The sequence below is a fragment of the Electrona antarctica genome (genome assembly GCF_951216825.1).
Source record: "Electrona antarctica genome assembly, chromosome: 3".
In the NCBI taxonomy this organism is placed as follows: Eukaryota; Metazoa; Chordata; class Actinopteri; order Myctophiformes; family Myctophidae; genus Electrona; species Electrona antarctica.
Window position 1 is genome coordinate 39,957,467 of NC_136808.1, and position 235,576 is coordinate 40,193,042.

Below are 235,576 nucleotides of genomic sequence, written 5' to 3' on the forward strand. Positions count from 1 at the left end.
TGCTGTCCTGCAACTGCAATCGCAAATGCAAGCTCCTAGAATGCACGTGCTTGTCCAATGCCTTGAAATGCACATCAATGTGCAAATTCCAAACGTGCAATAACCAACACAAGAAGAGGACCCGATTTTCTTATTTATGCAATGATACATAGGCTACTGTATGGACATTGAATATTCCCTCATTTGAAACGTTTGACTTTAAAATGTTAACAAAATTAATTAAGAATGATGATTCTGGCTTTATCCAATATTCTGAGTTTGATTCTGGAAATTGGGCATATTTTCCAATATAATGCCTAATTTGCATATTTAAACATACCATTTCAGAAAACTTCAGAAATTTCAGAAAACAATAAATCATTGTCTTCATGTAATTAATCAACTAGGGAAGTTTCATGGTGATCACTAGTTCTTAATTTCTTTCATCCTATTCACCCATCATGTATAGGTGAAAATAACAAAATGTATACTTATATTGACCCTATAAACAATGTATACGGTTTTGCCCACTTATTTCGTAATGAAAACTTGTCCGGCTCATGGACTACTAGGCCGGGGCATAACATCTAGCACTCATTGGATGCTAGAGTGTCGGTGTGTGTTCAGTAACAGGGGTCCCAAGCACCGTGGGTCCCCGAGTACCCACCTTTAAGCACCCCTCCTGGGCCTTAAGAGGTGGGGTCCCGCGCCCAAAAGAACCGCGCGCCCCTGGGACTCTCTAGGTCGTCCTCAGACGAGCCCTCCATCGTCGTTTCCAGTCATCTCGGTTCTCCATACATCTGGCCAGTTCGTTGGTACTTTGCGCTCCTGCATCGCTCTTGAGTACATCCACATATGTTAGCGTGGGACGTCCTCATGATCGATGCCCGTGTGTTGGTTCCCAAAGCACCAGTTTGCTGGTTGGCAGTTCTTGATGCCTTTGGCAGTGTCCTGCTAGTCTCATTCTCCTGGCTGCTATTTTCTGGCTCACCCTTGGTAATCCCTCATACAGAGTCTTGTTAGTAACATGTACAGTCTTGCTGATGTTAAGTACTGCACGCAGCATTCTGGTGTAGCACCCGTCAAGGGACTTCTGCAGGGTTGGCTTCAGGGTCCAGCATTCACTGCCGTATAGGAGAACAGACTCCACTGTTGCGTAGAAGAAGCTGAGTTTGATTTGTCGGGGGAGATTGGTGTTCCATACACTGGTCATGCCATTCAGGGCCCTCCATGCAAGTGCCTTCCTCACTTTCTCCTCCATACTTAGCGCGATTTCCGAACGGGCCCGGGGAACCCCATTATAATGTATTATAATGGGGCTCAATGGCAGGTTATGGCATGTCAAAAAACCACTTTCACCTAGAAACTCCATTCACACTTTTTATAATTCAGCTGACTGTGGAGACACATGCTGGAACCTTTTACTTTGAAATGTTTTGTAGTTTCTTAGTTATTTAACTTAAACGCCCAATGCATTCTCAATGGCAATAGCACGAACTTTGGCATGCTACTAGTCCTACATACTTACACCTAGAAACCCCATTCAAACCTATTTAGGTTCATCTTATGGTGGACATTTTTGCCTGAAGAGGAATCTTTGAAATGTTTCATATTTTTTGAAATATAGTGCTTTCAAATTTGAGAGATTTATAATGGGGCTCAATGGCAGATTTTGGCACATCAAAAATGCACTTTCACCTAGAAACTCCATTCACACTTTTTATAATTCAGCTTACTGTGGAGACACATGCTGGAACTTTTTACTTTGAAATGTTTCATAGTTTCTGAGTTATTTAAATTAAACGCCCAATGCATTCTCAATGGCAATTGCACAAACTTTGGCATGCTACTAGTCCTACATACTTACACCTAGAAACCCCATTCAAGCCTATTTAGGTTAATCTTACGGTGGACATGTTTGCCTGAAAAGGAATCTTTGAAATGTTTCATAGTTTTAGAAATATAGTGCTTTCAAATTTGAGAGATTTATAATGGGGCTCAATGGCAGATTTTGGCACATCAAAAATGCACTTTCACCTAGAAACTCCATTCACACTTTTTATAATTCAGCTTACTGTGGAGACACATGCTGGAACTTTTTACTTTGAAATGTTTCATAGTTTCTGAGTTATTTAACTTAAACGCCCAATGCATTCTCAATGGCAATAGCACAAACTTTGGCATGCTACTAGTCCTACATACTTACACCTAGAAGCCCCATTCAAGCATATTTAGGTTCATCTTATGGTGGACATGTTTGCCTGAAAAGGAATCTTTGAAATGTTTCATAGTTTTAGAAATATAGAGCTTTCAAATTTGAGAAATTCAGAATGGGGCTCAATGGCAGACCTATGGCACGTCAAAAAACCACTTTCACCTAGAAACTCCATTCACACTTTTTATAATTCCGCTTACTGTGGAGACACATGCTGGAACTTTTTACTTTTTAATGTTTTGTAGTTTCTGAGTTATTTAACTTAAACGCCCAATGCATTCTCAATGGCAATAGCACGAACTTTTGCATGCTACTAGTCTTGTATACTTACACCTAGAAACCCCATTTAAACCTATTTAGGTTCATCTTATGGTGGAGATGTTTGCCTGAAAAGGAATCTTTGAAATGTTTCATAGTTTTAGAAATATAGTGCTTTCAAATTTGAGAGATTTATAATGGGGCTCAATGGCAGATTTTGGCACATCAAAAATGCACTTTCACCTAGAAACTCCATTCACACTTTTTATAATTCAGCTTACTGTGGAGACACATGCTGGAACTTTTTACTTTGAAATGTTTCATAGTTTCTGAGTTATTTAACTTAAACGCCCAATGCATTCTCAATGGCAATTGCACAAACTTTGGCATGCTACTAGTCCTACATACTTACACCTAGAAACCCCATTCAAGCCTATTTAGGTTAATCTTACGGTGGACATGTTTGCCTGAAAAGGAATCTTTGAAATGTTTCATAGTTTTAGAAATATAGTGCTTTCAAATTTGAGAGATTTATAATGGGGCTCAATGGCAGATTTTGGCACATCAAAAATGCACTTTCACCTAGAAACTCCATTCACACTTTTTATAATTCAGCTTACTGTGGAGACACATGCTGGAACTTTTTACTTTGAAATGTTTCATAGTTTCTGAGTTATTTAACTTAAACGCCCAATGCATTCTCAATGGCAATAGCACAAACTTTGGCATGCTACTAGTCCTACATACTTACACCTAGAAGCCCCATTCAAGCATATTTAGGTTCATCTTATGGTGGACATGTTTGCCTGAAAAGGAATCTTTGAAATGTTTCATAGTTTTAGAAATATAGAGCTTTCAAATTTGAGAAATTCAGAATGGGGCTCAATGGCAGACCTATGGCACGTCAAAAAACCACTTTCACCTAGAAACTCCATTCACACTTTTTATAATTCCGCTTACTGTGGAGACACATGCTGGAACTTTTTACTTTTTAATGTTTTGTAGTTTCTGAGTTATTTAACTTAAACGCCCAATGCATTCTCAATGGCAATAGCACGAACTTTTGCATGCTACTAGTCTTGTATACTTACACCTAGAAACCCCATTTAAACCTATTTAGGTTCATCTTATGGTGGAGATGTTTGCCTGAAAAGGAATCTTTGAAATGTTTCATAGTTTTAGAAATATAGTGCTTTCAAATTTGAGAGATTTATAATGGGGCTCAATGGCAGATTTTGGCACATCAAAAATGCACTTTCACCTAGAAACTCCATTCACACTTTTTATAATTCAGCTTACTGTGGAGACACATGCTGGAACTTTTTACTTTGAAATGTTTCATAGTTTCTGAGTTATTTAACTTAAACGCCCAATGCATTCTCAATGGCAATTGCACGAACTTTTGCATGCTACTAGTCTTGTATACTTACACCTAGAAACCCCATTTAAACCTATTTAGGTTCATCTTATGGTGGAGATGTTTGCCTGAAAAGGAATCTTTGAAATGTTTCATAGTTTTAGAAATATAGTGCTTTCAAATTTGAGAAATGTATAATGGGGCTCAATGGCAGGTAATGGCACGTCAAAAATTCACTTTCACCTAGAAACTCCATTCACACTTTTTATAATTCAGCTTACTGTGGAGACACATGCTGGAACCTTTTACTTTGAAATGTTTTGTAGTTTCTTAGTTATTTAACTTAAACGCCCAATGCATTCTCAATGGCAATAGCACAAACTTTGGCATGCTACTAGTCCTACATACTTACACCTAGAAACCCCATTCAAACCTATTTAGGTTCATCTTATGGTGGACATGTTTGCCTGAAAAGGAATCTTTGAAATGTTTCATAGTTTTAGAAATATAGTGCTTTCAAATTTGAGAGATTTATAATGGGGCTCAATGGCAGATTTTGGCACATCAAAAATGCACTTTCACCTAGAAACTCCATTCACACTTTTTATAATTCAGCTTACTGTGGAGACACATGCTGGAACTTTTTACTCTGAAATGTTTCATAGTTTCTGAGTTATTTAACTTAAACGCCCAATGCATTCTCAATGGCAATTGCACAAACTTTGGCATGCTACTAGTCCTACATACTTACACCTAGAAACCCCATTCAAGCCTATTTAGGTTAATCTTACGGTGGACATGTTTGCCTGAAAAGGAATCTTTGAAATGTTTCATAGTTTTAGAAATATAGTGCTTTCAAATTTGAGAGATTTATAATGGGGCTCAATGGCAGATTTTGGCACATCAAAAATGCACTTTCACCTAGAAACTCCATTCACACTTTTTATAATTCAGCTTACTGTGGAGACACATGCTGGAACTTTTTACTTTGAAATGTTTCATAGTTTCTGAGTTATTTAACTTAAACGCCCAATGCATTCTCAATGGCAATAGCACAAACTTTGGCATGCTACTAGTCCTACATACTTACACCTAGAAGCCCCATTCAAGCATATTTAGGTTCATCTTATGGTGGACATGTTTGCCTGAAAAGGAATCTTTGAAATGTTTCATAGTTTTAGAAATATAGAGCTTTCAAATTTGAGAAATTCAGAATGGGGCTCAATGGCAGACCTATGGCACGTCAAAAAACCACTTTCACCTAGAAACTCCATTCACACTTTTTATAATTCCGCTTACTGTGGAGACACATGCTGGAACTTTTTACTTTTTAATGTTTTGTAGTTTCTGAGTTATTTAACTTAAACGCCCAATGCATTCTCAATGGCAATAGCACGAACTTTTGCATGCTACTAGTCTTGTATACTTACACCTAGAAACCCCATTTAAACCTATTTAGGTTCATCTTATGGTGGAGATGTTTGCCTGAAAAGGAATCTTTGAAATGTTTCATAGTTTTAGAAATATAGTGCTTTCAAATTTGAGAAATGTATAATGGGGCTCAATGGCAGGTAATGGCACGTCAAAAATTCACTTTCACCTAGAAACTCCATTCACACTTTTTATAATTCAGCTTACTGTGGAGACACATGCTGGAACCTTTTACTTTGAAATGTTTTGTAGTTTCTTAGTTATTTAACTTAAACGCCCAATGCATTCTCAATGGCAATAGCACAAACTTTGGCATGCTACTAGTCCTACATACTTACACCTAGAAACCCCATTCAAACCTATTTAGGTTCATCTTATGGTGGACATGTTTGCCTGAAAAGGAATCTTTGAAATGTTTCATAGTTTTAGAAATATAGTGCTTTCAAATTTGAGAGATTTATAATGGGGCTCAATGGCAGATTTTGGCACATCAAAAATGCACTTCCACCTAGAAACTCCATTCACACTTTTTATAATTCAGCTTACTGTGGAGACACATGCTGGAACTTTTTACTTTGAAATGTTTCATAGTTTCTGAGTTATTTAACTTAAACGCCCAATGCATTCTCAATGGCAATAGCACAAACTTTGGCATGCTACTAGTCCTACATCCTTACAACTAGAAACCCCATTCAAGCCTATTTAGGTTCATCTTACGGTGGACATGTTTGCCTGAAAAGGAATCTTTGAAATGTTTCATAGTTTTAGAAATATAGTGCTTTCAAATTTGAGAGATTTATAATGGGGCTCAATGGCAGATTTTGGCACATAAAAAAATCACTTTCACCTAGAAACTCCATTCACACTTTTTATAATTCAGCTTACTGTGGAGACACATGCTGGAACTTTTTATTTTGAAATGTTTCATAGTTTCTGAGTTATTTAACTTAAACGCCCAATGCATTCTCAATGGTAATAGCACAAACTTTGGCATGCTACTAGTCCTACATCCTTACACCTAGAAACCCCATTCAAGCCTATTTAGGTTCATCTTACGGTGGACATGTTTGCATGAAAAGGAATCTTTGAAATGTTTCATAGTTTTAGAAATATAGTGCTTTCAAATTTGAGAGATTTATAATGGGGCTCAATGGCAGATTTTGGCACATCAAAGAATCACTTTCACCTAGAAACTCCATTCACACTTTTTATAATTCAGCTTACTGTGGAGACACATGCTGGAACATTTTACTTTGAAATGTGTTATAGTTTCTGAGTTATTTAACTTAAACGCCCAATGCATTCTCAATGGCAATAGCACCAACTTTGGCATGCTACTAGTCCTACATACTTACACCTAGAAACCCCATTCAAACCTATTTAGGTTCATCTTATGGTGGACATGTTTGCCTGAAAAGGTATCTTTGAAATGTTTCATAATTTTAGAAATATAGTGCTTTCAAATTTGAGAGATTTATAATGGGACTCAATGGCAGATTTTGGCACATCAAAAATGCACTTTCACCTAGAAACTCCATTCACACTTTTTATAATTCAGCTTATTGTGGAGACACATGCTGGAACTTTTTACTTTGAAATGTTTCATAGTTTCTGAGTTATTTAACTTAAACGCCCAATGCATTCTCAATGGTAATAGCACAAACTTTGGCATGCTACTAGTCCTACATCCTTACACCTAGAAACCCCATTCAAGCCTATTTAGGTTCATCTTACGGTGGACATGTTTGCATGAAAAGGAATCTTTGAAATGTTTCATAGTTTTAGAAATATAGTGCTTTCAAATTTGAGAGATTTATAATGGGGCTCAATGGCAGATTTTGGCACATCAAAGAATCACTTTCACCTAGAAACTCCATTCACACTTTTTATAATTCAGCTTACTGTGGAGACACATGCTGGAACATTTTACTTTGAAATGTGTTATAGTTTCTGAGTTATTTAACTTAAACGCCCAATGCATTCTCAATGGCAATAGCACCAACTTTGGCATGCTACTAGTCCTACATACTTACACCTAGAAACCCCATTCAAACCTATTTAGGTTCATCTTATGGTGGACATGTTTGCCTGAAAAGGTATCTTTGAAATGTTTCATAATTTTAGAAATATAGTGCTTTCAAATTTGAGAGATTTATAATGGGACTCAATGGCAGATTTTGGCACATCAAAAATGCACTTTCACCTAGAAACTCCATTCACACTTTTTATAATTCAGCTTATTGTGGAGACACATGCTGGAACTTTTTACTTTGAAATGTTTCATAGTTTCTGAGTTATTTAACGTAAACGCCCAATGCATTCTCAATGGCAATAGCACAAACCTTGGCATGCTACTAGTCCTACATACTTACACCTAGAAACCCCATTCAAACCTATTTAGGTTCATCTTATGGTGGACATGTTTGCCTGAAAAGGAATCTTTGAAATGTTTCATAGTTTTTGAAATATAGTGCTTTCAAATTTGAGAGATTTATAATGGGGCTCAATGGCAGATTTTGGCACATCAAATAATCACTTTCACCTAGAAACTCCATTCACACTTTTTATAATTCAGCTTACTGTGGAGACACATGCTGGAACCTTTTACTTTGAAATGTGTTATAGTTTCTGAGTTATTTAACTTAAACGCCCAATGCATTCTCAATGGCAATAGCACCAACTTTGGCATGCTACTAGTCCTACATACTTACACCTAGAAACCCCATTCAAACCTATTTAGGTTCATCTTATGGTGGATATGTTTGCCTGAAAAGGTATCTTTGAAATGTTTCATAATTTTAGAAATATAGTGCTTTCAAATTTGAGAGATTTATAATGGGGCTCAATGGCAGATTTTGGCACATCAAAAATACACTTTCACCTAGAAACTCCATTCAAACTTTTTATAATTCAGCTTATTGTGGAGACACATGCTGGAACTTTTTACTTTGAAATGTTTCATAGTTTCTGAGTTATTTAACGTAAACGCCCAATGCATTCTCAATGGCAATAGCACAAACCTTGGCATGCTACTAGTCCTACATACTTACACCTAGAAACCCCATTCAAACCTATTTAGGTTCATCTTATGGTGGACATGTTTGCCTGAAAAGGAATCTTTGAAATGTTTCATAGTTTTAGAAATATAGTGCTTTCAAATTTGAGAAATGTATAATGGGGCTCAATGGCAGGTTATGGCACGTCAAAAATTCACTTTCACCTAGAAACTCCATTCACACTTTTTATAATTCAGCTTACTGTGGAGACACATGCTGGAACTTTTTACTTTGAAATGTTTCATAGTTTCTGAGTTATTTAACTTAAACGCCCAATGCATTCTCAATGGCAATAGCACAAACTTTGGCATGCTACTAGTCCTACATCCTTACATCTAGAAACCCCATTCAAGCCTATTTAGGTTCATCTTACAGTGGACATGTTTGCCTGAAAAGGAATCTTTGAAATGTTTCATAGTTTTAGAAATATAGTGCTTTCAAATTTGAGAAATGTATAATGGGGCTCAGTGGCAGGTTATGGCACGTCAAAAAAATCACTTTCACCTAGAAACTCCATTCACACTTTTTATAATTCAGCTTACTGTGGAGACACATGCTGGAACTTTTTACGTTGAAATGTTTCATAGTTTCTGAGTTATTTAACTTAAACGCCCAATGCATTCTCAATGGCAATAGCACAAACTTTGGCATGCTACTAGTCCTACATCCTTACACCTAGAAACCCCATTCAAGCCTATTTAGGTTCATCTTACGGTGGACATGTTTGCCTGAAAAGGAATCTTTGAAATGTTTCATAGTTTTAGAAATATAGTGCTTTCAAATTTGAGATATTTATAATGGGCCTCAATGGCAGGTTATGGCACGTCAAAAAATCACTTTCACCTAGAAACTCCATTCACACTTTTTATAATTCAGCTTACTGTGGAGACACATGCTGGGACATTTGACTTTTTAATGTTTTGTAGTTTCTGAGTTATTTAACTTAAACGCCCAATGCATTCTCAATGGCAATAGCACCAACTTTGGCATCCTACTAGTCCTACATACTTACACCTAGAAACCCCATTCAAACCTATTTAGGTTCATCTTATGGTGGACATGTTTGCCTGAAAAGGAATCTTTGAAATGTTTCATAGTTTTAGAAATATAGTGCTTTCAAATTTGAGAGATTTATAATGGGGCTCAATGGCAGACCTATGGCACGTCAAAAAAACACTTTCACCTAGAAACTCAATTCAAGCCTATTTAGGTTCATCTTACAGTGGACGTGTTTGCCTGAAAAGGAATCTTTGAAATGTTTCATAGTTTTAGAAATATAGTGCTTTCAAATTTGAGAAATGTATAATGGGGCTCAGTGGCAGGTTATGGCACGTCAAAAAAATCACTTTCACCTTGAAACTCCATTCACACTTTTTATAATTCAGCTTACTGTGGAGACACATGCTGGGACATTTGACTTTTTAATGTTTTGTAGTTTCTGAGTTATTTAACTTAAACGCCCAATGCATTCTCAATGGCAATAGCACCAACTTTGGCATCCTACTAGTCCTACATACTTACACCTAGAAACCCCATTCAAACCTATTTAGGTTCATCTTATGGTGGACATGTTTGCCTGAAAAGGAATCTTTGAAATGTTTCATAGTTTTAGAAATATAGTGCTTTCAAATTTGAGAGATTTATAATGGGGCTCAATGGCAGACCTATGGCACGTCAAAAAAACACTTTCACCTAGAAACTCAATTCAAGCCTATTTAGGTTCATCTTACAGTGGACGTGTTTGCCTGAAAAGGAATCTTTGAAATGTTTCATAGTTTTAGAAATATAGTGCTTTCAAATTTGAGAAATGTATAATGGGGCTCAGTGGCAGGTTATGGCACGTCAAAAAAATCACTTTCACCTTGAAACTCCATTCACACTTTTTATAATTCAGCTTACTGTGGAGACACATGCTGGGACATTTGACTTTTTAATGTTTTGTAGTTTCTGAGTTATTTAACTTAAACGCCCAATGCATTCTCAATGGCAATAGCACAAACTTTGGCATGCTACTAGTCCTACATCCTTACACCTAGAAACCCCATTCAAGCCTATTTAGGTTAATCTTACGGTGGACATGTTTGCCTGAAAAGGAATCTTTGAAATGTTTCATAGTTTTAGAAATATAGTGCTTTCAAATTTGAGATATTTATAATGGGCCTCAATGGCAGATTTTGGCACTTCAAAAAATCACTTTCACCTAGAAACTCCATTCACACTTTTTATAATTCAGCTTACTGTGGAGACACATGCTGGAACTTTTTACTTTGAAATGTTTCATAGTTTCTGAGTTATTTAACTTAAACGCCCAATGCATTCTCAATGGCAATAGCACAAACTTTGGCATGCTACTAGTCCTACATCCTTACACCTAGAAACCCCATTCAAGCCTATTTAGGTTCATCTTACGGTGGACATGTTTGCCTGAAAAGGAATCTTTGAAATGTTTCATAGTTTTAGAAATATAGTGCTTTCAAATTTGAGATATTTATAATGGGCCTCAATGGCAGGTTATGGCACGTCAAAAAATCACTTTCACCTAGAAACTCCATTCACACTTTTTATAATTCAGCTTACTGTGGAGACACATGCTGGGACATTTGACTTTTTAATGTTTTGTAGTTTCTGAGTTATTTAACTTAAACGCCCAATGCATTCTCAATGGCAATAGCACCAACTTTGGCATCCTACTAGTCCTACATACTTACACCTAGAAACCCCATTCAAACCTATTTAGGTTCATCTTATGGTGGACATGTTTGCCTGAAAAGGAATCTTTGAAATGTTTCATAGTTTTAGAAATATAGTGCTTTCAAATTTGAGAGATTTATAATGGGGCTCAATGGCAGACCTATGGCACGTCAAAAAAACACTTTCACCTAGAAACTCAATTCAAGCCTATTTAGGTTCATCTTACAGTGGACGTGTTTGCCTGAAAAGGAATCTTTGAAATGTTTCATAGTTTTAGAAATATAGTGCTTTCAAATTTGAGAAATGTATAATGGGGCTCAGTGGCAGGTTATGGCACGTCAAAAAAATCACTTTCACCTTGAAACTCCATTCACACTTTTTATAATTCAGCTTACTGTGGAGACACATGCTGGGACATTTGACTTTTTAATGTTTTGTAGTTTCTGAGTTATTTAACTTAAACGCCCAATGCATTCTCAATGGCAATAGCACAAACTTTGGCATGCTACTAGTCCTACATCCTTACACCTAGAAACCCCATTCAAGCCTATTTAGGTTAATCTTACGGTGGACATGTTTGCCTGAAAAGGAATCTTTGAAATGTTTCATAGTTTTAGAAATATAGTGCTTTCAAATTTGAGATATTTATAATGGGCCTCAATGGCAGATTTTGGCACTTCAAAAAATCACTTTCACCTAGAAACTCCATTCACACTTTTTATAATTCAGCTTACTGTGGAGACACATGCTGGAACTTTTTACTTTGAAATGTTTCATAGTTTCTGAGTTATTTAACTTAAACGCCCAATGCATTCTCAATGGCAATAGCACAAACTTTGGCATGCTACTAGTCCTACATCCTTACACCTAGAAACCCCATTCAAGCCTATTTAGGTTCATCTTACGGTGGACATGTTTGCCTGAAAAGGAATCTTTGAAATGTTTCATAGTTTTAGAAATATAGTGCTTTCAAATTTGAGAAATGTATAATGGGGCTCAATGGCAGGTTATGGCACGTCAAAAAATCACTTTCACCTAGAAACTCCATTCACACTTTTTATAATTCAGCTTACTGTGGAGACACATGCTGGGACATTTGACTTTTTAATGTTTTGTAGTTTCTGAGTTATTTAACTTAAACGCCCAATGCATTCTCAATGGCAATAGCACCAACTTTGGCATCCTACTAGTCCTACATACTTACACCTAGAAACCCCATTCAAACCTATTTAGGTTCATCTTATGGTGGACATGTTTGCCTGAAAAGGAATCTTTGAAATGTTTCATAGTTTTAGAAATATAGTGCTTTCAAATTTGAGAGATTTATAATGGGGCTCAATGGCAGACCTATGGCACGTCAAAAAAACACTTTCACCTAGAAACTCAATTCAAGCCTATTTAGGTTCATCTTACTGTGGACATTTTTGCCTGAAAAGGAATCTTTGAAATGTTTCATAGTTTTAGAAATATAGTGCTTTCAAATTTGAGACATTTATAATGGGGCTCAATGGCAGATATAGGCACGTAAACAAATCACTTTCACCTAGAAACTCCAATCACACTTTTTATAATTCAGCTTACTGTGGGCAGACATGCTGGAACTTTTTACTTTGAAATGTTTTGTAGTTTCTGAGTTATTTAACTTAAACGCCCAATGCATTCTCAATGGCAATAGCACAAACTGTGGCATGCTACTAGTCCTACATACTTACACCTAGAAACCCCATTCAAACTTATTTAGGTTCATCTTATGGTGGACATGTTTGCCTGAAAAATAATCTTTGAACGATTTCATAGTTTTAGAAATATAGCGCTTTCAAATTTGAGATTTATAATGGGGGTCAATGGCAGATTTTGGCACATCAAATAGTCCCTGAGGTACAGTGAGGTAGGCTATGCAAGTCTTTTTCTGGTTTTGTCCTCGTAGCAGTTTTTGTATTGACCTGTACTTTGTTTGTTGTAAGGCATTGTTCCCCTTTCAGTGCAGGAGCTGATGGACACCATGTGTGCTTAACACTTAATTGCTGTTTAATGAAAAGCAATTCAAAATGTGCTTTGTGTGTGACATTTGTATGCATTTCAGTCAAACCTTTTTTAATGGAAAGCCTGTTTTCTCAGATGTTATACGGCAAACTTATGAAAACATTTATTACATCGCGTAAATGTACAAAATTCACATATGTTTGTTCACATGAAGGCAATACTTTAGTACAGACAGGGCAGTGGAAAGATAAGGCCATAGTATAAGACACATTGACATATTTTCGTGAGGGCAATCTAGCGTAGATAGTTTAAGGCTAAAGACAGCACAGCATCAATTCCCTCGTTGCAGCATACGCAGACGGGCAGCAATAAGACACATTGGAGGTCCATGTTCTACCTATGCACAAGAAAAAGCACTACAGCTAACGGATGGCTTGTATACCGCACAACAGTGTATTTCCATGTCAAACTACTACTAAAATCTGTCCGTATATTATGTAAAGGTGGAAAGAAATAGGTGCTGCCTGGCCAAGCTGCAGTTAGTAATAATATCCCTTTCACAAATTGATCAAGTAGCTCGATAATAAGTTGTCCATTTCAAATGAAGTGTTGATGCGAGGCGCTCTGCAACACTGCTTCAAGATTTGACTGAGCCTGAAATAAAAATATTTTCTTTTCAAATGTACAGCTTGGCCATCACCTAAACGTCGGTATTAAATTCACAATTTGTTTCAGCTCCAAAAACATTGAATAAGCAAAATACTATTGAACCACACACACACACACACACACACTTACAAGGGGCATTATAATTGTACAGCATTTCTATCAACGAATCAGGCCTCATATTTTGCCTATTACACAGTAACAGAGCATTGTGATCCAGCCCTTAAATAAAAACAAATATGCATTGTGGGCTCCGTAACAACATCCAAAATGGAACCAGTTCCTTATACGATCCTAATGGTCAGTCCAAATGGATTTAATTAAATGTACTGTACATCTGTATTTGGCATTGATATAACACACCCATCCAACAGCTAATGAGAAAAACTGAAAAGAAAGTAAAGCGACTGATCACTAGACAAGTGTGTGCATAAACACAAAAAAAGCTGCTGAATGTATGTACATCGCTCCAGCATGCATGCAGTCCACCAAGACTGACAGATTGCGACGGACGGACGGCTCCCCATCATAGTGCATCATGGGAGTTGGGGGTCCGTCACATAGCAGCGCAGAAGACATTCTCACATTCCTCGTCCCCCTCCTCAGCATTTCAGTCAATAACACTACCATCATCACTACCATGACGACGTTACAGTCAGCTCCCCCTCAACATCCATCCATGGTGTGTGGGAGTTTGTAAACTCTTGACTTGTGTGAGTCTATGTAAAAAGTTATCCGTGTGCCATAAATCCCAGTTTGTTGACTTTTTTTGGGAGGGGATGGGCAGGGGTTGGGGGCCCGGAGCTATAAGCGTATCAGCTCAGGCCCATGCCCTGCTGCTTGCTCATGTCTGTGCACAAGAAGAAGGTCTTCAGTTCTCCTTTGCCCTTGACGTTGATGAGGCCTCGACACTCACAGGAGTAGCCCAGTTTCTGTAGGACGCCCGACGTCTCCTCGGTCACCTGGAGGATCACATGGGCACAAAACGTTTCACACTTTAACCGGAGTCACAGCAGTAAGATATTGTCTCTGTCGGGTGGAAACCTCATTATTTCCAAAAACGTTTTTCAGGATTCGAATTCAAAAATAGCCAAAGTAGCAGATCGAGAAGCTTGTGGATCTGTTACTTTTGATAATGATCTTGATAATGATGTTTTTCTGTGGCGCTGCAGTATGATCAGGTAGGGCTTTAATTTACGAACAAACACAAAACGTTAGAAGGTTTCTGTCCAAACCATGGTGATATTAAAAGGGTTTCCAGGGTGTTATACACAGTGCAATTGTGAACATTAGTCACAATCGCCCTAAAGCACTAAAACAAAATGTATCCTAGTGTCCCTATGAGGCGAACATTTGACAAAAACAGCAGATCTACAAGCTCACAACGTGTTGTGACCCATTGTGAACTTGTAGATCGGCACTATTGATGTACAACTACGTACGTATACGCAATTTACGATTACAGACAGATTAATTTGGTGAGTGACGAATCAGAATCAAGCGTTCAACCATGCAGTGTAATAAACGGGGCCTATAATGGGCTCTATGCATGCACGCCATTTTGGAAAGAAGTTGCTCCAGGTGTTATCCATGATACTAATGAAGGCTCTGTTCCATTCTGGTCAAACAGAGTCAGGGTGCTGCTATTGTGCATGGTGGCTCACTGGAAACACTCTGCTACACCAGTGGAGTGTCCTTGAGTGTGTTCCAAATGGCCCTGTACATTTCTGTAACTCTGAGAGTGTACACATTTGTACACAGTCAGAGTTATGGGGGTCCTTGAAATGAAAAAGTTTGAGAACCACTGTACACTAAATGTAACAGAGATTTAATTTGTATCATCTGTAACATCTGTGAAGGAAGAGTTATTCTGTGTGCATAGAGCCTATTGGCAAATGGGATCAGTGCAGGACAGTTGTCCAGTGTTTGTGTGTGTTCAGTCAGCCGTGGTTGTGCTGAGTGGTGTACCTGGATCTTCCCCAGCTCTCCGGTGCTCTCCATTCTGCTGGCCACGTTGACAGTGTTGCCCCAGATGTCATACTGAGGCTTCCTGGCTCCAATCACTCCGGCGATCACAGGACCGTGGTTAATACCTGTGGGATGAGCAGCATGCAAACATTGAATACTGTGTAGGCCTACATATTTTTTGAGCGAACATTTTTTATATTTTAAATATTTTGTTGCTTCAGTGTTTACAATATAATTTCCTGTTTCAGAGTAGACAATACTGTAGCAGTATACAGAGTTGACATTACGAACCCACACAAAACGTGTCGGAGCACAACGCGTCACGTTGCGACGCGTTGTGCTCCGACACATTTTTTGGGAAAATGTTCAGACCTTTTTCCATGTCCAATTCCCCAAAAACGGAACATCCGGTTGAAAGTGGTTAAGTACACTACAGTACACCTTACAGTATGCCACCAAGATGAAGCAACAGTGGTTCCATATGTAACTGTAGGCTTACATACAGATGTGCCATTCCAACTCTTCACACTTTGCTAATCTTTTCCTGAAGGTTTTCTGAAAATGCATGTTTCCCCATGCAGGTTTAATTCACTGATTAGCCTTGCTAATTCTACTGCTTTGTTACTGAAAAGAAGTGAAAAGACACTTCCAGCAGGGGAACTCTATCAATTCACCTGTATCTGAATAGAATGAACACACATAACACCTTGGCAAATGCCCCCCTTTCTCACTGACAATCTACTGAATTGCCAATGGCTGGACATGTTCTCAAACGGAACATCTGTACTGACGTCATGTAAATGAGTTACAGTACATACTGCTCAGTGGGAGGCCTGTTCCTCTGCTACCCCTTTAGCACTTCTTTCCCACAGCAGTTACATGTACGTAAAATATGTACGTCAAACCTCAAAGAGTCCATGGCCAAAGATATGGCGTAAAACCAATTACCATCATATGGCTTTTTAATAAAAATGTCTGCGACGGGATATTTAGTGGGTTTCATTCCTCCACTCAAAAGGTTGTTTTGACACAGCTGTGGATATATAAGTGCTCTGCTGCTCGGTCGGAAACTGTTTATGCAGTCAGTGTTCTCTCTCCAAGGAAAACGTCCGTGTTTTATGGCCCCAAAACGTTATTATGCATCTCTTATCATCTGTTGAACTGTACTGTAAATGTTTCTTTTCTCTGTTGAAAGCTGCTATGAATAATCAGTCTGGGATGTGCAGTATGTCCGTATCATAAAACAACGAATGGAGGACATGTCTAAAGGTATCCATGGTATGTAAATACGTTGCTCTATGACTCTATGACCAGTGATTATGTACAGTAGTCCAGTGGTTCTCAAACGTTTTTTGTGTCAACTAAGGAAGGACCCCCAAATTCTTAAAGGACCACTTCACCACTTTTCAACCTATCTTCATATAATAGGTCCTCACTAATAATCATGATAAAATGGCACAGATTTTTTCTACTCAGTCTGTGTCTCATAGGAGGGCTGTGGGCAGTTTAGAAACCGTTTTCCAGTGACATCATCATTAGGCAGATTATTTTTTAAACAAGATTGTTTTACAAAAATGTTTCATTATCGAGAGAACGATGGCTTCCATTTTCGCATTGCAACTTTTCAGGACTAGAAAGCCTGCAGTTTCTATTAGAGTGTATTCCCCATCGATGATGTCACTGGAAGACGGTTTCTGAACTGCCCACAGCCCTCCTATGAGACACAGACCGAGTAGAAAAAAAATTCACAATTTTTTCATGATTATTAGTGAGGACCTATTATATGAAGATAGGTTGAAAAGTGGTGAAGTGGTCCTTTAATATAGTGGCACGCTGTGCACTTATACGCTGTGAGCTTATATATATATTTTTTTTTATCGCCAATGTATACAATATGGATCAGGTTCAGGTTCAGGTTTATTTGTCATATGTATAAATACAAGTATAAATACAATGAAAATCATTTTGCTCAGAGCATTCTCAGTCTTACATACACAGGACATAGACAAACATCTATAGTGCAAAGAAAAATACAAAAACACAGACAAAGTGCAAGTGGGTGACAAAACAGTGCAATACAGTTAAAGGTCAGCTGTTCAGCAGCCTGACTGCCTGGGGGAAGAAACTGTTGCTGAGACGGGTGGTGCGAGATTTGATGCTCTGGTAGCGTTTTTTGGAAGGGAGTTGTTTGAACAGGGTATTTGCGGGATGGCTGGTGTCTTTGATGATGTTGTGGGCTTTTTTCATACAACGAGTGTTGTAGATGTTGTGGAGACTGGGTAGTTCTGTGTTACCGATGATTTTAGCTGCTGTTTTAACGGTCCTCTGCAACCTGTTGCGGTCCTGAGCAGTCGTGTTACCGTACCACACTGTGATACAGCCAGTTAAGACACTTTCAATTATACAGCGATAAAAGTTCACTAGTCCTTTTGTACTTAGGCCAAACTTTTTAAGGCGCCTCAGAAAGTACAGTCGCTGCTGCGCCTTCTTGAGGATGTACTCGGTGTTGAGTGACCATGTGAATGTGTCTGTGATGTGTATGCCCAGGAATTTAAAGTTATCAACTATGTCGACAGATGACCCTTTGATGGAAATGAAGGGGTTCAAATGATTGTGATGCCGTACGTGTTTTTAACCGGGATGAACCTTGAGATGAGATGAACCCATGCAGTGATAAAAGCCACATCCTCATCATATTATGATGATCCTCTGTTTTAACAACTACTCTATTCGTTTCCAGAAATTCCATAACGATGAGAAAACGACCAGGAAAATAGCCAGAGTCCACACACACCTATCATTTCTATGGACTTGCGTAGTTTTAAAAAGCACAGATGTGCTCCATTTCCAAATCCAAAGACCTTGCCTTTACATGAAATTAAATGTACAATAGTTCTTTCTTACTAAAGTGTTTAATATGTATTTATTTTATAAATATGCGTAGTGTGTGTGTGGGAAGTGGGAATGCTTTGATGGTGCATGTCAGATGGAAACCTCCAAAACTGTTACTTTTCAGGATTCAAATTCAAAAGTAGCAGATCTACTACTATCTTTCAACTGTACATTCCCGAAGCCCTTCATAAACACCCAGTAACCATGCTATTCACTACGTAAATGCATGCACCCATATAGTTTCACCTTTATTTGTTGTGAGCTTGTATCAAGGTTTGCAATGTTTAGTGTTTTGTCCTGTCCATGTACGATTGTACGTTGTATGTAATTTGTTTTGTTTTATTGTTAACATGTACAATAATGATTGTGACATGTATCCGTGTTGGGAGCCCCTCAAAAACGAGATGGTACATCTCAAGGGGTCTTTTTCCTAATAAAGAAACTTGAATCATCATCAAGACTTTTTGTGTCACATTGAATTATGATAATATAGTCAGGCATTCATTTACAAAAGGTTTTAGCAGACGGTTTGAGTTATTTTGACTTGTTTGTTATTTAATTTTTTAATTAACGCCCTACTTGTTCTTACTACAGCGTCACACAAAAGCATCAAAGGTAGCAAATCTGCAATGTCGAAACAGTTTGTAGATCTGCTACTTTTTGAATCCTGAAAGGTAACAGTTTTGGACATATGAAGTTTCCACCCGACACAAATAGCAGGAGCAACAACAACGGTTACATTTACCTCTCTCTGACGGGACTGGTAATGTGCCCACAAACGGAAACATTAAATGATCTTTATTGTTAATGGTAATATTTGTGTTAGGGACAAGATGACGTACATTTTCCCTTCATTGTCAATGGCGTTTTTAAAACAAACATTGAACTAAAAACAAACATTAAACCCCCTAAAAAAATAGCAAAAATAGCTGATCTACAAGCTCAAAGCGTGTCGCAGTGCGACGCATTTTGAACTTGTAGATCGGCAATTTTTGTCACAACAGTATATACAATGTGGCCCTCTGGAGTGAGTCTGGAACTATAGTGGCACTCTCCAATCTCCATCTTCAAACTTGCCCACCCCCGTTTTAAAATATTGTTTGATCTGCCCTTTTGATGGAATTTGAGCCCCTGCCCCTCCAGTGGTCTCTGCACGGTCCTGATTGTGTCCTTGTGGGAGAAGGTGTGGGTGTCGTGGGTTACGTCTACTCACCCACACGGAGCCGGAAGCTGTTGAAGGAATGCCTGTTGATGCCGTCCAGCTTTCCGATGAGAGCGATGGCAAACTCCACCATGTTGCCTATCTGGGCCTGCTGCCTCTCTCTGTCCTGAAGCAACATTAAAGACACATGAATAGACCACATCACAACGTTTGCAAACACGCAGCTATTTCTGGGTGGAATGCCTACGGACGTTTTCACAATGTAAAACAAAGTGTCCAGAACATATAGTTATAGTTAACAAAATAATATATCTAATAGTAAATAGTTAATAGCAGTGTCCAGTTTTATATTTTCAAAAATGTTATTACTTTACTTACATCAATGCCAAAATTATGGATCTGGCGTTGAAAGTCGTTAAACTTACAGTAAGCAAGTCTACCTGGTTATTACAATCTGGCTAGGTTTAGTGGTGGAACATGGAAGTAGCAGGTAGTGTCGTGCAGAGAGCACTGAGGGAGGTGGTGCTCAAAGCCCACAAAAAAGGGCACGTGCACCATGCGTCGGGTTCATGCGTGACATTTTAGCGGTTTGTACTAACTAGACCCTTTTTTTTGTTGCAACGAGTACAACAAGCAGAAGTATTTCCTCTTGAAGCAGATTTCAAAATAAGAGCCTCTCGTTATACGATTAGTTATATGATTAGCCTCTCGTTATACGATTAGTTATATGATTAGTTATATGATTAGCCTCTCATTATATGATTAGTCTAATTTAATAATAAATAATAATAATAAAACTTTATTTGTATAGCACCTTTCATGACATGAAATGCAGCTCAAAGTGCTTTACACAAAAAAGAAAAGAAAAGCAGGGCATAAACAATACAGTGAGGACATGAATAACATTTTTTTTAAAAGACAGATAAATCAATTAAAAGCAAGGGTGTAAAAGTGGGTCTTGAGCTGAGCTTTAAAAATGTCTACAGAGGCTGCCTGTCGAAGGTACAGTGGGAGTTTGTTCCACGCCGTCGGCCCGTAGAAGCAAAAAGCTGCTTCCCCGTATTTTTTAGTTGCCATTTTTGTGGGCAAAGCGAGCAGGCCAGCAGTGGAAGACCTTAGGGGGCGGTTTGGGACATATTTCGGCAGGCAGTCATGTAGGTAGGAAGGTGCGAGACCATTGAGAGCTTTATAAACAAGTAAAATAATTTTAAAATCAATCCTAAAAACAACCGGAAGCCAGTGCAATGAGGCCAAGACTGGAGTATTTAGTGGACTAAATTAGAAGTACGTGACACACAATGGAATTCATAACACAAGAACAGTTGTATAATACATACAAGAAACAACAAAGTTACCTTCTCCTCCTCTCAGCATAATTTAAAGCCTGGATAGATACAGGACAAATATCTATTACTAGTGGCCCCTGGGACCTTTAGGCGAAGGCCAGAAGGGAGCAGCCTGTATTCAGAGCTGAAGGGATGAGAGTTGTCCGTACAAATGGACTTGGATTTGAAATTCTTGATCTTGAGGTCTACCTGCTTGTTCCCCTGGTCTAGGTTTAGTGGTGGAACATGGAATGGAAGTAGCAGGTCTACCTGCTTGTTCTCCTGGTCTAGGTTTAGTGGTGGAACATGGTATGGAAGTAGCAGGTCTACCTGCTTGTTCTCCTGGTCTAGGTTTAGTGGTGGAACATGGAATGGAAGTAGCAGGTCTACCTGCTTGTTCTCCTGGCCGGGCGTCCCACTAAGTCCTGCTGCTGCCATGTAGGTGCTCCCTATCGTCTTAATCTTCTCCACGCCGCTGAATTTAGGCTTGGACAGAAGCTGTGGACCAGGATGAGACAGAAATACAAGATTCCATAGATTCAAGTTCTGACAGATTTTAGTCATTTGGATTCCATAGAAGCCAGCATGCCTTCTATGGAAGCATGCGGCACACAGCGAACCTAGACGATCTACAAGCTCACAACGTGTCACGCTGATTTTGGTTACCGGTATTTGAATTGCCCTTACTAGAAATAGAATAGATTAAAGATTGTTTGCATTGATCACACTAGCTGTAAAATACATAATCTAGGAAGAATCAATAATAACCTAATGGTTGAATAGAGGAAGGGTCCCATGTGACCCTGATGAAGGCTGATTGCCGAAACACGTTGGTCCTCCCTTTTTGTGTAATGATCTTTGCCATGCCTTAATTTACAATAAAGGCTTTTTTCACCTCACTGGAACAGAGTGCCTTGGATCCTCTTCTTTATTTTAATAACCTAATGGTCTTGCATATCTCATTAAAAGATATTTCACAAAAAAAACTAACTTCAAACTCCATTTTGACCATGATAGATATATCGAAAACACCCGTCCTTGGTTCTGGTGACTTATACTGCCCTCATAATACTTCACTGTTTATTATTACACTTTTATTTGTTTATTTATCTGTTTATTTATTCATTATGGATCCTTCTTCTTTTCATTTTCCAAACAAATTATGTTAAATAAATGATAAAAGTAATCGAAAAACCATGTCCCCATCACGTATTAGAAGGACAATATCAGTCACCAAAACCAATTTTTCTTTAGTGAAATGTCCCTTTATAAAGCCTTGCTCTGTGATTTCTCCAACTGGTTGGCTGTATATGCAGAACAGCATCATGATCATGATCATTCTACATTATTGTCCTAATTGTTTATGTAACTCTAGTGCAGGGCGGCTCCTTTCATGCAGTGTCACAAATCACAAATTAGAACTTTGGCCTGACAAAACCAGTCGCAAGATTGTATTTTGCTTCAATAAAGGCAATTTACAGATCCTGTGAATAATTTTATGCTCAAATCAGTAGGAAATTAGGAATAAATGTAGAGACAGTACTTTTCCTTCAGCAACGCAGGGATGACAACAGTAAATGAGACTAAATAAATGTGCTGGTTAATGAAATGAGAGGTAATTCGGAGAAAGGTGCAATTAGGTCTTTAAGTCTTTGAACCAACCTCATCAAAGTCAGCGATGATTTCGTTAAGCAGCCTGAGGCATTCCAGGCCCTCCTTGTTGATGTCACATTCAGTGTAGAACTCTTTGAAATCTGGCACAGAGGCGAACATCACGCACACACAGTCATAGGACTTGTAGTACAGGTCCTGGTGGTTTAATGAGAGATATGGTGGTTGGATGTGGTGCATAATGGTGGTTAGATAACACAGTAAGAACAATAAGTTGTGTACATCCAAGACATTCATCTCAGCCTTTATTTAGTCGATTAGGTGTCCTTAGGTGTCCTCACTTCCCTCCTTTTTCCATCATGTATTTGGGAATAATTCTCAGGTCCATAATTACCCAACATGTAACTCAAATCACCTCAGACCTCCAAAGGCCCATACGTCTCAAACTCAATTTAATATAGGCTTTTGATGGTGTAAAATATGGAATTATCTGCCATTACATCTATGGGAGTAGTCTTCTCACCAATGAAGGTTTTACCCGGGCCGGGATCGAACCCATGGACTTGTGGTCCAAAGGTGAGAGCTCTTAACCTGACTCCGCCAGATGGGGCAGCAGAGAGTACACTGGGCAGGAGGGGGGAACCCAGTGTACTCTCTGCTGCCCCATCTGGCGGAGTCAGGTTAGAGAGCTCTACCAAATGGCTGAAATGTACTGTATATGGGCCATTCTACCGAATTGGTTCAAATTGCAGTCCCACAATGAAAAACAATTTAGTATTCAGACTTTTCACTGTAGTAATGTCATAGTATGGTCTAATTAACCACAATACATTAATTGAGATAATATAAAATTAAATATATATAAAAAAACATCCTTTATATGTCTGTCCCAACCTCTAAATTTCAATTCATGAAAAAAAGTCTGAAATTAATGTCTTCCAAAGTCTGTGTGTGGTTTTAAGGAGTGTCACTACCGACACACATAATTTCTCATGAATTATAAAAAAAAAAAGGTTTTTCTGCTAAATGTGATGTTTCTATCCATGTACATCAGTTCAAAGCTGTTTTTCTGCCATTTTTTGCCTAGCATTGTAGAGTTAAGCTGAAAACTAGATAAAATTGTTACTACCGAAACAGTCACTACCGAAACAATTCATCACTAATTAGTGACATGATTGTTTCGGTAGTGACAAAATTGGATGTTTATGCTTTTTAATGTTTTTTATGTACTTAATTCTAGTAGTTTAGTAGTAGCTTGAGCAAATGTAAAGCATCGTATGAGTTAATATTTAGCAAAATAGTTAAGTGACTATGGCACCGCATTGTAAAGACAATGCTGTGGTCACTACCGAAACAGTGCAGTCACTACCGAAACACTGGTTGTTTTGTCTAAAATCAAAGATAGTGAGTTATCAACCAATATTTTAAGATTATGATTGGTTAGGTGTATGTGTAATGTCAACTACAAATAATGCTGAAATCAATATAATCAACTTTATACATTTTACAAAGAATATTACGTTTAGATTTTGATTACTCTCAATAATTCAACATAAAAAAAATTGTTATATCAATTTAAATGTATTTAATTGTGGAACCACCTACATACATTCTTAAAAATGGTCTGTACAGGGGGGAATTAGTAATAAGTATCTTTATTCGAAGGTAAAAGTATATGTTTCGGTAGTGACACATTTTGGGAGAGGAAAGATATTCCAATAAATTATTAAAATACAATATGATAATTGAGTGTGCCTTTACTAAATATGTGTCCCTTAGATCTGGTGCAACATGAATATGGTAAAAGTTTTTCCATGTTTTACCTCAAAACTGTACTAAAGTACAGTATACTTAAGTAAATGTAGTTAATTAATTAAGACGGCCAGTTTGGCTGATGCATATAGGGGTTAGGTCCCCCACAGAACCCTCTGAGTGTGTGTGTGTGTGTGTGTGTGTGCGTGCGTGCGTGCGTGCGTGCGTGCGTGCGTGCGTGCGTGTGTGCGTGCGTGCGTGCGTGCGTGCGAGCAAGCTGGATGCCTCGGTTTCTCTTGCAAAAATCTGTCAACACTGTACAGTGCAATCACCACCTTTCTCTTCAACAGAACATAATTAACACATGACATGACTGTGACAGATGCTCTCTCCTCTGTCAGAAAGTCCCTGTCGAAAAAAATATCTATCTTGTTACCAGGAAACAGCCGGACGTTTCACTCACTCTTTATATCGTATTTCACAAGGAGGGCAGAAGAGAAGAAGACAGTTTGCTCTGGGTTTTCTGTAAATTCCCCACATCTGAGATAGTGTTCATGTTATTTGACAATGCGAGCATTGTTTCTCATGGGTAAATAACACCACAGAATACCTCTCTGGTATTACATGATATATGAAAAGCACACATTGGGCTTTCCAGGAAATTGAGTACAAATCATTCCTATACGTCAGTGGGAAACAATGTTGTCATTAAAAAGGTCTAAAGTTCAGCCTGTGTCAGCTAATATTTACAGCAAATTCTATTTTTAGTGATTTGTGTTTACTTTATCTGTTGTACTTGTTTATTTTGGTTTTGTCAGTCGCTCATACAGTCATGAACTGAACATGTTCTGTGTTGACATATTCTTTGTTAACAGTTATTGTGTTAAATTGTTCTTCCTGTAATTAAAGCGTACTAAATCCTGTTACTGGCTGGTGCAAGAACACATTCTTAATTCTCCCATCAGACAATCAATCAATAACATTAACTTTAATGTATTACATTACATCGTATCACATGATTCAGTCTTTTACAGCTAGTGGCTACTATAATGTTTATTTAAAATGGAGGACTCAACCCATTCAAGCATTTGTTTAAATTGTTACTTTAACATATTTTGTACGTTGGCTATTCAAAAAATTGCAGACAAGTTCATGGTGCATCACTTGCTATTTTTCTTTGAATATACTTATTTTTAATGTGAATTTTTAACTCAAATCTTTGCTTCTGGGGGTCCCTGGAACAAAATATTTTGAGATGCGGGTTGGTGGCCAAATACATTTTGGGGGTCCTTGACATGAAAAAGTTTCAGAACCAACATAAGTTTTTTCAGGATTTAGAAGACGTACAGAATCAGCCTCAGATTTTAATTAAGTATTCATTCAACATTCATTATTGTCTTCTTTGGTGATTCAATGAGAAACATAATAATAATGTGCAGCCAGAATGCAGGATTTAGCAATGTGATAAACAGGAGACACCCTCCAAAGTGACCCAACAGGAAGTCTGTTGTGTCACTTCCTCGTGACACGGACCATGTGATGATTTGACAGTCCTAAAACCAAAGTAACAACAGATGTTTCCGAAAAGTGTTAAAATGATAAATCAGCTATTGTTGATAACATAACATGTACTAGTTCTCAAATTACTTTTCTTAGGACCCCAGAATGTCATTTCCCAACATGATAGATAATTCCTTCCACATCTAGATGTAGTTCTGAGAATGTTTTTGGTTCCCACCCAGGTGGCAAGCATCTGGTTTAAAGACGTGACCCCCATTTTGTGTTTTTACCTTTCAAGACGGGAACCCATTTTTGGGTTGTTGTTACTACAGTATATCAGGTCTAAATGGGTTAAAATGAGGCCAATAAGGAAGGGTCATTTTCAGATTTTCCACTGCAGTTCTCATCAATCAATAATATATATATGTTCAATGATCATGAGGGGGGAGGGGGGGCTGCACAAACATAATGCGTAGGGCAACCAAATAGTCAATGGCGTCCCTGATATAAGGTATATGGCATAGATATATAAGAAAGGCTAGATGGCTCACCCGCGCTGCTGGCCAATGGAGAGCTACGTCGATACGTGGCGGCCATCTTATCGAGGGGCAGCATAACATTGTGTGTTTTTGTTTGAGCTGCCATAGAACATACTGTACTGTAGCCCCTCAGCAAGATGGCCACCGTGTGAACTACGTCAGAGCCTAGCCTTTATATATGTCTATCTATGGTATATGGATCCCACCCACCCAGCAGTTGAAAACCTCTGTTCGGATGCTGTAATGAGTTGAGTGTGAAGTTGATGGAGCATTGCACGTCCAGCCATGCTGATGTCAAAATGCTTTACCACTCTGATGGGGGAGATGGTTCATGGAACAGCAGAGTGATAATATTAGACTGGGTCTATTTTTTTGGGCAACACTGTGCACAGGGTGGAGGTGATGGTGGTGGTGGTGGAGGAGGGCCAGGCAGGGCGGCATAGATAGGAGAAGAAGTGACGGACCCACACATCTGCCTACCTTGTACTTTGCATTAACCAAATAGTTTGAGCAGCGGAGTCCCACCTCGTTCTTTTTGTTCTCTCCTACAAACAGCGAGGCCACGTGGGCAGGCAGCACATTCTCCAGCAGCAGCCGGTTCAGGTTCTCCCTGGTCTCGATCTCGTCCTGCTCAGTGCGGTTCTTGTTCTTCAGCAGGAAGTCCTGCCGGAAGCAGTACTCGTTCTACAAAGAGAGAAAGACGAGACGGAAGGACGGAAGAATGATTTCGGCTCAAAAATGGTAATAATGCTTTCTACCGCACTAAGGGTGGCGCGGTGGTAAAGTGTGTGGGTTTAAAATCCTGCCGTGGCGCATTCGATTGGATTTGGCTGTGTTCTAAATTAAAGTGTTAGTTTTAAACTAAATACTATTATACTAAAAAAGATAAAGATCAGGGGAAAAGAGTCACATTATTACAAGAACTTTTTACACTACAATAATGTTTCAAGTTTACACATGTTGTGGCATGTCGCTAGGCAACAGGCCGCCAGGTAAGCATGTGCCCCGAGAGAGCCAGTGGGAGAGAGGCAGAGAGCAGCCAAGAAGACCACGCCCACCACTCGGCCAGCTGGTAGACGCTCGCTACGTACCCGCCTACATTCTGTCCCAAGTTCATGCCTACTCATCAAGGCCACCTGTGTGTCTAGACAGAGTGATAAGGTGTAGACGAGGCTGTCTCTGCCCTCATTTCCTCTCTGACTCTCTAAGCGAACAGGTCGGGCCATGCTCTGGCGGTAAGCGACTCCTCTCACACACACACACGACTGGCTCACAGCATTGATGTATGAAGCAATCGCTAATAACCACGTCTCTCCTCCACATATAGGTAACCCGCTCCCGACGATAAATCGGACCATATAAACCCCTCCTGGCTGGAGTTAGACGGAGAAAGAAGTAACCGTCCATGGATCACAGCCAGGAGTAAACAGACATTGTGACAGACATTCACCGTGAGCCTCTTGTAGGGACAGAGCCGGCCAGCGCCACCTGTAGGGAAAGGACAGGAAAGCCTGGAGCTCCCACAACGAGTGACATTTTCTGTTTCAATTGTGCATTTGTGTTCTGACCGTTATCAAGCCCATACCCACGGGTCTGTCAACAATAAATAGCCGCATTGGCGATATTCTGTATCCACCCGAGTGTCTTGGTGTTGTTCAGTCCCCACAAGTGGTGGAGAATAGTGGGTTTTTACAAACTGAACCACACCAGCCTCTCAGGGACAGATGGAAAGGGACCCAGCAATTGACGCGCTCCTTCAGAGCCAGAACAATTTACAAGCCTCGGTACATGAGTTAGTGCGCCACTTCCATAGAGAGGCTAACGTTGCGCGCAACCCGGCCGAAGTACTCACTAAACTCACGCCAGAAGATGACATCGAGACGTACATCGACTTGTTTGAGCGCACCGCGGCTCGAGAGCGTTGGCCAGTGGTTGACTGGGCCAACATCCTGGCGCCGTTTCTCACAGGGGAACCACAACGGGCATGGGGAGATTTGTCCATTGCCGACTCCCGAGACTATCAACGGCTAAAGACGGCAATACTCGCCCGCCAGGGCCTCAGCTTACCGGCGCGCGCACAGCGTTTCCATAACTGGACCTTCCATCTCTCTCAACCACCCCGCCAGCGCAACGGCAAACAGGAGAGGAGCCCTCGGAACCAGAACCAGAACCAGGGCCAGGCCCGCCGCTGTTATGTGTGCGGCCAGGCTGACCACCTGTCCTGGTCCTGTCCAGACCGAGACAGGGGCGATGTCCCGATGCCCTCCGCGGGCAGCACCGACGCCAGCAGGCACTGCCTGCACACTGGCACTGAGCGCCGTGGCCACACCAACCTCCCGGTGAGAATTAATGGTGTCGACACGGAGGCCCTGCTGGACTCGGGCAGCGCCGTGACACTGGTCCACGCCGACTATGCCGGCCCCGTGAGCGAGACCACCATGCCCGTCAGCTGTGTGCACGGAAACCGGCGTGACTACCCAGTGAGCGAGATACACATTCAGACCACCCGCGGCACCACACTAGTGTCAGCGGGTGTTGTACCAACCCTACCGGTCCCCCTGCTGATCGGATATGACTGTCCACTGTTCGAGCGCCACTGGCGCCCCGGCGTGGAGAGGCCGCCAGGGAGGCGATCACGCCGCGGCCGCCGCCGCCGAAGCCGAGTACGGCCACCCCGGGGGACGCGACCCGCATGCCCAGCGTTCGGAGCCCCGTCTGACGCCTCGGGAAGTGACAGCTCCCCCAGCGCTGACGAACCCGGCACCGAAGAGGACCCCGGACCCCCCTGCATCCCAGGACCGGACCCCTTTGACGAACCCGGCACCGAAGAGGACCCCGGACCACCCTGCACCCCAGGACCGGACCCCTTCGCAGAGTTCCCCACCGCGGACAACCCCCCCACTCCGAGGACGGGGGAATTCGCTACAGCGCAGTGGAGTGATCCCAACCTGGAGATGGCGCGGCAGCGTGTTGACGTCATTGACGGACAAAAGCAGAGCGGGGTGAGTGCACTTAATTTCCCTTACTTTATGTGTAAAGATGGGCTGTTATACCGGGTGGTTAAAGACAAGAGAGAAGAGGAAGTAGAACAGCTTCTGGTACCAAAACAGTATGTCACTCGGGTGCTGTATCTGGCGCACACTCACCAGTTAGGCGCGCACCTCGCCGTACAGAAAACCTATGACCGTATACTGGCACGGTTTTACTGGCCAGGAGTTAAGAGGGCTGTCGAAATATTTTGCCAAAGTTGTCCTGAGTGTCAGAAGACGGCCCCCCGGCCCGCGTTTAGAAATCCGCTAGTGCCGCTGCCTATTATTGAGACCCCATTTGAACGGCTAGCCATGGACATTGTGGGACCACTCCCCAAATCAGCTAGAGGGCACCGTTACATCTTAGTAATAGTCGATTATGCCACCCGGTACCCCGAGGCCATCCCGCTCCGCTCTGCCACTGCCAAAACAGTAGCACATGAGTTGTTAATGCTATTTAGCAGGGTCGGGATACCGGCTGAAATTCTTTCGGATCAGGGGACATGTTTCATGGCCCGCATGCTAAACGTGCTATACAAATGGTTAAAGATCAAGCGCATCCGCACCTCAGTTTACCACCCCGAGACGGATGGCTTAGTGGAGCGCTTTAACCAGACCTTGAAAAAGATGCTGAGGAAACTGGTCGACATAGACGGAAAAGATTGGGACCAGCTAATCCCCTATGTCCTCTTCTCTATTCGGGAGGTCCCCCAGGCGTCGACAGGCTTCTCCCCCTTCGAATTGGTCTATGGGAGGAGACCTCGGGGACTGTTGGACATAGCAAAAGAGGCGTGGGAAACGCAGCCTTCCCCGCACAGAAGCGTAATAGAGCATGTTGACAGGCTGCAGGAGAGAGCGCGCAAAATCTGGCCCATGGTGCGCGAACACATGGAACGCGCACAGCGCGATCAAGCGCGCATCTACAACCGCGGGGCGCGCGTGAGAGAGTTCCAGGTGGGTGAGCAGGTGCTCGTCCTCGTGCCAACCAGCGAGTGCAAGTTTCTGGCCAAGTGGCAGGGGCCCTACGAGGTGGAGACGCGCATCGGCCCTGTCAACTACAGAGTGAGACAGCCAGGCAGGCGAAAAGCGCACCAGATATACCACGTTAACATTCTTAAAAAATGGCACCCTCCTAGCACTGTTCCCCCCCGTCTCTCACTCACCACCTTCTCTCCGCCTCCCCCTGTCCACATAGGAGAAGACCTATCACCGACGCAGCGGCAGGACGTGCACGAGCTGCTTAGCCAGTGCGCGGATGTGTTTTCGGACGAGTTGATCGAGCGGCTGGGCCCCGCCCGGTTCGTCAGTACACTAGACCTTACAAAAGGGTATTGGCAAGTTCCATTATCGGCCCGGGCCAAGCCAAAAACCGCCTTTTCTACCCCGGACGGCCTTTTTCAGTACACAGTCCTCCCGTTCGGTGTCCATGGAGCCCCCGCCACGTTTCAGCGGCTAATGGACCGGGTCCTTAGACCCCACCGTGACTTTGCGGGAGCTTATTTAGACGACATCGTGGTCCACAGCGCCACCTGGCGGTCACACCTACAACACCTCGAGGCAGTGCTCGGAGCGCTGCGCAAAGCCGGGCTTGTAGCCAACGCCAAAAAATGTCGCATCGGCCTGACGGAGACAGATTACTTGGGCTTCACAGTGGGAAGAGGCTGCGTCAAACCCCAGCGGAAGAAAGTGGAGCGGCTGAGGGACTGGCCCCGACCGATCACCAAGAAGCAGGTGAAATCATTTATGGGGCTCATTGCCTATTATCAGAAATTTATTAAAGACTTTGCCACCCTTGCAGCACCGCTATATGACCTGACCAAGAAGAGCCTGCCCCACCACGTCGGTTGGACCCCCGAGGCGGAGAAGGCTTTCCACACTCTGAAAGCGGCTATATGCGAGGAACCGGTCCTCGTTGCCCCGAACTTCAGCAAACCGTTCGTCCTCCACACCGACGCCTCGGGAACGGGGGTAGGGGCCGTGCTCTCACAGGTCATAGGCGGAGAAGAGCACCCGGTGACATATGTCAGTCGAAAACTACTCCGGCACGAGCGCAACTATGCCACGGTGGAGAAGGAGTGTCTCGCCATCAAATGGGCTATTCATCACCTTCGATACTACCTCTGGGGGAGGCAGTTCACCGTCGTCACAGATCACGCCCCCCTGAAGTGGATGTCCCGCAACAAAGACAGGAATGACCGGGTCACCAGATGGTTCCTCGAGCTGCAGGACTATAAGTTCGACGTCCAACACCGGCCCGGCAAGGACATAGCGCATGCAGACGCGCTTTCCAGGAGGTACGAGGAAGAGACTGAAGCTTCCGGAGCCACCGGCAAGCTTGGAGGGAGGATGTGTGGCATGTCGCTAGGCAACAGGCCGCCAGGTAAGCATGTGCCCCGAGAGAGCCAGTGGGAGAGAGGCAGAGAGCAGCCAAGAAGACCACGCCCACCACTCGGCCAGCTGGTAGACGCTCGCTACGTACCCGCCTACATTCTGTCCCAAGTTCATGCCTACTCATCAAGGCCACCTGTGTGTCTAGACAGAGTGATAAGGTGTAGACGAGGCTGTCTCTGCCCTCATTTCCTCTCTGACTCTCTAAGCGAACAGGTCGGGCCATGCTCTGGCGGTAAGCGACTCCTCTCACACACACACACGACTGGCTCACAGCATTGATGTATGAAGCAATCGCTAATAACCACGTCTCTCCTCCACATATAGGTAACCCGCTCCCGACGATAAATCGGACCATATAAACCCCTCCTGGCTGGAGTTAGACGGAGAAAGAAGTAACCGTCCATGGATCACAGCCAGGAGTAAACAGACATTGTGACAGACATTCACCGTGAGCCTCTTGTAGGGACAGAGCCGGCCAGCGCCACCTGTAGGGAAAGGACAGGAAAGCCTGGAGCTCCCACAACGAGTGACATTTTCTGTTTCAATTGTGCATTTGTGTTCTGACCGTTATCAAGCCCATACCCACGGGTCTGTCAACAATAAATAGCCGCATTGGCGATATTCTGTATCCACCCGAGTGTCTTGGTGTTGTTCAGTCCCCACAATGTATACAAATAAACAGGCCAACGGCATAAACAATATTAGTTTGCCTCTTCCACAAAAATAAAAGTTACTGTCACACGTGCCAAGCTGTCATTCTCTTGTATTATACTAGAATTTCGCCGCCCTTCGGGCGGCTCATCCTAGTTCCGTTGCAGCGCAATGGGAAGAAGGAAATTGCGAGATTTGACAGACTCCACTTCATGTTTCAGCTGTTTTTAAACCCAGTATTGTGCCCTTCACATGTAGTAACGGATGGGTATTATTATTATTTGTTGTATTTTATTTTCACATCAAAGCAAATTAAATTAAATTAAAATAAGCACACATGAAACTGCTTTTTACTGTTTTTGTTTACTTACAATAAGTTACTGTTTTTGGAAACCAAAAGATGTTGAGAATGGAGCAGAACATACTGTAGTATATTTTTGTGGGGACCTTGACTGCATTATAGTAGGCCTACAATCTGTTGGATTGCAGTGACCCCACATTGTTTCTTCGGGAACAATATTTGTAGTTACAATGAGGGCTACATGAGCCGAAGGGAGAGAAACACGTCGCCTCTCTCCAGTCCGTGCGTATGGTGCTGCTGGTGGCTGAATAACAACGGATCGCATCGCTGACTGACATAAACGCACAGTTACAATTCAGAGGCACTTCAATAAGAAAACTCAACTAATAACGCTTGTGTGTGTTAATGTGCCCGATGCTGACGTTAGTATATAATGTTTAGATTGTTTTCCTCTTGTACATGCGTTTGTGGGCACAGTGGCAGGGGGTGAAAAGCCGATTTGTCCCATGGTGTGCACTGCGCAACTGTGCAGTGTAAAACATGCTGAAATCAAACTACACACACACACACACACACACACACACACACACACAGTCACTCAGTCACAAATCCTCCACAGTGTGATTACGTGTCTGCAGTGACACTGATGCGAGGTTACAATGAGTCCGTGGTGTGGTGAGACTGGGAAAGGAATAATGCGCGGAAGAGCTTGGCATCCGACTGCGCGCGTTGTGGCGATGAGATGGGCGCGTTCGGAAATACCGCACCAAAGCACAGTCGCCTATTAGTTTGCATTGCATTTGCACAGTGCGCTCAGTGCGATATTTCCGAACGTGGCCGTTGTGTGTGTGTGGGTGTGTGTGTGTGGCTGGCTGGCCTGTGTTTTGCTGCGTGGGGATCGCCATGTGAGGGGGCTAGCCAATAAGGGCCCTGTGTTGCATGTGGAGAATTGTGTAGGTTAGTGTGTGTGGTGTAGCCGAACGGGGTGGTGAGAACATGAGGGGGATGTAGCACAGCAATCGGCCAATGGGAAAACAGGATGCAGTGTTGCCAGGTCCGCGAATTGTAAGCGAGTTGTAAGTAGCGTGTTGAATGGCATTTTTTCTGGGCTTGTTTTCATAGACCTGGCAACAAATTAGGCGGGGGTGTCGGTGCTTGTGGCGTGTTTGTGTTTATTATTGATAGTGATATTGTGTGTGAGTCTGGACGGGAGGCGGCTTTAGTGGCAGTGCAATGACAATTTTTACGCGGGTGGTGTTGAGTGTGGGCGTGCTGCGCGACATGAGGAGATAGCCATGGATCGACACGGAGGGTAAGTCTGTGACGTGTTAGTGTGTTTAGTGGGTTGTTGCAGTGTGTGTTGCAGTGTGTCAGTGGCGTAGTAGCTGGTGCCTTTTGTTCCTGGGTTGCGCACAGCTTTTTGGGCACACCTTTTCAATTGTATAATAGATATCGCACTTGTATTATTTATTTATTTCCCACCACGGAGTAACCTCGCGGCAGACTATCCAGCATGTATCTTCCACCTCGGAGGAAACTCTGGTAAGGCTGGCAGTGTCGGTAGGCCAATCAGAGGCAGGCGGGGCGTTATCATGTCTATGCTCGTACGTAGAATAGATATACGCCACCTTCCGTCCTCACATTTTGAGGACGCACTCTGTATAATTGTTAGATTACTGATTATTTAATTGAGTACAAATGGAAGGCGTTATCCTTCTAGCATAACCTTGCTAGAAAGGCTAAAAACACTGAGCGTGAGTGGAGGCACAGCTTACCTGTTGTGAGATGATGAACATGGTGAAGAGGAAGAGGGTGATGTACACACAGCTCATCACCTGGGGGTCTTTCATTAGACCCAGGCTCCTCAGCACCGTCACGGACATGTCTTCAAAACTGTCGTCTCTAAATTCAAAGGAAAAGAGGGCGTTGTTTTTCCTTTGTTTTGCCAATGGGTAGACTACCCAGTCCCAGATTGTCAAAACTGAAACACAACACCAGACCCAGGCCCCTCAGCATCGACACGTCTTCAAAACTGAAACACAAAACCAGCCTCATCTCTCTCAACACCGACATGTCTGTCTTCAAAACTGCAACACGCTCCAAAAGCTCACAGCTGGACCTGTTTATTGACCGGTTTTGACTGAAATGTAACCCTAACCCTAACTTTGATCCGACCAGGCACCTCTCTAAGGTCAAGAATGTCCTTGTTAAGAGAAACCCGGTCAAAGAGAGCTGCATTTCAGCCCAATATGAAACATCCATCCATACAAATGATATAATATACAAAGCAAAAATTGTTAAATATAGAAAAGTCACAATTCAATAATAGCTACAGACACTCCCCTTTCACACTGCTCATCCAGTCTTTTCAAACTGGATGTTAAGGTTGGGTCTGATGCATTATAAGAACATTTATAATGAATTATAATGGATTATAAGCAGGGGTCAACTCAACATACAAAAGGAGCATAATGCATTAGGACCAGCACTTATAATACTTAATAAACCTTGTTATAAGTTGTTGTGCATAATTAATTATAAACATTTATGACATGTGTTGCATTATAAATGTCATTATAATGAGACAATACCTTAAATGGATTGTTCAACCCCCAGATGAAAGTTTATATCAATGACTCACCCTATGGAGACTTGAATTCAAGGATATTTTGGAGCGGTGGCACACTAGCCTGGCGCGGCCAGACTTCATCCGCCCCTATTGCATATGCATTATGCCCCGAGGCGGAGCCCAGCCAAGTGGTATAATAGTATCGCAATGCCAGGCTAGTGGCACACAGTCTCCAAAGAAGGGCTTTGTGTGTCCCTATATATGTATGTCCGCTTGAGTACGGCAATACCACACACACACATCCATTGACCACTGCAGCGCGCACACACACACGCACACACACACCAAGGAGGAGGGGGTCATAACAACCCCCCAAAGCCACTGCTCACTTCATATTATGGTGTGATTTATTTTCTCATTCCTAAGTCAATAATATTGACTCTTCGTGTCTCCATAGGGGAAAAAAGGTGTCTCCACTGCTGGTCAACAAAGTATTGGCTTAGGAATGCGACAAAAACAAAAAACAATCCATGAATTCAAGTCTCCATGGGGTTAGTAATGGATAGATTTATTAATTTTAATATAACAATACACAGTTTTAGTGCTCAACACTCACTTGCTGCAGTTCCAGTCGTTATTGATGTGTGTGTAGAGCAGGTTCCCATAGGCCAGGAACAGCTCTCTCTTGGAGCTGAGGATGAGGATGTAGTAGGCCGTGGAGGCCAGGGAGAGGAAGAGCACCTTCAGCTCAAAACTCACCCGAAGGAACACCCCGCACGCCACCAGAGACAGGATGCAGCTGAACACAGAGTACTGATACACACACACACACACAAAATGATCATACATATATTAGGGATATGCATGAAAGTTGATTATTCTACTGAAATGTATCATCATCAGTAGTATGATTTGGCAAAGGTGTGTGTGTGTGTGTGTGTGTGTGTGTGTGTGTGTGTGTGTGTGTGTGTGTGTGTGTGTGTGTGTGTGTGTGTGTGTGTGTGTGTGTGTGTGTGTAAAAGCAGGCCAGCCACTCACAGGCAGGTAGAAGAGGTCCATGGTTCCCTCCTCATGGGACTCATTCATGTGAAGACGCTCAGTACCTTCACCACCCGGACACATTTCTGGCACAGCTGTCTGAATGAAGCACTGGGGGCGGGACAGTGTCAAAGCATACTTTATTATAAGTAAAACATTTGAGTACTTTTTCCAGCACTGAGTAAACCTATGAATGGTCACATATTGTCCTGGAAGCACCGTACCAGGTTGAACACTGCCAGGAGGACGATGACAGCGGTGGTGATGGTGGCCAGGGGGAGGCGCACACACGGCCGCTTCACCACTGCCTCCGACACGGCCGACAGCCAGCTGCAGCCGGACAACTTATCTGGAAACAACCGCTGTGGAGAGACACAAGGATGAGAGGAGAGACACGAGGATGAGAGGAGAGACACGAGGATGATTAGTACTTTTACTTCAGTAAAACATGCGAGTACTTTTTCCACCACTGGCACATACTGACCTGAAGATGACCTGCAAAACAGATGGCCAGGGTCAGCACGAGGACACAGACTAGCACGCCAAATGACATCCCCAACGTGGACGCACTGAGGGACAAAGACAAAAGGACATTTTAAAGATTTTTGTCTTAATCTAAAATGACGGATCTACAGGCTCAGAGAGCGTCCCACGGTTTTCCATTGTGAGCTTGTGAATACCACTCATTTTCAACATTGAACTATGTCTAATATACCTTAGAGCTGTTGTGTGGAGGACGACGCAGCAATGGGAATCAAACAGGTGAATTTAATCAAGATTCATTAATATGCATGTGAGCCTCTGCACGTCATCACGCAGCATGTTTTCTTTCAAAGGAAGTAATTAACATTCGATTTTCATGGACTTTTTGATATAAAAATACACAAAAATGTAAATATTCCCATTATTTTGGCATCCATTTTTAGGTATGCCCATATGATGACCACGGATATGGTCTAAAAGTGTGAAAAACGTATTTTTCATTTCACTAGGTCTTTAAGAAGTGGCATTCTCCAAGAACATATTCAAGATCATCTCCAAGAACTTTGCTGTTCTGTTGATTTGAGTTAAGTTATATTGAGTTTGTTTTGTTGGTTGTTTTGAGTATTGTTTATCTTAAGGAGGTAATACATTGTATTTGGTTATTTTTGTTGGGTCAGAAATTCTTTTTTTACTTTTTGATTATCTCATTTGTTCTAATTTGCCCTTAACCCACATACCTGTTAGCTTACCTTATTACCCATTTATGAAACTACTTTATGAACTCTAAACTTGTTATTTCTATCTTGTTAATATAGTTATTTTGTTCTTTTTTTATCCTTTGTTGGTGTGGCTGCTTGGGAGTTGGGGAATGCGGGAGCATCATTTTCATGTCTCAGGCCCCCTAGACTGGGTTATAACACCATCCTTTCCATCTAGATAATGGGTTAAACATCAGCAAACAGAGGTGACTGGATAATTGGGAATCATCCCGGATGACATCTCCATTGACTGATGAGGGACTGTTTTGTTTCATTTAATTTATGTGGACACTTACTCGTTTGTGACAAACATCTGAACCATGAAGATGCAGAGGAAGATGAAGGTGGCACAGCCCATGTAGTGCTTGAACATGGGCAGGTCCAAAGCTCTGTACTGAGGAGAGAAAGAGAAAGAGAGAGAGAGCACAGCATGACGCACTGTTTCGTTTAAAGTCTGCTTTAACACAATTAAAGCAGTGGTTCTCAAACCTTTTCATGTCAAGGACCCCCAAAATGATATACATTTGGCTGCGGACCTCCCATCTCAAAACATATTTTATACCAGGGACCCCCAGAAGCAACGACTTTTAAGATTTTTCAAAAATAGCAGATCTACAAGATCATAGCGAGGCACAAAGTGAAGCGCTATAAACTTGTATTTGCTATTTTTGAATAGCCATAAGTATAAAATACAGTTAAAATGATTGTAACACTATTAACTATAATATTGCTGGGGACCCAAGGCATTAAAGTAGTAGTTCACCCAAAAAGTTACTTATTTTTTAAATTCAATTAGAGCCCATGAAGCCTTGAATTCATGGACATTGTTTTTGTCGCATTCCTAAGCCAATAATTTGATGACCAGTGGAAACCGCTCTTCTTCATAATACAATTTGACCTCATTGTAAGATGCTAAAATATTTTGTCTAGTCACTCTGTGTCTCAGAGGACAACTGTGGACAGTTCAGACACCCAACTACCAGTGAGTGAGTCATCAGTCATCACAGCAGGTGTGGTCATTTCAATCAAGATGTATTTGTTTTGTTAATGCGATAACAATTGCTTTGGTTAATAATAGCGTGCTAACTTTTCAGGAATAGAAAGACTGCAGTTTCTATTACCCCCAGTGGTGGGTAATAGGTACATTTCTGAACTGTCTGTAAGTCGTCCTCTGAGACACACAGGCTGAGTAGTAGACAACAATGTTGCAGGGCTCTGTGTAACAAACTTACCTGCTTCTCCAAAACCTTCTTTGGGAACCACACAGCCAGGCTGCTCGTCTCCTCAGACTTGAACCACTGCCTGACAGACAGACAGACAGACAGACAGACAGACAGACGAGGAGGGGGGTTAGAGAGAGATAGCCAGGGACAAAGAAAATGAGACTGGGTTTCGAGTCCATTAACATTCATCACATTGACTTTTTTTCTTCTAATCGTTGGCTTCAGGGGAAATGTCCAATGTATCTCGGAAAACGAGAATCAGGAAGTGAATATTCGCTATTTAACAGGTCCCACGAATGTTATTTAATTCACCCAAAACATTTTAACTCCATAACAACCATTTTGTAACCGGCAATCATATCATTTAGACTAGAGAAATGAGGTGAAAATCAAGCTTGTTTTGATACAAAAAGAAGAATTTGAGATATTACAATTCTAAAAACTGCGTTCCCATAGACAGGATAAGCCAGCAGAATTTTCACTTCCGTTTCACCAAAGTATACAGTAGTTGCACCGCTCATTTCACACGGGTGTGATTTTACGTATGTAAAATATATGCGTACTTCTTCCATCACTGGAAGTTTCTGCCCTGACAGCAACAGTCGCTATAAGTGAACCTACTTGCTGCTGAGCTCATCAATGGTGGTGGTCATCTCGTTGTGGAGCTCCTCGTCAAAACGACTCTTCTGGGACTTGTTCCTGTTGCCACCCGAAAAGCACACAGACAGTTAGACGGAAGGACAGACAGACAAGCTGACCGGGGTCGAATGCTATGGGGAGTCCAGCAGAAGTCATGCAGGTTATTGAGGTCCAGTAGGGTGCTGTACTGTACAGGCAGGAGGAGGCAACCAGTTAGGTCATTCTTAGCGTTAGTGGGGAAAAAGGAAGAGGTGCGTGTGTGTGTGTGTGTGTGTGTGTGTGTGTGTGTTTGCATTACTATACCACCACAAGAATAACGCGACTCTTCTGATGCGATATCTGACTTAGACCAATATCATTTACAAAAGTGATGGGTCGCACTCAGAATGACAAGAGTGAGTTAACCCTTTATTTGTTTTATTCCGGACTTACTTGTAACAGAGTATTTCTATATTGCAGTATTGATACTTTTACTCAAGTACAAAATGTGAGTACGCAGCACGCAGTAGTGCAAAAACACTACTGCGTGCTGGTGCTCCTTGTCCCAGCGCCCGAGCATCACGCTCCATCGCTGCAGACGCCCAGCGTTATTTTGCAGCAGCGCCAGGTGGCAAGGAAGCTCCATTGGATCTGAGGCCATATTGGAAGTCATTATCAGCATGCAGTTCCATTTAATGGCCCTGCAGATGTCGCTATTTCTCCTCCTGCTCGCTGCAGAATAATTTTTACTCCATTCAAGTGAATGAGGTTTTGGCCGGACTTTACGTTTTCAATTGCTCGTTTAAAGTATTTTTTCAATTACCATGATATGCATTTAGTAAAGTATGGTCCCATTAATTAAAAAAAGAAATATGATAACGTAACCCTACTTTATCATATTTCTTTGAATTAATGGGCATATCATGCTAATTGGAAAAACGAAACAAAAAAAGACTGTTTCTATGGCTTCTACTAGTTCTACCAAGTGACGAACCGCCCTGGCTGCTGTTGCATGTTGCATGGTGTTGGATGGTGATTTTGAATTCGCCAAAAAAGTGGCTTCCAAATGGGTCTGTACAAACTTAAAGTACCAATGGGTTACGTTACAGTTCCCTTCGTCCATATTTTTTTGTCTATGCAATGGCTTCAGAGCTCCCGTCGACCAGTGTTTTTTGGCACAGCGTCCTGGGTGCTTCAAGATGGAAACAGTTCAACGTTTGAAGAGGAGCGCTGCTCTTTTGATCCTCCTGGCTGTGTCTGACAACGTGGTCATTTTACGACCCAACGTTGAATCATTGTCACAACCATGACAAGTTGGTGTTTCCATGAGAAATAATGTTTCAGCTAAGCTATTTATGCTAATAACACAGATCAGGACATTCAAGCACAGCAACGGTTGATCGGTTTGAACCTTGTGGGTGTTAAGTTCTTCATGTGAACGCTATGGACATGATGACATCAAAAGCGCCCCTCCGCTCATAAAACACCTACTGTGGACAGCAGTGTCCATGTCATAACTGTGACAGGCCTAACCTCACAGTGAGTAGTAGAAGGTGGGGGTATAGCACAGCTACAGCTCTTCAAGGGCCCCCCCGATTCCAAAAATACCCGAGACGACCCGAGATCTGCATGAGTCGGATCTGTGTTTTATCATAATCACTCGGAGCCGGGTCGGAATCGGCTCTGTATCCCACAGGGCGGGAATACCACTGTGTAATACCACTGTGTGACCGTGTGTGCGGCGCGATCGCAATGCACTGCACTGAGAACTACAATGAAATGTAGTTTAACTTGTACAACGTTTTTTGGCTGGTTTAGGATAGGATTACTGCAGCGCAACAACATTAAAGTTGAGCTACGCAATGCATGCGTAGCCTACCATACTGCAAGGCAAGCCAGCTGCCACTGCCTTGCCAGGCTGATTTGAAAACACCGGAGTACAATCATTGATTACTCTCGGAATCTCGGAGATAACCGGATCTCGGACCACGGGTCCACTCGGGTTTGGTTTTCTTATTTGAAAATGTTTTCAGAACGGGTCGGAATCTGATAAAATTTCACAGATCCATTTCGGGTTCGGGACCATGTTTTTGGACCTGTGAAGAGCTCTACTGTACGCTGCAGTTACAGACATCCCAGGATAACCCTGTTACTTCTAGACAGCAGAAACACAGAAGGAGAGAACTACGGTAGAGTGCTAGTTCAATCTGATGGGGGGCGGGGGGCGGGTTAGTGTTCAAACTGCAAGGCTGTGTGCTTCTCAACCCCATGGGTCGCGACCTCCCAGAGGCTACTAGAAATGTGACCATAATAGGTAAACAAAATATTGGTGGAAATACAGTAGACATACTTTTAGAGGTACTAAAAATACATTGTTTTTGTTCTTTAAAAAAATGATTTTGGGTTGTTTTTTTGCTTGTATATAAGTTGTGGCAAATCTGCAAAAAAAATGCTTACCACTAGCTTTCTTCACAGATGTGTTCATAAAAGTGTCTACTATCACAGAAAAAAATGTTCCAACCCAACTCCCTTGGGAAACTTTGTGACAGCTGCTGAAAGTTGGGGTACCATTATCAACCAATATAAGGCAAATAATTCAAAATGTCATTATACTTTAAGTAGCATGTGACATGTCAAACTAGGGGGTTTTCATGATGCTGAATCCATTCCAAGCATGAGTGTTGCACAAAAATACTCCTTGGGCTAAATTCGGCCATAGCCACTTGCCCAAATGTGCCCAAATGTGCTGACCTCATCACAATTGTGATGACGGCATTTTTAGGCAAAGGAGTGTTTTTTGTGCAAAACTAATGCTTGCAATGGATTCAGAATCTTGAAAACCAAACCCCCTAGTTTGACATGTCACATGCTACTTAAAGTATAATGAAATTTGGATTTTTTTCTTGTGCCTTATATTGGTTGATAATGGTACCCCAACCTTCAGCAGCTGTCACAAAGTTTCCCAAGGGAGTTGGGTTGGAACATTTTTTTCTGTGATAGTAGACACCTTTATGAACACATCTGTGAAGAAAGCTAGTGGTAAGCATTGTTTTTGCAGATTTGCCACAACGTATGCTAACTTTACCTAACCTATACTACACTTGGTCCACTCTCCCTACACAAAATCCCTTTGTTGAAAATAACCAATCTCTTTGCAAAAAGAAAAAGGTGGCAGAGGTGGGTTTGGGAGGTCACAAGCCAAAGCGGTTGAGAGTCACACTCTAAACACCCCAAAGGAGAGACCCTGGCAGGCGGGTGGAGCAAACCCCCATGGGAGGAGACCCCCACTCACTCACTCACTTATAGGAACTGAAGGGAGGAGCGGGCAATGAGAACGGCTCCTCTACCGACTCATCAAAGCTGTGAGGAGACCCAAGCGCACACGCACGTGCACGCACACACGCACACACACACAGACACACACATCAACACTCGGTACCTTCACCTCCCTCACACACGTGATGAGTCATGTGTTCCTATCCTGGCTCACTATCGCTTACAGTATTGTTCACTCACCGTGAATCGTTTGGTTTCTATGCGTATATAGTTGCTGTCGGGTAGAAACCTCTTATCTCCATAGTTTTACTTTTTTCCCCCCGTAAATTAATGCCCTGCGTGATCACACTACTGCGTTACACAATAGCATCAAAAGTAGGCAGCAGATTGTTTTAATTTGAATCCTGAAAAGTAACAGTTTTGGACAATATTATGTTCATCATTTACATGAACTGAACTAACGTGGATTAAACTAAACCCCAGCATCCGTATTCTGGGAAAACCTTCAAAGGAATATAGCAGATGGAGAAGCTCACCACACGCCGTAATGTCCATTGAAAACAGAAAAGTAACTAGTATAGAACCCTGCGGGACTCCAACATCTGGGGTTTAAGTGGTTAAACAATTTCAGTGGTTCATTATGAAAGGTTCACTATTTTAACATTCTTTCATTCTCGTCATACATTATGCAACTATGCATTGACCTTTTCCATTATTTTATATTCGTTGCGGTCCAGAAGAAACCACCTAACTCCATTTTTTTCCCCCGGAAAATAATGCTATCGATGGAAAGTATTAAAAACGTGATTCGGTGAAAACATCCTACCTCCACTGAATCAATCAAATCAAATGATTCCTGAGCGCGGCATGGCTGCAGCTCACCGCTCCAAGAGATGGGTCAAATGCGGAGAACAAATTTCACTGCGGTAACGTGTGTGACAAATCGTACGACTTTGATTTGGACTAAAACCAGATATGATGTTTTTTCATTTCCTGAAAAATGAACATTTTGGAGTTAGGTGTTTTTTTCCCCGCAGACAGCAGAGATATACAGTATATACTCCTGCATACTTTTATTAAGCATTTAACTGGCATCCCTATTTTTGGCATGTAATTATATGCCTTATGCAACGCGTTGTGTGGCTGTAGATCTGGTATTTTTTAAATAGGGCTTCAGTGGTTCAAACATAATTCACACTATCACCTCAGGCACATGTTGACCCAAAGAGACAAGATTTTTGGCCCAAAGAGATTTTTGTGATGTCAAAAGAACATGACAAGTGAAAATTTCTCATATACTGTATATGTCCCTCTAAAAAGCCTCTGTTGTCCACCGACCACCACAGCTCAGACTCTGGATTTTTTTAAAAGGATCATTTTCTCATTTCCCCATCCCAGTCTGCTGGCACTCACACACAACCGCTTGTCCGCTTTGAAGGACAAGGAGAAAGCCAGGCGGACCGGATTCTGAGCTCTGATCTCGCCGCTTAAACTAAAGTATTTTGGGATATTTGTGCAATGTTGTGTAAAAGCGTAGCTTTGGGCCATAACTTGAGTTTATGTGTTATTTACTCATGGTGATGTCACTGTACTGTAACTAGCAGATGTTGCTTGAACAGTGTTAACACATACAGTCCTGCATCCAAGAATGAATCAGACTTCTATCTAAACTTGGGGTAGAACTGAGGTCATAGAACTTTTAATGGTGACCAGGGCTCTGTCTTAAAGGGAAACTTCACCCTTTTTGCCAAAAAATATATGTAAATGACGTTTAGAAGATTTAGAACACTTTCCTGGGGGTCTTTACGTGTGTAATATGTGGTTTTAGATTTAGCCGTGAGCCCAGTGTCTCTGATGTCATGGACACTGGGCTCACTTACTTCCTGGACTAAATGTTGTCTCAGTAAGACAGCCCTCCCCCTATCCATAAGGAGGAGCAGTGCACCAAAGCATTATGGGAATTGTATTCCAGGAAGGAAGTGAGCCCAGTGCTAAAATCTAAAATTTCTAAAACCATATATTACACACATAAAGACCACCAGGAAAGTGTTCTAAATCTTCTAAACGTCATTAACATATATTTTTTTGCAAAAAGGGTGAAGTGTCCCTTTAAGGCCTCTCCACCAGTTACTGTAGTAAGCCACCGTGCTCAGATTTGAGTACAAAAATGCACAGTGTGTAACTTTTTGTTTAACTGAATTAAACAGGGGTCTCCCCACTAAAGTAGTTGAAATAGCATCGCAATCATTTTAACCTCTTTATCCAAATACATTGATTATTCAAAAATAGCAGATGTATAAGCTCAGAGCATGTCACTTTGTGCCGTGCTGCTAGCTATTTTCGATTAAAAAAAATATTTTAAAATCGCAAAAATGCTTGAAAAATGTCTAATAATTTAGCGTTTATTTATTTTCTTACATAAATCTTATCTTCTGGGGGTCCCTGATGGCACAAAACGTTTTTAGATGGAGGTCTGTGCTGCGGTCAAATACATTGTGGGGGTCCTTGACATGAAAAACATTGAGAAACACTGCAGTAGATGTCATGAGCGAGCCCAGGGTCAAAACAGTGACCATGGCCTCTCTCTCTCTGCCCATTCAGCTGCAGCTGCCTGTGAATAATAGACCACACGCTAACATACAAGTAGCCTCTTCCTGGAAAACCTCAGCAGCCACTCTGAACATCTGAAAGTCCCTTCTTTCATCTGCAGAGATGATGCAAGATCATCTCCAGCTAAATAGAAACAGCCACACACCGATAGCATAATTAGTTAACTCTAGCGTTGCCGCACTAGGTAGCAGCAGAGGTAAGCCCTGCCAGGGGGATTTTCTATTTGTATGTTCATTTCCTGTTTCCCGGCCAGGAGACCACCATTGTAACGATCTTTCGCCAGAAGCGCTAACATGCCGGGAGCGATGCGGCACAAAATCACAAATGACATCCGAACCTTGGATGGATGCCAATCACCAAGGACAGTGCTGCTCGTATTTTCAGAGTTAAGGCTTTGAAAATCCTACTTTGAACGGAGGTCTATGGGGCTGTGTGCAAAGATCCTGGTGCTGGGGGTGATGGAGGCGTTGCAACCAGACCAATGTTAAACGCTCAACCGCTTCATATAATATACAGTATATATCCGTACCCCGCTTTACACCATATTATGGTGTAAAGCGGGGTACGGATATATACTGTACGGAGATGGCAAAAAAAAGAGTCAATAACGTCACACTCATTTTAACTACTTCGTCCACATTTTTACTTTGGCAATTTTGTGAAATGTTTTTGAAAAATCTCGAAAATGTTTGGCATTTTTTGAAGAAAAAGAAAATCGCACACACACACACACACACACACACACACACACACACACACACACACACACACACACACACACACACACACACACACACACACACACACACACACACACACACACACACACACACACACACACACACACACACACACACACACACACACACACACACACACACACACACACACACAAATCTTCTCTTCTGGGGGTCCCTGGCACAAAACCTTGTCAGATTAGATGGTGGACTGCGGCCAAATACGCATCAAAGGTTTGAGAACCACTGATCGATCTAACCACATAAGAGGAGCATGTGTCACTCTGGACTGGAGAAGCAGGGATTTGTTTCAACAGAACCAGAGGCCTGGCGGTTTGGACAGTGGTTAACGGTAGGAGCATGTGGGACACAGCGATACGTTTGAGGAGTGAGGACCAAAGAAAAGACATTACACCCTCCCTGACAGGACGGTGGCAGGGAAACAAGTCTCCAAACATTCTACTGTAGGTCTCTATGGGCAGGAATGAAGTGTAGAGCCCAGAGAGAGGTAAGGCCTCTCTCTGAATGAAGTGTAGAGCCCAGAGAGAGGTAAGGTCTCTATGGGCAGGAATGAAGTGTAGAGCCCAGAGAGAGGTAAGGTCTCTCTCTGGATACCACATGGTTGCCAACCATCCCTTGAAATAAGTTATCTTTTTAATTATATAAAACGCGATCGCTAAAATCTACTTTTTGACAGCGGCTGTTGCTAGGAAACGCTTTGCTGTTTGTCCCGGAGCTGTTTTGCTGCGCACGCAGCCACTCACTTCCTGGTTTACGGCCGACAATCTTCCTAATTTACTCCGAATCTACGGCGTTATCCGTGCTTTTGATCAGAACGCCGATGTTCTGTCCTAATTTCTGACTTCATCATGCATCTGGTTTAGAATATTAACTATATTATGGTTTAGTGATTTCACTTCCCGGTTTTTGGGGGAAATGGAAAAATCGGAGTGAAATCTGCCTCATCTGCTTGGCACTGTAGCGCCTTCATTCTGAAAAATTCCCCGGCAAAAAAGTATTAGAAGACATATACCTTATTGATCTGAGAAGGGACACACTTTGCTCCTTATTTCTGCAGAATCAATTAATGAACACACACACATCTTAAAAGTTTGCCCATCCCCCAAAGAAATTAGCCGATCTACAAGCTCAAAACGCGTCGCAGCTTGTAGAGCTGCTGTTTTTGGCTAATGTTCCACCCAGAATATGGATGCTGGGGTTCAAGTGGTTAATATAAAATACAAAAACATTTTCTGGGCATCCCTTATGATTCTTAGAGTAGTTGCCAACCCTACCCCTGACTGGCATAAGAATGGCACAGGATCACATAACCCCACCAGGGTCCTCTATCTGCTTTCCTCCCCATGTATCTCATTCTCAGTCCTTCTACTGTCCTTTTCAATGAAGAAATACCAAGATAACCATGGATGGACTGAGTGGACTGAAAACACTTTTTTTAAATAGTTGTTGAAGTGAGTGGAGTCGGCATTGATGTTCCTTACCTCTCAGTGATCTTATTGGTATAAGGAGCAGGTCGCAGAGGAATGTCCTGAGAGAGAGAGAGAGAGAGAGAGAGAGAGAGAGAAGGAATACCTCTCATCAGATACAATTGATTTAATGTGCATTTTACAAAGAGGTGTGTGTGTGTGTGTGTGTGCGTGCGTGCGTGCGTCTGTGATACTGTATGTGTGGGTGTGTGACGTATGTGATTAGAATGAATAGAATGAACCCTGAATTGGAGTTAGGTGGTTTGACCGACAGTTTGAGGATCCAATGGAATTAGTAGAAGGTTTAGTCAGAAGTGCTTTTTAATCCTTTCATTGGTTCAATATTTGTAAAACCCACACACAGGCGTAAAGGGTGTTCAATAGCACTGATTTATTGAATACATTTACAAAGTAAAAAAACAAGAGATGGGAGGTTTGTGCCTGACCGTTAAGACATTATGCTTCCATACAGTCAAACAGACAGGCATAGTGTATACTCTGACTCACCTTGCAGCAGCGCATCTTGCCGTTGACCATGCTGTCTGTGGTGAAGCCCTCGCGGCTCTGCAGGTGGGCGAAGGGCTTCACGGCCCCCCATGACTCCAGGTAGCGCGTCATGCGGACCGACGCGCGCATCTTCAGACCGTCGTTGACCCGGGGCCTGGGAACGGCGCGGCTGTTCAGCGACGGATCCTTAGACTGAGGACGCAGCAGAAGAGCAGATTGCACAACACTTAATTGTTTGCATGATGGTATGATGACAGTATGGTATTTTCAATAGAAGGGTATGACGGACACTATGTTTGCCAGGGAATCTTTCAGAATAAAGCCGCTAGAGTGCCGAGCAGATGAGGCAGATTTTACTCTGAAAAGCCCCTCCTTCCATTTCCCCCCAAAACCGGGAGGTGAAACCTTCCATTAGGCTACTACCTCGCGCTCATAAATCTGATCTCTCTTTAGAAGCGTTGTTATTCCAAGATGCATGATGAAGTCAGAAATTAGGACAAAACATCGCCATTCTGATCAAAACCACGGACAGCGCCGGAGATTTAGAGAGAATGAAGGAAGGAAAGAAGGAAGATTGTTGGCCTGTAAAGCAGGAAGTGAATGGCGGTGCTCGCAGCAAAACAGCTCCGGGACGAACGAGCAAGGCGTTTTATATCATTAAAAAGGTCCACACGTCTGAGGCACCCCGCAGTTTTATCTGAGAGGACGTGCGGACATGTCTTTAGCATCCTAGTGTGTTAACCCATTTTGGGCGGGAACCCCTTTTGGTGTTAGCATTATGTTATGCTTTAGCTATTGAAAAATAGCAGATCTACAAGCTCATAGCGCGCCACCAAGTGGCGCGCTACGAGCTTGTAGGTCTGCTATTTTTGAAAAATCGACTGACATAGAATCGACTGACATAGAAACATAGCTTTTTCAGAAAACTGTCAGGATGTAGAAGACATTTTTAGAATCTGATCTCAGGTCAAAATGGGTTAACATGCAGATGGAGACAGGTCACTCACCCGCGGGTCGATGACCAGGTAGGTGCGGACGTCACTGAGCTCCTTCAGGTACGTGTCCCTCAGGTGTCCGTTGCCCTCCTCCACCTCGTAGGCCTTGTTCAGGTGCTTCAGGGTGGCCTCTGTGATGTGGACCCGCCTGCATGACAACATGACACACAGGACCAAACACCAGTGGTGGTGGAGAAAGTGTATAAGAATCACACAGATTTCATGTCTTTTCTAAATAGTTACTGTATCGATTTCAAATCATTGAATCGTATCGCCATGAATGAACCAATATGGGCCATGTATCGCATCGTCAACCATGTATCATGATACATATCGTATCGCTGTTAGACTATACAACCATGTATCAGGATACATATCATATCGCTGTAAGACTATACAAGTGATTGCTATACATACCCCGGCAAGCCTCCAGACTCCATGTGATTGGCCAGGGTGACGTCATGTGACCACACGTCAAACTGCCACTTGCGAAGGCCAATCACCCCACAGAGGACGTTTCCGGAGTGCACGCCCACTCTCATGTTGATGTCCACTCCTGTGGCCTCCCGCACCTGCCTGACCATCAGACACAGCATGTGAGTGTGTGTGCGTGTGCGTGCGTGCTCTAACCAAGAGATAATGGCACTGGTGTACTGCAGTCATAGGTATGAATGAGGGCAAAGTACCATCATTGCAGATAGTGATGATTATCATTAGAAAGCAAGGCTACCTTGTTACTACAGCTGGCAGCATCTGTTTCTAGGCTACAGGTGAAGGTAAACAAGGTGGATATGTTCAGAGGGCCGTTATCAATACTTAATAATGTGTCATCAAAATCACAATACCAGATCCAAGCCAGCTGTAATAATGTTTGCACAACTCAGTAGTATGAATGTAGCACATTTCTACGTGGCCTAAAGCAAAATAAAATCACATGAGTTTAATGATATTATTTATTATTGGTATTATTCATTCTATCGTCATTCCCAGAAAATGAAAGGGCAAGTGTACTCTGCCTGCGTCAGAAGTGATGCAGAGATGAGAATGATCAGATGGACAATGCCTTATAGAAAAGAGACCACTTGGTTGTACGGCTGTACAGCCTGGAAATAACTTAGATAAGATAGATAAGAGAGACCCTACGAGTGTGCTGTCTGTGTGTAGAACACACCTTTCTTTGTTTCTTGGGAAAATAACATGATGGGAACTATGCACAAAAACACATTTCAGCCATAATTTTACTTGTTAACACTGTGATGTGACAATAAAGATGATTCTGATTCTCACTGAGGGAGAAAAAGAGCAGTGCAGAGCTGAGACAGAGGATGGGAGTGGAGGCCATAGTGGATGTAGTGAGGAGATCTGAGACAGAGGATGGGAGTGGAGGCCATAGTGGACGTAGTGAGGAGATCTGAGACAGAGGATGGGAGTGGAGGCCATAGTGGATGTAGTGAGGAGATCTGAGACAGAGGATGGGAGTGGAGGCCATAGTGGACGTAGTGAGGAGATCTGAGACAGAGGATGGGAGTGGAGGCCATAGTGGACGTAGTGAGGAGATCTGAGACAGAGGATGGGAGTGGAGGCCATAGTGGACGTAGTGAGGAGATCTGAGACAGAGGATGGGAGTGGAGGCCATAGTGGATGTAGTGAGGAGATCTGAGACAGAGGATGGGAGTGGAGGCCATAGTGGATGTAGTGAGGACATCTGAGACAGAGGATGGGAGTGGAGGCCATAGTGGATGTAGTGAGGAGATCTGAGACAGAGGATGGGAGTGGAGGCCATAGTGGACGTAGTGAGGAGAGTTGAAACAGAGGATGGGAGTGGAGGCCATAGTGGATGTAGTGAGGAGAGGCAGACTGCCAAGGTACGGACACGTAGAAAGGAAGGAAGAGAAGAACGATCGAGTGAAGAAAGTAATGTCCATTAACTTAGCCACTGGCCAGCTTAAGAAGACCTGTGTGTGTGTGTGTGTGTGTGTGTGTGTGTGTGTGTGTGTGTGTGTGTGTGTGTGTGTGTCTACAGCTGTGACATCGACAAAACTCACTTGATAGCCTCACACATATCAAGGCCCATCTTCACACAGTTCTTGGCGTGTTTAGGCAGTGACACTGGCAACCCAGACACACAGTAGTAGCAGTCGCCTAGGATCTTTATCCTCATGCACTCGTTCTCCTAGAATAGGCATAGCAATACAAGGACGAAGAACAAAACACAGTTATTATTTTGGTGATTCATTAACCAGTGTTGATTTCCACAGCCAATTTTCATTTAGTTTTAGTCAGTCTTTTGAATAAAATTTCCATTTAGTTTAATCAACTGAAAAGTTTTAGTTTTAGTCGACTAAATATAATATTTCACTCTGCAGTTAATTTTGTCTGCAAAAAATATTGTGGCAGGCATTGATGGCGTGCATCGTAATGCCTGATTTTACACTTGAAAATAGCCAATGTACAAGCTCACAATGTGTCGCACCGCGATGCGTTGTGAGCTTGCGAAGCGAAACCCCAGTTTTTTGGCGGAGTAGAATGCGGTTCTTTGATGCGCATTAGGATTCGAATGAAGCTTCACACCTGCCAAACGAAGCGCACTTTCCGACAATGTGCAGCAGGATTCGTTTTAATCACAATAAAGCTTTCTGGTGTGAAGGTGACCTAAGAATGCCTCGTTGAGAGCAACCACAGCCCTCTGGGAAGTATTGGCATGGGGAGGAGACATGGGTCACACCTGGGAGAGAGGACTAGCCGATTTACAAGTTCACAATGCGTTGTGCTATTTTCAGTGCATGACACCAGTGTGCAACAAACATCAACGCGAGGTGTTGTGAGCTTGTAGATCTGCTATTTTCACTACTTTTTGTGTTGCACTCTTGTATTATGAAGTAGGGCGCAAATTTACAACAAAACATAAAACTAATACGGAGATACGAGGTTTATGCCCAACAGCAATCAATGATTATAGAATATAATTAAGTAAATAATAATAATAAATAATAATGCTTTAGTGCACTTCCCCTCCTTGTGGAGCTGTGGAGCTGCATGGAGGTGTGACTTTGTAGGCAGGAAGGAAGTGAGACCACATTTTCATGACAGGTTTTTTTTTTAGATTTTAGTCTTGACCAAAAACCTATTACACACATAAAAACCCCAGGAAAGTGTTTCTTGTGTCCTAAACATCATTAAAATAAGCTCTGGTTGCAAAAGGGGTGAAGTGGCCCTTTAATAATCAACCTCAGAATCTATTGGGGAAGCATCAACAACTCACCTTGGCAATCTGGTCAAACTTTCCAAACAGCTCGTTGAGCATAATGACCAGCTCCTTGGGTGAACAGTCGCTGGCCAGTCGCGTGAAGCCCACTATATCAGCATACAGGATACTGGAGGAGACAAATAACATGACAGGAATGAAACACAGAAAAACCCTCTGTTCCCAAGAAGAAGCACACAGGTGGGCTAAGTAGAAACATCAAGGCTCACACCTGTATTTATAGAAGAAAAAAAGATTTTTAATAGTCAGTGGTGAAAAGTAACTATACATTTACTCAAGTACTATACGTGCTTTAAAAAAACCTCCTGGTCTCTATACTGCCTCCCCCTGATGAAGTGGAAAATAACTGGTTGGAATAACATGTACACGCGTTACGTCCTATCGGGGAAACTCCACCCTGTCAGGTGATACGAAGCGGCCTGCTCACTCCTCCCAGGTTGGCAGAGGGAGAGCAGTGCCCACGATTACAGTTAGGCAATTGGCACCGGGTGAAAAATGTGTTACAAAATCTTGGGATAAAAAAATAATAGTATTTAAAAAAAAAGATGATTTATTTTTTTACTTCACTCAAGTATTTTCAATTTTCAGTACTTTTACTTATATTGTATACAAATATTGTACTCACTCATAATTTGAAAACTTTAGTTGCTGGTTACTTTGTAGATTTTAATTACCATTACAAAACTAACACACTAAGCACTTCAGCCCTATTTAAACTTCTACAAGCTCACAACTAGTCACAATGTGAAGTGTTGTGAGCTTGAAGATCTTTCAAAAGATTTTGGCACCTTAAGTATATTTTTTATATTTTTACTCAAGACAATGTTGATTACCGGAGTATTGCAGTATTGTTACTTCTGCTTAATTAAAAACAAACAGAATACTTCTTCCACCACTGCACAAGTGCACATCATGGTCATGTCTTCATGGTTGTATAGCACAGTCTCTGTAGCATGCTGCCATTAGGCTGATTACCACAACTAAATGACTGGATCTGACCTGTGCAGCCAAATCGCAGGACAGCCAATGGTAATGGCACATACTGTAGCATGACCCATTACAGTGACTGGCAGGCTGGCTGGCTTTCTGACAACAGCCAGGGACACACAATGGAATGCTTGATAGCCTGACTGGCTGGCTGGCTGGTAGATAGACAGAGGTATACAGCTCAACCTATTCCACTGGCTGGCTGGCTGGCTGGCTGGCAGGCAGGCAGGCAGGCAGGCAGGCAGGCAGGCAGGCAGGCAGGCAGACAGGCGGACGGACGGACGGACGGACGGACGGACGGACGGACGGACGGACGGACGGACGGACGGACGGACGGACGGACGGACGGACGGACGGACGGACGGACGGACGGACGGACGGACGACAGACAGACAGACAGACAGACAGACAGACAGACAGACAGACAGACAGACAGACAGACAGACAGACAGACAGACAGACAGACAGACAGACAGACAGACAGACAGACAGACAGACAGACAGACAGACAGACAGACAGACAGACAGACAGACAGACAGACGCTTGACCTATTCCACTGACGGGCTGGCTGACAACAGCCAGGTGCTTCCTGACACTCAGACAACAGAGCTAATGACAGACCTGCCGGGCATAATAACAGGGATGGATCAGAGATGCAAGCTATCATTCCACACCTATGTATTGTGAGGCTTAATATAACACGCTGATAGAGCGAGACCTCTCTATAGGCAGATAGAGGAGCCCATTTTCCCCAGGTTCTGTGAGTGGATACTAGCCGAAGTATCAACTATGTTATCACTGCTGTTGGGTGGGTATGTCCACCAAAACATATATCAAAACATTGCATATCTACAAGCTCACAACACGTCACATCGCGGCATGTTGTAAGCTTGTATATATGCTATTTTTGTAACTTTTGTGCAAGACTGTAGTATGACAGAGTAGAGTGTAAATCTATTGAAAAACACATAAAAGAGTTGAAATATGGAGATAAGAGGTTTCCGCCCAGCCACCGCAACATTATTACATTTCATTGCTGGTGTAAGCCCTGAGGGAAAGAATCGTTAATTGAATGTCACCATTTAATGGACCGAGAATATCACTGTGCTAATGGCATCTACTACCCATTATATTATTCCACTAGGTATAAGGAAGATAGGGTACCAAACCTCACTGGCAATTACTGAAAAACCTTTATTCTGTGTGAGCAAGAGCCATCTGCAAAAGTTCAGGGTAAGGCAACGCTACACCTGTCAACATGTTCTAAATGAATAAAACCCCCCAGTAGGCTACTTCCAGTAGCTCTGTGCTGTGCTGCTACCAACACAATGATACGCTTGTTTTATTTCATTTCATATATTGTACAGCACCTTGTAACATTTGTTGTGAAAGGCGCTTTATAAATAAATGTACAAGCTCACAATGTGTCGCATTGTGAGCTTGTAGATCTGCTATTACGTTATGTAAAATGTGAGTATTCTTTCCACCACCGTTTCATTCATTTTTTTATGGGTTGATTGTATAATAAAAAGTATTTTTATTGAAACCCAGGTTTCCACAATAATGACTAGAGCTTTTGTACGCATGCAGCAGATCGACAGACGGGACATTTAATTAATTCAATAACGAGAGCGGAACTTGACCTGGCTTCGTTATGAAAACACAATGCATGGGACAGAGGAAAAACAAACTGAAGACAGTGAGAGGTCAGACCAAAGCCACATGGGGCTTCAGGTGAAAGAATGGATGATATTTAAGGGAAATTGAGGACATTAAATGAATTAATCCATTGAGACCTGGAACGCATCCATGTCACGTTAGCGTTTAACCACATTAACCATTAACCCATTTTGGGCGGGAACCCCTTTTGGTGTTTTAAACATTGTTATAATTTAGCTATTGAAAAATAGCAGATCTACAAGCTCATAGCGCGCCACCGAGTGGCGCGCTATGAACTTGTAGGTCTGCTATTTTTGAAAAATCGTTAAAATGTGCCTCAAATCTTTCCGAAAATTGTCATGATTTAGAAAACTTTTTTTTTTTTAAATTTCGACGTCAGGCCTGAATGGGTTAAATATACTGTAAGAGAACCAAACTTGAACAACAAATATAAGACAGTGAAGAGCCAAAGGCTTGAAGGCAAGGTACCAAGAGAATAGTCAGAATGGTTTCATGGTTTGGGCTATATTCATTTCTTTCCTATATTTCAGATTAATTTGGAGATGGAAATTTAATTCAACCACAAGAATTGTAGGTTCTTTTGACCCATGCATCAGAGAAGCCACCAAAAGCTTCCCTTTAAAACAGTCCTTTTCAACAAGTTAATGCAGGTCTCTGAGGTCCCTGAAACATGTCTTTGAAGTTGTTATTGCTGAAAAATACCACTAAGATTATGCATTAAAGCCATGCCTCTATACGCCTGTGTCAGTCCCTTTCTGGGCAGCGTGCCAGTTGTCAATGTTCAATGCCAAATAAAACACAATTAAATCATTAAGATTGCAATTATTTGTGTGACAATGAATTGCCAAATTAAATGTGGGGAGGTTTAAGAGAGCAGGCCGGTTGGTGCTACTCTACCTGACATTCTATTTGGGGAGGTTAAGAGAGCAGGCGGGTTGGTGCTACTCTACCTGACATTCTCGTGTCTCTTCACATAGAGACTGTGGAAGTTGTTGTCTTTGACCAGCCTCTGCTGCTCCTCCTTGTTCTTGCATTCCTGAAGACGCTCCATGATGGCCAACTTCATCTTCATGGAGATGTAGACCGGAAGGACAGACTGCAACAGGTTCTCCTGCACACGCACACATTATAATAATGTATTTATGTCCACATAAAATACAGCATGCACGCACACACACCACACCACACACACACACACACACACACACACACACACACACACACACGTTTGTGTACTCTGCATGGGGACTCTATGTATTGTATTTTGTTATGGTTTTGTTTTTTTTGTCAAACAGGCTTGTGAAATTGAATATCCCTCTGGGACAAATAAGGACTGATTGTGATTACCTTCAATCATTAAAGGATTGAAGGTAATTATAATGGGTCTTTATTTGTCTAGCTGCATGGGGACCACCTGACTGGACTCTGCAGCATTAGGGTCTTTATTTGTCTAGCTGCATGGGGACCACCTGACTGGACTCTGCAGCATTGTAAATACACCGGAAAACCTAGCGTGTGCTCTGGCTTTGAATATTGCTGATGGGTTGCTTGGTTCCTTTTAGAGTTACTGCCTAAAATGCTGGTATCTGTATCAGTGAGTATGCCAGTCTATGCCATTCCGAGACAATATCATTTTTTATCACATAATGAGATTCCATTTACAGTGATTTTGGATTGATGTTGCACTATACTATCGTTTTATATTCTTACTGGATAATTGACCATATTATTTAACTTGGAGCTGCACTTTAACTACTGTATTACTAATGGATTTTTGTAGGTATTCCTAGATCAGTGGCTCTCAACTCTCAAAAGGTTCGCTATAACTCAGAGTGTACAAATCAGAGTTACAGGCTTGTAAGGGTCCATTTGGAACCTCCTCAAGGTACCCTGAGGGTTTGAGAACCACTGTCCTAGATTTTGTTTTACGACCGATATGCAAGTTATGGAATATATCGCAATCGATATCGAGAAGGATAAAATAGTATCGTACATCTCTAGTTACTTTGGGACTAAAGCCTATTCTATTATGCTCGTTCCATGGTGCTGTGAATAAGCTACTAAAGAGCCCCAACAACTGTCAGGGAATGAAGACCTTAGGTCGAAATGTTGGGATACGTCAGCCCGCTAGCCGTTCGACCTCTGGATTGAATGGTCCTAAATACCCCCAGGCATTCAGGGTGTTAACCTGCAGTCATTCAGATATTTTATGCATATTGTCCCTAACTCTGAATTGTTTTTGCAGATGACTCTGATTTCATCACAATCTATGCGCGTCCATCTACATGTGACACGTGTTATGCTTTAGATAAGAGTATTATTGGTTAAAGCCTTGCTGGGTCATTTAATTATCAATGCAGGCCTTTAGTTCATTCCTCCATTTCCCAGGAGCTCTTAATTAATCCCTTTGAACTTCAATGTGGTTGTGACTGACATAATTTTGCCGGGAAAGACAACCCCTGTCCACTTTCAATAGAACATATATTTAGAAAAGGCTTTAGGGGTGAAATTCATGGAGTGGGTTTTGTGTGAAACTTTGGCCAGTCAATAATTATATCAAATTTAACCAGATTGTATTGAAAAGGTTACACAGTATAGCTTTAACTCGAGTTAAAGCACTGTACTTATTTTTCTCTTTGCCAAAAAATAGTGTGATTCATGGGAGCCTGAATATGTGTGTGTATGTGTGTGTGTGTGTGTGTGTGTGTGTGTGTGTGTGTGTGTGTGTGTGTGTGTGTGTGTGTGTGTGTGTGTGTGTGTGTGTGTAAATAATAGAGGCATTGAGTGCCTCTTCCCATCAAATACAACTGAATTAGCATTGGGTTTTGAAAAATGATGTTGAATTACTGAAACTCTTAACCTGTTAAACCGGGAAAAGCATTGTGTACAAGCTCTACAAGCTCACACAGCATAACTTTGTGTCACACTGCGAGCTTGTACATCTGCTATTTTTGAATAGCCAACGCTATAGTAAAATCTAAACACCAGGACACCTGGCACAAAACGTTTTCAGAGGGGGGTCCGCGGACACATACATATCAATTTGCGGGTCCTTGGCACGGAAACGTTTGAAAACTACTGTAAAAGAGGCTTTGAGTGCGCTTTTCCATCTAAAACAACTGGAATTATCATTTGGTTATGATAGATTAGTGTCGGGACGGGACCTCTAAAATGCTGCTTCACAGAAGAAACCTTTTCCATTTTGGACAACAAGAAAAGCTGGGACAGCACTGCTGCTGTGCCGTTTCCTACGGCCCAAAAATAATGTGGGAACGGGCGGGGGGGATGAGGTTTCCCATTAGAACCTGGTGTTACACTTCCCCACTGACTGTCCCATTATGTGCCTGTTGCACCCTGGCTAACCTCCGCTTGCACCGCTCTCCTTTCAGAGTTTCCACCCGGCTCCGTTCAGCCAGCTCTCTATACAGAAGGATCGAATGTTGGACGACGATTACGTATCATTCCTTTTCTGGGGCTCTGCTAGGCAACGGAGGGCCGGCTTCACTAGTCTCTCACGCCTCATTTTACGACCAGTTGTGGGAAGTAACCGAGTGCATTTACTCAAGTATTGCACTTAACCCATTAAGACAACTCAAAGGCAAATATTGTACCACTATATTATAAATATTTGAGAACTATAGTCACTAGTCACTTTGTAGAATTGAATTGTTTATTACAAAACACACATTTCAAACGTGTGAAATGGGAGATCTTCATAAAGTACTTTTACTTTTGGTACTTTTGGTTTTGACGTCAATACTTTGGTACTTTGACTGAAGTAATTTTCGAATACGGGACATTTACTTATAAATATATATTTCTACTTTGCGGTATTGATACTTAGTAAATAAAACAATTTGAGTCGTTTCTCCATCACTGTTTGTCTCCTCCTAAGCAACAGTCAAAACAAAACAACCCCGAAAAAAGAAAAAAAGGAGGAAAGAGGAGAGAAATCGTTAAAAGGCCATTTTGAAAGTCGATGTCTCACTATGCCAGCCGAGGGGACACAGACCATCTCATTTAAAAATCATTACGGTAAAATCTAATTTGCCGGGGATTTGTTTGTCATAATGAAAACATCCCTGGGAGAGTGCACGTGAGGTCTGCTGATGGCATAAAGGCTGAAATTCAATCATTTACGCCATGGAAAGAACCACGGTTCAATATGGTTTCTTCGTCATTTTGTCTTTAACACAATAATGCCCATGGATTTTTTTCAGAATAGAGACGTAGAGTGCCCAGCAGATTTTGCAAAAAAAGAAAAAAAGAAAAGTATAGGAATCATGTTTTTGGATCATTTTAACCTCAAGAATCCTCCCCATGCCCTCATCCAAAGATAAAGGTCAACAAAGAGCCATACAGCCTTACAAAAGGTCAGCACAGAGCAATAACGTAGAGCCATAAAGCCTTACATAAAGTCTGCACAACCCTTTGAGCTGTGTGAGACAGAGACAGTACAGTACAGTACAGTACAGTACAGTACAGTACAGTACAGTACAGTACAGTACAGTACAGTACAGTACAGTACAGTACAGTACAGTACAGTACAGTACAGTACAGTACAGTACAGTACAGTGACGTGTCTTCAAAACCTGTAAACTTCATTTTGAAAATGATGTAGACTAATGCAACTAACCCTGATTTATGGGCTACTAAAACTAAATTATTTGTTAAGTGGTTCTCAACTCCTGTTCTGGAGACAATTTTCGCAATTTCACAATTTTTGGGACACATTTTAATGTCCACGTGACCGAGCTTCAGGCTTTAATGTGACAGGGAGAACATGAGGAAAAGATAAATGCATTATACTATGCTGTCACAAAAATGTGGAATGGCTTTAAAGCCATATAAGAGCTCGACTCCCTACACAAACTACACTAACTTAAAAGAATGGCTGAGCTCACAATACAATGTAGAACGCCATAGGAACACCTTGTAGTAGCATCCTCTGGCCCCCGCTCCCACCCCTCCTATTTCATCCATCAACCGCAACTTAACCCGGAATGATAGATGTTTCAAGACCCTGACCTCTAATGACATTCCTAGGGTGGGCTTCTTTATGCCGTTTCTCGCTATATGAGCACCTTCACTTCTCACACTTTGCACTGACCATATGGACACTTTTTTTGATTGGCATTGCACTGATAATAGAGGGTATGTGCATGGTAAATGGTAAATGGTGCATTTATATATCGCCTTTATCCAAGGCGCTTTACATAGATTGTGCATTACATTCACCCATTCATACACACATTCATACACCGATGGCGGCGGAAACCATGCAAGGCACCAACCAGCACATCAGGAGCACTTCGCCACTAACTCTGGGGGAGCCCGGGTTCGAACTGGCAACCTTGCGGTTATCATCCAGACACTCTACCCCTGAGCCACCGCCGCCGCATGCATAAAGTGAATGGCAAATCGAGTGGCAAAGTGAGTGGCAAAAAAAAGTCAGTTTAACATTGTTTAACGTCGATTTATGGGCTGTCGATGCCAGAAAGTCGTTTTTTGCCACTTAGTAGGCGCTACCGCATAATTTCCGGGTTTGATGATGATGTCACGCACTTAGGGCCCTATTAAGCAAGTGGAATCTAATTACATATAATTTTACAGTTTTTAAGACGTGGGGGCGGGTGCAATGTCATATTACAATTATGGGCCAGGTAAGAAGCGCTTTCGACACCCCGTGGTGTGAGCAAAACGGCCTTGAATTAGTCATGGGAGTGTTTAAGGGAGTTTTGAGGCTTACCCAATGAACATGTCCGTACTATTCTCTTTACGACACCAGCTGATGATGCGCCCTTTTCGGCAAGTGGTATTACATTTCTGCAGACTGGCACCATAGACATGACATGACTTTGTCACATTTGGGTTAATTATTCATATTGCACTGCATGCTGTCACCTTTATGCCTCCAAAGAACAGATCCACAAGCTGTCACAGCCATGATGTGCATAGCTTGTAGGCCTATGTCTCTATTTTGTTAAGTAACTTGCAGTTTTCATTGGAAAGTCATTACAGCGGCGCAGCCATATGCTAAGGGAGGGAGATATACGCACATCGTCACTTAATTTGTTTCTGTTCTAAGCATGAAAAACAGCTGTAAAAATCTTTATTCTAGTTCATTTGATTCATAAATGAATAACTAAGACTTTGAAATGGCACCTACCTATACCTTTCAGATCGGAATGGAACTGCGAGTAGATACGCAGCATTGGCTGGCAAATTGGCAATCCATGCGTAATGTTCCCAGAATCGTCTAACCCCCGAACATACAAGTTCGTTTGATATTGTTTAATTCGATAAAAATAGAACCATGTACCATACAGCGAATGAAAGCAAGATTCCTAAGGAATATGGGGATTTTTACATTTTAAAAAACGGTTGAGAAATGAGAGAACCATGAGTGTTTATAATATCAAATATTATAAGAATAATATGAAAGACAAACGGGCTGTGAAGAGCTCAGCTCACCATCCCGACAAGGAGGAAATATAGCCTATAGTGCATGCACGTATATGCACTGACTGTTGCACACACGCTCTTTATTTGTTTCTATTGAAAAACACCAGTAAAATAACGTTTATTTTATTTTATTTCATTCGAGTCACGACGAAGGAATGAGTTGAAATGCCATACGTGCGCCATGCGTATTGCTGCGGCCCCAATGTTATGGTCTTCGCTCGTAGCATATTATTGAAGAAGAATTGAGTCGGGTGTGATACAGCGTATGAAAGCAAACCTCCCAATGAGTATGGAGATGTTTTAATTTCTAAAAAAGGTTGAGAAATGAGCGATATATGACCCTTTATAATCTCAACGAGAAAGCCAGAAAACTCGCTGTTGCCATGTGTCATAGAAACAAGTAAATAGGTCTATAAACATACTCCCAAAAGAATCGCATATAACAGGGGTCTACAACCTATTTTAAATGAAGTGCCATGTTTTTATTTTCTAGATAGTGAGTCTGCCATATCAAGATTCCTTTTAATGACACCACATTAAAATTTCCAGCATATTTTGATTGTCCACAAATATAAAGTTCTTCCTTCTTTTTACATATTTTCTTGCACATTGTTAGAATGATCATTATAAATATATATCCCCCTGCAGTCAGAGTTCATTGTTTTAATGAATGAATGTGATGCATTGTGAGCTGGTAGATCTGCTATTTTCAAAAGTAATCTTTGAAAAAATGGACAATTGTGGAATATTTTTGAAAAATGTTATTGAAACATTTAAAAACACAAATCTGTCATGGGGGTCACTGGCTTAGTTGGGCAAATGCATTAATCTGGGGGTCCTTGACATGGGAATGTCGCTGTGTGAGGATCACAGGGTTAAACAACATTAGGAGAAAAGCCCAAATAAGCACTTTAGAAACAAGAAAAGCAACCACAACTACCAATATTTACAAGCATCTTTGCAGAAAAAGAAGCCGCTTATAATAAACAGACATGGCAACACTCCAGCAGCACTCCAGAGCCGCTCAAGTGTAAAATGAAACAGTGCTTTTTGCTTTTAAGACGTGGTCAGACCCAGGCGGAATCGGTATGCGCTGAGTGTTTTTAGGTCAAGGGGCTTAATAGCAAATTAGCGCAAAGCGAAAATAATTAACATATGGACACTCCCCCAATGCTAAATTATGCAGGAACGTGGTATTCCATATGAGTGAGCGCTCACCACGGCTTCCATAATACGAAAAGGCGCAGAGCGAGGGCGAAATCTGTATTACCGCATGGGTTTTTCGTCTTGCTTAATAGGGCTCGATATGTCTTACTGATGAATTGAGTACAATTGACCAAACGGGAACAAGCCTCCTGGGGCTTTTTGTGTTATCCTTTTAACATAACTTTTGAATGCAACTATACAGTATGTAGGGTTAACAAACTTGTTTTTTTTGTTTTCTGAAAAAACTATGTATCTATATCAAAGGTGCTCAAACTATTTCATGTCAAGGGCCCCACAAATTAAATGTAATTGGCCGCCAACCCCCATCTGCAAATATGTTGTTCCAGGGACCCCCCTCCAGAAGCACAGATTTGAGTTAAAAACGTTCACTCCGAAAGAATATATATTCATGATTTGTGCCAGATTTTCAAGATTTTTCAAAAATAGCTAAAGTATGCTTAACTCTTTTTTCCCCAAGTCTGTATATATACGTACGTCGACGCTAGGTGGCGTCATATCCCAAGTCCGTATATATACACGTACCACAACGTATACTCCGTCTATATAATGGTTGAAGGAAGCCTTTAACATTGGTCCGGTTCCTATAGCAACGCCCCACCGTTCCGACGCTGCCGCCATGTGAAAGCTTCTGACGAGAGGTAAAGAGTGTGTGCGTGTTCCAATGAGACTAGAGTGTGTTTGTGGGGGGCGGACAAACTCCGACTATTTAAAGTGAACGCGTATGCTGGCCCCTGGAACTGGGGTTTATGCTAACAGCTAGTGGTAGAGATAGAGTTAAAACACCAAAAGGGGTTCCCGTCCTGAATGGGTTAATAAAGTATTCAATCAATGAATGAATGCATCAATCAATCAATCAATCAATCAATCAATCAAAAGGGGCACCACAGCAGAGCGACTGACCTGCTGTCTCTTCTCAATCTCCAGCTTCATGCGCATGCTCAGGCACCTCAGTGTGTCCTGGAAGGTCTGTCTGAGTGTCCTCTCCATTAGCACCTTATGGAAGGCCCCCACCACACTGCCACACAGGAACACCACTGCATTGGACAGGAGCTGGAGAGAGAGAGAGAGAGAGAGAGAGAGAGAGAGAGAGAGAGAGAGACAGAGACAGAGACAGAGACAGAGACAGAGATTATTTATTTACCCATCTAAAAATGTGAGTTCATACAGTAGATTGGCTATTTTCTGCAAAGAGGTTTGGGGTGGGAGTGGGGGGGGGGGCAGACCAAGTTCTGTACAACTATAGGGGTTTAACCACTTGGTTAACTGACTGAAAACACACATGAATCCAACACAATGCTACTCAATGATAGAGCCGTCCAACAAGTACATGAGGCTAATATGAACTCCACAAAATTGTGTTGCAGATTAAGCCTGTTTTAATCTGCAACACAATGTTATACATTATGTAGTGAGATGTCTCTACTTCAAATCTCTCTCAACTAGGGGGTCCTTGGACTGATAAAGCACAGAGCTGAAACTGGGTTTCAAGAAAGGAAGTTGGTATTGGTTTGGATCTGGGGGTTGGAGTCAGAGGTTCACAAACCTTTTAACTTCAAATAAATTTGATTTGATTCCAAACTAGTGAAAATGGCACATCTACACGGTCACAACACGTCACAGCGCTATTCAGCGCTTTGACAAAATGTATGAAATTTCTTAGATTTTGCATTTTAGAAATGTATTGTTTTAGTAATTGAAAATAGAATGTAGTGAAGGAAAAATACGGGTCGCGGGTCATACAAATGAGTCCACGACGCACAAATGGGTTCCGACCCACTGTATGGGAAACACTGGCTTAGATTAAGCATTTTGTGTCTGTGTCCAGGAATGTTACGCTGAATAGAAAATAACTAAATGTTATTACGCTATGACGTGGACATTCATAACGGGTGGTTTAGTTTTGACACCCATGTGTTTACATGCACACACCAAATCAGATCACTTCAGTAATGTGGTTAAGGCAGGAAATCAAATAAAGGTGGTTACGTTTGTTTGTTAATGTCATTTCTGCAGTTTGATATGAGCCAGTGGTGTGAAAGAACTACTCACATTTTTAACCCAAGACAGTAAAAGTACCAATACCACCTACTGTATGTCCTGTTTCTGTAGCGTGAGGCAGCTTGATGTACAAGACTGAGACATTACAGTACAGTACAGAATTTGTGTCTTCAAAACCTCAAACTGTAAACTTATTTTGTAAATTCTGTAGACTAATTCAACTAACCCCGTTTTTAGCGCTAAATTCTTGTACATTTGACAGTACACCTACAGTCTCTATAGCCATTAAAACAGGTCTTTCAGATTTTTCATAATCTATCTTGATTGGCTAAGATTGGCTTCCAAAATCTGCAGGACTGCTCCGTTTTTAACAAAATGCCTCAAATCATTAACACAGCGTGTGATTTCCGTGAAACTTTGCACACACTGTTTATTCGTTCTGGAGGTAAATAAATACAAAAAAGATCTACATTCTTGGACTTCGTCTATTCTTGGAGCCTTGACTGCTCGGCAACTGTTACATGTTAATAAACAGTATTACCATGTTTTTGTGTAAGTCAGTAATTTGATTGGACGAGGCGTTTAAAAGGGAAATGGGCTATTTCAGGCAGGGCTACTTTTTGGAAGTATACGATACACGTATCATTTCTATTTGCTTCTACATGTGGATGGTGGATGTGTGCGCAAATTAAGAACGTATATAGGGTCGTTTTGAAAGAGTTACTTGAACCATCCAGGGTCTTGTCCATGAACATACGCACACTCACCTGTTGGGCCAGATAAGGGACGGTCTGGTGGTTGAAGACGGTGAGGCGCAGGCTGAGGACCAGGATGTGGGACAGGGAGGAGATGACACTGAGCACCACAGCGTACCACAGCTGGAAGGGCAGCATGGTGTACACCGTGAAGATGATGAAGAGGAAGAACGGCACCTATACACACACCGGGAGGACGGGCGGTAAATCGCTGCTGTCGGGGTGGATTCAAGTTAAAATAATAGCAAAAACAGAAGCTATATAAGCCTATATAAGAGCTCGGGTGACGCTGTGGTAAGGTGGCAACCCTGGTGCATCCGGCTTCGCCGGGCGTCTATGCGAACCACCGAACACAATTGTGGTATAGTGCCAAACAAACAAGTCGTAAGTGCTCTAAGCAAACATTGTAAAATTGGCTGGCAATTACGTCATAAGTGCTCTAACAAACATTAAACACCCCATAGACTTGGGTGCCATACTGTATGACAATCTTCAAAAGTCATTGGAGGGCCCTCAAAAAATAAATAATAATAATAACTAAAATAAGCTATGGTGTTGGCCTATACCTGGTCCCAGGGGAGGACGAGTTTCCCACTGAAGATGAAGGTGTATCCCATGGTGAGGTGTGTGGCCCACACCACCAGGCCCAGCAGTCGTCTCCATCGCTGGGTGAGAGTCTCTGTGCACACCAGCACGAACACAGCCAGGAACACACACAGGCTGCAGCTCACCACGGTCACAAACGCACAGTGTTCCTCCGCACTCTGCAGGACACACACACACACACACACACACACTTGTGAGGACATCCTAACACACACAGGCTGCATCGCACCACACTTGCAAAGATTTTGTATTTTCTTCCACATTCTTCCATGGAAGTGCTTCAATGTTAGTCACTGGGAAGCCTGAGGTGAAGAAATTCCACAGAAAATGGATTTGGAACTTAAGAAGGGTAAAGGTACCAGTTTGCCTGATTGAGTCCTCTCTCTCTCTCTCTCTCTCTCTCTCTCTCTCTCTCTCTCTAAACAGTGGACGACAGCCAGACAAATTCCGGAAGTGCATTATTTGTCAATGGGACCCGGCAACTACTGCCGAATGCCGTTGTTCTCCCGCTGTTAAAACGCACTCTCTGCGCGCACACGCAGGAATACACACAGGCCGAAAAAGAGCGAGACAGGAGTCAGGACGCTAAACCCTTGATTTTCATCTCTATCTGTATGTACGCACGTACGCACACACGCACGCACGCACACACACACACACTTTCTGTCTGTGAGCACAGCTGTCCTGTGCTCTCATTGGCTATAATATGGACATTCTCGGGGTGCCATCGACAATCACAACCCCGCTCATACTGTATGATGTCCAGTCGGCGAGAGAGTCAAATATTAAACCCGATAGATATTCAGAAACGGTCAGGAAGGCATCGGCGAGCGCTTTTATCGCCTTTTCTCGCAGAGCCTTTCACACACAGCTAGCAAAACGTTGGCGATCAAAGCCCAAAAACACACAAACTGTAGTCCTGGCAGACCAGAGAATATGGGAGAATATACTAACAGTGGATGCACTGTAGGAGAGCGCGCACACACGCACGCACGTGAAACTAAGCACTGGGTTTTAAAAGGGACTGGTGTATTTTCTTGTCTTTCCTGTAGACATTTGAACTCTTTATACACTTTGTGACTCAGAAGTCAGTTCAACCAACAATTCCGCACATGCATTCAGTAGAACTGTTACTTAATTTGAAACAGTGTGGAGGAAGTGGCTTGAAGGGAGCGAGCTGTCAGGGGTTAAATGAGCAGATCACCCAAAATGTTTTATTTTCTATCAATTACACACACCTTGAATTCATGGAGATTGTTTTTGTTGTTGTTTTTGTCTCATTCCTGAACCAATGATTCCGTGTCATCAGTCAATTGGAGACTCAGATGGCGACTCTGGATGGCCCACGTTTGTGCCACGTTTAGTCGACTAAATATCCTAAGATTTTAGTCCACTAAGTCTACGGTTTATTTTGTCGACAAAAAACATATTTTCCCAGGTCGATGGGGTCGTAATGGCAGCTTTAACACCATGTTGAAAATAGCCAATCGAGTGCAACCAAACATTATAGTTCTACTGGATCTCTTCTTCACTAGTCCCTCCCACTAGCTTTTATTTGTTGACGAAATTGTCAATATATTTGGACTTAGTTTTACTCATCATAACTTAAAGGACCACTTCACCACTTTTCAACCTATCTTCATATAATTGACTTTGGTCTTGACTCTTTACTAATGTTCATGATAAAATACCACATATACGAGACACAGACCTTGTAGACTTTTTCCCCGGCATTTTATCATGAACATTAGTGAGAGGATCAATTATATGAAGAGGTTGAAAAGTGGTGAAGTGGTCCTTTAAAGGGGCATTCCACTCATTTTCAACATTTTACTATGTCATTAATATACCTTAGAGCTGTTGTGTGGAAATAATATAAAAGCCCCTCCATTCTGTGTTTCCTAGAACTGTAATTATGAAAAAAATCATTAACATGGTGAAACACATCTTGATGACATCATCAAGATGTGTTTCACCATGTTAATGATTTTTTTCAGACCTCTAGTTCTAGGAAACACAGAATGGGGGAACCTTTTTATTATTTCCACACAACAGCTCTAAAGGTATATTAATGACATAGTAAAATGTTGAAAATGAGTGGAATGCCCCTTTAAGTAATTATTTAGTTTTCGTCAGTGAAAAAGGTAGTCGACAAAAACTCCTTGCAACATGCAACTACTTGCAAGTCATTGCAACCATTATCCCCAATGGCAGTTGCAAGGAGTTGCATTGGTGTGGTTGACTGTTTTGTTGCAAGTTCCAGTACGGCTGGTCGGTGTGTGCACTGTGCAGTGTGTGCACTGTGCAGTGTGTGCATGGTCATGTGGCTGTGAATGAGTGAAACAAAGGAGAAAGTGAGAGAATGAGTGAGTGGGAGGCAGAGAGAGAGAGAGCGAGAGAGAGAGAGAGAGGGTGATGAAAAGAGCGAGAGAGCATCGGAAGGCTAGAGGCAATGGAAGAAAAACAAAGCATGAGAGAGAACATGTGGCTGAAAAGGTCACACGTCAGGCATTCTAGTTGCCGTGGTAACGGTGGAAGTGCTAACACTTTTGGGCTCAAGAGTCTCATATCAGCCTTCATGCTTTCACTTCTAGGCCTGTGAATCAGACAGCAGCCAATCCAGGCGGAGGAGGAGGAGAAGTGGACAATTGCAGTAACACTGCCGAGAGACAGTGTTGCCAGATTTTTGTGAGAGAAACAAGCAGACAGGTCCACGGCAACAAGCCCCAAACGAGCGACTAGGCTGCATGATCACATATACAGTATAGGAGGGCAGGGTACCCTCCTATTCCCAGCTTTGTGTGTGTTTGATTGGCTGAGCATGGAATGTGATGTATGATGATGTAAGATAAGATGAGTGTGACATTTCATTATTTGAATCCTGACATACTAAAACTATGATAAAAATGTTTGTCGACTACCTACTACTTTTTCACTGACAAAAACAAAATAAAAGACGATAGACGATATAAATTACATACATAAAACAGTTCTACGTCATTTGAAAGGGCCATGCCAAAATCCGTTCTAGAGTATAATGAAATTCAAATACCCACAAAAAAGGCCCTCTGCACCTTCTCTGTTGCCCAAACATACCGTAAGTGTAGTTAAAATGAGCACTCTGTGCATTTTACTGCTTTGGAGGTGGGTTGCTTTGGAGGGCCACTTGGGAACAATGGGCTTGGCCTGGATTCCTGTGCACCGCTGCCTTTCATCACTTGTCTATGAGTGGCAGTGAGTGGAGACAGTTATATAAGTTGTCAGTGACCTCCTGACAGCCATAGAAGCCCGGTGGGTCAGGGTGGTTTTACAATGACACACTACACAACACAACACAACACTACACACACTGTGCTGCTGACGTTGGCACACATTCCCTCTGAACTCCACCAAACCCCTGGCAACTATACACTGCCTTTTCACTGTTCACCTTTTCACTGGTGTGTGTGTGTGTGTGTGTGTGTGTGTGTGTGTGTGTGTGTGTGTGTGTGTGTGTGTGTGTGTGTGTGTGTGTGTGTGTGTGTGTGTGTGTGTGTGTGTGTGTGTGTGTGTGTGTGTGTGTGTGTGTGTGTGTGATGCCGTGCGTGCGCAACTGACAGTTAGAGCAGAGGCTTCGTTTAATTGGGAGATCGATAAAAGACAGACAGAGATAGAGAGAGATAGAGGAGAGAGAGAGAGAGAGAGAGAGAGAGAGAGAGAGAGAGAGAGAGAGAGAGAGAGAGAGAGAGACAGAGAGACAGAGAGAGAGAGAGAGAGACAGAGAGACAGAGAGAGAGAGAGAGAGAGAGACAGAGAGTGAGAGAGAGAGAGACAGAGAGACAGAGAGAGAGAGAGACAGAGAGAGAGAGAGACAGAGAGACAGAGAGAGAGTGAGAGAGAGACAGAGAGACAGAGAGTGAGAGAGAGAGACAGAGAGACAGAGAGTGAGAGAGAGAGAGACAGAGAGACAGAGCGAGAGAGAGAGACAGAGAGTGAGAGAGACAGAGAGACAGAGAGAGAGAGAGAGAGACAGAGAGACAGAGAGACAGAGAGAGAGAGAGAGACAGAGAGTGAGAGAGACAGAGAGACAGAGAGACAGAGAGAGAGAGAGAGAGAGAGAGACAGAGACAGAGAGAGAGAGAGAGAGCGATAGAAGACAGACAAAGACTGAGGAGGAGTGATGGAGCGCAGCAACAATGGCAGGAAGGTGACGACAGATCTTCCAGCGGAGCATAGCAACATAATCTGTGATGGCAGAGTCTGCATTTTCCACTGGGTTGACGGGAGGGCATAAACCTGACCCAAGTAGGGTATGCATGTAGGCTACCGTTACTGTAGCTGTACCCATCGCCATGCCAACATCAACAGTGCGACAGCAAATTGTCGGGAACTCGCCGCGGTCCCGGCCCATTCCTGTCGGACATTCAATAGCGGCGTTTCTATAAGGCCAACAAAAAGGCACGTGTACCAAAGAGACATGCAGACACGCGCACGAGAACATTGAAAGACAAAAGCACAATTCCGTTGCACATGTAAACCACACCCTTGATGTTAGATAAGGTAATTTATATGGGTGTGTGGATAATAAGAGCGAAACGTGACACACCCTCGGGTGCCTCGGTCCACAGACTCCCATTAGAGGCCCCCGGCCGCTTCCCATCCCTTCATCTCCACAATACTAACCACTTCACCAGGTGCATTGGTCAAAGTGAGGTCCAAGGGTTGGTTGATTGATTGAAAATGTTATTCACAGTATGCAGAATGGGTACATTTCAAACGAAGCACAAGTCAATACAAACACTGTTACTGTGGACGACACCATGATTACACTTGTTTACAACAGGGTCCACCATTTTCAATTCATCAGAACATTTAGAGACGAACTCATATACACTTCTAAAAACAAATTGATTCATTGATTGACTGATTGATTGATTGATAAAGCGAAAAGGATCTCAGACTTTATTTACTGGGGCCAGTTTCGAATTGCAGCCCTCTGTAGGTGCCCTTTAAGAGCGGTTTTGAAGGAGTCAAGGGAATATTCACATGTCTTAATGGCTGTTGGTAGGGCGTTCCACATTTTGGTGGCATAAGAGCGAAATTAATTTAGTCCCTTGTTTGAGCCGAATCTGGGTTGCACATGGTTTGTGGAACTCCATCTGGTGTTGTGGGTATGGACTTCGTTGACATTAAGGAAGTATTTAGACAGGTACTCATGGGTATCTTTAGGTGGTGTAGCGAATCTTGTGGACCAGACCCATTACAAGATGCTGTACTTGTCATCAACCCTAAGCCTAAGTGATGGATCTGCAGATCTGCAGCCCAACAGTGTCCTTTAGGTACTAATTGCCCTTATCCCTGGCACCCCTCAGGCCTCACATTCCTCTCATTAGGGCCTGGACAATAATTAACAGGGCTGCTCTCTCTCTGTGTGCGTGCGTGCGTGCGTGCGTGCGTGCGTGCGTGCGTGCGTGCGTGCGTGCGTGCGTGCGTGCGTGCGTGCGTGCGTGCGTGCGTGCGTGCATGCATGCATGCATGCATGCGTGCGTGCGGTCATCTGGGAGTGGAACTGGAAGGGATTAGTGTTTGCGTATTAATGTCAATTGTTGATTAATTGGACCACAAGGGTGTGTTTAATTTTGATAGATGCTAGTTAGACACAGTCAGTGAGTGTACAGGTCCATCTCAATGAATTAGAATATTGTGTAAAAGTTAATTTTCTTCCGTAATAGAATTCAAAAAGTGAAACTTTCATATATTCTCAATTCATTGTGCACAAAGTGAAGTATTTAAAACCTTTTTTTGTCCGTTTGTCCGTTTTTGGCGTACAGCTCATGAAAATCCAAAAATCCTATCTCAATGAATTAGAATATTTTACGAGACCACTAGAAATGCCGATCATCTGAAAAGTATATTAATGTATGCAGTTAATACTTGGTCTGGGCTACTTTTGAACAAATTATTTTATCAATGGGGTGTGGCACAGAGCCTGTGGCACTGTTGAGGTGTTATGGAAGCCCAGGTTTGCTTTGATAACAGCCGTAAATTAATTTGTATTGTTCAGTATTGTGTCTCACACCTTCCTCTTTACAATACAACCTAGATTCTCTGTGGGGTTCAGGCCAGGCCAGTTGGCTGTTCAGTTAAGCACAGTGATACTATGGTCAGTACTAGTAGTTTTGGCTCTGTGGGCAGGTGCCAAGTGCTGCTGGAAAAGGAAGATCAGCATCAACATAAAGCTTGTCAATGTACAGAGGCACACAGTGCTGTAAAATATCATAATAGATGGTTGTGTTGAGACTCTGGACATGACAAAACACAGTGATGATTTAGGCCATGTTATCTGCTGGTGTTGATCCACTGACAGTGAAAACGTAACAATGGTTTCAACACAGCCATCTTTTTCGAGTACACTGTGCTTCAGTATGTTGACAAGCTTCATGGAGATGCTAATTTTCCTTTCCAGCCAACTGGCCTGACCTGAACCCCACAGAGAATATAGGTTGTATTGTCAAGAGGAACGTGTGAGACATATACAATACAATACAAATTCATTTACGGCTGTTATCAAAGCAAACCTGCATGGGCTTCCATAACACCTCAATAGCGCAACAGGCTGACCACCTCCAAGCCACTTTTACACAATATTCAAATTCATTGAGATGGACCTGTATGTTCACATACAGTATGTTTTGTTACTTAGATTTGTTTTTCCTTGACCACAAATGCTAAAAACAGTCTAGGGCTTACCTGCCGTCCTACTGCATGGTTTCAAATGTACAGAATGTTATTTAGATAGCGTGTTGTTTATACAGATGCTACATGTAGGTTTGATGTTTACCTGCTATTCTGGATTCTAATTACCCAAACTTTTGACCCCGTTCGATTGTTGACATTGGTTCATGTAATTTACTCTGATGTCACTCAGATAACAGCATCTTTTAAATTTGATGAATTGAACATGGTGGACCCTGTTGTAAACAAGTGTAATGCTTAATTGGGTCGTCCACTCACAGTTAACAGCCTTTGTATTGAGTTTGTGCTTGAAATGTACTGTAATTCTGCAAACTGTTAATACAATTTTCAATCAATCAATCAATGATGTCAAAACTGTGTGTGTGTGTGTGTGTGTGTGTGTGTGTGTGTGTGTGTGTGTGTGTGTGTGTGTGTGTGTGTGTGTGTGTAGAGTCTCACCAGTCTCAGGCTGAAGAAGAGGATGAGCAGGACACCACAGCAGAGCATGGACAGGCCCAGCAGCAGCACCAGAGGCTGGTACTGGCTGATGCACGAGAACTTGCGGTAGAGAGCCTCATGCTTCAGCTCCTGGTCATTCAGCAGGTACTTCCCCTTGGCTGGCATGATGGCTCACACAGCTGCTGCTGCTCGCTCACACCACGGGCATAGCACTATAGTGCCCAAAGACACTACACCAGTGTGATGTCAGTCTGTTAATGCCAGCCTGAGGTGCGTCTGAGGGCAGGCGTGTGTGTGTGTGTGTGTGTGTGTGTGTGTGTGTGTGGTGGGATGTCTCTGGCGCTAAGCCTAGTTGTAAGTAGGTGTGAGTGTACACATGCAAAGGCGCGTTTGTGCCTTGGCATGTGTATGAGTGAGAGTTTGCGTGCGCGTATGTCTGTTGAGGGTGCAAAGTTCCGTTGAGTAGAAGCCACAGATGCTGCCGGGTTCACCAGTTCACACAGCTCAGGTGCAGCTCGTGTTTTTCTCTCTGCGAGGCTGAGGCATCTTAAACCAAGTCAACAGTTTCACTGTTGTGCTCCGTCTTCCTCGGTCCCCCCCCTTCGCTCTCTCTCTGTGTTTGTGTGTGTGTCTCTCTCTCTCTCTCTTTTTTTCCTTTATCTCCTGTTGGGTGTTGGCAGGCGGACCTGGTTCATCCTGTGCCAGCAAGCTAGTGTTGTGGCTGCTCCCTCCACAGGGGTTTGAGTAATAAGCCCGGGGGGGAGGAGGGGGCTTTCAAGAAGGAGGAGAAAGTAGAGGAGGGGGAGAGAAAACGGGGAGGCCACAGCAGGGACGGGTCATGGAGGGGATTCCTCTAGGATGCTGTATGTAGCAGCAGCGGCAGCAGAGAGTTGCTCACCATCGTAGCAACTTCAACAGCTATGAGACCTGAGGAGGAGAGAGATTAGTTTAGTTCATTTCAATCATCTTTACCAGTATACATAGCATTATACATCAACATAACCAAACTGTAACATAGTTAAAGGTGATGGAAAAGGAATAGGCTGAAGCTAAAAAGCGTATATATGCCTATCCTGTGTGTACTGTACATTTTACTGTACGTTTTGTTTGACAAAAAGCAGTCGCAATGAATGCAGTGACGTCATCAAAGGAGAAACAACAGACGTCATATGGCTCTTAAACTCCTATCCCCGGGCCCAGACCTAACCCACTTTTGGTGTGGCAATCCCATGGAAGTTAGCCATGATGACAACAACCAGCCTAATGGTCTCTATGGCGTGGTTTAGTGAACAACACACCCCCGTAGTGGGGGATGAACTCATATACTGTACACTACAGTACTGCCGCAAACCACACTGGGTTCACTTTTGATCTCACTCAAACTCACTTCACCAAGCAGATAACTTGGGTCAAGGGTGGATCCATCACCGTTTTCAGCTTATAGGTTTAATGACTGTTGCAGTCGCCGGGCAGAAATCTTGTGCAGTATCTCCAATATTTAAACTTTTTAATGGTTTATCGTAAATTAAAGCCCTACTTCGTCATACAAGAGAGTCGCTCACAAAGTATTGAAAATAGCAGATTTTCAAGAAAAGTGGAGTGAACGGCGCCCACTGTATCTATATCAGTCACATGACGTCTTACGTTGACATTTAGGGCTCCATCTTGCACCACCCTTATCCCTTATCCCTAAATGTATTTATTTACTATTTTTAAAAACATTTTAAAATAGTTCAACTAGCCGATCTACATCGAGACATTGTGAGCTTGTAGATCGGCTACTTGAACTATTTTAAAAGGTTTATTAAAATAGTAAAAAATGTAAAATGAGTTTAGGGATAAGGGTTAAGGGTTATGATTATTTTGTGGGAGTCGCAGGCTGAACAGTACAGTTTGATATATTGCCTTGCAAGGATGCAATTCAAGTCCCCCAGTGCCTTTGTTTCTGTGCCTACACTTTTGTGTCTCAAAGAATGGGCTCTCCCCTTAAAGAAAATAAAGTCACACTGACTTCTAAGACAACAAACCACTCCCTCTTTGTTAACAACACCAATAGAGCCTTTTCATGGTGGCCATATTGGCATAAATAGTCATGTAATGTTACTTCCTTCACCGGCGTTACCACGGCTACTAATTAAGAGGCTCTGTTCCATTTGGGTCAACCGGATTCAGGATGCATGTTGGCTCACTGGGAAGGCTCTCTGCTACACTAAATGGAACAATCATTGAAAGTTTGTTTCAATCAAACACAAGCTATTTTTGAGGCCCCTCCTATGTCCTACACCAGGGGTGCCCAAAAGGTAGATCGCGATCTACCAGTAGATCACAAAGGCTGTGCAGGTAGATCGCATGACATGCCCCTAAAGAATATTTAAAAAAAAAAAATGTTTGCATCTGCCACTTGAATTAAAATTATTTTTAACCCATGTCTAACCAATGACTAGTCTAAACTAAGTATGCACCCCCAAACCCACAATGCACAATCTTATAGTTTCAAGAGTGTTGCTGTGCACAAACGTCGGTATGATTACAAATTAAATACAAAAAACGCTACCTATTCCATGACTATTTTCAGCAATGGTATTCGGTGGGTAGATCTTGTTGAGCTGGTCATTTTTAAAGTAGCTCTCAAGTCAAAAAAGCGTGGGCACCCCTGGCCTAGAGCCACACAGGCTACACACCCTGCCAGGTGCCCCTGCCTGGGGCAGTGGTTTTCAACCCTTTTCACATCAAGGCCCATTATTTATTCGCCATGTGAACCTTCAACCACCATTTGAGACCCAAAACTTTGAATATTATGTTGGATAAGATTTTGTCCACAATTCCATGCTGGCTGTATTGATTGTATTAGAACTGTGACAGGCACTGTAGTATAATAAAATGCATAGATAAATATCTGAGCCTCCTGTCATAAAGATGGCTCTGATCAACCAGGATAGGTGCAGGTGGTCTTCCTGAGTGATAAACCCTCACAATGTGTTTATACAGCTGCCTATAATTAGCAACTTATAGAGATAACCTGCAGATAGCCTTTAGACCAGGGGGCCCCAAAAGGTATAGCCAGTAGATCTATATCTATATCTACCAGTAGATCACAAAGGCTGTGCAGGTAGATCACATCACATGTGCCTAAGGAATATTTAATTTAAATAGTGGCATCTGCCACTTGAATTAAGGTGACTTGATTGACATCAAAAGGGTCAGCTCAAACCCACAATGCAATAGGCCTATTTTGTTTTCAAGAGTGTTGTTGTGTACAAAAACATTGGTATAGCATTACAAATTAATACAACAAACCCCTACCTATTCCATTTCTCCCGCTCTATTTCGCATTCCAAGTGCATTTGTCTTATATGTAATGCCAGCTCCGGTATTCCAAAGCCTCCTCTGCCTCAGATACATATTTAAACTATTTTCAGCAATGGTTTAATAGTTTTTTTTGGTGGGTAGATCTTGTTGAGCTGGTCATTTTCAAAGTAGCTCTCAAGTCCAAAAAGTGTGGGCACCCTTGTCCTACACAAACATTAAATTCCCATTGACTCCATTGATTGAATGGAGAATTTTACGTCACAGTGTCTATTTTATGTCATGAATGATGATGTACGATGATAAGAGCGCCCCTCACTTCACAGTCACACGGGTGTGATTTTTCATATTATCTTGGTTAGGTTTACATTTTTGAGGGGCGCTAGCCCCTCACAGGTGTAATGTTTGTCTTTACTTGCGCAAGCAGAGCGTGCAAGTAATGTTGTTTGTCCGGTGCTCCGATGCGCATGTCCGTGGCTGCGTATGACGTAAGGATTAATTTGTGCTTGATATGGCATTGGTTTCAGATTACATACATGTATACATAGGGGCATTTCCTTTAATCCACCCGACACTGAAACATATCTTTATTACGTCACCATTGAGAGCCAGTTATACCCTGGCATTGGTACATATCTTCATTACGTCATACGCAACCACGGCATACGCATACAACGACCCAAGTAACCACAGTATACTACTTCCTGGCGACCAGGAAAGTGAGGAGGTATTTAAAGAATCGGTTTATTTGGGGGTCAACTTACAAATTACATATACATTAGTGTTTCCTGCAGGAAAAAGCTTTGGTATGGTGCTGGGCACGGGTGGGACCTTCTGGCGTGCGTCATCAACAATGAAGGGAAGATTTACGTCATAATGTGCCTCATTACGTCATATTGTCTCTTTATTGTTAATGGCGTTTAATGTTTGTGTTGGCACCGTTTGTTTTACTTCACCATTACATCACGTAATCAACATGAGTTAGACTTTAATATATTAGCGCCCCTCACTTCACACGGGTGTGATTTTTCATTACGTCAGACCACAGTTGATTAGTCTATATAAGACCTTACACCACTCAGTTCACACGGGTGTGATTATTTACTAACACAGTGAGCAGTGCACCATGACTAGTACAGTAAAATATCTCTCTTACTGCTGTCTACCTTCTGGCATACAGGAAGTTTGCTTAGTGAATCACAGGCTATATGCTATTTACACATCTGACATGGATGACAGGCTCTGGTAGGTAGGATACTGTCAAAGTCACAGATCCGCACGCACACACGCACGGACGCACGCACGCACACACGCATGCACACACACGGCGGGGGGGACATGCATTAGTCCGACGTACCAATAGTCAGACATATGTGGTTAAGACTCACTCGTGGCGTCCGTGTGCAGTTAGGGACTGGTTAGGGGTACAGTCAGCAATGTCGGATTATTGGGACGTCAGACTAACACTACGCACCCTTTGGGGGGACCCTCGTCCACATTCATGCACAAACCTTAATCCTCACGACAAGTATGTAACTATGTATTATGGCTAATATTGTTAAGACTTACCCTAAAACCTCATTCTAAAGCTAACCGAACCAACTGAGAACCAGTAAAATGTCCTTTCAAAATAATATATATAATAATGTCCCCAGGTGACAGTAATAAAGTGACAATTTAAGCATTCTTAATAGCCTCTTAAAGAAAATAAATGAAATAAGACCATTACTGCATTGGCAGTAATCAACAAACTATTAAAACTGGTCAAACATTGGCCAAAATGTCAAATAATAAGAAAGAGACAAATATTTTGAAAATAGCCGATCTACAAGCTCACAACACAATAGGTACCTGTGGGAACCGTATCGAACTAAATGTAATGCCTCAACCTCGACATTCAAAGTGTTTTTCAGGGTTAGGGTTGTTGTAGATTAAATAATCTTCCAAAAATGAAGGATTGACAAAGTTCTTGAGGGTGAAGTATTGAGAATTTATTGAGAAGATACAGAGAGTAAGGAACAGGCCTCCTTGCCTATTCCAGCAGCCCCTCCGGGCACAAGCCTCCTCAACCCTATTCTCAGACAGTTCTTATAGTCTTGTCTTAACAGAGATGCTATACTAAATGTTCATATAAGGATCTGTGCTAAAGATATGGGCGACACACAAATAAGTATACATTCACTGACAGCGTGGAGGAGTCAGGTCAGCTGATAGATTGACAACTGCAGTTCAGTTAGAATGAGCACATTGGTGAGAATGCTTTGCTGACTAGTCCCTCAATGAGACTGAATGGAAGGCAGAGAAATACACAATAGTGTTATAGTGCATATATTTAGCAATGTATTTGGCATTCTAAAATATCCATTACAGGGTCCCCAGATCAAATATGATTCAAATCAAATAATCAAATAATATGGGAGGTCACGGCCTGAAAAGGTTGAGAACCGCTGACATAAAGCACTCAGCAGGACCAAGACACAGGCGGTTGAGGCAGCCTGTACTGTACTACGTACAGTATGTGTGAAACGGTAACAAGCGAGCCGTTATCATCCAAGTTCCCCCAGGGAGGAGGCTGTTATCACCAGAGAACACCGAAGACCTTCTCCTTTTCATGCAAATGACCCTAAAAGGAGCCATTCTATCTTCTCTCTTAGCAGTGTAACTGTACTGGTTTTCTTACGCCATGGCTCTGCAGTCAGCCAGTCAGTCTGTGTGCGTGTGTGTGTGCATGTGTGTGCATGTGTGTGCACATGCACATGTGCGTGCGTCCAGAGCGAATCTCGCAGACCGCTGGACTGATCAGTGCTGGCATACTATGTACTGTATGCACACTGTCAGCAGGCCGACGTAATACCAGATTCTTTTTCACAGATGTTTTATATTTTCTGAAGTATGTAACTAAAACATGTTGAGTCATACAGTAAGTCACAAACACATTATAGACAACTGACATCACAGTCTGGATCACATGGAAAACAGAAAAGACCACCTGCAATTTGCAGCTGGACCTAAACGAGTCTTCTAGCTTGCCAAAATAAATGACCCCCCCACTGTTGTTCTGTTCATATTATTGTATTGCTCCTTGTATTATATTATTATAGTATGTCTTATATGACTTGATGAATTGAATACATAGGACCACAATGGAAACAAGCCCTCAGAGCTTTTTGTGTTATCCTTTTAGCCTTGTATAACTGTACCTCTGTATATTTTTCAAAGTGTAAATAAAGTAACCAATCAATCAATCAAGCATCGTTACACATTGTGAGCTTGTACATCAGCTATTTTCAAAAGGCTGAAATGTATATACAATGTAGGGCTGAAGTGGTTAATGCAGGTTTTGTAATAATAATCAAAATCTACAAAGTAACTTGTAACAAAAGTTTTAGAATATTTGCCTAGTGGAGTAGTAGAAGTAGAGAAGATTTACTCCAGTAAAGTAAAAAATACCTCAACATTTATGAGTACAGCATTGAGTACATTTATTTACTTCACACTTGAAGCCATGGTTCTACCAGGGCTGCACTGTACTCTAACCTAAAACAGAGGAGTTAGGAGGTCCAGGAGATATTTGTTTTACTCACATGGCAGAGAGGGTCCAGGGTGTTTTTAGACTTCAGGCAGTGATCTGAGTCTAGCAAAGACACTTGTTTTCCCAACAGGCAGTCTGACATTACAGCTCCCTACTTGACAACGCTTTATACTCCACTTCTAAAGTTGCCATGGCACAGATGTCTGTCTGTGTGTGTCTCTGTGTGTGCGTGTCACTGTGTGTGCGTGTGTCTGTGTGTGCGTGTGTCTGTGTGTGCGTGTGTCTGTGTCTCTGTGTGTGCGTGTCTCTGTGTGTGCGTGTGTCTGTGTGTGCGTGTGTCTGTGTGCGCGTGTGTGTACGTGCGTGTGTGCACGTGGGTGCGTGGGTGCGTGGGTGCGTGCGTGCGTGTGTGTGCACGTGGGTGCGTGCGTGTGTGCACGTGGGTGCGTGCGTGCGTGCGCACGCACGCACGCATGCATGTTTGAACACAGTTCAGAGACAAAGGGATAAAATAGAAGTCTGAGATCTCTGCTTCAATGGGGTCTGAGTCTCTCAACGGGGCTTTGGATGAATGGCTGTAAAACTGCACCACATTGTCTGTCAGACCTTTCTCTTCTGAAAGGCCCCAGCAGCAACTGAGGGAATGGCGGCAGCAGCACACAAACGGCCTTGAAAACTGCCGTCATCCATCCACTCCCAGAGCAGCGAGCGAGCTGCACAAAGGCCTCGTTGACGTAACCGTCTGCCTGCCGACTGCTGACGCAGCAGCGAGTGCACAGAGCTCTGTCGCAAACTGGCAGAGTTGGAGCTCCGCAACAAAAGGAAGAAAAAAGGGAGCCAAAATCCAAGGTGAGTGGGAAAGTGTTTTGCCCATAGCTGATATGGTACCCTGATATGCACATCTCTGATTAGTATATGGCCATATATGGACACTGAAATAGACTAATAGACACAGACTCATGCTGCTCTCACCACCCAGAAATATTAAAATAATGACTTTGTGCAAAAACTAGCTGTGAAGGTTTGAACACAAAACCTCTCCAATGATCTAAACTATACACATGTCTGGGGCCATCACTGCAAGCTATTTAATTCTAAATCCACTTTCTGTGTATTGGTAGAGATGGCTGGCTGCCTGTCAGTCTGACACGGTGACACCCGCTTACTCCGGGATCTACTTGAATGGCTCGTGCGAGCTACTGGTAGCTCGCGAATCCCTGGTTGGTTACCCCTGATCTAAAGTAATCGTAGGCCATTTCTGTAATTTATTGACCTAGTCTTTTTCAACTTTATTTTAAAGACTTTCTAGACGTGTACTCCGTGCTTGAGTATTTGACTTATAAAGGAATATTCCATTGTTTCCTTCTATCTCTTGGCAAAATACTTCCAGATTTTGGGACTGGCTGAGAGCCAAGCTCATGCTTTGAGCATTAAATGTCAATTTTAACAGCATCAGAGGAACGTCCCTGAACTGATTCAAATGCAGGGCCGGAGCCAGGCTTTTAGCAATACTGAGGTCATAAGTCCCTCTTTGTGGGGTTCCGGTGCATGCCTGAAGTCAAGTAATATGTTGTCTCTGTCAGGTGGAAACTTCATACATACATACAAAACTGTTACTTTTCAGGATTAAAATGATAAAATAGCAAAAGTGGCGGTCCCACAAGCCCAAAATGCGGCACAAGATACTTTTGTGTGACGCTGTAGTGTAGTTTGATCAAGCATGACGTTAATTTACAAAAATGAAGGTTTGGGATTCATGGGAAGTGTAGTAAAACTTTGAGGAAATAGGCTGTTTTTCTAAACATTGTTTTGTCTACTACAATGTGCCTTATTTATATTGACGTTGCTCATATTTTATTTGACATTAATAAGTAAAACCCATTTCCGTTTCTATTTCTCTATTCTTTAGCCCTGTCTGAGAGAGAGACTTTTTGAGGGGGCCTCCTATGCCCAGCTGTCCAGCTTTGTGTGAACACTGGCTTGTGATTGGCTGATCACCCCATAGCGATGATTTGATTGGCTGAGCAAAGTACACATTGAAGCTAAAAGTGAAGGCGGAAGAGTAGCCAATCATTTTTTACCCCCTCTTTTTCCCCAATTTAGTTGCTACTGTATATGCCAATTAATTCCTCAAACACAGCTCCTTTAAACTAGAGCCAGGAAATTATGGACTAAGGACTTTTCACGTTTGCTTTATTCATGACCCCCCCGTGACATCATGTGGAAGCCACAGTGGGCACCATTCATTTCATATGAGTGTGATTTTTACAATAACAACTAACAAGTAATTTTCTATGGGGACAAAATGTATAATAATCATAATATCCATAATAATAATATTCAAATAAATTTGATATTCAGGCCAATTTTTAAGAACTATATTCTAATTTATTTCTGAGGAATGTTAACAGCGCTACTACAGAGCTTTTGACCTTTCTTTTTTTTTTTTTTGTAAACCTGTGCTGTTGAAATAAAGTTGAATCTGAAAGGTTGCTGTTAAATCCCCAGAAACAATACAGAGGACATCAAGGTGGCATTATTGGAACTGAAGCTATTCAAACTGAATAGGAATGAATGTGAATGAACCAAAGGCCTGACTACATTTTAAAGCCCTCATCATGGAGAGAGCAAATATGCTGGTCTGCTCGCAAATCACTCGCAGCGTTTATGGCAGTCTTCTTTGTGTTGCCCCTCTAACTGGGAGGCTGGCAAGAGGAACAATGAGAGTCTCCTAGAGCAGCCAGGAGACAATGGAGCTGCACTATTCACGGCCCTAAACCCATTCAGACTGGGAGAGCCTAGATACGTTCTTATACAATTCAGTCCGGGAAAGCATCCGTGTTATTTACCTTTTGTCTTCAAGACCCTCAATGTTGGTCCTGCACTGTCTTCCACTCACTGTTAGGAGACATACAGTACTGCACAGTGACACATAAGAAGCCTGTGTGTAATGGATTGGACTACATACAGACGTTTATTTTCATGGTGCAAACCCACCTCTTCAGACTCCATCATGGCCCGTTAGCACTTGCCCTAGCCCTGACGACCTTACAGGCATATGCAAAGGCTCAACTTATGTAGACTTAGATAGCATTTTATGTAGACATAGCACTATAGTATTATATGTATAGTTTCATTATATAGATATTCATTCGACTGTTACGTTCATGATAACTACTTTTCTATGTATATGATGTATTGCCATGCATGTTACGCTGTTAGACTTCTCTTTTTTACATAATATTCATAATTGGCTCGCAGGACAAACTCAAAAAAGGGCTTGGATTTCAAACTTGCCAGCTCATCCAAATCCAAGAGGTCTTTGACATCTGGAAGATAGGTCTGTAGAGATACACCTTCTTGAATGAGGTTGAGGAGGATCTTGACAAAAACAGTGTCTGTGGCTGCGTCCAGTGGGTCATCGGTTCCGTCAGCAGAAGACCAGTTGTCTTTCGTGAGGGCCTTGACAAAGATATGGCATTTGAGAGCGTCGATGTCCACACCATCCTCCTCATCAACGTATTTAAGCAGATCCAGGGCCTTTTTGAAGTCGTGTTCGTCGGCTTGCCTGTTGTCATCACAAATGTAGAGTCTGATGAGGTCGTGAGCAGTGAGCACAGGCATGACATCGGGAATCATCTGCCTCTCCTCCAGCAGCTGTTTGGGCAGAGCTTTCTGGTGTAGAAGGACACGTTCCTGCACCAGGATGTCATCAACTTGTTTCTGCACGAGGATGTCATGAACTTGTTTCTGCACCAGGATGTCATCAACTTGTTTCTGCACGGCATCCTTTGGCACGTCAGACGCCAGAGCAGACAGTTTGCTGAGGGCCAAGAGGGTCTTTTTCCTGACAAAGCTCGTCTCTGCCCTGGCTTGGTCGTACAGTGTTCTGTGAGCACTCTGGAAGTCTTGGATGTGGACGTGATGCAGCCAGCTGAGATGTTGATGGGCTTGCAGGAAGCTGGCTAGCTGCTGGTTCTGGGCACTGGGTTGGGACAACAACTTGCGCCTCTTCCCCTTCTTTATGTACCACTGGAACAGGAAGTCTGCAAAGTTCTGCTGAGCAAACATTGTCACGTAGCTCTGCAGACGGCTCTGGTCGTCTGTCTGTTCACATAGCTCAACCAGGGTGTCGAAGTCACTGTATTTCTCAGCCAAGGCTGCCACCCATTGGTACTGACACAGTTTCAGTAGTTGGGCCAACAGCTCGGAGCGGCGCTGACTGTATTCCATCTCCAGGCTGTTGTAGCGTTCCTGCTGGGAGTGCGGCAGAGAGCTTAGTTGGGAAACGTACCCACCGAAGTAGACATCCAACAATACACACAGCTGCCGACACAGCACGCTGCGCAGCTCAGGGTCAGCAACGGGGTAGACCGAGCTCAAGATGAGCTTGTGCTGGCGGGAGATGATGCCGCGCACACCTCTCGCACCTCCAGAGGCTGTCCATGGAATGTACTCTGGCTCAGTGGCAGCATTCCTACCAGGTCTGTATATGGAGGTCTTGGACTCTCTGTATTGACACGCAGCCTGAAGCATGTCCTTGATGATGTTATTGACGTTGACCACCACCTCATTCTTCAAAGTCCTCTCCTCCTCCAGAAGACACTCCAACACAGAGGAGATCTGGGACACCTCTCTGAAGAAGACATCTGCAGGCGTGAGGCCGGGAGGCACGACGGAATTGTTCTTCTGCAGAGCACTCAGGATGGCTTGGTTGAGCAGCTCGGCATGCTTGGTGTGGTGGTTCCTCAGAACCACGGCCGCCTGCAGCTTCTCGCCATGTTCGCACAGGAGCATGCGCGTGGCCATGTGTGCACCACGCACCTCTACCTGGCTCAGACGATCCAGGAGACCCACCTGGAGCAGGAAGTCCATGAAGCAGTCATGGGCCTTCATCTTGTCCTCCAGTTGGTGGAGGATGATGAGGGAGGTGAGCTGGTGGAAGCCTGAGGCACTCTGATCGGGGACAGACTCTGCCCAGCGGGGGTCAGAGGCTGGGTAGGCGTCCACCAGGTCCAGGCTGATGCGGGAGACCACACTGTCCAGCTCGTCCTCCGCCTCTGCAGGGAACAGCTCGCCTGTCAAAGTCTTGGCCCCCACCACGTCCTTACGACAGAACTGCAGGAACGCCATTTTGAGAAACCTGGTTTTGTTTCCAGGAGTCTCCATGGATGAAGCCTTAAATGAATGAATAGCCTCTGGTGTGGCAACCAGGGAGGATGGTTCAGCAGCTAGGGAGGAGCACAACGAGTCCTCCATGGTCCCAGGCAGCACAGAGGCACTCTCCCTGGCTAACACAGCAACAAGGCCACTGTTCTTAGAGAAAAAGACAGGCAGGTTGGCACAGCAGCCCCCTCCACACACGCCAGCGATTTTCAGTCCTTCCCCGCCGGCACCAGCGGAGCAGGCAAACACCAGCTCCTCGTTGTACAGGAAGGCAGCGGGGCCGGAGGCACGTGGCAGCACTAGCCTCGTAGCACGGAGGGCCTCCTCATCCAGGAAGGGAGGGTTGTGCTCGGTGACCGCCACTGAGCAGTCAGAGATGGTGGCACCGTTATCCTTCAGGGTGACCAGGCAGTGGCGTGCCAGGGGAGGCATGTCCGAGTGACGCCACGCTGCTGCCAACAACACCAGCCGGCCAGCCTGGCTCAGCTTCACATCGAGGTATGCAACCTTCATCTCATAGGTGCTCACCGATCCCCAAAGTGCGTCTGCGATGGGCTTGTTGGCTCGGCCGGCATCCCAGCTGAAAATCAGTCGCTCAGAGTTCTTGTCCACCTCCCACTTACTGAGTGTGGAGCCGGTCAGTGTGTAGAGGCAACCCGACTCCCCCGCCCACAGCGCGCTCTGGAGGACCGGAGGCCGCACACCAAACCAAAGGTGGGACACACAACTTCTGATGCCAGACAGCAGCCACGGGGGGCTGATGCCGGACAGTAGCCCCCCGTGACCCTGCTTCAGAGCTCTGTACTGGAGCCTCCCAGAGGAGTCCACACTCACTCTCAGCAGCTGGCCCGAGTAAGAGCCCACAATGAAATCTCCGCCTTTTACAGGGACAACAAAGTTGCAGAGTTCTCCCATGTCAAGGGCAGTGTCGGTGTATCTGCCCGGATGGGCCAGGCTGGGCCAGAATCTAGCCACTCCTTCCGCTACCACTGCCAGGACGGAGACGGCCTGGGCTGGGGCCGTCTCCAGAGGCCCGGGTGAGACTATGGCGATGTGGTCTGCAGTGCCGCTGTTGGGGAGCTGCAGATCCTTACACACAGGCCTCTTGGCCACAGCAGTCTGGCATATCTTCCAGATGATCACTCTCCCTCCACACACCAGCCAGGCCCAGCCACTCTCCTCCACTTTAACCGAGATCTGCTTATCAGTGTCAGCCACCGTGCACACCTCCTTGACTTGGACGGGTAGCAAAGAGCCAAACTGTCGCACGTCAAGGAGAACAGACTCTGTGGGAGTGGACGTGGTGGCTGAATACGTCCTGCTGCCCGGGGAGAAGAGATCAAATGGGGTGATGACGATCTCTCCACCGGTCATATCAGACGTCTGTGTGCGGCCCGAGCCGGTCAAGGTTCCACCAACATGTGAGGTGAACATTCTCTACAAAGATTTAATAAGTGGAACTACAGAACCATCTGGATAAAAGACCACGAAAAGATCTGGGGAACCCACTAGTGGCACCGTCTTTCCATGTTCAGTTTGCAGAGAAGCATTGCAGCCTTCTTTTTGTAGCATACAAAACATTTTCTATTCTATCTTATAAAGGTAAGTTGTATGTCCACATCTGGACGGTCGGGTGCATTATGCCCACATATGGACATGACTGACGTCACAGCATTGGTGTCGATTAAATCGGCGTTGTTAGGCAACTGTTTCATTTCTGGTCTGTGTCATGTCAGACCAGAGGTCGATCAAAGAGAGACAGACAGAGGGGGACTTCAAATCAATATCACAACTATTTCAAAAAACAATCCTCGAGTATGATTAATGAACGATTATTACTTGTTAGAAGTTACTTGCGCAAGCAGAGCACGCAAGTACTGTAATCAGCTGGTCGGCTATGTCGGTGGTGTCCGTCGGCCAATCAGGGATTGGCTGATGACGTAACTAAGGTACGTTCGGCTGGGTATGTATGTATGTATGTATGTATGTATGTATGTATTTGGTTAAAATGGGTAAGGTTTTAAAAAAGGCAAAAGCATGCTCTGTTGCACTGGCCTAAAAGTGGGTCCTCTAAAACTGCTTCAACTTCTGAGAATGTGTGTTTGGTTCATTAGCCACCAGATGGCATACCTTATAAGTATGTATGTATGTCTGTATGTCTGTATGTATTTAAAAGGGGGGCTTTTTTGTAAAATCCCAGCCTACAATACCTTAATATATTTAAAATCCAAAGTAAGGTTACCAGTGAAGGGCAACCTGCCTATTCACTGGGGACTATGCAAGGCAGAGGCGTCCACCCCCCTGAGTCCAAGTTAGACTAGACCGCATACCTAACATACATAACCTATGTATGTATGTATGTATGTATGTATGTATGTATGTATGTATGTATGTATGTCAGGGTAAGAATAGTGGTCCCTTATTGGCTGTTGATGGCGATTTTAAGTAAGTTTCAAGGTTGGTATAAGGTCAATAACGGGTCTTTAGAACAGCAGTTGTAATAGACATTAGTTAGTAGCAGTACAAGTTGGCTCCTCGACAGAGTACTAATGAATCAATCAGTCGATTATAACAAAATAATGTTTTGTTTTTTTGGGGGGTGGGGTATATACGGTATATATATATATATATATATATATATGAAAAACTGATGATATTTTCGTTTTACTATTTTTAAATGGCACATCTACAAGCTCACAATGTATCACATCGCAAATTCCATACTGTATGTCGACACAAGTACAGTATATACCGTAAGACAGTAGAATAGACATTAGTTGTAAAAAGGATTGTGTGCAACCATGCAACCTATAGTTGCTTTTTTTGGCTCGTTTTCATAGACCCATCTGCCTGTTTCTCTCACAAACTCTGGCAACACTGGCCAAAAAACACATGTGTGACATTAGAAAGTTCACACACGAATGAGAAGGCTCTCTGAGCTGGATTCTGTCAGCCAGAGCACTAGGTTTCAGCGTATACCACAAGAAGAAAGGCCACTGCCGCAGTGCAAAAATCCCATTTTCATTTGAGTGGCTCAGCCTCTGCTCTTCTCTTATTACACATAATGATTTGTGTTGCATTGCCTCAAGGGATGCTCAATGTGTAATGTAAACACAGGGCAAAGTTATAGCCTACTGTATGCCTTCAAAACAAAAACACATGTGTCATTATGTTTTCCGCCAATTCTAAAACAATAAAAGAGCATTCAATTCAAAGCTCCATGTCTGAATTGATCCAACAACATACTCCTGAACTGAACAGTCTCCGTTCCCTGCAGCAGATGATGTATGTAGAGCAATGCACACAGGCCCAGATTGGATTAGAATCCGCCATCCTTCCACCCTGACCTTCCCCCTCTCCCATCCCACCGTGCTATTGAATTAGCCTGGCGCTCACTAGAGGGACCAGCTGAAAGCTAACCATGTTAACGAACTGAACCATTTCGGCTCCTGCGTCCCCACTTCTGTTTTTGCCATTGTTTATGTGATGAACACAGGAAGTGCAGTCAAGGGCCCGCCACGTGCGCGGAAGCCTGGGGCGCACCCCCACTCATAGCTCAAGTGTTTCCGCATTCACTTCCACAAATAACTAAGTGAGCGTTGCAACGACCACACAAGTGGGGGCCATCCACTTTGCTGCCTGACAGCCACAACAAACCTCCATCAAGTGTTTTTTAATTGCCGTTATTGGTTTAAAAGACAAAGACAATTTGAATGTGAACACATATCCATCGTGAGGCAAACCTGATAGGTATACAACGTTGATTAGATTAGGCAAAGCCATTTCCTGCGGTTGAACTGCAGTTTGGATTTCAAATGGCAAGAGGAAACTGTACAGTACACACAAAACTGTGTTTTCAGCTGTCAATTGACAGCGCAATCAGTTGCCAGACTTTTGCGAGAGAAACAAGCGACCAAGTCTACGAAAACAAGCGATCAGCGATCACAGGGTCCCCAGCAAAAAAAAAATATATAGCATCATCTTCTTTTTTTACACATACTGTACAGTAGCAGGCAGGAATACTTTTTAACTAGACACGTCTTGTATGGGGGGATATGTGTATCCCCCCATACAAATGTTCTATGGGGGGAGGGTTCCAGGCACAAATACTACATATTAATTTTTTTTTGGGGGGGGGGGGGGGGGGGGGGGAAGAGAGAGAGAGAGAGCACAACCACCAGACAGAAAACAAACGGGACTACACCAAATTATAAGAAAAAAATCACCCCCGTGTGAAGTAAGTGGGGGGGGACCCACAGGAACGCACCCATGGTGCTGCCCCGATTCCGGCGAGCCGTCCCTCGTCCGAAACGGTTGAGAAGTGACAGAGTTACCGTGTGGGGGTCCCTCTACTGTACCCTCTACTGTACTGTACTGTCACTGTACTATACTGGCACACCCAAAATCACCATATATACAGTTAATATGTGTGTTTGTGTGTGTGTTGGTGAAAAACAACCATGCTGTTTTCGTGCTCAGACGCACCCAGCCAGCCACCCAGTCATGCAGGCACCCACCCACACACATACTCACTTAAGGAAGTGTTGCACCACTCTCCGTTTAGCTCTAAAACAGAGAATACACAGTAGCAGAATACTTGAGCACTGTAACTGATGTAAAACTAAGGAAAGCATTAAAGGAGAATTCCATGCTATAAGGCTTTCTTACCTTTATTTGTAGTTGTTATGCCCCACCAAAGAGGTCCAGGTGTTATTTTATGCAAAATCGCTTATTTCCATCAAAATAAGTAGTAAAGTGTGCCGATTGGGATACTATTTACATTATGAAGACTAAAGAGCGATGGAAATAAGCGAATTAGCACAACACCCCATAGCCCAATTCAATTCAATTCAATTCAGTGAGGGCTTATGGTAGGGGAAATAGCCAATAATGCACTTTTGCACAAAATAACACCTGGGCCTCTTTGGTGGGGACATAACTACAAATAAAAGGTAAGAAAGCCTTCTAGCATGGAATTCTCCTTTAACTCGATACAGACTCCGTGAACACAGTCTTGCGATTGAGAAAGGCCGCCATAGGCAGACCTGGCTCCCAAGAGAAGACAGACTAGTCACCCACTGCACACAAAACGAGGTAGAAACTGAGCTACACTTCCTGAGAGAGAGAGAGAGAGAGAGAGAGAGAGAGAGAGAGAGAGAGAGAGAGAGAGAGAGAACGCGCATTGTTTCCAGTCATTGCAGCCCAACCACATCCCCATTTCAGGTTTCATAAGCCCACAGTCAGCCTGGCATGTCTCCCTGGCCCCTTCCATTCAGTAAGCAAAGCAAAGCAAAGTTACTATATTTACCCAGGGTAACTGGACTAAGCATCAGATACTTGTTTACAGCCAGGCCCTGCTCATAGAACATTTCATGGTAGTGGTTCAATGCCTTGCTCAAGGGCACTTCAGCGGTGGTAATTTTAACGTGCCAGTCCGGGGATACGAACTGGCGACCTTCCGGTATCAAGACCGCTCCGCAAACCGTTCGGCCACCGCTGGCAGCGGTGCTAAAAGTCTAAAGCTTCTACTGTATGCAATTATGCATATTATACATGATGGTTATTTGTCAAGATTCTAGTGGGAAAAGTAAGCTGCCTTTAAAAAAGCAAATAAACAGACATGTTTCATGCACACTTCATGCAGATTTTACATGATGTATTTGAAGGAATTGCATGAAGACAATTTTTTTTGCAGTGCAGCTTGGGCTGGCTGTGAGGCCTCTCGGTACCCGAGCCTGCTCTAACAACCAGCAGCAGCACATGAAGAACCCATAATTAGTCGTCAGCACGCCAGCCAAGTCGCTGCCAACATCTGCACAGAAAATCCCAAGACTGAAAATGATTTTTTGCAAATCTGCACTGATCTCATTAAATGACCCCTATGAAATCCTCAGGACTGAAATCCGTCCCCAGGACTGAGAACGTTAAGCCCTGAGAACAGTGTTTCCAGATTGTGTGAGAGAAACAAGCAGACTATAGGTCTATGAAAACAAGTCCAAAAGCAGCAACTAGGCCCTTTCAAATCGAGTTATAGTATAGCCTAGTGCAGGGTTCCACAATAGGCGGCCCGTGGGCCATTTGCGGCCTGCGAAGCGCCCCTTGTGGCCCCTGGAAGAATTTAAAAAACAAACAAAAACAAAACCTTTTTATTTTGTTTAGGTCCCAGATATGCATGTCACACTGGGCATCCTTCAAATTCAAATGATGAGAATCACTGCTAGAGCCCTGCAATCATATTCAAGGGCTTTTGTGTGTGTACAAATGGAACCAAATGGACCATAACAGGTCCATTTGTACTCTCTCAGAGTTAAGTTGACATTGATTTTTATAAATAAAAGGTATAATGAATTGAGGTCCCACATATAAATGGCATTAAATGGGGGGTCAGTAGCCTTGCATGTCAAACTGGGCATCCTTCAAATTAAAAGATGAGAATACCTGCCATATCTTTTCAAATGGGGTGTTGCCCTGAAAATGAATTCATTTTACACTCGCTCAAGAGTGAAATATCTATAAGGGTCCATTTGGTTACCAACTCTCTGTCATTTAGCTGGAGACCACCAGGAACCCCCTCAAGGACCACTGGTGGTCCCCGGACCACTGGTTGAGAACAACTCTTCTACATCTATTCTAAGCTTAATTAATTAATGAAAAAATAAAAACCCAATTTTTTGGAACATTCCAGCATAAGCACATTTCCAGGCAGTCATAAAGTTGCAGGGTGTTGTAGAGTAGACAATGCCATCTGGCACTTGTTTCCTATGTTCAACAGCCTTATATTGTTGCTGTTGGGCAGAAAGCTTTTATCTCCATGTTTTACCGTTTGCATTTCTTGATCATACGATGGGAAGCATCACAAGTAGCAGATCTACAAGCTAGCTTGTAGATTTGCTACTTTTGCCATCTTTGAATTAGAATCCTGAAAAGTCATTCATATGCAGACTGTCCACAGCGTTTAAAAACAGTGTATAAAATGTAAACTGTCGCAATCAGTTTAACCACTTTAACCCCTATTCTATTCAAAAATAGCCGATGTGCAATCTCACCCATTTGTGAAAAGATCTTGGAGGATTTTGACAAATTTGAAATAATTTTGATTTAAAAAAAAAAAAATCTTCCTGGAATCCCTGGCACAACACCATTCCAGATGGAGGGTCCGCACCCAAATACCGTACATGTGATTTTGGGGGTCCTTCAGAACCTCTGGTTTTTACAGTGGTGACCTGCCTGCCATTCTTATACTGTAGGTAGGGGGCTTTCCACACGGAAGAGGGCCCTTTGATGTTACCACAGAAAGCGATCATCCATTAAATACTCCCCACAGGTCACTGGCAGCCCCTCCAGAAGGAAACATACTCCTGTGTTCATTAACACAGCCTGTGTGTTGTGTTTGGGAAGCCCCACACAATGGAGGCCGTGGCAGCAAGGGAGCAGACCTGTGAGAGGCTGGGAAATCCCTGCTGCGCTGCAGTCATTGACCTCTGTGTGTGTGTGTGTGTGTGTGTGTGTGTGTGTGTGTGTGTGTGTGTGTGTGTGTGTGTGTGTGTGTGTGTGTGTGTGTGTGTGCATCTATTTTTAGAGATATGTTTGCAATTAGTATAGGACTGAGGTTGGGTTTAGGATTAATTCATGCATTTCGAGGTTAGGCGCAATAGCAGAGCTACAAGCTCTGTGATAGGTTGTGAGCTTGTAGATCTGCTATTTTCCGGCTACTTTTCAGCTATTTTCACGCTGTCCTAAACTTTGGATGTCCTCACAAGTACAGTATGTGTGGGCATGTGTATGTGTATGTGTATGTGACTGTGTATGTGTATGTGTATGTGTATGTGTATGTGTATGTGACTGTGACTGTGTATGTGTATGTGTATGTGTATGTGTATGTGTATGTGTATGTGTATGTGTATGTGTATGTGTATGTGTATGTGTTTATGTGCGTGTGTGCGTGCATTGACACATTGGGTCACCCCACCACACCCTAATCTGTCATCTCAGAGGGCCACCCTGCATCCTGTGAACTCCCAAAGACTCGGCCTACTATGCTGTGCTGTACTGTACTGCATGTCATCTGTGAGCAATTGCTTACTGGAAACTTTTACAACAATCATTAATAAATGGTATGAGTTAGTGGTCTTCAATGCTTTTAAAGGACCCCGTTAGCCGAGAGATGAAGCATGCAGCAACCCCCCCCCCCCCCCCCCCCCCACTACACATTGTACAAAATCGTGTTGCAGATTAAACGTTTTCATAGTGTGACTTCACAGTATCACCAGTATATGTTTTTTTGTTTGTTTGCACAATATCCTTTCTATAATTGGAAATATGAATTTTCAGACATTTAACCCTCAATACTAAGGTAAACTTTGAGACCACTGTCTGCACCCCCCATGGGGTGGCCACATGCGTGGGGGCCACATGCGCCCCCCACCTTCACTTAATATGGCCCTCAGGTTAATATCAGAATACTGATATATTATTGATTTGCAAACATGACCCGCTTTAATTACTTCAGTCTTTTTTTATGTCCAATGTATTTGTATTTAGTTTATAAAGGTAACATAACTATAATTGCAGGCATTTGAGTCCAATTGAAAAATAGCAAAAGATTTTTTTTTTTTCGATTCAAATAATAGCAAGAATAGCTCTCCGATGAGAAATTATGCAGTAACTCGGACCTGTGTTATGTCGTTACCACAGCAACAGTGTAGTTAGGTCACAATGTCTGAATACAGTGAATAGACAACAAATCTGACCCGATGGCTTCCATAAAACAGTGTGGACAGTCAGTCCCTAAAAAAAAATCTGATTTGAGAAAATTGAATTTGCCTGCAAGCCATGAACAAAGCCTTTCTAAAACGTACACTCAAATCAAGTTCAAATCTAATAATAAACGTCCAGACACTAATAGCCCATCAGCTCACTTCCTGTAAGTTGCTCTTTTTTTGGGTACAAAAAATAATAACAACAAAAATGAGGGAGAAAAAATTTAAAAAAAAAAATGAAAAAAAAACCTGCTGCACACTGTCTTCACTTGTGCTTAACTCAGTTAGGTGCAACACTTCGCTCACAAGACCTTCATCAGGCGAGATGTGGCGGAAATATTATGTTACTTAATTAGCAGTGTCCTTTCAGTGTCCCTCACTCTATAATGGCTAAATCGGTATCAGCCAGATCGTGGACATCTTACCCCTTTCACAATGCGCTAGACCCCTGGGAGATTGATTGCTGAGGTGGAGCGTCACCATCAGCTCCCAGTACTTAGTGCACGACTTGCCACGCACAAGCCCGGAAGCACTGGACAGTACACTTAACTCTGGTTGAATTGAAGCCTTTGCTACAAAACATACATTTAATTTTTTAACACAAAAGTACAACTAAAGGTTTTTTTTTTACAAGGTCCAAAGAAAAATAATATTTACACACCGAGATAGATACTATATATAAAGGTGCATGAGCAAAGCAGCTGCGTTGATCCAGCGTGGCAGGTAGCGTGGAGCAGTATTCCCTCACCAGCTTCTCAAAGCAATTGCTTACTATCGGGATGAGAGCCGTTCAGGCCTCCAGTGTTTTTTTTGTTTGATCCGTCCAGTCGTTCAGGCATGGAACTTTGGCCCCTTTGGCGCCCAAATACATGTTCATTTGGGTGTCCTGGACTCAACCAGTGCATTAGTACAATAGACTAATGCTTTTAAATGAAGGGATTAGAATTCCCTGGGTAAATCCAATAACAGGATGTCATATCAATCCTCACTAATATTTAATGAAGTTAGCGTTTAGAACAGTACGGAATCATATGATTTGGCTAGGGAATGGATAAACATTCCAATTAATTGGTCTGGAGCCAGGCCCCTGTCCTGTCCTGTTCCGTCCACCCCAACCTTAGCCGGTCTGTAGTGATCTTAGCCAGATTATAAGAAAACAAAAAGAAAGCTACCTGACATACTGGAAAGAGACACTACCCAAAACCAAAGCAAAATGGAATGCTATCTATCACTAAAAAGAGAATATACATTGGCAGAATACCTGAGCACGGTAAAACTTAGGAAAGCATTGACTAGATACAGACTCAGTGAACACAGCCTTGCAATAGAGAAAGGCCACCACAGACAGACCCCGCTCCCAAGGGAAGACAGACTATGCATCCACTGCACACATAATGTGGTGTTAACAGAGCTACACTACCTGCCCACTATACTAAGACATATACTATGACAGTATGACAACAAAAAACTCCCATACCTATTGGGAGAAATAGAAGAATGTGCAAACACAGCAGCAAAGAGTTGTGAACTGTTGCGACAAAAGAAAGTTAGCCAATGTAATACAACCACCCTAAGTCATTTGAATTAACCCTGGCCGTGTTCCTGTGGGTCTGGAACTTCCGGGGACCCCCCGGGGACTCCCGCACAGAGTTGCACCACTCACTTCACACAGGTGTGATTGTCTCCACCAGGCCGAAGGCATGGGGAGAGAGTATGTTTTGCACTCCGTCCGTGTGTGTGTGTGTGCGTCCGTCCGTCCGTCCGTCCTTCCGTCCGTCCTTCCTTCCTTCCGTCCGTCTGTTACCAGCTAATCTCCGGCACCGTTGGCCCGATCCATGCCAAACTTTGCACACACACTCTCTGGATGCCAACAACGAACCTCTGCCCCAAATATTCCTCAACGGCCTGTTATAGCGCCACCATGAGGCCGATTTAGGCAAAACACATTTCTGTAGATTACTCGTACACACATTCCATACATCACACAATTCGGTATACACTATCTCCATAGTCATGTGATCAACATGGATCTGCACCATTTCCCATCTTCCTTCCTGATTGGCTAAGATTCGCTTCCAAAGCTCACATGATTGGTCCGTTTCGAACAAAATGCCACAAATCACAAACACAGTGTGCAATTTCCGTGAAATTATACACGCACATTTCCACTAGGCTGAGGACGACATGACACAATTTATTTTCCAAACCAGCCTCATGGTGGCGCTATAACAGGGCAATTCCTGTTTTTATCTATAACTGCATCAATCTGTGTACAACTGTATGCGCACTCCCTAGAGGCCATGGAAAAACATTTTCCCTGCATCCCTCCACATCTGCCGGTTATAGCGCCACCATGAGGCCGATTTCTGCAAAACACATTGCTTATGTTAGTCGCACAGATTTCATCCAAATCTCATGCAAATCGGTATACATGATCTCTGTAGTCATGTGATCAAGACGAGCCTGTTGGATTTCTCAGATTCTACACTGATTGGCTAAGATTGCCTTCCAAAGTCTTCAGGAGTGGCCCGTTTTGTACAAAATGCTGCACATCCAGAATTCTATCCTCAGAGATGCTGAGTGATCTGGCTCTGCATTTCCTCAACAAAATGAAGAAAATTGTTGCAAAAAACAAACAAACATGTTTATATCACTCCTAAACATTTTGCCAAACATCACACACACTCCTATCCTCCTGGTGGAGACCTGTGCCCAGAAGGGCACTTTTTCTAGTTTTCTCTCTTTTTTTGGGTTGATTGGACTGATTCAGGTCACACACACACACAAGCCAGAGTACAGTACAGTACGAGTAGTACAGTACGAGTAGCACAGTAGAGTACAGTACAGTACAGTACACGGTATGGTACGAGTACTACAGTACGTAGTACAGTACAGCTAGTACAGTACAGCACAGCACACACGGTACAGTACAAGTACTACAGTACAGTATGGCACAGTACGAGTACTACAGTACAGTACGGTACAATACAGTTCAGTACAGTACAGTACAGTACAGTACAGTACAGTACAGTACAGTACAGTACAGTACAGTACAGTACAGTACAGTACAGTACAGTACAGTGTATGGTACGAGTACTACAGTACGTAGTACAGTACAGCTAGTACAGTACAGCACAGCACACACGGTACAGTACAAGTACTACAGTACAGTATGGCACAGTACGAGTACTACAGTACAGTACGGTACAGTACAGTACAGTACGGTACAGTACGGTTCAGTACGGTACGGTACAGTACGGTACAGTACGGTACAGTACAGTACAGTACAGTACAGTACAGTACAGTACAGTACAGTACAGTACAGTACAGTACACAGTATGGTACGAGTACTACAGTACAGTGTACAGTACGGTATGAGTACTACAGTACGAGTAGTACAGTAGGCCTACAGTACGAGCAGTACAGAACAGCAGAGGATCCCAACAACCACCGGTATGTGCCACTGGTATGTGAGAAGGGAATCCCAAGTTTTCCCGACCATCACCAGGATTTTTTTTTAACAGCGGTGAAAAGTTGACTCTGTCCGGTCGAATGAAAATACCAAGGATTCGTCAGCGGATGCGTCAGTGACTGTGACTTATAAACGGCTTTGAGTCGTGTTACTTCCGTGTTGCGTACCGAAAACAACCTTTATTGTGTTACACAATCCTCACCTCTAGGCAAATCAATTTAAAACACTGTCATCTTCTCATTTCAGATCCAACTTATCCCCCTCATCTAGTGTACAGAAGGGCACCTAACAACATTGTGGTGAAATCAGATTTGCCTCGTAAGAACCCTCACACTTTTCTAGATGACCAGACGTTGTGGGTCATGTGCTCAATGTCACTTTACAGAAAAATGTAACTTCTTTTTCAGCGGGACAACAGATAAAAATAAGAGGTAAAATAACATGTACAACTACTCATGTCATTTATTTGCTCTGATGTCCTTGTCAGAAAGCCTATGTTGGGCCCAGGCGGTGGCGTAACCGTCTGGGCACCCGACTGGTAATCCAGTCGCAGTGTGCCGCGGGTTCGACTCCCGAGCCCGACACGGCCTTTACTGCATGTCTTCCCCCATCTCTCTCCCGTTTCCTGTCAGCCTACTGTCTGTCCCTTAAAAAAAAACCAATAAAAGGCGTAAGCCGCAAAAAAAATATCTTTAAAAAAAAAAAGAAAGCCTATGTTGGTAAAACAACACGTGCATTAAAAAACGCGTATTGCAGAACACAGGAGTACAATCAGAAATGGGGATGAAAAAAGCCCAGTGGCACTACAGTCAGTACATTTCAAAAAGGCACACCACCATGTCTCTTCTCTTAGATATTTAGGAATAGAAAAAGTGCATCTTCCAAGACAAGGGGGAGATATAGATAATCTGTTGTTAAAGAGAGAGCTATGGTGGATCCATTATCTTAGAACCATGACACCCATAGGACTCAATGAAGAGTTTGATATTAGGCCTTTTCTTAAGGTCCAGCCACTAGAGGGTTATATAAATCTCATAGTGTAGCTTTAATACTTTTTTCGGTTTTCTTATTTCTGTTTTTTGTTTTTCAAAGAGAAAACAACAGATTCTTGAAACTGTTAGGTTGTGGACACTACATTAATGTCCCAATAATTAGGGGGGACTATTTGTTTGGCCTTAGAGCCAATGGGTGTTGACATACTGATATACTCAGCCTCGTCTATTGTTTTTAAAACTTTTCTATTTTTAAAGTAAATACTTAAAGATGATGTTACCCAGGTGCAAGTAATGTGTCACTCTGCATGTTTAACTAAAGTTTTCCACATGTCGAAAGACCAAAGTTATTTCTGAAAAAGACCATTTAGGCCATATATCATTATGTTGTGATATGTGCCCCGGGCGGGATTCAAACCAGGGTCACATGTCTTACTGTAAGTACAGTAATACTAGTCTATGATGTGGAGCAGGTGCACTTCCTCTGATCACCTCTAGGCCAGAAATATGCGTCTGAGCTGAGCCAACCATCATGCATCTTTATTCTTTTGAGTGCCGCAATTTTTTTCCACCGCCAGTGTTTTTTAGTTTGATCTTTTTTTAAAGAATGTCCACTGCAGATTCAAGTCTGTGCACGTTGACATGCATACCACACTGAAATGAAGGTAATGTCAAGTATGCCGTGAGTCAACTGGCTAAACATGCCAGACCCAATGGTATGGTCCTTTAACTCGGAGACCTTTATTTTTGTTTACTACATTGTGGTTTTAATTAATATTATTTCAATAATAATAATAATAGTAATAATAATAATAAATAATAATACAAAACATCCCCATAAAATCTAAAACTCTAAAAGCTGCGCGAAGCAACGAGTTGAGCTTGCAGATATGCTATTTTCACTAGTTTGGGTCCCGGACAAACATCTAATCTCTCTTTTGGGTCACGGGCCAAAACGTTTGGGAACTACTGCTTTATTTAACTCATACACTGGCAAGGATGAGTTGCCAGTGTAACCACAATATAATAATTTCAATGCAGAATTACTGCAATACCAGATTTAGCCACAAGGTCTCTGAGGCTTCAACCATTCTCCGCGGTGAATCTGGGCTGGGCAGCTCCAGGACACTCAGGGCCGAGCAGCTCATAGAGTTAGATAAACGATGACTAGAGAGGTGCCTCTATGGCGGTGCCCGTTGGGCACTGGCCTACTTGGAATGATGCATGTTGGAAATGTATGACCCACCCAGATATTATGTCTGTGTTGCTTTTATGCCCGACGTCAGAATGATGTCAGATTCATGTATGTGTCTCTCTGTGTCCCTTTATTCCTATATATGGAGTTCTGTGTCAGCCATGCCCAAATATGGAGTGTTGGGATGTCACAACAGGCCAGCTTGTGGAGTTCTGTGTCAGGCATGCCCAAATATGGAGTGTTGTGAGGTCAGAACAGGCCAACTCCATATATAAATGCTGGGCAGGGGCCCGGTCCAGAGCCTGGGCAGAGGCCTTTTTGGGGAGGTTCTGGACAACCGTGGGTCCGACCGACTCGACACCAGGCACTGCACCCCCTGTGGTGGTATGGAACGCGTGTGCCGAATTTGAAGTCGGTGGGGCGAACGGTTCTCGAGTTACGTGGATTACAGACAGACAGACAGGTCACCGGATTTCTCCTCTCATCCACTTGCATTGAGTTGCTCACCCAGCGCATGAGGCATTCTTCCAGGTTGGAACAGAGTGCATTCTGGGATTGGTTATGGGCCATACGTGAACGCGCTGGGCCGTTCATAGCGTGCGTTCACATATGGGACATAGCGTTCAGGTATGGAGTATAGCACGTTCACATATTGGCCCATAGTGCCATGCATAGAGCCATGGCCCATAGTGCAATACCACTTTCGGCCACCATCTCTTTTTCACTTCAGTGTTTCCTCTCGGTGACGTCTCTATTATATATATATATATACTCTAAGGAGCAGCTGTATGGCCTGAGGCCCACAACCAACCACCAAGAAGCAATAAGTCTACTGCCCAAACACATCCTGTCTCACACACGCACGCACGCACGCCAGACAAGAAGGACCCAGTCACAGCAATGACCTGCGTACAGCGTGCGCAATGTGTCCTCTATAGGTGTATATTTAGAAACCTCACAAAGAGCATGCACTGTATGTCACAAGTCAAGGCTGTATGCCCTTTAGTTACATGAACCGGGTGACTTACTAATGTGTGTCAGAGGAGACATGTGGTTTGTCTACATCAGTTGGTTCCCAAACATTTTCATGTTAAGGACCCCCAAAATGTATATGCATTTGGCCATGGACCCCACACTTAAAGGAGAATTCCATGCTAGAAGGCTTTCTTACCTTTCTTACCTTTCTTTGTAGTTGTTAGGTCCCCACCAAAGAGGTCCAGGTGTTTTTTGTGCAAAAACTCCTTATTGGTTATTTCCCCTACCATAAGCCCTCAATGAATTGCATTGCATGGGAATTGAATGGGGCTATGGGGTGTTGTGCTAATTCGCTTATTTCCATCAAAATAAGTAGTAAAGTGTGCCACTTGGGATATTATTTACATTATGAAGAGAGGATATAGGCCTATACAAAATAATAATAATTTTGAGCAATGGAAATAAGCAAATTAGCACAACACCCCATAGCCCCATTCAATTCAATGCAATTCATTTAGGGTTTATGGTAGGGGAAATAGCCAATAAGGAGCTTTTGCACAAAATAACACCTGGACCTCTTTGGTGGGGACGTAACAACTACAAAGAAAGGTAAGAAAGCCTTTTAGTATGGAATTCTCCTTTAATGAAAGCTTTCCCCACAATAACATAACACTGAAAATACACTGCGGGACGCCGGACAACCACAAAGCCATGATATATTCGGCGAGAGATGAAATGGAAGCGAGGGCAGGAGGCGGAAACATCCGCTTTACTCCTGGCTCGGCATGACAGTAGCATTTTGAAAAATTGTGGGAGTCAACGGTCTGGCTCTAGAGACTATATGCTTGCTTCACAACTCCTGGCAAAGAGCCCTGGAGCAAGGCACTTCTCCAACAGCTCCAAGCAGAGCTGGCAAGTGGCTTGAGGGACAGTGGTTTGGTTGTACCAGGCAAGGTAAACATGCATAGCAGGGCAGTGCTACCCCCCCACCCACACCCACCCACCCACAACCCTATGTATTCTGCTAAGCCCTCAATTACAGTTGTGAGGTAGCGCTGGGATGCGTGCAGACAGAGGGAGTGACGCAGGAGCACCTCGCAGGGATCTCATTACCTCAAATCCCCTCTCAGTCAGGACGACTCTATCTGGACTGGAGGATCTGGAGAAAAAAAGATGGAGCCTGGGGATTTGGGCTAATGCCATCCCCAGGTGTACCTGTCTGTTTGGTGGTGGCTGATATATAAATGGCACACGCACATTTGTTTTTGTTTCTTCGGACGTGAAAGTTACTATTGTACTAATGCGTGATTTATACTATACTCACACACACACACACACACACACACACACACACACACACCACATGTAGATCAGCTATTTCGGTGCACAGAAATCACCGTTAATACGCCAGCTGTATAAGTCAGAGTGAGTTACTGTCGGTAGGCTGCCAATAAGTGTGTGGATTGTGGAACTGACTTTTCAGTGACTCTTCTGTAACTTTACTGTGACTCTGAAACATTTATGAGATTCCCTTTATTCCAATGTGCCAACACCCCTCTCATCTGGTACCTAGATTAAATTCAAAGTACAACAAGACTCACGCCTTGGTTGACATCAATGGGGTCTTAATACTACAACTACCACCACGATTACAGTACTATTGCTACTATGAATTCCTTAATTTCCACCTCGGGCAGCACTTTTTAAAAGGTAGGGTAACCGCCGGTAAGTGATATTTTTGGTAATAAATAAATAATAATAGGTTAAAGAACTGTCTATATCCTGGTAGTTAGTTTTTGTTTCCAGTAATAGGGGTCTCCCTGCCTCTCCAGCTCTTTAATAAACAGACAATATAATGTGCCGTGTGGGTTGCCAAATTTAGCCAATCTGGAGACAGTACCCATTTATCAGCTTAAATTTGAGTGTTCAGTACCCATTTATCAGCTTAAATTTGAGTGTTCCAGTTCCAGTTCCAATTCCAGTTCCAGTTCCAATCTGGAGACAGTAGCCATTTATCAGCTTAAATGTGAGTGTTCAGTACCCATTTATCAGCTTAAATTTGAGTGTTCCAGTTCCAATTTTGTCTGTTCATTTCTTTGTCATCGCTTCAATTTTTCATTTATTCATCCTTTATCCTGTGTTGAGTTCTCCCTACTGATCTCAGTATCGGAAAAATTGGTATCAAATACCTGAAAATGCATTTTCTGTTTTACTACAGAGCTGAAGATGGTTAGACCCCAGTTACTGAGCAAACACTCGACAGCATTATTATTTATTTAACAAAATAATTTAATTTACCCCTACCTTTAACTCATTTTGGGCGGGAACCCCTTTTGGTGTTAGCATTATGTTATGCTTTAGCTATTGAAAGATAGCAGACCTTCAAGCTCGTAGCGCGCCACTCGGTGGCGCGCTATGAGCTTGTAGATCTGCTATTTTTCAGATTTTTGAAATATCGAAGAACGACTGACATAGAAAAATAGCCTTTTCAGAAAACTGTCAGGATGTAGAAGACATTTTTAGAATCTGATCTCAGGTCAAAATGGGTTAACTCTACTTCATACACAGTATCTGTCTGTACTCTGTATACATTTAGCTCTAAACGAACATCATAAACCTCTCCTGACCCCTGACAATGCAGCCCTTGTCTGTGGCAGACACATGTGTGCGTGCGTGCATGGCTATACGGTTACACCATCCTTTTAAAAAAAGCTGCCTCCTTGTTTTTTGCCACGCTGGGCTGAGGAATGTGGCCCAAACGTGGCTGTGTGTCCAACCACCACAAGGCCAGGAATGTCCGGAGGGAACTGAAGCAACCACGGCAGCAGCAGCACTCCTTCCTGGACCATTCCATCGGCAGAGTGGGAACTGGTAAGAGCACTTGGCTAGAGAGACAAATATATTGTCTCTGTCGGGTGGAAACCTCATGTGTCCAAAACTGTTACTTTGCATGATTCAAATTCAAGTATCAATAGTAGCAGATCTACAAGCTCAACTCGTGTTGCTCACGTTTCGAGGCTGTGGATCTGCTACTTTTGATGCTTGTGTGTGAATAATCCCTTCTTCTGGGGGTCCCTGGAACAGCAAAAAAAATGTCATTTTTGTGGGTCCTTGATGGATTTTTAGATGGCTTAATTCAGGTACGGTTGACAACAACACTAGTGTCTGCAGTCTGCTGGGAGTCATCCGCATGGTTGAGACCAGACAACACTTCCTCTATGGTGACTCACAGGCTCTCTGTGCGCGCGCGCGCACGCACACACGCACACACACACACACACACCTCTCTTAGCTCATGTGCTTCGAGTATCAGCCTACGCAAACTGACATTTTTATTTTATGAGACACTAATGCTTTCAAAGCTCCAACTCACCGTACTCCCCAAAACATCTCCTGGCTGCCACAGTGAAAGCATACAAAACACTGGAGCACCCCAGGGATGTGTGCTAAGCCCTCTCCTCTACTCCCTGTACACGTATGACTGCACAGCCACACATGATTCCAACACCACCATAAAGTATGCAGACGACACGACAGTGATAGGTCGAATCGTCAACAAATGATGAGTCTTATTGTAGAGACGAGATCAACTCTGGTACCGGGAGAACAACCTCGCCCTCAACATCGACAAGGAGCTGATTGTGGACTTCAGGAGGCGGTGGAGAAATCACACGCCCATCCTCATCGATGGCGCTGCAGTGGAAAGGGTCTGCGAGTTCCTCGGAGTACACATCAAGGAGGAGCTCAAATGGGAGACGCACACCACGCACGTGAGGAAAAAGGCTCAACGACAGACTGTAGTGGCTCCGCCGCCTGAAGAGGTTCGGAGTAGGACACCGCATCCTCAGGCGAGGGCGTTCTATCAGGTCAAGGCCTCTACATAGTCCGTTTTGTTCCTTGCGTGGGGGAGTCAAACGGACACAAAAAACACATTAGACATGCAGAGTCCTTGCGTTTCTTGTGTCGTTTACGTCGGTCTGTTATAATTTTTAATGTGCAAGCATCTACTCGCCTACTAGATGGCAGCTGTGACACCCCCTGGCACCTGCAGTTGGTGTATTTTATTACATGGATGCGATGCGTCAAATATGTTTAGATTGTATAAACTGTACTGACGTGCCACTTTATTTTTTGTTATGAGTTGAGATGTAGTTATAACTGTATATAATGAGTTTTACACTATATCATCAAGCGAAGTAGGCTATATACCACTGCCGATCTACAAGCGACAAAGTTTTGCGTCTTTTGCTAGTGCTGTAATCAATTAATCATTGCGTTCACACGGGCAGATTACAGTCTACCATTCATTGTCAAAGGAAGCCACTAGTGGATGATCATCAGCAACGGAAAACACGGTTTGTTGGTCGCGTCTGTAAACGGTCAAATTGTCACCAAATGGAAGCATAGGATTAGGAGACACACACACTCTCTCTCCGCTCTAATTCCGCTGAGTTCTCGTCTGAAAAGCAGGGCTGGACTGGGTCAAAGGGCTAACATTTGGCCCAAAAACATATTAAAGCAATGGGGGCGGCCCATTCTTTGGGTGGCCCATTGCCCTCTGGACATAACGTCAGTCCAGGCCTGATAATCACTGACGAGTTTGCAAAGCAGTGCTTTGAACGCTGATGTCATGTTGTCCTGTTTAACTTCCAATGTGATATATCCATGCCGATCGTGTTTACGTTTACAACTCAATGTGCCGGCGGAAGTGTTGTCCTCTTTCAAGAGTGGTCGAGCAGAGGAGGAAAAGCCTTCTTGCTCTCTGCTGCCTCCAGGTGGGCAGGGTGTCCTCGACGCAAGCAATTTGGTTGCGTTGGCTTGGGATCAGATCTCAACCCGACGGAGCGAGAGAGATCACATAACCGACGCAAGGAATTTCTCTCACCCTCCGTTGGTTATGTATTCTTGCGTTGATTACGTTCAACTCTGTCAAGCACTTTTGAGTGTCCAATCTTGAGATTGGGAGGTGAGAGTTCGATTCCCCGGCCAGACTATAAAAGACTATTCCCCGGCCAGACTATAAAAGACTATTCCCCCGGCCAGACTATAAAAATAGGGCCCAGTGCCTCCCTGCTTGGCACTCAGTATCAAAGACTGGGGGTAAGTCCCTGCGACACACTTGTGTCATGTCCAGGCAGGGCATGTACTTGTACATCGTGTGGCATACTAAGAAATGTGGCACCGATTGGTCCAGCTGCTTGAGCACACACAGGCTGTCTTATAGAGGGTATACACGTGAAAATCATCATCATAACCGGAAGTTATGTGAGATATACGACTACCACCGAGTGGAAAAAAACTACTTTCTGGCCTTGATATACCATACATCCAAAGAGAAAAGTCTTATGATTGCATTAAACAACATTTAAACGATGTTAAACTCACTTTGCCACTCGATTTGGCACTCACTTTATGCATGTGCATCCCTAGCCTGGCTAATAAGCAAGACTCATATTACACTGTCGTGGGCAGGCAATTCTTTTTTGCCAAAGGCTGATTCGCGGCTAGTGCATCCCCTCTCTAAAGTTAATATAGCCTCCTAAAGTTAATATGCTGACCTGCGAGACAGAATGCTGTGTCAGCACAAGAACCACTATGGAATTTCCCTCCTTCACAAGACCTGAACCACATTGTTGAAAACCTCCAAACCTGTCACCAGCTACCTGGTGTTAGATTACACCCCCCCCCCTCCACACACACACACACACACAGTAGTACACACATATATACAGTACTCATATAGGGACTCACTCACTTTCACTGTAGCCACTAAGCAGGCTTTGTTTCAAACAACATGTGGCTTATAATGGTTATGTCATGGAATAATTCTGGTGTGTTTGTTTTGGTGTGTTTTTTTGTGTGCGTGTGCATGCATTCTCATCCCTGTGGTGTCAGTGATGAAGAGTGATAACATACAGGTCTGCCCTTTCAGGGATATGTTTTGTATGTCGATGATGGTCAAAGGCTGTAACTTTGCCCTGGGTTTACATAACAAAACAATGTACTATGAATTTGTTTTTCATTTCCTTCCATACCAGCCGCCACTGGAGTAGTGTGGTGGTGTTTATCTACAGAAACACACGGCTCTCGTTGTATTTTGGTGTTTTCACCATTTGGTTGCCCCAAAACATCACCTTCTACCAAAACAAACCCCAATATACAGCAATATGTTTCTTCAGATAAACACCACCTCTCTGCTACAGTAGAGGAAAATGATGGGTAAAAAAAAAAGAAAATGCTTCTAGTCCCAGGACAGAATGCAGTGCCTAAGAGCACAAAGTGAAACACGAGCAAACTCATTTCCACAATAAACTACATTAGCCACAAAAAGCCTGGCTTCCGTATGTTGGGCTCATGGCTCATATCTATGTACAAGTTCGCATCACGCCGTGTTGTGAGTTGGTAGGTTGGCTATTTTCAACATTTGTCTTGTGACTAAGTATACTTAGTCACAAGTCTCTGTTCGGGTTGGAAACCTCATATGTGCAAACTGTTACCTTTCAGGATTCAAATTAAAAAATAGCAAGAAGCTCAAAAATCGAGCTTGTGGATCTGCTACTTTTGAGTGACACTGTAGTATGAATTCATGAAAAACTATAGTTAAAATATGGAGAATGAATTCATGAAAAAAAACTAGTTAAAATATGGAGAGAAGAGGTTTATGCCAGACCTGATACACTGTATGGCTTAAATTATTAAATCTCTCTCTCTCTCTCTCTCTCTCCCCCTCCCTCCCTCCCCAAGGCCGTCAGTAACCTGTGTGATATATAGTCAGTCATATCGCACGTCGTCTCATTTCCATGGCAACCGCGAGTAATTTCCCTGACAGCGCTGTAAAGAAGACGGCTTCATAATGGGGAAGCAAGAAGCCATCGCAAGGCTGCCGTTATTCTCTCCTGGTGATGGAGGGTGTTGCGAAATCCTTATCTTGCTCAAGTTGCCTCGAAATCCTTATCTTGCTCAAGTTGCCTGCGACGTAGATAATGAGATGAGACTCCATAAAATGTTAAGTGATTTATTGACTCAACACTGAGACTTTATTATAGTCCTATTATTGGCTAAATTTCTTTTTTTTATGTAACCGCTAGTGAATAGTGATGGAAGAAGTACTCAGATGTTCTACGTAAGTAAAAGCATCAATACTGCAATGTAGATATACTCTTTTTTTTGGCTATTCTGCATTTATTGATAGTATCAAGTGAAGATGGACAGGAAATAGGAAGTGAGAGAAGGGGAGAGACATGCAGCAAAGGTCGTCATGAAGCTATTATGTGGCATGCGCCTGGACCACTTGGCCAGCGAGCACCCCGATATACAAAAGTACAAATGTATCGGCATCAAAATATACTTAAAGTACCAAATCACATTATGCAGAATGTCCCATTTCACAGGTTTCCAATGTAAAAAATGTATTAAAACCTTTAAAAAAATAGCAGATCTACAATATCACAACTTGAGCTTGTAAGTAACTAACTAAAACTAGCATTTTCAAATAATTGCAGTGGTGTAAAAGTACAATCGTTTCCTTTGAGATGTAGTGGAGTAGAAGTAAAAGCATTGCAAATCCGATCCGCTGGCCTTGCGGACGGTTCTGGCATAAGTAGCCTGACAGCTCGCAGAGAGTTTGAGTCCCGTTCCCAATGGTCTTTTCTACATGTCTCTCTCCCCCCGTTTCCTGTCCTCTACTACAAACTATATTAATCCATTTTGACCTGAGATCAGATTCTAAAAATGTCTTCTACATCCTGACAGTTTTCTGAAAAAGCTATGTTTCTATGTCAGTCGTTCTTCGATTTTTCAAAAATAGCAGCCCTACATGCTCGTAGCGCGCCACTCGGTGGCGCGCTATGAGCTTGTAGATCTGCTATTTTTCAATAGCTAAAGCATAACATAATGCTAACACCAAAAGGGGTTCCCGCCCAAAATGGGTTAAAAAAATTGAAATACTTCAGTAAAGTAAAAGCATCTAAAATTGTACGTAAGTAGAGTACTTGAGTAAACATACTTAGTTACTTTACAGTACGCCACCAAGTGTAACTGCAACAACTGCAACAACTGTCAACAGGATGCTGAGCAAGACATGAGCCTGAGCCTTGCCCAGCGACCTGATGTACTGCTCAGCAGCCTGATCAATGGCAAGCCGTTAGGCTGACCTTAGACCTTCTTTTTCTGCTCTTCCTGAACCTACTGTGGATTATACCAGGGACTAGTTGACTTTGACTTTAGCTCTTCTTGAGCCACCCGTAGACTATACGCACCTTGAATAATGTTACACTGTGAAAAAGGTTGCACCGTGAATAATGTCCTTCACCTTGAATAATGTATTTTATAATGCACAGTACACAGCTGCTGCTATGCTCACGCACCATATATATATATATATATATATATATATATATATGACATGACACTGGTAGTCACAGGGACTTGCCCTCAATCCAACCCCTGATGCTGAGTGCCAAGCAGGGGGGCATTGGCTCCCATTTTTATAGCAATCTTTTTCCCTACTTTCACCTATGGTCATGAAGTGTGGGTCATGACCGAAAGAATAAGGTCACGCATACAAGCGGCCAAAATGAGTTTTCTCAGATGGGTGGCTGGCATCTCCCTTAGAGATAGGGTGGGAAGTTCAGTTACACGAGAGAGACTCAGAGTAGACCCGCTGCATCAGTCGAAAGAATAGAATAGCTTCCCTTGCCTACACTACAGTACAAGGTGCTCCATTCATCTTAAAAACAAAAAAGGAGATGCAAGCTCAGATCACTGCAGGATACATACGGGTGCCTTTCCAAAACCAATAGCACTGGTCAGGGAGGGAGCTTACAAAGGATGCTCTGTTTGTGCGTGCGTGCATGTTCAAGTGTGTGTGTGTGTGTGCGCCTTACAAAGTGGCTGTCAATGCTGCAGGTTCCAGATCGTCACGCCCACACAATAGGGACTTTAAGCAACGACCGTTTCAGGACGGCGACGCTATGCGGAAGTACGGCGGCTATGACGCCGTCGCCGTAGCTGTCAAAATCGTTAAGCAAACAGCCGTCGGCGACAGCGACATTGGTTCCCATGGTGACGCGTCTATGCAGCATGTGTCAAACATAAACACTTTTTTTTTAAACACCCCGTCGCGCGCCAGCTAACTTGCCGATATTGCTTAATTCTTACATGCGCTGGACATGATCAGCAGTGGAAAGAGGAAGGTGTTGGAGCAATCTGTGTTATTCTAAAACCGTTTTAATAAACATGGTTAATATGACATATGGTATTAGTGTTATTTCTTCATTCAGAGCATGCCAACACATTACACAGCATAAGAGAGGTGATGGAGCAATCGGTGTAAATGAATGACAGCTATAATTTCAATAAACATGGTTATGACATGGCGTTGTAGACACTACGTGTAAGTGTAGGTTCTCCCGTAGTAGAAAGGGCTGCGACGGAGAGCAGGTTTATGTATCGAGCACTGAAACATTTCCGGTCGCCGTAGCCGACTGCCGTATCCGTCGTTGCTTAAAGTCGCTACTGCTAGGCCAAGGACTGCACAATGCTACCACCACTCAAACACCACTCTCATTTTTAAACTTTGTGTTTTTTAAGTAACGGCTTACTTGATCATACTACAGCATCGCACGATACTGTAAGTAGCAGATCTACAAGCGCGAAACGCGGCGCAAAATGCAACGTATATTTATTTGAATCGTGAAAAGTAACAGCTTTGGACGACAGTGCCGACATATTAAAATAATGGTTTAAAGTAAACCTCAGTAATGAGTAGTTTAGTTTGAAGAACGTGGCATGGGTCAGTTCTAGTTAAAGACACACACACACACACACACACACACACACACACACACACACACACACACACACACACACACACACACACACACACACACACACACACACACACACACACACACACACACACACACACACACACACACACACACACACACACACACACACACACACACACACACACACACACGACAAAGAGTGAATCCACCCAAAGATGTCTTCCTCCCTGTTGTAGCTCCTCCACTTCCTCTAGAGCTCTTCTCCCGTCCGTATCAATTATGAAAACCTCCCACATCCACCCACCCACCTCTATTGGACACTGCGGTACTGTACTTACAATACTGTAATGTAGCCATTTTTCTTTCTTTTGAAATTCCATCTGTGTTGCTGCAGGGTGGAAACCTTGTATGTTCAATGGATCCAATGTACAGTAGTAATATTTAGTCACATTTAGTTCGGCTCAATATTTACAAAACCCTTTCATTTCAACTGGGAAAGCTTCTGTGTCATTTTAGACGTTTGCTATTCAAAAATAGCAGATATACAAGCTCACAACATTCTTGAAAAATCTTGAAAGTGTGAGAGAATTACCGATTAGCGATTAAGCCGGCATTTGAAGTATCGACCTCAGGTCAAACAAAATAATCCATAATCGAAAAAATAGCTGATCTCCGAGCTTGTAGATCGGCTTATTCTTGCTACTTTTGTGCGAAACTGTAGCATGATTTAATTTATGACAAAAAATTAAAATATGGAGTTACGAGGGTTCTGTGTTGCACATCCCTCCAGTCAAACAGCCTCCCCTCTCCATCTGGTCCACAATGACTTGTAATCAAGCGGCTCGTCTTCTCAAACAGAGACTGCCAATCACGGCTAATCAGTCATTAACCAGCCCAGTGCAACAATGAGAGGTCTGTGCTGAAGCTGCCTGCAAACACAAATCTGCAGCGAAAAAAATAAAAGAAACTCCCAGTGAGCGGCATGCAAACACATAATAACACATCTGTTGAAAGCATAGAGGCAGATACATGTGCGCACGCACGCGCACACGCACACGCACACACACACACACACACACACACAGCATCATTCACTAAGAACAGGCTTGTCGCACTTGTTGCAGTGCATTATGAGGAAATTGCCTGTTGTGCATTCACCACTTAAATCCTATATACTTAGGTGACCGCGGGGTCCCCCAGGGGTCTATACTTAGTACCCTATATTATTCCCTCTACACCAAATCTCTTCGCCGAAAATCCAAAAGCTCACAGCGCGCAGCAATTGCGACACACGCTTGTAGATCAGTTTCTTTTCGCCAAATCACTCACCTAATTACGACATGGCCACAATAGTGATGCTAGGGTTCATGTAGCCAACCAAACAATATATATAATAACCAACCCCTTAAAATTAACCACAGCAGCACGGGCAGGTCCACATGCACTCACCAAACAACAGGACTCGTGGAAGGCTCAAGGGCCACTTGTCGCTGAGCAGGGCTTCCGAAAACGGTCCTTTGTCCTCTTCTTCTAGATCGGGACAATTCTACCGTCCCCCCTTTTGGCAGCGATGCTTGGCAGCCTCCTCCTCCTTCAGCGGTACTTCTCTGGATGGGTTGCAACTCTCGATAGCCGTTGCATAATGCCCTTGGAAATACAACAAGCACAAAAGAAGATTATTATTAAAATTGAAATGGAAGGAACGGAGGAGAGGGGTGGGCTGCACATCATGCCCACACAGTACACACTCAAAACAAGCCTGTTGGGTAGAAGGCATGCACAGGGCTCCAGGATAAACACACGCTGAATGTTTTACAGGAGGATATCCCGAGTGGGAAATAAACAATGTGAAAATGTGCACTGAGAAATGGAACAGTTTGTTTCAGTGCATTTGTTTATTAGGTTTGTGCATTTTTTTAATTAGAATCCTGAAAAGTAACAGTTTGGAACAAATGACGTTTCCTTTCCACCCGACAGACAATATCAACGCCGTGATACAGTAGTTCCGTGGTCGGTAGGTGCTCCTGTGTCTACTGTATTGTACATACTGTAAGTAATGCATATAGATACAGTGGGTGGCATACCTTATGGATAGTATTAGTGTTGTTCGCCATTTGATTGCCACCTTATCCTGCAGTGTCCATTCTAGTCTAAATCATATTTAATTGGAAAATGCTTTGATTGCTTTTGGTGCAAAGGGATGTAGCCATTGAGCTGTGTGTGTGTGCGTGCGTGCGTGCGTGCGTGCGTGCGTGCGTGCGTGCGTGCGTGCGTGCATAGTATATTGTTTCTGTCGTGGTGGATGTCCAAAACTGTTACTTTTCAGGATTCAAATAAAAAAATAGCAAAAGTAATTTCGTGTCGTGTTTCAAGCTTGTGGATCAGCTACTTTTGTGTGATGCTGTAGTATGACCAAGAAGGGCGTATTTTTATTATTATTATTATTTATTTTTGTAGAATATGGAGACAAGAGGTTTCTGCCCAACAGCGACAATGTATGCTGGTACAGTATACTGTATGCATAGGAATGTAGCCTCTATACTGTATGTTTGTACTGGCACTGCCAATATGAACGTGAACATGTGGGCTTGCATTTATATATACAGTACAGGTACAATAGAGAGTATGCACATGTGTCACAATTCACCATTTGTCAACCTTCTGGTCCCTGACCAGCAGGCTCTTTCTGCCTTGTTCCACCTTGTTTATGTTGAATTAGCTAAAACATCATTTTTGGAAAATTAAAAACAAACATGATATGCCAAGTCACCATGCTGCACCTGTGATGCTCCTTTTTAAAATAAGGATTGAATGCACAATGTATCAATACGAAGCAACTGAAAAACAGGTTAAACTAGAAAAAGTGCCCTTCTGGGCACAGGTCTCCACCAGGAGGATAGGACTGTGTGTGATGTTTGGCAAAATGTTTAGGAGTAATATAAACATGTTTTTTTGTTTGTTTGTTTTTTGCAACAATTTTGTTGAGGAAATGCAGAGCCAGATCACTCATAGCATTTCTGAGGATAGAATTCTTGATGAGCAGGACATGTGCAGCATTTTGAACAAAACAGGCCACTCCTGAAAACTAGGCAATGTTAGCCAATGAGTGTAGAATCTGAGAAATCCAACAGACTCGTCTTGATCACATGACTACATAGATTGTGTGTACCGATTTGCGTGAGATTTGGATGAAATCTGTGCGACTAACATAACCAATGTGTTTAGCAGAAATCGGCCTCATGGTGGCGCTATAACCGGCAGATGTGGAGGGATGCAGGGAAAATGTTTTTCCATGGCCTCTAGGGAGTGCACAACACATACATAAGCTGTATACAGATTTATGCAGTTATAGCTAAAAACAGGAATTGGCCTGTTATAGCGCCACCATGAGGCTGATTTGGAAAATAATGAGTGGCATGTCGTCCTCGGCCTAGTGGAAATGTGCGTGTATAATTTCACGGAAATTGCACACTGTTTTTGTGATTTGTGGCACTTTGTTCGAAATGAACATTTTGTTCATGTGAGCTTTGGAAGCCAATATTAGCCAATCAGGATGGAAGATGGGAAATGGTGCAAATCCGTGTTGATCACATGACTATGAAGATAGTGTATACCGAATTGTGTGATGTATGGATAAAATGTGTACGGGTAATCTACAGAAATGTTTTTCGCCTAAATCGGCCTCATGGTGGCGCTATAACAGGCCGTTGAGGAATATTTGTGGCAGAGGTTCATCGTTGGCATCCATGGAGTGTGTGTGCACATTTTGGCATGGATCGGGCCAACGATACCGGAGATTAGTTGATAACGGACGGACAGAAGGACGGAAGGAAGGAAGGAAGGAAGGACACACACACACACACACGGACGGAGTGCAAAACATACTCTCTCCCCATGCCTTCGGCCTGGTGGAGACAATAAAAGGTGAAGAGCCTTCTCCACTAATGGGCAATTGTGGCCATGCTGAAAACTAGTGTTGAAATCCTTTCCTTATCGATTCCCTCTTACTGGTCTAATTCCTTAACTCTATCTCTACTGCTAGCTGTTAGCATAAACCCCAGTTCCCAGTGCCAGCATACGCGTTCCGTTCACTTCAAAAGACGGAGTTTGGCCAGTATTTACTCTTGTCAATAAGAGTGCTCTCAAGACTATAGCTGGATCCCTCATTCAATGCCAGTTTGATTATGCTTGCACCTCTTCTCCAACATCTTAATCAATGTCAGTCAAATAAATGAATAAATAAAAATACGACTACTCGGACTTCAGCCCATGACCCACCTAATTCCATTCCCAACACACTTGGCTAGTTTGGGATGGCTCAGGGTAGAAGACAGAGTTAAGCAAATATCAATAGGAGCACCAAAGAATGACGTCAATATAGCTAGAGGGCGCTATTCCACGAATCCCTGCAAAAAGGTGTCTAAAACCAAAAATGATGAAGAGCAAAATGGGTGAAATCATCCGAGGCACTGCAGGTGGGGCATCAAGGCCACTGTAGCCTCTCAGGGCCAAGAGTTTGACGTTGTGCCCATGCAATTCTGATTAGCCGGGGAGCCAGTCTCCCAAACTTTGAGAGGACCTGTGATGTCATGAGTCTCATGCCGTACTTTTTATTTGTGTTTTATCTATTAATTTGGTCATTAAGGTCCATAGAATGAGAGGTCTGCTCTGCCGGAAACATTGCGGAAAAAGGTTATGGCCATTTTTGTATACCACACCATAGACAACCAATATACAGTAAGGCAAACATTTCCAAATTTCCTCATGCTTTAAGTAGCATGTGACATGTCAAACTAGGGGGGTTTCATGATTCTGAATCCATTCCAAGCATTAGTTTTGCACGAAAAACACTCGACTATAGCCGTCATCACAAATCTGTGATGAGGTCAGCACATTTGAGCACATTTGGGCAAGTGGCTATGGCCGAATTTAGGCCAAGGAGTGTTTTTCGTGCAAAACTAATGCTTGGAATGGATTCAGAATCATGAAACCCCCCTAGTTTGACATGTCACATGCTACTTAAAGCGTGATGAAATTTGGACATTTTTCCCTTATATTGGTTGTCTATGGTGTGGTATACAAAAATGTCCATAACTTTTTTTTGCGATGTTTCCGGCAGATCAGACCTCTCATTCTGTGGACCTTAATGACCAAGTGAATAGATAAAACACAAATAAAAAGTATGTCATGACATCACAGGTTAATCTCTATTCCTTGAGCTTTTGGGCCTGTGGCTCCCCGGCTAGATGTGACACGGATGACCACGGCCTTCATCATGGCCTCCTTGAAATTCCTGCCCTGTCACAACACTACATGAATTATGAAATGGCAGGAACATTGTATCTACATTTCATTTTTTACATTTCATTTTTTTAGGTCTAATTGGGGAGAAAGTATTTAAGAATTCAGAATACGATACATTCCTTTTAAGCGTTTTAAGCATGTTTTTATTATGGTGAGTCATGAGAATATTGTTAATCGTGATTACAGTATTTGGGTCACCATAATGGTAGTCTCTCGAGACAGACTGTTGACTCTGTCAACTTAGCAAATTCAAAGGAAAAGAGGGCGCTGTTTCTCCTTTATTTGCAGATGGGTTCTCAGAAGACAGAAGAGTTAAAACTAACTTGTGGTTCAGACATGGTTCAGACATTCCAAAGATAAGATCGGACTTGCTTTATGTAACAGAACCTGTGTTGTATTGCTAAATGTTATACTGACCTGCTTGTCTTGCCAAGTTGATATCGGGTAACGGGTATATCTTATGTGCAGTGCACCAGAAAATTCAGACATTAGAAAGAATGTACAGGAGCATTACAAAAACATCTAGGTCTGCATGCACTTGAGGTGGGTCTGATTTATAGTCAAAGGCTGTTATTACATTTGGGCTAAAGGGACATTACACATTCCCACCCGTTACACTAGGCGGGATCATGAGGCCAGTGCCAGTCAAATGTGCAAAATACCAAAGTAGAAGAAGAGATCCTGGGCAACCAGGAAGTGCAGCCCCAAACCACACTACAGTTTGGCTCACTCTAGGCTGTGGGGGATATGCAATGGAGTTGTTTTGGTCCGTGCGATGTTAGATCATGGAATTATAACCTCCCAAACACCAGATTTTGTCTCATTTTTAGCAGAAAAAGGAGTAATAAGCGCACGCGTGCACGTCAGATCCGTATGTACATGTAGGCTGTCTAACATGTGAGTAAAAGCAAGAAAAAATATATATAATATATACTGGATTAAATTAAATTAAAGAAAGACGAGTTCCCTCGAGTTGCCTCTTGGCAAAGGCAGGTTCTGGAGAGAACGAGGAACGTTCTTGGCATACTTGTTAAACACGCGTTGGTGTATTCTACTTGACGATTAATTGTCATACAAATAATTACGATTATGCAATAATTGTGACAGGCCTATCCTTCAGACGACCCTTTCTCAGTAGGGTCCGTCCCCCTCAAGCCCACCATCTGTCTGTCTGTCGAGGGACGACTTCCTATGTCCAAACACAACACAATGCACAGGGAAATCCTGGGAGTGACAGCCTACACACACCACGACAGGTCATCCCACCCTGCATGCTCACACCACACACACACACACACACACACACACACACACACACACACACACACACTCCAGTAGGTAAGATAAGGACACAACATCCACTATAACTAGACCAAACAAAGCATGCAGGCTATGACCTTTCAACGCATTCACACGGCGGCAGGCCCTTTTCTTCTTACGTCATACTCTACAGGCATGCATCAACACGTGTACAGTACATGGGTGCAAACTCATGCACACCTGCAGCAGACATAAGTACGATGCATAATGCACTGGTTCTCAAACTTTTTCCATGTCAAGGACCTCCAAATTAATGCATTTGGACAGCCATCTGAAAATATTTTGTGCCAGAGAACTCCCCACCACCTCCCCATACAAGATTTGTGTTGTTAAAAAGGTTTTTCACATTTTTTCAAAGATTTGTTGAAAACTAGACAGATGCACGTTTGGCGCAGGGCCTACTCGGGAACTAAAAGATGCAAGTTGTGAATGCATGCACCACTCTTTCATGCAATACCTGTTGAACCCTCTTTTGTGGCCATAATGTAGATCTCTGTCTGTATCTATCTGTCCGTCTGCCTGAGATCTCGATATCTGCATGTCCTTGTCCGTTTTATGAGAATAAGTCTGCACAACAGCAATGCATTGCACGGTGTGTGTGTGTGTGTGTGTGTGTGTGTGTGTGTGTGTGTGTGTGTGTCTGGCTGCTGATCGCCACACCTGGCGCACCATCAGCCACGAGGGCATCGCACACCTCCAGGAGCAGACCACGGAGAGGAGAAAACAGAAGCGCATACAGCGACACCAGCGTGCTGCAGGGGACCTCCCCTCATCTGAGGATTTCATCTGCCCCACATGTGGCAATTCATATGGCGCACGCATTGGCCTGCATAGCCACATGCAATGGCACCGTCGCAACCCCCCTCAATAACCCACGCTTGGAGCAACGTCATCATCGAAATCGATGGACAGCCATAAGCAAGTAAGCAAGTAAGTAAGTGTGTGTGTGCGCATGTGTGCGTGCGCGCGCGTGTGTGTGTGTGTGTGTGTGTGTTACTATCCCCCAGATCCCCACAAGTACTGTATAGTAGAATTTGAGAAATATGAGGACCATTTTCCTCATCCTCCCATGAAGAGAAATGGTAGTTTTATGTTTTATGTGTTTGGTCAGATGTACATTGTAGTGGTTCGTAACAGTCCTACAGTACTAGCCTGGTTAATAAACCAGACCGAATCAGCCGTTGGCAAAAAAAAGTTGCCTACCAGCGGATTACGGTCTGGCGAGGCTCAGTAGCACGCCTCTTTCCTACAACCGAGAACAGGTCGGACCAATCGGGACACGGTATGCAATATGGGCGGGCTTTGGTACAGTGACGTTCAATGCTTGAGACCTTTGACTGACAGTAGCTCTGACCAATTGCGTCAAAGAGAAAATGTGCCCCGGGAAATGAAATCCAAGTGGAGCCAGCCCAGACTGATATACCGCGACAGTGTTGTGTGATATTAGTCTGGTTTATTAGCCAGGCTACTACAGTACAGTCATGAGTCCAACACTACCCAGGCCAAAACCACACCCCAAACCCAACCTCACAGGAAGCCACGGGTTAGTTTTAACCTGCCACGCATGTCGGGAGCCACAGATTAGTTTTAACCTGCCACAGGTTAGTTTTAACCCGCCACGCATGTTGGGAGCCACGGGTGTGTTTTAACCCGGCCACAGGTTAGTTGTAACCGGCCGCACATGTTGGGAGCGATAGTGTTGTCGGACTAATGCCTGTTGGACTAATGCCTGTCGGACTGTTAGCATGTCTAATAAATGTATGCACCCCGTTTTATGGTAAATTTTATTGAAGGATTTAGACTTTCTGTAGGTTTACAATAAGGAATAAATGTAGGTTACATTACAAGTTACTGGTGTCATGCACAGCACCGGAAAATAGCTGATCTACAAGCTGACAATGCACCGTGCTGCGACGCGTTGTGGGCTTGTAGATCAGCCATCTTTCATCTTTAGACTTAGGTTAAAATTGCATGAAATCACTCGTCTTAAAATGCTGATCCCCCTAAAAGTATCGCAGTGTGTGTGTGTGTGTGTGTGTGTGTGCGCGCGTTAGCGTCCAGGCTGACTGGAGGCTTACAGAAGTGTCTGGCTTGCAGCCATGCAGTCAGACTTAATGAGGAGGATTAGTTCTCAGTGTGTGTGTGTGTGTGTGTGTGTGTGTGTGCGTTAGTTCTCAGTGTGTGCGCTCAGAGATTAGCACGCAGCGCTGTCTCCTACTGAAACCTCCTCAGCACAGAGCAACGACTGTAAAACATTATAATTGCGACTGTAGGTGGCATTTATGAAAACCTGCTCTCGTCACACCTCCACATTCTCAACTTCTGGTAACTGAAACAGTGGTGCAATGCCTACATGCACCCCTCCGGGAGCAGCGGTTCCACCAGTCTCCTTGTCCTGGTCATCCTCGTCGTCAGAACACACCCTGGTGTTGACTCGATCAAATAGGATGTCGTCGTCATCATCTCCATCATCGGACTCCTCCCCGTGTCCCCGTGTATAAAATCCAAAATGAATTCTTCCAGAATGCGATCCTCTGCTCCTCGATTCAATCCATGGACCAAACGTGCTGATGCAGTAGCGTGACTAGCCATCTCGACTTGAATAATAATTGTGTTTACAAACACGCAACCATGCTGTACTTATGGGCGTTGCTCAGAGCCTGAAATCTGAGGACAAAGACATTCCAAAGACCAATCGAAACCTTGTATGCAAATCTCGGAACTCCCCCTCTCCACCCCAAAACAGTGGTAAAGTTTGCCGAAAAAACAAGCATACTTTGACTTATAAATGTATACATTTAATTTGACCAAATCAAAAATCTGTTGGAATGAAAACCTTCTTCAACATTCAAACTGTGTTAATATGAAAATCACACAAAAAAAGAAATCAAGTTTATTTAGCGATTTTCTCCCTTTTCATTATAGGCGAGTTGAGGACCATTTTGCCAGACCACGCTTCCATTTATGGTCACGTTTCGTGACATCACGCCTCCATCTCCATATATGGAGCCGACCTGTTCTGACATTCCATATATTGATCCTTTCCCACCCCTCTTCGATGTCTCCCTTTTGACTGATACCCACCCCAAAGCTATTAGTGCAGCCGCGCCCATGCAGCCGGCGAAAACTAGAGTTCTCAACAGGCCCGAAAATTAAGGCCCGGCCCTACCTGGGCCCTCATCAAACCCTGTACACTCAAGACACTGCCCCCGCTGCCACCCTTAGATCTCCATATATGGAGCTGACCTGTTCTGACATTCCTTATGTTGATCTGACCTATTCAAACCCTGTACACTCAAGACACGCTCCATATATGGCCAGTACAGAATTAATTCTATATGTTGATCTGACCCCCAATGCCAAAGCACCAGTCTGCAGTCACCCAGGCGGATGCATGCACACACACAAACCCTTTGAATTTGACTCTGGGGGCCGGTTTTCATTCATGCTAACAACAAACTCTACACACGTAAGATTACATACATGATTTTGGGGGTGCTTGACATGAAAAAGTTTGAGCACCACTGACATAGTCATAGAGCAACATAGGTTCATGAATCGGCCTCAGGTCTTAATGGGTTAAGGAGAAAGTTGGGCCTAGATAGATTGCACTGCAGCTTCACTTACACCCAAAACAGGAAGGAAATGCCATACTTATCAGCAGGCAGATATGCAGTATTTCTACACACTCACCCTCACATTAATGTCATAAGACAGAGAGGAGGTCATCATCAGAAGGGCATCCACAGTTTATGTGCAGATTTTGCAAGAGAAACCATCAGCCAGTCTTCAAAAACAAGCCCAAAAGAAGTGACTAGGCTGCCTAAGTTTTACCACTTTAAGCATTATACATACATTACTGTCGGGAGGAAACCACCTAACTCCACTTTTGAGGTTTTCGATTTTTTTTTTGCATAAATCAGTGCTATTGAACACCATTTACGTCGCTTTGAAAATATTGAACCAATGAAAAGTAGAAAAAAACGCTTCGGACAAAACCTCTTAACTCCATTGGAGCCTCAAACTGTCCAACTACAGTAACTCCACCACCTCTCCCCCTCTCATTGAAGTAATTTACAATATATAGTCATAATACAAGCTTTGATGAGGCAGTATTGCTTTGTTTTCAAAATAAGGTTTTCTTAATTTCCTGAAAAAAGATATTTTTTTCATTTTCTGAAAAATGAATTTTGAAATTAGGTGTTTTTTCTCTCGACAGCAGAGATATAGGCCTACAACACGCTGTGAGCTTGTAGACCTGCTATTTGCAAAAAGATGTTGAAAAAGCACCAGTGAGGGGCGCCTCACTTCTTTAAACAAACATTGTACTTTAAACAAACATTAAAAGTCCATAGACTTGGCTGCTATATGACATAATTTCCTAAAAGCCAGACATTGGAGGAGATAGGGCCCCAAAAAAGAGAAATATTAGGAATATTTTTGAAACATTTCAACTACACAAATCTTGTATGGGGTTCCTGCCCTGGCACAAAATATTTTCAGATGGCGGTCCACGGACAAATATATTAACACTTACTTTTCCGGGGTATTTTTCAGAATAAAGGCGCTAGAGTGCCAAACAGATGGGCAGATTCTACTCTGAAAAGCCCTGCCTTCCATTTCCCCCCAAAACCGAGAGGTGAAATCTTCCATTACTACCTCGCGCTGTCACATCTCATCTCTCTCTAGAAGCATTTATATTCCAAACGAGATGCTTGATTAAGTTAGAAATGAGGACAGAACATTGCCGTTTTTATCAAAACCATGGAGAGCGCCGTAGATTTAGAGAAGAGACAGTTTAGTCGGACCGTAAACGAGGAAGTGAACGGCAGTGTGCATGCGCAAAACATGTCCAGGATCACTGAAGAAGGCATGCCGGCCAAGCAAAAAATACATAAACAATGGATTACAGCGATCATTATATCATTATAAAGTTTTAATGACGAAGAATTCCGTCAGAAGCAGACCACGATTAGATATATGACGGAATATTCCGCCATAAGCAATACATTTTGGGAAACATTTACGAGTGAAAAACAAGCTCAAATTTGCCAAAACAAAGCAGACTTGGCAACACTGCATGTCAACTGTCAACCATGGACTTGTGTTGCACATCCACCTTCACAAGCTGCCAACATTTGTTTTCATTCAAAACAGGTGTATGGCAATGTCTTACTTTAAAATGAAGCTACAGAGATTGTTGATTGTAGTGGTTTGCTTTCACTTTCAGAGTAGCTACCGGATGCACGTGGTTGATGGCAGGGCAATGTGGATGATGTCAATTTGTATGCCATCAAGCTAAGAAAAGTATACTATGCCATACAGGCCTATATATAAAGATATATTGTTGCTGTAAGGCAGAAACCTCTTATCTCCATGTTTTAATTTTTTTTTGTAAATTAATGCCCAAGCGGCCCTTCTTGATCATAGTGTCATACAAAAGCATACAAAATAGTAGACCTACAAGCTTGAAACGCGGCGCAAAGCGACACCGTTTTGAGCTGCTATTTTTTCATTTGAATCCTGAAAAGTAACCTATTTGGACATATGAGGTTTCCACCCGACAGACACGATATGGCTGTCAGTCAATCAATAATGAAATCAACAACCTAAGTCTTGTGAACCTATTTAGTATAAAATCTATTTAGAATGTAGACGCCATGCCATGCCAACAAACATTGGCGATGCTTATGGTTTAAGTGTTTAAAACAAAGTTCACAAACAAGTTCACTGGCACAGAAATAAGTCATGCAGTGAAACTACATGACTTATTTCTGTGCCTTGTGAACACATTTTTTTCCCCCACATCAATTGATAAAAAGCTCCAACTGTGGCCTGATGAGCAATCATCTTCCTTGAATTTAAGACCGTCTAAGAAGATGGACGAACATAAAACAGGGGAAAGGCATGAGATTATGTGTGTGTGTGTGATGGAGAGATAAGAGTCAGTGCAGTGTTTCCCCTAGCCAGAAGCTGATTGTGTGGTGGGGACTCCCAGTGTGCGCACACTTTGCAATTCGTAGTTATGTAAACTAGGCAAATATTCTCCTGCTAATTAGTCATTACTGTGCACAAATGTACTATATAAATCTTTGTGTTTTAGTACAAAAATAGCATTTTGACAACCCTCTCTGAGTCTCTCTCTCTCTCTGTGTGTGTACTGGCCGGTGTTGTATCATTATTCCACTCCCCATCAGAGGGCATGAAGTGTCCGGAGCGTAAAAATAAACAAACAAACAAACAAATCAATAAATAAATCTGATTTATTGTGTGGCGGCCCGCCACACAAACATGCAGATAGGGGAAACACTGCAGTGAGTGTGTGCGCGCACCCACAGTTTGAGAACCACTGCTTTAACACACTTCAGGGAAGTGAAACCAAGCAGCTACAGTGTGATGATGTTCGCCAACATCTCTTGGCGGCTTTTCTCTCTTCCGTAGTGTCATTAGTTGAATAACTGGCTGACTGTCAGGAAACTGACAGTCTCAATGCTACGCTACATCAGCCCACTACTACTAGGAGCCTATACTGTAGGTCACATGACAGGAAATACACACCACCGTTTATTAGCCTTACAAAACAGCAAATGGATCCATACAGGTTCCATCTGCATATTTATGGTGGTCCTTGAAATGAAATAAATATTTAGAGTTGTATAGCAGACGAGAGCATGTGTGTGTGTGTGTGTGTGTGTGTGTGTGTGTGTGTGTGTGTGTGTGTGTGTGTGTGTGTGTGTGTGTGTGTGTGTGTGTGTGTGTGTGTGTGTGTGTGTGTGTGTGTGTGTGTGTGTGTGTGTGTGTGTGTGTGTGTGTGCACATATATTCCAAATGTGATGGAACATTGGAACCAATTCCGGTTCTTCAACTTTGGATCCAGTTACTCAGATCCCATTCCCAACCCTATCACTCACACGCACGCACGCACGCACGCACGCACGCACGCACGCACGCACGCACGCATGCACGCACCCACACTGGACGCACACACTCTAGCAACAACAGAGAGACCCTGTCCGGATGCACCGAAATGTGAAATCGACCGAATCACCACGACAGTCCGGTCATAGGCTCTACTGTACATAACATAACAATAAATACAAATGTTAACTCATCATTTCCCTCTATATACCAGCAGTCATCAGCGACTGGAGCAGTGTGGTGGTGTTTACCTTCAGAAACACACTGGCCTCTCGACTGTTTGTTTTGAATTGATAGAGCTATCTAAACATCCTTGTCTAGTATCTACCTTGTGGCAGGTTGAGAACACTGCTGTATGTGGTTCATCTATGGCATTTCCATCGCTGTTAGAACAATGCTGGTGACGCAAGGTTATAGATTCATGGCCGGTCTCTTCTCGAGACCAGTGGCAAATGTGCCGCGTACCGGCACCGGTCCGCGTACCAGCTGTACTGGTTGGGAACCTCTGAACTATGCAACTCCAGTGTTCATGGGAGCAGCAGTCCTGTGTACAATGTTGCTAACAGAACAGCTTTCATCTAGCCATACGGTGTGTGTTTGTACATTTTTCAAATGTCTGCTCTTTAAGAATGTCAGTAAAAGGGAGATCTGTTGACATTACAAACCACAAAAGCTATTAAGGCCCCGATTCCCTGAAGCAACAATGCATCAGCACAACAGTGCATGCTTTTAGTTTTCCTGGTCGATCAATACAGTGCTCTCTCTGTGTTCCTTCTGGGAGATGTGATATTGATATGAAACCGTTGTTGCTGAGAAGGGGAAATACAGATAAGCCTTCTTTCTTTACTAGCCAACACTTCCAACAACAAAGTGACATATCTCATTCCAAAAAGGTCAGCATTGCTCATAAGAAATTTATCAGAATAGAGAACCTTTCCCCCTGGGGGGTTGGTTATCTCTAGTTTTGGAATTCAACCTCCCCGGTTGTAAGTTGACATCATGGAACAGTGCAACCCTTGTCCCGACCAGGGCCGGACTGTTATCAGGAACCCATTAGCAAGTGAGTGAGACAACTGGCCTGACACTGCAGACAGACAGACTGGAAGCCCACATCAAAGGAATATCGGACAGAAAGAGAAAGATGATACCAGCTGGCCTGACAGCATCAGTCACCACAAGTCTGGAGAAAGTAGGTAGAAGGCAGCAACATGGAATAAATAAAGCAACAAACACATCTCATGACTGAACCAAAAAGTTGCATTTTGATGCTGTAATACTTGGCTGTTGTTTGTATCATTATGCTGTAATGTTAATGTTTTAAATTTGCTTTTATTAAATATCATTCTGAGACCATTCATGTTTATGGAAGATGCTTCTTCTGAACATATATTGTATTGGTAGTTTGACAACTAACCGAAAATAACGGATCTACAAGCTCACGAGTCACAACAATACAATACAATAGTCATACTGCGACGTGCTGTGAACTTGTGGATCTGCTTTTATTTTCGGTGTGCAACAAGCTGTATGGAATTAAAATTACTGAAATCAGTTGTTGCAACTGAGATAACTTTAATCAATGGATAGCAACAGTGAACCAGGTTGAGTAATTATCAGAAGGTCACTGGAAAAAGCAATGGTTTTACAGGTTCACAGTGGGGTACATTTCAGCTGTCCTGCATCATATACTAAAGGTCTCTCTCTCTCTCTCTCTGGAGGTTCCGGTGGGGCACCAATAAAAACAACAGAGAAGAGGTCTTGTGATTTGACCAAATATCTATAATGAGATGAGGGGTATGGGGATATCAACCTCCAGAGTGGGGTCAGTAAGTTGATGTAGCCTCACTAGCCTGGGGCAGTGATTCTTTTCATTTCAAGGACCCCCAGCTGATTCTGCAGTTTAGGCCATGGATCCCACATAATTCCCCATAAGTCTTCAGAGTGTGCAGTCAACTAGTCGGTAGGTAGGCTACCAGTCATTTAGCCCGGGAACCCCTGGAACCATCTCAAGGACCCCTGTGAGTCCCGGGACCCAGCACATGCTGAATCTATCCCCAGAGCAGTGCTTCCCCATAACTCTGAACATTTGAGAACTACCGCCACATGACCAGACTATCATCAAAGTTATATATTAAATATTCTCAAACATATGCACATTTTGGCTATTTAGAAAAAAAGATATTGGGGAGTAAAAAAAACAAAAAAAAGAAGAAAAAAATAAAAATAATTGATGACAGTCATAATTACCAAGTGCCTTATTATATCTGCAGAATTGTGCTATGAAATGTAAGTCTGTGTCTATCTGTATGTGTGGAAACAACAGAATATGCGCATGACCGTTTAGAGATGATGGGTTGTTGCTGGCATTAAAGATGTCTGGTTGCCTAGAGACGAGGCAGCCAATCAGGATGCCAGGTCGTGACTACGGCATCCAATGAGAAATTGGTCGCCAGAAGCCATCCCGAGAGAAAATAGCCCAGCTGGCTTTGTCAAGCAGCTGGTACTAAAAACAGAATATTTGGAATAACCACAAAACTTAGGCTACAGTCCCTGGCACAAAATATTATTCTCGACGTACATATAAAATGGGAGGGTCCTTTTACATGAAAAGTAAAACGTTTGAGAACCACTGGTTTAAACAACATTTAGGAAGGAAGTCCAGATAGCAACTTCACTTTCAAACAAGCTCCACACCCACACCCAGTCACCCACACAGAAACTACCAATATTTTTGCTTAAAAGAGTCAGACTTGGCAAGGCAACACTGTGGTGGTTCTGGGAAGTGATGATGATGAGCAGCATATTTTGATTTCTTTATCATTTTAAAACAATGTCCTGCCTTGGAACAATTAGGCCCTTAATTAGAAGAAAAAAATCATGTAGGCATATACCTATACCAGCCAACAATAAATTAAACATCAAACAGACATTAAAGGGCTACAACAAACACATGTGTGTTGCGTTTTGTTGGTTTGTGTCATACCAAAGTTGACTAGAATGAAATACATATTAAATAGTTGGCCAAATGCGTAAGGTTAACCCCGACATGCTTGCTAGTATAAATAATATACACCAACGTGGGGATAAAATTGTAATAACATTCAAAACGGCGTCAAAGTGTCCTAAAAGTCATCCACAAATGAGCAGTTTAACGCGGCAGCAGCAGCACTGTCACTGCAGGCAGGTGAAAACAAACTAGAGAACAGAACACTCGTTTTATTCTCTGAAGAGAACACAGACATCACTACACAGTGGTTAGTTACGCCAAAAGCTTTGGCAAATTGGCACCTTTTTCAATACGACGAACAATGTGATGACACTGCAGCTGGCTACACATATTCACTACTGAAGAGAATGTAACACTATAATTAGCCCTAGAATAAAGTAGAAACGCTGTGATTTCACATACATTTGCATGATTATCTGGAATACATGAAACGTATCACAGCCAGCCAGCCATTCTAGGGCTGGGCTACAAATATATCATGGCAATGAAATCTCAACAACGGTAGTGTAGTCATCCTTCAAGAGTGCGGATTCAGACACGTGGATTAGAGACACAAACAAGCCGAAGCTTGTTTCCATTGTGGTTCCACTATGAGACAATACAACAGCCAAGTGAGCCATACAAAAAACAAATGAACACAAAAAATCCCCCAGACCAGAGTATATTCAGACTAGCCATTATATTCACGGCTCTAAAGAATATTTCCTTTTCAAAACGAAAGCTGTAGTCTAGAAGGCTTTCACTGAAAAAGGGAAGGAGAAAAGGAAAAAGCATACCTACACGCCTTAGACAAACACTTGTGGAATCAAGTCAACTGATATGTATATTTATTATTAAAGCTAATTGTTCTCTTATTTTCTTACCTTATTTCATAACTTCACACACTCGCACGTCCAGGGAGACAGACGAAGTTGAGACGCGCGGTTTTTGGCCGATGATGATATTGATACAGATGTTTGACTTGAGCTGCTGCCTGCAGACACTGTGAGCAGAGCTCCGCTGCAGTTACTCACTGCGCGCGCGCACACACACACACGCACACGCACGCACACACACACAAAATGTTTCAGTGTGTATTTGCAGCACGCACTACACTGTCTACTGTCTCCGAAGTCGTCCGTCCCACCTGTTGCGTCAAGACAGGTTACGACACGTTATGCAGTTGAACACCCGTTCGGCATATATCTCCCGACATAATAATAATAATAATAATAATAATAATAATAATAATAATAATAATAATAATAATAATAATAATAATCATAATCATAATCATAATCATAATACTAATAATAATATTTTTTGTTTTTGTCTGAACTAAAATTATACATACAAATATTATGTAGCCTATAGATGTCAAGTTTGCCAGTTTAAGTGAGGGTCGCACTGGCACCGTGAAAGAATTTGGCTGCAATTTGACTTGGTAATTCCTCTTGCATAAAAATAAATTGAAATTAATTAAATCAATAATACACAGCACCAGATGGAAACAGTATACATATAAATATAGTAAAGTATAAAAGAGTATACATTACATTAATAATGGGAATGATAAAAAGTAACTTCACACAAAAAAATTATAAAAGGTGTTTTTTTTATCAGCTTGCAGAGCTGACCAATGATCACAGTACGTTTTAACAGCACTGAGAGCCAGACAAAATTAATGTTCCGGAAGTGCATTATTTGTCAATGGGACCCGGCAACTACAGGCGATAGCAGGTGAACAGGCGATGGTCAAAAAGTGGGCGGAGGAACGTTGCCCGAAAAGATGAAATAGTTTATCTTTTGGGCGACATTGTCCGGTGATAGTGGGCGATTAGGCGATAGCCAATTAAATTCATGTGTCGCTCGCTGTTGTTCTCCCGCTGTTAAATAAACATAGATGGCTCAAGGCGGAGTCTCTGGCGTGGTTCACCCGGCGGCCATCTTGCTTCGGGACCCGGACTACAGTACAGTATGTTCAATGGCAGCTCAAACAAAAGCTCAGAATAGGCCTTAAAGGCTCATTCATAGTCTGGATTTTCGGTGGTGAGGTGACCACCGCTCCGGTGGTGAGGTGACCACTGGAGCTGAAATAACGTTGAGCGGTGGTGAGTAAAAACAGAGAGAAGGGCTGGGGCGGTGGCGGTGGTTTGCTCTTCACCGCGGCTCGTGACGTCATGTTGTAGTTCAGTGGTCACCTCACCACCGAAAATCCAGACTATGAATAACACTTAAGCCCCACGGGCAAAACTAATGCTTGGAATGGATTCAGAATCATGAAAACCCCTCTAGTTTGACAAGTCACATGCTACTTGAAGTATGATGACATTTTGCCTTATATTGGTTGTCTGTGTGGTATACAAAAATGGCCATAACTTTTTTTCCGCCATGTTTCCGGCAGAGCAGACCTCTCATTCTGTGTACCTTAATGACCAAGTAAATAGAAAAAATCACACCCGTGTGAACTGAGTGGTGTAAGGTTTTATATAGCATGATCAGCTGTGGTCTGACGTAATGTCTGACGTAATGAAATAAGGTAAGGTATTATGTAGCCTGATCAGCTCTGATCTGACGTAATGAAATCACACCCGGATGTGATTTCACAACTGGCTTTTTCTGTGCAGAGAAAATGACCATGGTTGCTACGGTCATCCAGTTCACCCGGGTGTGATTTAATTACGTCAGAAATTATTTTGAACATAGCAACCATGCTCATTTTTTTCTGCACACAAAAGCCAGTTGTAGGAGTGGTTTACACCACTCAACAAAAGCCAGTTGTAGGAGTGGTTTACACCACTCAAAAACACAAATAAAAAGTATGTCATGACATCACAGGTTAATCCTAAACGTTGAGCTTTTGGGCCTGTGGCTCCCCGGCTATATTTAGTGGATGGCTGGACACCATTAACACGGCACCCAGGGAGCAGTTAGGGGTCAAGTCTGTTGCTCAGGGACACATGGACAGTCTCCTACTGAGCAGCCACCTGGTCATCAAATTGTTGCCAAAAAATAAATAAAAAATCCCGTTACACATCATCTTACATCATCTCATTATTCCGGCCAATCACAATTTGCGTCCTCACTTTTGTCTTCAATATTTGTGTTAGGACAAACAATAAAAATAGCATTCAATGTTTGTGTTAGGACACAACCCCTCAAAGCTGGACATAGGAGGGAGTAGCACCCCTCAACAATATCCATGAATTCAACGCTTCATGGTGTGTGTAATTGACCGGTAGGCTATAGCAGATGTGAAGTTCACGTACCAGCTCTGACAGTGTCGGTGATAAAACCGCTTCTGGAAATGGGGTTCCTGTAAAGAGCTCATTTGGTGGCCTGGGCCATGGCTCAGTGGTCCAGGCACCTTGGCTGGTAATCCAGTCTGGCAGTGTGAAAAAACATAAAAAAGAGCTCATTTGGTATGCTCTACACAAATCCATTTAGAAAAAAATAGCAGATCTACAAGCTCACAATGGATTGTGATCTTATAGATCAGCTATTTTGGCCAAACATTCACCCCAGAAGAGGGATAACAATAGTGCCATTTTATTAAGTTTTACTTTTAACTTAAAGGACCACTTCACCACTTTTCAACTTATCTCTATATATTTGGTCCTCACTAATGAAATATCACAATTACTCAGTCTGTATCTCATAGGAGGGCTGTGGGCGCTGCAGTTCATCATTAGGCAGGGTTTTTTTAAACGATATATATTTTTAAAATATCGTGAGAACGATTGCTTCCATTATCACATTGCAACTTTTCAGGAATAGAAACTAAAGCATGCAGTTTCTATTAGCTTGGATTCCCCATCGATGATGTCACTGGTGGACTTTCTGAACTGCCCACAGCCCTCCCATGAGACACAGACAGAGTAGAAAAGAATTGTGGCATTTTATCATTAACATTAGTGAGGACCAATAATAGGAAGGTAGGTTGAAAAGTGGTGAAGTGCTCCTTTAACCCATTTAGAACTGAGAACGATAATTGCTACGGTATACTGTAGATAGCAACAAGAACCTCAAAAGGGGGTTCCCGTCCTGAATGAGTATGCATTCCGATTATTGCGATATTGTTAATCACAATCATTTTTGCCACAATCATTGTGACATGAAATGTTCATACTGTCCCATCCCTAGGTCCATTCTACTGTTGGCAAGCAAACAAACAAATCACAGGACTTTACAGCAATACAAATTCCTAACATACACAAGACCTTAGTTTCAAATACGCCAGATTTGAATTGTACTGTGGTTGTTTTTATTGCATGAATTGTAAATATAGCTGCAGAGAAACAATTTGGATGAGTACAGTTTGGGATTGAAAGAGAGATCGTGACGGAACATTCTTGATGGCACTGTTGACAAATCTCACCCTTTTGCCGTCCTTCACCCCCAGGCCCGCACTTATATACTGCATTTAGACAGAAAAAAAAAACAGATTGGAAGGACTACCGTCTTCAATTCAATACTAGATTAGTAGTAGTAATAGTAGTGCATTCATTCATTCAACGTATATAAAGGAAAAGTTGTCTAAACACAAAAGGAGTAGGCCGTGATCATCCAGGTGACTGTAATGGTGAAAAGTGTAATAGCAGTTCTCGACTAATCATAATAGTAGTAATAGCAAAGTACAGTAATACATGTCCTAACTAGTAGGTACAGTAGGGCGGTAGGTAGTTATTGCTGTGGATATCTTGCGTGTTATGGACAGCAGAATACTTTTCATAGAACGGGTGCTTTGTGTGCTTCTGTGAGTATGCTCCATTGCCGTCGGGCAGAAACCTCTAATCTCCATATTTATATTATTATTCATAAATTTCGAGCTGCTACTTCATTTATTTTTTGGAATCCTGAAAACAGTTTTGGACATAATGAGGTTTCCACCCGACAGATGATTTGATCTGTTTTTAAGTGATGTATCATCATCACCTGGACCACTTCACCCCAAAATGATTCACCATTTCCACCTGAATATATGTTTTAAGAGATGAAATGTCCAAATGCAGTATACAGACGCAAACTCCAATGAAGGTTCAGACCTTGAGCAATGATGCCATCTACGGGTTAAATTGCTGAACTGCAGTGAGAGAGGGGGGGAAGGGTTGACAACCAATGAAGTCATTTGATTTCTCCCCCTCAAAAAAAGGGGAGGGGGGGAGTTTGTTTAAAACAAAAAAAAACACTCGGATCCCTTTTAAAGTAAGTAGACCAGCCACATATTCAAAATAAAAAGGGGAAAAAGAAAAAAGAAAAGAAAATGCTCTGTTATGACTTGTAAAATGGTCTCTCAACTTTTCAAAGTAACTTGGTCACTTCAACTATCACTGAAAAAAAAGGAAAAAAATAGAAGGCAATGATATATAACATAACGGCATCATTGTACGGTACATGAACCCCTCCTCGCCGCCCTCCGATACCTCAACTTATCCTATCCCAAAGGACTTGAAGGATATAATCGCTTTCTAATGTTAATAACATATTCATACTATATTCATATAATTAATAAAAAAATAAATACATTTAACAGATACAAATGATTTTTTTGTAGTAGGTAAATTACCAAGGGAACAGATTAAGCACCCAGTCAGATTGTTTATCCTTTTTTTTTTCAAGTGTAGGATTTTAATAAAATAATTATCACCCTTTACTAATTTGAACCTGCATTCATATAAAGCCACTAAACTGCTGTATGGCTGTGCTATTGAGCTGTATGTGACAGAAACAGTCTCTATCCAGTCATCTATCGGGCTCGGTGTGAGTGTGTTTGTGTGTGTGTGTTTGTGCGTGTGTAGCCCAGGTATACTTTGTTGTATGGTGTCACATGTGCGGAAAATAGACGATCTATAAACTCACAAACTCATTGCATCCACAAGGCGTTGTGAGCTTGTAGATCGCCTACTTTCGGGGGTGTGACACCGTCGTACAACAGAGCACAAATGAATTGTGTGTGTGTGCGCGCACAATTAGCTCACTAATTAGCACACTCGTAGAGAGAGCAGCCACGAATACAAATAGATGCTGATGATTCATGTTGGCAATGGAACCCCAAACCCAAAACTCTTGGCTATACCAAAAATGCAGGGCCCGGGGGCAAAATGTGCACATCATCTACACGTATTGAATCGGTACAACCTGTAAAAAGTCATATGAAACAAGTAGTTTTTATGATTTTTGTTCATTTTGTTGGGGTTTTTAAGTTTTTTATTTTTTTAAAGTTTTTTTTGTAGCTTGTTTTTGTCTTTTTTTTGTACAAATCTTTGTATAATCTGTTTTAGACGTAACAAAAAAAAGACCACCCATCAACAAAAGAAAATTGTCATGCATAAGTTATAGCCCCCAATCTTTCAGATTGCATTTTCAGGTTACCATCTAAAAAAAAAAAAAAAAAAATTACATTTGATTTTTTTGTTCAACATAACATTTGCGTCTTTTTTTCCTTATTTTTTTTTCTTCCTTTTCTTTTCTGTTCCTCTCTGTAATGTTGTAGCCAGCAGTTCCAGGGTATTGCTCCCACAGTCCAAAAAAACACCATGTCCTGTCCTGTCCTGTCCCCAGGGGGGGCTACAAGATCCAAGATTATGTTAGGTGTGTGTGGTGGTGGTGGTGGTGGGGGGGGGTCGATCCCACCGTGAAGCGAAACAAGCCGTTCCTCCTTCATGACTTCAGTTCACGTCCAAAGAACTTCAGCTCTTCCATTTCCTAAAGAAATTACTTTATCTATTTTTGCGTGTCATTTTTCTACTATAAAACGCTTGCATATGTGGCCCGCCCCCTTACACAAAGGCTCGAAAGAGAGAGAGAGAGAGACAAATAAAGATCCTTAATACTACTAACAACGTCCCAAAGGCAGCGGGACAGTCAGTCAGTTTAACTCAGCAGCAGCAGGGACAGGATAGGAGAGGAGCGGGGGGGGGGGTTAGGGTGACAGGGTGGGGTTAGGGGAGGGTCTGCTGCCCCCTATCTACACAGGTCCTCGTGCGCTGTTGTGGCGTCTCGCTGATTTTTCCTCTTCTTGCCGTTGCCCTGGTGATGAGGCTTGTTGTTCTGATGGCTTGTCGTTTTGGCGCTGGAGGACGAGGACCCCTGCTGGCCGTGGTGGATGTTCTTGTGATGAGAGCGAGATGGCCGGGCCTGCAGGGAGGATCGCATGCGAAAAACACATTAGATTTTAATATATTTCATGCTGATCTCCCCTTGACACTATAGCATGAACTTGTTCACATCTGGGTTAAAATGTACAATTTAGGCATTTAGCAGACGCTCTTTGACCAGAGTTAGGCCTGTCACAATTACATAATCGTCTAATCGCAATTATTTGAGATCGTCATTATTTTGTCATAATCGTCGTAACCGTTTCCATGTTGAAAAACTTATATACATTAAAAAAAGCTTGTAGATATTGACCTTTTTTAAGTATAAAAATGACAAATGTCAGTAACTTCTTTGTATATTTGTTATTTGTCATATCTGCCCTGTGCATTCCAATGTTCAAAGCCAAAAACACAATTACATCGTTAATTGCAATTATCTTTGTGACAATTGATTGTCAACTTAATTTTGTAATCATGACAGCCCCATCCAGAGTGACATCAGAAGCAGCAGATGCAGAGAGACAACAGTGTGGTACGATCTTAGGTAAACCCAAACTCTGGGTGCTGGTTTTCACTGGGAGCCATGGAGAGAGCCTGCACAGTACCTTGCCTCCCTTGTTGTTTCCTTGTGGAGTGCTGGTGGAGTGGCTCTGTGTTCTGTGGTTGCTCACAACCCCTGTCTGCTCTCTGTGGCCGCTGGCGGCACGTCCGCCAGACTGCTGCTTGGCCGTCTTACAGGGCGTCCCGTCCGAGTCCTGCATGGGGAGAAACACAGTTCAAGCTAATCTTTAGCCGACAATTCAAAAAGTAACTACTACTCCTGGGTCAAAGTTTGGGTGCGTTATTCAGAAAGTGTGTTGCCGTTATCACTGTGCTCTGGGAGCACTCAGAGCACAGGGAGGGACGGTGGATTTTGACGACAAACGATGACAAAATGTTTGTCGACTACCTTTGGCTCAATGTTGACCTGTTATCTCTCCCATGGTACTACATCAGTACAGCATGGCATTGTGGACCAAATCTAATCTAACGATAACAATTATAATAATATTATAATATTCTACGTTCTGGGTCTGAGAGGCTAAATCTAAGCTTAATCATCAAAAGGTGGTCCTTGATATGAAAAAGATCAGAGAAACACTGCTCTAAACATTGTGCGACATGTCGTAGGTTCTTGGGACTGACCGCGTCACTGGAGCTGGACGCCGTGGAGGAGGAGGATGGAGACAGTGGGGAGGAGGAAGGGGAGGAGCGCAGTGAAGGAGACGGAGACGAGGAGTTGGAGGAGGTCTTGCTGCCACGGGGGATGGGCGGCGGCAGCACCACCACCACCGGCTCGTCGCTGTCGGGGACGTTGTTGTTGCACTCGTCCAGTTGTTGTTGTTGTTGTTGTTGTTGTTGTTGGGGTTCTACCAGCAGGGTGACGTCGTTCCCTGATGGAGAGGAGAGAGAGAGTGTGACACACGGTCGGGGACGTTTTCATCTTGAAGGCAAAAAACATTTACGGAATTAAATGAACCCATAAGGGTCCATTTGGTTCCATTTTTACACTCTGAGTTACACACCCAAAAGGGGCCATTTGGAATGAATGAATGAAAGCAGGTGTGGAACTTACTGTTGAGAGTCTCGTTCTGAGACTGGGACCCCCACTGCTTGCTGATCCATTCCCTGTACTCGTCCACCTCCTGGGTCACCCGGATTATTCGCCCCAGTATACTGTGGATGCACAAGGGAAGAGAGACATCTAGTGGCCGCCGGGCATGTCAACAGCTCCATGTAACAAATACATTGTCTGTCGGGTGGAAACCTCATTACACTCCAAAAGAGTCACTGTTAAAAAACAGCAAATGTAGCAGATCTACAAGCTCAAAATGCAGCATGTGAGTGACGCTGTAGTATGATGATAGGGCATTAGATTACGAAGAAAAAAATAAATAATAATAATAAAATAATAATAAGGTATTCCTTAAATAAACGTTTCTGCCCGACAAAGAAATGCTACTACAATGTCTGAGGAACAGGAACAAAATACGTTTACTCTAACACACATATTAGTAATAGAGATATAAAGATAAAGATATAACAACACAAATAAAGACACCTTCAACCTTGAAATATCTACACCAGGGTCTGGGATGGGATATTGATCAACATAGGGCCCGGGAGGCTAGGGCAGGGGTTCTCAACGTTTTTGGCCGGGGACCCCCGGAAATGCTTTGGCAATGTCTCGGGACCCCCGCCCCGCCCCCTCCCGACCCCCAATATAAATTGACTGCTACAATAACCTTAAACCATTTTGGGCGGGAACCCCTTTTGGTGTTTTAAGCATTGTTATAATTTAGCTATTGAAAAATAGCAGATCTACAAGCTCATAGCGCGCCACCGAGTGGCGCGCTACGAGCTAGTAGGTCTGCTATTTTTGAAAAATCGTGAAAATATTTTGGCGACCCCCCGAGGGGTCGCGACCCACGGGTTGAGAACCCCTGGCCTAGGGGGTCCTCACATTCTATACCAGGGTCTGGGATGGGATATTGATCAACATAGGGCCCGGGATGCCTAGGGGGTCCTCATATTCTATACCAGGGTCTGGGATGGGATATTGATCAACATAGGGCCCGTGACGCATAGGGGGTCCTCACATTCTTACAAATCTGTGTGTGATAGGAACCTTTGTGTGAAGTGATGGGACATTTGCCCGACAGTATATATATATTTATTTAACAAACTATGGAGCTAAGCTTATATATCAGGACTACCAGCAGTCTTGTTTACGCTGTGCCACCATGGCCAGTGCTGTCGTTACTGTGTTTTTCCCAAGTTGCAGATGAAAGATGTCCCTTCTCACTCGCCATCTTGCGAGAACCGGTAGAAGCTGCGTGAGGTCCTGATCAGTGATCAACCTCATTGGCCGAGCTGGTCATGTGACGCTCTGAGGCCTCAGAGCGTCTACTATAAAGGACAACGCTTATTTAGCTCTAGCTGTTCGCTATTATTCTGTTGGTCAACTTTTGCTTATCTTTTTGTTTTATGTTCAGCTCCCTTCGGGAAGGAGTGTTAGGCTTAAGTTGTAGTTTCCCTTTGTTATCGGTTAGGTTTTGGTTAGGCGAAGTTATTGTTTTGTTGTCTCCTTTTTCTTTCTGGGAACACTACACCACTGTACCGCTCTGCTTTAATATCTTACCCTATTTATAATACTGTCTACTAGTTATAACTATTATAAATGATTGCCAATATACTTGAAAGTCGATCTATCTATTGAGCCATTTGTATTAAGAACACTTTTGTACCTCTGTAACTTTTATATCTGAAGTACAAGTAAACGCATTTTCAACTTTTGAGTGAGGTTTCCTGTCCATTTTATATGTTATGCGTACCCTTTACCCCTAGACTAATTGGTGCGCAACAGGAGGCTGTAAAAGATCCACAAAAGTTTATTAGTTTCCTCATGCAGATCAGCAACTTTCGCCGTTTGATAACTTTGATTTGTCCTAATGTTGGTCGTTTGTAGACCAGGGCAGGCCGAGTGGCACGCATGCAACTAGGAGTCAGTGCACACACGGGCGCTCGCTCGTTATTAATCAACTTATTATGAGGATCGGATTGGCAGTTTTTGTTGCCCCCCTGAGCCCCTCATATCACTTCACTAGCATAGCAAGCCTGCTGCGTTGCGACTGCTTCCGTCATGTCATTCACACCACGGCAATCTCTACACTGTACGGAAATCCGTCCCCGGGACGGAGAACTTTAAGCCCTGGCTATGGGGTACACACATTCTTCAGCCCATCAAATCATCTCTATGCGGTACACACATTGCTCAGCCAATAAATCTTTACTATGGGGTACACACAGACACACAAAGCTGGGCATAGGAGCGCCCCTCAAAAACCCACAAAACGTTAGAATATGGAGATGCAGAGGTTTCTGCCCGACAGCAACAATATGTGGGCAAATCAGAATCAGTTCTATGTCACATCCATATAATACACGCTAGGCATACGAGGGAGCAAAACGCTGTTCTCTGCAACTCATGGTGCATTGGTGCTTGTCAACAATGAACTAGGTTGTCCTCCCTTACCTCTCCGAGTCATTGTTGGGGTAATACTTGGCGATGGGAGACACGGCGTGGCTGAGCACCACATAGGCGTAGTCAAAAGCCTGCTTCACCTGCATGGCTCCGTATGAGCTCCGGCCCACATCGTTGTCTGGAAGGAAAAAAACAACAATACAAGGATTTATTATGGATGCGTGTCCTTCGCTGTTGTTTCCGATAAGACTCTTTGTAAACATCCACAACTCGTCCTCCCTCTCCCTGTAAGAAATCCAGAACGTATACACATTGTATGCTGTTGACATATATACTGTATACGCGTTTTAATAGCCATCTGTTGTCTGCGATCGACGTATATTGTCTTATATTGATTTATATGGATCTGAAACTGCACCGCTAAAAAACTACTTTTTGCCCTGAGCCAGTTGCTAGGCAACGCCTTGCTCACCCAGCACGCACGGAACGTAGACTACTATTATAATTAGGATCTTGCTGATCAGACATCCGAGGTTTGGATCCGATTTCAGATTTTTCATCGCATCACGATCGAACTATAAACGTTTCTCGAGAAAGATAGCTAGCGTGACCGTGAGCTAATGTCAGTAGTAATCTCCACTTGGCCCTGTGAAGCTATTTACCACTTGTAGCCACACGGCCGCAGTCTGTGTTAACACGGCAGCCGTTTGGCCAGATGACCTGATCAAGAAGATTGAGAACTGCTGGACTAGGATATAGATATATTTCTTATTCTTTCTGTGAAGTGAGATTTTGACATCCAAGACCTATTACACACAGTCACAAAGTACAGCTTTACTGTAACAGACAGTCAATCTCACTGGTTTACAGTAATGAAAAAAAAACAACAAGACCGACATCAGACTGATGAAGATACGGTAAGGCTCTAAACGTCACATCCGATGGCGTAAACTTTACGCCACGCCACGTCCCCCCCCCCCCCCCACAGGCTAAATCTCATCAAATGGTGGTCCGTGGCTCAAATGCTGAATAAATCAATATGAAAAGGGTTGAAAACCAGTCCTAGTCCCTACCTGGCTGTAGTGGGTCCTCGATGTACAGCATGGATGGCCTGTATCCGTCCATCATGCTCTTCTGCACCTCGTCCTTTGCTACGTAGCAGCCGCCGTCCTTTATCCTGATACCCGTCTTCTGGTAGTTGAAGTGTCGCCCGTACAGTTCGAAGAACTCGATAAGCAGCACGCCCATGTTGGTGTTGGGACTGCACACGTCCTCCCTGTAGTGGAGCTGCACACACACATGGTCCGTCAGCATAATGATCCCCCCCCCCATATTCCCCCTTAGATAGCACTTTATGTAGACTTATATAGCATTTTAAACAGACTTATACGCAGACAGCACTAGAATTGCATTTTATGTAGTTATAGCACTTTATAGTACATATGTATAGTATAATATAGTATAGTATGTAATATGTATAGTTTATATATATATAGTTTCATGATATAGATACTCCACTGTTACGTTCTTAGCTTACGCATGTTTCATGATAACTACTTTTTATATATGTGATGTATGCCATGCTTTTTGTTATTGCTTAATGTAAATCGCTCTGGATTAAGAGCATCTGCTAAATGCCTAAATTGTTATCAACTCCAATGGTACCCGAAATCTTCCCACCCTTTTATCTCTGAATCTAAATCACAGATTACGATTCTAATCAAAACAAGCGTTATTGACAGCCGATCGCGGTCGCATCAACTTCATATAACATTGTGAAGTTATATGAATATGTATCATAAAACAGTACTAGCTCTAGTCCATGGCGTTAGGAGTTGTCCATAACGCTATATCAGAATATAGAGCAAATTCACTTTTTCATTTTTAACCAAAGAAATATGTCTTACATCTCTAACTGTTGCACCCCAACACTGTTCACGTACTGTATCATACACTCAGCACTCATTACACTGCCCTGCTCGAGCGGTGAAACGTCAAGCACGTCCACCATGTGTGGGACTTTGTATATGTTCCCTTCCAGTTCAAAGTTCAAGTGGTTATATTTTCAGTCACATGCACATACAATACAGCTGGCAGCAACACTGCAGGGCAACAACATTCTTGTTAGATTCCAAAGCTGTCCTCGGTGCAGATTCCGTACCCTCCCACCGACGCATGGTTTCTGACCACTATAACGCCTGTCTACCGCGGACGGTGTTGCGTGTCACTGACACCCGCCCGCTCCCACGAGAGATGACCGTGATGAACTTGACGTTCTGCATGTAGATATGGAGATTTAATGTTTATTTACAGCACGTGAGAGTTATAGCGGTCAGAAAACGAGACAAAAATGCGTGTGTTGTTTATCAGATCTGGATGCATTGGGTTTTCTGGGGGACAATGCAGTTATGCCCAATAACAGATACCGTACATTTTTCATTCCGTGCTCGACATGCCGACCGCCTGCTCCCGCCTACGGTAGAGTGAAAACATCCTGCGTTTTGTTAGATCCCGTGGGAAGGAACACAACTGCTATGAAGCCAAATGTGATTAGGGGTGCAACGGTTAATTGAACTACATTAAAGAACATATTTGATTTTAATAAATGAATGGATCTGGGGGGATAACTAGGAAAGTATGTGGATGTTGGGATCCACATAGAACCGGTTTGACTCCCTGAACTTTGTCCAGTTGTCCATGTGGTATGTACTGACCTGCAGGAAGCTGACAGCCATGAGGAAGAGGCTGTAGGAGCCGATCCCACCGGTGAACACCTCGTTCAGGTCCCTCTGTAACAGGAACTGTTTGAGCACCAGCACCAGGTAAGGCAGCACAGGATACTTCTACAGAAACACACACACACACACACAAACAAACAATTTAGAAATGGTAGGCATTTAGCACACAGTAAACACAGTAAGCAAGGTAAACACCTACATAAACTCGGTAAACTAGGATCAACCAAGAACCTAGCATCAGTCTATATCTAAACAGTATACTATCAAAATGATATATCTGTTGGTTTACTTACCACACACACACACACACACACGATTATATCACCCTCTAGTGGAATCCTGGGTATTTTCAGGTCTCAGGTTTAACCGAAGACCTCTAGAACATGGTTACAGTATGTACTTGTGCTACTGTACCTCTTTAAATTCTTTGATGAGGCACGCCGCTTTGACCCCACTCTTCACATTGAAGCTGATGTCGACCTTGACCTCAGTGAAGGAGTCTGTCAGCTTGATGATGGGGACCTACAGACAGACAGACAGACAGACAGGAAGTGAGTGATGGTGAATGGGTACAGGAGTCTTTCAGAGCTTCATCAGTTCTGGGTAAAATAATCCTCAAATAAAGAAATAACAAAAAAATAAAAAGGGTATATAAACTATTTGGAGAGAGAAAAAAATAACAAAAAATACAATCTGCATGCACACACAAAGCGTTGTGCTGCTCTCCCTCACATGTACTGTACACAGAACTAATAATAATATCAACAGTTAATGTATTGTTGTTGACAAATAGCCACTACAATAAGTATACAAAGACATTGATTTTTTTTCTTTTAAATGTGTGAAAAAGCATGAAAAAGAATAATGAGAATGCGTCTCAGATCTTAAATGAGTTGACACTTACCGTGGCTTTGTCCAGCACTTTGATGGAGTTCTCGTCCGCTACGTTCCTCCTGCGTAAGGCCTCCTCCAGCGTCCACAGAGGTAGGGTCTCCCACTTCCCAAACACCACCAGGTCTATGTCACTGAGAGAGGATACGAGACCAGACGGAATACGTCAGTCACACACCAGTGTTCATTTCTTCCACTAAAACCATGACGAAAACGACTACCTTTGTTCAACTATATAGAGATTGACTTTCATAGGTGTTACCAATGATACTAATGAAGGCTCAGTTCCAATCTGAACAAACTGTCAGGGTGCTGATATTGTGCATGTTGGCTCACTGGACACTCTGCTACACCAGTGGGTCTCAAAATTGGGGTCCTGGGACCCTCATGGTTCCTTGAAGGGGTTTCCAAATGGCCCGTTAAGAGTGTGTAACTCTGAGTGTACAAATGTCAGCCTTCTGATTGGTCCCTGGCTGACTAACTAACCAGCAGGCTCTTTCTGCCTTGTTCCGCCCTGGTTCCGCCTTGTTTATATTGAATTTGCTAAAACATCTTTTTTGGAAAAAACTAAAAACAAACATGATATGCCCAGTCACCTGTGATGTTCCTTTTTACTGACACCAAGTTTAAAATAAGAATTGATACAGAACACAAAGCAACTGAAAAACATGTTATTTCAATGGTAGTGGATGGAGACACGAGGATTTGTCCAACCACGAAACGTCAACCAATGTGTGAAGAGGGGCACAACCACGGGCGGGACTTGACAAAGGGGTGAATTGTACACTATTAAGAGTTATGGGGTCCTTGAAATTAAAGGGCTGAGAACCACTGTGCTACAATACAATGTAACAGAGCCTTCATTGGTATCATTGGTAACAACTGTGAGGAAGATGATCAATTTCTTTCAAATAATGGCAGCTGTATGCACAGCACTGCTTCTGGAACGGAACTGACAGCAGTGGGGCTGGTGGACACCTCTCAGCGTATCATAGGCTTTTCATTAGCAACAATCAAGTCCATCTAGCAACAAGGCTCTCAGTCTAAAGGCTCTCAGCACCATCAAGGACGCCTCTCACCCCAACAATGGACTGTTCTGCCCCCTCCGCTCACAGAGCGCTACAGATGCCTCCAGACCATTTTGGACAGAAAGGTATTTGGGACTTGGAATTTTTCTGCTTTACTGAACAATGGCATCTGCCGAAAACTCTGCCTCGGCCGGTCGTGGTCACAAATGCACCAGAAACTCCCCAGATATTATTATGTTTAACTCAAAATCTAGTGATAGTCACGTTGTTCTTTGTGCACTTGTATTCTATGTGACAACATAAAATCATCCATCCATACAGTACACACACACACACACACACCCTAAAAGCTGTAGTGTTAGTTTAATTACGATAGTGTGAAATCCTTAAACGGTGAGCTAATCTCATTCTCCAGTCCTCAGTGTGGTGTCAAGAGTCCACTAAAGGTGACGAGTCAGTGAGTATTTGCATTACTGTGTGTGTGTGTTCACGTATGCACACAGTGTATACATTGATGCATTATTGCAGCAGGGGCAGTGAGGGGAAAGAGAGTGTGTGTGTGTGTGTGTGTGTGGCTTATGTGTGCACTGGGTGGTTGTTTATTAAGTAGGCTCAGTGAGTCTTTTAAATAAAAAGGCTTCTGTGGCAGATTAGCAGGTGCTATAATTATCAAGCCCTCTAAATCTGTGAAACAAAAGGCCAAACGGCAGGGCTTTCTCCACGGCAGAGTTTATGAGGGCCTCTTTTGTTGAGGTTCTGCGGGGCGGTTTGGTGCGTCTGTGCGCTGTGAGATTAACACACTTAGCACTAGCAGTTATCTAAAAGCAGCCTGAGGGCCTCACACACAGCTTACCTTGTTGGCAGATATAAGCCCGTGCTGAAGCTTCCAAACACTTGGACCTGGAGAGAGGCAAAAAAAGAAACCACACACAGGTTAGTATTACAAGTAAGACGCGCGAACGCGGGAAGCGAACGCAGCTCGTAAATTGCAAAAACAACAATTAGAATAAATTACGTAATTTTTTAAGGTTTTTTTGAAGTTCTCTTTTTTTTGTTTACGATTTTTTTTACGTTACGTTTTTTTTGAAGTTGAGTTTTTTGAAGTTAAGTTTTTTTTAAGTTTTTTATTTTAAAGTTTTTCCTTTTTAATTTTTTTTGAAGTTAATTTTTTTTGAAGTTAAGTTTTGTGTGTGTGTTTTTTAATTTTTTAAGTTAAGTTTTTGTTAAGTTGTGTGTGTGTGTGTGTGTGTGTGTGCGTGCGTGCGTGTGTGAGTGTGTATGTGTGCGTGCATGTGTGTGTGTGTGTGTTTTTTGTGTGTGATACAGCTGCGCCCTCTGGTGGTGGGCGGGTGGTGTTACAGCGTGACACACACACACACACACACAGACACACAGACATGATCTGCTGGGTCTCATAGTAAATGCTCACTGCGTTCGCAATCACTGCGTTCGCAACTACACTTGTGGGGACATAAACATCTGCTGAATGAAATGCTCATTTACATCAATATTAAGAGGTTAACTAGGCATAATGGATATTTAAGGAATCATAACAAAGATGTTGCAAATGAGTTTTTCCACGCAGAAAGCCAATTGAAGTGCGAGTGCCTGCGACCATGGAATATGAGGAGGGCTTCTCCCTAAATGTCATGCCGAGGTTTCAATTAATTAATTATTTTATTGCCGGCTAGCAGTTAGCATTCATGAAGTTCCCAGTGCCACCATACGTGTTCACTTTAAGAGTCAGAGTTGGCCCGCCCCCCGCCCCCTCACTACACACACACTTTAGTATCATTGGCACAAGCACACACTGTTTACCTTGCGTCAGAAGCGTTTACATGGCGGGAGCGATGCGTTACAAAAGGCACAAATTAAATCCGTAATTTGTATGGCTAAATTCCACCAAGGACAGCTTTCCTGGATTCCGATTTATGGAGGTTTGAAAATCCTTTCAACTGCTTTAAACGGTGATTAGGTTTTCCGTCCCATAACTGGAGCAGTGGGGCGTTGCCATAGCAACCGGACCAATGTTAAAAGATGCCGTGGGGCTCAACCATTATATACACGGAGTATATGGCTTATAAGGTCCGCTATCATCCTCTAGTGGCGGGTCCGTATATATGGACTTAGCAGAAAAATAATTAAGGTGGAGTGAGGCGGTAGTATGAGATCAGTTACAGTATTTAAAACAGTGATTCTCAAGGTGGGGTCCGGTGACATCCAGGGGTCTTTGAAGGGGTTCCAGGGGGTCCCAGCAAAATCAGTTCAACACAAGAATTGAGATCACGATTCTCACACGATTCTAATGTTTTCGATGAAACTACAGTCTGTAGTTGCTGAACATTACTACATTCAAACGCAACGATCTTGCTCTCCTATCAACCGACAACAACATGCAGGCTCAAACTGACAGGCTTAACAACTTTGCCAGTTGTGTTGGGTGTCAACTCCACCACCACACAACCCATCATTATTGATGAGGAACCACTTGAGGTTGTGGAAGACTTCACCTATCTGGGCAGCCTCATCAGTAAGGACAGCAGGGCAGCCTCATCAGTAAGGACAGCAGGGCAGCCTCATCAGTAAGGACAGCAGGGCATCAAAGGCCATGAAGGCAAGGCTGGGAAAGGCTCAAGGTGCCTTTTCACAACTCCGTTCCATCTGGAGATCAAAGCTAACCTTGACTCCGCCAGATTGCGGCAGTACTGAGTTTACAAGTTCCCTCCTCCTGCCTGCATCTGGGATCTCTCAGGCAGAAACGATGAACCCGGAAGCAGCGGGACACAAATCTGATATCTCCATAATAATTTCGAGTTGTAGTCTTGTTAGGTTGTGTTTACATTGCACTGTGGCACAGCTTCAATATGTCATAAGTCTCGCGTTGATCCCACCTCTAGCGGCCCCATAAAGTACATAGTCTCTGCCTGAGAGATCCCAGACTCACCCTTAGCTGGCAGAATGCAAATGTTGTCCAGCAGGGAGAGTGGTTCTACCAGGCTAGATCAAAGCAACACAGCCTTAAAACCAAGATGCTCCTATACAACAGCAATGTAAAGTCTGTTCTGCTGTACGACTCAGAGACCTGGCGAGTAATTAAATCAGAGGTGAGGAAAATTGAAGTGTTCCACAACCGATGCCTCCGGCGAATATGCCAGAACGTTTGGCCAAATAAAATCTCCAATAATGAACTGTATAAACAAACAGGGAGCCAGAGCATCACCAAGGAGATTACACATCAACGCCTGATATGGCTAGGACATGTGCTGAGAATGGAGCAGGACCACATCACAAAGGTGGCCTTAAAGTCTAAAATGAATTGGACAGCCAAATAGTGCTGCACGATTCTTGCTCAAATTTAGAAATAAGATCGCATAGGTGTCTGAATCTACTCAATCTAGGTCGCAATCTTTTTTCGAACAATCATGCTCACATTTGAAGGGGACAAGGGGTTTCTTTTTCCCACACACATACATCTAAGCAGTTCTATCACTGGGAGTTTCGCTGTCATGAGAAACACGTTCTTCGAGTTAACGCATCGGCATTATGGTTTGACAAGACCAAAACTGTGCCATTGTTTTTATTAGGGAGGAACAAGACGGAACATGACACAGGCCTAGAAACAACTAGCTATTAAAACAGTCAGGAAGTGAAAGACAGAATTACTGTGTAATTTGCTGTTCTGCAGATCCTGCTAATACAGTAGCAGACCCAGTTATTTGAAGGGAGGGTTGCAAGATTTAGTTCTAGCTGTCTAACCAGGGGCTCACATAGACATATACATTTTGGGTGCGAGGGTAAAGCAATCGTCAAATTGGTTGTAATAGAACTTCTATTACAACCAATTTGACGATGGTTCTTAACTGTCCCATGCCCAAATGCATATTACAGTATTTGGCCCCCACCTGAAAATATTTGGGACATTTGGGATATTTTTTTCTCCACCAGGCTGAATGCATGGAGAGTGTGTTTTTCACTCTGTCCGTCCGTCCGTGTGCGTGCGTGCGTGCGTCCGTCCATCCGTCTGTGTACAGCTAATCTCCGGCACTGTTAACCCGGTCAATTCCAAACTTTACACACACACACACACACACACACACACACACACACTCCCTGGATGCCAACGACGAATCTCTGCCCCAAAATTTTCAGAACGGCCTGTTATAGCGCCACCATGAGGCAGATTTTCACATGTTTACCTATAACTGCACAGATCTGCTGGAAACGTTGCATGCACACTCCCTAGAGGCTAAGGAAAAACCTTTGACCTGCATTTTTCACATGTGCCTTTTATAGCGCCACCAGGAGGCCGACTTTTGTAAAACACATTTATTTATATTACTCCTGCAAATCGTTACACAGTATCTCTATAGTCATGTGCTCAAGGCGGATCTGTCCGATATTTCATATTCCATCCTAATTGCCTAACATTGGCTTCCAAAGTTTGCAGGATTGGCCCGTTTTGAACAAAAAGCCTCAAATCATGAACGCAGCGTGCAATTTACGTGACATTTTTCACACACTTTCCTACTAGGCAGAGGAATAAATTCCACCCTTTCCACATTTGCCTGTGTGACAGGCCAATGTGTCTATAGACATTTTTGGAACAAAATGCCTCAAATTGTCCAAAATTGCCATCAAGGGCGTGAGAAGAAATGGCACCCTTTTCACATTGGCCTATTAGAGCGCCACCAGGAGGCCACGATAATCTGACCTGGCCTGGTGGAGACCTGTGTCCCGAGGGGCACTTTTTGTAGTTCTCTTTTTAATGTAGAGTGAAAACAGAAAATACCCTAGTATGGAGCCCTGAGGGACACCATATAGGGTTTAAGTGGATAAGGCTGTTCTTCCCACCATCCCCACTTCATTCAAGTGCACTGGTCCAGCGTAGGACAGAGAGAAAGGCCACAGAAATAGAGCCTTAAGCTGTAAACCTGCCTTTATTCCCCCTAAACCCTGGCGGGCCTCTTCCTCCCTCAACCAACACTACGTTATCTCCTCAATCAGCTTATGGTCCCTGTGCATGTAACTGGGATAGAGAATGAATGAATGAATGAATGAATGAATAGATGGATGGAGGGATGAGTGAATGCATTTATTTAGTTTGCCAGTGAAAATAAGGTATTGGACGGACATTGTTTGCCTTTTCGTCTACAAAATGAACACTGCTCAACAGTAACTCCAATGTTCCAATGACAACAAATCATCACAATGATAATTGTATGGTACAGTGTCAAAGCATAACGTGTAGACTAGAGGCACAGGTAGGGTGTGAATATTAACCCACAACATATAACAGCATAACTTTAGGATGTCATATCTAATGGTCACAAGCCAACAACACTTAAAGGGTCAGGACACCCAAAATCTCTTCTTCTTAGATTTTAACAAAAAATAATTGTGTGCTTTGTGATAGGGAGCAATGCTATAGTACAAACTTCTCATAGGTTTCTAGTTTCAGAGCTTTCTGATGTTTATGTACAGTAGCTATTCTGTGTATATCCAGGTGTCAGGGTAGAAAGGAACTATTTGGTGTTACACGTGTTCGATTTCTGTGACGTGACGTAGATGTATATCTAATTAATATTTATGTTTGTTTTATGTCTTACGGGTGTAGTTTGCCTGTTCTTCCATTGCTGACGAGTAGACAGTCGAGACACACTTAGTAAGACACAGTACACGGTGCACCCCTAACTGTGCCTCGCATTGCTGCCTCTTCCACTGTTGTGTGAAGTCAATGTGTCTTAAAGGAATAGTATGCAACATTAACCTGTGTTTGCGTAACAAAACAAACCCATCATTTCCCTCTGTACCAGCAGTAAACAGCAATTGGAGTAGCCCGTTTACCTGCAGGAACACACTGCCCTCTCGCTGCATTTTGGTGATTTCCCTATTTGTTTTGATAGATGGGGACATTTTGGGCAGGGTAACCACAACAAAGAGTGAAACAAAATACAGGGAGAGGAGCAGTAAAACACCACCACACTACTCCAGTGACTGCTGCTGGTACAGAGGGAATAAAATGTATTTATTGTTGTGTTACTGTATGTAAACACAGGGCAAAGTCACTTTACTATGCTTTAATGTAACGCACAATGTAAATCTTTGGCTTGCTATATTTGTCCGGGACAGTATTTTTTTTTTTTTAAAGATTAATTGTGCAGCCCTGTTAGCTACCTGGTGAGCTCACCTCAGAGCACTTCGTAATCCACCTGGTGGGTGTCTAGCCGTACAGGCAGATCAAACAAACACCTATCCAACAGAGTGGATATCCATAAGCTCACTGCACTTCTGGTCTCAGTGGGAACAGGACAGCCAGGAGATGAACTGTGCTCTTTATCTTGAAGAGAGAGAGGGAGGGATGCTCTAGGCTCCAACGCACAGCCCTGGGCACCCTGGTGGCAATGCCAGTTGGTATGCCTAAAACATACAAGCATGAGCCTGACAGCATGGGCAAAAAGAGACCACTCTTCTTGACCCACTGCCATCATATCACCATTCCCATCTTTATAGAGATGTAACTAGTCCGTGTTCATTTTGCCAATTTTGCCAAGTCTTTTCACTGACTAAACTAAATAAAAACAAAGCAATGATGATTAAACTGACTAAAATATATTGACATGATATTTAGTTAACTAAAACAATTCAGATTAGTAAAATATGACTAAAATGAAATGTTTCCTGTCAAATGTATGAATAAAAAAAATCGTCCCGATACCCTAAGTACTAATCCTATTGGTTGATACAGAGTACCAATCCTATTGGTCAATTCTGAGTACCAATCTTATTGGCCAATACTGAGTACCAATCCTATTGGTCAATACAGAGTACCAATCCACAGTGGTGGACAGTAACTAAGTATGTTTACTTGAGTAATGTACTTAAGTACAATTATTTTGCATAATCATCATAATTTTATTTTTCCAAACATTTTCAAAAATAGTGGAAATAGCAGATCGCTATGTTCCATAGCCAAAGCACAATATATCGTTAATCACAACGTGAACGACAATTCATCGAGTACAATTTTATGATCGTGACTAGTTAATTACCATGTTAAAAAAACATGTCTATCAGCCAGTGAGAATGAGGACAGAGAGGACACCTGCTGATTAGGGTGCCAAACTGGATGGATAAGACGCAGGGGGAGATAACAGCAGACAGACAGTAGAGAGGATGCTTGAGAAACCACTGCTAACAGAGACAGGCAGCACTGGCAGTTCCCCAACCTTTGGGCATGAAACCCAAAAGAGAAATGGTGAATCTTTTTTCAACAAAGATATTTTATGGAGAGCGAAAACAGAACACACTAGAGGAGTTGGGGGAGAATAACCCGTGTTTGGAAAAATATTGGGAAAAATAACCTGTGTTCCAATTATTATTGAAGTTCTTGTTAATACTTTTCATTGGTTCAATATAAAAACAGACAAGAAGATGTGACCACTTTCAACCTGGCTTCATCCCTATGTTGAGCGTGCCATCATTAGAGGCAAAACTCTTTCAAAAGCAGCCGATGTACAAGCTTGCCACGCGTGGTGAGCTTGTACATCGGCTATTTGTTGTTGTGTTGTTTGTATGTGGATTTAACTTTTAGCGTGATCACATGTTTAACCCATTCTGGGCGGGAACCCCTTTTGGTGTTTTAACTAAGCATTATGTTATACTTTAGCTATTGAAAAATAGCAGATCTACAAGCTCATAGCGCGCCACCGAGTGGCGCGCTACGAGCTTGTAGGTCTGCTATTTTTGAAAAATCGTGAAAATGTGGCGCACATCTTTGAATATATATTCTTTCAGAAGACTTTTTTTTTTTTAATTTCGACGTCAGGCCTAAATGGGTTAAAGACGGGTGCCATGAAAATAATTAATGAATTATTAAGCAGATTACAATCAAACTTCAAGTTCACAACACAAAATGTGCAGCTAAAAATCTTCTTAAATCTATCTTATATCCTAAAACTAAAACCCAAATATAAAGCACACCATAATTTAAAGAGTCTGCAGCACATACATGAACTTGTAATGATGACAGTTGCATGGCTGCAACATAGTGCGTTATGTCTGGACAGGCATGCATTATTGTAATATTGTGCATGGAGAGATTTGTGCAAACAGTGTGGTTTGGTAGGAGAAGGCGGACAAAGGCGAACGGATAAACGGGCGCAGGGCTTTCAATTAGTGTGGCAAGATATTGAACCAAAGACAATATTAACACATGGAAATGTCCTGAAAAGTATTTAAAACTAAGTATTTGACATATAAAGGTTTCTGTCCAACTGTGACGATATACAAAACGGAAAACCCCACTTATTTCTATGGCCTAGGCTCGCTAAAGACAACTTCACACTCACAGGATAGTTAGTGTTCCTCTCTCTCTCTCAGCATACCAAAATTCCAAGCAGTCACCTGTGTGGGCGTGGCACGTGCAGAGCTCCCAGTAGTGCCAGGGCCCGCTGCCAAGCTTCTCATCTGGCTGAGCGGACGGCCCTATGAATGCAGGCCTAGCCGGGAACACCCCTACGACCTGGCACCGTGCGCGTCGCTCAACAACCGCATGCTACTGCTGTACTAGGTGTGGGCAAGATGCCATTACCCTCCGTTTGACTGCTCATAAAGTTGACATTGACAATAAATCTTGCCTTCTTAGTACTTGCATAATATTACCCGGTAGCACACCACACACTGACGCGCTGAATGAAAACCTAGAACGCACCGATGGTTGACAAGTGAGAAAGACACTATTTCAAAAGAGTGTGTTCAACATGCACACACATACAGTACACATCTTGCTTGCAGTTATTTCTGGGTTACTTTTAACCCAGAAAGCATCTGTGTCGTTTTAAATTAGACTTCGTAGTTCGTACAGCACTACAAGCTTATAGAAAAATCTTGGATATTTGTGTTGAATATAATATTTTTTTAAAGAGAAATTTTTTTACTTGTAAAAAGTTTGAGAACCACTGAGAAAACTGGTTCTCAACCTGAGGGTTGCGACCCATCGGGGGGCCCTGAAAGTATTTTGGGGGGTCCCGAAATATATATATATATATATATATATATATATATATATATATATATATATATATATATATGCATCTGAATGGCTGGAAAATGGAAATGTAGAGTTCACATAGTGCATGCATAAACTTTCCTTAATGATTATATCTGGTTTCAGTATTTATTTATGAAGTATTTTCCCTATTATTATAGCGGTCAATTTGTATTGGTGGGCGGGGCAGGGGTCACGAGACATGGCCAAAGCATTTTCGGGCGTCCCCATGTTGAGAACCCATGATTTAGAAGACATTTTGTAGAATGTCTTCTAAATGGGTTAAAGTTATGTGAAGAAGTTTCGTTATAAGAATCCTTTTTTTCCCAATTTCATTTTGAATGTGATGGCAGAGATTTATAGAATGCTAAATATACTTCTTGTGTACATGATGACCTTTCAATCTCATTGAAGGTCTAGCCAGCAAGCTTTCACAATACAATGTGCTAATTCTAACTCAACTACAGCTGTAAATCTAACAGCTAAGCTACAGTAACTTCTCCATGCGTAGTCTCACCCTGTCAGCCAATCTGTGCTTGTGTAACTAGTTGTGTTTCACCTTATATGAACATTTAGAGTGGACTGTGAGAACTGCCTGAGACAGGGGTTGATGGAGGCCTGTGCTCCAAGGGGCTACCGGAACAGGCCAGAGACACAGTTAAACACTAATGCTAAAAGGATAACACAAAAAGCCCGCTTTAGGAGGACAACACAAAAATAGTAAAATACCTCTTTTAGGAGGCATGTTCCTATGATCTGTATGCTGTTCTTCCACCTGAAATATTCACATATATGGATGGTGATATAAGACAAAGAAGAATGGGAAAAAAGCTGGCTTTACCTGTTTTCTTCACTTTCTACACACCAAATAGCTTTGCTAAAAATAGCTGCTCTACAATCTCACAATGCATTGTGCGGGACACTAGGGTTCATGTGGTAAAAAAAAAAAAAAAAGAAACGTCCTCACTGACAATGTAGTGTGCTAGTAGGAGCCTGGAGGTATGGATGTATTTATGTAGGGTCTATATTGTTGCTGTCGGTTGGAAACTTTGTACGTCCAAGATACGTTTCCATATGTATTATTATTTTAGAAACATTTTAAGATGGTGAAAATAACCAAAGTACAAGCTCAGAATGGCTATTTTCACTACTTTTGTGAGAGACTCTTGTATGACTAAGTAGGGCATTCTTCTCTTCCTTTCGGGGCTGTTCCCTACAGGGGTCGCCACAGCGAATCATCTGCCTCCATCTCACCCTAGCCTCTGCCCTGTCTTTTCTCACAACAACTAACTTCATGTCCTCTTTCACTAACATCCACAAATCTCCTCTTTGGTCTTCCTCTATAGGCCAGTTAGTTCTCAAACTTTTTCACGTCAAGGACCCCCAAAATTCATGTACCGCGGACTCCCAACTGAACATGTTTTGTGCCAGGGAAGAGAAGAGAAGTTTTGAGAGATTTTTCAAAACTGTTCAAAAATGGCAGCACGGCTTAACCCATTTAGGCCTGACGTCAAAATTAAAAAAACCTTCGCTCTGAAAGAATATATAGCTATTCAAAGATTTGTGCCACATTTCTACGATTTTTCAAAAATAGCAGACCTACAAGTTCATAGCGCGCCACTCGGTGGCGTGCTATGAGCTTGTAGATCTGCTATTTTTCAATAGCTAAATTACAACATAATGTTTAAAACACCAAAAGGGGTTCCCGCCCAAAATGGCTTAAGCTCACAGCACGGCATAAAGTGAATAGCCAACGTATAAGTGGATAAAGTGATTGTGACGCTATATTAACTAATCATTCTGTGTACACTCTGGCAATGTTCCGTTCTTTAGTTATTGGCAGTTGAACATAGCTTGTTTTCACCAAATTGCAAGAAAAAAAAAGAAAGCAGAGAAACAATTTTGACTGGACCGCATGGATTTTTCAAATTTTAGATCACGTTATTTCCGGGTGTACTCTTCTTAGAAAGTCATAGGATCACTCACAGGTTAAGGAAGAGCGCCCTCTATCGTAAACACTGACAAATCAAATGACGAACATCATACTCAATGGCAGGCCACGCCTCGGATTGAAATGACGATAAATATTCGTCAATGGCAGTGAATGAGTCATTATCAATATTATCACGATAATTCAAATATGCTTAAAACTCTTAGCCAAAAGTCGCCAAAAAAGGCAGATCTACAAGATCTGCTATTTTTGCCATAGAGATTTGGGAATGGGATAGACTAAAAAATCTAAACAAAAAAGCAGTCCAAGTACAGAGCTAACTCATGTCCTGTGTATAACGGAACAATTACCACGATAAATGATAATCTCTGCAAAACTATTATTGTAAGCATTTTTTTAAAATCAAGAATAACAATGAATAACCAATATTGTTCTGATCCCTACTCCACAGAAGAAGGTGGAAACCTCATGTGTCCAAAACTGTTACTTTTCTGGATTCTAATTCAAGTAGCCAAAGTAGCAGATCTAGAAGCTCGAATCCTACTTTCGATATTTTTGTGCAAGGCTGTAGTTAGTGTAGTATGATCATGTAGGCCGTTAATTTACCAAAAAATAGTTGGTTTCTGCCTGACAGCAATGATATACAGTATATATTTTTGCCAATTCATTGAGTGTAAAAATATTGTGATTGATATCAATGTTAATATCGTGGGAAAAATATCACAATAACTGAGTGTACCTAGCCTTAACATGGCGGATGGAAAGCATGCTCATTTTCTCAGACCAGAAGGACGTTTCTCCTTTCAAAAGGAGACGAATGGAGTCTGGGACAATGGTTGACTAATAGATGAGATCGGTGCTCTCTACATCAGAAAAGTTACGTTTATTGGTGTTCGCCACCACCTGCGTTGCTTTATCTTCCCCGTCTCATTTCATCGTAGTGTCAAATAAAAGAGAAAATAAGTTTGGTTCCTATGAATCTTGGCTCAGCTGTGAAAACGCAAATGTTGCTTCTCCTTGCCTACCGTGTGCATGATCAATAGAATAGAGCAGGGGTTCTCAAAGTGGAGGTCCGGGGACACCCAGGAGTCCTTGAGAAGTTACAGGTCTTTAACCCATTCTGACCTGAGATCAGATTCTAAAAATGTCGGCTACATCCTGACAGTTTTCTGAAAAAGCTATGTTTCTATGTCAGTCGTTCCATTTTTCAAAAATAGCTCGTAGCTTGTAGATCTGCTATTTTTCAATAGCTAAAGCATAACATAATGCTAACACCAAAAGGGGTTCCCGCCCAAAATGGGTTAACTCAAGAGTGTACAAATGGAACCAAATGGACCCTTAGTCCCTGAGGCATGGCATAATGCATATCAAACTGGGGGTCCTTGAAATTAAAACGTAGGACGGAGGACCACCCTCCAGCGGGCTACTGCAGACCCCATGTCAGTCTGTAGTACAGACGTATTAATGCTTGTCCACTTATTTATAGCTGCCTCTCAGTTTGCGCCACAAGCATCGACACAGGATCCAAGGGTCTGGCAATGGGGGAAGGAGCTCAAATTCATCATACCGTTGCTCCATATTCTAACTTCATCATACTACAGCGTCCACAAGCTCGAAATGTGTCAAGAAGCGTCACATTTTGAGCTTGTGGATCTGCTACTTTTGCTACTGCCATTTTTTTATTTGAATCCTAAAAAGTTACAGTTTTGGACATAATCAGGTTTCTTCCCACCAAAGTGTCAAAATATTCAAATAATTGTGCCAGTCTCCAAATTCGATTTGCGCTGAGAATGCCAAAACACAACGTGTCAGTCATAATTTCTGCGTTTCAATCCACAGCATTCGCGTTATTGCTTTGGTGAAGAAGGCTCTCTGTCCTAGCCTGGCTAATAAGCCAGACTCAAATCGTGTGGTATTTGAGTCTGGAGATGCTGTGTATGGATCTTGTTTCCCAATCTATGGATTTGTGTCCATAATTATTTGGGCATAATTTGAACAAACGGAAATACAAACCCACAGACAACATTCAACATTCCAGCATGTGTAATGTATTTTTCACAAGCTCTTACATTTCATTGGTTCAGTAATTGTATTAAACCCACAAGCACACTTAACTACTTTCAAAGTTACGTGTGTGTTAAATTAAATATATTGATAATCAATAATGTACAAAAAAGAAAGAAAGATGAAGATAGCCAACCTACACCCTCACAATGCATCACCTTGCATTATGAGCTTGTATGTCTACTATTTTGAAGACACTATTGTGAAATTAAGTTCAAAACAAAGTTATTAATAAAAGTGTCGTGATCGTTTTTACTTTTGCCGTTTCGTATGCGTCTATGGAGTTAACATTACTCTAATTATAATAATAATCAAATATGTCTTCCCTGTGTATTTTTGGTTTTTCCGAAAGGCTTTCTTGAAGTCAAAAGGCTCAATAGAAATACACCACTTTAGTGACATCATAACCCTAACCCCTCCCCCACAACAGCTGTGAGGGAGGCGTAAGTTCAGTTGGGTGGTGCTAAGGTGAAAACCAGGTATACTTAATGAACTGGTGGGTGGCCACAAAATAATTAAATCGTTTTAACACTTTTTGTACACTCGTACAACACAAATCAAATCATGGTACCCGATGATCATGTTCAGGGGGGAAAACAATCACGGCACTCCATCTTTAAAATACTGCTCGCCACCTTCAACACCCCCAATAAAACCAAGCTCCCGATACCTCTCCAGTTACTCCCACAGTGGGCTATGAGAGGCCTCTCACCTCAGCGCTGGGCCACAGGTCGTGGATGACTCCCTTGATCCTGTCCACCACCTCCAACCTCATCTTCTCCTCCTCCGGCCGCGGGGAGATGTAGCCGTAGAAGTCGGTGATCTCCTCGTGGAGCCTGAGCGACAAAAACACACATCAGCGTGAGGGGAAAGTTTGTGGATTAAAGTTCTCAGTCGCCACGACTGATTTCCAGGGCTATATCGATAAAATAGGGATGTTTCAGTAAGTGAAAACATACAGGGAAGAAACATATTATTGACAACTTGATTGATTGACATCTCTGACAAAACGTACATATCTCCCAAAAGGACAAGCTCAAGAGCTAATTTCCATTGTGGCTATTTGAGCTTAAGTGTGTGTGTGTGTGTGTGTGTGTGTGTGTGTGTAAATTGAGCACCTTGAATTGGGTGAATAATTAGAGAGATTATCATGAATTCATAATAAGCAAACACTTTTCAGATGGTCGACATTTCTCGTTTAAAAAAACATTTTTAGTGGTCTCGTAAAATATTCTAATTCATTGAGATTTTTTGATTTTCATGAGCTGTATGCCATAATCATCAAGATTAAAACAAAAAAAGGTTTTAAATACTTATAATTGAATATTCTAATTAATTGAGATGGACCTGTATCTCTGTGCATGTCTTGTCTCCATAACTCTATGCTTGTCTCTTGTTGTGCACTGTTCCGTTTACCAGAGTACTTAGGCTAGTGAATCCTACTGTTGTAGCCTATGGAACTGTTCTGTGTTTAATAAACACATGTTTACAAAATAAATTTGATGCAAATTCTAAACGTGATGGATGCAGCAGTCAATGCACAGTTGCGCCCTCCTGTCAACTGATGCACAGCAAGTAACAACAAAAAAAACCAAAAAAGAGAAAATTGATCGACAATTGATTCAAAGCAGTTTGGATGGCATATGTAAGGATCATAGTATGGCGACACAATACACACACAAACACACAACCAGCAAAGACTTGCATAGAAGTTCAATTGCCTTCATTATCCAGGGTGTGTTGTGAAAAATGGAGAATGCCTTGTGAGCTCACACAGTAAGAGCCGGAGGCAAACTGCTGGCACAGTACTCTTTATTTTATTTAGCAAATGTTTTTTATAAAAACATTACCAAATATGTGTACAAAGTGCAAGGAGGAGGCAAGAAGCCCAAAGGGCGTATATGACAAGGCTTCTACTCTAATGAGATGAGAGCAGAATGAGATAAACCTGTTCTCATCCACATAGCGTTGTTCATATGGATGGGTTGTGTCTTTATTACAGTGCAACAGAGGTAGTGTACAGGTATGTGAGCCGTTTGTGGTTGTGTGACTTTCGACTGAACAACGCAGCCCTAAAATGTCAGGTCGGGCCGGGCCGGGCCGGGTTCGGGCAGAATTTGAGATCTCTAGCGTCTATCAAACAGGACTCGTCCGTGTTGATGGTGTAGTGCAGTGGTTCTCAACGTTTTTCATGTCAAGGACGCCTATTTGGGCGCAGACCCCAACTGGAAATGTTTTGTTCAGAGTAATTCTGTTATTCTGATTTCACATGGGGTGTACACTCTCAGAGTTACCATAAGGGTGAACGTGGTTCGTTCCTAATATATTACGTCCTAACAATCAATCATTTAGCTGGGGACCCCCTGGAACGCCCTCAAGGACCCCTGGGGGTCCGCAAGACACCACTTTGAGATCTTTACAACGTGTGACACCTACATGCAGCTAAGTATACAGATCAGGCCTAAACACATGCTGTGACCTTTGACAGGAAAGTAAGACTCTAGCGGTGATAATGATATAGGATGGATTCAGTTATGAGTGGTTATGTAGTCTAATGTCAGGAGGGGAAAGTGACACGGGCCCGCCCCACTAAACGTTGCCTAGCCTCCTACTGCGGGGCAGAGAGTTCCCATCTTCTGGTTGGTGGAATTTATTCCTCTCTAAAAGGAATCCAAAACGACTTCAAATCTTTATTCAAAATTATTGTCACAGGGCACAGGGGCAGCCCCGAGCCCTATAGACTACAGAGGAGAAAACATGCATACACTACACAGCTGCTTCAATTAACAGCAAGAGGACTGTGTAAATGCTTATAACTATATTTCAGAGTCAGACTGAAAGCAAAAAGGCCACTCCATGTGTCTGTGACTACAAACACAAGCAGCCGTTTGCCTAGTAGCCTCGACACAACCGCCCTTAGATTCAAGAAAAAGCCAGCAGGAGCATTTTTCCAACCATCGTGGTCCCTTTCAACTCTCCCCCCCCCCCCATACTCCCAGTCTCCGCATGCAGGCAGGGCAGATGGATGGATGCCAGGGCAGGCAAATTCTTCCCATAACACCTTTAACATTAATGAATACGTTTCACCATTTCAATACACTCCCATGTGAAGTATACTAGAAGCTGCGGACTGTGGCCGGTCTCACTCTAGCGCAAAATAAATAAAATAAAAAAATGTAATGCGGAAACCGGTGGCCTGGAGAAGGAGAAAAAAAAGAGAAAGAAATGCATAGACTTGATTGCTTGTTTTTGTCTCAGTACAGAAATCTGGCAAACCTGGGCAAAGAGACCTGATTGCATGTTTCTGTGCTTAGGAAGATGTGTAGAAATATTGCATCTTCAATGTACTGTAAGGGGGAGGGGGGGGGGGGTAGGTTATATGTATTTAGGACCATGACCTTCATTTGTAAAGGAAATGTACATATATGAAATATAGAAGCAAAAAGAAATACATGTAAAAGAAAAGGTCGGCTGTGGCTCAGGAGGTAGAGCAGGTTGTCCAGTGATCCCTGGGTCGGCGGTTTGAATCCCGGCTCCTCCTGTCCACATGACGAAGTGTCCTTGGGCAAGACACTGACTGAACCATACATTGTCTCCAATGAGTTGGTCGGTGTGAGCTTGCCACCATTGGTGTGTGTGTGAATGGGGGAAGTGAGGACGCTGCCGTCGACTGTTCGCTGCTTCACCTCCCAATGTATGAATGAATGAACCATTGTAAAGAGCTTTGAGCACTTTGAAAAGCACTATAAAAATGCAATTCATTAAAAATGCAATTCATTAAATTGAATTTTACTGACATGTTTGAGGGGGAAAAAAAGATGGATATAAAGATTATATGAAAGCCATATGAATGTCCATTATATGTGTATGTTTGTAACAGTGTAGTTATATAATGGAGTCGTTTGATATCTGGATGTCGTCGAGACTTTGGTGTGACAGGGGTTGTGAGTTGGTGCGGCCGCAAGTGTACACATTGGTCTGTGTGGAGTAATTGAACACCATGAACTGCAGAGATGATATATATATATAACCGGCCCAAACATATTGGGCCGTTTTAGAAGCACTTGTATATTATGTATACACCGCATATGCGTTGCATTGAATACAGGCAGCGACTGTTGATTGTTGAATGGAGGCACACAGGGGAACAGTAGTTTGTAACTGTTGCGCACGCACACGTGCAGAGCGAAAGAGCCCATGGTATTCTGCACGGAGTGGTGTAACAATTAAATAAATACTCAGGAGACACACACACACACACAGTATAAAGTTGCGGTACAGTATGTGTCTCTGTTGCAGCAGGCAGTAGTATGTCTCTGTCTCTCCATCTCGTGTCGCAGATCGCATGCATTGTGGTGGCGAATATGTGATTGACGCACACACGCACAAACACACTCCTCTCTCTCTCTCTCTCTGTCGCTCTAATGAATTAGTCTCATGTCGCGCAGCTGTGTCTAGTTTCTCCCGGCGGATCCTATCGGGAGCTGCCTATGCCATAGAAAGCATAGGTGGGTTCCAGTCTAGCCTCAGAGTTGATTTTCAGGATTCAAATTCAAAAATGGCAAAAGTAGCAGATCTACAAGCTCAAAACATGTTGGTTCGTGCCACATTTCGAGCTTGTAAATCTGTTACTTGTGTGTGATGCTGTAGTATGACCAAGTAGGGCATTCATTTACAGACAAAGAATAAGAGGTTTCTGCCCAGACAGCAACGATACATCGTTACATGCCAAATAGCAACGAGGCGATTATTACATCATACCATCATTACAAAATGATGAGGGAGGGAGGGAACAACATGCAGAGAATAGGTGCAGTGACGCTCTGGTGCACCTTCATTCACCAGCAGAACCAAAGCAGCCGGCGTGATGCTGATGCCACACCTACACACAGCCAGGGGGGAACCAGTGCCAGAAGTGCCATCACGTCACACACAGCCACAAAAACAAGCCAGGCCCCGTTACATCACACAGCTGCAGTCTAACACCGTCACTGGGTCATGCTGGACTTCCCCCAGCACCGCCCGCTCATCAGTCACCACATCATGTGACCTGCTTGAGTGCCTGCTGTCACCAGTTCCACACTCCAATGGTTCCCCTAGGGGTCCTTGAGGGAGTTCCAGGGGGTCCCCAGCTAAATGATAGTTAGGAACCAAACTATCATTTAGTTTGTAACTCAGAGTGTACAAATGGAACCAAATGGACCTGTCAGGACTCGTCAGGGTCCATTTGGTTCCATTTGTACACTCTCCGAGTTCCATTTGTACACTCTCTGAGACCCTGACGGGTCCATTTGGTTCCATTTGTACACTCTCAAGAGTTAAATTGCAATATGTATTGGGGTCCCAGAGATAGAAATGCCATTAAATAGGGGGCCGGAGACTAATTCAGGTCAAACCCGGGGCCCTAGAGCCGTAATAATCTTCTCTTATGGGGGTCCTTGGCATATATATTCAAATGTGTGTTCCGCAGGCTAATGAGTATCATTTTGGGGGTCCTTGACATGAAAAAGTTTGGGAACCACTGCTCTAGATAAGACATAATGTGTACAAATGTGGTGTAATGTGGTGTAATGTGCAGTGCAAGTAAAGTACAATTAACAACTTTTGTTCTAAAGAAGTGTCCACACCTCCTTTCAATAAAAAACACAGGGTGCTAAGGACGTGTGGAGACGTCTGTAGGTCCTTTTTAATTATATATAACCGGATAGCTGTAATACATTTTTTGACAGGGCCATTGCTAGGCAACGCCATGTTTTGTGCAAGCGTGCAGCTGTTCACTTCCTCTGTTTCCTTCCTTGAAGGCGGGCTTTTCAGAGTGAAATCTCCCTAATCTGTTTGGCACTCTAGTTCCTTCATTCTGAAAAGATTCCCCGGCACCCAAATTGTTAAGTACTGTACTTAAGGAGAATTCCATACTAGAAGGCTTTCTTACCTTTCTTTGTAGTCGTTACGTCCCCACGAGAGGTCCAGGTGTTATTTTGTGCAAAAGCTCCTTATTGGCTATTTCCCCTACCATAAGCCCTAAATTAATTGCATTGAATGGGAATTGAATGGGGCTATGGGGTGTTGTGCTAATTCGCTTATTTCCATCGCTCAAAATTATATATTTTTTGTATATATCCTCTTCATAATGTAAATAATATCCCAAACGGCACAATTTACTACTTATTTCGATGGAAATAAGCGAATTAGCACAACACCCCATAGCCCCATTCAATTCCATGCAATTCATTGAGGGCTTATGGTAGGGGAAATAGCCAATAAGGAGTTTTTGCATAAAAAAACACCTGGACCTCTTTGGTGGTAAATGGTGCATTTATATAGCGCCTTTATCCAAGGCGCTTTACATAGATTGTGCATTACATTCACCCATTCATACACACATGACATAACGACTACAAAGAAAGGTAAGAAAGCCTTCTAGCATGGAATTTTCCTTTAAGTACAATTTAGAAAGGTATTTATTACACATATTGTACTTTTACTGCACTGCAATTATTTGAATTTATTTGTATTTATTTTTAATAATTTTTATCCTACGATTTTGCAACCCAGTTTTTTCACCCAGTGCCAATTATCTAATGTAATCCTGGGTGCTACACTTCCTCTGCCAACCTTAGTTTGAAAACTTTAGTTACTAATTACTTTATAGATTTTGATTGTTATTACAGAACAGACATTACCCACTTTAGTCTTATATACAGTAAAAAAGTCATACTAGCGCACTACATCCTCACTTTATTTGTACTGGGCAGCTCCTCCTGGCAAGCCATAGGAGAGTTGTACAAGTCTATATCTCCCAGACAGTGGCCAAAAGTAGACCATAGGCTGCTCACAATTATTACATAATTGCCTCATCACAATTATGTGAGATAATCAGTTATTTTGCCGTTGTAACCGTTTATGTTGAAACATGTCGATACATTTTCAAACAAGTTCATAAAATAGTGGAAATAGCCGATCTGCAGTCTCAAAACATTAACATGCCGCAGCTATGGCAGTGTTTTCATTTAACCCATTTAGACGACATGTTCAACGCCAAAAAGTAAACACAATAAAATGGTGCGTGGTCAAATTACATATTAATGTGGGGGCCCTTGGCACAAAAAAACGTTTTGAGAAACAATGGCCTGTAAACCTGCCTAATGCTTCACATTAATGCATTTGTGTGACAGAACTGTGAACTTAAGTAGGCGGTGCTCAGGTTGGTCAACCTTCCCTTGGTAAACACAGATTACTAAAGAGAGAGCATGCTGCATCTGCAGCAGACTTCTAGCCCCATGAATAGTTCTGTAACCAGCTCTCTGCTGGTGTCAGAGCTCTACTGGCCCCAATCATCATGCTTCCCAAACAAGGCCTCCGGTTGAAAAGGAAAAATAACTCGCCTCACTCAAACTCAACCTTGTATACTTGTGTCTGCGTGCTATATTCACAAGCTGTCAGCAAGACATGTTGCCGGGTTTTGCGAGAGAAATAAGCAACTAGGTCTATGAAAAACGAATCCAAAAGAAGCGACTAGGCACATGAGCACTTCAGACCTATACAAGCACCCAATCTGTGAAAACATCTTGGAATATTTTTGAAATATTCCAACTGGTACGGGAGTCCCTGGCACAAATTATAATTTCAGATGAGGGTCCCAAATAATAACTACACTTTAGAGCAACTTCCAGCTAATTGAGACACTGTGGCTTCCTCTCTGTCTCTACACTGAACAGAACAGACGGACAGATCACAGAGAGGAACACGAGTGGTCAAAGTCGTGGCTCTCAAAAGAACTGCTGACATGCAGGTCAGGAGGAGGAGTAAAAAGGAAAACAAGTTACAAAAACATTCATGTGCAAATGGAACTCGGGACACACACACACGTCCCAAAACAACCCAAATTAAAAGCCTCTATACCGAGTTGAGTGTCGGTTTCGTGCTCAGTAAATTAGGGATGCCTCGATCACACTTTTTCCACTCTCGATCCGATACCGATCAACCATCATCAAAACCGATTTGATACAGATCCTATACCAATCCGATCCAGCACATATTTAAGTATCTCTATGCTGTCTGATATCTGGCAGGTAGCACACTTTCTTTACTTTTTATTACTGATTTTCTAGTCTGGAATGTTAAAATCAGGATTGATCAAGTGATATTACTCAAAACATAGAACATAACCACCCCAGAATAATAGTCAACAAAGTTCCACAACTGTAGGTTATGAGAATTACTGACCCATTTCTTTTTTTACTTCTCACTCATTGATCAGGTTTTTTGTGTTATACATTTCTCAATAGCATAGGTAATTCTGAATATTTACAGTTGTGTGTTTTTATGGATCTAGCAGTGATTCAGATCATTTTAATTTCAAGGACTATTTTTATTTATTTATATATTGGCATGGTGTGCTTGGATCCGAGCGTTTGATCTGTCATTAGTAGTCCGATCCCGATCACGTTTTTTGGTTTATATCGACCCGATATCCGATCACGTGATTGCCTTCAATTAGGGCTTTGTAAACAAGATTGCACAGGACAGATATGACAAATAATAATTGTATACTTTAAAAATAAAATAAAAATGTAATTACATTTTTACAAAAGAAAATCCATCTAGCGCTATCTCAAATAATTGCAATTATAATAATTGTGACAGCAGAGCAAGACCCCCCAAATGCATAGATTGGGATCCTTTAGGATTGTAACGATTCAGATTCCTTAACGGTTCCCTATAACGATTCCTATAGGGGTTTCCAAATGGGTGCCCTAGTGCTCCGACATGACAGCTGTAATGTGTAAAACATCATGATGATGTTCTGATGGAGAGTCAACATTAGCAGGTCATTCTGCCCACATGCACTGACCCTTCCATCTAAGCAGGTCTACCCACCCACCCACCCACCCCCACACACACCCACCCCCACACACACACACACACACACACACACACACACACACACACACACACACACACACACACACACACACACACACACACACACACACACACACACACACACACACACACACACACACACACACACACACACACACACACACACACACACACACAATATATGCACACAAACAGCTGTGTAAAACATATAATCAGGACAATAGCAGGCTTGCAGCGATGCTCCTTCCCGTCCCTTTGGCAGACAGACAGTGGAGGGAGAAGAAACTGGCAACTGCTATTTTCTTTTCTGTATCTGCATTAAAAAAAAATCTAATTTAGTCCATTCTGGAAAACATGTGTCATGTAAGCACTGAATTTGAAAAAGCAATGCCTCTTTATTCTAAAACTAGGGACACATGATATTGAAATGTTGTTGGCCCATATAATCCACTTAAATGTAGTATTTTTATTTAACATTTGTTCTTGCATGTTGACCCTTTTGAACGATTCCTCCGAAAACATTGATAGATGATCTATAGAGTAGACTTCGTCATCCCAAAAAGCCTTTACAGTGTGTGTGTGTGTGTGTGTGTGTGTGTGTGTGTGTGTGAGCGTGCATGCGTGTGTTTGCCCAACACGTAAAGGTGACCATGCAGGTTTCACCTCTATGCTTTCGCAGTTCACTGAAACCCAACCCAGGAGGAGGGCAATGCCTAATTAATGCTTTATGTTTAATTTATGCTTATGTATGGCGATTGGCGACAAAGCATAAATTAGGCGTAAAAAGGTCACAGGAGATTCGATCCCCGGGCGGAGTCTGGGAAAAGTAAACGCACAGTACAACCACCTCCACCTACAGTGCAATGCACCCTTGAGCAAGGCACTTTGCCGTGTTTGTGTTTAACTTTTAGAACGTTTACGGGGTGGCAGGAGGTAGAGACAGCGGTGGCGGCGGTAGCTCAGGGGTAGAGTGGCTGGATGGTAACCGCAAGGTTGCCAGTTCGAACCCGGGCTCCCCCAGAGTTAGTGTCGAAGTGTCCTTGAGCAAGACACTGAACCCCTAATTCAGGGGTGGGCAACTTTGACGATGCAGCGGGCCACTATAGTTCCACACTCACTCCAGAGGGCCACTATAGAGCGTCGCAGTCCCGCCTCCTACCCTGGACCAGGAAATGAAACCCAATGCATTTTCCTCATAGACATTTCTTAAAGTATTTATTTAAAGACGGTTACGCCGCGGACAAAGCCAACTCGAGTCGTGACAACTCATGACAACACAAACAATATTTTGGACCAAACAAATAATTACAAAGAAGAAAAACAACAAAAAAAGTGTTGTAACCTGCCGTTTTTTTCTTCTTTCTAATTATTTGTTTGGTCCAAAATATTGTTTGTGTTGTCATGAGTTGTCACGACTCGAGTTGGCTTTGTCCGCAGCGTAACCGTCTTTAAATAAATACTTTAAGAAATGTCTATGAGGAAAATGCATTGGGTTTCATTTCCTGGTCCAGGGTAGGAGGCGGGACTGCGACGCTCTATAGTTCCACACTCACTCCAGAGGGCCACTATAGTTCCACACTCACTCCAGAGGGCCACTATAGTTCCACACTCACTCCATGTTAACCGTATGAACTAAATCAAAAAAAAATAAGACAACATTTTAATACTACTCATTACGCTACTAATTTAGACTGAAGTAGGCCTAATTAAAGTGGGCCATATTTGCATGTTTGGAATTATAGCCGCTGAAATCAATGATATATATCAGTATTCCGATATCAATTTAAGGGCCACATTAAGTGAAGGTGGGGGCCACATGTGGCCCCGGGGCCGCCAGTTGCCCATGTATGCCCCAATTGCTCCTGATGTGCTGGTTGGTGCCTTGCATGGTTTCCGCCGCCATCGGTGTATGAATGTGTGTGTGAATGGGTGAATGTAATGCACAATCTATGTAAAGTGCCTTGGATAAAGGCATTATATAAATGCACCATTTACAATTTACGGCTGGAAAGTTCCTGGTTCAATCACCAGCTCCTCCTAGGTTCTCAACCTGGGGGTCCCCACATTATTATTTTTATTATTGACGTTTTATATATAGAGTAGACATTCAAATAACAGCTAATACATGTCTAAGCTAAGCCTAGGCCGCTAAAAAACGTACCAAAAAAAAATGTGCCTGCCGGCGGATTACGGTCTGGAGAGGCTCAATTGTACGCCCATTTCCTACACCAGAGAACTGGTGTGGCCAATCGGGACACGGTATGCAATATGGGCGGGCTTTGGTACAGTGACGTTCAATGCTTGAGACCTTTGACTGACAGTAGCTCTGACCAATTGCGTCAAAGAGAAAATGTTTGAACCCGCCCCCCCGGGAAACAAGATCCATACACAGCATCTCCAGACTCAAATACCACACGACAGTGTGATTTGAGTCTGGCTTATTAGCCAGGCTACAGTGGGATGTCCTCCTAGGTAGGACCTAGGATCAGTGTGTTGCGAAAGACTGAACCCCTTAACAGCTCCGGACCAGAAACAAAACGGTACACCGCCATTGCTCCCACGGGGTAATTTCAGTTTCAGGCTGCTAAGATAGTCAGGAGAAGTGCACGGGAGGGAGGGAGGCAGGGAGGGAGGGAGGTATTGCGGGTTAAGTGTCTTGCTCAGGGACACTTTAAAACATTACCCTGAGGGGAGATCCTGTGACCTTCCAGTTCCCAGAAGGCCTCTCCGTCTCTAGCTTCACCCGCTCGGCTACAGCCGCCAAGGTTGGTGCCTTAAAGAGGCTGCCTTCGCTGGGCTAGCCTGGCATGGCCAGACTAATATCACTGCGTAGGGGATTTTATTTATTTTTTCCTGTGTCAGATTTGTCTGGTTTCCAAGCTACCGCTGGGCAGCGTGTGAATGTGTGAAAGTTCTAAATCAAAAACTATTAACAACTGTGAACGGACTGGCCACCAAGAAGAACGTCCGTTCCGTGCCCTAAGACAGTGCTTCAGTGGGTCAAGAACCATTTTTCATGGGTTGTGTCTCGCGAATAAATATCCTCTTTTTTAAATAAATTTCAAAATTTACATTTTTGGCCTTAGGAAGACACCAAATTTGTCTTTTGGGACTTAAAGAGGCTGCCTTCGCTGGGCTAGCCTGGCATGGCCAGACTAATATCACTGCGTAGGGGATTTTATTTATTTTTTCCTGTGTCAGATTTGTCTGGTTTCCAAGCTACCACTGGGCAGCGTGTGAATGTGTGAAAGTTCTAAATCAAAAACTATTAACAACTGTGAACGGACTGGCCACCAAGAAGAACGTCCGTTCCGTGCCCTAAGACAGTGCTTCAGTGGGTCAAGAACCATTTTTCATGGGTTGTGTCTCGCGAATAAATATCCTCTTTTTTAAATACATTTCAAAATTTACATTTTTGGCCTTAGGAAGACACCAAATTTGTCTTTTGGGACTCAAGCTAAATGGTGTGACAATGTATGTATTTTACATGGTTTGTTATCAATAAAGATGTCCAAGTACATACATGGGCTAACAATATATGCCATCATTACAGACAGGATAATTACCAATAATTACCAAGGATGATAAGGTACTTTAGCCATGGGTAAGCTACTGTAGCTAGTTGACAAGCCATTGAAACTAGAATAGACTAAACATAACCTCTGCACCAAGTAACTACTTAGGTTGACTAATGTCACTTCTAAATAAATTGCAGTACACTGTGTATTAGTGCTGTGCCAAATCCATATTCAAATTGAATAACACAATGCCTATTAAATAACATGCTGCCCTTTGCCTATTAAATACTCAGTCAATATTTGAAAAAGTTCATATGTACATTTTCACAGAATAGTGGATATATCAGATCTGTAGATTAGCTATTTCTGTTATTTTCTTATTTGGCATATTTGCCCTGTGAAATGTGTTTACAAAGCCTAAAAGGCAAACAGAAATGTCCAAACAAAAATAAATTGTTAATTGCAATTATTTGTACCAGTATGACAATCAACAGTCAAGTAAAGTTTCATGATTGACAGCCCTGCACACCTGGAGTCCTGGACATTTGTATTCATGTTTACCATATGATATTTGTCTGTCTAAAAGTAAATTATGGTAATTTATTGGATTATCATAAACTCCCATATGGCAGGTGAATTATCGAGGCTAGCAGTTTGTGTATTACACCCATTCTGATAGCTCACCTCTCGTCACTGCCCGCACGCACAAAACAAAGGTGTTTAATGAACAGACACATCTCCACACAGAAGGAGCTGCAAACTAGAAAAAGTGCCCTTCTGGGCACAGGTCTCCACCAGGAGGATAGGAGTGTGTGTGATGTTTGGCAAAATGTTTAGGAGTGATATAAACATGTTTGTTTTTTGCAACAATTTTCTTCATTTTGTTGAGGAAATGCAGAGCCAGATCACTCATAGCATCTCTGAGGATAGAATTCTGGATGAGCAGGACATGTGCAGCATTTTGTACAAAACGGGCCACTCCTGAAGACTTTGGAAGGCAATCTTAGCCAATCAGGGTAGAATCTGAGAAATCAAACAGACTCGTCTTGATCACATGACTACAGAGATCATGTATACCGATTTGCATGAGATTTGGATGAAATCTGTGCGACTAATATAAACAATGTGTTTTGCAGAAATCGGCCTCATGGTGGCGCTATAACCGGCAGATGTGGAGGGATGCAGGGAAAATGTTTTTCCATGGCCTCTAGGGAGTGCGCATACAAAGTTGTACACAGATCGATGCAGTTATAGGTAAAAACAGGAATTGGCCTGTTATAGCGCCACCGTGAGGCTGATTTGGGAAATAAATAGTGGCATGTCGTCCTCGGCCTAGTGGAAATGTGTGTGTATAATTTCACGGAAATTGCACACTGTGATTTGTGGCATTTTGTTCGAAACGGACCAATCATGTGAGCTTTGGAAGCGAATCTTAGCCAATCAGGAAGGAAGATGGGAAATGGTGCAGATCCGTGTTGATCACATGACTATGGAGATAGTGTATACCAAATTGTGTGATGTATGGATAAAATGTGTATGAGTAATCTACAGAAATGTGTTTTGCCTAAATCGGCCTCATGGTGGCGCTATAACAGGCCGTTGAGGAATATTTGGGGCAGAGGTTCGTCGTTGGCATCCAGAGAGTGTGTGCGCAAAGTTTGGCATGGATCGGGCCAACGGTGCCGGAGATTAGCTGGTAACAGACGGACGGAAGGAAGGAAGGACGGACGGACGCACACACACACACACACACACACACACACGGACGGAGTGCAAAACATACTCTCTCCCCATGTTTTTGGCCTGGTGGAGACAATTACAGCCTGCTGGTTAAAATGTCATTTAGGGAGCTTGACCAATGTTCCTGTATTGACCTGCTTCAACACTGGTTTAGGCAAAATTACACCCCCCAAAAAAATTACAATAACCCCACCACCAATATGTACAAGCGACGTTACAGAAACACAAGCCCAAAAGTCGCTTATAATAAGCCAGCGGACTTGACAACATTAGACTTTATTAAGCCATCTTTGAAAACTAAACTTTTCTCATTGTTCTCTCCATTAAGCCTGATTATACTGAATGAAACACCAACACGCGGTCATTATAAAGTCTATTAATAGCATTCAGTTCTTCTAGCACCAACTGTAGATATGGTTTATTGGAGACGTAGGAGTTAGGACAAGGATATCGTAGCAGAAACCTAATATCTCCATATATGTATGCGTGTGTTTTTTCCATAAATCAATGCCTACCATCCTATCTACTTTATCATCCTGCAGCATCACACAAAGGTAGCAAAAATCTACAAGCTCAAAACGTTGCACAAAGCGACAAGTTTTGACTTGAGTTTGTCGATCTGCTATTGTTGCTATTATTGAACTGGAATGCTATAAAGTAACAGTTTTGGACATCCACCCGACAGACGATTATGACCATGTGAAGATGCTTTCCTTAGTTTTACCCAATTGTGTACACAGCATAGATGGAATGTGTCAGAAACACGGAAAATGTTAAATTGTAAGTTGTGCCATTGTGGGCAAGTATTCTGTTTCTGTATTTGTTTCTGTATAATAATTCTGTGTTAAGCATGACCTTAATGACATGTATTGCCTGCCATTATTAGCTATATACACTGAACCCAGCTACGTGAATACTACTGCATAAAACATATTTTATCTACCTTATGGCCAGTAATGCATATTAATGACCATAGTCTCTAGAGAAGGGCATTTCAAATACAACAATAGGCCTATATTAATTTTGGGGTCTTTGACATGAAAATGCTCTAAAACATTAGACAATAAACCTGTTCACAGACCTGGTTGGTTGCTCGTATCTCTCATAAAACCTGGCAACACTGATATGGTGATGTTTATAAAGGCATGGCCGCTACATGAACCACGTGATTGCGTGGTCGCGGCGAGATCCAAAGAGTCATGGGCGTGCACAGAATAGACCTTAAGAGTATAAAGAGACGTAACCGAGAGGAAACTCTGAGGCGAAAAAGACCGAATTTGTTATTGCAGCTCGAGCCAGCATTATGCATTGTGCACGTTCACGTTATGGGCCCATAACACGTGAACGCTATGTTTCATACGTAAACACGTGCAATGATAGTCAACGGCCCAGCGCGTTCACGTCTGGCCTATAAGCAATCCCAGAATGCAACGTTTCCAACCCGGAACACCTCATGCGCTGGGTGAGCAACTCAATGCAAGTGGATGAGAGGAGAAATCCGGTGACGTCTCTATTCATATATACTCTAAGAGATAGACAGACACTAAGTGGTGAAAGTGCACCTGCCCTTTTGCCCTCTGGACAGCAATGTGCCCTTTTGAAAGTTCGTTTTTTTGTACAGTTTGTTCACTTTATTTTGGTTTAATCATTGTACAGTATGTGGCCCATTCATTGTGACATCGATCAATTCTGAATTAAGGCAGCCGGTGGTTCCACACACCGCACAAGGTTGCCCTTTTTTCACTTGAGCACCTGCCCCACAAAATGTCTGTGCACGCCACTGCAAAGAGTGTCATCAAAACGACCTGTTTGAAGGGTCTGACATACCCGCTCTCCATCCAATTCATTTTTCCGAGGCATTCTAGGTGTGGTGACTGACTGAGGTGAGGTATGCGAGCATAGCTGACAGCTCATGACTCTGCCAGATAGCTCAGTGACTGACTGGGGAGGGGAGGCGGTGACACTAGAGTCACAATGTTGAACGGAACGCACAAAGTGACTCATTGCCGAGGGCAATATTTGTAGAGTCATAAATGTGATCTACGCTCCCATTCATTCATTGTATCAGTCGGGTCAGTCGCGCTGCTCTGTTCCTTTCGCACTGAAGTCCACATGCATCGGTGTATGTGTGTGTGTGTGTGTGTGCCCGTCTGATTACTATACCCATCAATGAGTCTCTCTCTGCACCAATGTCACAGACATCTACATGACAAATAAGTTGATTCTCATTCTAACGGCTCGTATGCTGGCGTTGCAGACTTAACATAGCCGACACATAAGCTCACAATGCGTGAGCTTATAGATTGGCAATTTCTCATCGTATAACGAAGTATAAATCAGGCTTCAGTTCAGGCATCCTTCCGAATGCACAGGTGACACCCAGAAACTGGCATGCTTGAGTTGTTTCGTTCACTCTCTTTCACAAGGCAACAAAAGCAGCCACCCGCCCTCCCATGCACGATACCGTGTGCATGTCATGCAGAATGCGACTCTGCAGCGATAGGTGATCTGGCTGACAGTATCCGTCACGCTCAGTCACTGCGATAAAGACTGCAACGTGAACACACCCACCCTGCTGTGCTTCCACTCCCCCCCCCCCCCCACACACACACACACACACTGTAGGGTCTGCAGTACACCGCCTTAAGGCTGCAATAACAGAGCATCAGGGAGGGAGGGAACACACACACACATGCATGTCCAGCCTCCAGGAGAGGCTTCCGTCTTTTTGTCTGGATGGCACTGGGCCTGAAGAAATACTTGCACGAAGCAACACACAGAGCACACCACGGAAGGGTTTCATTCATGTTTGTCAACTGATAACAGTGAACAGTGGTTCCCAAACTTTTTCCTGTCAAGGACCCCCAAAATGACACTCATGAGCCTGTGGACCCCCGTTTGAAAAGATATGCCAAGGACCGCCATAAGAGAAGATTCTTACAGCTCTAGCAGTGATTTTCAACCATTTTCTTTTCAAGGACCCCCAGTTTGATATGCAACAGGCTAAGGACCCCCATTTAATAGCATTTCTATCTCTGGGTAGCCTGGTAAAACCACTCCCCCTGCTGGACAACATTTGCATTCTGCCAGAAGGGAGTCTGGTGTCTCTCAGGCAGAGACGATGTACTCCGGACAAAATCAGACCGGAGCGATATGCAGCCGCTAGAGGCAGGATCAACGTGAGACTGATGACATATTGAAGCTGTGCCACAGCACAAATGTAAACACAACCTAACAAGACTACAACTTGAACGTTTTATGGAGATATCAGATTGTTGTCCAGCTGCTTCCGGTTCATCGTTTCTGCCTGAGAGATCCCAGATGCAGGCAGGAGGAGGGAACTTGTGAACTCAATACTGCCGCAATCTGGCAGAGTCAGGTTAATCTCTGGGACCAATTTATATCAATGTTAATTACATGCTGTAGGATATTATGGTACGTATCAGTTTCGTCTTTATGAGGTAATAAAGGTTTCAGAATTGCAATTCTCAGTGGAGCAAACAGTAGAGGGGTTGGCAGTGACAGGGACTATAAACACAGAGGGGAGTTGTTGGCAACAACTAAATTGGGGGGGGAATAAAAGGAAGAAAGAAATGTGTGATTCAGGAAATTGCAACTGGCGACAGGTCACATGCAGGTATAAGAGGTTCATTCTGCTAGCACTAAGGATGTACTACACAGTGCTGCTCCTGCTTAGTGGACATGGAAAACTAGCAATACTCAATATAGCAACTAAGGGGGTCCTCAAATGTCATGAACGTTAATTCATTTATAATTATGTTTAAAAACGTTATGGTAATGTTTAGAGTTAAGTTTATTGACACACACACACACACACACACACACACACACACACACACACACACACACACACACACACACACACACACACACACACACACACACACACACACACACACACACACACACACACACACACACACACACACACACACACACACACACACACACACACACACACACACACACACACACACACACACACACACACACACACACACACACACTGAAATTGGAATCAGGAGGGGTGCCTGCATTCTGTGTGGAAACCCTTTGTTGTCAGTGTGGTGGTGAAGCCCTAGTGGAGACATACTGGAGCATCAGAGATCAGTGGCTTCAGTCCACTGAGTTTAGGTTTCATTTCTGCACGAATAGCTAGCTTTCATTTCTGTGTTAGGGAAACCTAACTAGGGACGGTCACCATCATTCTGGACATTTATTCATTGTCATACAATACACTTACATAAAGAATTAAAATAAATGACTATACATATTTGATCATTTCATACTTTCAAAATATTATAAGCAATGTGACATAATTAGCTATTTTTGCTATTATTTGAAAATATGAAAGAAATTGTGATTATCTCAAATAATAGTGGTCGCCCATACTGAGACAAACTAATCGATTTCATTGAACAATCGATAATTCAAAGTTTAAAAAAGTAATCAATTCCTATTTTTGCCATGTGTAAAATAGCAGCTCTACAAGCTCACAAGACTATTTGATTACAGTCATTGAAAAGTCATCAAAAGAATAACTGCTCAGAGCGGAAACTAATTGAGTTGCAGCCATGTTGACAACACAGCCACTTTGTCTCTTTCTCCCACTCCCTTGGGGTCAGTTTCATTCACTACAACACAGGTCTTCAACTGGGGGTCTGGGGCACCTACGGGGGTCGCCACATCTTTGTAGGGACTAGGGACCTTTTTTACAAGTACAGAGCCAACAGTCAAGTCAAATCTCACAGTATCAATACAGTCAGTGGCTGTTTATGCTGCGGTAATTGCAGGCCTGTTAAGGATGTTGGGGTAAAAGTGGTTAAGTCACACCAAGAAGTCAAACAGGGCTGGGAGGACAGAAACTACAGCTACCTCCTCCTCCAATGTAATTACAGGTGAGCCGTTGTGCACAGGCCTGCGAGGCCAGCCAGTAACTAACGACATGGACCCTTGGCACCACAGTTTATCGTATAATCTCTAATCTGCCACAGCCTATATCATACGGTTGTTATGTAATCCCCTACTACTCTCAGCGTGCTCTGCCTCCCTCCCACAGAAGCCGTCTCTCAGGCAGTGGCTGCTAGTAAGCCAGGCTTGTAGTGCTGGAAAGCATAAAGGAGGACAGGCTTGTGTGGGAAGCCAGCCAGCCACAGAGGGGGGAGAGATGACAGGCTGAGAGGAGAGCTATGGAGGAAGGACCATGAGCTAATATACTGTAAATACTGGGGCTGGAGGAGAGAGGGAGAGTTGCCAGATTGTGTGAGAGAAAAAAGCAAAAAAGGTCCATGAAAGACAAGCCCTAAAAGCAGCAACTAGTTTGCATGGTCGCGCGCGCGCACGCACGCACGCACGCACGCACGCACGCACGCACACGCGCACACACACAAATAAGTTCATAATATAGCATCAAAAAACGTTTTACATGTTTAACCCCCGACATACAACGCGTCCAAATTCAACGCGTTGTGAGCTTGTAGATCTGGGGGGGGGAAATACATTACGGTATATTTGGAATATGTTTTTTGAAACATTTTAGCTACACAAATCTTGTATGGCGGTCCTGAGGGAGGGAGGGAGGAGGAGGGTGCTGGCTGGTGGTGAGAGAAGTGGCAGAGTGATAACAAGAGAGACAAATTACATACTGAGAGGGACACATAGCGAGCCAGATACAGAGATAGACCGATACAGAGATAGACAGATACAGACAGAGATACAGAGAGCCAGGGGAACAGAATAGAAGACAACATACATGGAGAAAAATGAAGGAACAGATTGAAGGAAAGAGAAAGAGCGATAGCATGAGAGAGACTCGCAATGTTGCCATGTCTGCTTATTATAATTGACGTTCGTTGGGTTGGTTTTTCTGTAAAGTTGCTTGCAAACAGTGTGAATCTTTTCTACGTCCGACGAGATCAGTGGCTTCAGTCCACTGAGTTTAGGTTTCATTTCTGCACGAATAGCTAGCTTTCATTTCTGTGTTAGGGAAACCTAACAACTCGCTAACAACAGCTTTCATTTCTGTGTTAGGGAAACCTAACAACTAGGGACTGTCACCATCATTCTGGACATGTATTCATTGTCATACAATACACTTACATATAAAGAATTAAAATAAATGACTATACATATTTGATCATTTCATACTTTCAAAATATTGTAAGCAATGTGACATAATTAGCTATTTTTGCTATTATTTTAAAATATGAAAGAAATTGTGATTATTTCAAATAATAGTGGTTGCCCGTACTGAGACAAACTAATCGATTTCATTGAACAATCGATAATTCAAAGTTTAAAAAAGTAATCAATTCCTATTTTTGCCATGTGTAAAATAGCAGCTCTACAAGCTCACAAGACTATTTGATTACAGTCATTGAAAAGTAACTTTTCTTTTTTTTGTAGAAGAGGCAAACTAATATTGTTTATAATATTTGCTTTGATGGAATAATTGATTGTGTGTTCTATTATTTTGGGCTTTCTTCCTAATGTTGTTCATACCAGTGGTTCTCAAGTCAAGGAACACCAAATTAATGTATTTGTCCGAGGACTCTAAAAATATGAAAATAGCAGATCAAAAGCTCACAATGCACCACATCGTGACGCATTGTAAAAGCTTGTAGATCCGCTATTGTCAAATTTCCGATGCTCATGTGGCCTATCGTTGCTTCTTTTGGGCTTGTTTTCATAGACCTAGTAGGCATGTCACAATTATTACATAAATCGCAATTATTTGAGATAATCGCAATTACTTAAAAACGTCAATAATTTCCATGTTGAAATAATGTCTATACATTTTAAAATATTTTTCAAAAATAGCAGAAATAGCAGGCTATAATAACAAGCTTACAACACGTCACTTCATCACGTGTTGTAAGCTTGTAGGTCAACGATTTTGTAAATTTTTTGGAAAGAAGTATAAAACATTATTAAATGTCAGTGATTTCTTTGTACATTTAAAGGTATATTCAGTGATTTCACTTAATTCAAATATCACTTCTTTTTTTGTTTTGTTGTGATAATCCTCCCTACTATAGTGTGCGCTCACCAGTTCCTCCCTGTCCCCAGTTAACCCCTGGGGTGAAAAAAACCTTAGATTTTGTTTTTGGCTAGGTGGCCCAGCCTATCCAATCAGGATAGAGAGGGGCCTTCCGCCAATCATGATCGAGCTGGGGCAGGCCTTGGTGTGTGTGCTGTTGGCCTGTCGCGTGTCCCACCACTGTAGTGTGTGCATGTGCACATTTTGTTACCGGGGCGGACCTGGGGTTTTTCCAAATCACTGAATGCTCCTTCCTCCTAAGTTATTTGTCATATCTCTGCCCTGACCTGTGCAATTTGTGATTAATACCAAAGCCAAACTTTTAAATGAATACCAGGCAAACAGAAATACAAATTGTAACGTTCCATTGTTCAATGCAAAAAAACGCAATTGTTTGTGTGACAATTAATCATCAGCTTAAATTTGTAATGGTGACAGCCGTAAGACCTAGTTGCTTTTTTCTCTTGCACAATCCGGTAACACAGAGAGAGAGAGAGGGGGGGGGGGTGGTTGTCGTGCAGAAGTGCCTTCATGTGTAGCAGGGCCATCTGCTAGGTAGGCTAGTAGTGAGAAAACCAGGTTACTGTCGCATCGGACTGCTGAGGCCTACGATACCGTGCTACCTACCGCTCAAAAGGTGCACATGGATTAATCTCATAAGTGATTTTTGTATTTTAATGCCTAAATCCTACTGTGTGATTTGTGAAACAGTATGAAAGGAGCACCCCACCACCGCATGCACACACACAAGCACGCAAAACAGCTAACTCCACCACCACCTCTCCCCCTCTCATGCAAATAATTGACAATATATAAAGTCACAGAACCAACTTTGATGAGGCAGTATTGCTTTGTTGTCAAGGTTTTCTTCATTTCCTGAAAATGTTGTGTTTTTCATTTTCTGAAAAATATATCCTAATTTCCAAAAATAATTGGAGTTAGGTGGTTTCTTCCCAACAGCAGAGATATGTAACATATGATGTTTTAGTAACATTTTTAATTTCCTGCGGTTCCACAGGTGAAGAAATCACAGATTAAGGCTTAGAGTCTAGACCATTACTAGGGTAGGGATGGGCAATTTATTTTGGTTGAGTAGATTGGTCAAGAGAAAGTTCAAGTCTAGTCAACTAGTTGAACGTGATCTTCCAGGGTACACGACACTCCCAACTTAAATAAACACATCCAACAAGTGGTGTATGAGAGCACTTGGTAAAAACGAGGCTGGGACCTGGCCATGCCTATGATAGTGAGGTGCTAGTAACAACAACAGTCACATAATATAGTAGATGAATGAACTGCAAATAGTCCCAATGCAAACATATTGTTCAATGAGTCAACCTGGAGCCAGCGGCATTCATCATCATGACGATGCATGTATTCATACACAATGTGCTACAAATGTCTAACTTGCTAGGGGCTTGACTGTATTACTATGTACTGTATACGGGACTCGGGAGACAATGAGTTTTATTCTGGCATTTGCCAAGGAACTACCGTTGGCCCGTTGTCATGTTGAGGATCCTGTTTGTTGTTGACCACCTGTCCCACTCACAGTGGGAAAAACTCTGGGCTGGAAATGGGGAAGTGTTCATTTCTTGGACTAAAACTATGACAAAAACAATCGACTACCTTTTTTCACTGACAAACACAAAAAACTAAATATAAATCTAGACTAAAATATGAATGAGGGATTAGTGAAGAACTAAGTTATTGTCTCCACCAGGCCGAAGGCATGGGGAGAGAGTATGTTTTGCACTCTGTCCGTCCGTGTGTCCGTCCTTCCGTCCGTCCGTTACCAGCTAATCTCCGGCACCGTTAACCCGGTCGATGCCAAACTTTGCACACACACTCCCTGGATGCCAACGATGAACCTCTGCCCTGCATTTTCCAGAACGGCCTGTTATAGCGCCACCATGAGGCAGCTTTTCACATTTTTATCTAAAACTGCACCGATCTGCGTGAAACGTTGCATGCACACTCCCTAGAGGCCAAGGACAAACCTTTGACCTGCATTTTCCGCATCTGCCTTTTATAGCGCCACCAGGAGGCCAACTTTTGTAAAACACATTTTTTGATATTACTCCTCCAGATTCTGTCCAAAAATCTCACAAATCGTTACACAGTATCTCTATGGTCATGTGCTCAAGTCGGATCTGTCCGATATTTCATATTCCATCCTAATTGGCTATAATTGGCTTTCACAGTTTGCAAGATTGCCCCATTTTGAACAAAAGCCTCAAATCATGAACGCAGCATGCAATTTACGTGAAATCTTTCACACATTTTCTTACTAGGCTGAGGAATATATCCCACCCTTTTCACATTGGCCTGTTATAGCGCCACCAACAGGTTGATTTTTGCAAAACACATTTTTGGAACAAAATGCCTCAAATCATCCAATTGCCATCAAAGGCAAACATGTTTATATTACTCCTAAACATTTTGCCAAACATCTCACACAGTCCTATCCTCCTGGTGGAGACCTGTGCCCAGAAGGGCACTTTTTTATGATGCTGTTAAGTATTTTTCATCTTTTTTTTTTAATTTTGGCTTCTCTGAAATTGTCTCTTCCTCACTTCCTTGACTTCCTTATTGACTTCCCATTGTACCGCCTTCTGAGCGGCGACTGGCTAGCTGCATGTCCTAGTTACTGCCTCTGATTGGCCGACCGCGTGCATGCAGGATGTTTATAAAGCCGTTGTGTCGTCACTGGGAGGCGGGACATGGGAAGTGAGAATTTCAGAGAAGCCACAACTTCAAAAAAAGAAAAATACTTAATTAATGCAGTTAATGCAGTTTCTCCCACGTTTCCATTGTCTCCTATAGCCGCTTTATGCATCTTATGCAACGGAGGGTATGTACATCTGCATCCCATGAAGAGTGGAATAACCACTCTGGGACCCTGGGCTACTGTCGGCCAAAATTCAGAAACGTAACTGAGGGTCCCGAAAGGGGCTACTATTTTCCTTGACGTGAAAAAATGTGGGAACCACTGGTTTAAACAACATTAGGAAGCAAGCCAAATAAGCAACTAGCCTACTTTGAAACAAGCCCAAATAAGCATTAAGCAACTACACTTTAGAAACAAGCCCAAAAAACACAACCAGCAACTAAGCCAAAGGTCGCTTATAATAAGCAGACATGGCAACACTGGCTGTGACAAAATAATAGGAAATGTGGAGGAAGTGAAGCACACACAACAAGGAGCCCCAGTAAGCTCCTTGGGAAACAGGTGGATACTACTCCACTACATCTCAGAGACAAATATTGTACTTTTACTCCACTACAATTATTTGACCACTTTAGTTACTACTAGTTCATTTTAAGATTTTGATTATCATTACAAAACATACAGTAACGACTTCAACCACATTGTGTGGGCCTGTAGATCTGCTATTTTCCAAATACTGTGTAATATAAGTGAAAACTTGTGAAACAGGACATTCTGCATAATCAGTAGTACTTTCTACTTCTACTTTTGTACTTTGTATGTTTATGTTTCAGTATTGATACTTTTACTTAAGATCACACCTTTCCATTTGACCAAAGGACAGACTATCCAAGCAAGCACTAGACAAGACCAGTTTGACAATGCAGCCGTCTCAATTGTCCTGTATGCTAGTGTGCAGCTTTGCCACTGAACACCACTGTGAGACTTGCAGCTTTGTTAACAATCTAGAACTTACTATCGAAAGCTAAAGGCTGAACAGGGGAGGCCACGTGCATTATAGGATGAAATAAATGTCTTGTCATGTTTGCATAGCACTATTATCCTGAATGTAAATTGCTGGTGATCTTGGGTTAATCATTAAATGTTGGGTTGTCACTGTGACTGCAGTAGCTCCAGTAGCACATGGCAGTCCTCAGATTCAAGGCTCGTACTCGGAAATAATCTTTCGGAGTTCTTACTAAAAGGGTCACTCTGTTGAACCCAGCGAACCCGCTCGCTTAAAAGGCCCCTTGGTCGAACAGAAGCCGTCTATAAATACTGCAGTCCGTCCAGGCGAAAGACAGAAATAAAACGGTGTGCAGTGGCAGCTAGCAAGCAGGCACGCCGCACGCATGCAGGCCCGGTGTTCCAAAGCGTGTCCCAAAACACAGGCACCTTCACGCCCGCGTCATCTGTGAGGCATCCCCATTCACTACCGCTGCACTTCATCTGTGAGGCATCCCCATTCACTACACTTCACACTCTGGCTGGCTTTTTCCCACAACAAACAGCTGTATTATGTGTCAATATAACCTACGGTATTGTTGCCTAATGGTGCATGTGCATTACTAAGAACCCAGGTTGTACTACTGAAAGAAAACACCCCACAAAAACTTCTGTACTAAATACAAATTGACTATATACACCCACATAATCCACATCCATCCGGGACCGGGCTAATGGACCGCGCCGCAACTACAATACATCCCATAGCCTGCATGGCTATGATCTTATATATCTGCTAGTTTCACCAAATGTTCTCCTGTTTAAGCACAACGTTAGCCTTTAATGACATGCCCAAATAGGTACGATACGCATGCAGTTACATTTTGGAAAGGTGAAAATTCAACTTCCTCTCTATATCTATACTCTATATCTAACATAGATGTTGTCATACATTTCTATGACAATGTGTTCTACATTATCATTTAAACTACTGTATGTTGTACCATTTTTTCCTTAGGGCCCATTTTTGATTACTAACACAATAAAAGAGGATACAGGGGTGTGAAGTGTCATGTGACATTGTTGTCTTTACAGCTACCAGGAAGGGTATATCCTGACATCATGGAGGGGGGGTGAGGAGGGGTACAACATAGTACACACTGTCCTTTTTTGAGTGGTGCAACCACTCCAAGGAACAGCAATGTCCGTGTTAACCTGTGTTGGTTCACCTATGTGTTGGTTCACCTATGTGACTATGATTACCAGTAGGGGCAAAAGTGGCGCTGTTGTGCCAGAAACAGAGAGAGAGATAGTGCTGCACTGTTGCCTGCTAATGACAGAGAGAGGGGGGGGGGTGCAGGGGGAGAGGGGAGTTGCACCACTCAGTTCACACGGGTGTGATTTTCCCTAACCCTTAAAAAAAAAAGGAGGTCAACCGCAAACTGAGCGTGAGGTGTCAATGTCTCTCAGATGTCTAATCCATTAATATTTCATCAATGAACTGGAGGGTGGGCAACCCTATCTACACATCACTGCTGACAGACCAGCACACTTTATTTTGTTAAGTTAAATGTTTTTTATTTTAAAGTTATATATATATATTTAATAACCTGGCAAGTCACTGAATTAGGGGTGCAATAGTCAAACAAACAAACAAATCAATTTAATTGAAATGGAAATTTAATCAAATCAATTTAGCAAAATAAGCAGATTTGTGAGCTCAACATGTCACTAGGCAACTCAATGCGAGCTTGCAGATCAGCTATATACTATTTAGTCAATTATAAAAAAAACATTCAACTTTTTACGTCAATGTGTTACTGTTGATATATACTGTATAAAACACGCTAAGAATATAGTCAACCGTTGCAGGCAGTCCTACCCTGCATCGGTTCCTTTTCCCTTGATGCAGAACATGATGAAAATAGCTGCTAATAACTGAAATGTTTATAGGATTGCAGGTTAATAAAGAACACGTTACACAAACCATCTCAAATGTGATATTCCTTCAGCATGCCATAGCATAGTACACACTGTCAAAGGACAATGAACGTAAAAGGAAGTTAAGGAACAATCCAAGAAATAAGATGATCATTGTGAATGCTATGTAGCTTTGCTGACTACATTGGTCTGGACTCCGGTGGCTCGAGGATTCCCATTGGTGCGGGGAGCGAGGGGGGTTGAACACATTCCTGTCTGGCAGCACATGGGAAGGCTAGGTTACAGAGAGACACTCACACGTGCTATTCAAAGAGCCTACAGTCCAAAGGGCCCAGCGTGCACTGCAGACAGACCTCATAGGTTTACACAGCTTGGCTGACAGCCAGACAGCCAACAGAGAATGAGAGAGAGAGAGTGGAGACAAAATAATAAGAGACTGAGGGAGAGAAAATGCAAAACGAGAGCACACACAGAGAAAAAGAGAGCCCTCAAAGTCTGCCAAAATGTTTAACCACCTGAACTCCAGTCATGCCTATTCTGGGGGGGGGAGCATTTGCCAAAAATAGCAGATTTACAAGCTAAAAACGCATTGCTAAGTGACACATTTTCAGCTTGAACATCAAAACCTAGTTGTATGAACAAAGTGCTTGTATTAGACATGTACTGCTGTCAAACGGCTGGGTAAAAAAACAGTCAGTGGGGTGCAAAGTCAGAAGAGAGAACCCCCACACACACACGTGGCTCCGACGTCAGACAGAGTTGTCACAAAAGTGCCATGACAGTCACTTCATGAAAGCCATGAGCCAGCATCGCATGTCAGCCACACACGTTTCCTTATCCTATGAGTGCTGCTGCTGGGACATTTCAACACTGGTCTAGGCCAGAAGAACTACTGCTGCTCCTGGCTGAGCAACAGCGTTTACGCTTTAAACATTATACCATGAAGATTGTGTAGATCAGATTATTGTCTCTGTCGGGAAGAAACCTTGTATATCTCCTAGATCGGCTATTTTGGACATAGTTCCCACCCGACAGTAACGATATAACCGGGTGTTAAGTGTCCATTTAGAAACGCGCCCCACACACACACACACACACACACACACACACACACACACACACACACACACACACACACACACACACACACACACACACACACACACACACACACACACACACACACACACACACACACACACACACACACACACACACACACACACACACACACACACACACACACACACACACACACACACACACACACACACACACACACACACACACACACACACACACACACACACACACACACACACACACACACACACACACACACACACGACTATTGCTGATTTTATACAAAGTATTGGTCATTTCATTTTCACAGTGGGAATCCATTAAAACTAAAACGGACATCTAAGTTTGAATCCACTTGGAAAGTGGATTTCTTTTTGGACAAAGATATCTAACCAGTAACAAGAGCCTCTATGAATAAACAGAACAAACCCAGGGTTCAAAGGAGAAGGAATACGCCACACAGCTGTCATAACTTACAGTGACATTCTGTTCCCATATAGAGAAGAAAAGCTGAGGGGAAAAATGCTTTGCATGACTGTAAACGAGGTGGAAGCACTCCCTTAGGAGCTCCACGTCTGATTGGACAGAGTCTGAATGACATCATAAAGAAGGAGCGCTGGCTTCTTTCCCAGATGGGCTGGGTTTGTTTTGAGGGGGAGGGCTAGGTGCCGTGCAGCATGTCAACACTGGTTCGCTTCCACCAAGAGGCGGGCCTCCGCTTGCCTATTAGGACGTTCTGGGCTGAGCCACTGTTGTTCAAAAGAAGGGCCACAGGCTGCTCACACAAACATGGGACACGAATCAATCTCCATGGGCAAAAGACGGGGCCTCCCTCCACTCTGACAGCCAACCTTGCAGGGCCAAGTTCACTTTCCCCAAGGAAAAGCTACTTTACTCTTTACTTCCTCTACTACCTTCGCCCCTTTTCACTTCCTGCTGCAAAGGTTTTGTGTTCTACTTCTGTAGCGAAAGAGCAAATGAAAGACAATCCCTACGTGACTTTCTGTGAGCTTGAGTATAAACGATTTGTCGGTTAAATCGCACTGGAAAGGAAAATACATTTGGATGGTAATCACGTTCCCATTAGCTTCCCTCTCCCAGCATGCGTCTCAGATAACAAGGCAGTGAAATGTTCCTTCTATGAGACTGAGATTAAAAACAAGTGAAAAATACTTTCAAGAACAGCGGGCTGTGAGTTCTCATTGAAGTATTGGATAATGGTCTGGACTCTGAGTCTGGATAGTAGTCAGCAGAAAAGTATCAGTTTCGTAAAGGCAGTATAGTAAAGCAAAGCTGCTGTGCTGAGCATTAATAGCTGGTACTAGTGAATATCAAGGGGAAAGAGTTGTAGTGCCTTACTGTGATCTGATCATCAGGGCTCTATGACCCCTTTTCCACCGGTTGGTTCCCAATGGGAACCGGTTCAGTTCTTTTTGGTTCTTAATCCATGAAATTGGAACGTTAATTATTAATTGAGTGGGCAAAACCATACCTATATTAGATTGTTAGCACCATGAAACTTACCCAGTTGATGATTTACATGAAGACAATGATTTATTGTATTATATAAATATATATAAAAAAAATCACACCCGTGTGAACTGAGTGGTGTAAGGTCTTATATAGACTGATCAGCTGTGGTCTGACGTAATGTCTGACGTAATGAAATCACACCCGTGTGAACTGGGTGACCATAGCAACCATGCTCATTTTTTGAGCACAGACAGACTAACAAAGCCAGTTGTAGGAGTGGTTTTCACCACTCAAAAATGTAATACAATAAATGAAAATATGCAACAAAAAGCTACTACAGTGGAAGGGTTATCATATATTAATTTACTTATATTGATCCTATAAACAATTTAATATAGGTATAGTTTTGCACACTCAAATAATTAATAACGTTCCAATTTTGGAGCTCTGGCTCATGGACTAAGAACCAAAAAGAACTGAACCGGTTCCCATTGGGAACCAACCGGTGGAAAAGGGGTCTATGTGCTTCAGGTTGTGGTATTAGTGGACATAATCACTGAGGAATGTCCTAATGCAAACACAGGCCTTCAATATTACTATAAATGAGGATAAGCCAAGACTAGTACGCTCTAGGCTCAGTACATTGCTTGCCTGCACTTGTTAGGCAGAAAGGGTGTGCAAAACAATTATGAAGGAAAATCTACACATCCAACAGCTAAAGGGCCTTTAAACCAATCCCCACACATACTGAAGATACAGTATGAGGGTTATATTGGCACGGTGGTGTGGTTGTGGTGGAGGTGGAGGGGGGGGCATGAACCAACGACAAGTTAATTAATACACAGCCTGTACATGTATTGTACATGCAGCTGAGGTGAATGTGATTACAGTGATTGTGATATCAGACATGATGTCCTGTAGAAAAGCTCATAAACAGGCATAAAACAAGACCACACTCACTAAGAGAAGGCAAGTCCAAGCTGATAAGATAAAGTTGTTTGTGGAATATTAACATTTTCCTAGGGGGAAAAAAAAAGTTTAGCAGGCTAAAAATGGGCCCCAGAATGTGGGACATTATCGTCAAGTTCATGAAAATGGGGTGTGTCAGAAGGCATCAAATAAACTTCATAGTTGAGTTGCTCAAAATGATTCTGAATTCAGAGATTGTGGAATAGTTGTCTGGCTACGCGAGACTACTTATGCCAGGATTCGATCCCACGACATTGTGGTTCAGAGACAAGTGCTTTTCCTATTGAGCTACCTAGACACAAGAAACACGGTAGATTCACATTCCATGAACATGCAATTTTTACTCTACACTATTTACATCACCAAGTTTGCACGGCTTTGCTCTCAGATTTAATCCAAAAATCTAAACTGTGTGATGTATACATTTTGAGTTAAAACCATTAATATCAACCCATGTCCCTGCACTGTAGTAATTGGTACTGGTGATGCATATCCTGTCAGTCATTGCAAAGTAACTAAGTACATTTACTCAAGTACTAGTACAAGTGCTTACAATGCACAGTACAATTTTAGGTACTTTTACTTTAGTTTCAATTTGTGCTACTTCTACTAGCGGACGGGAGTGGCTCAGGGATAGAGTGGCAGGTAGAGCAGCCGGATTGGAACCATGAGGTTCCCGGTTCGATCCCGGGCTTCCCCAGAGTTAGTGTCAAAGTGTCCTTGAGCAAGACTCGGAACCCCTAATTAGTGATGCACGATACAATCGGTAGCATATTGAAATCGGCCATATAAATGCCATATCGGTATCGGATCGGATTATCAAAATAATCCAGATTATTTTCACAGATATTGATGAAGCATTAATAATGTGACCGTCAATGGCTCTGTCGCTTTTGTTTTGTGTATTTCTAATGTTTGAAGAAAAAATCTACAATGTGACAGGTTATGAGCTTCTATTTTATATTCTTCTATTTTCTGAAAATGTGAGTACTTTTAGTTTGGTAATAAATAAAACGTCTGTACCTCCCACACCACATAACATACTCCTCCCTCTCTGTCATACTTTGACTATTCAAAAAATTCCGAACTACAATGTTGCCGTGTGAGCTTGTACATCTGCTATTTTGGAAAGAGCTTGATAATCTCGAAAATTTGAGCACTTTTACTTAGGTACAATTTTGTACAGCAGTACTTTCTGTCCAATGGTTCTCTCTCAGCATCATGCAGGAGAACAAACAGGTTCCATCCAACTATTTCACCTGTGACCTGCCTCTGGCTCTGCTCATTTAATTCAAGTAACAATACTGTTGTGGCCTTGGGACATTATCACATATCCTATTAAAGTAAGGTATTCCAACAAACATGTTCACTTGAAAGTAAAAAGTGAGAGCGCTTAACTTCACAGTAGATTATCACTCAAGGAATGTCTTCAAATGTGGCTTAAAAACACTATTAATATTCACTGTGTTAGCATTTTGTTGCTTGAATAACCAGATGACATAATTATCTTGGTACTTCTAGTAATCACGGTGGGGAACAAATCAAGGAAGGGCATTCTAGTACTCATGTAATGTCTTGGCTGTGACATAAGGCATAAAGGCATGCTCATATCTTACATCCTATTTTTATTCTTCGACTTCGAGAAGAGAAATCATGGGCTGAGAGGACACATGTTGGGCAGCAAACCCAGGCAGTGTACAAGCGGTGTACATTCCATCACTAGGGTCAGCTAGAAGCTGAAACACTAGTGGTCACCACATTGACTAAAACGTCACACTACTCCAGCACGTTGTGAAGGAGGGCTCAGCGCCAATGACATTGCACTGGCAAGCCAAATATGGACGTGCATGTGGTCTAACTAGTGGAGTGACTGGAGTACTCACTATTTCTCCTACACTTTGCTATTAAAGTTCATACAAATACTTCACACCTCGGTGTGAAGCTGGATGTATGTTCTGAAATGTACAGTCAAATACTGAGTGTTTATCGATCTATATTTCTATTTGCACCTCTGAGTGTACATTTTGTACAATGAGTTAGGCTTTTACTGTGTGGACCAAACACATGCCTATGTGTGAAAGCACATTTGAGGCGTTTTAAAAGGGAATGTTTGAGTAGCTCTGACTTCGATCAAGCTTCTTCTGGAGCAGTGGTTCTCAACCCCCAGGGGTCCTTGAGGAACTTCAAAAGGGTCCCGACTCCCCGGCAAAATGAAGTTAATATACTAATATAGCAGCATCAAAATCAGGTAACCGGTAAGCCCTTGCTTTACATTTTAACACCACAAACCGTGTTATGGGGCTCCCTGTCACACATTTAAAGATGGGGGTCCGCGAGGCGCGGCCACTTGGGGCGGTCCCTTTGGTGTAAAAGTTTGAAAACCAGTGTTCAGTGCACTGACTTTCAAACAGACATTTCATGTCAGCAGATCCTTACCCCACTATCCCCTCTGAGTAGTTCCTGGCTTTCCACGGGGTGCCGATGTAGGAGGCGTAGCCGGAGATCAGGCTGCTGTTGAAACCAAACGTGCTGGCCTTATTGTCCCTTTTCCTTTTGTTGGGGTGCTGCTGTCCCCCCGCAATGTCCGACGATGACACCCCCCTCCAGACCACCGCGACCCCGCCACCATGGCCATGCTGAAGTCCCCCTCCTCCGCCTCGGTGGTGGAGGTTGTGGTTGTTGTTGGCTTCCAGCGGTATGTAGTCTCGCTGCTGCTTCAACTGCTCCACGACCACCGCACTGTTGTCCCCCATCGAGCCCCCCGGCGTCGACATCCCCTGACACCGCCTGGAGGCGGCTTCACTGTGGCTGCTGCCGGTGGAGTTGACAGCTCCGTGTTTGCTGCTGCTACTGCTGCCAAAGGAGGATGAAGAGGTGATGGAGGGGGTAACCGAAGATGTCCCGTTGATGTTGGACTTCAGGCCAGACTGAGAAGAACCAGAACCACCGGAGGAGGACGTGTAATTGTTGTTGTTCACATGTAGATAGCCTAGCCCCTGTGTGGTCTCCCAGATCTGCATCCACAGGTTGTTAGCAGGTCCCCGTTGTTCTGGCTGAAACCAGGCGATCCTCGGATCCATCAACGAACCAAAAACCAAGCCGAACCAGGCTGGCTGGGGCCAATGAGGCAAGGCAACACCACACCGCCGCCCCCGGGCGGGCAGGGCAACGCTGCTGCTAGCGGCGAAGATAGCCCAAGCTAGCCTCGTTAGCCTAACCTAGCCTCGGTGATAATGCTAGAGCTAAAGGATCTGTGTGTGCGTGTGAGCCCCGTTACTTATTCAGGAGAATGGGATGCTGCCGGCTGAATTAAACGACCGATCCCTGGAAATAATAAGTAGACCCCGATGTCCGATACACCGAGGAGGCTGTTAGAAGGATGTTATGTTGAGGAAGGGGTAGGATCCAGAAGTACATACAAATAAGAGACTGTAGAGGTAGAAAACGTGTTGTCCGCGGCGGCTCAGTGGCTGTGTGAGCGTGGAGGAGCTACTGACCCTGACTCCTCCTGATCACACGGTCGGGTCCATCCCTCAATGGCGGAGCACGAGCAGCACCACACGACCCGCACTGCGCAGGCGCATCAACCAATAGGAAAAAAAGAATTCAAAAAAATTGCTCAGCCAGAGCCATAGCGTAAGACAGAGTTACAAGTTACAACTCTTGTCGTAACTTTACTCTATGGCAGGAAAATAGCAGATCCGCAAGCTCACTACTCGTCACGCCCGTGACGTATTGTGAGCTTGTAGATCTATTTTCAACCAATAGAAAGAATAAAGCGCAACGTCTATGATTGAGGTGTTACAATAATATTAATAAAAACATAGTCAATGTAATAAAATAGGCACAAATGAAATTCCCAGAGTTCAATAATGTGTTGGGTTTACTGTCAAATTTCATTATATTTAAGTCATACAATTATGCTAATGTAACCTCTTAATGTTTGATGCTGTTCTGCTACATTACATGCATTATTAAAGGTAAAAATGTACCCTATGTGGGGGAAAGCGGTTACGCAAGATTAGGTTATGTAACCACTGATTGATTATGTTATCAATATGGGTAGATTGTATTTTTATATTTTTTTCTCCAAAGAATACATTGTAAAAATCTATTAAGGAAGGCAAGCTAGACGTGACTTGGTAACAAATAGAAATTACATTACATTTAAATATGGATATTTACTTCAGAGATTCAGTCAAGAATCATGTTTAGGTAGGCTAGAACTTAAGTACAACTGGTTTGAATTAATTGTGGTTTAAATTGATTCCCTGGGAAAAGGAATTACATTTTTAAACATTGCTTAGTATTTGTTCAGTTGCAGGCTGATCTACAAGCTCACAATGTGTCACATTGCAGCACATTGTGAGATTGTATTTGCTATTTTCAAATGGACAAATATGGCTGTAGTGATTATGTGTTTTGTAATCTACAAAGTAACTAAAGTTCTCATATAATAGGAGTAAAACGTATCGTATTTTCCTCTGAGAGGGGTAGAGGTAAAGTATTACAAATACTGAAGACTACTAAAAAATACCTCAAAAGTAGTAAATGTACTACACCTGTACATGCTACCATTCAAATTGACTACATTTCAACTTGTATTGTGATCAAATGTTCAGCCAGTAATTTGTGGGCACAATATGTAATTGCATCCTTTCATTTATGCTGCAGTCAGTACAACTCTGGGCAATTTAGTTTCTGGCACATTAACTTTATGAATATTTCCATCCCATTCCTCAAGGATTTTCTTTATGGTGACCGTGGTTGTTGCCAGGGTAACTAGTCAGGCTAGTCATTAAATGAACAAATGAACCAATTTGCTTACATTGAAAATGAAAAGGATCATATTCACGAATAGATCAATTCATGCTCGTAATGAATGAGACAAAGGACATGTTTGCATTATAGTAATGCACAACACATACATATGCAATGTAAAAAATGGCTACATCAAAATTAATGTCTAATTAGTATTAACCACTTACTTAAACCCTAGCGTCAGTATTGCAGGGCTAAACTTCAGCAGAGTAATATACAGATTGCCGAGCTCAAAACATGCTGCGTTGTGAGCTTGTCGATCCATTTTCAGCTTTAACAAAAACCTGAAAATACACCCGAGGGTCTCCGGGCAACCATAACGGGTTTAAGTGGTTACTTACCACCATGGTGTCAACAAAAATGGCAATATTTAATAGTTTAGCCCAAGGGTCTCCAACATTTTTCAGACCAAGGACCCCTTAAAGAGATGAAGCAGAGAGTCCACATATTGTACAAAATGGTTGCAGATTAAACTTTTTCATAGATTTCATAGATGGCTGGCTTCTTATACTTGAACTGTGACAGCACTATCATCAGTGTTGTGTAAATTCATGTTTGTTTTGTTTATAAATACCATTTTCTATTAATATGTTGGATTCATGTTAATGTGCGTTTCAGACATTTAACCAATAAACCCTCAATAGGTTACTTGATATTGGCTCTCTTTCTCCCTCTGCACCACACTGTGAGCTTGTAGATCGGCTCTTTTCGGCAAATGTTCCCCCCAGAATAGGGTTGCTAGGGTTCAAGTGGTAAATGCAAATACAATTTAAAAAAGCTCCAATTGTCACCCTCTAGCACCCACATTTAACCTCAAATTATTTATTTTTTTGCATGATTTCCTTTTGCAGATAAATCAAATTTCTATCAGGAGTGAGTGCATCTCAATCCACATCCAGCCAACTACATGTGATACACCTTCATTTACCACTTTCAACCCAGCATCTCTAGTATCTCTACTGTATGTTGGGCAATTTTTAATTATTCACTTTAATTTATTTTTAATAGTGAAAATAGAGGATCTACAAGTTCAGGTTAATTTTTGAAATAGTGTCTCTATTACATTTGCACTGTGAGAGCAGCGTGGACAAAATATCAACTACACCTAGGACCACCTGTTATGACAACCAGTTAAGAGTAAAATAAAGCACATTATTAAAGTACACACTGATTGACTGGGAGCACACATTGTGATATGGTAACATAAATCTTTATGTTCTTATTATTCATCTTTTTTTGTATACATTACATTACATTTTCACCATTAAGAAAAATAAGAAAGCATCTCACTGAGAGATAAATGGGGGGGGGAAATAAAACAAAACAAAACCTGGCAAACAAAAATCTCTCACTACCATCACAATAAATATTTGATTGGCAGGCTTCATTCAATAAACAACAAAACAAAAAGGAGAGAATGAAATCCAGAACCCAATGGCTCTGAGTCTGTCGGCATTTCTGTCAATTCACTGTAATTTTATTAAGCCTCATTGATGCTCTGTCTGACACCAGGGCTCCACCGGGCGCGTCAGCGTCGCGTCTCCGTCACCGTCAGGGAATGTTCCCTTTTTAATCAATGAAGGGTGGCTCCACTGCCCGCGTTGCGTGACATTAACGCGTGCATTAAAATTGAACCGGTGCGTTTTTTGACGCACGCGACGGAGACGCAACGCGTCCGGTGGAGCCCTGGCGTTAGTCTGTCACATAGCATGCCAAAAACAGCAGACCTACAGACCTGGGCTTGCAGGTCGGCTATTCTTTTTAAAAATCAGGCTTCACGGTACAGCTGAGCACATGGATGAAATTCTGGAAAAGCAAGCTGGTCATTTTTTCACCACCGTTTCCAGGTAACCGATGAACCTCCTCAGGTTCACTTTGATGTTGTCAAGCACACATAGCTGCTCAGGGCTGTACTTCCCTTTTCCCTCCTTACGGATCTAGTGGAGGAAAAAATAAATAAAAACAAAATAGGAGAATTACATTAATACTGGACAACTCACCCTGGTGCTTGCCCGTTTTTCCTCCCGGAATTTTCTCCAGCGAGGGGGATAACTTATAATATGCAATTGGCTGTTTGTATTCTTTTTTGGAAAAATATAAAAAGATACTTCTATGGAAAGGCTAGATTATTTGACTTATATTGACCCTATAAACAATTTAGTATACCGGGTAGTTTAGTATATTTAAGGTTTTGCCCACTCAAATGGTACCTCGTCAGATAATCCCCACATGGCCTACAACAACTTGTTGTTGTGAATAAGCGAACTGGACATTTTGGACTGAATGTTTTCTTTATCCTCGTGTTGGCTTCTGTTTGCCAAAAACAGAAGCCAGTTTCTCATAAGCGCACGTCCGTTGTCCTTCAAGTTCCACAGCCGTCTGCCATCCAGCCTCTCAAAAGTCCAAGGGGAACCCGGGAAAGGGGTGAGTTGTCCTGTTACCAATTAAATCACTACAGTATGCAGTACGCACATAGCTGTGTTTTGTGGGAGAAGAAATGTGCCTCTCAAGCCTGACCCATCTGACCACTTAACATGGCAGCCTATCTGTGCCTAATCAAATAGCTCCCATTCATTGGTATCACAAAAAAAACCTTTCTTTCTCGAAGGTTTAAAAATACACTTTTTTTTGTTTGAATTATAATTCAATTATAAATTTATATTAATGTTATATTATTAAAATTGTTATTTGGAGGCCCGCTTGTAATACCCTGGAAGCCCGGTTGAGAAGCAGCGCTCCAGTACCTTGGCCTTGAAGACGGGCTGCAGGGCTCTCAGAGCGCCCAGCAGCCCGATGCTCTTAGCAGCCTTCTCTGCCTCCGCCCCGTCGGCGAACACATCAAACAGGGCGTCCAGGGCCTCCCCGTTCACCACCAGGTTGACGTCTTTGGAAGCTACGTGAAGTAAGGCACTTCCAATCATCTGAGAATAAGCACATTTCTTAAATTACCGTAGCTCCAAAAACAGGACATTTCTTGTAATCAAGAGTCAATCACACCCCATTAAGACCCAAGGCTGATTCGACACATATCTTCTAATTCCTGACAGTTTTCTGAAAAATTGCTATATCAATGCTCAAATCTTTTTGAGTCAAGTCTCAAAATATTTTTCAATACGTTTTGAGTTTAATAGATTCAAAGATTTGCACAAATTGTCATGATTATAAATAAATAAATAATAGCAGATCTAAAAGCTACAAGTGAAGCAATCTTGGAAGACATCAGCAAAAAAGATAATTATTTTGAATTTGCCTCTGGGGGCACCGCCCACTTCCACTTGTAGAGACCAGCTGTTCACTCTCCTTTAGCGCTCCTCTTCCGGTTGCATGTCTTTGTTTATATTCCTAACATTCCTAACTTTACACGTCGTGTCTTGAGAGATTACAAGTGAAGAGACGCGCTATGAGCTTGTATATCTGCTAGTTTTGAGCAGCCAAAGAAATCTAAAACGACATGGATGGGTTAACACAATTCTTTGTTAAGACAGATAAAAATAAATAAATAAGAGGAATGAGGCTTGAATAAAGCCTCATTAAAAAAATTATAATTCTCATGAAGTGAAATAATACTGTATCTTCAGGTTAGACTAGCCCATTTAGACCTGTTACACCTATACTGTACTTTGTAATACCTTTCACTGTCATTTTAGGTACCTTTGTATTTTTTATTATTACCGGTATTTGCATTAAAAACAAATTTGATTAGTATTTATCAGAGTAATTATGAAAGATTTATTTGAGTGAAATAGTATATATCTTGCAGTAAGCCTAGAGTGAAATGTTTTATTTAAGAGTAAGACTAGAGTTCACCTGGAATACAATTGCACATTTGTTATAGGGTATAATCGCACAATTCCTATAGCTAGGATGGAGTAAAGAGCAAATGTCTTAGATACCGTAGTATGAATACGACTAAACTGAACATTTCAGCACATTAGACTAGAATAGTTTCACGTTCCTGATCCTCATCCTAGTAGCGCTGGTATTCTTTCCAGTACCTGGGTGCTTGTGCGATAGAAAACCATGACTGGTAAACCACTAGACTACAGTATAACCATGCTGGGGCAAGACCTAGCCTGTTGAGAGCATGAATTTGGCAGAAGTAAAGCGCCCAGGGAATTGACACTGGGGCTTTACAGATCTGCTTACATTCTCTGTGCATGAAACGCGTCTTGTGATTGGTCGAAGAAGACCGTTTGAGGTGGAAGTACATACTGTATATGACGGAAGTCAGACCTATAGACAAATGGTTCTCGAAGTGGGGCCCAGGTACCTCCAGGGGTCATTGGGGGGGTTCCAGGGGGTCCTGAGTGAAATGTGATACCTTGGCTATTTAAAAAATAGCAGATATACAAGTGTAGAAGCCATTTAACTGTTTTTTGTATGTAATTATTATGATTTCTGTTTATTATTTAGTCTATTCAACTTTGAGATAATTATTTAGAATATTGAATTGAATTGATACGTTCACTGAATTATTGGCTGATTGACACCAAGGGCACGCCTCCCAGGCCTAATTGACAGAGCAGAGAGAGCATATCAAGGCTGGGGTAATTGGGAATGGTTATGCACCTGGGTGGAAATACGGCTTTTACCAGGCCAGCCAGGAGAATGCCACAGAGAGAAGCCGTTTGTTCTGTAATGCACTTCAATGGCGAAGTAAGTATGAAAAAAAAAAATTCAACTTGTGGACAATGATTTCTTCTTGCCTGCGTACAGCCAAAGTCTGGGTGCATCAGTGAGTTTTGTCTGTTTGTTTGAAAGCTGACAGAGCCACTACAACAAGCTCACAGCTCAATCTGCTGTTTTTGAACATTCTTGAAAGCGTTTGGAACATTTTGAATCATTCTGGACTTCTTAACACAAATCGTCTCTTCATGTTGGTAGCCCGACACCTCAGCCTGAATTTTCATTTCGTTTCACTTCATTATTCAGATTGACCGTTTCTGGGATTGGCGTTGTCAAAGCGGCAGTCTTCGGTGATTGGTTCACACCAACCAATCAATATAGGCTAGTAGCAAAGCAGATGACGTCATTGTGGCTAACCCGGTTGCTAACCAAATAAACAGTCAAATATGTTGGATGATGTTTCAAAAACCTGTCATTTCTGTAAAGAAACTATTTATCATAGGGCGATTTAATAGCCAGATCAATACAGTCGCAAGTTACCACAGTTCTAGGAACAGTGGGGCAGCCATGTTTGTTGTTTGACGTCGTCACTGAAGGCCAATCAGCTTCTGCGAAAAGATTTTCGATCGAGACTTGAATCGCCAGAAAAAAAAATGTCTTCGCGTTGCTAGCGATTCAGGGCTGGAGCCAGGCTAGGTCCCTGGCACAATAACCTTTCAGCTGGTTGACCGCAGCCATTTAGATTCTTTTCTTTTTAATGTTTTTTTTTGTGGCTTTCGCCATATTTTATATGTTTTATGGAGGGACAGACAGTAGGCTGACAGGGAATGGGAGAGAGATGGGGGGGAAGACATGCAGTAAAGGCTGTCGGGATCGGGAGTCGAACCCACAGCACACTGCCAGACTGGATTACCAGCCAAGGTGCCTGGATCACTGAGCCATGGCCCAGGCCGCCATTTAGATTCTTGATATGAAAAAGTTTGAGAACCACTGCTATAGACAGACTCTCCACAGTTGGTCAAGGGAACGAGGCTACAGTAGAACAGAGTGGAAAAGGTCAAGGGAACGAGGCTACAGTAGAACAGAGTGGAAAAGGAAGATCCCAGGTCACCTGAAGTGTCTCGGCTGTGTTTTTCTCCTTGGCCAGAGTGCTTCCAGTGATGCCCAGGATGGCCAGGGCGTTGACCCGTACACTGACTCCCTCACAGCGGGTGGCTGCTTCACACAGGCTCATCAGCTGCTGGGGGCTCATACACTGACAACACAAAACAAACATGATGGAGATTGAGCTTAGCCATGCATGGGTGAGATGACTTGTTAACCACTTAAACCTATATATGGTTGCCCTCAAGCAGAAACCTCTCAACTCGTTAATCCATACTTCTTTTATTTTTCATAAATTAACGCCCTGTACCTACGTGATCACTGTCACACAAAGCATCAAAAGTAGTAGATCCACAAGCTCGTTTTGAGTTTGAATCCTGAAAAGTGACAGATTTGGACATAATTAGGTTTCCACCCGACAGACGATATACTTCAGTTGACCAGGGTGACAGGGTCCCTCAGGGACATACAGCATTACGAGCTTGTAGATCTGCTACTAGTAGGGATGCGATGAGGGTTCATGTGGTTCAAGTGTGTGGGTGGAAACACAAAGTCCAACAAGACTCACAGATTCTGGTGTACTGTACACATGTTTGTTCAGCAGTGGCACAGTGCAACTGCTCCATGCATTGACACACACAAATAGCAAATTAAATGTAACTAAAATATGCGGTAAAATCCTGGGCGCACCATTCACATTTGAGAATGTTTCACCTGCGGGTGTGTAAGTGGGTCAACAGTGGTTTGCGGTACTACGACTTCTATATAGGACAGCCTTCCTTACGTTTCCAGTTTAACCACAAAACTATTCTGGGGCAATCATTTGTCCAAAAAGACGATATATATGCTCACTACGCATCGCAACATTTTGTGGGGCCAACATTAACCACTTGAACCCCAGCATGCCTATTCTGGGGGGAACATTTGGCAAAAATAGCAGACCTACTGTACAAGCTCACACCAGGTCATATTTGCAAAAAGTTGTAAACGGGAAAAGGCAGTTAGTAAAGTACAGTTTGAGTTGTAACCCCAGTCTGGTTCTCAAATACTACAGGGTTTAAGTAGTTAAGTGAAAGTAGCCAATCTGCAAATTCAACGTATTTTGTTGTGAAGGTCAAGGTGACCTTGTTGTGAAGGTCAAGGTCAAGGTAAGCTTTATTGTCCACGAGGGAAATTTGTCTTGGGCTTTCAAAACATCAATGACAAAATACATAACAGAGGGAGACACAACATTTACACAAGTGCACATATAGTGTGAATAATCTAACCTCTTACTGTCACTGCTGTTTCAGAGCCTCGTTCAACACTTTAGTTGACACTGGGTTTTTTTAAACCTGATGTACTTCCACTTCAGTGCAGAAGTACAAACTCTCCATTTTAAACATGGGCAACATCACTGACAATGTTTTGAGCCCGTTTTAATGTAGCCTGTGTAATTAAAAGTAGCACCAGAGCTACACACACTGACAGGAAGCAGTGCAGTGTGTGATGTGTGTGTACCTGATGTTGTTGATGTCTTAACCCATTTTGAACTGAGATCAGATTCTAAAAATGTCTTCTACATCCTGACAGTTTTCTGAAAAAGCTATGTTTCTGTCAGTGGTTCTTCGATTTTTCAAAAATAGCAAACCTACAAGCTCGTAGCGCGCCACTTGGTGGCGCGCTATGAGCTTGTAGATCTGCTATTTTTCAATAGCTAAAGCATAACATAGTGCTAACACCAAAAGGGGTTCCCGCCCAAAATGGGTTAATAGAGGCTGTCATGTGTGTGGACTGTACCTGGGGGATGTTCTTAGAGGCGATCATCTGCAGGAGTGACCTCATGGCACTGGTGACGGCCTCCAGGAACTCCTCGTCCTTTGGTATCTCTGGAAAGACAAATACGCAAGTCACCATCTCTCTCTCACACACACACACACACACTTTATCATTCTGTGCTTTATCTATCCATGTACAAATAAACTAAGCAAACGAACAGAAACGTGCTCCAATTCAATGGTATAAATGTCAGAGCGGATGCTCGGGTGGAGCAGCGGTAAAGTAGCTGCCCACCACCGCCTAGTCTAGGGGTTCAAATCCACCGGCTTTGTTGAGCATCTATATCTACTAGTGGTGTCAAAAAATATCGATATGAATCGATAATCGATTTTAACATTAACGATACGACTACATCGATGCACGTGTGTCTGGATCGGTCAAAATAGCGTCTGGATCGGACGTTGGTTCGATCCTAAAGTTGTGAATCGATATAATTCAACTAACTGCGGGAAAAACACAGATGTACAAGCCCAAAGCGCTGTGCATTGCGACTAGGGCTGCAACTAACGATTATTTTCATAATCGATTCATCGGGCGATTATTTAAACGATGAATCGATTAATCGGATTATGGCACCTTTTTGCAATTACCTTTAAAATTTTGCTTCAAGTTATTGTAGGCATGTTGTAACTAACAATAAAGACAATAAAAATGAATACTCCTTCAAAATCTATATTTTACCCCCTTTTTTGTACTTTGTAATGATACTGTAATCTGTAATGTTGACCGTGTATATTCTTTCCATTTCTATCTCTGGGACCCCAATTTATTATTATTTTATTTCTATTGTAAAAATCAATGTCAATTTTGAGAGTCCATTTGGTTCCATTTTTGCACTCTGTTACAGACCCTTTTAGGGTCCACATGGTTTACTTGCTAACTATCTATAATTTAGCTGAAACTCCCACTATGAGAACCACTGTCCTACACACACACACACACACCAGCATGCTAGCTGATAGAGGAAACCGTTCTTATTTAGCAGCCATATTAGCATGTTCTCTAGGCTCTAGTATCACTTATTGCCAAAGTTAAACAGCACTGAACAACTGATCATTGTTAAGCAAAACGTTCTGCTTTTGCCCTGTGCCCACTTCAATGCGCTGCTGAGTAACACAGGTGGAACAAATTTGAGGAGCTAACGAGCTACACTGCTAGTGCTCCGTAGACTGCCAGATTCAGACTTTGGGGAGCATTTTTGGTCATACGACAAAAAATATGGACAGTGGCGGTGCTCACAAATACCATGTTTTGGGACCTGTTTGGGGCATTTTGCAACCTGTTGATGACGTTGATGAGCTCACAGATCAGCTGTTTTTGCGGAGCTCATCGCAGCCACAGAGCGACTTGACGCTCTCTCTCTCTCTCTCTCTCTCTGTGTGTGTGTGTGTGTGTGTGTGTGTGTGTGTGTGTGTGTGTGTGTGTGTGTGTGACAATCTCGTGTTGTTTATACCGACCCGTTGCATATTGATCGTTCAGCCTAGTGCCATTACTGAACGGTAAAAAGAAAGCAGCTTTACGTTAGATTTTAATGTTGGAAAACACCCGCGATTAAATCGATAATCAAATTCGTTGGCAACGAATTTAATTATCGATTTTTATCGATTTAATCGATTCGTTGTTGCAGCCTTAATTGCGACGGGTAGATAACTTGTAGATCTGCTACTTCCAGCGCAGGAAGGGCGCATGCTTATGACGCTCTTTAACTTTGCATGAAATGAAATGAAATCTATATTTACCCAGGGTATCTGGGCTAAGCTCAAGAACTTGTTTCCAGCCAGGCCCTGCTCATAGAACACATTTCATCGTAGTGGTTGATGCCTTGTTCAAGGGCATTTCAGCGGTGGTAATTTTAACGTGTCGGACGGCTGATTCGAACTGGGAACCTTCCGGTATCTAGACCGCGCCGCTATCCGTTCGGCCACCGCTGCCCGCTATCCGTTCGGCCATCAGCAGCCAGCGACAGTCACAACACACGAGCAGCAGACGGGGTGCACAGGCAGATCCGACACAACTTTATTGCACACATCTGTGCTTTCATCCACGCTTCCATAGCCTTTTAAATCGTAGTTATTTCCCATCCACGGGCACAAGCAGTGATATCAGCAGCTTCCACCCGATCTGTGGTGGTGTTCTGTTGTCTGACGAGGGAAGCTACTAGCTAGTAGCTAGCATGGGAGCTAACGTTAGTTTAACTTCCATATAGTTAGAAGGAGTCCTCCTTAATAACACTATGTACTTTCCATCCGTTCCCCAACCCCTCACACTCGCTGCTGCGTTTACACGGGCAGACACAAAGACGAATGGGAATATCATTTGGAGCTTTAACAATGAATGATAGAATGTATCGTTGCGTCTGCCCGTGTTTAATGGTCAGGGTTTCACTGTCCACAGCAGGCAGTCAGACCTGTCAAACTATGCACTTCCAAAACTCAGAGACATGCCACCACCTATAAATTCAAACCCACCTCTGGAATATTGCTATAGCTTTCATTTATTTTATTCCATAGTCTTAGTTTTTCTCTAATAAAAGTAGTTTTTATTTGTTTTCTCATGTTCTCCTTGAAAAGTGTCTTTAAGTACTCAGAGAAGCATTATATAAATAATATTATTATCACTATTATTATTACTACTTGTTTTATTGCCTATGCGTATGTAGTCACTATTCATTGATTCACTCATATCCAAATCCATTTAAAAAAAAAAAGCTCACTACTCAGGTCAAATAGGCCTATTGATATGCGATTAAAATGTGATTAATTGAGATGAATTAATCAATCACAAAGCCTCCAATTAATTAGATGTTTTTTAATTAAGTCCCAACCCTATTCTTTATAGATCTAGCTTCAAATAAAAAAATCTATAGAAGGTTAAATGTGTCAGATCGCAACGTATCGAATCGCATCGCATCAAATTCCATGAAGTTCCACAAAATCGAAATCGTATCGATTTGGACTGAATCGAATCGAATCGTTCTGTATATAAAATGTATCGTCCCCGAATCGCATCGTAGCCCATGTGTATCGATACGTATCGAATCGTCTTGTAAGGGAGAGATGCACAACCCCTAATATCTACACCACACAACTGGCCCGTGAATGTTAGCGTTACTCCTATGGGCTGGGGGCCGGCACCTGTGTCAGCAGGGAGTGTTGGGCGGGAGGACGACGGACGGACGTAGAGCTAAACGTGCTCTGCGTCGGCAGGTGAGCCCGTTTAGATACAACAGTGATAACACCACACTGAACTGTAGTGTGGGCAGGGCTTAATTAATGCCGGAGCTCGGCTCCGCAACCTGCCTCCTGCACTTCGGTACCTCTAGAAGGCGTGCGGTCGCCTCCAATGCAGACAATACAAATGTCTTTATTTAGACTACTTATTATTAACAATTCTATGGCCACCATTGTTGCAGTCTGTGTCCGTTCATGTGCCAAGGGTATGAGAGCCTTATGAGCCTTTTTCAAGGGAAACAATTACCCCGGGGCTTAACTGGATGTTAGCTCATGGATAACCAATCTAATCACGTGAGGATCGCGGAGAACCCGAGGCATAAATTAATTTACAGCGACTAGCGACACGATCGGCCGTCAAATTGCATCAATAAAGCCCATTTGATTAACTGTGATTAGATTTGGAGATAAGAGAGGGAATATTTCGGCTACCGTTAGAGTCAATGAGGGGGGAATCATTATGCTGGCGCACCATCGATTTCCGATTTGTCGTTGCACAACACAGACGCTGTTAGACTGTAGTATAGAGCGATCTCTAACTTTATCAATATAAAACACCTTAAGACCAGTATACTCGTCTAAGGCGCCAGGCGGTTGATTAGATGATTATACTCGTCTTTAGTAGCAGATGTGTTAATTCAGCTTTCACATTTTCCCCTCCATGTCCCTTCCTGCAATGGAAAAGGACAGTGGCTGAATCCCCTTTACAACTTGACTTGATGAGAAGAGTGGCGGAGAGATCCGCCTCCCCCTCATGTCAAAACAGTTGTCAATCTTTACAACTTGACTTGATGAGAAGACAAGAAACACCACAAAAGTGAATTGGCAAAACTGACGGGTTCATGAGCTCCGGCACCGAATGATTTACAAATTAGGCACTGTGTGTGTGGGGAGGAATGAATTGGCGTAATGACTAAATTGGGGAGAAAAGGGGGTAAATTAATAATTGTCAGACCTGCGGCACCAAACACCAGTGAGGACAGGTGGAGCGCGGCGGCCTGCAGGGCGGCATCACCTCCCAGAGAATCTGCATCCATGGCAGACAGGATGTTGTTGAGGCAGGTCAACGCTCTGTGCTGCACACGCTGCATCCTGGACATGTGCGCACGCACACACACGCGCACACACGCACACACAGACACCACTTCATTAGCACATATAACTCACTGGTTTTCAAATATTTTCATGTCAAAGGTGCCCCCAAATTAATATTTGGCTGCGGAACCCCATTTCAACATATTTGGCGGCGGTGGCTCAGGGGTAGAGTGGCCGGATGGTAACCGCAAAGTTGCCAGTTCGAACCTGGGCTCCCCCAGAGTTAGTGTCGAAGTGTCCTTGAGCAAGACTCTGAACCCCTAATTGCTCCTGATGTGCTGGTTGGTACCTTGCATGGTTTACGCCGCCATCGGTGTATGAATGTGTGTATGCATGGGTGAATGTAATGCATCTATGTAAAGCGCCTTGGATAAAGGTGCTATATAAATGCACCATTTACCATTTATATTTTGAGACAGAGTCCCCTCATACAAGATTTGCGTTGTACCCGAGATTTAAAAATAAATAGGTCTACAAGCTCGGATCTGCACTTTTCAAATGGCCTGTGCATATACCATAGGGTTAAAGTGGTTGAACAGACTTTGATGCTATATCAACTTATTTTGCTGGGGACCCCCTGGACCCCCCTCAAGGACCACCACCTTGAGAACCACTGCTATAACTGAATTAAGGAGAACGACTGTTTTTGATCTTTTTTTTTTAGCAGCAGTGATTTGAATGGAGGTCTTTGACAGATCTATTGTTGTTATAACCCAACAAGAAACCACCAGTGTTACCTTTTAACCAGGCACTTCCATGCAGCATTCTGCAGACACACATTCATGGCCTCCGTGCTGGGGAACTGCGTCTTTTTCAGTACCTGGAGAGTTGAATGAGGAAACACAATGAGTGCCACCTGGTGGACAAAAGTGGTGGCGCTTGGGTGCCACCGGATCAGACTGTTTTAGCCAATACAATGCTAGCGAGCAAAGGCAAGGTCAATCCAACGCCATTATTCCAACCACTTGTAGCGTGGGCAAAGCGTTTCCGGGTTTCGAGCCGTCACGTCAAGTCAGCCACGCACCAGCTGTTTAAAAACCCAGAGGAGACACCTGCTCTAGGCAGCATCTTGCCAACTCTTGTTGCATATGTTTGGGTGTAAGTCTAGTTTACTAATGTCTTCCAAATCTTGACAGTTTTCTGAAAAACCTGTCAGTGTTGCTTAAACTATTTCATGTCAAGGACCCCAAAAACATATATATAATGTAATTGGCCGCAGACCCCCATTTGAAAATATGTTGTTCCAGGGACCCCCAGAAGCAAAGATATGAGGGGAAAAAAATGTTTTTCAAAATGTTTGCAAACATTTTCACGAATTTTCAAAAATAGCAGATCTACAAGCTCATAGCACTCATAGCACTCCGCGCTATGAGCTTGTAGATCAATAGTTAAAGTGGAACACACCTTCTGTGGGATGCTGTGGTTGGTCAGAGCACTGTGGATCTCAGCAGACAGACACAGGGGAGACAGCAGGCTGGACAGTCCTTCACACAGGCTGTCAGGGCCCATCTCGCTCTCGTCACTGCTGGACCCCTCCTCCCACTCGTCATCCGAAGGGTCTGAAAACATGAATGTTCACGGACGTAGAATTGCTGAGGGCAGACTTTTTTTGTCATCTTCATTTAAATTTAGGTAGCTAATAACTGTACCCCTTTTTACCCCCCAATTTAGTCTTATGTGCCAAATAATTCCTCCCACTCCTTGCCACTGCTGTTGTATCCAACAGAATTCACCTGCCATTGAGGAGGAGCCCCCACTGGGAGGACGTAAAGCCTTCGTCCTAAACCTCCTGCTCAACCCTCCCCGCAAACAAGTAGGACTACTACGGGCAATGACAAATATCACCCTTCCCTCAGTCTAGTCCTGGCCAAACTCCTGATTAAGCCTCAAAATCTGATTAAGCCTCAAAGTTGACTTATATGTGGATTTGAACCGACAGACTCCGTTCCATGATGGTGGACTGGCACTTCACCACTGCGCTCCGATGTGCAGTCAATTGCTGATGAAGGGAGGCTGCCTGGGACAGGCACGGTGGCACCCTGGGCACTCACTCACCATCAGAGCAGCACATGTTGACGATGATCTCCAGGGACGTCTGCTGGGCTGTCAGCAATGCGATGGCCTCCCGCAGCTCTGCCTTGTCCCTCTGGATCATAAGAGAAATCAGCCGTTGTTGAGAGTCAACAACACAGTGCAAGACCAGTGTTGTTTTTGACAGAAATCTTTGTTTTAGTCAGTCTTTTGACGAAAAGTTTAATTTAGTTTTGGTCATATTTTAGTCATCTGAAATGGTTTAGTGTTAGTCTAGTAAAGTTTTAGTCGACTAAATATCATACGATTTTAGTCGACTAAATCTACAGTTAACAAAAATAACTGCACGTGACGGAACGTTCCGCCAATTAGAATCCAACCGGCAGCCGCTAACGTTGCGTCAGATAAGCTTTATTATTGATATCAAACCGGATCGCTGATTTCGTTTTTTTGCTTGGCCTTTCCTTCTTCAGCAATCCTAGACAGGTTTCACGCACGCGCACTGCCGTTCAATTCTTGTATACAGGCGGCCTAAAAAGTAGAATAAAATAATAATCTACGGAGCTCTCCATGGTTTTGACAAAACGCGCGATGTTCTGACTCTGAGGTATTTTCTGATTATCCGGTCATCTCGATTGGAACATCGAGATGAGCAAGGATGGACTCATTAAAGCTCGCTAGCATTGACGCTAATTATTTATCATCCAAGATGGCCGCCCAAACCGGACGTGCACCCAGCGTGCAACACACTAAAACTAAGTAGATCCGGGTCGGCAGTCTAGCGTTGGCTCTTGCGTCCACCAGGTGGCAGTTAACCTGTTCATTTTGTTGCATTTTGGCAGGCCTTAATGGCGTCGTAATGGCTTGATTGATATACTTGGTTCAGTTGCATGCTGGAAATTGCAGATCTACTACGCGTCGCAGCGTGAGCTTGTTGATCTGCTATTTTCAGCTTAATTAATGCCCAGTGGTGCACAGTAATGAATGCACTTATGAGTCTGACGTAAATTGAATGGCAGCCTAATCTATGGACATTTAATGTTTGTTTAGGGCGGCAGACATTGAAACATTGAAAATTAACAAAACAAAACAAATAATTAATTGTTGAATTTGAATTATTACTTAATTATTAAGTATGTGTTACTGTGTTTATAATAAGCGATTGATAGATTGAAGATAGGGAAGATAGATAGTTTGTTCTGTACCCTGGCACGGATTTATTCAAAGTGAAACATTTTGTAACTTTGTTTTGAGTGATAAATAAAGTTGGGGGAGTGGGGGTATCCAATATGAATAAACATATAGGGGTTGACTTTCCAGCTTTCAATGCTGTTAACGAGAATTCCATGGCATGGCTGTAGAGGAGTGGGAGTGGGCCTTGATTAGAGGAGTGGGTAGAGAGGCCATCTGAGAATCAGAAGGTTGCTGGTTCGACCCCCCGGCTCGCCCAGTACTGTATGTGTCCTTGAGCAAGATACATAAAGGAACACTTCACCCATTTTTTCAACATTATCTTTATGCAACACTCATTGTCTCATGGTGGACTGTGGACAGTTCAGAAACCTGCCTACCAATGATCATCGATGGTCATCGATGGGGATTCCAAGCAAAAATAAACTACAGACACGCCATTGTTCCTGGAGATAGATATATGCGTTTGAAACAAATGACCAAAGCTGCCAGTGCCTGCCGATGATGTGACTGGTAGGCAGGCTTCAGAACTGTCCACTTACAACGAACAGCCCTCCTCTGACACGGAGAGAATAGACAGCACTGTTCCATCTTATAATGAGCATTAGTGAGAACCCCCATGGTATTAATATAGAGGAGAAGCAGAGAAAGGAGGGCTACAAACAGCTGCTCCATGATATTATGGGCTTCTATTTTCGGAGGATCACCAGTAAATTGTCAGCCGTGATCATGGCAGCAGCGCTGTGATTGGTGCTGTGAGGGACAAGCTCATCTCTGACCCGCCAGTTGGACAGGGGGCAAAGGAAGCAGGGTGACGGTAAGAAACAATTCATTTGCCACGGACATAAAAATGAGTACACAAACACAAAAAAGAGCTGGAATGACCATTCCAGGTCTGTAACTCTGAGTGTACTGTACAAATGGAACCAAATGGACCCATCCTATTTGTACTTGGAAATAAAACGTTTGAGAATCACACCAGTAGACTTCCATACATGGTGTCATAGTAAATCAGTATCATACATATTCTGAAGAAAACCTGGAGACTTGACATTCAGTAAGTGGGTCGAAAGCCCAAACCACACCAATGATTCGCCATGCAGCTCCTTGCAACCAAACGGTTGCGAGTAGATGCATGTAGTTGCAAGCAACCATTGAATTGAACTAATTGAATCACTCGGGTTGAATTGCGTCTGCATGCGTCTACTCACAACAGGACACATCACACCGCTGGGACCCTTTGGTGTGGTTTGGGCTTTATGATCAAAATAAGAACATTATAAAAAGCTGGGTAAAAAAAACTAAACATAGAATTTTCCCACGAACAAGGCCAAGTCTAGCCTCCACCACATGTATGGACATATTGATGAGGAGACATATCATCACTCACCGGCAGCAGATCAGAGAAGTCAGTATCTACATGACGTGCAGCCATTCCGTTGCTCTTGTGCTCAGCTCCCTCCTCCATGTCCTCCTCTTCAAGCCCTCCAGCAGCCAGCTCCTGCTCCTCTGTGACCAGCAGTGGTGGAAAGGAACATTTAAGTAAATTTTTTCCACAAATGAGACTTGAAAAATGGGGGTCATATTAGAATCAGAGTCCGTCTTATATTCGGCACAATACAGTAAAACATGAGTACTTTTTCCACCACTGGTGACCGGCGAGGTCGAGGCCAGAGGACCGCTGAGGTGACGTGCCTCCTCGGCACGCCGCAGCTCGGGGATCAGCCCGCCGGCGTCCAGCTCCAGGGTCTGCCCCAAGACGGCCACCAAAGCGTTGAGGGTCTGGGCCTGGCTGCCGGCCGGTAAGTTGCTCTTCATGTTCCACAATGTCCCTATTGGAGGCGACAGAGAGAGGACACAACGACAATAGCTTATCTACAAGCTTACAACGCGTCACTTTGTGATGCACCTATAAAGATAATGAATATGTCAGTAATTTCTTTGAATTTACTGCCATGTGCATATTTTGATTACCAGGCAAATATAAATGTATTCTTTATTCATTTCTTCTTTTTAAAAAACCTTTTCTTTATCCAGTCGCGATAGATTTATTATTACCTCCCGTTGTTGTCGATCGACTCTAGAGTGGAGTGGCTATTGTTAGCTGCTACACACACACACACACACACACACACACATTCACAACAACATCTGGTCCGTCGGTAAAAGTGGTCCAGGCGCTATAAACGATGGGCACATTTCCTTAATGGATTAAATAGGCCCGGGCCCTTAAGGTGTTAATCGCAATTATTTGTGAGACAATTAATCGTCAACTTCAATTTGAGATTTGTCACAGCCCTAGAGCACGCCCACCTGGGAAAACAACTGCTGCACGGTTCAGGGGACACGGGGGAAAGAGGGCTGCAGCGCCTTTGTGTGTTGTACTTTCTTTCTTTCTTTTTGCATTTATTTATTATCTTGTAAGTATTTTAATTGATTTGTATTTTCTAAACACAAATAGTCTCTACTGGGGGTCCCTGGCACAAAGCATTGTCAGTTTACAACACAAGGTTTGAGAACCACTGCTGTAAACCACTGTGTTAAAAAGGGAAGTTACTGTTGTTTTGAGTACCAGGGACAGTAAGATAAATCTGATAATAAGCACCGCACCGACACACAAGCAGAGCCATTGATCCACAGTACCTGCAGCCAGCGTCCTGAGCAGTGTGTGAGCCATGTCTTTGTGAGTGGACAGTGCCTGCAGCCAGCGTCCTGAGCAGTGTGTTAGCCATGTCTTTGTGAGTGGACAGTACCTGCAGCCAGCGTCCTGAGCAGTGTGTTAGCCATGTCTTTGTGAGTGGACAGTACCTGCAACCAGCGTCCTGAGCAGTGTGTGAGCCATGTCTTTGTGAGTGGACAGTACCTGCAGCCAGCGTCCTGAGCAGTGTGTGAGCCATGTCTTTGTGAGTGGACAGTGCCTGCAGCCAGCGTCCTGAGCAGTGTGTGAGCCATGTCTTTGTGAGTGGACATTACCTGCAGCCAGCGGCCTGAGCAGTGTGTGAGCCATGTCTTTGTGAGTGGACAGTACCTGCAGCCAGCGTCCTGAGCAGTGTGTGAGCCATGTCTTTGTGAGTGGACAGTACCTGCAGCCAGCGTCCTGAGCAGTGTGTGAGCCATGTCTTTGTGAGTGGACAGTACCTGCAGCCAGCGTCCTGAGCAGTGTGTGAGCCATGTCCTTCTGAGTTGACAGCATAACGCTCTCCAGGGCTCCTAGCACCGAGCTGTTGATGCTGCCCAGCAGCTCCAGGTTGTCCTCTGTCACAGTGTGCAGGCAGTGGGCTGGAAGGGTCACATCAATACAACCATGTGTACTATGATTTATAGCATACTGCAACAAGTGATCAACACAATATGGGATGTACATACATTATGCACTGTGTGCTGCAGGTGCGAGGGTCCAGGCAGCCGAACCGTAAGCTTTTCTTTATATGTTCGAGATCAAAAGCAATACGGCACAAACTTCTATTAGACAACTGAAGGACTTGTGCAATGGCAAGAGCATTATGCAGTCGCTTCTGTGCATTCTTGTTCCATGTTTAATATTAAGGAGATAGATTTCCTCTCATTTAATGCAGAGGGTAGGGACAGTTCCTATCACTCAACCTCTCCTCAAAGCAAGCAACCATTTGTCGTTTCTACCACACACCACACACTGAACCATGCAAAGCACCAACCTGCTCATCGGGAGAAGTTAAGGGTTCAGTGTCTTGCTCAAGGACACTTGCTGGTACTACTAACGCAGGGGGGAGCCAGGGCTCGAACCAAAAGTAGCCGCACTACCTCTTGAACCACTGCCAGTCTGCCACCCCCAGCACAAAAGTGATAAGCAGTGATACAGTGGCTACAGCGACTACATGAGACACTTGTGAGTGAGTCTGAAGTTCTGACTGCAATGGGGAGTTTATTCCAGTTTGGAATTGGAATAAATCGTCTCATGTCCAAAACTGTTAGTTTCAGGATTAAAATTCAAAACCAGCAAAAGTAGGAGATAGACAAGATCAAAACGCGTCGCTTCGAGCGGTGCTTCAGTGTGTAGATCTGCTACTTTTGACTGTGGAGGGTTGTCCAGGGAATTTTAGGGATGGCTTAGTCCGAATGCAGTCCGAGCCGGCCTGCGTTCCTGCCATGCATTGATAGTAGAAACGTACATACGGTATGAAGTAAAAGTCATGTCCTACCGGCAACCACAGCCAGCTCTGTGTTGTGTGGATGTCTCTCCACACACTGGACGACCACGTCCAACAAACCAGACTTGTTGAACAGCGAAAGGGCCTGGCTGCTGCTTTCACTGTCAGGGAGCAGAGAAAAATATATACAAAAATATATATATACATTTGAAACATAAATTAAAACAAAAACAAATGCTCATGGTATGCAAGGACATTTTCGATGGATAGTCATCTCCACTAAATGTAAAAACAAATAACGCACAAAAGCAAGCTCAGTGGGGATCATTTTCACTTTCAACAACAGCCCTAGCTTACCACAGATTCCAAAGCAGGTTCACTGCCTCGTTGGCCACGCCTTCCACCGTGTTCCTGGGCTCTTTCATCGGCACAGTGCTGGCCTCAAAGCCAGCACAACACTAGACAGAAAATGTTCCACAAACGGAAAAAAATACAAGCTTAGCCAAATGACTTTGATTGTGGCGACATGCACCGGAAATAGCCAATCTACACAATCAACACATGGTTCCACTCTCACTGCTACCATGGATCTAAACAATGCAAAGAATCTAAATAGCTAATGTGAGCAGCGTTAACACGCCCTGTACCTCACAGAGATAAACATTGAGTACATGACAACTGAATTTATCTTGTGAGAAAACCTAGAAAAATGTTATTGTTCTTCTTGGCTCCAGGGCATTTTGCTAAAATGAATTAGTCAAGTAAAATAATGACATGGGAAAGACTACTGAGAGTGATCGTTTGCCCGCAAGCAAAGTCCTTGTTATCATTCCTCTTTCAAACACGAGTCTCTCTCCTATATTATATGCGTATTTAAGCACACCCCTCTCTCTCCCCAAGATTCATCCGTGAGATTAATGGAAAATGTATACAGTAGAGGGAGTATTGCATACATACAACAGCTGTCTGAAAACGAGGCATTTTAAGAGTAACGGAACAGAAGCTGAATATAAACACAGGGGGTGTGGAAGAGCCAGCCAGTGTCTCACCTCTCGGAGCAGGGCTGTCAGAGGGGTCATGACATCATGTTTCACCATGTCCTCACAAACCTCATGGCCTCCACATGCACTCAGGTTCCTGTGTGTGTGTGTGTGTGTGTGTGTGTGTGTGTGTGTGTGTGTGTGTGTGTGTGTGTGTGTGTGTGTGTGTGTGTGTGTGTGTGTGTGTGTGTGTGTGTGTGTGTGTGTGTGTGTGTGTGTGTGTGTGTGTGTGTGTGTGTGTGTGTGTGTGTGTGTGTAAGTAAAAAGAAAAAAAGAAATCTGGTAAACTCATGAACCAAAACCAGTATATTCTTAGTATATACACTTGTTGCCGTCGGGCAGAAACCTTATTTTAACTGTTTTTTTTCTTCCTAAATTCATAAATCATACATTACCACCCACTGCCAGCTTTTTTCCCCCATATTTCCTTACGTTTGTAGTCACAGAATAATTATCTCCACTATGATCGCAGGGAATGAGTTGCCCTACTTGTTCATCCTACAGGGTCACACAGAAGCAACAACGTAGCAGATCCACAAGCTCAAAACGCGACGCAGTTTGAGCTTGTGGATCTGCTACTTTAGCTGTTTTTGAATTTGAATCCCTAAAAGTATGAGGAGGACAGAGACGATATGAGTGAGAGAGAACATTTATTTGGCTTTACTTAAACTTTGACACACTTGAAGTATAGTGGGCAAGAAATCTTCAGTCTGGCAAAGAGGACAATCTGAATTTGAGGAATAAAATAATGATATAACCAAACAACACCATCTTCATCTCAGTGTTTACCAAGCAACTCTTGTCGATAACTGGATTATGGCTCCCCCTGTTGAAATATTGGAAATACTGTAGAACTGGGAAAAATGAGTCAAGAGAATGTTGCATTTATCACATCCTGAAAAATGTTTCTGTCATGTTATATGGATAGCCCATTCCGGGAGGATCTTGTAGCCCTAGTTATTCTATTTAATTTTACATTAATTCACATTACAGTTAATTCAATGCAATTATAGAAATATACAATGAATGAATTTTAAAGCCGTTAGATAAGGATTTTGGATTGCAGCTTTAACTCTTGCTGTCACGTCTAACGCCACGCATCTGTGTTGCAGTGATAAAAGCGTACATTTTTAATGAAGGCAGACAGCGATGTGTCTTTGGCCACTAACCGTGTTTTTTCCGTCCTGGGCAGGTAGTGTAGACTAGAGCATGGATAGAAGGGGTACCGTCTGGAAACTACAGGGAGAGCGAGTGTTCCGTGCTTACCGCAGTTCTCGGAAAGCCCCGCTGCGATTGGCCAGTAGTAGAAAACCCACAAAGCTGAGTTCAACGCACAGGTGAAGTCAGTGACGTATTACGGACACAAAGCACAGGCATGAACGGCACTTGTGCATACGTCTATGACTTGGCCATCCGCACAAAGCTGTGCTCAAATTTGCATTGTGCTCAATATGTAGGTGTGGAATTCTCTAAAATGTAAAAATAGATGGACCCAGTTCAGGTTTTACACTCAGACTTACAAATGGATAAATTAACACAGGTTTTTAACTGCACAACCAGATCAGTGGCCTTGTGGTTGAGTGTCCGCCCTGGGACTGGGAGGCTGGGGTTCAATCCCCAGTCGGGTCATACCAAAGACTCTAAAAATGGGACCCAGTGCCTCCCTGCTTGGCACTCAGCACCAAGGGTTGGATTGGGGGTAAGTCCCTGCGACATACTAGCGTCATGTCCAGGGGGTGTACTTGTACATCAAGCTGCCTCACGCTACAGAAACAGGAGATAGGCTCCTGCGCTATGGGCCTCATGGCTCGGCAAGGCTACTTACTTACTTACTTTAACTGCACAATATATTCTTGTTCTTGGACATGAGACAACTAGCATTGGACGGGGTATTCAAAGTTAAAGCTGCAAATCCTTATCCAACAACTTTAGTGGTTCTCAAAGTGGAGTCCAGGAACCCCCAGGGGTCCTTGAGGGGTTTCCAGGGGGTTGCTGTGAGTGGAGCGGCGCTGTGTCAGCTATGTTCCATCACCAGCCAGTTAAACGATACGATTTGAAATGCAAGTGACGGTCCGGATTTTGGCTGAATGATCCACACTCGCGGCTTGCGTGCCCCACTCTCTTCTCTTGAATCTGGTGATTAATCATTAACTCATAAGATTTAACATTTAAAGCCAGGCCTTTCTACAGGCACCCTTTACCTGCGCCAGACAAAAACTACAAATCGCAGTTCCATCTTGAACCGGAAGTATTCGCCGCATCCTGTCCGCCTCTCAATAAAGCTGCACGATTCTTGCTCAAATTTTGGAATTGAGATTGTGTAGGTCCGAATCTGAATCTAGATCGCAATCTTTTTAAATTAATTGTGCAGCAATACTTTAAAGAAACCCTGTAGGACTTTACAGCATGGTTAGTGGGCACTTCTCACCTGAGTGCCCCTGTGGCGGTCTCCCTGACAGCCAGGCTCTGGTCCAGCAGCATGGGGCCCAGGCGCCTCACAGCATCCCTCTGCAGGAAGCCTGGGATGCTCTGACTCGTCTGCACCACCCGGGAGATGCTGGCACATGCATACTCTCTCACGTCAGCATTGGGACTCTGCAACTTTTCACCACCACACAACACATAGGGTTAGTGTCCTAGTGATAGGGTCCTAGTGATAATATTTAACCTCAAATTCTGTTCTTTTTTATAGCCCCTGAATTGCTAGCCACGCCCATTAGGAAATGTTGTTCTTGTGATAAAGTGAAACAAATTTTAAATTCAGCGTCAGAGTGGCATGCTAGTTATTTTATGCATACGTTTCCCAACTCTTCCCTGGCTGGTTTGGGAGATTAATCTGATTTCAGATCAACACTGAGTGCATCCCAATGCAATACCCATACACATGTTATAGAATATATGTGTTTTCTTGTCTGAAACCATACATTTATTAACAACTTTAACTAGTTTGGAGGACATGTTATTATAGGCAAACATTTTCAAACATGGTCTCCTCTCTTTCCCCACCATTAAGAAGAAACATTAAGAAAACTATCTATCTACAACTGCAAGCTGCACTATTTTTGCTATTTTGAAAATGGCTCTTAAGGACATTTCTTTCTGAAATGACACCCACATATTTGACAGTGTTGAAGAGTTCTGCTACTAAACAGAGTTACCGTAACTGAATTTAGACTTCACAACAAGTCTAGTCGGTTAGTGTTAGTGAGTCCATCCATACACAGTAAAATCCTCAAACGCGAGTGTTTTTATTTTATCAATTTGTGTAAACCATACTAACTACCAGTCGTTGGCATTGTACAACGCTCTTAATTGATCCATGATGTGCAAGTCTAAGAAGTGTACAAATGCAATCAGATGACATGACAATTTGTTTACATTGTGTACACTTCTGAATTGTCAAAATAGTTGAATTAAGTTTTTTTTTGACAGCGCAACAGAGAACATCCTCTGGTCATTTAACCACAATAAGTGACAACCACAGAGCTCTTTGGCAACAGTCTACGATGTTCCCTGCATTATTTGTTAACAGACAGCACATTAATTCACAAGTTGACATGCACGCATGTTCCTACTTTCTCCAGTAACTCTCCAGCTGGACAACGGTCTTCGTCCTCCTCCACTTCAAGTTCTTCTCTCGCAGGGTTCACTGGCAGCCCGGCGGAGTTGAACTGGGGTCGTTTAAACTTATTATTCTTTGCTTTACCCATTTCTTTATCCGTTTATGAAATAAGTGGGACAATTAAGCCGAGCATGGGCGTTGAGTCGGCGGTGTGCTGCTGCTGCTCAGTCTGTCAACCATCCACACGCACATAAGACGCCATGTGGAAGTTCCCTGCCGTAAATCGATTGTTTGAGGCGGAAAACAGGACGCGCGTCGTAAACACGACGCAAAGGAAAAAGTACCGGTAATTCATTTAAAAGGGGACATGGACACCTTGACTTTATGATCTTTACCATAGTACATTATATATATGTATAGATAGATAGAAGAGAGGCGCTAGAGCCTAGATATGCACGTATTGTGTACTATTCACACACACACACACACACACACACACACACACACACACAACTTATAACGGTACTGCCATGACCCAATGTCCCCCAAACCAACCATGCAACAACAAAACATTTCAAGAATTCAAGGAACAGCAAACACTTAATTGTCACACCAATGCATTTATTTGGCAAATAACAGTTTAAAAATAGATCACAGACTACATTTATCTAAAACAAATGCACATATTATGTATGATTAGAAATAAACATGAATTCATGACAAATGAGTAAAATAAATCTCCAAAAGTTATGTCAACAGAAACGGACATTGAAGACCAGACACTGTCCAAAAGTCTGACAAAGACAAACTGATCCAGTGCTGCCCCCTAGCCGCAAGCATCTAATCTGCATCCAAGTTGCAATACCAGGCTCCATTGACACTTGACAGCCCTGTCATGAAACAGAAAAGCCCCATCTGCTTCAACAGCGATAAACTGACCAATATTGACAATAGGTGACGTACGCAAAACATTTACTGATTTACAACGAGTGCTTCCAAACTCGGAACACATAAAGATGGCTGCACAGAGTTTGGCAGACAATTGCTCATAGTAGGACAAAATTATTTTTTAGGAAAAAACAAAGTATTGACAGAGACAAAAGGGATAGCCCAAGCTGTCCGTACAGGTCCGAAATTAGCGAGTTAATCACAGTTTAATGCAACAAGACAGGAATTTTCTGTTTCACAAAAAGGCTGTCCAATGGAGGTGGAGGGTATTCAAACTTAGATACAGATGGCACTTAAGTTGCTTGCGGCTACCTTGTTTTCTCTTCCATCTCAAAATGACTCCCTGGATATTGTGATCCGTTGTAGTCGAGTGGTTTTAAGAACATTTAGCTCCCTCACCACCACACAGTCCAACACGCATGCACTGTCTCACAAGCGCACACACACACACACACACACACACACACACGTGCACGCGCACACGCACGCGCGCACACACACACACACACACACACCTCCAGAGAGTTGCTGGTTATTGGATGTTTGGCCGTGGTTTGAGAATAAGCTTCCCTGTCTGTAAAAAAAAAAAAAAAAGTATTACAATTACAACAAAGAAAAAACACACATCAGAAGTAATGAAAGACTAGTAATGATTGGGAACTTACATCATCACAGGACATGTTGTATTCTGCTAAAACTGTCCGACACCGAGCAGCTATACTGGAGGACAAAGGTCAAGGACATACAAGATTCATGGATGAAGCATGAAGTCAACGTCAACAGATGCAGTCTGCAAGATACAATATCACCTCAAAGAGGTTTGGTAACACTTTACTTAAAGGTTGGGTCTATAAAGGCTCATTCATAGTCTGGATTTTCGGTGGTGAGGTGACCACCGCTCCGGTGGTAAACTGACCACCGGAGCTGAAATAACGTTGAGCGGTGGTGAGTAAAAACAGAGAGAAGGGCTGGGGCGGTGGTTTGCTCTTCACCGCAGCTCGTGACGTCATGTTGTAGTTCGGTGGTCACCTCACCGCCGAAAATCCAGACTATGTATGAGCCTTTATTAGGACTGTCACGATTACAAGAAGTTGACAATTAATTGTCAGACAAATTGCGATTAACAATAAAAATTTGGCATTGTAATTAAACATTGCACAGGGCAGATGACAAATAGCTATATACAAAGAAATTGCAGACATATTTAATAATTGTATACTTAAAAAAGAAAAGAAAAGCGGAAATAGCTAATCTACAAATTGATCAAGCTTGTAGATTAGCCATTTCCACTTTTTTATATTTGAAAATGTATTTTTCATCATCGAAATTTAGATTTTGATATTATGCGAAAATAATTGTGACAGGCCTATCTATAATTCATCACATCTGTACTGTATTAAGGGAGGGGGTTGCCAAATTATTTTGGGTGGTCCCCAGATTATTTAAAAAACTGAAAACTGAATGGCTGAAAAATGGAAAGTAAGAGTTTGCATAGCACACAAACTTCCCTTAATGATTACATCTGGTTTCAGTATTTATTTATGATGCATTTTCTCTATTATTAAAGTTATTGTAGCGGTCAATTTGTATTGGGGGTGGAGAGGAGGGGGTGTGGAGGAGGGTGGGGCAGGGGTCGCGGGACATGGCAAAAGCATTTCAGGGTATTTCAAGTAAATAAAGTAAAGTATGACCAGCACTTTTAATACTTAATTACATAATACATACATAATTATAAATATTTGAAACAAATGGAATGTATATAGCGCTTACTCAAAGACACGTGTGTGTGGGGGCCAGGTATGGGAACATTTTAAGCCTTTAAGTAACGTATTACCAGAGGTTGTGTTGTATAATGCATTAACCCAGACTACAATGTAGTAGTGAAAGAAAACGTGCAGATATTTTTTTTTATCTGTCATTTATGTTATTTATTAGATACTAGGTTAATTGATTGATTACCTGGTATACTATAGTTTAAATGTACATATTATCATTTTGACAGTATATTGTTCTGACTGATCTGATTCTAGATTCCTGGCTTACCTGTGAATGAGATTCTTGCATACAGAGGTACTTAACTACACTGTCTCTCTGCATTTGAGGTATGTGATTACCTTGCTTATTGTAAACCACTCTGGCTAAGAGCGTCTGCTAAATGCCTACATTGGAGATCGTTTTGCCGCACACAGGAAGGAAGGGGAGAAGGATACATTGATGGTGCAACAACTCGCTTATGTATTCCAGCGAAAAAGAGAGCTATTAGTGTGACACAGCTGATTGTGAAGAAAGGGTGATTCCACAACGACGAGAAGAATGACACCTGCAGAAACACAATACAGAAATGTTAAAATATGTCAAGACACAGAGCTCCTGGTCATTCTACTGTAGAGTTTCAGCAGTGATGCTCAACCTTTTCTGAATCACGGCCAACTTGGAAAATCTCAAAAGCGGTGGTCAGATGGGTGGGCCGCGTGTATTTCTAGAGGATGTTTATTTTAACGTTCAATCAATCCATTGTGTTCTGGCTTGGATCAATGGCACTAATGTAGAAAACATTTTTACAACATATATCATGATGACCTTTTTTACATTATATTGTTTTATAGTAATGTTATATTATCATTAAAATCTTATTGTTTTGTCAATGGGGGCCTACTTGCAATTATCAGCGCACAGGTTGAAAATCACTGGTATGAAGGATGACATAAAAGTGAAAGATTTGCCACATAAATAACATGATTAGTGAAAAAGTAAAGTGTACCTTCTGTGTGTCTGGATCTATCAACCAGTTCCAAGCGCCCGTAGCCGTGCAAACGGAGATCACTATCAAGATCACTGAAACCACATATGAACCTTATTATTATAAGTTAACGGTACCACTTAATAGGGATGTAAGTGATCTATCGTTGCTGTCGAGTGGCAATGTGAGCCATTAATTTACAACAAAACGAAAAAGGACATGGTTGGTGCCCTACAGCGACAATAACTTATTTTATTTTATTTTTGTCGCGATACCAATCAAACAACAAGCTTGAAACACGGTGTGAAGCGACGCGTTTTGAGCTTGTAGATCTGCTGCTTTTGCTATCTTTGAAGTTGAATCCTGAAAAGTAACATTTTTGGAAATATGAGCTTTCCACTCGACAGAGACGATATTTAATTCTAAAATACATTTTGGTTATGACCATGTTCAGAACAGAGGTTTGCTACATTACACTGTTATTACAAAAAAGCCAATCTCCCATATTATAAAATAAATAAATTATGTAATGCATGATCATGATGTCTATTTGACTATTTTTGGTGTACAACAAAATATAAGTCAGGGCATGCTTTACTTACTTCGCCATCGACCTGTGGCAGGTTGCAAGCAGGAAACATATTCTGTCAGTCTCCTCTCAAAGGCCTTTAAGTCTGCCAAGAAAGAGGGACACACTTAATTTCATTTTGCATGATATCAGTATAGCCAATGTCAATTGTCAAACGTGGGGAGCTTTTCTGTGTTTCTTTATTGCCTGAATTCCTGAATTCACAAGCTGTTGGTTAAAAAAAAAGAGACTCACTCTGAGGATGGTCCCAAATTAGGACAACAAGGCTTAAAGGACAAGCCCAGACTAAAATAACATTATAGACTTTTTGGGGTCTATATTTGCAGAATTGACCGTCATCCAGTTTCCCCTGCCCTAGTGTTCCTGTACTTTCTACACTCCGATCTAAATAAAGCATGAAATGGTAGGTTCAAGGTTGTTTTGGTGTTTTTCTTTATGCATTTAACCAATATACTGTATTGTTGGGCTAATGAAGAGACCCAGTGTGGCCAGTTAGTCTAGTCATAGTTGTTTTATTGGGTTGTCAGTCACTGTACTATAGCCTTGATACAAGAAGACTGTCATAGTGATAATGCCTAAGAAATTCCACTTTATATGAATTTTTACAAGGCCACCAGATAGTGGCCTTGTGGTTAGAGTGCCTGCCCTGAAAGTGGGAGGTCGGGGTTCGATCCCCGGCCGGGTCATACCAAACACTGTAAAAATGGGACCCAATGCCTCCCTGCTTGGCAAGGGTTGGATTGGGGGATCAAATGATTCCCGAGCACGGCTGCAGCTCACCGCTCCAAGAGATGGGTCAAATGTAGCCCCTCTCGGAACCCTCCGTAAAGCTTTTCTGAAATTCGGACTTCACTTTACGTAGGGTCCCTGTGCATTTCTTCCACGCGTTATGGTAGGCAGATGTACATACCCTCCGTCCAGGCCGTGCTGCGGCCTGGTGGTGAGATGTTTCAAAAGATGCATACAACTGCTATAGGAGACAACGGAAACGTGAGAGAAATTTCATTTGTTTGACCGTTTTGGCTTCTCTCTTCCTCACTTCCTTATTGACTTCCCATTGTACCGCCTCCCGCACCGAGTGGCTAGCTGAGACAGAGCAGATCAGAGGCAGGAACGTAGGGACGTGCAGCTAGCCACTCTCGATGTGGGAGGCGGTACAATGGGAAGTCAATAAGGAAGTCAAGGAAGTGAGGAAGTTAACTGCATCTGCGCCAAATTAAATTTCTCACGTTTCCGTTGTCTCCTATAGCAGTTGTATGCATCTTTTGAAACATCTCACCACCACCACCAGGCCTGGACGGAGGGTATGTACATCTGCCTACCATAGCGCGTGGAAGAAATGCACAGGGACCCTACGTAAAGTGAAGTCCGAATTTCCGAAAAGCTTTACGGAGGGTTCCGAGAGGGGCTAGGTCAAATGCTGAGAAAAAATATCACTGCGGTAACGTGTCGTGTGTGACAAATCGTACGACTTTGACTTGACTTTATATCTGGCCCGGGCCACCCTAGGCTGCAATGCCAGCCTGACAGCGTGTCGCAGGTTTGAATCCCAATCCAGGCGACCTTTACTGCATGTCACTCTCCCATGTCATCTCTTTCCCTATTTTCTGTCAGTCTACTGTCCTATCAATGAAGGCATAAAAGCCCCAAATGAATAATAATACACTGTATCAATCTCATACTTGGAAATAAAATGTAGTGATTCTGAATCACTGTCAATAATTAGATCACAAGTGACTCCAATCCATTAGCAACTTAACATTTCCACCTATCTGGAAATTAAGAAGCACTGTCATGCAAAGTGTGCAGTATGATGACCTTTTCTCTACAACACAGTTCAAGATAGACATCTCTAGGACTAGCAGCCAAGGAACTCGTTTAATAGGCAGCACGGTGCACAGATAGCTGTTACTCCACATAACTACAAGTTGAAACATAATGTTTATGTGTAACAAAAACCTGAGAGGAAACTTGAATCTGGCAGTGTTGCAGTCAGATCTTCTAAAGTTACAGAAATTGTATAACATCACTAGTACTTTAGCAGTGAACAACATTCACTTCACTGCATGGTTGGTTCTACTACAAGAAGCACTGAAGTTTTGGCTAACAAGCTAACAGGCGTTAGCAGACGTAGCAGACAACAACCGTTAGAAACACGTAGAGGACATGTATTTTCCAGGAACATTAGACGCTGCTTGCTACGCATGACAGGCAATGAAGTACTGCTAAAACCTGACGGTTTGATTCCATGTTTCCTTACCTTCGGCCTGCTCCAAGGAATTCATTGCTAGAGCCAGTGAGCCACTACGCTCAACTGTCTGTGTTTCTCGGTTACACCAAAATTGGCGACCTATCGGATTCTGTGACAGCTGCAAGGGTTTTAGGAGGAGTAAAAATGTATTGCTTTAGTCTGTTCACGCAGATGATGTTGGTGTGGCAAGTCCTGATATTTTATATCTTTGAGATTGTTCGTTGTGGGAAAGTAGTAGTAGCCTAAGGTGAAAGGGTATTTCTTCATTTTAGTTTTTAGTTTTAATTTGTTATATGAAATATTTCCTAGCATTTCCTACTCTTAAACACAATTTGTCTAAATTATGTAAAATACTGAATCCCGACGGTAAAATCTTCCAGAAATTACAGTCAATAATTCGATAAGACACTTATTTCGTTATAGCCTTTACGCAGTTTTACCATAGAGTCACAGAGGATAAGGAGATTATTTGCTGCCACCTACTGTGTTGATGCTGCTATTGCACATTTCTGAAACAAAATGCATAAAATCATGATTACAATCTTCAAACTGGACAATGATGTATTATTTGTTATTATTTGTTCAGAAAAGCATTCCCCCCCCTGCCCCGTTAAATGTTTTTTTTTTCACTGAACTTTGTCGGTATTATTATCTATTTTTATCTATTACATTGTTGTTTTTTATATTGCATGTTGGCCAGCTGACTGTAAGTTGTTGATTTGCTATGTTGCATCTATCTAATTTTGTTCGATTTTCCTGCTTTTATTGATTGTGTTGTACAGCACTTTGTGACTCCGTCCAGAAAAGTGCTATATAAATAAAGTTATTATTATTATTATTATTATTATTATTATTATTATTATTATTATTATTATTATTATCACAGATACATGCGCATTCAGGCCTATAGTCTACTGGAATTTTCATGAACCCAGAAATGGTGATTAGTATAAACTTGTATGATAGAAATGTTATCTATAGGCCTAATGGATGAAATTCAGCTTGGTTGCTAAAAGTTGCACGTTGAGCAATTTGAGTAATTCGCATAATATGTGACCATACCATTAACATCCTGTATAAGGCAAAAACATCAAAATGTCATCATTCTTTAAGTAGCATGTGACATGTCACTAGAGGGTTTTCATGATGCTGAATCCATTCCAAGCATTAGTTTTGGGGAAAAAAACACTCCTTGGCCTAAAAACGGCCATAGAGTGTTGTTTTTTTTGCAAAACTAATGCTTGGAATGGATTCAGCATCATGAAAACATCCTAGTTTGACACGTCACATGCTACTTAAAGAATGAAAATGCTTCTAAACATTGCCTGTTTGTCCACTTCAAATTATGGTGGACTTTATTGTAAACAAGTGTAATGCTTTATGGTGTCGTCCACACAGTTAACAGTTTTTGTATTGAGTTGTGCTTGAAAAGTACCTATTCTGCATACTGTTAAATACTTCAATCAATCTAATCCTAAAATAAAAGTCCAAATGACAGTGCCATGGCATGGTGACTGAGAACTTAAATCCATCTAATAGTCTATTTCTGATGATATAAATAATGTACTAATGTAATAGTAAGTGTGTATAATAGCCTACTGCATTTAGTGCATTAGGCTATGTAAAATGTATGATGCATGCATAACATCATGCCAACAACACAAGAAACAACACAAGAAAATGATCAGTATACAAAAACACCAGTGGTGTGCAGATAGATATATTTCACTCAAACATCTGAGATTAAATCAGACTTCAGCAGTTAAATATGTACACATTTACATCTTAATATTATAGACAAAATGTATCAAACTAAAACAAAACAAACAACAACAAATTGAAACCTAACCATTTAATACATTTCTCAGAGCACATACTGTGCATATATATGGCTATTACAATTCCGTATCTTTCAAACTTGAATCCAGGTTGACATATTTTATAGTTAGCTTAGTCTTAAATTAATGTAGGGCTAATTATTTTTAATGTTTTTTCAGAAAACAGAAAAAACTGAACCAAAACAAACTATATGATTCTTAATCAAGTGACCCAAAAGGTTTGTAACAATACATGACTATTGGCATACAACACTATCTGTCAGTTATGTAACATAAGAGGATTATGGTAAATTACTTGGGCCAATTTGTGACACAGGCAGGCAATTGTAAACCTGATTTAAGCCAAATTATTTGTGGAATAACTGACTTACTCCACCTTTAGGAAATTGTTGTCACAAGGGAATGTGACTTACGCCTAAGTCGCAGACAGTCTTTGACTTACAATAGGCAGCATACAATGGCTGGCCTAGGTTACACTCTTGACATATAGGCCATGTCATGAAGAGCTGATTTAGGCAAAAGAAAATAACATTTTACTCAAAACATTACATGGGCCATTATTTGAAGAAGGTGACAATGAATGAGTGAGACATGAGTTGGAATTCACAGGATACGCTGGGCTGGTTTCAGCAGGGACTTGAACCTGTGACTTTTTCAGTGGGGTAGTCTAGTGGTTTAAACAGCTTGTAAGCTGTTTAAACCACTACCCCACCTCTGAATAACTATGGTACAATTTAGTTAGTTTCAAATCTCAGTATGCTTCTAGAATCTAGATCATATTGAAGAGCCATTTAGGTAATTATAATTAATTAATATGAAAACATGTTGACGTTAAGGAAATACACCATCCAAGACCATTGCACACTTTACAATGTGTATGCTTGCCTTTCCAATGCCTCTGGTGATATAAGCCTGCCCCATATTTGCATAGGTCTACTGGGCCCTGATTGATACCTCACAACTTTGGGGTCAGCGAATTGTAATCACACAAACGGGGCCAGACCAAAACGGCAGAGGGCTTTTTTCTTCCTTTTTTTTTTTACTCGCAGATTTGTGTTTCCAGGCTAACAACACAGTACCAATGAGTCCTGCTGAGCCGCTGTAGGCATTGAACAGCCCTATATCTGCTCACTCACTGAAGGCTGTCTGCTAAGGATTTATCAGCTAAACACCAAAAACACCATAAATAAACGGAACACAAGTCACGTTGGAAAAGATAGGCCGATCTACAAGCTTGCAACAGGTCACAGTGCGATGCCTTTGGAGCTTGTAGGCCTAATCAGTAATTTTCGGCGAAGCAATTTGGTGAAGAGAGAAAAAAGGAGGGGGGTGGTATAGACTCCCTGGGGGTTACTCCGGTCAACAAAGTACTTAGGGTATAGGCCCAGGTCAGTCAGAGTCAGAATGACTATACTGTGTTTTAGCTATTCAGACTTAAAGGACAACTATTTCTTTCTTTCTTTCTTTCGTTTTAGCAATTTGAGCTATTTTCACGTAAAATCTTACGGCAATTTCTTTATTATTATTTACTATTGTCCTACTAGACCCCAGGAAATTACGTACATTTGGCCACAAAAGTGCACGGGATCTACAGAATGTAAAGGGGGATGCCATACTGTGTGTCGTAGGCTCAACATGTCACCTCCCCTTCACATTCAATAGACCCTGTGATCTTTTGTGGCTTGAGAAAAAGACGGTTTTCCAATGGGTGTAAGCACACTTGGGCTTCCATGCGCTGCCTAAAGCCGCCCCTAGCAGGCGTCTCTTCCTGGTTTTTAGACAGCTGGTGGATGGAAATGAAGCTCCACCCACGTGGCAGAATGCCGCGTCGGCCAGATTCCCGGAAGCGCTTGCCCCCGTGGCGTGGGTGGAGCTTCATTTCCATCCACCAGCTGTCTAAAAACCCAAAAGAGATGCCTGCCGCTCGCGGCTTTTGGCATCTTGGTGACGCTAAAGTGTGCCTACGCTGAATGTTGAACTCCATGCTTCAGACACGACATTGCGTCACGTCTGAACGCTGCAACCAGAAGCTCCGCCCCCATTTGCTCCTATAGGATGGCAGTAAACGGGACGCTGGCGCTTCTGGAAGCTTCTGAGGCGAAATATGTGACCCCCTGTCACTAATGCAGCTGTTCTCAACATGTGGGCTGGGTGCCCACTGGTGGGCCATGAGGATATTGCAAGTGGGCCCCCAAATAATTGGCCAAAACGATTTTAATAATATATGATAATAGAAAAAAAACCTTTAAAAACCTAGAAAAAAAGGGATTGTCATACCGATAAATATGAACTTTGCCGTTGATCCAAGCAGAACATAATTGACTGATTGATCATATCCCCTTCCTGCCGTGGGTGCTTTCCATAGATTTAGAAAGGACAGAGAGCGGGCTGCGGAGCGCCAGCGCCAACTTTCCCCCCCCCCCGCCGCCCCCGGCTATTCATTTCAATTGAAGTTGCTCGGTGGCGTTTTTAAGCACCCGGAAGAACACTCTACTTTCACATTTGACCACCAACTGTTGGTGCAAGCGAGTGCTCAATGTTAAACTCCAGCAGCGCAGGGTTTCCTCGTGCTAAATGCACGGGCCCGCCTGCAGTTCCAGCTTTGACCAGGAGGCTCGACGGCTTCAACGTTCGCCAGCCTTTCTGGGGGCTTGGTGCTTTCATGGATCAGAAAGGATTGAGAACCACTTCCCTAATCCAATGAAGAAAGCAGCCCTAGCCAATGGTATGAGACAGTTGATGGAAAAGGACAATGGATTGTATTTACTATATTAAAGGATTAAAGTTACTATATAGAAAACAAGCAAGTAATTTATCTAAAATATTCATAGAGCAAGTGTCCATGGCTTTCAAATTTTTATCGGTCTGAAATATTTTCATATTCCATGTACAATATATATATTTTAAAATGCACACACAAGTCACACATGCACACACGCACACACTGACAACATACAAAAAAAACAGCATATGGCATTGGCTGATATAAATAAGTGTTTGAGATAAAGAGAAAGACGATGGTGAAAAGTATTGCTCAGTATTTATCAGATTTGAGGAGAAACGTCTGCGACAAAAAGTCAATCAGCTGCTGCAGTTCAGTCCAAGTAAAGCTTCTGGACTTCCAAAAATCCGACAAGAAAAAAATAAAATTCTATAAAAATCAACACTTCATTTGCATAAAACGATGTCTTTTCATGTCCCCCCCCCCCCCCACACACACACACCGTGTATGTTAACCCTGACTGATTTTCCCTACAACTTCCAATGCCAGTAACTGTTAGGCCCTTTAGAAACCCTGTATACCTTTTTGTATTAGGCTCTGGTCACAGACAAATATGCAGTATTGCAGAGAGATTTCAAAGTTACTCCGTACTGCAGTAGGGTCCCTTACAAACTTGTGTTGATCGGCGTTGCCATCAAACATGTTTAGTCCATACTTTATTCTGCTTTCCTTTCTTCCACGCTCCATGTCCCGCCTCCCCCATCTTTTTATTGGCTAGGCAAAGAGCAGCTAGCCAATCACGAGACGGGGGAAGCAAGACATGGAGTTTGAGCGGGAGAGAGCAAAACAATATTTTAGTATGGATACTGTCATCCCAATTACAAAAAGGGTATACAGGGTTCTGAAAGGGGCTAGAGGAACTGCCTGACTATTAGTCTCGCGTAGCCAGACAACTATTCCACAATCTCCGAATGCTATATAGTCTGGAACTTCACCTCCCGAAATCAGAGTAAGGAAGCTGGCATTTCCGTTCACGAAAATATATTTATTTGTTTATTTCCATTTCTGCTAAGCAGCAAGCTATATATGCTTAGATGATTTCTATAATTCTATTTATATTAGGATACATTTTCGCGACTGTAAAGACGAAACGGAAGTGGGGACTGGGGAGGAGGCTCCAATTCCGCTCATGATAGAGCTTCCGTTGCTCCAGACTGTATGACGGAAGCATTTGAAAATTGCAAGACGCAACAGTCTGGCCAAACGAGACCACCTGAGAATTAAAACTTCTTCCTGTTGGTATTGTTGCAAAACTGGACGGTGTCTCATTTAGTAATATTATATTTTACAATATATATAATGCTACTAAACAACAGATGGCATTGTATAATGTACATGAATTTGAAGGTTAAGTTTTGTCGACGTTAAAACAAAAGCCCAAATCAAAGACTTTGACCCAATGGTTCTCAAAGTGGGGTCCAGCAGGGACCCTCAGGGTTCCTTGGGTTCCAAATGGACCCTCACAGGGTCAGTGACTCTGAGAGCATACAAATGGAACCATTTGTGCGCTCTCAGAGTTATGGGGGTCCTTGAAATAAAAAAGTTTGAGAACCACTTTTTGTCTTACAACTACCGTAGCTGTAGTTCCTGCCGTTGGCCTCTGTGGGGCAGTCCGCTGTGTTCATGTGATGTGTCTTTCCAACCCACCCTCGATGACCCTTGACCCCTGTGCTCCTTAGGTCACCCAGCCGTCCGTGACCCTTGACCCCTGTGCTCCTTAGGTCACCCAGCCATCCATGCGCATGCGCTTCATCGAGGGGCTCTCTCTGCCCTCAGACCCCGCCAGTTGCCTGGCAACCATGCCTCCCCCCAGACGATGGGGGGCGTGGAAGTCCACTCGGTGTGCCTCCTCGCGGTCACTCCCCTCGTAGGAGCTACAGGAGGAGCTAACGCTGTTGGCCGGCGACCGCCCCGTCTCCGGCCTATTAGAGGAGGAGTTGTGACAAGGGAGAGGGGCCTGAGCCTGGGTGAGGTACGCCGCCGATTGGCCGACGCGGTCCCGGGGCGGAGACACAGGCTCTGCCTTGATGCTCATGCTGTGGTGGTGATGGGAGGTGTTGATGGACAGCTGACCGTCTGCTGACCTGCTGAGAGGAGAGGAGAGGAGAGGAGAGGAGAGGAGAGGAGAGGAGAGGAGAGGAGAGGAGAGGAGAGGAAAATGATGAGGTTTATTTCATTGATTTTGTTTTGAACAATGACAGTCTGTGTACATTAAGTGTACTAACGTCAGGGAGCCGAGCCCAGCCTGTCCCAGCTGGTGATGCTGTTGCCATGACGACACAGAGCTGAGGGGGAGTGCAGAGGTGGGGCTAAAGCTCTGCAGAGCCGACAGGTCAGCGCTGGACAGACAGTAGTCTGGAAGGAGAAGACAAAAAGACACGTTAAGGACAGACAGTAGTCTGGAAGGAGAAGACAAAAGACATACTGTATTTGAAGTAGAGCCCTTCACGGTTCCCCCAAAAAATTGTCCCGAACCCAAAATGGATTTGTGAAATTAGATCCGATTCCGACCTGTTCCGAAAACATTTTCCAATAAGAAAACCAATAATAATCAGATGATTCTGAGAGACCCGACAAGTAATCATTGATTATACAAATCAGATCAGCCTGGCAAACAGAGGCTTGCCTTGCAGTATGGTAGGCCAACGCATGCATTATGTAGCTCAACTTTCTATTTTTTGCGCTGCACGGCTGCTGTTCCTAAACTGATCTATCCTAAACTGATCTATCCTAATCAAGTTAAACAGCACTTCATTGCGTTCCTCTTTCACCAGTGCAGTTGGCGCGGTCGCCCCGCACACACAGTCACACACAGTCACACGGTAGGACAGGTCTTCTCGGATTCACTCGGGTATTACACATAATGATAGACAGCCCTGAGTTTCCGCTGGATATACGGCCGATTCCGACCCAGCCCAGAGTGATTCTGACCCGTGCGGGTCTTGGGTCCTCTCGGGTATTTCCGGAATCGGGGGGTCCGTGAAGAGCTGTAATTTGTAGTATAAGTATTCTGGCCCTGTGGTGGTATAGTTCCCAGATAGTGATGCAGGTTGCCATTGTAGAGCATCCTGGATCAACCTGCATCACTGTCTGGTACGGGAACTGTACCGCCGCTGATCTCAAGTCCCCTTAGGACATAGAGAGCAACAGAGAAGATCACAGGCGTCTGTCTCCCCCACATATCTGGCACGTATCGTCACTTCGGGCAGAAACCTCTTATCTCCATGTTTTCAATTTTTTTGTTTTTGAGTGGTGCAGCCACTCCATTACGGAGCTTTGTGTGTCCCTGCCTGGGTCCCTGCCTGGGTCCCTGGGTCTGTCCGAGCACGAAAATAGCGTTTGGTTGGTTTTCACAACCAAGTGTCATTGTTGCGCAGCCTAACACACACACACACACACACACACACACACACACACACACACACACACACACACACACACACACACACACACATATTAACTGTATATATGATGATTTCGGGTGTGACAGTACAGTACAATACAGTACAGTAGGGGGGGGGGACCCCCACACGGTAACTCTGTCATTTCTCAACCGTTTCGGACACGGGTCGGCTCGCCGGAACCGGGCCGGCACCCTCTGCCTCTGACCCCCCCAGACAGAGTTGCACCACTCACTTCACACAGGTGTGATTTTTATTTGTAAATCAACAAAGTTGATCATACTACTACAGCGTCACACAACAGTATCAAAAGTAGCAGATAAGCTCAAAACGTGGCTCAAAGTGTACCTATATTGCACTTATTGCATTAGCTCTTTTTTGTCCAGTAAGTATGTATGTATACAGTATGTATGTACAGTAGGAACAGTACCATTGTTGTATGCAGTGTACAGCAGGTTGTGTTGCAGGCTGGGAGTGGCAGCTGACACCACAGGAGTTGTCAAGGGTTGGCTGGAGTGTCTCACATTACTCTGGAAACAAGAAACCAAAGGAGGGAGGGAGGGAGGGAGGGAAGAAGGAAGGAAGGGAGGAAGGAAGGAAGGAAGGAAGGAAGGAAGGAAGGAAGGAAGGAAGGAAGGAAGGACGGAAGGAAGGAAGGCAAAATTAGTTGAATAGAGGCGCACTATGTTATACAATACAGGGTCCAAAACGGTGTGATTATTGCTTGTCACCACCAGATGTCACTACAGGCAACGTAGAACTCTATGCTTAGGACTTCTGCCATCAGTGCCATGAATTGAATTCACCTGGTGTCCCAGGGTTCAATTCGTCGTAGATGAGGCATCTACACAGAATGAAAACCAGTTTGTTACCCCCGGTTGGCTTAAGGTTATTATAGTTATAAACAAACAAAAAAATAATTTTCATTAACTGAACTAAATAAAAACTATAATAAAAACTGAAACTGTGTTGTGTCAACTTGTGTGTTTACAAAACAAAAACAAATTGAAATTTTAGACAAAATGCCCTTAGTTTTATTTTTCTCGTTACCAACAGTAACTGAATATATATTTTTAAATTGTATCTTTTTTGAGTGTTTATTACACAATACACAGACACCACGCTAGACAGGAACGCCCAAAAACGTCACATCCGGTTTTAGTTTGGGGTAAGAATTTTCTATGGCTGCCAATGCAACTTGGTCCAATCCTTAATCACATACGGACAAACATCTATGCCGATGCTATCTAACTTGCGGAGGTAGCATGCCTTGTCCACGGGCAACAGATCTTTCAACGTATGGCATTGCAAATACGTTTGATAATCGCTACTCTGCTCAATATTGTTTTGAAAATGCCGCAAATTGCATTGCAGTGAACGAGCGCAAATCACAACTTCCCCCAGTGGTGGGCGGAGTCACAGTTTGAGGCGCTGTTTACGCGCCGTGGTGTCAGTGTATTGGCCAACTTAGTACTTATAACCTCATAACCTTGGTTTGGCTCCACCCCTTTCTAAGTCCACTTCCTCCCGGGTGTTTCTGTTTATTCCTACTAACAACAACACTACATGTTTAAGGCAGTGGTACTGACAGATTACCCCCGGGGGTAGAACTGAGAAAGCCCTGGTTTAACTAGCAGTAAAGCAGTAGTCTCAGATTGGGTTCCTCGCTGCTGGTTTAAACAAACACGAGACCATGATGTTTCTTCCGAGTTTTTAGACAGCTGTTGGATGGAAAAGAAGCTCCACCTCCGCGGAAGACTTGCGCGGAGGAGAGCGTTTCCGGGAATCTGGCCGTCGCGCAAGTCTTCCGCGGAGGTGGAGCTTAATTTCCATCCACCAGGTGTCTAAAAACTGTGCGCAGCCGAGAACGTGCGCGGCTCTTTCCATAGTGTGGCAGCACCTTCTCTCTTCTCCCTCATGGCTCCCAAACTTGTGGAGCAAGCTCCCCATTGCAGTCAGAACTGCAGACTCAATCCCAATTTTCGAAAAATCTTGAAAGTGTTTGAAAAAGTTTGAATAATTTTGCATACACAAATCTTCTCGTATGTCCGTGACACAAAACATTTTCAGATGGGTTTCCGCACCCAAATATAACAATTTGCTTTCTTTGACTTGAAAAAGTTTAAGGACTAAGCACTGGCTAAACTAAAGAAAAACAAAGAGATTTTCAAGTCAAAAGATGCATTTTATGACATGATGTGATATATTAAGATGACTTGCATTTGTCTTCCTCTCTGTAGCAGCAGAGACTATTACTGTGATAAGCGTGAATGTGTCCGTGTGGCGTGTGTCTAGTTGTGTGATATCTGATGAGCTGATGTCATTGTCACCAGCTCCTCTGTGTGAGTATTAAGTATTTATGCATGACTTTCAGTTCCTTCACTCTGTCTCTTTGCGTGTGTGTGTGTGTGTGTGTGTGTGTGTGTGTGTGTGTGTGTGTGTGTGTGTGTGTGTGTGTGTGTGTGTGTGTGTGTGTGTGTGTGTGTGTGTGTGTGTGTGTGTGTGTGTGTGTGTGTGTGTGTGTGTGTGTGTGTGGGTGGGTGCGCGTGTGTGCACTACTTGTGAGAGCAGGACAAGTATAGTTGGCATTTGAGAAATAGACCTTGTGAGGACCATTTTCCTGGTCCTCACAAGAGACAATGTTTTCCTTTTTGTCAGGTGAAACCTGACTAGTGAATGCTCATGAAATGTAGAAGACCTAGTCATACTGAGGACCTAGTCCTGATTGGCTGCCAGCCTGCCACACACGATGCTGTCATGTATTGGTTTCACATGACCAGGAAAAAGGTAACAGGGAGCAGGTAACAGAAATCTTTAGACACACCCAATGTTATGTAACGTAATGTTATGATTGAGACTGGCTGGTTGAGAGGAGCGTTCGTTACTAAATAAAGAAACCAGCGCTTCTTTCACCTGACAAATATCACTATGTGATCATTTCTTGTTTCAAAAACAATTTCTTTAGAGATATGTGTACAATAAAAAAATATTTCATTTGGGGTTAGGGTCAGAATTAGACATTTGGAGGTTACATTTATGGGATAGGGTTAGAGTTTTCCATATCTTATACTTAGTCACACAGAATTGCAGATCTGCTATTTTGCTGGCTATTGTTTGCTATTTTCAACACTGTTCTCACAAGTATAGTAATACAAACCTGTGTGTGTGCGTGTGTGCGTGTGCGTGTGCGTGTGCGTGTGTGTGAGTGTGTGTGTGTGTGTGTGTGTGTGTGTGTGTGTGTGTGTGTGTGTGTGTGTGTGTGTGTGTGTGCGCGTGCGTGCGTGCGTTTAAGAGGTAGATGACTTCACTGGCGATGATGTCATTGACAACAGGCCTCTGCCCTGTTCGACTTCAGCTTTGTGGAAGTCACATCCAGCCAGACAAAAAAAGAGAAAAGGATTAAGGCCAATAAGACCTCTAATTACTGCTTTATACGTGTCAAACTCGCTGCTGTATTTACCACGGTTAGTGGTTAGTGCTCCCTTTATCCAAAGATTAGATGGTTTTTAATGATTTTTTTTTACAATGGCTTTTCTGCCACTGTCACACAGCCTGGGCGATTTTGATTATTACGAACGAACGAAAAATAAGGGAAAATAGCAGATCTACAAGCTCACAACACATTGTGCAATGTGACACGTTGTGAGCTTGTAGTTGTAGCTATTCACAATTCCCGCACGCAACTGTTGCACAACCAAGTATAATACAGCGTTGAAGGGATTAATCAGATGGAACGATGTCTCTTTCTCGCTTTAGTATAGTGTAGTCTCTCTCTCTCTCTCTCTCTCTCTAGTGTGTAGTGTGGTGTAGTCTCTCTCTCTCTCTCTCTCTCTCTCTCTCTCTCTCTCTCTCTCTCTCTCTCTCTCTCTCTCTCTCTCTCTCTCTCTCTCATGTTTAGTGTAGTGTAGTCTCTCTCTCTCTCTAGTGTGTAGTGTGGTGTGAGAGCAACTCTCTATATAATTATGATAATCACATTACCATAACAACTAGCTTTAACAGAGCATGACTCATCTAGAGCTGGATCAAACATGGTGTTTTAGTGTTGTTGTAGTTTTACCAGTGTGGGGGCGGGGAGAGAGAGAGAGAGAGAGAGAGAGAGGACAGTGTTCAGAAGATGATTCTAGCCAGGCACACACTACACAGTTTTGTAACAACACTTTTTATTGACGCAAACCTAATATTCTCAGGTATATTATGTGTAGCCGTTCTTATTCTTATGTTACGTTACCCTGCCTGCAGCCTGCAGTAGGCAGTGGTTCTCAAACTGGACGTCCCAAATGATGTTGCATATTTATAAAGTAAATATTATCCAAGAATTATTGGATAATATCCAAGAATATGGATATTATCCAGGAATTCTTCTTATCAAATGTAGTGGCGATCATCTGCAAGCTGCCCCGAAATTATGACAAACATGTTTGGTTGAAGAGGTCAAGTTCAGAATGAGGAACGGATGGGGCAGGCCAAACTTAACTTAACTTAACTTAACTTAACTTAACTTGTTTATTTGGACGGGACAGAGCATATTAATGAACATTACATATAAATGTACAGTTAACACTAAACAATACTAACAAAACAGGACATGAGTGGACAGCATACAAAAACATGATACGTTTCAAACACAGTAAAATTTCTATTTGAGGAAAAAAAAGAAAAGGGAAATTACAACTAATTACATGGGTAGGCCTACTCTAATTGTGGACGGAGAGTCATACTGGTTGTTTTTTAACCACTGTTTCAATTGTCCTTTAAAAGCTGTGAAAGTGGGGATCGAGCTCCCTCAGTGCAATCTGGGAACCCATCGGCAAAAAACAGCACCCTCTGCTAATCTGTTCTTGAGAGATTACCCTCAGTGTGACAGGAAGCTCATTCCAGTATTGACAACCTTTGATGGAGAGAACATTTTGACTGAAGGTAGACTTTCTGCCATAGACCTTACAGTCACCCCTGGATACAGACTAGTATCATAACCGCTGTCTCTCTTTCTGTGTATTAACCCCTGGAGAGGAGGAGGAGCCAAACCATTTAGACATTTATAGAGAAAACAGGCACTCTTGAAATTTCTAAAATTTTCAAAGTTCAAAAGATTATATTTTCCCAAAATGATGCACGCTTCACTTGTTAAGTACGGTCTAATTTGACGGAAGTTTTTCAGGTTGAAGTTGATTGTACAATGTACATGTTACTTTTTTTGTGTTTCTTGAAGGTCAGGATTGAGTTCAGGAAGATACCTGAACTGGGAAACTAATTCCAGTTCCTCCCCCTTCGAAAACACATTTGACACATTTTTCCTGAAAGAGGCTGCCAGAGTTCTTGTGGAATGTATTAGTCCATAGTTTTCAATAAAGTGTTTTAATCCTGCAAGTGGCTGATTATGTCGGAAGTTCCCAATGGCGCTAGTGAGCAGGCGCATCCGGAATTAGGGTCAATGTAAACAGGAAGTAAACCAGGAGAGTCTCAAAGACTGAGAGAGGCAAACAGAGAGCTTCATTTATGCTCCTTTGTCATGACATAGTCACTCAGCAAAATAATTGCCAGTCAACAACCTTACAGCACGTTGTGAGCTTGTTGTGAGCTTGTTTTCGGAGAACGCAACCATCGTACAACAAAGCATATATGGAGCTCCTTAGACAGACAGACAGACAGACAGACAGACAGACAGACAGACAGACAGACACTGACAGACAGACTGACAGACAGACTGACTGACCAGTGTGTGCATCATTCCCTTGCTGTTGGCAGGTATGACCACTCGGAGGTCCGTCTTGCGGCCGCTCCCGGGAGCAGCGGAGGGATGCGGAGGGGGCGGAGACGGTGTTTTGGAGGTGATGATCTTCTCCAGGCTGCTCCCACTGCCTGGGCCCACGAAACCATTCACTAGGAGGAGGAAAAAAACACAATAGCTACTTATTGACTGACTGAATGGTGACTAATAGGCTCTATGCACAGCAGCCATATTGGAAAGAAATTAATTCTCAAACTGTTACACATCAAGGACCCCCATAACTCCCAGAGTTACACAATAGGCAATTTGGAACCCCCTCAAGGAACCATGAGGGGAGGACCACACTTTGAGACCACTGGTGTAGCAGACTGTTAAGAGCAGTGAGCACCCTGACTCTGTTTGACCAGAAATGGAACTGAGCCTTCATTAGTAGCATTGGTAACACCTCATTTCTGGCTGCTGTGCATAGAGCCTATTGAACAATTTGTTTGGAGTGACTAATTCATGTTTGTCTGTTTCAATGATGGTTTAGTGTAAAGTGAAACGGACATTTAACTTA

General features: G+C 42.8%; 6 protein-coding genes and 1 long non-coding RNA gene across 11 annotated transcripts in view; all 7 read right to left on the reverse strand.

The window, feature by feature from the left end:
* Positions 1-13,097: 13,097 nt before the first annotated feature.
* adcy7 (adenylate cyclase 7) lies at positions 13,098-73,762 on the reverse strand. 2 transcript variants are annotated; one of them, XM_079496741.1, is made up of 26 exons: positions 73,216-73,762; positions 66,003-66,200; positions 65,449-65,613; positions 63,584-63,733; positions 55,942-56,102; positions 52,321-52,432; positions 51,104-51,231; positions 49,476-49,634; positions 49,071-49,206; positions 48,064-48,255; positions 47,572-47,618; positions 42,747-42,806; positions 39,450-39,527; positions 38,838-38,907; positions 37,902-37,999; positions 36,849-36,933; positions 36,589-36,726; positions 36,365-36,475; positions 35,943-36,139; positions 34,533-34,659; positions 26,911-27,069; positions 22,646-22,792; positions 21,374-21,481; positions 19,710-19,824; positions 15,605-15,729; positions 13,098-14,598 (listed from the first exon to the last, which is right to left on the reverse strand). In XM_079496741.1, exons 1-26 carry the CDS (start codon positions 73,378-73,380, stop codon positions 14,452-14,454), a joined length of 3,378 nt encoding a protein of 1,125 aa, XP_079352867.1. In that variant the 5' UTR covers positions 73,381-73,762; the 3' UTR covers positions 13,098-14,451. The 2 variants fall into 2 exon arrangements, with proteins under 2 accessions (XP_079352867.1, XP_079352868.1); XM_079496742.1 differs by lacking the exon at positions 42,747-42,806.
* A 226-nt stretch (positions 73,763-73,988) lies between these two features.
* LOC306919989 lies at positions 73,989-127,942 on the reverse strand. The gene is made up of 3 exons (XR_013789598.1): positions 127,816-127,942; positions 111,853-112,050; positions 73,989-74,142 (listed from the first exon to the last, which is right to left on the reverse strand). It is a non-coding gene; the product is annotated as an uncharacterized lncRNA (long non-coding RNA).
* Positions 83,264-86,653, reverse strand: LOC306920578 (nuclear pore complex protein Nup133-like; the record flags this gene model as incomplete). Its single annotated transcript, XM_079497390.1, has 1 exon — positions 83,264-86,653. One exon carries the CDS (start codon positions 86,651-86,653, stop codon positions 83,264-83,266), a length of 3,390 nt encoding a protein of 1,129 aa, XP_079353516.1.
* Positions 127,943-131,178: 3,236 nt separating the features above from the next.
* tent4b (terminal nucleotidyltransferase 4B) lies at positions 131,179-189,662 on the reverse strand. The gene is made up of 12 exons (XM_079497892.1): positions 188,532-189,662; positions 156,483-156,606; positions 143,563-143,609; positions 141,695-141,815; positions 141,205-141,312; positions 140,767-140,895; positions 139,126-139,339; positions 138,104-138,230; positions 135,644-135,744; positions 135,214-135,461; positions 134,634-134,783; positions 131,179-134,068 (listed from the first exon to the last, which is right to left on the reverse strand). The coding sequence occupies exons 1-12, from the start codon at positions 189,173-189,175 to the stop codon at positions 133,895-133,897; spliced, it is 2,187 nt and encodes a 728-aa protein (XP_079354018.1). The 5' UTR covers positions 189,176-189,662; the 3' UTR covers positions 131,179-133,894.
* A 2,448-nt stretch (positions 189,663-192,110) lies between these two features.
* Positions 192,111-215,045, reverse strand: heatr3 (HEAT repeat containing 3). Its single transcript, XM_079496770.1, has 16 exons — positions 214,754-215,045; positions 213,607-213,779; positions 211,188-211,275; positions 210,496-210,596; positions 210,190-210,299; positions 209,150-209,290; positions 207,649-207,843; positions 207,402-207,520; positions 204,845-204,935; positions 204,194-204,348; positions 203,527-203,609; positions 202,650-202,786; positions 198,426-198,514; positions 196,654-196,797; positions 193,661-193,837; positions 192,111-192,853 (listed from the first exon to the last, which is right to left on the reverse strand). The coding sequence occupies exons 1-16, from the start codon at positions 214,886-214,888 to the stop codon at positions 192,740-192,742; spliced, it is 2,052 nt and encodes a 683-aa protein (XP_079352896.1). The 5' UTR covers positions 214,889-215,045; the 3' UTR covers positions 192,111-192,739.
* A 299-nt stretch (positions 215,046-215,344) lies between these two features.
* On the reverse strand, positions 215,345-221,424 carry cnep1r1 (CTD nuclear envelope phosphatase 1 regulatory subunit 1). Of its 2 annotated transcripts, none has more exons than XM_079497914.1 (6): positions 221,278-221,424; positions 219,031-219,102; positions 218,450-218,523; positions 217,899-218,008; positions 216,354-216,403; positions 215,345-216,262 (listed from the first exon to the last, which is right to left on the reverse strand). In XM_079497914.1, exons 1-5 carry the CDS (start codon positions 221,300-221,302, stop codon positions 216,358-216,360), a joined length of 327 nt encoding a protein of 108 aa, XP_079354040.1. In that variant the 5' UTR covers positions 221,303-221,424; the 3' UTR covers positions 215,345-216,262; positions 216,354-216,357. The 2 variants fall into 2 exon arrangements, with proteins under 2 accessions (XP_079354040.1, XP_079354039.1); XM_079497913.1 differs by having other exon boundaries at positions 216,354-216,408.
* A 4,184-nt stretch (positions 221,425-225,608) lies between these two features.
* The window catches only part of LOC306920406 (myocyte-specific enhancer factor 2A-like), a 72,822-nt gene continuing 62,854 nt past the window's right edge, over positions 225,609-235,576 (reverse strand). For 2 of the 3 annotated variants that reach the window (XM_079497149.1, XM_079497150.1), the window contains exons 7-10: positions 235,003-235,169; positions 229,720-229,819; positions 228,114-228,243; positions 225,609-227,975 (exon numbers count right to left, since the gene is read on the reverse strand). In XM_079497149.1, coding sequence (XP_079353275.1) covers positions 227,606-227,975; positions 228,114-228,243; positions 229,720-229,819; positions 235,003-235,169 — 767 coding nt within the window. In that variant the 3' untranslated portion in view covers positions 225,609-227,605. The remainder of the gene's footprint in view (positions 227,976-228,113; positions 228,244-229,719; positions 229,820-235,002; positions 235,170-235,576) is intronic. The other variant, XM_079497151.1, reaches the window with a different exon arrangement.

Excerpts from the sequence above, each read along its gene's own strand:
- adcy7 (XM_079496741.1), bottom strand. The coding sequence starts at position 73,380 with ATGCCAGCCAAGGGGAAGTACCTGCTGAATGACCAGGAGCTGAAGCAT. Across the intron at positions 52,433-55,941 it reads AAGAGACACGAGAATGTCAG|TATCCTGTATGCTGATATAG; the intron begins GTAGAGTAGCAC and ends TGTCTCCTCCAG. Across the intron at positions 21,482-22,645 it reads TCATCGCTGACTTTGATGAG|CTTCTGTCCAAGCCTAAATT; the intron begins GTTGGTTCAAAG and ends CCTGGTCCACAG.
- tent4b (XM_079497892.1), bottom strand. The coding sequence starts at position 189,175 with ATGGATCCGAGGATCGCCTGGTTTCAGCCAGAACAACGGGGACCTGCT. Across the intron at positions 143,610-156,482 it reads ACCTGTGGCCCAGCGCTGAG|GTCCAAGTGTTTGGAAGCTT; the intron begins GTGAGAGGCCTC and ends GCCTCTCTCCAG. Across the intron at positions 135,745-138,103 it reads CCCAACAATGACTCGGAGAG|TATACTGGGGCGAATAATCC; the intron begins GTAAGGGAGGAC and ends GTGCATCCACAG.
- heatr3 (XM_079496770.1), bottom strand. The coding sequence starts at position 214,888 with ATGGGTAAAGCAAAGAATAATAAGTTTAAACGACCCCAGTTCAACTCC. Across the intron at positions 204,349-204,844 it reads CAACATGTGCTGCTCTGATG|ACCCTTCGGATGACGAGTGG; the intron begins GTGAGTGAGTGC and ends TCATGTTTTCAG. Across the intron at positions 193,838-196,653 it reads ACACAGCCGAGACACTTCAG|ATGATTGGAAGTGCCTTACT; the intron begins GTGACCTGGGAT and ends GCTTATTCTCAG.
- cnep1r1 (XM_079497913.1), bottom strand. The coding sequence starts at position 221,302 with ATGAATTCCTTGGAGCAGGCCGAAG. Across the intron at positions 219,103-221,277 it reads TTCCTTGGAGCAGGCCGAAG|ACTTAAAGGCCTTTGAGAGG; the intron begins GTAAGGAAACAT and ends CTTTCTTGGCAG. Across the intron at positions 218,524-219,030 it reads TGCCACAGGTCGATGGCGAA|TGATCTTGATAGTGATCTCC; the intron begins GTAAGTAAAGCA and ends ATGTGGTTTCAG.